Source organism: Gobio gobio, assembly GCF_949357685.1.
Source record: "Gobio gobio genome assembly, chromosome: 20".
Lineage (NCBI taxonomy): Eukaryota > Metazoa > Chordata > Actinopteri > Cypriniformes > Gobionidae > Gobio > Gobio gobio.
Genome location: NC_137113.1, coordinates 43,204,489 through 43,492,484, shown reverse-complemented (window position 1 = coordinate 43,492,484; position 287,996 = coordinate 43,204,489). Strand labels below are relative to the sequence as shown.

The window sequence follows — 287,996 nt, the reverse complement described above, 5'->3', positions numbered from 1 at the left end:
AACCGGATAGGATTTGTTTCCCGTTTATTGAAAGTAAGGTTTATGTCAGCTGGTCAGAGAAGAGTCAACGTTTTTTGAGCGCAATTCACACCCAGCGGTAATTAACAGAAAACATCGTCTGATAGCGCCACGTGCAACATGGATTCGGTCTTCCGAATTTTGATTGATTTTGATTGACGTAATATGTGAAATATTAGAAAGCTAAGAATGCTTATTTTGAAGACAGAGAGAGTGCGAGTGGGGGAGGAGCTCTCTGATCGTTCTCTCTGTCAGTTAACGCAAGCGCAGCAGTCATTTACTACTTCAATCATAAATCACAATAACTGATCAAATAAGGCAAACCAAAGCCAAATTTGCTCACTAACACAGATTGAGACAGATTTGTGAACAATATTTGAGAGAAATAGGCCTTTTGTGTACATAGAAAAAGTCTTAGATCTTTGAGTTCAGCTTATGAAAAATGGGGGCAAAAATAAAAGTGTTGCGTTTATAATTTTCTTCAGTGTATGTCCCCGTTTAAGACTGTGCTCATGAGGATACTCAACGTCTGTGTCAAGAGTCGTCTGTGTGACATTCAGCAGGAGATTCACAGTTATTCACGCTTATAATAATGATCTATAACTTGAGCTGTTAGGTCAGACTTCGAGGGAAATATAATTTTTATGTAATTCGTCTTCCTGGTTTGTCACCGTAAACATAAAGAAAAAGGCTATATTGTGTGTGTGTGGGTATGGAGGGTGGTGGAGTTTTCGAAGCTGCTGTTTCTTTTTTTATCAATAGTTGTTAGGAATGTAAACTAGCCATTTAACTGGCTTGTTTTTAATATGGATCTGTCTAAACAACAGTCATCTTTGACCTCTTGGGTATCACCCATTGTTAAAACAAAGAAACTTCAAGTTGCAGAGAGTCTGCCCAGGTGAAAAAGATGTGCTATTAATGTATTAAAAATGCATTATGTTATATTTGTATTGTACTAAAAACATATTCAAGTACATTTTTAATGCATTTAATAGTACACATTTTTCACATGGGTGAGATCTAAAAGGGGAAGCGACAGAAGCGGTAGTGGCGAGGCTACGTCCGTTACTACTAGGGGGTCACTGGCTCACTCAGGTTGATGGCTAGTCCACCGAATCCATTGAGGCACAAAATAGTTTTTTTGTGGGAAAAAATTAAAAATCCTGGATACAGGACAATAATCGCTCAACTCAATACATGAATAAATACTTATTCTGTGTATTTAATAACTTCTTAATAGTTTTATTTTGAGCATGTATGCTCTGCTTCATCTTTCTTGAATGTGCTAATTTCCTCTTTGTCAAATTGCTGTTCCTCTTTAGTTAGATGCTTCCACCCTTTTTACATCTATGAACCACATATAGGACCACACATCTGATCACTTTCAATTATTGCCTTGACTGTCCCACCTCATGCATCCTCCATATCTACATTTGACAGGTTATAATGGACCAGAACTTCTGTATCAGATTGTGCATCTTTTGTGGTAAGATATTTAATTATTTTCTTATTATTTGTTATTTTCTACACACCATAACTACCTTAATAGCTCTCTATATCCACTCTCTGTAAGCCTTCTTGTGTGGCAAGTCTTAACCCTTTTTGTTCCCTTTTGTACAATTTGAAAGCAGTGAGCAGTGAGGCAATACGATTTTAACTATTAATATGATCTCACCAGGTAAAACTGGATTTACATTCTGCTTATAGTCAAATTTGTTCAAATGTATAGCCGTGTGAAATGCATTAATAATCATCCTGTACACTAATAGATGAATGAATGATTTAAAAATGCATCTGTGAGAATAGCACTGCAAAAAACAACTCATAAATGCACATGACACCTTTTCACATATTTATGCATTTGTTTAAAAAAAAAACAATTACTCTTAAGAGGAAACCGAACAAGCTAAAGATTTTGTCAGGCACAATGACTATATTCACAGTGTAGCATTGAGTTCTTTCTTTTTTAAATGGTTACAAAACATTTTAACATGTTATCTTATTACATAATTGCCTTTAATGCTGCATCACATTGAAATCACTATCAGCTGCTGAAATTGGTAAAATAGCATGTATTTTAGCATGGCTGCAATGCAACAATTATGTAAAGTTACTAATTCAGTCTTTTTTGTATCACTTCTAAACACTTTAGTATCTCAGTCGGTGATGGCTTTTAACATTGATCCTGTTACCTGGAAAACTTTCACTGCACCTTCACCTTCACAGAGCCAAAATGTTGCCTTTGGCTATAAGATAATACAGAAAGATGCGAGGTGAGAGCAATATAACAACTGATAATGAAACCAAAAAGAAAAAAAAACCTGTATGGTTTGGAAAGTCAGTACTCACCACACTGCACTTAGGCCTACTTGAGATAATGAGAAACCTGTGGAGAGCAGTTTTATGAGCATGAAGACTCCTTCACTCTGTAGCTTATTATGGCCACGAGCTGAACACTGGGACAGGAAGAGGTTTCAGTTGGTTTTGTTTATAATTGGCCTTAAGGGGTAAATCTGAAATAGATGCTACTACAATAGACGGAAGTGGAAAACAACTATTAGAAACTAAAAGATTACAGCTTTTGTGCTACATTGCACATAGTGCATAATTTTACTGGTTAATGAAATGTTTACTTAAATGTGTTACTCCTAAACAGTGGGCCAGTCCAAAAGTCCCATATAGTGTATTTTTGAATGCAGCACCCCCTGTTGGCAATCACTGAATTTATAGCATTATAGATTGAGATGAGATGCCATGCTTTATGGGCTGTAAACAGAGAAGGTACCAAGAAAAATACAGAACTGTAAATATACAAATAAAACTTAGTCATAGACATGGACTGTGTTTAAAATGACAAGCATATAACATTATACCTACTATTGCTGCAGTATTATTTGTACAGTCATGTGAAAAAGAAAGGACACTCATCTGGTCTTCAGCAGGTCTTAAAACTAGGTAAATAAAACCTCAGATGAAAAACACCAAATGACATTACACAGTGTCATTATTTATTTAACAAAAATAAAGCCAAAAGGGAAAAGTCACGGGTGACGAACTAAGTACACCCTATGATTTAACTGTTTGTAGAGACACTTTTAGTAACAATGCATTCTCTGTATGATTTCTGTATCAGCCTCTCGCATCTGAGGCCTGTAGAGTCTGAGGTGTAGATTTCTTTTCTGATTTTGGGGTGAATTTGCTGGGATGTCCACTCATGGAAAGATTGGCAACTATCTTGAATATTCCATCTTGAATAATCTTCCTTACTGTAGAATAATGGACTTCAGATTGTTTGGAAATGGCAGTATAACCCTTCTCAGATTGTTGGCAGCAACAATTGCTTCTCTAATGTCTTTCCTCCTTGGCTTTGTGTTAACACACACCTGAAGTCTCCAGACCAGCAAACTGACAAAACTTTTATTGAGGTGATAAAACTTGCTGATGATCAATGAATCAAAGAAATTTGATTAGCAGTACCTGACCATTTCTTACCCTCTTAATTCCTATGCTAACAGTAAGGGTGTACCCAGGTAGTTTGTCACCCATGGCTTTTCCATTTCGGCCTAGATTTTGTTAAGAGGTTAAATAAATAATGACACAGTGTGATATGTCATGTGTTGTTGTTCATCATGTTGTTGATATATGTCACGTGTGGTTGTATTTGCCAAAGTTTAAGACTTTCCAAAGACCAGATGATTTTTATTATGTCCTGATACATAAAACCATAGAATTCAATAGGGCGCCCTTTCTTTTTCATAATAGTGACTGCAAGCATGGAATATTCAGATGATGATATTTGCTAAAATAAAATTACCAGTACCAGTAAGTTTACGGGCATTTCCTCAAAGCCTAAAACACAACACAATGCAGTGCAATGCATAATTCAAATTTAAATGATGAGTAAAACACTTGTAAAAAATCAATACAGAAAATGTCTTTATATGAACACAGTACATTGGATCCTATTTTACGCACTTTTCCCGATGTGTGCAGTATACAAAACATTAGCTTTGTAGTGTTTTTTTTTTTTTCTGCCATTTTTTGTAAAGCTGTATCTGGCTGTATCAAGCTGTATTATTTTTGTATGTGTTATGTTTATGATTGTTTTATTTTTTGTTGTGTATATAAATGACATAACCACAACGCCATTGAATTCTCTCCCATATGGAAATTATAATGTACTATAGTACATGCACATTACCTTTATGGGAACTTTTACAAAATTGTCCGTTAAATTAATAATCTATTTTCTGTATTCTTACCTTTTTTCTGAAAGTCTGATCGTGAGTGATCCTTTAATTCAAATCAGCCGAGATCAAAGAGGATTGATTTATGACTGTTCTGTCGCACAAGGAACCTGCTCATCACTGAAGATTGATGGTATTTGGGGTTTTGTACTACACTTCTTATTGAAATATTATTTTCCACTTTCCAAGTAAAGTATATTCTACAGTAGGGTCAAGGGTAATACTGTATATGAGAGTTGTTTTCTTTATCAACAAATTAACAGTTCTTAAATTTCAGAAAATGATCAACATTAGAAGGTTATATGAGCTGTTTCTATTTCCTGTTACCACATTACCAAAGCTTAGCACATGCAATTTAAAACTCTGATTTAATTTTCTAGTGATAAATAAATATTCCAAATTCAAAGCAATTCAGTTGTGCTGTGTAACATATTTTTTGTTCCCTTTTAAGTTTTTATTATTATTATTATTATTTTATTTATGAAAATGAACAAACTGTCTGTGTGTTAATGAAGTGCCCCCAGAAGCCGTCAACATGTCTCTTGGACTTTCTATGGTTCAAAATCAACAGTCTTCAAAGCTGGCGGTAAGTGGTTCAGAACACCGTTGAGATCAGTTACAGATAAAGTACAAATTATAACTATTCCACATGCAAATCACAGAAGAACATAAGCTCAACACACTCTCATGGAAATGTGTATCTCTTTTATGTTTTGGTCAATTGGTGGCTTATTCAACTTTGAATAATTTGTACGGCCTCTTTTGTACGTTTTCTGCTTATGTCCCACTGACAGGTTTAGAAGGCATGATCTTTTGTGCTCAATATTTGATTAAGTATTCCTTTTAAATAAAGTAAAATGTATGTTTAAATTCCATCTCATTCAGATTTGTGGTCCAACCATTCCAAAGAAATGTGTATCAGTTACCACCTACAATGGCATGTGCTTCATCAGAGAAAACAGTGTGTTTCAACCGCCAATACCGAGCTCTCTGAGAGGTAAATATGATGATCACCAAAGTTTTTTTTTTTTTCAGTCAAAGAAACTTCTCTTTTGATGTAACTTTACTCCAGTTTTAACTAGGCCTACATACACTCTTCTGCTCTCTTCATTTACAGACTGTCCTGGTCAGTTTGACATTGCGTTTCTGTTAGATGGATCTGGGAGTGTGGGGATTAACAATTTTATAATGATGAAGAATTTTGTGATTAACATGATCAAGCGTTTTACTGACCGGGATGGACAGGTAGGAATAGCCTTAAATATCACTTTAGTGATTTTTGATACTGACTGCAGCCAATGTTTTTAAACGCATAATATTTAATTAAATGCATTGAAAATTAATATAAGACCTGAATTTGTTTTTCCATGTATAATTATTTTAGAAAAATATATATAACTGAATGCCATTATAGAGCACATCATGAGGCTTTATCTGTTGTTGGTTTACAGTTTGCCATTGCACAGTACTCCGGCGATTGTACAATTCACTACAATTTCAATCAACTCAAAGACAGCTCATGGGAATCTAAGGTGACAAATATACCATACTTTCGAGGTGGCACTTACACTGCAGCAGCCATCAAAAAACTTGTGTAAGACTTGTTTGTAACTATATAAATTTTAATCATTGTATTTGGGTGGCCCATTTCATATATATTATAATGATGATATGTGCAGTTTAGATGTTAAAATGTAACACATTAGGAGATGTATTATTATTTTTACAATTTCTGGGTAAATAAAGAGAAAAAAGTAAACCACAGTAGCCTATTGTGTTGCTATGAAGTTGTTAAGGTTTTCTGAGTAGTTAATATTACTATATATTATTAGGGTATGTATGTTGGTTACATGATCTCTTCTAAATTTATTTTCAAATACTAGGCATGGGCTATTTACACCATATGGAGGGTCAAGGCCGTCAGCAAAAAAAATCTTGCTTGTTATTACTGATGGAGAGTCAAGTGACTATTGGTTATTGAAAGACGCAGCATTACAGGCAGAGGCAAAGAACATAACACGATTCGCGATCGGGGTAGGCTTTTTCTTCACATATTATGTTTAAATCTCTTACACCAGGGGCCTCATTTATAAACGTTGCGTACGCACAAAAGAAGGCGTACACCGCTCTCTACGCAATAATTGGTATTTATAAAAAGCAAACTTGACGGGAAAATGTGCGGTCCTTCACGCAAGCTCTGACCCACGCACAAAAACGGGTGAAATGAGAAATGGCGACACCGTCGGCAGATGGAAGAAACACGTGAAAGTGTGTGAAACTGTAGACTGTTGTGTAAAAGAAATGGCAGTAGCCTACTGCCTCTCATAAATAACTTGAAGACTTCACAAAGCAAGTATTACAATTAACAGCCACGAACACCCGTTTGATCGACCTGCAGTGTAAAACAAACGAAAATTAGCCTACTACAGAAATGCAAAAAAAAATTAAAAGTGAAATATGTTCTGCAACAATATTGGCATGTTATGCAATTCATCCTCATAAATAATATGGTAAACAGAACGAAATAATGTATAAAACTGATATTCTCGTCAATGTGTCCGTCTGGCGGAGCAGATAGATGCAATTATATAATAATATAATTATTATAATTGTCCATAATTCTGTCCATAATTTATTGCACTACCTTAATCCACTGACATATTCCTCATTTTAGCCTAACATATCATTGTATACCTCTCTCTGTAAAATTCTGTTTATAGTAATAGCCATCTGTATGTTATATTAGCCTACATATCCACCTGTAAATTCTGTTTATAATAACCATCTGTATATTATTCACTGTACATATTCACCTGTAAATTCTGTTTATAGTAATAACCATCTCTCTATTTATAGATATATTTATATATACTCAGTACATATCCATGTCCTGCACTTATGCAAACGTTGTAGGCCTATATCCTGCACTTGCTGCTATTGCACTTCTGGTTAGACCTAAACTGCATTTCGTTGCCTTGTACTTGTACTTGTGTAATGACAATATAGATAGATAGATAGATAGATAGATAGATAGATAGATAGATAGATAGATAGATAGATAGATAGATAGATAGATAGATAGATAGATAGATAGATAGATAGACAGACAGACAGACAGACAGACAGACAGACAGACAGACAGACAGACAGACAGACAGACAGACAGACAGACAGACAGACAGACAGATATAGATAGATAGATAGATAGATAGATAGATAGATAGATAGATAGATAGATAGATAGATAGATAGATAGATAGATAGATAGATAGATAGATAGATAGATAGATAGATGTATTAATTGTCCACTGGGGAAAGTTGTTTTCATAGTAAAACTTTCTTCATCAGCTACGGAATCATGGTATTCATGCATATACCTTTAGTTTGTTTTATTTTCGATAAAATAACATATGACGTATGTCTCAACCATTCAGAAAACTGCAAGACATTACATTTGCACTGAACTATTTCCCATTTCCACTTGGATAATAGGGATAGGGATTAATAGGGATTCCCCAATAATTGCCGCCAGCCTCTCATCAAGAGGGGTCAGCTCCGGTGTCCCCTTTCCCCCACCCGTGGCAGACACACTCTGGCGATGGAGCGCTAGACGCTTTTTTGCCTCGACTTTGATGTCCGACCATTTCTTTTTTATTTCGGCCATGGTCTGAGGTTGTGAGGCTATACAGCATTTACGGCGTCTACAACCTTTTGCACCTCAAGTGCCTTTTTGGCATTAGTAATGCCAAACTGTGCCCTCCAAAAAATATTTTTCTCCTCTTTTCCACCTCACCAACGATAATTTCTACTTCACATTGAGTGAAGTTACGTTTTTTTGATTTCCTCTCTGTGTTTGCCATGATTTCGCAATCAATGAAAATTAACTTGTGGGCGTTTCACGGACTATTAATGGGCAACTATGGGCGTGACATAAAGCCGCAAAAGCTGCGCTACATTTAGAATTGATTGTGATTTATTAAGGGAAAACTGCGTAGGATGTGTGTGCGCACGGTTTTATAAATCCGAATATTTCTGTGCATGCACGTCCTATGTTTCATCCGTACGCCACTTCTGACGCAAATCCTACGCAAAGTTTTATAAATGAGGCCCCAGATCCTTAAATGTTTAATTTTGTCTAGTCAAATTCTTAAATGTTGCAACAGATTATTGAAACCTGGAATGTGTGTATGTCTCTCTCTCTCTCTCTCTCTCTCTCTCTCTCTCTCTCTCTCTCTCTCTCTCTCTCTCTCTCTCTCTCTCTCTCTTGTGTGTGTGTGTCTATATCCATCTATTACCAAATATGCTTTGTAGCATCATTTCTTTTTTAAGGAAACATTATTTTTGTCCCTAGGTTGGCGGGGCTTTTGATTCTCCAAGTGCAAAACAGGAGTTGAATACAATTGCTACTGATCCAGATATTGACCATGTGTTCAAAGTGACAGACTTTAATGCACTGAATAATATTCTTCAAAAGCTAGAAGAAAACATTATTGCCATTGAAGGTAGAACATTAAGAATTAATGTTTATTTCTGCTTTATTTAATAACTGAATTTATTTTGACCAAAAGCTTTAAATGACTGGGAATCAATGATTTATTTGAGTAAATTCTTTAATTTGTTGCAGGAACCCAGACTTCAGGTGATTCCTCCAGAATGGAGTTTGCACAGGATGGATTCAGCGCAGCTTTCACACCATCTGTAAATAAATATACAAATTTACCAGATCCTTAACAATAAACTCTTCAGACCAAGTGAATGATCATAGTATGGTTATACTGTTATATTTTATTTTAAACATATACTTATAATAAACTTTAAATACTGTAAAATGTATTAACCTATAGTCAAAATGGTACCCTTTTATCTTTTTTTGTAATGGTCACAAATTGTTCGTCATGGGCCCACTTTATATTAGGTGGCCTGTACTAACATTTTAATTAATCATTTGATACAATGCACTTATTCTGTACATACATGTTTTACATCGTACTTACAATTTAAAAATTACTTGCATGTAATTACATCTGTAATTAATTTCTGTAGTTACATTCATAATTACACTGTTGACAGTTCCCTTCCCATACCACCACACCTGTCCCTAACTTTACCCTAAAAGGATTAGTTCACTTTTAAATAAACTTTTGCTGATATTTTACTCACCCCCATGTCATCCAAGATGTCCATGTCTTTCTTTCTGCAGTCCAAAAGCAATTAAGGTATTTGATTAAAACATTCCAGGATTTTTCTCCATAAATGAATAAATGAATAAATTATCAGCAAAAGTTTATTTAAAAGTGAACTAATCCTTTAATCTTACCCATACCACCACACCTGTCCCTATCTTTACCCTTAAACTTACCCATCCCACCACACCTGTCCCTAACTTTACCTGTACCCCACTTAAAAATCAGCAAAATCGTTTTGCAATATAGTATGAACACAATAAGTACATTGTCCTTATATTTTGATGCAAGTACATAGTAGTTAAGGCTACGTAATATAAAGTGGGACCTTCGTCATTATACAAAGTGAGGGGTATGAGATCTTGAGATGTTCTGTGTGTATCCAAATCCAGTACAGTTTTGTTTGCTTTGCTTTTTTGTTTAGGGAAGTGTGTTAGTGAGTGCTGTGGGAGCTTTCCAGTGGAAAGGTGGATATCAGGAATACTTTCCAGACGTCCCCTTTCTAACAGGCACTGAGCATGACAGCTATCTAGGTGAGCTTTTTTTTAAACTCTCAAACAGTAAATACAACTCAGAATAAACATGCTATTGACCTATTGCCTTTTGTCTGAAGGTTATTCGATGGCTATTGCAACAGTGTCATGGACCAGCTTTGCTATTCTAGGAGCCCCGAGATACAAGCATAAAGGACAAGTCTTTGTATCACAACTCAAATCCAATCAATATAAACCACCGCTGGACTCTCCCAAGGTTGTTCACTTACATTTTTTTTGTGTCAAAACCATGCGTAAAAACAATATAATTAGCTATGTTTCCATCCAAAGTTGCAAATTTAACCTATGCGCTAAAATTGGAATGTCGCATAAAACATTTGAAAATAAAGCAGCATTTCCATCCCATGTGTTTAAATCAAAACAAACAAAATCATTCAAAACCAAAATCATCACTTCCTGGGAAATTGGCACACTGTGGTGCTTTTTTATATATCTTAAAGGATTTGCATCTCAGCACACAGACAACATGCAATAACACAGTCATGGTGCTGGTGTTTGGGAACGCAATCGTGTGAGACGCTTTTGGGAAGTCATTATATCAAATCATTCTGATGACAGACTTTGGCTCAGACATTTCAGAATTTCAGTTTTTAGATGCCAATTAAATTTGTCCACTGGCTTGTCCAGTTAGCCAATCGCATCCACTGCTGAGGCAAAGTCACATGAGTTCTTTGTGGCAGGGATTTATTCGGTAAATGTGTTTCCATCATAGTTTATGCACACGTCTTATTGTATAAAACTAATATCCACCTCAATTAAATGCTTACGTTTTTTATGCACATCTTGGCGCTTACATCCAGCAATTTTTTTCATGCAATATCCCAAAATGTACATACAAATATTTTCACTATACAATAACTGTGCAATAAGTAAGATATTGCAGTGGTGCTAGAGTAAAATCACCTCTCTATGAATGAAAATAGGCACTTACTGTATTATACAGTTTTTGTCTGAAAATTACTAGCATTTTACTGTTTAAAGATGATGTCTGAACAGGACCTGTTGAAAATGTTTTGATGTTTGTGTGAACAAACCTGTATAATTACCAGTATTAGCATGTACAAATCCAGAACCGGCTGATGTCGAAATTGCGCTTTGGACCATTTGTAAAGTTTAGGCATGAAATTATGATGAAATTATGCATGTGACTAAAAGTGTTATCAACTTGGAAAAATTGTGAAACTAAAGAAAAAATTGCATATTTTTTCAACCTTTGCTCACATAATGGCATAACCATATTATGACCGTTCACTTGGTCTGAAGAGTTTAATGTTAAGAATTTGGTAAATTTCTATATTTATATACATATAATGTGAAAGCTGTGTTCCTGCAGCAGAGGGAATTGTATCTTAAAGGTAAAAAGATGAAACAGCAGATCCAGTTCATTTACTGGAAAATGCAATTTGGCAAATTACAGTAAAAAACAAATGAACACCATCTTAGCTGGAGGAGGACTAGTCACACACTAACCAGTTCACTGGTAGGGCAAAAGCAAACTCATTAATCGAAACTGACTGGCAAAACTTAATTAAACTTGTGTAGTAGGGTCATTCCTGGGATTCGGTAATATTTCAGTCCCCTAGATTTTTGAAAGTGGTGGTTCACCAAAATTAAATGTTAAAAGCTTTTCACAATACTTTGGTATGTCCTTTATAATGAATACAAATAATTATTGCATTTAAATAATTTTTATCATTAAAAAAAATCTTATTTATGTCTTACAGCAAGCATTTTGTCATGTCCCTGAGGTTCTTCGCTGAATTTGTACTTGGAAAATAATTAATAAAATATGCACAGTGTCTATAATTTTCAGCAATAATGCAAGTATTTATTTGTGTTCTTTGCTTTTGAAAAGAAAAAAATTAAAAAAATGCAAGATATTTGATAAAAAACAACTTATAAAGTTACGTCCCTCAGTCTGAACTCAACCCCGTCACGCCAACCATTCTCCGCCCATAATAATTTAGACTCCACCCATATGTGACATCATTCACAGGAAGTTGCATCATTCCGCTCTCTTTAACAGCATGGTGCAGAAGAAGGTGAGTGATATCACTCTTTTTATTCATTTTTTTAGGTGTTTTATAGCCAGGGAGGGTACTGTCAAGCTTAACAACTCAACCCCATCACATACATTTAAGATGGAAAATGATGACTTTTCAAAATTTTATTTTAATCCATAAAAATCTAAAATATACTTATTTAATTGGCTGCCATGTGGCCCACTCTTCTACACCACATTGAGAGCAGTGGCCATTTTGAGCAAAAAAACTCAACCCCATCACACTCAACCCCGTCACATTTGTCATTGTTTCGGGGTTGTAAACTTTGTGACAGGGTTGAGTTATTCACTTAATTTAATCAATTATTTCAATTTAAAAATGTAATTTCAATAAATATATTATTACCAAAATCATAACTCATATTTTTGTTATAGATAAAATATTTGATGTAATGTTTCCACTTAAACTTCAACGGGCATCCTAGTCAGAAATGGCACCCACATCAACAGCAGACAGGCAAAGGCAGTTTCGTGCACGCAGAGATGCTGACCCAGAAAAAAGCTGGGGCTGGATGCCATGGTGCAGACGTGGCCGAGGCTGCGTCTGTACGCTTTCCCCCGATCGCTCTCCTGTAGAGGGTCCGTCAACAAGGGGTCAGCCTGCTCTTGGTGGCACCTCGTTGGCCGACTCTAGTTTGGTTTTCGGACATCATAGCTCTGCTGGCGGATCCCCCGTGGCAGGTCCCTCTCAGGAGGGATCTTCTATCTCAGGCGGGGGGCACGATATTTCACCCCCGGCCAGATATTTGGAACCTGTGTGTCTGGCCCCTGATACCTAGAGGCCGGCCTGTCGGCAGATGTGATTGAGACCTTGCTCAGCTCCAGGGCTCCGTCTGCAAGGAGACTTAAATGGAATGTTTTCTGCGTTTGGTGTAGATAGCGTGAGGTGGGCCCAGTTAACCCTCAGAGCCCGACGGCATCGCCCACGACGTCACACGGCACCTCCGATAAATATCTATATTATTTCATGAAACTTTTATCGATTTTCTTACCGTTTTTTCCAGCAGAAAGCTAACAAGCTAGCCATCACGGTGGTGTCTTTGTAGCCTACAGAAGGTTTTCTATCCAGCCTGGAACATGTGCATCTTTTTGGAGTTGTTCAGCAATAAATCAAAACGCTTACATCCAAGATATATCCACTTGATGTCCAAAATTTATAAATTTTCCGTCATTTTTGCCGCTTGCGCGATGCTAGCTGCCATTTTGGATGAGGGTTTGACCAATGACAGGCTGATCCGTCATCCACGTTGGTGTGCGTCATTAAGCATGAACCACAGCTCTGTTATTGTGGAGAGAGAGAGACGCACGGCTAGTGTTGAGGAGAGAGAGAGAGACGCGCTGCAGTTTTTAGTAGTTTTGTGGAGAAAGTTTGAGGAAAAAGTTTGAGGAGAAAGTTTGAGGAGAAGTTCCTGATAGGAACTGTTTTGAGGCTTGGCACCAGTAAATATCCAAAATCCAAAGAGGCCAAAAGCGCCTGGACTTTTTTTGGAAAAATGTAAATAGTTTTGGTTCTGTATAAGTTATCATGTTTATTCCTGAGTTCCAGGACTCTAAAGACTTGAACAAACTGTTTTCCAGAGGAAATATGCTTAGCTTTTATTTATTTGTGTGTGTTTTCAATAAATATTTGAGTGATTCAATTTCCGTTTTATGTTTTCATTTGTCTTTATGGTCCCATAACTTATTTTACATTCAGGTGACATCAATGCAACACAAATATACTGACAGAGCAACTTGTCTTGAAAAAAAAGAGGTGTGTCAATTGTCTGTGCACAACAGGGTTGATGTTTTACAAGCTTTTTTAGTAAATAACACCAGGCGGAAAATTAATTGTAAAAATACCCTTAGGTCTTAAAGGGTTAAATGCCCGGTGGCTTCAGTGCTGGAGTTCCTCCAAAATCGCTTCTTTGCGGGTCTAACCCCGTCCACACTCAAGGTGTACGTTGCTGCCATTGGGGCTTTCCACACTCCTGTGAGTGATGGGCCTTTGGGTAGGCACCATCTGGTTGTACGGTTCCTCTGTGGGGCTCGGAGGATGAGGCCTGCGGCTCGTTCTGGCGGTGGTACTTGAAGGTTCGGCTGAGGCCCCCTTTGAGCCACTGGAGTCGGCTGAGGCAAAGAACCAGACCCTTAAGGTGGCCTTTATCCTGGCTATCACTTCTCTGAGGAGAGTGGGGGACCTCCAGGCCTTGGCGTTGACGCTGACTTGCCTGGAGTTTGCCCCTGGCGGAGTTAAGGCCATCTTGCATCCTAAGCCGGGCTACGTGCCCAAGATGCCATTTAGTGTGGCCAGGTCATTGGTTCTTCAGGCTTTCCATCCTCCACCTCATGTGACAGAGGAAGAAGGGAGACTTCACCTGCTCTGCCTGGTTAGAGCTCTTAAAATATATTTGGAGATGTCTGCGCAGTGGAGGAAATCAGAACAGCTGTTAGTGAGCTTTGGTTCACCCAAGAAAGGGCTGCCTGCTTCGACTCAGACAATCAGTAACTGGATTGTCCAGGCTATAGCCACGGCTTATCAGGTGCGCAATTTGCCTTCACCGATGGCCGTGAGAGCTCATTCCACCAGGGACATGGCCTCCTCAGTGGCCCTCCTTTCTGGAGTCCCGATGCAGGAGATCTGCGAGGCGGCTGGGTGGGCCACCTCGCACACTTTCATTAGATTTTACAGCTTGCATCTCCCTGCGACGCCCGGCGCTAGGATGCTCCAGTCCTAGTTGTGCCTGGTCTCCAGCTTCACACTAGGGCAGGCGTGACCCTCGGTGTGGCCTAGTGGGTACTCGTTCCCCGAATTCGTCGTTCCGACGCAGTGCGAGTTCCCTCGAAAGGGAACGGCTCGGGTTATGTCTATAACCCTTGTTCCCTGAGTCTCGTCGCCACACTTCGTCACGCCTGGAGCGCATGCTTCATCGCGATAACTGACATTACTATGCGCCGGCCCCCCTTATGTAGCTTCCGGGTATGCCGTCACATACTACGTCATGACGCAACATCAATCAGGATTGGAATAGTTTCATTCATACTTCAGACACGCTATTGCTAAGGGAGCGTCCCCAAATTCGTCGGAACGACGCAGTGCTCATTCCCTTTCTCAGGGAACAAGGGTTATAGTCATAACCCGAGCCGTTTTCTTTGTTTAAATTCTCACTGCAGTTCAGATAATAAAGTAAAAACTAAATATGACTGTCTTTATTACATGGTTGCCTAAAATTAAATAGTGTTTTGTTTGAGTCTCAAAGAGGGATTTTCGCATTAAACATATACAAATTAAAAGTAGGCCAGTGTGTCCTTTCAACCCTGTTACAGTATTCAACCCCATCACAGCATTCTCAACCCTGTCACATTAATATTTTTGGAAAATAAAATAAGGAAGACAATTAAAAATTAAAGCATTTCTTGCTGATTACCACCCGACATGTTAAGGGCTAACACAGTAAAATTGTGGTTTTAGTGAAACATCTAAATTAATTTTTTCTTACTAAAATAAAGAGACCACGGACAAACAATTTGGTTATTTGTAACTTCCATCACATACAAATGTGAAAATGATCATAAATGTTACATTTGAAGTCATTGAATTGGTATGAGGGACACATGAGCAGTAGGTAGATGATGATTTTATAACAAGTTTTGTGTAAAATCCTGTTTAAACTAATTCAATTTTGTCCGTTACGGGGTTGAGAATAAAATGTGTACACATCTGAAAAAAACTCAAAATAATAAAAAGTCTTTAATGCCTGAGATGGGAAAATATGATTTTTTGAAGGTTTGATATGTGCCTAGTAATGTGGGGTATTTAGAAATTGAATCATATGTAGTTCAAAAATTAAAAAAGTGCAAGTTAAAATATTACCGAATCCCAGGAATGACCCAGTAACATTTGTTGTTATCCGAAGAAGCAAAGCTAATATTTAATATGCAAATATTTTGCTGCAGCTTCCAGGATCTTTAGGGATGGTGCAGTTGTTAGTGACAGCACAGAGTTGTAGCCTGGTATCTCAGCATTACATATACAAAATACATACAACCAATTGTTGATGAAGTTACAACAAGAAGGCTCAAAACACAATGTAGAGTAGCATGTTAGTATCAGTAGGGAGTATAGATTATTTTAATGTACAAACTTCTCTTTTCTCAGCCTCAGATTGGCTCATATTTTGGAGCTGAGGTGTGTGTGGTGGATTTGAACCGGGACTCCAATACAGACCTACTTTTGATATCGGCACCAACGTACATAGAGTCTGACCGGGAGGGTAAAGTGTTTGTTTACAAAATGCGTCAGGTCAGTGATTTTATCAGGTAATAGTGAATAAAGGTACATTTGTGTCTGTTTAACCCTGTTTCTCCTCTCTGTTATATCTTCATAGGCAAACTTTGAATACGCTTCGTATACACTGGAGGGCATGGCAGGTCAGAGGGGTCGGTTTGGCTCTTCTCTGGCCAGTCCAGCAGATCTGAATGGTGATGGTTTCATGGATGTGCTGATTGGAGCTCCTTTAGAGGAGGATGGACAGGGCAGCATCTACATCTTCAATGGGATAGATGGAGGGATCTTTTCAAAATACTCACAGGTGAAAAATATGTGGGTTGGTGGCAGTTTAAAGGGATAATTCACATAAAAATAATTCTGTCATAATTTATTCACCCTCATGGTTCGCCTTTCTTGAATGATTTTTCCTTGACTCACTTCTCTAATACTGTATTCTAATATTTTCGTTATCTCGCTCATTCCCTCTTAAATGAAACAGAGGATTGCTGGATCATCTGTGCGAGCAGGTTTGCAGTTTTTTGGGATTTCATTGAGTCAGTCTTCTCTAGACCAGAGTCAAGACAACCTTCCTGACATTGCTGTAGGGTCCAAGGGAGCAGTTCTGCTTCTCAGGTCTGTTTTCTTCTATAAAGAACTAAAAATATATACAAATACTGTGTTTCAGCCATAATCATTCATATGTGTTATATGTGGATCGTTCAGGTCCAGACCCATCATGCTCTTGGAAACCAAAGTAACTTACAACCCAACCAAAATACCAACCGGTGACCAAACAGACTGCACAAAGCCACTGCAAAATAACCTGACTGTGTGCTTCACCATGAGCCAATACCAACATAGCATAACAGGTTTATTCATAATATAATTACATAGTTTGTGTTCTTACATCACATATGTTCATATTCTGCTCTGGGTTTGTAATATTCTGGTGTGCTCTTGAAATCTGGTTGCATTGCTAATATTTTTGGACATTTATGATCAAACCCTTGTTAGGTTTGGCTGCAAATATTAATTACACCATAATGCTGGATGCCAAGCGACATAAATATCGAGCAAACTTCCCAACCAAAAAACGGCTCCTCAGTGATGGGATGAAAATTGAGTTGCAGATAGGATGCAAAAGTCATTCATTTTTTATAGAGGTAAGCATCAGATGCCAGTTTTGTTTTGCATTTGTGAGTAGATTTTCAGTGAATCTGATGAATCTAGGCTAAAATTTGGAAATAAATGGTAATTTCTTTTTTACATACTTAGAAACCAGGCATTCAAACTTCATTAATTATCTTTGTTTCATACATTTCTTATAATGTAACTTGTTTTGTGCTAGCAGTTTAGTCACAAAGGGTCTTCTGTTGCTATTCCAAATAAAAACATTTAAACACAACACAAACTATTTACACAGCGGCATGTAAATTAACCTGATATGAATATTCTGATCTATTATGACCTCTGAGCTGCAAAGCTGCCAGAATAATAATAATAATACGCTGTTTGTTAATTGGCCAGAGGAGAACTGGCACCCCGACTGAGCCTGGTTTCTCCCAAGGTTTATTTTTCTCCATTAGGTCACCTAATGGGGTTTTGGTTTCCTTGCCACTGTTGCCTCTGGCTTGGCGTGCTCAGTTGGGGACACTAAATTTTTCAACTAAATTTTTCAACTAAACATCGAAATAAATCTAAATAATAAACTAAATTAACCATTTAAACTAAATTACTGATCGAATTATTGATCTAAAGCCCACACTGTCACTGTATGATAATTGAAATGAACTGATAACATCAGCGTTTTTTCCAGAATGGCTATACAGCTGAATAAAATTATGCTGCATTAGTTTCCTGTTTAACACTGTAAAGCTGCTTTGAAACAATCTACATTGTTAAAAGCGCTATATAAATAAAGTTGACTTGACTTGAAGAAAAAAACAACAACTATATAGCCAATGATCTATATATCGTTTACTTAACTGTGATAATGTTAGAGTCACTCAGGCAGGAAGGCAAGGACAGGCAAATACGTGACTCAAACGACGTTTACTGAAGAGGGTTAAGCAATACAGGCCAGTACTAACACAAGGCATAACGGACTTCGCATAACTGTGCCCAGACAAGGAGTGAGTGAACAAGAGGAACTTAAATACAAACACAGAAGACTGAACAAACGAAGGGCACAGGTGATACAGATGAAGATAACTAAACACAGCTGAACAGAACTAGACTAACGTGGGTAACCAAGGAAACAGATGAGTGGCGGGAAAACTGAACAAAGGAACATGTGACAAATGCAAAAACACAAACGAGACAGACTAGACTTGTGACAGATAAATGTTGAGTTTAATATTATACAAAACATTTTAAGAAATATGATGGGGGCATAACACTAATTAAATGTATAACAAGAGTGACCCAAGTATAATCGTAGAGCGTTGTGTTATTAACTTGTCTAATTATTTCTCGTTTCCATAAGGCTTGTTCAGAAGATGCTCTGAACCCGTTGTCCAATCAGTTAAATTTCACATTTGAGGGTCTTTCATCAGGAAGTATGCAAACCAGACCAATACTGCATCCAGAGATAAAGACCTCCACAGACCATAATGTAAGAGTTCATCTGTGTAAAGAGCAGAAATTAGCAGAACTTAATCACATATGAACAATTCATGAATTTGTCTGTGCCCTCACTTTGTTTTACAGCTAGATTTCGAGATAAACTGTGGATCTGACAATGTATGTGTTGACAACCTCCGAATTGATTTCAATTTCTCTGGGTGAGCAAACCATGTGCTCTATTACTGAACTGAAAAAGAAATTAATAATTCCAAACCATCTTGATGCTTATGAAAGTGTTTACATATCTGTCTTTGGTTTTTGTGTTCCAGAGCTACAAACATAGAGGTTGGGATAATGCAGGAGATCAACGTGACAGTGTTTGTAGAGAACAGAGGAGAAAACTCATACAACACTCTCTTCACCCTCGAATACCCCTTAGGACTTTCCTACAGGAGAATCACATCTAAACAGGTAAACACAGGCACATATGCTGAAATTGATAGTTAATTAAGATAACAATGCTATTTCTAAAGGTTATAGCGGCTAGACATCATAATTTCCCAGCTGAGTCTGCGATTTAAAAAGCAAAATAATCCGTTCTCGGAATCCACGGCATTTGTTGTTATTGTGAGTGTACACAAATACAAGTAGACAGTTAGACAGTAGACAGTAGACAGAATTTCTCTGTATGGCTAAAAATGACGGAGTAGGCTATTTGGAGTTGTTTCCGCTGTCATAAAGGAAAAAAAATGCACTGGCGCCTTCGTTGGAAAGAGGGTTAAATAAAACGTAGCCTATTTAGTTTCATAGTTAGGCTATGTTTAAATATTAGCCTATGAAATTATTAGTGGGCAGCATGAGTAAGCTACATTATAGGATGCGCAATATGTCTGGAGACATGGGGTCAGACATAATTTTGACAATTGAGTTTTGTTTTGTATAAATTGTATTTTAATTTTGATCTATATTTCATGAAGTAATTGCTGTTATATTTAATAAACAAGAAGCAAACCAAGATTGTCAGAAATGGATTGACGTGCGGCCTGTTTCCACGGCCTCTGAGTAAGGCTGAAATTTATAGCATCTTTCTGTTTTTAATACATTCCTTGAATATGTCTTAAATTACAGTAGGCCTATAGTTATGATATTTGTGGCTGCACCGGGTTCGTCATTACTAGGTTAAAGATAGGCTACGAGGCGAATCATGAGTGGTCCATAAATATCTATAAATATATCTTCCATGTAGCTTACTTGGGGGGCGGGGTTAGGGGGGCCCATACAATTTATTTTGCATATGGGCCCGGGACTGACTTGCTACGCCACTGATGTGATTTCTTTACTTGCTTTTTACATGTACAGGCATAACTGACTGTGTTTATGTGAACTCTCCTTTTTTTGACATAACCTTGTGTGTATTTGACAGTTTAAGCGTAATAAGACGTGAAAAAGAACTTAGTTTAATGCTCACGGGACTGTCGTGCGTGCTTCGGATGTGTGCACTCAGAAAATCATATACGTTTAGACTGAAATGGCTTTAAATGCATGCAGACAATAAACTTTAATGATGAACTGCAATGTCATGTGAGCGTGACCGTGATAGAGATGATGATCAAAACCAAACAGATGTTTACGTTTTTGGCAGAGTATCCGAGGCCTGTAGGCCTACAGGCTCCGCCCTCTTCTGGATAGGGGGCGGGGAGAAACAGTAATTTGCATTTAAAGATACATGCACGTTTTTCCTTCCACTCAAAAATGGCCATTTACAACATATAAGAAATGATCTGTGGTGTATTTTGAGTTATTTTGTTTCACAGGCACATTCTGGGGACACCTGAGACTTATATTTCATCTTGTAAAAAGGGGTATAATAGGTCCCCTTTAACAAATATTTTCAAGCTATGTAACAAATGCAATGTTTGTTAGACGCATATTTTATATGTTTGTGTGTGTGTGTGTGTGTGTGTGTTGAAATATATGATACACGTTATGTATGAGCAGGGCAGAGTGGAGTGTGAATCTCAGGATGCTGAGCAAGGAGTTAAACTGGGAGTAACCATCTGCCAAATCAGTAAACCCATCCTCAAAGGAAACACGCAGGTCAATAATCACACCCCTGACACAAATGTTTGCTCATGTGGAGGAATGCATGTTAATGTTAAACTGATAATCATTATTTTGCTCAAAAATTATTAATCACGATTGTTCTCATTTGGGACATTTCTTTTTAATTTCTTTTTAATTATTGCACTTTCAGGTGAGCACAAATCAATATAATGTCATAGACAGGGTTTATTTTATAGTCGAGATTCATGTTTAGATTTATTACAATTAGTCCCCAAGAAGGTTTGCTCACAGATTTAGCCACTGATGGGCAGTATGATACTTAGTTTGATAATTTGAGCAGAATATCACAATGGAGATAGCTGAACTCCATCATGCATTATATTGCCAAAAGTATTGGGACACCACTCCAAATCATTGAATTCAGGTGTTCCAATCACTTCCATTTTTGAAAGAATGGGTCGCTCTCAGGAGTCCATTTGTGAAATTTTCTCACTACTAAATATACCACGGTCAACTGTTAGTGGTATTCTAACAAAGTGAAAGCAATTGGGAACAACAGCAACAAGTGGTAGGCCACGTAAAATCGCACTGCGCAGAAGTCGCCAACTTTCTGCAAAGTCAATAGCTACAGACGTCCAAACTTTGTGTGGCCTTCAGATTAGCTCAAGAACAGTGCGTAGAGAGCTTCATGGATTGGGTTTCCATGGCCGAGCAGCTCATCCAAGCTTTACATCACCAAGTGCAATGCAAAGCCTTGGATGCAGTGGTGTAAAGCACGCCACCACTGGACTCTATATGAGTGGAGACGTGTTCTCTGGAGTGACCAATCACGCTTTTCTGTCTGGCAATCTGATGGACGAGTCTGGGTTTGGCGGTTGCCAGGAGAACGGTACTTGCCTGACTGCATTGTGCCAAGTGTAAAGTTTGGTGGAGGGGGATTATGATGTGGGGTTGTTTTTCAGGGGTTGAGCTTGGTCCCTTAGTTCCAGTGAAAGGAACTCTTAGTGCTTCAGCATACCAAGTCATTTTGGACAATTTTATGCTTCCAACTTTGTGGGAACAGTTTGGGAATGGCCCCTTTCTGTTCCAACATGACTGCGCACCAGCACACAAAACGTCGGTCCATAAAGACATGGATGAGCGAGTTTGGTGTGGAGGAACTTGACTGGCCTGCACAGAGTCCTGACCTCAACCCGATGGAACACCTTTGGGATGAATTAGAGTGGAGACTGCGAGCCAGGCCTTCTCGTCCAACATCAGTGCATGACCTCACAAATGCGCTTCTAGAAGAATGGTCAAACATTCCCATAAACACTCCTAAACCTTGTGGAAAGCCTTCCCAGAAGAGTTGAAACCGTTAGGGTGGGCTAACTCCATATTAAACCCTATGGATTAAGAATGGGGTGCATGTAAAGGCAGGCGTCCCAAAACTTTTGGCAATATAGTGTATATGTTTGCCTGTATTTTCAAACCACTTGTTGGATAATTTATTAATTTATCGAAAGCTCTGATTGGGGGATTTAAACTCTTGACATCTGGCAACCCCATGCATGAAAGCTTGTGGAGGCTTGTTACTGATACAAGATAATGGAAATGTAAAAAAAAAAACTTTTCAGGAAAAATATCCAGCGGGTCAATACTGCAACGAGTATGCTTAATTTATCTAGAAAAGCAGAAATCGTGATCATGATTAAAATACTAGTAATTGTCCAGCTCCTCTCAAATGCATATATACGTTAATTTACTGCCTTTTAAACTCAAAGCAGTTAACAAACACTCTTATCCAGAGCAACTTTCATGGCTGTGTGACTCAACATGTTACATTGACATACTTACAACAACTTAAATTGGTCTTATTCTTTCTTTTTCGTTCAAATTCTAGGTTGTCTTTGAGATTACATACAGTATTAATAAAGAAAGTACCTTCGGCCAAAATGTGACGTTTACTGCTGCGGTAAAGAGGTATGACATCATCTTTGTGTGCTAGAAATTGTTTGAGTGAACTCAAAGCATAAAACAGCCTTTGACCATGAGCTCTAGGAGGCTGCTCTGCTCACATGATCATTTTATCAGAAATATTTAATTGCTATTAATGAATAAAACCTCCATCTCTCATAGTGGGAATGACAAACACTCAAGCGACAGTGAGTTTAACAAACAGAAAACCATTGGTGTCAAATATGCCATATATACTGCCTTGATAAGGTTAGTGCTCTGCTCCGTGTTTGTGTAAAAAATACCACATTTTTCTTTGTCCTATACTGTAATATTGTCATTTTCTTTCTTCATTTTAAATGAAAGGCATGAAAATTCCACCATCCACATTAATTTTACTTCAGGGAAGAGGGATCTTATGAAACCGGTCCAGCAGATAATACAGGTATTGGTTCAAATCAAAATAAAAAAGGTTTTATAGTACACTACAATCTAGTGTTTCAAAAAGGCCGAATTACATTTTAAAGCTGCAGTCTGTAACTTTTTTTGGGTTAAAAATTATCCAAAATTAATTTGAGCAAGTACACAACAAGCCAATATTCAAAACGGTCTCCTTACCGTAGCCCCATTCACAACGGTAAGCTTGTAATAATGTTTTATATGTGGCATCCACAAGAAGCACACAGAGGAAAAGGGGTTAAAATTAGGATATTCGACTACGCCACCCTGGGAATTTCATCCAGAGAATATGACCAGTGCACAGGTTCCCTACTACAGACAAGGAGAATGGAGACACCGGTATTTGATACAAAAGTACAAAAATTCATTATGATTCATCCGAATAAAATCTGATGCACAATCACTCAATTGCAGTGTTAAAAGGACAGAAGCTGCGGCCTCGTTCAAGGAGTACCCGGCAAAAGACAGACACGCTCCTTTCACATGCACTGCACGCTCACATCACACGGGCCCCAGTGAAAATGATCAGTCACGGCCAAGCGGCAACCTCCCGCAGTTTCTCTTGAAGCCAATACGAAAGTGCCTCAAACTGCAATTCATCGACTGGCCGCTAGGGACAGAATCCAGAAGGGAGCAGAATCTCATTGAGCCCCATGTTAAAATGGCCAACTTTAGAGCAGAATAAAACATGTTTACAGCCTGGTACAAATTGTGCTTTTGGTCTATACGGCTCATTTTACCCTTCATGACAACTGTGAGGGGGGTGAATTTTTGTATAACTCATTCGTTTGCATTATATAAAGCCTTAAAGTTCTGCATAATTAAGGGCGTGGCCACTTCGAGTGACAGGTGGATAGCCATTTATCTGCTGTCTGTTAGTCATCTTAAGCTCCGCCCACGTCCCGCCTTTTTGCCCATTTTCTGTTATCCGGGAGTGACGCGTCCAAGATGGCAATGGCCATCTCGTCCATACTTTGCACTTCAGAACGGCTCATCAGAATCCTATGGGTGACGTCACGGACACTACGTCCATATTTTTTTACAGTCTATGGTCACGGCACACGGTGTAAACACCACCACCAAGAGCAAGGAAGGGGAAGTCAATTGCCTACGCAAGGCGGCCGCAGCTCCTAAAAATAAACACTCCACACCATACACACAAAAGAAAGAAAAAAACAATTTGAATGTCACAAACAATCAAGCTCAAATTAAAACCAATAAACAAATATGTATTGTTATACACAATTCGCAAATCAACAATTAAATCAAATTAAATAAATCAGGATTTAAACAAATGATTCATGACCACAGTCGAAAACACAAAACCCAATTATGCAAAAAAATAATAAAAAACAAACAACTTAATCTTAATAAACAAGGAAAAACTCAGACCATATAAAGTTATGAGTATGTGAGTATAATAACTCAAGCAGCAGTATCAAAATAACCCAGGACAAAACAGCGGTGCATCACTGCACTGACCAAAATCCTCCTGAAATTCATACAAATGGTTAAGACAATTTAGGTTTCTTTTCTCTTTTACCAGGGGAAATTTAGATTCTGACTTACCATTACATGGCTGTGGGATCAGGTACACAATGAGAAAGAGACATCCTTTTAATAGTTTGCAGTAGTCATTCATACATCACGGACTGAAAGACACAGACGCCTGCACAGCAGCCAGCTGATAACAAACGGGAAAATCCCCAAACCAACGTCTGATGGGAACTCTGTTACAGCAGCAAACCGTTGCTCACTAAATAAACAAACAATTTAGTTACTACATACACGGTGGAGATCGCACTCAAACTACAATCAATCCACTCACCTCAAACAGTCGCAGCAACACGTAAAACCGCAGCGCCATGCCAGGCACGCGAACAAACAGACGAGAACCCACCACAGGTGCGCTCCAACCTAAATGCGGGCGCAACTCCATGACGTCACTGCAATTGCCTATGCAGGCAAATGGGCTTCCAGCTCATCATGCCACATATAATTAGAGAGGTATGGTGGATTTCCGCAGGAAATTCAAGCATGTTTTTGCATCATTACATCAAGTCTGTATACATAAAGAAATAGTCCGGCTAGTAGTAACGCGCGTGAGGAGCATGTATACCGCATGTTCTTCAGCAGATAATTTATAGCCTTTTCTCACAGCAGCTGGAGTTATTAAACTTATGATTTTGATGGCGGGTTGTAAGCCAGAGAGGCCCAAATGACATCATCAGTGTCAAATGGAGATTCACCTGGAGTCAAAAGCAAAAGAGACTGTACTGAAAATGAAATCTACAGGTAACGCTAATAAACATTAAATAGCCTACACGTAGTCACGCAATGCTAATGCTGTTAAAGGAACACGCTGATTTTTTGTGACTTTAACTTATTCACCGTATCCCCCAGAGTTAGATAAGTCCATACATACCATTCTCATCTCCCTGTGTGTCATAACGCTGTCTGACGCACCCACCGCTAGCCTAGCTTAGCACAAAGACTGGAGGTAAACAGCTCCAGCTAGCCTACTGCTCAATTAGTGACAAAATAACGCCTTCATTTTCCTATTTACATGTTGTGATGTGTATAGTTACATCGTGTACTAAGACCGACGGAAAATGAAAAGTTGCAATTTTCTAGACCGATATGGCTAGGAACTATACTCTCATTCCTGCGTAGTAATCAAGGAACTTTGAGCTGTAGGCCTTCCATGAGTGCAGTGGCGCAATGATATTACACAGCAGCTAGGCTAGCTAGGCTAGCGGTGGGTGCGTCAGTACGGATTTATCTATCTCTGGGGGGGGTACGGTGAATAAGCTAAAGTCCCAAAAAGTCGGTGTGTTCCTTTAACATTAACAATGAGAACAAAGTATAACAATAATAATGAATAATTATTGTTATATATACAAAGTTTGATGTTGTATGAGCGATTGTTAGATTTAATCACCGTGATTTATTGTAATGTTCAGATGACATTTTCCGTTGAAAATTCTTGTTTAGGTTATACTCCACAAGGTAGAATCTGTGATTCTGAAGTACAGTATCCACACCAGTGACTGAGAGCAAGCCGCACACACTCCTCAAAACATTAGATTCATCCACGCTGAGGAGCCGTGACGATGCAGAACTCATGTACAGATGATTACTCCGCAAATAACTGCAATTGCAGATTTCAAACAGAGATGGCAGTAAATAGGCAAAACTTACAGACTGCAGCTTTAACATGATAACAACAGAGGAAAACACTCAAATGCCCATAACTCTTCCTTTCTTTCCCCTCCTCTTTCAGGTTCAGAATGACCTCAGAGAATTAACTTTCAAGGTTTTCATCAGAGTACCAGTGAAACTTGGTGATGCTAACATTTGGACTAATTCAAATTCGCAAGTGTGTGAATTTATTTCTTATCTTATTAGCCATGTATAATGTGATCCCATCCTTCACTTATAATTGTCCAGAAACTTGTTTGAAAGGAAAACTTAAAGTTTTCTTTCTTTATTATTTTTTATAGATTTCTGGTTGCAAGAGTGAGAACATGGAGAAGCCTGTTCACACCGATTCTGCGTTGTTGGACGTTATTAAAAAACACCGTGTGGTGGTGAGGACACTGAATTTTGTTTTGTTTTCCCACATTTGATTTCCACAATTAATTTATTGTATATGTTAAACATGCATCATTGAAACCGTGTGTGTGTGTCAGGACTGCTCTGTGGCGGTGTGTGCTGTGTTCAGCTGTGACGTCACTCTCCTGAAGAATGAAAGGAAACTCTTTAACATATTTGGCAATGTGAGCTCTGGATGGATCGAGCAGGTATCTGACTTTTAAAGCAAATTCCTATCACAGAGCAGACCATTTCAACCCATTCTCACTCCCAAGGCGTCAAAATCCGAAGCATGGTCAAGTGCCTTCTGCGTCACAACGAATGACGTAATCGGTCACAAGACACACGAGAGCCAATAACATTTTACAATCAAAGCTGACGTAATGACGCAATTGGTCACGAGACATGCGAGAGCCAATGCAATTTCACTATGAAAACTGACGTAACGGGCGGCAATATTTGAAATTTTATGTGTTCATGATCTTCTGCGGATGGAGACGCTGATCGCTTTTGCGGATTTCCTGCACACAAACCAATCGCTTGGCCTCGGAACACTTGGAATATTTGTACTTTTTTAAGTCGTATCTGCCTGTTATATCTGTGTTTTATATACCACACAAATGGGTAGGTTTAGGGATGGAATGGGGTTGGGTTACATGTTAAAACGTGTCTAGATAGCGTAAAAAGAATTATGCTGGCTGATTAAATTGAGAATCACACTCCAAAATGTCATAATGGCAAAATCATTACCCAATATATGATCATCATGACGATAACGTTCCCAGGCCCAACCCATCTGTGTATGACGCCAAAGGTTTCTCATTGAAATGAATGGAGCTCAGCGCGTCGATATAGTGATGTGGAAAGCACTTGACCATGCTTCAGATTTTGACGCCTTGGGAGTGAGATCGGGTTGTATATTTTCATAATTGTTTGATCGTTTCTTATTGTCATGATCTGTGTGTCTCTTAGACTGGACTCAGAGCTGCAGTTTTTGAGTTGGTCAGTTCAGCGTCTCTGGATTATGACAAGAGCAAATACATTTTCTTTTCCTCGGATTCTCAACACACTGCGCCGTCTCTCCAGGTGATTCAGTGATCGTTCATGTCAAGTCTAATGACTGTAAAAAAAGCCCTCAAAACTTTGCTCTGTTTGAAGGAATCTATAATGGCAGTTTACTGCTTTTATAGCTTTTTTTTTTAGATTTGTTCATTTGATCTGTATTTTATTCTCTTTTATTCAGACCACATATACTTTTGTCTTTTTGCTTCTTGCAAATATATTGACAATTGCGCAACATTCTTTCACACTTATATGATTCCTATGTGTTTGCTTTACTGTGTACAAGTGTGTTTTCAGTGAAGTCAGAAGGGTTTTAATAATAATAATAATAATAATAATAATAATAATAATAGGTTTTATTTATATAGCGCCTTTCAAGAACCCAAGGACACTTTACATTCTATTGACAGATACAGATATAACAACATGAACAGGCAGACAGACAGTGATCATATAACATACGAGACAAAACCAAAACAGTCAGGAATAGTCGGGAAGTCACAATATTTTTGTTTATTAAAAAAATACCACAGAGTCAAAAGTACGTACACTATTGTTCAAAAGTCTGGGGTCTGTAAGTTTGACAGTCTCTTCTGCTCACCAAGCCTGCATTATTTGACCAAAAATACAGCAAACACATTAATATTGTGAAATATTAGATTTTAAAATAAATGTTTTGAATATATTTTAAAATATCAGCATCATTACTCCAGTCTTCGTTGTCATGTGATCCTTCAGAAATCATTCTAATATGATGATTGATGCACTGCTTCATATGTTTTTTTTTTCTCCAGAAATCTTTGATGAATAGAAAGATCAAAAGAACAGCATTTATTTGAAATAGAAATGTTTTTAATGTTATGTCTTTCCTGTCTCTTTTGAACAATTTAATGCATCCTTGCTGAATAAACTAATGAATTGCCTTAAAGGGGCTATATGCGTTTTTCTGAAATTTAAACTCGCGACTGACACCTGTGGCCAAAAAACAGAACTGCTCTCATTTTCTGCTCGCTCTCGCAGCGGTGGTGACGTTACATCCGCAGACAGCGCGGGAAAAGACGACCCGCCAGAAAATAGGAAAAATAGGATACAGGCTTATAGGTGCACCCACTGTGAGCGGACAAGGTGTCAGTATGCTCATCAGGAGATGTTTGAGTCATAAATGGTAAAATAAAAAGGCTATTGTTACGTTTATTTTGGGGGAAAAGTTGCATATAGCCCCTTTAACTCCAGACTTTTGAATGATAGTGAGTGGCATTTAAAAAGAATTACAACAACAGAACAAGAGACAAGGATGTGGATCATACACACACTAAAACAGAGACAAAACAAAATATTGTACATAGTAAAGTTACCCAAATTATAATGTGTTGTTCGACATGGAACATCTGTGTGGGAGGAGGGAGGAGGACTTCCTGTTACAATGAGATCACTTCTGACTGCACTAAAAATTAACTTGCTCACATTTTTCTACTTTGTAGATTAATACTCAAGTGGAGGTGTATGAGAAGGTGAACCTGACCAAAGAGATCATTGGAGGGGTAATAGGAGGACTGCTGCTACTGGCTCTCATCACAGCGGCCCTCTATAAGGTACAGTATATCGCCATCATAAAACCAATCTCTGGCACTTTCACCTGTCTACACAATCAATGTTTTTACTGCATATTTTCTCCCTTTACAAGGCTGGGTTCTTCAAAAGCGAGTACAAGCAGATGTTGCAGGAGGCGCAGGGGGATGCAGGAGGAGAGCCAAACATGCCACAATAATGTGCACCGAAAACAGTCAAAAATACTGATTGTGTTTTGTGGGCTTGAGAATTAAATTAATTTAACACCTCAATACAGCAAAATATTTCAGCCTGATTTAGAACTTAATTAAAATGAAAACCGGACAATTTTGAACTTACTTCAGATCACTTCTCATCATTATCTTATCAGTGAGTGCAATGAGTTACCACAATGAAAGTATTTATAGCATTTCAAATATTTAACTTCCTTCTTTGTTATGAATACTGATAATGGCAGGGTGTAAACTAGCAGAAATATTAGAGGACCTTGTTCTCACATGCACATTGTTTTATGGAAGCTTGTTTCTGCCATGGAATAGAAAGGTAATTGCGACTTTGTATCTCACAATTCTGATGTTTTTTTCTCGCAATTATGAGAAATGGCCACAGTTGTTAGAAAAAAGTGAAAATTGCAAGATATAAACTTGCAATGGGGGAAAAAAGTCTGAATTGCAAGTTAAAAAGTCCAGTTCTGAGAAAAAAAGTCAGCTCTCAATTCTGACGTTTTCTCGCAATTACAAGTTTATATCTCGCAATTTGGACTTTATAACTCATGAATGCAAACTTCTCACAATTCTGATAAAAAAAGTCGCAATTACATTTTATTTAAATTTTTATTCAGTGGTGGAAACAAGCTTCTATAGTTTTCTTATCACGTTCCATTTGTTCTCGGTATATTTTAAAAATGTTTAATGCTTTCTGCTTTATATATTGTTTGTTTTGTTTTGTGTTTTTTTTGCACTATTGGTCTGTTTAAAAATGGCACTTATTGTTGGTAAGGTAAAAATATTAATTAAAAAATTAAATAATTTTGGCACTTATTTTTGTGTCATTATTTATATGCATACCTTAATTTGTGCATGAAATAAAACATTTGAGTATGAAAGCAAGTCTGTGATTCTGTGATTTGAGGTGTTTGTGTGGCAAACCCGACAGATACCTAAAACCTTTTAATGTATTTTTTATTTATTTTTTTTATCAATGAAGAAAGACATTAGAATGTGCAGGAAACTTGGGATAAAGGCTCGAAATAGATGAACACTTAGGCTTGGTTTCACAGACAGGGCTTAGACTAAGCCAGGATTAGGCCTTAGTTCAATTAGGACATTTAAGTAACTTTTATAAACGTGCCCAAGAAAAAAAAACATTACTGGTGTGCATCTTGAGACAAAACAATGCCACTGACATATTTTAAGATTTGTCAGTGCAAGATTATTTCAGTTAAAATAGCTCAAACATGCATTTTAGTCTAGGATTAGCTTAAGCATTGTCTGTGAAACCGGGGGTTAATGTCATAAAACAGAAGCGGATTCAAGTGCGAGTGAAAAATAGAAATTTAATCTTCAGAACACAGTTAGTAGAAACAAGGATGTCAGATGTGTAGGCAGGCTTTGATCCGGGTGACGCAGGGACTCAATGGGTAACCAGATCCGGGAGCTGATCCGCCACGGTGAGAACATCCACACAAACGAACAGGATCCACACGAACAGCAAACACCGGATGAAACGGGAGGAGAACAGGACCACGGAACCACACCAAACGATCTGACAAACACAGGGTAGTTAGCAAGCTAATATGTAGACCAAGTAATCAAGTGCAGCAGGTGGTGGTGATGATCTGATGAACTGGCAATCAGAAACCACGCCTCACACTCCACAAACACAGTGAATTCATGAACCGTGACAGTACCCCCTCCCCTAAGAGCGCCTCCTGGCGCTCCCAGCGGAACTTACCTGTCGATTGAAATCATCGATAAGGGAGTGATCCAGAATGTCCCTCGCAGGAACCCAACTTCTCTCCTCCGGACCGTAACCTTCCCAGTCCACCAGATACTGAAATCCGCGTCCCCTCCTTCTCGAGTCCAGAATACGATTTACAGAATAAGTTGGTTCCCCATCTACGAGTCGCGGCGGTGGGGGAACCGGGACAGGCGGATTAATATGGGAACGAAAAACAGGCTTCAATTTGGACACATGAAAGACGGAATGAATCCTCCTGTACGCAGGAGGCAGTTTGAGGCGGACTGCCACCGGACTAATGATCAGGGAACGGACCAATAAATTCGGGAGCAAGCTTGTTACAAATGGAGCGGAGAGGAATGTTCTTAGATGAAAGCCACACCTTTTGACCAACGACGTAGACCGGAGGTTTAGACCGGTGGCGATCGGCTTGGGCCTTGGTGCGCGCTCTAACTTGGAACAGAGTCTCACGGGCTCTAGTCCAAGTGTGACGGCACCTCTGGACAAAGGTGTGAGCGGAGGGGAGCGCAACTTCGGATTCCAGACTAGGAAAAACAGGTGGCTGGTAGCCTATACTACACTCAAACGGCGAGAGGCCCGTGGATGATACTGGTAACGAGTTATGTGCGTACTCAACCCATGGGAGTTGTTGGCTCCAGGAGGAAGGATTCTTGGAAGCCATACATCGCAACCCTCTTTCTAAATCCTGGTTGGCTCGTTCGGTTTGACCATTGCTCTGGGGATGGAAACCCGAAGACAGACTTACGGTCGCCCCCAGCAACCTACAAAACTCTTTCCAAAATTTGGAAATAAATTGGGGCCCCCTGTCAGAGACCACATCAATCGGGAGGCCATGTATGCGAAAGACATGCTCAATGACAGCCACCGCTGTCTCCTTAGCGGAGGGTAATTTAGGTAAGGGAATAAAGTGAGCCGCCTTCGAGAACTGGTCCACTACGGTCAAAACGACCGTCTTACCCTGGGAGGGTGGGAGGGCAGTGACGAAATCTAGAGCGATGTGGGACCAGGGTCTCGAAGGGACAGACAGCGGTTGGAGTAACCCATCTGGAGGACGATTGGAAGTCTTACCACAGGCACAAACCGAACAACAAAATCTCGAATGTCACGAGCCATCCCTGGCCACCAAAACCGTTGCTTGACCAAAAAACTGGTACGATTAACACCTGGATGACATGCCACATTGGAAGAATGACCCCACCGAATAACGTCTGACCGTAAACCCTCCGGCACGAATAATCGACTCGGTGGACCACCGGGCAGAGGCGTTACCCCTTCTAAGGCCGATTTGACCTTCGATTCGATCTCCCATACGAGTGTGGAAACAATGAGTCTCTCGGGTAAAATGCACTCGGGAGTAGACGGGCGTTCGGAGCGGTCAAAAACGCGAGATAAAGCATCGGGTTTGATGTTCTTGGAACCCGGTCGGTACGAGAGAGAAAAATCAAAACGTCCGAAAAAAAGTGCCCACCGAGCCTGCCTGGAGTTAAGTCTTTTTGCGGATCTGATATATTCCAAATTCTTATTATCGGTCCAGACTATAAAAGGTACCCCTGACCCTTCCAACCAATGACGCCATTCTTCCAAGGCTAACTTGACTGCCAACAACTCCCTGTTACCAATATCATAGTTACGTTCGGCTGGTGATAATCGATGGGAAAAAAACGCGCAAGGATGCATCTTATCGTCCGAGGAAGAGCGCTGGGATAGGACCGCACCTACCCCCACCTCTGACGCATCGACCTCCACCACGAACTGACGTGAAGGATCAGGGGCGATGAGGATGGGAGCCGAAACAAAGCGGCTCTTGATTTTGGAAAATGTAGCTTCGGTTACACCAGACCACCTGAACGTAGTTCTGGGGGAGGTCAAGGCTGTCAGAGGAGCGGCTAGCTGGCTGAAGTTACGAATAAAACGTCGGTAAAAATTGGCGAACCCCAGAAACCGCTGTAGGGCCTTACGGGAATCTGGGCTTGGCCAATCCACCACAGCCTTAACCTTGTCGGGATCCATGCGCACTCCCTCAGACGAGATGATGTAACCTAGAAAAGGAACAGACTGTGCATGAAATACGCATTTCTACGCCTTGACAAAAAGCCCATTTTGTAACAACCTCTGGAGCACTCGTCTGACGTGCTGAACATGTTCCTGGAGAGACGAAGAAAATATCAATATGTCATCCAGGTAGACATAAATGAACTGATCTACCATGTCTCTCAGCACGTCATTAACGAGTGCTTGGAAGACCGCCGGGGAGTTGGACAGCCCGAAGGGCATGACCAAGTATTCAAAGTGCCCCCTGGGGGTATTAAACGCGGTCTTCCACTCATCCCCCTCTCTTATGCGGACCAAATGATAAGCATTACGCAAGTCCAATTTTGTGAAGACCGATGCTCCCTGCAACCTCTCGAAGGCTGAAGACATCAGCGGCAAAGGATAAGTATTCTTAACCGTGATGTTATTCAGCCTTCGGTAGTCAATACAAGGTCGCAGAGATCCATCCTTCTTACCCACAAAAAAGAACCCCGCCCCCGCCGGAGAAGAAGAGGGGCGGATGAACCCGGCTGCCAGAGAATCAGAAATATATTTCTCCATGGCCTCCCTCTCAGGAGCAGAAAGTGAGTATAACTTGCCCTTAGGCGGAGACATACCTGGCAATAAGTCTATGGCACAGTCGTAGGGACGGTGTGGAGGTAGAGAAGCAGGTAGAGAAGCAGCTCGGGACTTACTGAACACTTCCTTCAGGTCGAGATACTCCTGGGGCACGTTTGACAAATTCACCGGCTCATCCTGTGACCCAGCATCCTGCAACACAGAACTAGACACAGACGTACAGGCAGACACAAGACAAGAGGCGTAGCACTGATTACTCCAACCCGAAACGGAATTGTGTCCCCAGTCAACCCTGGGGTTATGCTTAACCAACCAGGGGTGACCGAGGACGATGGGAACCAACGGAGAGTCGGTGATGAAAAAGTCTATCTCCTCTGTGTGGTTCCCTGCAGTGATGAGTGTGACAGTGTTAGTCTTGAATGATATGTCCGGGAGGCTCTGTCCATCAAGTGCACTGACTGATATCTTGTGGGTGAGGGGGGTGAGAGGAATCTGAAGGTGAATAGCTAGAGTTCTGTCCAAAAAGTTACCTTCAGCTCCCGAATCCACTAAGGCCTGACACTGATGAGTGGAGGTCACCCATTGAAGTCTTACCGGGAGGAGAGTGGCTGATGAAGGGTTTCCTCGGGAATGACCGCCCGCCAGTAACCTCCGTTCTACTGGCGGGCGCGGGCTTTTACTGGACAACGGTCCAAGAAGTGTCCATTACCACCGCAGTACATGCATAAGCCATTCGCCCGACGCCGATCTCTCTCCTCCCGGGAAAGCCGAGCTCTACCAACCTGCATGGGTTCGTAATCGAGTGACGGACCGACCGCATCCATGACTCTGGCCGTAGACCATCCGGGAATCCCTGGACTCGAGGACGACGATGCTCGTTGCTTCCTACGTTCCAGTCGAGCATCAACCCTTAAAGCCAGTTCGACAAGTCCGTCGAAGCTCGTGGGCAGGTCCAGAGCATAGATCTCCTGTTGGATGCGGTCAGCCAACCCATGCAGGAACCTGTCCCACTGTGCGTCCTCGTTCCATTTCGACTCGGCCGCCAGAGTGCGGAATTCAATCGAGTAGTCGGAGACGGACCTGTCTCCCTGGTGAAGATCCGACAACTGCCGTGCCGCCTCACGCCCAGCGACCGCCCGGTCGAACACCCGTTTAATTTCTTCGGTCAGGGCCTGGAACGAGGAGCAGCATTGGTGTTGGTTCTCCCACACCACCGTTCCCCATTGAGCCGCGCGTCCGGAGAGCAGCTTGATCACCAGCGCTACCTTAGACAGTTCTGTAGCGAAGGTCTGAGGCTGGAGAGAAAAGAACACGGAACATTTCGTTAAAAATGCTTGACAAAGGTTGGGCTCACCCGAATAACGTTCCGGTGGCGGCAACCGCGGCTCCTGACCCGGACTTGGGTGGCTGATAGTGGGGGGAACGGTCGGTGGGGTTGGCGCAGTGGGACCAGGAAGTTGTTGAATCCTCTGGGTGAGCTCGGACACCTGCGCCACCAAAGCCTGCACCGCGCGACCTGTGATCATCATTTGTTCCTCCTGATGGTCGAGACGTGCATTGCTGTTTGAAAGAAATTCCTGGAGGTTAGACGCACTCGCTGAATCCATAGTTGGTCAGATCGTTCTGTCATAAAACAGAAGCGGATTCAAGTGCGAGTGAAAAATAGAAATTTAATCTTCAGAACACAGTTAGTAGAAACAACGATGTCAGATGTTTAGGCAGGCTTTGATTCGGGTGACGCAGGGACTCAATGGGTAACCAGATCCGGGAGCTGATCCACCACGGTGAGAACATCCACACAAACGAACAGGATCCACACGAACAGCAAACACCGGATGAAACGGGAGGAGAACAGGACAGGACCACGGAACCACACCAAACGATCTGACAAACACAGGGTAGTTAGCAAGCTAATATGTAGACCAAGTAATCAAGTGCAGCAGGTGGTGGTGATGATCTGATGAACTGGCAATCAGAAACCACGCCTCCCACTCACACTCCACAAACACACACAGACAGAATGAACCAGTGAATTCATGAACCGTGACACTTAATGCAAAGCCCCATATTTACTTAGCCTTCACCATTTTTACCCGTGTGTTATGTTCCAGGTTAAAGGTGAACTATGTAGGATTTTTGCAGTAAAATATCCAGAAACCACTAGGCCAGTGTAATACATTTTGTTCAGTTGAGTACTTAGAATATCCCAAATGTTCAACTATTTGTAAATCGTGAGAAAATTGCTATTTTAACCAAGGAACCGGGACGTGTGAGCTATGCGTGTGAGGGAGTCGCCTGTCGATTGCGTCATATCTGCGTCACCCTCGGTCTCCGGTTTTATTCAGTGAAACACTTTACTCTCAATGCAGTGTGATAGCAGCCACCGAGCGAACGTCATAACTTCCTTTTCAACACACTCAGATATATCTAATACGATAAACAGAGTTGCGTTACCTCAAACTCATGACTGGAAAAGAGGAAGTGGCGCCGGCAACCGTGTCATAATAAAAGTCCCGCCAGCGACTATGCCATAATAACAGTCCCGCTCTTCAATCGCTCCTGCGGCCTTGCTCAGCTCCACAACACTCGGTCCTGCTCTGCTTCAGACTACAGTAATGTTAATAATCGCATCCATGAACATGATTTCTGCCCGAGTCCTATCCTGACTGTTTTCCACCGGCTGTGAGGTGAAGACCACATGTCCCGAGATTCTGCGCTCAAACGTGGCGTCATCAAACTACGCCTTTGTTTTGAACAGGCGACCTCTAGTGGACGGAAAAGTTACATAGTGTAGCTTTAATTTGACCCATTTCGATTTTGGAGTTGACTGAAATGCCAGTTAACCTATGTTTTTTTTTTCTTGACATTTTCTTTTCTCATTTAGGGTCATGAACATGCATACAAAGTATCAACAAGCTAGGGTTGGGCATCGAGAACTGGTTCCAACTTGGAACCGTTTAAAAAATAACGATGCCATTGGAATCGTTCAGAAATTTTGTTTTCGATTCCGATCATCGCTTCCAAACGTGCAAGTTTCCGGAAGTGCTCGACGCGCCCGTTTTTTCTGTTGCAGCCATGGAGCACGGTAAGCGGCGCTCAAAAGTGTGGCTTTATTTCACTTAAAAAAAAAAAAAAACCTGGGTCGGCACAGTGCAACACATGACAAACTTATTTCTTGCACGGGAGGATGCACTACAAATATGTGGTGTATAAATTAACGAGTGTAGCGTGTTTGAAATGCTGAGCAGGTCTGTCCTCCTCGGGCAACCCTGCACTAACCAACGTTATTAAAGGGATAGTTCACTCTGAAATGAAAATAAAGCCTTCTTTTACTTACCCTGATGTTGTCCCAGTGCCCTATGTCCTATGACATTTAAAATACTGTTCCTGCACGCGCTCCTTCCTATTATGGCAGTGAATGGCGATCAGCTAAAACATTACAAAAATAAACAAATGTATCACGCAATGATACAGGGAGACGCGCGCCATATGGAAAGTGTTCAGGGGGCACACTATAAGGTTTTGCCAGAAAGAAACCGTATTATTCAGTCAAAACACTGAGCTCGGCCGTTATTCTGAGCGCGCTCCTCTGTGTACACTATGAGCCGTCAGCAGCCGCCGGCGCTCATGCCTACTATAATAACTCCCACTGATATCATTGCACCCACGACAAGCACACACACACACACACGCACCATTTTGAGAAATCAAGCTCAACAGAAAAAAACGCGATTCTCGTCTTTTCTATAACGTAAATGATAAGAAATAATACTAATAATATAACCTCCTTAAGTGAATATTGTGTACCGGTTGTCATGACAATATTGCACGAGGCTACTGCGGCTTGGAGTGCGCACACACAGGAACACGTGCATTTGATCAACAGCTGGGTGAGTAAAAGATGGCTTTATTTTCATTTCAGGGTGAACTAACATTATCCCACCTCATCATAATCAGGTAAGTGATTGTAGTGTAAACCCCTTGACCAAATTGCGAATTGTGGTGAACAACAACGTTACTGAAATTATTTTTCCCCCTCGTAGATAAATGTAGCTATACGCAAATTGCCCACGCTAGTAGCAGTCCTAATGACTGCTGTTAATGCTATTGTTAAACCGGGACTCGGTGTGGAACTCCATTCACCTTTGCAGCAAAGCAAGTGAAAATGCCAGCGGAGAAAGTCCCAAAACTAAAACTCATTATTGAATCAAAATACAATTTTCCTCTGTGAAATGAGCCTGTGACATGTTGTGACTCCAACCCTCAAAGAATCGGAATCGAGAATCGAAAAGAACCGTAATCGAAACTAAGAATCGGAATCAGAATCGTTCGAATCAAAACGATGCCCAACCCTAATATGCACACATATTTTCTGTTACATTTGTGATGTTAGTGGGTCAATTTGACCCATAGGTAGTTATTCAAAATAACTGTACAGACCCAAAATACAAAACACATTGTCTTACATTTTATTTTCAAAGTTTGTGAAACTAAAAAGTTGTTTTACTGTTTTACCTGTAAACTGTCTGTCCCACTTTTTGAGCATGTGACTTTTCAACTTAAATTGTTATACATCTTGAATACTTCAGAGCACAGACGTAAGTCTGGTATCTTTATAAAGGGGAAACATCACTGGTTATTGTAGAAGTAAAAAAGTTGTAAAAGTACAGTTAAAAAAATGTTATAGAAGTTTAAGTTTATGAATATTTTAAATATAAAAATATTTGTATATTTTATATGAAATGAAGCTTTAGCATAAGTTCTGCTGGAAAGACTCAATTACTACGTCACTTATTGCCTTCATTCTAACCCAATTATATCCTCATGCTCACTGTATAAAAGCCCGTTACTTACACATGTTTGAGTTCGCAGATACTGAAGCGACGATTACCCCCATCCTCCCCACCACCACCAGGATGGTCCTGTCCATACCTCCCGGGGGGTCGGCTGCGCCCCTGCCCTCGTCTCCAGGCAGGAATTGCAGATCCGATACCCTCGGATTATGCCTACGGACGGGGCCTACGCCAAATTGACTTTGTATATTATTAGCTTGCTGTGCTATTAATAAATGCACTATTGTCGATATAATTCTCCCGAGTCTTCCCTGTAGAAATATATATTTTACAAAACGTTCAACTCTAAAACTAAAAAAAGTCTAAGTCAAATGGTTATTTAACATTTTTAGATTAGATTAGATTCAACTTTATTGTCATTACACAAGTACAAGTACAAGGCAACGAAATGCAGTTTAGGTCTAACCAGAAGTGCAATAGCAGCAAGTGCAGGATCTACAATGGATGCGTAAGTGCAGGACATGGATATGTACTGAATATGTATAAATATGTATAAATAGAGAGACGTTATTACTATAAACAGAGCTGAATTTACAGGTGAATATGTACAGTGAATAAATATACAGATGGCTATTACTATAAACAGAATTTACAGGTGAATATGTACTATGAATACAATATACAGATGGCTATTACTATAAACAGAATTTTACAGATAGAGGTATACAATAATATGTTAGGCTAATATGAGGAATATCAGTGGATTAGGGTAGTGCAATAAATTATGGACAGAGCTATCCGAAAAAAAAAAAAAAAAAAAAAAAAAAAGTGTAAAGTGCAGTGGAAAGTGGTTGCATATTACAGTTAGAAGTACAGTGCAAAATGCAAATGTAAACATTGGTACTATAAATACAGTCGGCAGTGCAAATGAGCATAATCCAGTTAAGATATGGCAGTGTAAGATGCATAAGTAAACAGTTGTTACTGTGATAAACAGTCGGTAGTGCAAATAACAAAGTGAAGGAAGATGTGAGGTAGGAGAGTTATCAGTTTATGAGGGAAGTGGATCAACGGGGGTTTGAGTTCAGTAAAGAGACAGCTCTGGGGAAAAAACTGTTCTTTAGTCTGCTGGTCCTGGTCCGGTGGATCCTGAAACGCCTGCCGGAGGGCAGGAGAGAAAACAGTCTGTGGGCTGGATGAGAGGAGTCCTTGAGGATGCTGCGAGCTCGATGCAGACAGCGTTTCCTCTGGATGTGCTCGATGGCAGGTAGTGGAGTCCCTGTGATGCGCTGGGCAGTTTTCACCACCCGCTGCAGTGCCTTGCGCTCCGCAACAGAGCAGCTCCCATACCATACTGCCACACAGTTGGTCAGGATGTTTTCTATTGCGCAGCGGTAGAAGTTCACCAGGATAGCCGAGGAGAGCTGATTCTTCCTCAGTGTCCTCAGGAAGAAGAGGCGCTGGTGAGCCTTCTTGACCAGGCTGGAGGTGTTGGCCGTCCACGACATGTCCGCCGAGATGTGGGTCCCCAGGAACTTGAAACTGGAGACACGCTCAACAGCCATTCCATTGATGTGGATGGTGTCGTGTGTGCCTCTTGACTCCTTCCTGAAGTCCACGATGAGCTCCTTCGTTTTGGTGGTGTTGAGGAGCAGGTTATTATCAGCGCACCATGTGGCCAGGTGCTGGATCTCCTCCCTGTAGGCAGTCTCATCGTTGTTGCTGATGAGACCAATCACCGTAGTGTCGTCCGCAAACTTGACGATGGAATTAGATCCATACACAGGCTTGCAGTCGGCGGTGAAGAGGGAGTAGAGAAACGGACTTAGCACACAGCCCTGTGGTACGCCAGTGTTGAGTGTGATGGATGTGGAGCAGGTGAATCCTGAACGAACATTCTGGGGTCTGTCAGTTAGGAAGTCCAAAATCCAGTTACACATTGAAGTGTTGATGCCCAGGTCTCCAAGTTTGGCTATTAACTTGGTTGGGATGACAGTGTTGAATGCTGAGCTGAAATCAACAAACAGCATGCGTGCATAAGTGTTCTTATGGTCCAGATGGGTGAGCACAGAGTGCAGTGCCATGGAAACGGCATCCTCTGTGCTCCTATTGCTGCGGTAGGCAAACTGGTGTGAGTCCAATGTGGATGGTAGAGAGTCTTTTAGGTGTTCCAGGACCAGCCGCTCAAAGCACTTCATAACGATGGGTGTGAGTGCTACAGGGCGGTAGTCATTAGGGCACCTCGGGTTAGAGTGTTTTGGCACTGGCACAATGGAAGTGCGTTTAAAGCATGTCGGTACAGCTGCTTGGGCAAGAGACAGGTTGAAAATGTCTGTAAAAACCCCAGCGAGCTGCTCCGCACATGCCCTGAGAACACGACCAGGGATGTTGTCTGGTCCAGCAGCCTTGTGTGCGCTGATCCGGCTCAGTGCCTTGCAGACATCTGTGAAGGAGAGTGTGATTGGTGGGTGGTCAGCTTGGTGGCAGTTTCTCTGTTGTCTCTTTCAAAACGAGCATAAAAGTAATTTAGCTCGTTCAGGAAGTTGACATCAGTGGCTGCGGGGGTGGAGTGGGTGGGTTTGTAGTCACTGATGGCCTGGATGCCCTGCCACATGCGTCGAGGGTCAGAGTTGGAAAAGTGACCCTCTATCTTTAGCTTGTAGCAGTGCTTGGCCTTTTTGATGCCCCTCTTCAGGTTTGCTCTGGATGTACTGTAGGCTTGTGCATCACCTGATCTGAAGGCAGTATTGCGTGACTTCAGCAGGAGTCGAACTTCCCTGTTCATCCAAGGCTTCTGATTAGGGTATGTGGTGATCTGTTTCTGGGTTGTAACACTGTCGATGGTGGTATTGATATGATCCAATACAGAGGAAGTGAATGAGTCAATGTCCGTGTGAGCGCCACTGGTGGCTTGAGAAGCAAACATACTCCAGTCTGTGTTTAGAAACCTTTCCTGGAGTGTGGAATCTGCCCCCGCAGGCCACACCTTGATGGTCTTCACTGATGGCTTCACACGGTTGATGAGGGGTGAATATTTGGGTGATAGAAACAAAGAGAGGTGGTCTGACTGTCCCAGGTGGGGGAGGGGTGTCGCAACGTAAGCGCCAGCCATGTTTGTGTAAACATGGTCTAAGGTTTTGTTTCCTCTGGTGTGGCAGGAAACATGCTGGTGAAACTTGGGTAGCACTGACTGTAGGTTTGAATGATTAAAGTCACCTGCAACAATAAACGCAGCTTCCGGGTGATCAGTCTGTTGTTTACTGATGGCTGCGTGAAGTTCTTTCATAGCAAGCTTGGCATCAGCATCCGGAGGAATATAGGCCGCAGTGATAATAGTGGAGGTGAACTCCCGCGGTAGATAAAACGGTCTACATTTAACCATGAGAAACTCAAGGTTAGCTGAACAATGACTCCCAACAATAGCAGAGTTTGTGCACCAAGCTTTGTTAATATAAATGCACAATCCACCCCCTCTGCTCTTCCCGGAGCCATCTAGTGTTCTATCCGCCCGGAGTGTGTGGCGTCCCACTAGCTCAATAGCGGTGTCCGGTATTCCGCTGTTTAACCAGGTTTCAGTGAAGATTAGGACGTTACAGTTCAAAAGTTTCTTACTGTGTGTAATGCTGAGTCGAATCTCCTCCATTTTGTTCACTAGCGATCGTACATTGGCAAGGAAAATGCTGGGTAAAGAGAGCCGGTAAGGAGTTAGCCTTAGCTTAGCTCTTAGACCTCCACGCTTACCACGCCTTTGTTTATGATCACAGCGCCGCCTTCTAGCACTTCCGCCCGGCCGGGCAGAGCGCATCGCCTCGGGCGTCCTAGCGATCTCAGGAAGGAGTTGAAGATTGTCCATAAAACTGTCGGAAATTCGCAAACCAATCCAAAAGCTCACAACGGGTGTACGATGTAAAAGCACAACTGTTCTGTACGAACAGACCCGAGATGAACAAGAAAAATACCGCAAAATTGCAAAATCTGGAGAGACGCTGAGCCTCGCGATCTACTCGCGCCGCCATCTTGGTCAAAATGCATAACATGAAATGTTTCAACATGAAACTACAGAAAAACGCAGACTAAGGATGTTCAGGTCAAAGACCATGTAGACTTACCCAAAAAGGTGCCTATCACACATAGAACAGTCATATGATTACCATAGATCATTATAAACCAATCACCAGAACCAATCACAGTGAAGAAGGCTTGAGTGACATTGATTTTCAATCAACTGTAGAAACATACAGTAAATGTGCATGCATCTTTCTGTCCAGGAGACTCATTTGGTTGTTGTGACCAGTGATCTCCCGGCCGTGAATAAAACTTAATTTCACCAAAGAGCAACTTTGGAGTGGTGTCAGGTATATATGCTGTGCAGCTGTGGAATGGTAAAATGAACTGCATTTATATAGCGCTTTCAGCAGACCCATGACCATCCAAAATGCTTCATATCTTGCCTCACATTCACCCATTCATACACCGATGGCGGTGTTAGCCATGCAAGGCGCCATCCAGCTTGTCGGGAGCAGCTGGGATTAGGTGTCTTGCTCTTGGACACCTCGATACTTGGTCAGGTGGAACCAGGGATTGAACCACCAACCTTCCAGTTTGTAGACAACCTACACGAACCACTGAGCCACTGCCGCCCCTAATAGAAGTACTAAAGAATCTACGCTCAAGAGATCACAGCAGAGACAGTGAAAGTGTTGGAAGACATGAGGCTGTAATACGTTAGTATTAAGGATCCTGCAGAGACCAGCGTACACCTGAGAAGGACAGTGAGAGTGTATAGATGCTAAAGGCTAGGGCTGCTCGATTATGGAAAAAATCATAATCACGATTATTTTGGTCAATATTGAAATCACGATTATGTAACACGATTATTTCACATGACTTTGGGAATGTGTTGCATTTATTAAAAAGACACCTTTCAACAATTAAATTGAAATTGTAACATTTGTTGTACTTTTTTAACTATTAAAATAAATAATATAACATATTCAAATCAAAGTATAAAAGAATTCAAGTAAAAATGATAACCACAAATAAATAAGATCAACAATATGGTTCGGCTAGATATGCTTTTCAGGTTTTTCAGGTACGTCTAACATTAGTTTTCAGGTACAGAAATGTATCAAATGTAAAATAACATTGCATATTTGAGTGCATAAATTAAAGATTAATCCTATTAAACTTACAAAAGCTATTCAATCAAGAGCAGTGAGTGATGTCCTTGTCTTTTGTTGTTTGACATTAAACAGTCAGCAGTAAAGGCTACTGCCCCTTTAAGACCTAATGCTCGGATATGCGTCGTCTTTATCGACTGTATAACATTTACTTAAGGTATATACAGACTATGTCTGCTAGGATACTCATCAAGATGGACGTTGACATACGTTTTGTGTGAGTTTGTCCGTTCAAGAGCAAGACTTGAAAGAGAACTCAATATTTGCGCGCTGTGAGATGTGTGCCCGCTCTCGGATGAGTGCACAGAGACACATTTTCTCATAGCGCACGCGACTTCTCATTCGCGTCTTTTGGCACTAAACCCAGGTGATGATGGTAAAAATGACTGGTCATATTCGAAAATATGGCACTCGCATGCATTGAACAAAGTTTACAAAGAGAGAATTATTTGAAAAATATGAAGGAAAAAAAAGGACGTTTACACGGCACCCCTGCTCTCGTCAGTTTTTGTTTCTTTATTAGATTGTCATAGGTCACTCTGTGTTTAATTTTCAAGTGGTTAAACAAATTCGTGGTGTTCCTTTGCATTGCAGCCACTACCATGTGGCAAATCTTGCATGTAGCATGTTTCTGCTCGTCGTCTGATTCCTCGAAGCCAAACTGTTCCCAGACAACGGAGTTGGTTTTGCGTTTTTTGCTCACCAAACGCTGCTGTAACTGCCCTCCTTCTGCCATCTTTACTCGCGCCGAGCTTTTAAATTCCAGCGGATGATATGCACACGAGTCACGAGACTCACTTCTCGTGACTCGTCACTTAGCTTCTCGACGGAAGTATTCGAGAAGGGAATTACCTCGAGATACTGTAGTATTATATTAACAACTGGGAGTTGTTTTGATTTGTCCGTGGTGAAGTCAGATAAGCGGATTGAGAATTTCCACGACTGGAGCTCAGTAAACTTTGTGCTGCTCTTGGCAGTTGCAAACCACTTCAGAAGATTTTCAATAGAAAAAAGTGGCTGATGTGCCCATTCATGCAAGTTACTGTTACAATCCGACAGCATAAGTTTCATCCTAGTGTGTCATCAGCAAATTACAATGATATTTATGGCTTAGGGTATTTGACAGTGTGCTAACTTTGTTTTTTTGTTGTGGTTATTTTTGGGGCTGTCATAAATTAAACATTTTGAATCGTGATTAATCACATACTTATCATGAAATTAAAGGGGTGTTTGCATGCAATTTCACTTTTTAAACTTTAGTTAGTGTGTAATGTTGCTGCTTGAGCATAAACAGTATCTGCAAAGTTACAGCGATGAAAGTTCAATGCAAACGGAGATATTGTCTTTTAAAGTTATGGCAGTTTATTGCCTACAAAAACGGCCGGTTTGGACTACAACAAGCTTCTTCCCGGGTTGGTGACTTCATAAAACCTTGCTATTAACATAAACACTGCCCCCGCGAACACACAACAAAGTGGGCGAGGCCACGTCGCCGTCATTACGAAAGAGAGAGAGCTGTTGCAGAACTACAAACTACATTTGGCCATCTAACCAATCTAAGACCATTGCGTTTTTTGGGAGGGATGGGCTTCATAGAAGCAGGAAGCAAACGAGCCATTCAAAGGACAGTGGAGACAGCGTTGTGGAATAAAGTTAAAATATAAGAAAAAACAGCGTTTAAAAAAAAAAAGAAGTATTAAGACATGTTATACTGCGCCCCATAAACACAACCAAGCCTAGAAAAAAAACACGGAACCACCCCTTTAAGCATATATAATTAATCCTGTTTAACACGTTTATTTTGCCATCATTTGCTATATCAAGCAAAGTAAACTATCAGACTGAAGGATGATTCTAAATTTTTTTTAAATCTTTCAAATCTTTCTTAAAATGATGAGTACATCCACACTCTCAACAAGCCTCACTCCTATTGTGGTTTAATGGGTCTATTCGGGAACCATCTGTCCTCACAGTTCTTATATCATGTGTACTGGAGTGCTATGCATCCACCTATTTTTAATATGCGCATTTTGCGATATTGTATAAAAAATAAAAAAAAATACCTAAAGTAGTTCAAATGACAATGTGTTGCAGTCGCGGTACTCTCACAAGGAATAAAATATTTTGTATAAGGTACAGAGCAGAATTTAAGTTATTAATCCATGAAAACGGTAATCCAAATTTCAAATGTACATTGACTGAAACGCGGCATGTTGCAATCTGTGACAAAGCAGGCAAGAGCATAGACATAATAAATACATAGACGCCTCATTGGCTGATACGTCAATGAATCCACCATGTTGATCCGGGTAAGACTGTTCTAAACAAAGGGCCTGTCCAAATACCCACACTTGATTGTCCAAATGACCACAAAGATTGGTACAGACGACAGGAAATAAGTGCGCAAGACTGTCCCATGTCTTAAAAATGCCAAAGCGCACTGCTTAAACGCACACTAAACCCACACTATCTCGAATACCGCTCCGAAGCTAAGCCTATCCCATCACTTACAGTGGAATGTTTTCCTCGACATCTAGTGATTTTGGGACACGTGAGTTCCCAAACATGATGCATGATGAGCCACCATACATCATGTTGGAGAACTCACGTGCCCCAAAATCACTAGATGTCTAGGAAAACATTCGGACCCACTTTATATTAGGTGGCCTTAACTACTATGTAATAACATTTTAATTAATAATTTTATACATTGCACTTAATGTGTACATACATGTTTTTACATGGTACTTACATTTAAAAAAATACCTGCATGTAATTACATCTGTAATTAATTTCTGTAGTTACATTTGTAATTACACTGTTGACACTTCCCTTACACCTAACCCTACCCTTAAACTTACCCATACCATCACACCTGTCCCTAACCCTACCCGTATCCCACCTCAATATCAGCAAAAGTGTTTTGCAATACAATTTGAACACAGTAAGTACATTGTATTTATTTTTTGATGTAAGTACATAGTACTTAAGGCCACCTAATATAAAGTGGGGCCAAACATTCCACTGTAAGTTTAATTAATTCGATTTTAAATATAATTTGGTAGGAAAACAAAGTGTTTATTGGTGCAAAGAGGAGTAGGCTATATGTATTTTGTACACAATTTTTAAATAGTGTCTTCTGTTACATAGTGAATACTGAACAGATATTTAGAAGATTATTTTAAAATGCAAAGTATTGAAAATCTAAATAAAGCTCTGTAAACACTTGCATTTTTGAAACACTATAAGTGTGATAATCATCGGGTAATCAAATGCTCTACACACACTTACAGTCTTTACACCTACTTGAAAACTTAGGCAAAATAGAGGAAATACATCTTGTAAGTAGACAAGTGGTCTGGTGCAAATGCCACAAGTGTGGGTATTTGGACAGGCCCTCTATGCATGTGTGTAGAATGTAAAATAGACACGTATTGAATTGTTGTTCCTTTTTAGTTTGATGCTTCCACCCCTTTTTACATCTATGAACCACATCTAGGACTCATTTAGTGCCTTGACTGTCCCACCTCATGTATCCTCGCTATCTACATTTGACAGGTTATAATGGACCAGAACTTCTGTATCAGATTGTGCATCTTTTGTGGTAAGATATTTCTATCTTTTATTACTTATTATTTGTTATATTGAACACACCGTCACTACCCCAATAGCTGTTTATGTCCACCCTCTGTATAGCCTTCTTGTGTGGGCAAGTCTTAAACCTTTTTGTTCCTTCTCGTACAATTGTAAGCAGTGAGTGACGATAAAATGTAACTAGTTACATGTTCTAACCAGGTAAAATTAGCTTTACATTCTATTTGTACTCAATATTTGTTAAAAAATAAAATGTGTGCAAAATGCATTGCGATAATCATTGCAATAGATGTACATGCATAGATGAATGAGTGAAGAAAACAGTGTCGTAGGAATTAAGTGTAAAGCTTTTACAGTTTTAGTTTTACAGATACTCAACATTGAGAGACACTGTTGATCATAAGACATTAGACACATCTAATTAAAAAAATCTTGACAATCTTTCTAATGTTATAGCGTATGTAATATTGTGACCAGATATGATAGAGATGAGGATGAAGAATGTCCATTTAAGGCAAGAACAAACAGCAAGCGTTAACTTCCTTTAAATGCCCGTCTTGGTCTGTTGCGTATGCTTTGGTTACAAAACTTTGGTAAAAAAAATTTTTTTATGTTATCTCATTTCATTATATCTGCTTGGAGATAGTTATCTGTGTAATTAAAATTAAACATACATTGTGTAGGAATCTACATATGTACTGCATGCACAGTTTGAGAGGTCACAAAAACCTTCTAAATAAATTGTCCTCAGGTTAAAGAAAACTGAATGTTTTGGAAATGAACCATTATTAAACATGTAAAGGTGAATCTAGTTGTAAGGCAGAGGGAATAAAGAGACAATAAGTTCTTCTCCAAGTGTATTGACACTTATCAGTACCATCAGTACATTGCAAGCAACACTAGATATTGAATGAATTTCCATTAAAACTATGTGACAGGGTAATGGAACAAAAGCTTAAAATGTCCACAAAAGATTAAAACAAAACATTTGAGGAATCTATTCAATATGAACATTCAGATTTGTTTATACAGTATATATTGTATTAGTTAGGTTAAGTTGTACATGGGTAAGAAATATTTGTTTTTGTTTTATTCTTTTCTGTTTTTGATTTGGCACAATCCAGTTCCCTTTTGTTCTCCCCAGTTCCTAGATATTGTACATTTGCCGGTGTGTTTTGTTATTGCTTTGTGGAAAAAGTTTTTCTTTCTTTCTCCCTTGTAAATAAATATTTTCCTTATATTTTTCTTGTAAATAAGTTATCATTACCTGTCTATGAATAAACACAAATTTACTTGTAATTTGCCTTGCACTTATCTCCTACTTATCTTAATCATTTTCAGTGATCAGTGGTGACAATGGTCTGTGTTTTCATTGCATTTACAGTTTTGACCAGCATGGGTCCCATTTGTGTGTGTTTTGTGCATATCTCGCATATATTTCTGGATTACAGTGTGCGTTTCTGGATCTGTTACTATTTTCACTCGATATATAACGGAAATTCAAGCTCTTTTCGGTCAAGACGGCCAGATCATTTTTAGATGATCATTTATTTATTATTTATTATTATTATTTGTGGACCGGATAATTTCAGGTACGTTAACATAGCTTTATCCAATTCAAAGTGTCTGTTATGACGTCTGTAATGGTTTCTATTCCGATTTTCGGTCAAAATCACAGTTCATCATAGACTTGTCGGTGTTGTGTCGTGTCATAGCTGGGGCGTGGACCTTCCCTTCCCTTAATGAAATAAAAAAGACTTTTGAATTTTTTCTACAATAACCTCACACACTATGTGATAGCTTGCGTGAAAACTGCTTTAATGATAAGATGACTGCTTTTTGACGCAGTTTGAGTCCCGTGACAAACTTATGACTATATTTTGGCGTTTTGTCAAACCCCCCTCGAAATTCACTCCCCGGACTCCATCCCCCCGCATACCCCCCCATTTCCACCCCTGACATTAAACACATAATTTTAGACAATGACATAAGTTCAAAACCTACTAGCAAATGTAATATCACGACCATACATTTGATATGGATGATGAAAAATTTCGTTTTAAGGCAATTTTTTTTTTATGGTTACAAAACATTTTTAATGTTATCTTTTTACATAATTGCCTTTATTGTTGCTGTACACAGTGATATCACTGGTGTTTGCCATTTGTTACTAGAGCATATTAATTTTTTAGCATGGCTGCAACGCTGTACTGACCAATCAGCAAACAGGAATGGAAATATGTAAAATTTGAATTGTCAAATTACAATTTCTAGTTACTAATTCAATATTTTTAATAACTTTTCTATTTTACTTTTCACTTTTTTTTCTATCACTTTTGAACACTTTAGTATCTCAGTCGGTGATGGCTTTTAACATTGATCCTGTTACCTGGAAAACTTTCACTGCACCTTCATCTTCGCAGGGTCAAAATGTTGCCTTTGGCTACAAGATGATACAGAAAGATGCAACAAGGTGAGAGCAATATAACCACTGATAATGAAACCAAAAAGAAAAGTGGAATAGTCGGTGACAAACTAAGCACACCCTATGATTCAACTGCTTGCAGAGCCACTTTTAGCAGCACAAACTTTTCTTTATGATTTCTGTATCAATCTCTCGCATCATTCTTGAGGAATTTTGACCCGCTCTTTGTTTACAGTGTTGCTTCAGTTCATTGAGGTTTGTGGGCATTTGTTTCTGCACAGCTCTCTTAAGGTCCTGCCGCAACATTTCAGTCGGGTTGAGGTCTGGACTTTGACTTGGCCATTGCAACACCTTGATTCTTTCTTTTTCAGCCGTTCTGTTATAGATTTGCTAGTGTTCTTGAGATCATTGTCCATATTCAATCTTCCTTACTGTAGAATAATGGACTTCAAATTATTTGGAAATGGCCTTATAACCCTTCTCAGATTGTTGGCAGCAACAATTGCTTCTCTAATGTCTGTCCTCCTTGGCTTTGTGTTAACACACACCTGAAGGTTCCAGAGCAGCAAACTGACAAAACGTCTGTTTTTATAGAGGTCATCACACTTGCTGATGATCAATTAATCAAAGACATTTGATTAGCAGTACCTGACAATTACTTCCTCTTAATTTCCTCATTCTTCCCTCTTAATTCCTATGCTAACAGTAAGGGGTAGTTTGTCACCCATGGCTTTTCCATTTTGGCCTAGACTTTATTAAATAAATAATGACACAGTGTGATATGTCATGTGTTGTTGTTCATCATGTTGTTTATATGTCACTTGTGGTTGTATTTACCTAATTTTAAGACTTGCCAAAGACCAGATGATTTTTATTATTTACTGCAAGCATGGAATATTCAGGTGACCGATATTTGCCAAAATAAAATTACCAGTACCAGTAAGTTTACGGACATTTCCTTAAAGGGGCTATATGCGTTTTTCTTAAATTTAAACTCGCGACTGACACCTGTGGCCAAAAAACAGAACTGCTCTTATTTTCTGCTCGCTCTCACAGCGGTGGTGACGTCACATCCGCAGACAGCGCGGGAAAAGACGACCCGCCAGAAAATAGGAAAAATAGGATACAGGCTTATAGGTGCACCCACTGTGAGCGGACAAGGTGTCAGTATGCTCATCAGGAGATGTTTGAGTCATAAATGGTAAAATAAAAAGGCTATTGTTACGTTTATTTTGGGGAAAAAGTTGCATATAGCCCCTTTAAAGCCTAAAACACAACAGAATGCAGTGCAATGCAATTATGAGTAAAACACTTGTGAAAAATCAATACAGATTTTTCTTTAAAAACTTTATATGAACACAGTACATTGGATCCTATTTTTTACGGCAGTTTCCTGGTGTGTGCAGTATACAAAACATTTGCTTGTAGTGTTTTTTATCTTTACTGCCATTTTTTTGCATGGCTGTATCAAGCCTGCACTGTACTATTTTTGTATATTAATGAGTTATGTTTGTGATTGTTTTATTTTTTGTTGTGTATATAAATAACATAACCACAACGCCATTGCATTCTCTCCCATATGGAAATTATAATGTACCATACATGTACATTCCCTTTTATGGGAACTTTTAAAAAATTGTCCGTTAAATTAATAATCTCTTTTCTGTATTCTTACCTTTTTTTTCTGAAAGTCTGATCGTGAGTGATCCTTTAATTCAAATCAGCCAAGATCAAAGAGGATTGATTTATGACTGTTCTGTCGCACAAGGAACCTGCTCATCACTGAAGATTGATGGTAATTGGGGTTTTGAACTACACTTCTTATTGAAATATTATTTTCCACTTTCCAAGTAAAGTATACTCTACACTACAGTAAGGGTCAAGGGTAATGGTGTATATTAGAGTTGTTTTCTTTATCAACAAATGAACAGTTCTTAACTTTTAGAAAATGAACAACATTAGAAGGTTAAATGAGGTGTTTTATTTCCTATTTCCTATTACCACATTACCAAAACTTAGCACATGCAATTTAAAACTCTGATTTAATTTTCTAGTGATAAATAAACATTCAAAATTCAAAACAATTCAGTTGTACTGCTGTGTAAAATATATATATTTTTTGTTCCTTTTTAAGTTAATATTATTATTATTTAGTTATTTATGAAAATGAACAAACTGTCTGTGTGTTAATGAAGTGCCCTCGGAAGCCGTCAACATGTCTCTTGGACTTTCCATGGTTCAAAATCAACAGTCTTCAAAGCTGGCGGTAAGTGGTTCAGAACACCTTTGAGATCAGTTACAGATAAAGTACAAATTATAACTATTCCACATCACTGAAGAACCTAAGCTCAACACACTCTCATGGAAATGTGTATCTATTTTATGTTTTGGTCAATTGGTGGCTTATTCAGCTGAATGTGTACGGCCTCTTTTGTACGTTTTCTGCTTATGCCTCACTGACAGGTTTAGGGGTGGACATTTGAGAAGGCATGATCTTTTGTGCTCAATGTTTGATTTAGTATTCCTTTTAAATAAAGTGAAATCCATGTTTAAATTCCATCTCATTCAGATTTGTGGTCCAACCATTCCAAAGAAATGTGTATCAGTTACCACCTACAATGGCATGTGCTTCATCGGAGAAAACAGTGCTAAGTTTCAACAGCTAAGCTCTCTGAGAGGTAAATATGATGATCACCAAAGGTTTTTTTTTTTTTTTTTTTTTTTCAGTTAAAGAAACTCCTCTTTTGATGTAACTTGACTCCAGTTTTAACTAGGCCTACATACACTCTTCTGCTCTCTTCATTTACAGACTGCCCTGGTCAGTTTGACATTGCGTTTCTGTTAGATGGATCTGGGAGTGTGGGGATTGACAATTTTATAACGATGCAGAATTTTGTGATAAAGATGATCAAGCGTTTTACTGACCGGGATGGACAGGTAAGAATAGCCTTCAATATCACTTCAGTGATTTTCGATACTGACTGCAGCCAATGTTTTTAAATGCATATAAACTTTGCCTTACAAAGATACATAACAGCTACAAGTGTATGCACTACTTGCTTTATGCGAGCACTATATAGGATACATCACAGTTCAGGATTTACCCTATTATACTTTATCAACACAAATTGATAGTTCAAACAGCCACCCACAAATATAGTCTATAAACAAAGCATCCGGCTGTCTTTGAGTTCACATTAAAGGGATAGTTCACCCAAAAACGAAAATGTTATGTTTTTCTGCTTACCCCTAAGGCATCCAGGATGTAGGTGTCTTCGTTTCTTCAGTAGAACACAAATGAAGATTTTTAACTCCAACCGTTGCTGTGTGTCACTCATTTAATGCTTGTCAATGGGGTCGAATTCTATTAGAGTAAAAAAAACATGGACAGACAACTTCAAATTAAACCCTGCGGCTCGTGACGACACATTGATGTCTTAAGACACGAAACGATCGGTTTCTGAGAGAAACCGAATGGTATTTATGCAATTAATTTCACCTCATATCAGACGAACGCTTCTGCCATCACTTCCCGTGTGTGAGGTCAAAATTCCGGCCGAGTCATAGATATGTATACGTAGATTCCTCATTCGAGCGATCCACGCCATGATCCACGCAGGCACTAATGAGGTATCTATGTATATATCTATGACCCGGCCGGAATTTTGACCTCACAAACGGGAAGTGATATCAGTCTGCAGAGCTGAAGCGTTCGTCGGATATGAGGTGGAATTAATTGCATAAATACCGTTCGGTTTCTCTCAGAAACCGATCGTTTCGTGTCTTAAGACATCAATGTGTCGTCACGAGCGGCGGGGTTTAATTTGAAGTTGTCTGTCCATGGTTTTTTTACTCTAATAAAATTCGACCCCATTGACAAGCATTATATGAGTGACACACAGCAACGGTTGGAGTTAAAAATCTTCATTTGTGTTCTACTGAAGAAACAAAGACACCTACATCTTGGATGCCTTAGGGGTAAGCAGAAAAACATAACATTTTCGCTTTTGGGTGAACTGCTCGGGTTATGTATATAACCCTTGTTCCCTGAGAAGGGGAACGAGCACTGCATCGAAACGACACTTTGGGGATGCTCCCTTAGCATCAGCGAATCTGAAACCAGAATGCCAACTAGGCCAATCCGATTGGCGTGCGTGATGACGTAACCGTGACGGCATACCCGGAAGTATAAAAGGGGAGCTGGAACGTAATGTCGGTAGTAATCGCTCTGAAGCATGCGCTCCAGGCGCGCCGAGGTGTGGCGTCGGGATGCAGTGCTCGTTCCCCTTCTCAGGGAACAAGGGTTATATACATAACCCGAGCAGTTCCCTTTCAAGGGAACTCGCACTGCATCGAAACGACACTTTGGGGAACGAGTACCCACTAGGCCACACCAAAGGGTAGCACCTGCCCTAGTGTGAAGCCGGAGACCGGGCACAGCTAGGACTGGAGCACCCTAGCACCAGGCGTTGTAGGGAGATCCAGGCTATAGAACCTGATAAATGTGTGTGGGGTAGCCCACCCGGCCGCCTCGCAGATATCCTGCAAGGGGACCCCCGAAAGAAGGGCCACCGAAGAGGCCATGCCTCTGGTGGAATGAGCCCTCACGGCCACAGGTGAAGGCAAACTGCGCACCTGGTAGGCCATGGTAATTGCCTGGACAATCCAATTACTGATTGTCTGAGTAGATGCAGGCAATCCCTTCTTAGGTGAACCAAAACACACCAACAGTTGTTGTGATCTCCTCCACTGTGCAGACTTCGCCAAATAAACTCTGAGCGCCTTAACCGGGCAGAGTAGGTGAAGTCTCCCCTCTTCCGCCGTCGCGTGAGGCGGAGCATGAAATGCCTGCAGAACCAAAGACCTGACCACCCTTGATGGCACCTTAGGCACGTAGCCCGGCCTAGGGTGTAGGATGGCTTTTACTCCTCCCGGGGCAAACTCCAGGCAGGTTGGCGTTACCGCCAAGGCCTGGAGATCTCCCACTCTCCTAAGAGAGGTAATGGCGAGGAGAAAAGCCACCTTAAGGGTCAGGTTCTTAGGTTCGGCCGACTCCAATGGCTCGAAGGGGGCCTCAGCCAAACCTTCGAGAACCACTGCCAGGTCCCAGGTTGTAACTCTGCCGCAGGACTCATCCTCCGAGCCCCACGGAGGAATTGTACAACCAGATGGTGCCTACCCAGAGGCCCATCACCCATAGGAGTGTGGAAAGCCGCAATGGCAGCCACGTACACCTTGAGTGTGGACGGGGTAAGCCCTGCAGAGAAGCGATCTTGGAGGAACTCCAGCACTGAAGCCACTGGGCAGTTAACTAGGTCCAACTCACGCTCCCTGCACCAAGTGGAAAATACATTCCACTTGAGGCTGTACAGTCTCCTCGTAGACGGAGCCCTAGAACTGAGCAAGGTCTCTATCACCTCTGCCGATAGGCCAGCCTCTATGTACCTGCCCCCCTCAGGGGCCAGACCCATAGGTTCCAAATCTCCGGGCGGGGGTAAAATATCGGACCCGCCGCCTGAGATAGGAGATCCCTCCTCAGAGGAATCTCCCACGGCTGACCTGCTAGCAGAGCTATGATATCCGAGAACCAAACTCGAGTCAACGGGGTGCTACCAGAAGTAGACTGACCCCCTGTCGCCGGACCCTTTCCAGGACTCCCGGGAGCAGAGCAATCGGGGGAAATGCGTACAGACGCAGCCTCGGCCACGTCTGAACCATGGCATCCAGCCCCAGCGGGGCTGGACGCGTGAGGGAAAACCACAGTGGACAGTGGGACGTCTCTCGAGACGCAAACAAATCCACTTCCACTGGGCCGAACCTCTTGCATATGGCCTGAACTTTGGAGGAGGATGACCGAACTGCAGTCTGTAACCCATTTCTACAGTACGCAGGACCCATGTAGAAATATTCGGAAGGCATTTCCATGCGCCGAGATAATCTACTAAGGGAACCAGCCTCTCGAGGCTGGCGTCGGGTGTTACACGGTTCCCGTCCCCAACCCCCTGAAGCGGCTGACCGGCAGGAAGTAGTTGGGGACGGTTCACTGTGTGCGGACGCGCGAGCTGCCCAGCCGCAGGTCTTTCCAGAGGCGGCTGGTGCAGCATGCGTTCGCGGGAAATCGATGTGGCCCGAAGCGTCATAGACGGCGGGATTACCACATCCATTTCCCCAGAGCGCCACAGAGGAAACAACCTCGGTTGTTCCTCTGCGGGAGGGACCGCTCTTAGAAGCCCTGCCGCAGCTAGGACTTATTCCCAGTAGCCTTCTGCGCCTGAAGGACGTTCCGTAGATCGCCCTTAGGAGCGGAAGACTGCTGCTGAGAGCGTTGCCTCTGTAGCCAGGCTCCCGGGGGAGGGGCTCTAGATGCGACACTCTCTTTTTGCACCTTTCGGTGTGAGGAGCTGGATGACGCCTGAGGCTGTCCGCTAGGGCCAGCCTTCCCAGGTTTTGAGCGACGAGGGAGATACTGGTGGAAGGCTGCTGACTGCTTCTTCGCCTCCTGGTGTCTGGAGACGACGGCGTTAACCGCGTCGGGGGAGTCCAGGAGGAAGGATCTATCCTTCTCCTTTATCCCCGACAGATTCAGCCAGAGATGCCTCTCCACAGTCACCATTGAAGCCATGGAGCGGCCGATAGCACGGGCCGTCTCCTTGGTGACGCGGAGAGACAAATCTGCAGCCTTCCTTAGTTCCAGAATATCCTCCAGAGAGGGACCATCTCCCTCGTCTAACTCCTTAAGGAGATCGGCCTGGTAGGCCTGCAGAATGGAGAGTGTGTGCAGGGAACTACTAGCCCGACCAGCCGCCATATAAGCCTTACCCACCAATGATGAGGTGTCCCGACAGGGTTTGGTGGGCAAAACCGGAGCCTTAAGGGACGATGCAGAGTCGGGTGAAAGATAGCTCGCGAGAGCCTCCTCCACCCGAGGCATCGCCCCATAGCCCGCCTCGCGTGCCCCCAGAACATTGGAATAATCCAACACCGGAGGATTTGACACACGCGAGGAATAGGGCTTCTTCCAGGATCTGCACACCTCAGTGTGTAGATCCGGGAAAAAAGGCAGGCCCGGCGAGGTGTTTGAACCCAGTGCGAGAGGAACCGGTCATCCAGACTACTGGGTGGCTGAATTTCCAGAGCCTCTTGTGGCCAATTTATGTTTAATTTGGCCACAGCCCGGGTCAACACCTCTACCAACTCCTCTTGGGCGGGCGGATGAAGCGCTGAAACAATTTCTGCTTCATCCCCCGCCTCGGTGCCTATTTCCTCCGGCTCCTCGGAACCGGAGAGAATGAGCACCGGACCTCCCACCCTGGGGGAAGAAGCCGCAGAGTGGGCTTCGACACAGGGAGGAAGATCCTCGGAACTGTCAGAGGAGGATCGGGAAAGTGCCGCAGCAGTCCCGAAACCCTCTGACAAGTCCCGCTGTGAACCCCATGATCTGCGACGCCGAGCCGCCTCAGCGACCGCGGGTCCAGAACCATGGGGCTCACGAGGCTGGCCGGCCTCATCAAACACGGCCAGCCGAGAGCGGAGCACTCTGAGCGTCAGCTTTTCGCAATGCTCACAAGCGGCTCCCTGTGCTCCCGCTCGAGCATGCTGAATGCCCAGACAGTGCACACACAGCAGGTGTGTATCCGAGCCCGACATATAACGAGGGCAAGGATGCACACACTGCTTGAACTCTCTCATTTTCTCTTCCATCATTCACACACTTTCTTACTGACGTACAACAATAAATAGACAGACAGTTTTTGACACAGAGCGCTATTGCTGAAGAGCGATAACTGCCGACATTACGTTCCAGCTCCCCTTTTATACTTCCGGGTATGCCGTCACGGTTACGTCATCACGCACGCCAATCGGATTGGCCTAGTTGGCATTCTGGTTTCAGATTCGCTGATGCTAAGGGAGCATCCCCAAAGTGTCGTTTCGATGCAGTGCGAGTTCCCTCGAAAGGGAACTATCCCTTTAACAACGGCCAAAGTTACTCGTTAGGCTACAGAAGAATACCATAATTCCTCCGTTCAATTAGGCCTAAGACATCGAGAGTCACGCAGACCTATATAAACCCAGCCACAACATAATTGGGAATAACATGTCTTATCTTAACACAGAATCAACCTCAGAGATGGTCAGGCCTGGGGTCAGCTTCTTTTGCTGTTCCATCCAGAAATCCAAGAAGTGGATGTTCATTTATATTTTTTCTACGAATATTTGAGTTAAAATTTACTACACATGAGTGGAATTTGCACGCAGCGCCACCACACCTTGATGCTCATGACAAGAATAACATGTATCGTTATTTTTATTGAAGTGAATTAGGTTTAAATTGCCGTCATGCATGAATTAATAATATTTTTGCAATTTTAAACATAATAATCCACGATGATCACATTACACAACATTGAAATTGTACTTAAAAAATAACACATTGTCAATATTTTTGAGACAAAACACATTTTCCGGGGAGCCTGAGTCTTATTAAGGTGAGCCGAGCTCCCCCTAGCTCCCCCGCAGTTCGCACCCTGCAAATAAATTAATATAAGACCTGAATTTGTCTTTCCATGTGTAATTATTTTTGAAAAATATATATAACTCAATGCCATTGTAGAGCACATCATGAGACTTCTCATTTGTCTCTGTTGTTGGTTTACAGTTTGCCATTGCACAGTACTCCAACGATTGTACAACTCACTACAATTTCAATCAACTCAAAGACAGCTCATGGGAATCTAAGGTGACAAATATACCATACTTTCAAGGTGAAACTTACACTGCAGCAGCCATCACAAAACTTGTGTAAGACTTGTTTGTAACTATACATTTGAATCATTGTATTTGTGTGGCCCATTTCATATATATTATAATGCTTATATGTGCAGTTTAGAAGTTAAAATGTAACACATTATTATGGGGAAAAAAAGACAAAAAGTAAACCACAATACTGTGTTGCTATGAAGTTGTTAAGGTTCCCCTTCAAGGGAACTCATGCTGCGTCACCGCTTTGGGAACGCCTCTGCATGATTGCGTTGTGAAGCACGTATGTCATCAGTCCAACAGAGAGACTGAACGTCATAGACGGGTGAAGTCATCAACCGTAAAGTATAAAACATCCCAGCAAACACATGCCCCCAGCTTCTGTTGTCTTCAGTTGTCTTCGCTCTGTGTCATTGTCAAAAACTATCAGCTCTGTGTTTGTGACTGAGTTCAGACTTATTTGTTTTCTCAAGTTTGCATTCACACTGACATTTATCAGAGAGATATGGCGAGCGAACAGCATTTTGTTAAGTGTGTTCCTCCCTGCTCACGTTACATCACGAGCGGGGATACACATTTAATGTGTGTTGTTTGTTTAGGTGAGCAGCATGTGCAGTCGGCACTCGAGGGTACCGGCTGCGAGCATTGTGAAGTGCTCCCTTTGCGTGTGCTGCGATCCCGCCGGGCGCTCTTCGAGGAGGGTGTCCCGGTTCGCGCTCCTCCTCGCGTTCAGCCTTCTCCCGTCAGTTCCGCGGCCGCTTCTCAGAGTACATCAGAGGCCAGTCTCGAGAGGCTGGTACCCTTAGTAGATTTTGTGTCAGAGTGGGAGAATCTGCCAAATATATCTCATTGGGTCCTGCGGTTCATAAGAATTGGGTACGCCAATCAGTTCAGATGTCGTCCTCCCAGTTTCAATGGGGTTCTGTCCACGGTGGTGGGCCCCAAGCAGGCTCTGGTTATGTCTCAAGAAGTACCGACTCTGCTGCAGAAGGGGGCTATAGAAAGGGTTCCCCCGCCCGACAGGGAGTCAGGCTTTTACAGCCGGTACTTCATAGTGCCAAAGAAGGATGGAGGGCTGCACCCTATCTTAGATCTTCGCGTCCTGAACCGCAAAAATAGCAAACCTCAGGTTCAGGATGCTCACACTCAAACAGATCGGGTCTCAGATCAGGTTCGAGGACTGGGTTGTCACGATAGATCTCAAAGATGCTTATTTTCATGTTTCCATCCTTCCGCAGCACAGGAAGTACCAGAGGTTCGCTTTCAGGGAAGAAGCATATCAATATCGGGTGCTTCCCTTCGGTCTAGCTCTTTCACCCCGCACGTTCACAAACTGTGTGGACGCCGCGCTGGTCCCCTTGCGGAGGCAGGGGATTCGCATTCTCAACTATATCGACGACAGCTGATCCTAGCACAGTCAGCTCGTCTCGCGGCTCAACATCGAGATGTTGTTCTCGCGCACATGAGGAAGTTAGGGCTCAACTCCAAGAAGAGCATTCTTTCTCCAGTTCAGAGAATTACGTATCTAGGTGTGAAGTGGGATGCGATCTCTATGCAGGCCAGCATATCAGAGCCTGCAGAGCATTGATCCTCTCAGCTGTGAAAGGGGTGAAGTTAGACCAGTCATTCACTGTGAAGCAGTATCAGAGACTGGTAGGTCTGATGGCAGCAGCGTCCAACATGATTCATTTGGGCCTGCTGTACATGAGACCTTTGCAGTGGTGCCTAAAGACCAAGGGATTTTCCCAGAGGGGAAACCCCTTTCGTGTGATTCAGGCAACGCGGCGGTGTCTCTGCACCGTGGTCATGTGGAAGGATTCTTGGTTCCTGGCCCAAGGCCTGTTACTGGGGGCACCGTGTCAGCGGGTATCTCTGACCACAGAAGCCTCCCTTACGGGTTGGGTGGCGACCATGAGTGGTCGCTCAGCCCAGGGCTTGTGGCAGGAATGTCATCATTTGTGGCACATAAATTGCCTGGAAATGCTGGCAGTGCTGGCACTTCCTGCCATATTTCAGGGGCCATCATGTATTTGTATGCTCAGATAGCACATCGGTGGTCTCCTATATAAACCATCAGGGGGGTCTGAGGTCTCGCCTTATCCTCCTGTGGGCCCAGGGGAAACTGCTATCACGCGCCTGAATGTGGAAGCCAACATCCTGTTGAGGCAGGGGCCAAGGCCCGGGGAATGGAGACACCCCACCAAGGTGGTGGAGGTCCTTTGGGAGAAATTCAGCAGGGCTCAAGTGGACCTGTTTGCTACTCACAAGAATACTCAATGTCGTCTGTGGTTCTCCCTGTCGCCTCCAGCCCCTCTCGGACTGGACGAGATTGGTACAAGAGTGGCCGAGGCTGCCCCTGTATGCTTTTCCCCCGATTGCTCTGCTTCCGGGAGTTCCAGAGAGAGTGCGCCGGGACGGGGCCCGTCTTCTGCTAGTAGCTCCATTCTTGCCGGGCCGAGTCTGGTTCTCGGACATCGTGTCTCTCCTCGACGGCTCTCCTCTGGAGATTCTGCTCAGGGAGGACCTTCTCTCTCAGACTGTGGGCTTGGCCTCTGAGGGGGCCCAGCTCATAAATTCTGGTCTCTCAGCCAAGGTTGTGGAGACCATTCTACACTCTAGAGCTCCCTCCATGAGGAAACTGTACGCTCTGAAGTGGAGACTCTTCACCTTATGGTGCAGAAATCGCCTGTGGGATCCAGTTAACTGCCCTGCGAGTCCTGTCCCTTGCAGGAGAGGTTCTCTGCTGGGTTAGCTCCCTCCACATTAAAGGTGTATGTGGCGGCCTTAGCTGCTTACCACACTCCTTTGGGTGGTGTTTCTTTGGGGCGACACCCTCTAGTTACTCATTTCCTCCGTGGAACTTTGAGGTTAAGACCTACAGTATGCACCAGGGTGCCAGCCTGGGACTTGGCTATTATCCTTCAAGGCCTTTCCGATGCTCCCTTTGAGCCGTGTGAGGAAGTTTCTGAGAAGCAGGGCTCTGAACCGGTTCAAGGAACGAAAACGAAAACCGGAAACGAACGAAATTTTAAGAGGAACAGAAACGAAAACGAAATCAAAATCAATTTGAATCGTTCTGAACAGAAACGTTAATTTGAAATGACCATTAACCGGTTAATAACGTTATTTTATCGTTCTTTTAATATTTTAATTTGGCAGCGACCAATCATGAATTGAGTAGCTACAGCATGTGACGTTGACGGATCAAGCGTGAGTGAAATGCCCGCGCACCATCTTCTATGAATCTACCGGTAACGCAAGTCAGTATGAGCGCGCATTTTCATGCCTCAAGTACATTTCTTTCCCCGCTGAGGTCTACAATGAATGTGCAGGTATTGGAGGACATTCTTTTAGAACGTTTAAATAAGTAGAACGGACTTTAAGCTCAAATAGACTGATTTAGGCTAGTTTATGGATTCCGTTTAATATCCAAGTACTAGCTATCAAACATTTGTCCTATAGTCTTTCAGATTGCCAATACAGGTCAATGTTTTCTATATAGACGGTTGATGCTTCGTATTAAATGGTATGTTATATTGCATTAAATGATCAAGCTTTATTAGCTGACTGAATTTGATTATGTGATGCAAGGACGTGTTGCGTAGTGTTTGCTTTGAAATTACCAGTTGACAGTGCATTAAAAGAGCAATGGTTATCCAGTTTATTAATTCTTTATTCATGCAATTTTTAAAACAAGTCGTGTTGAAAAAAAGTTATGTACAAAGAATGTTATCACTCTTCTGAAAAGAATTAGGCATAAGAGCCACTTTAGATTGTCTAACGCTCCATTAAAACAGGTCAATATTTGTCCCGCTGTTTATGCTTTGTAATTAATGCATGTATTTCTGTTGTGGTTTTAAAAATGTTATGAAATAAATATTCAAGTTTAATTACCATGCGTTATATTATTATTGAGTGAAAAATAAGTCTATTTATACATATTTGTTTAAAGTATAGGCTAAATTAAAATAACGTTATTAACCGGTATTTTTTCAAATCAAACCGTTTTCGGAACAGTAATGTTTAATGAGGAACGCAAAAACGGAAACGCTATAATATCGATTCTGCTCGGAGTGAACCGATTGATATTTTTTCCGTTTTTAAGCCCTGCTGAGAAGTTTCTCACTCTAAAAAACGTTTTTCTTCTTGCTATTTCTTCTTTGAAGAGAATTGAGGATTTACAAGCCCTCTCTGTGGCACCCCCATGCTTGGAATTTCCTCCCGGTATGGCCAAGGCCTTCCTACATCCTAAGCCGGGTTATGTTCCTAAAATTCCCACTAATCCTGTGAGACCTATTGTGCTTCAGGCTTTTTGTCCTCCGCCTTGTGACGTCAGACCAGGAAAGACTCAATCTGCTATGCCCTGTTCGTGCATTAGATACTTATGTCCACAGAGCTGTCCTGTGGAGGAGGAGATCTGAACAGTTGTTTGTTTGTTGCGGGCCACCCTCGAGAGGGGGTCCGGTTTCTAAGCAGAGGATGAGCAAGTGAGTGGTCGAGGCCATCTCACTTGCTTATGTGGCGGCCGGGCAGCCTTCTCCTTTGGCTGTCCGGGCCCACTCAACTAGGAGCATGGTGGCCTCTCAGGCTCTTTTGGGATGGGCCTCCCTGCAGGATGCTTGTGATGCAACAGGATGGTCCTCACTGCTCACTTTCGTTAGATTCTACGAACTTGACATTAACACTACTCCAGGGGCTCGGGTGTTTGCCTCCTAACAATACCACAGGAGGGCATTCAGCTCCTATGGGGACGTGGATATTCTCGTTCCCAAAGCGGTGACACAGCGTCGCCCTACCATACTCCCTGCATGCCCGCAAGCGTCTTGCATCCTTATTTCAGAAGCTGAGGATGCTTTATACTTTCTAGTCGATGACGTCACCCGCCTATGACGTTCTGTCTCTCTATTGCACTGATGACATACGTGCTTCACAACGCAATCACGCAGAGACGTTCCCAAAGTACAGACTTAACCGAGACTTTTTCTGAGTAGTTAATATTACTATACATTATTATGGTATATTGGGGGTTACATGATCTCTTCTAAATTTATTTTCATATACTAGAGATGAGCTATTTACACCATACGGAGGGTCAAGGCCATCAGCAAAAAAAATCTTGCTTGTTATTACTGATGGAGAGTCAAGTGACAGTTGGTTATTGAAAGACGCAGCATTACAGGCAGAGGCAAAGAGCATAACACGGTTTGCGATCGGGGTAGGCTTTTTTTTTTTCAAATATTATGTTTAAATCTCTTACACCAGATCCTTAAATGTTCATTTGTGTCTAGTCAAATTCTTAAATGTTGCAACAGATTATAGGCTGAAACCTGTAATGTATTTCTCTCTTCTCTCTCTCTCTCTCTCTCTCTCTCTCTCTCTCTCTCTCTCTCTCTCTCTCTCTCTCTCTCTCTCTCTCTCTCTCTCTCTCTCTCTCTCTCTCTCTCTCTCTCTCTCTGTGTATCTATATCCATCTATTACTCTACTCTTTGTAGCATCATTTCTTTTTAAGGAAACATTATTTTTTTTCCCTAGGTTGGCGGGGCTTTTGATATTACAAGTGCAAAACAGGAGTTGAATACAATTGCTACTGATCCAGATATTGATCACGTGTTCAAAGTGACAGACTTTAATGCACTGAATAATATTCTTCAAAAGCTAGAAGAAAACATTATTGCCATTGAAGGTAGAACGTTAAGAATATATTTTTTATTTCTGTTTTATTTAATAACTTAATTTATTTTAACTAAACGCCTTAGATGACTTTGAAACAATGATTTATTTGAGTAAATTCTGTTGATTTGTTCCAGGAACCCAGACCTCAGGTGATTCCTCCAGAATGGAGTTTGCACAGGATGGATTTAATGCAGCTTTCACACCATCTGTAAATAAATATACAAATTAATCAGATCCTTAACATTAAACTCTTCAGACCAAGTGAATGATCATAGGTTAACACTTTATTTTAAGGGTCCAGAATAATGCATTAGTTAAGCATTAATTAAGGGTTAACTTGTTCACAACTAAGCATTAGTTAAGCACGAACACACTAGTAATTAATGATTAACATTACATTTAAAGGGTCCGTAATTATGCATTAGTTAAACTAGTAATTAATGATTTGCTTGTTCACAATTATGCATTAGTTAAGCATGGACACAATAGTTAATGATTAACTTAACATTACAGTAAGGGCATATTAGACATTATTTACAACTTAATAAGCCATATATTATTTTTCTGTAGCTGTGTAATTATATGTCTGTATTTTCTGTTAAGTTAACTGAGCGATAAGCTAGTAATTATGTTTAATTACTGCTGATTTTGCCGTTATAAATTGCTAAAATAGTGTAATAAAGACAATTTGAGCCCCTATTCTGAAGTTTTATTCTCATTAATTATGGCACTTATTGAATATTTAAGTTTATTAACCAGAATAAGCCAATAATTAAGCCTAACTACCATTAATACAGTACTAATAAAGGCAATTTGACCCCCTATTCTAAAGTGAAAGTTTAATCCTCATTAATTATGGCACTTATTCAGTGATATTTAAGTTTATTAACCAGAATAAGCCAATAATTAAGCCTAACTACAATTAATACAATACTAATAAAGGCAATTTGACCCCCTATTCTAAAGTGAAAGTTTAATCCTCATTAATTATGGCACTTATTCAGTGATATTGAATAAGTGCCACTTTCACTTTAGAATAGGGGGTCAAATTGCCTTTATTAGTACTGTATTAATGGTAGTTAGGCTGAATTATTGGCTTATTCTGGTTAATAAACTTAAATATCATTCAATAAGTGCAATAATTAATGAGAATAAAACTTTCACTTCAGAATAGGGGCTCAAATTGTCTTTATTACACTATTTTAGCAATTTAAAATGGCAAAATCAGCAGTAATTAAACATAATTACTAGCTTATTGTTCAGTTAACTTAACAGAAAATACAGACATATAATTACATAGCTACAGAAAAATAATATATGGCTTATTAAGTTGTAAATAATGTATAATATACTCTTACTGTAATGTTAAGTTAATCATTAATAACTATTGTGTCCATGCTTAACTAATGCATAATTGTGAACAAGCAAATCATTAATTACTAGTTTAACTAATGCATAATAACAGACCCTTTAAATGTAAAGTTAATCCTTAATTACTAGTATGTTCAAGCTTAACTAATGCTTAGTTGTGAACAAGTTAACCCTTAATTAATGCTTAACTAATGCATTATTCTGGACCCTTAAAATAAAGTGTTAACAATTTCGGTAGTTACATTTATGATTACACTGTTGACACTTCCCTTACACCTAACCCTGCCCATAAACTTACCCATAGCCTTACACCCGTCCCTAACTTTACCCTTAAACTTACCCATACCAGCACACCTGTCCTTAACTTTACCCTTATACTTACCCATACCAGCACACCTGTCCCTGACTTTACCCTTAAACTTACCCATACCACCACACCTGTCCCTAACTTTCCCCTTAAACTTACCCATACCACCACACCTGTACCTAACTTTACCCTTAAACTGACCCATACCACCACACCTGTCCCTAACTTTACCCTTAAACTTACCCATAGCATCACACCTGTCCCTAACTTTACCCTTAACCTTACCCATACCACCACACCTGTCCCTAACTTTACCCTTAAACTGACCCATACCACCACACCTGTACCTAACTTTACCCTTAAACTGACCCATACCACCACACCTGTCCCTAACTTTACCCTTAAACTTACCCATAGCATCACACCTGTCCCTAACTTTACCCTTAACCTTACCCATACCACCACACCTGTCCCTAACTTTACCCTTAAACTTACCCATACCACCACACCTGTCCCTAACTTTACCCTTATACTTACCCATACCACCATACCTGTACCTAACTTTACCCTTAAACTGACCCATACCACCACACCTGTCCCTAACTTTACCCTTAAACTTACCCATAGCATCACACCTGTCCCTAACTTTACCCTTAACCTTACCCATACCACCACACCTGTCCCTAACTTTACCCTTAAACTGACCCATACCACCACACCTGTACCTAACTTTACCCTTAAACTGACCCATACCACCACACCTGTCCCTAACTTTACCCTTAAACTTACCCATAGCATCACACCTGTCCCTAACTTTACCCTTAACCTTACCCATACCACCACACCTGTCCCTAACTTTACCCTTAAACTTACCCATACCACCACACCTGTCCCTAACTTTACCCGTTTCCCACCTCATCAGCAAAAGGGTTTTTCAATATAGCATGTACACAATAAGTACATTGTACTTATATTTTGATGCAAGAATAGTAGTCAAGGCCACCTAATATAAAGTGGGAACTTCGTCATTTATTAAAGTGAGGGGTATGAGATCTTGAGATGTTCTGTGTGCATCCAAATCCAGTACAGTTTTGTTTTGCTTTGCTCTTTTGTTTAGGGAAGTGTGTTAGTGAGTGCTGTGGGAGCTTTCCAGTGGAAAGGTGGATATCAGGAATATTTTCCAGACGTCCCCTTTCTAACAGGCACTGAGCATGACAGCTATCTAGGTGAGCTTTTTTGAAACTCTCAAACAGTAAATACAACTCAGAATAAACATGCTATTGAACTATTTCCTTTTGTCTGAAGGTTATTCGATGGCCATTGCAACAGTGTCATGGACCAGCTTTGCTATTCTAGGAGCCCCGAGATACAAGCATAAAGGACAAGTCTTTGTATCACAACTCAAATCCAATCAATATAAACCACCGCTGGACTCTCCCAAGGTTGTTCACTTACATTTTTTTTGGTGTCAAAACCATGCGTAAAAACAATATCATTAGCTATGTTTCCAAGTTGTGAATATAACCTATGCGCTAAAATTGGAATGTCGCATAAAACATTTGAAAATAAAGCAGCATTTCCATCCCATGTGTTTAAATCAAAACAAACTAAATCATTAAAAACCAAAATGATCACTTCCTGGGAAATTGGCACAATAAAAATGGAAGTTGCTGCTATCGGGGAAGCCACTGTGGTGTTTTTTATTTATCATAAAAGATATGCATCTCAGCACACAGACAACATGCAATAACACGGTCATGGTGCTGGTGTTTGGGAACGCAATCGTGTGAGACGCTTTTGGGAAGTCATTATATCAAATAATTCTGATGACAGACTTTGGCTCAGACATTTCAGAATGACCAAGTTTTTAGATGCCAATTAAATTTGTCCACTGGCCTGTCCAGTTAGCCAATCGCATCCACTGCTGAGGCAAAGTCACATGAGTTCTTTGTGGCAGGGATTTATTCGGTAAATGTGTTTCCATCATAGTTTATGCACACGTCTTCTTAATGTATGAAACTGTTTCCACCTCAATTAAACGTACATTTTTTATGCACATTTTCTAGAATTTATGCACATCTTGGCTTTTCCGTCCAGCGTTTTTTTTTTAATGTAATATCGCAAAATGTGCATACAAATATTTTCACTATACAATAACTGTGCAATAAGTAAGATATTGCTGTGGTGCTAGAGTAAAATCAACTCTCTATGAATGGCAATAGGCATTTACTGTACTATACTGTTTTTGCTGGAAAATGACTACACTGTAAAAAATTTATAATCTTCCCAACTCAAAATTTTCTAGTGACTGGTCACATCTAAAATTTTCAATTGGCCAAATTGAATTTCTGTGAATTGAATTTTATCCATTGTGGCAAACGCCTGTTAACATGGGCTCAATTAGAAATAATATGTTGAGCCAATGGAAAAATGTAATTTACCAACACTGTAAAAAATGTCAGGCCTCTCCAATTTAAAATTTTCTAGTGACCGATCACATCTAAATTTTTCAATTTGGCTAACTAAAATTTTTTGATGTGATCAGTCACTAGAAAATTTTTAATGGGAGAAATGTTTTACAGTGAAACTGTGAGGTTGGTCCAATTAAAGGGGTGGTAAACCACGATTTCACTATTCTAACTTTAGCTAGCGTGTAATGTTGCTGCTTGAGCATAAACAACATCTGCAAAGTTACAACGTTCAAAGTTTAAAGCAAAGGGAGATATTTGCTTTTAAAGAAATCAGTTTCTAAGAACTACAGCAAACGGCCAGTAGGCGACTACAGACATTCCTCCAGGGTTGGTGACATCAACAGGCTCAATATTTACATAAACCCCTCCTCTGAGAATATTAAATAAGGGGGGGTGAGGCCATTTTGTATCGCGGCGCTGTTGTGGTATAAGTTAGTTAGGCTGGAGTGTTGTTGCCGCGATGCCGAGGAAACGCTGTTATTTCCATCCGGATTGCAGGTCTGGGGTACTTGCTCTGTTCAGCCTTCCTTGGGACGGGGGTGCGTTGCAGAGCGTTTAACATACAGCATGTTGCACGTGTGTTTGAGTCAGCGGGGAATCAGGCGCGCGCAGGGCTCCCTGCAGCACATCTAACAGAGGAAAACATCCACCGTCTTCACGATTTCAATGCCGGATTTGCACAACGTCAGCTGCGTGAAAAAAACACTGCCGGTGCGTGGATGCACGACGCGCACGCTGCACATTTCACGGAGGACAGCACAAACTTCCACAAACTTCGCGAGTTCAATACAGGATATGCACAACGGCTTGTCCTGAAAGCTGGATTTACAAACAGAAGCTGTTTACGGGCCACAACCTGTAAGTCTGATTTATATTTCATCGATGTGTTTTCCTGTAATAGGTTGTAGCAAGGAAGTAAACAGATGACAGCGCTGTTCTGCAAACCAGTCTGTTAAATGCTCATTCATACTTAACGTTATCTGACGAACACCTAACATTACAAACACTAACGTTAAAATCTCAACAGCGAACCTGACATTAGTGTAAACGATTCTTTGATTAGAGCTTCTATGTATTGTTTATCTTCAGGCATGCTAAACATGGTTCTGTGTGTGATTTGGCTAACTTACTAGTTAAAGCCAGTGCTTAGTGTTCGTTTTGGGTTAGTTCTTGCGACAGATATTTGGCTATAATCGTTCTAAAAATACAAAAGTTAAAGTGCCATTCAGTAGCGATCACTATAGACCCGCAGTCTTTACTCTTGAGGACTGAACAGGTTCTGCTCGATCATCTTCACTCAAATGTTCTGGGTCTGATTCGGGCTCATATGATTTTATTGACGACGACCAAAGCACAGCCTCCAGGTAAGGGGCGTGACGTTTCCGACAACCGTGCACTGCGGTTAGCGAATCAGAACACACTGGGCCAGCTAACCAATCAGAGCCCACTGCATATTTTTGAGGGACTGGCTTCATACAACCCGGAAAGCATCAGACCGTTTTACAAGGAGGGACAGAGCAGTGTAGAATAAAGGTCAAATATATGAAAAATAAGGCAATTTTTTTTAAAACGAAGCATGAACACATGTTACAGTGCACCCCACAAACACAGTCAAGCCTTCAAAAGAATGTGTTTTACCACCCCTTTAAATATTTTAAATTGTAGTAACAATTGTTTATTTCTCACTGTCCCAAAAGACAAAAATGACTAAACCATAAATATATTAAGCAAAATACAGAAACAGACAACAGGGTTGACATTTTATCACATTACTTTATTAACAAGTAAATTCCAACACAGGATATTTCGGTGAAAATACCTTATTTTCAATAAGGAAAAACTCTGAATACATTCAAGAAGTCTTCTGCATAACAGGATGTCTTAAAGTGGTGAAGAAAACACAGCACTGCAAGCTAAAAACCTGCAAATAAAAATAAAAACTAACATTAATGACAAAGCTCCCCTGCATCACATCTGGCAAGAGACAGAACAGAAGTTTCTTCATTATATAATGAGGATGAGACGAATGAATGGAAATAAGAAAATCACGAGCTTGACGTGTTTGATATTAAAACTATACTTAACAATAACTTGAGCCCTGAAAGAGGCCAACGCCAAATGCACCGTGTTCAACAGTCGCATGCCGCACATATCACACAAATGACTTAATTTCCTTATTACCTATTGTTTTAGACATATAAGACATGAGGAAAATAAAACTATTGGCTACAGGCTACCATTAGATAATTATGTGGTAAACGAGAACACACTCATGAAACCAATGAATGCATGAACTCGTGATTCTACAAAATGTCTTTTAAACTTCATACCCGGTCATAAAGCAAAACTCTGGAGAATAATTTCAGTGCTAAATACTCACCAACGTCTTTGTGAGATGAATATCTCTCTATTCTCTCGGGAATGTCTGTTTCGGTCTTCAGCACCTGCTGGTTCGGCTCCGCTCGCGCTGCCGCTCCCGCGTCTCCGCATTTGCAATCTCCACAGGAACGGTTTTCTTCAAGTGCATTTTGCGCATGTGTATACCGTTTTTCGGACGTAGGACTTGTTCAGCCAACATGGATTTTTCACTTCGACTTCATAGATTGACTGAGCACAATTAAATATGTTCGGTGAATATACAATTTTAATTTTGAGTAAAGACCTTAAGCTATGATTAGTACAATGCATCTTTTTGCATGGCGATAATGATTTGGAAGTCATTTATTGGGCCAATATGTAATGATCAATTTGCACAATTTTTCCCCCCAATTTTTTTTTACAGTGTAGTTTAAAGATGATATCTGAACAGGACCTGTTGAAAATGTTTTGATGTTTGTGTGAACAAACCTGTATAATTAGCAGTATTAGCATGTGCAGATCCAGTTTAGGCAAAGATGACTAAAATTACAATGTGCAATTTACCATTATGCATGTGACCAAAAATGTTATCAACTTGGACAAATAGTGAAAATAAAGAAAAAATTGCATATTTTTTCAACCACTGTTCAAATAATGGTATAGCCATATTATGACCATTCTCTTGGTCTGAAGAGTTTAATGTTAAGAATTTGGTAAATTTCTGTATTTATATACATATAATGTGAAAGCTGTGTACCTGCAGCAGAGGCAATTTATGAAAACAGCAGATCCAGTACATTTACTGGAAAATGCAATTTGGGCAAATTACAGTAAAACTGCAAAATTGTAATGTCTAGTGTGTTTTGGTGTTGTTTCAGGTTCATGTTTTATGTTCTCAGTTTGCCATGTTCATCTTCTTTCTTCTTCTTATTATTTTACGGCGGATCGCAAACAAATACGTGCATTACCGCCACCTATATCAGAAATGGACCATTGACACTTCCTACATTTCTATACCCAACATAAATTCCCCTTATTTACCCGCATAGAGACTACCATGTTCATTGTCTTGTTTCCTGCTTTGTAATGTGATTCCCTTGTCCTCTTGTGTCATGTTCTCATTGGTTGATTTAGTCATGTGTTCTCAGTTCTGTCATTGGTTCATTGTCCTGATTGTTCACAGGTGTGTCTTGTCTAGTCATTAGTATTTGTGTATTTTATGCTGCCTTCACGTGCTATCGGAATTATCGTAAATGCGAGTTTCCTAGGTAAAAATTGCACATGAACGCCCTCTGATGTCATGTTTACCACTGGGAGGTTCGGAAATAATTTTGATACCCCAATTCCCGAGATGGGCATGTCATAAGCTTTAAACATGGTGGCAGGGAGACTGCTGTGGCAGGTGTGGTTTTATTGTTTTTTTTCCAAAACAGCTAGGTCGTCTTGTCTTGAAATTAATGTAGTACATATTTACATGTAAGAGTAATCATTTGAAGCGTATTGTATGTTTGGTAGACAGCGAAAATAGCCTGCATTTGACTGAAATTACAGAATCAGCAGAAAGCTGACTATCTGGAATGTTTATATGGTTGTCGGTGCATGGGACACTACATATGATGTTGGTTTTTAATAAGATTTTCCCAAAAAATAGGCACCATGATTCCTGTTCACTCCGACAACAAAGCACTTGAATGCAACAAGCTCGTAATCACGACTTCTAGAGTAGGAATTAGGAAATTTCCGATAGCACGTGAAGGCAGCATAAGCCCTTGTGTTTGCTATGTGTCTTTGTTGAGTATTGTTCCCTGTAGCCTGCTGTTGGTGAGTGTCTGTTCCTTTGTCAAGTCATTGTTTCGGTCTGTTCATTTTGGATTTCTGTTTGCACATTTTGGATTTCTGTTCATGCTTTAAGTTTTAATAAACTGCACATGGGTTCATCAAGCTTACCATCAGTGGACTGATTCGTTACAGAATACCAGACCTTCAAAAATGAACAGACCAAAACGACGACTTGACAAATGAACAGACACTCACCAGCTACAGGGAACAATACTCCAAAGATGCACAGCAAACACAAGGGTTTAAATACACAAAGACTAATGACTAGACAAGACACACCTGTGAACAATCAGGACAATGAACCAATGACTGAACTGAACTGAGAACACATGACTAAATCAACCAATGAGAACATGACACAAGAGGACCAGGGAATCACATGACTACATGATCACATGACAAACCAGGAAACAAGACAATGAACATGGCAAACTGAGAACATAAAACATGAACCTGAAACAACACCAAAACACACTAGACATTACACAAATGAACACCTTCTTCTCTGGAAGAGGACTAGTCATACACCAACGAGTTCACTAGTAGGGCAAAAGCAAACTCATTAATCGAAACTGACTGGCACAACTTAATTAAACATTTCAGTTAATTTGTAGTTATCCGAAGAAGCAGAGCTAATATTTAATATGCAAATATTTTGCTGCAGCTTCCAGGATCTTTAGGGATGGTGCAGTTGTTATTGACCGCACTGAGAGTTGTAGCCTGGTATCTCAGCATTACATATACATATACAAATACAACCAATTGTTGATGAAGTTACAACAAGAAGGCTCAAAACACAATGTAGAGTAGCATGTTAGTATCAGTAGGGAGTACAGATTATTTTAATGTTCAAACTTCTCTTTTCTCAGCCTCAGATTGGCTCATATTTTGGAGCTGAGGTGTGTGTGGTGGATTTGAACAGTGACTCCAATACAGACCTACTTTTGGTTTCTGCACCAACGTACATAGAGTCTGACCGGGAGGGTAAAGTGTTTGTTTACAAAATGCGTCAGGTCAGTGATTTTTTCAGGTAATGGTGAATAAAGGTACATTTGTGTCTGTTTAACCCTGTTTCTCCTCTCTGTTATATCTTCATAGGCAAACTTTGAATACGCTTCGTATACACTGGAGGGCATGGCAGGTCAGAGGGGTCGGTTTGGCTCTTCTCTGGCCAGTCCAGCAGATCTGAATGGTGATGGTTTCATGGATGTGCTGATTGGAGCTCCTTTAGAGGAGGATGGACAGGGCAGCATCTACATCTTCAATGGGATAGATGGAGGGATCATTTCAAAATACTCACAGGTGAAAAAGACGTGGGTTGGAGGCAGTTTAAAGGGATAATTCACATTAAAATAATTCTGTCATAATTTATTCACCCTCGTGGTTCGCCTTTCTTGAATGACTTTTCCTTGACTCACTTCTCTAATATTCTAATATTTTTGGTTATCTCGCTCATTCCCTCTTGAATGAAACAGAGGATTGCTGGATCATCTGTGCGAGCAGGTTTGCAGTTCTTTGGGATTTCATTGAGTCAGTCTTCTCTAGACCAGAGTCAAGACAACCTTCCTGACATTGCTGTTGGGTCCAAGGGAGCAGTTCTGCTTCTCAGGTCTGTTTTCTTCTATAAAGAGCTAAAAATATATACAAATACAGTGTTTCAGCCATAATCATTCATATGTGTTATATGTGGATCGTTCAGGTCCAGACCCATCATGCTCTTGGACACCAAAGTAACTTACAACCCAACCAAAATACCAACCGGTGACCAAACAGACTGCACAAAGCCACTGCAAAACACCCTGACTGTGTGCTTCACCATGAGCCAATACCAACATAGCATAACAGGTTTATTCATAATATAATTACAAAGTTTTTAGTGTCCGTACATCACATATGTTCATATTCTGCTCTAGGTTTGTAGTATTCTGGTGTGCACTTAAAATCCGGTTGCATTGCTAATATTTTTGGTAATTTATGATCAAACCCTTGTTAGGTTTGGCTGCAAACATTAATTACAACATAATGCTGGATGCCAAGCGAACAATATATCGAGCAAACTTCCCAACCAAAAAACGGCTCCTCAGTGATGTGATGAAAATTGAGTTGCGGACAGTATGCAAAAGTCATTCTTTTTTTATAGAGGTAAGCATCAGATGCCAGTTTTGTTTTGCATTTATGAGTAGATTTTCAGTGAATCTGATGAATTTAGGCAAAAATTTGGGACTAAATGGTAATTTCTGTTTTATATACTTAAAAACCAGGCATTCAAAGGTCATTAATTATCCTTGTTTCATATAATTTGTTACTTGTTTGTTATAATTTAACCTTTTTGGTTACAAATGGTCTTCTGTTGATATTCCAAATAAAAACATTTAAACACAACACAAACTATTAATTATAACTTGATTATTTACACAGCGGCAAGTAAATTAACCTGATAGGATGGAGAAAAAAAGAGACAATGATCTATATATTGTTTACTTAACTGATGTGACTACAAATGTTGAGTTTAATATTATACATTGACCTTTTTAAGAAATATGATGGGGAGCATAACACTAATTAAATGTATAACAAGAGTGACCCAAGTATAATCGTAGAGTGTTGTGTTATTAACATGTCTAATTATTTCTCGTTTCCATAAGGCTTGTTCAGAAGATGCTCTGAACCCGTTGTCCAATCAGTTAAATTTCACATTTGAGGGTCTTCCATCAGGAAGTATGCAAAACTTGAGACCAATACTGCAGCCAGAAAAGACCTCCACAGACCATAATGTAAGAGGTCATCTGTGTAAAGAGCAGAAATTAGCAGAACTTAATCACATATGAACAATTCATGAATTTGTCTGTGCCCTCACTTTGTTTTACAGCTAGATTTCGAGATAAACTGTGGATCTGATCATTTATGTGTTGACAACCTCCGAATTGATTTCAATTTCTCTGGGTGAGCAAACCATTTCTGAGCTGAAGTATTAAAAGAAATGAATAATTCCAAACCATCTTGATGCTTATGAAATAATTTACATATCTGTCTTTTGTTTTTGTGATCCAGATCTACAAACATAGAGGTTGGGATAATGCAGGAGATCAATGTGACAGTGTTTGTAGAGAACAGAGGAGAAAACTCATACAACACTCTCTTCACCCTCGAATACCCCTTAGGACTTTCCTACAGGAGAATCACATCTAAACAGGTAAACACAGGCACATATACTGAAATTGATAGTTAATTAAGATAACAATGCTATTTCTAAAGCAAAATACTGTAGCTAAAAAACACTGAAGATGCAATACATTTTTAAAGAAAAAACAGAGCCACATTAAATATATGGAGCATTATTGTTTATTTATAGGGAACCTATTATGCAAAATTCACTCTTAAATGGAGGTTGTACATAAATGTGTGTCAGCAGTGTGAGTACACAACCACCCTATAATGGTAAAAATCCACTCTTTTTTTAAATCCCCATAAATCATAAGCAGTGTCTCAGAATAAGCCGTCACATTGCTCAGGCCCCGCCCACAACTGCTGACAGACTCCGCCCTATTAACATAGACCCTGCCCTGAGTGAGCTGTACACAGTTCGCCATGTTTATCTCCTCACCAGAGCGTTTAACAGCAACATTCAAGAAATATATTCTTAATAAAGCTACTAAAGTTATTCAGTCAAGAGCAGTGAGTGATTTTCTGTTTTTCTTTTGTTGTTTGATTCATATTCATTTATATTACAGTGTTTTCACTTTAATACACTGATCTAATATACACGTGATTTATTTTACTTACTTTTTTACATGTACAGACATAACTGATTGTGTTTATGTGAACTTTGTGTTTTTGACATAATTTTGTGTGTATTTGACAGTTTAAGCGTACACTGTAAAAAAAATCAGGTCTCCAATTGAACATTTTCTAGTGACTGATCACATCTAATTTTTTTAGTTGGCCAAATTGAATTTCTGTTAATTAAAGTGCATCATTTCACAGAAATTCAATTTGGCCAACTGAAAAATTTAGATGTGATCAGTCACTAGAAACATTTCAATTAAGGACCTGAACTTAGTTTAATGCTCACGGGATGCGTTGTGCGTTCTTCGGATGAGTGCGCTCAGAAAATCATATACGTTTAGACTGAAATGGCTTTAAATGCATGCAGATAATAAACTTTAATGATGAACTGCAATGTCATGTGAGCGTGACCGCGATAGAGATGATAATCAAAACCAAACAGATGTTTTAGTTTTTAGCAGAGTATCCGAGGCAGGAGCTGTAGGCCTACAGGCTCCGCCCTCTTCTGGATAGGGGGGTGGGGAGAAACAATTAATTTGCATTTAAAGATACACGCACAAAAACAGCATGTTTTTCCTTCCACTCAAAAATGACCATTTACAACATGTACAACATAAGAAATTATCTGTGGTGTATTTTGAGTTATTTTGTTTCACAGGCACATTCTGGGGACACCTGAGACTTATATTTCATCTTGTAAAAAGGGGTATAATAGGTCCCCTTTAACAAATATTTTCAAGCTATGTAACAAATGGAGTGTGTGTTGAAATAACGTTCTGTATGAGCAGGGCAGAGTGGAGTGTGAATCTCAGGATGCTGAGCAAGGAGTTAAACTGGGAGAAATCACCTGCCAAATCAGTAAACCCATCCTCAAAGGAAACACTCAGGTCAATAATCACACCCCTGACACAAACATTTGCTCATGTGGAGGAATGCAAGTTAATGTTAAACTGATAATCATTATTTTGCTCAAAAAATATTAATCATGATTGTTCTCATTTCTTTTTAATTATTGCACTTTCAGGTGAGCACAAATCAATGTCATAGACAGGGTTTATTTTATAGTTGAGATTCATGTTTAGATTTATTACAATTAGTCCCCAAGAAGGTTTGCTCACAGATTTAGCCACTGATGGGCAGTATGATACTTAATTTGTTAATTTAAGCAGAATATCACAATGGAGATCGCTGAACTCCATCATACATTATATTGTCAAAAGTATTGGGACACCCCTCCAAATCATTGAATTCAGGTGTTCCAATCACTTCCATGGCCAGATGCAGACGTGTCTACAAACATTTGTGAAAGAATGGGTCGCTCTCAGGAGCTCCGTGAATTCAAGCGTGATACTGTGATTGCCACATGTGTAATGAGTCCATTCGTGAAATTTCCCCACTATAAATAAATATACCACGGTCAACTGTTAGTGATATTCTAACAAAGTGAAAGCAATTGGGAACAACAGAGACAAGTGGTAGGCCACGTAAATCACAGAGCGGGGTCAGCGCATGCTGAGGTGCACAGTGCGCAGAAGTCGCCAACTTTCTGTAGAGTCAATAACTATAGACCTCCAAACACTGTGTGGCCTTCAGATGAGCTCAAGAACAGTACGTAGAGAGCTTCATGGATTGCGTTTCCATTGCCAACAGCTCATCCAAGCCTTACATCACCAAGTGCAATGCAAAGCCTCGGATATAGTGGTGTAAAGCACGCCGCCACTGGACTCTAGAGCAGTGGAGACGTGTTCTCTGGAGTGACCAATCACGCTTCTCTGTCTGGCAATCTGATGGACGAGTCTGGGTTTGGCGGTTGCCAGGAGAACGGGACTTGCCTGACTGCATTGTGCCAAGTGTAAGGTTTGGTGGAGGTTGTGGGGTTGTTTTTCAGGGCTTGGCCCCTTAGTTCCAGTAAAAGGAACTCTTAATGCTTCAGCATACCAGGACATTTAGGACCATTTCATGCTCACAACTTTGTGGGAACAGTTTGGGGATGACCTCTTCCTGTTCCAACATGACTGCGCACCAGTGCACAAAGCGTCGGTCCATAAAGACATGGATGAGCGAGTTTAGTGTGGAGGAACTTGAGTCCTGACCTCAACCCGATAGAACACCTTTGGGATGAATTAGAGTGGAGACTGAGAGCCAGGCCTTCTCATCCAACATCAGTGCCTGACCTCACAAATGGGCTTCTAGAATAATAGTCAAAAATTCCCATAAACACACTCCTAAACCTTGTGGAAAGCCTTCCCAGAAGAGTTGAAACTGTTAGTTGCAAAAGGGTGGGCCAACTCCATATTAAACCCTACGGATTAAGAATAGGATGTCATTAAAGTTCATGTGCATGTAAAGGCAGGCGTCCCAAAACTTTTGGCAATATAGTGTATATGTTTGCCTGTATTTTCAAATCATCAGCGCATGTTTGTCAAATTGGGAAGATTAAGTAAAACACTTGTTGGATAATTTATCAATTTATCGATTTATGAGGAAAGCTCTGATTGGGGGATTTAAAGGGGTGGTAAAACACATTCTTTTGAAGGCTTGATTGTGTTTGTGGGGTGCACTGTAACATGTGTTCATGCTTCGTTTTAAAAAAATAATAATTATTTTTCATATATTTGACCTTTATTCTACACTGCTCTGTCCCTCCTTGTAAAACGGTCTGATGGTTTCCGGGTTCTATGAAGCCAGTCCCTCAAAAATACGCAATGGGCTCAGATTGGTCAGCTGGCCCAGTGTGTTGTGATTCGCTAACCGCCTAGTGCACGTTTGTCGGAAATGCCATGCCCCTTACCTTTACCGGAGGCTGTGCTTTGGTAGTATTAGAAACAATGGCGTCAATAAAACCATATGAGCCCGAATCAGACCAAGAACATTTTTGTGAAGATGATTGAGCAGAACCTGTTCAGTCCACAAGAGTAAAGACTGCGGATGTATAGTGATCGCTACTGAATGGCACTGTTACTTTTGTATTTTTAGAACGATAGCCAAATATCTGTCGCAAGAACTATTAACCCAAAACAAACACTAAACATTGGCTTTACTATAGTAGCCAAATCACACACAGAACCATGTTTAGCATGCCTGTAGATAAACAACAGGGCCGGCCCGTGGCATAGGCGGAATAGGCAAATGCTAGGGGCGCCACTCATCCATAGGGGCGCCAAAATGTATTACTGATACTATTTTATTAAAATTAATTTGAAATATTAACTTAACTAAGTGCCCCACCTCTTCCCGGTCCGCCTCATCAATCTCCCACCGCCGAGCTACTTGAAGTGCGTCAGAAATATAACGCGCAATCAGTTTAACGTTGGGAATTTGTTGTGTCGCGTCGCCTCTCGCCGCATCTAATGTAGACAGGATTGCTTTCATTTTTTACGGTGCTTGGCCGCTCGCGCCAAGTGTAGACACGGTGAAAGTTGCCTGATATGACGGATGGCCGAATTGTAGTGTCAAAAAAGACAGAAGCCCTCTGATGCAGGGAAGATAAGGGATACACTGCAGAAATGCTCTTCTTACTTAGTATTTTTGTCTTGTTTCTAGTCTAAATATCTAAAACTTCTTAAATTAAGATGCATTTAGCCTACTAGATAAGTAAAATGACAGGATATATGTTCTTGTTTTCTTGAAAATAAAATCAAAATTAAGTGAGTTTATGCTTAAAACAAGCTAAATTATCTGGGGTGAGAAAAATAATCTAGTTTCTGATTAAATCTTGTTTCTTGTTTCCGTCCCAAACAGAAATAAGATAATTTTTCTCACCCCATTTGGCAGATAATTTTGCTTGTTTTAAGCAAAAACTCACTTCATTTGAGTGTGTTTTCCCCCCAGAAAACAAGAAAAAATATCTAATGTCATTTTACTAGTAAATACATCTTGATTTAAGATTTTTAGATATTTGGACTGGAAACAAGAAAAAAATACTAAATAAGAAGAGCATTTTTTGCAGTGTAAAGACAGAGGTAGCGTGATGTAGGCTTATTGATGAATGAATGTACAGTTTATTTAATTGCATAGTAGTAAAATACTATGTTCGCTAATTCATTCCAGTTTTACCTTAAACTTTATGCAAACAGCTGTTCTGGGTTCTCGAGAGGCCACAGCCAGTGTGATTTTGTAAATAAAAACACATGCAATATCACTTTTTTAATAGCCTAATGTTTTTACTCTACAGTTGTGCAGTTTTAAGGGGACATATGGCAATTTTAAAATGTATTTGCCAAAATTAGTAATGATATTCATATACAGGTTTATTTAAACTAGCAACATTTTATTTAAAATTCACATTAAATATCAAAATTTCTCAGTTTAATTCATGGTGAAAACATGAATGTGCATAGTTTAGTGGAAGATTGCTGCCATCTACTGGAAAACAAACACTTTTGCTAGTTCTCAATGAATAGTTTGTGCATGAATGCTGGATGCTATTACTCTTGCTATTTGTGTTTAAGCTGTAATGTGGCGTAGGTGCTATTTTTGTATAGTTTAACTATCATCAGCCTTTTAAAAAATAAAATAATGATAATAATATCGTGAACATAATGACGGGGTAGAATGGACTGGACATCATATAAAACAACAACAATGAAAATAAAAATAAAAACATCAATGCATTACAAAAATAAAACAGTAGTAATTCCACAACTTAGAGTGATAACATGTAGTGCTAAACCTTACAAGGGGCACCAAGTAAAATCTTGCCTAGGGCAGCAAATTGGTCAGGGCCGGCCCTGATAAACAATACATAAAAGCTCTAATCAAAGAATAATTTACACTAATGCTAAGTTCGCTGTTGATATTTTAATGTTAGGTGTTTGTAACGTTAGGTGTTCGTCGGATAATGTTCAGTATGAATGAGCATTTAACAGACTGGTTTGCAGAACAGCGTTGTCATCTGTTTACTTCCTTGCTACAACGTACAATTAACCTATTACAGGAAAACACATCGATGAAAAATAAATCAGAATTACAGGTTGTGGCCCGTAAACAGCTTCTGTTTGTAAATCCAGCTTTCAGGACAAGCCGTTGTGCAAATCCTGCATTGAACTCGCGAAGATTGTGGAAGCTTTCCTCCGTGAGATGTGCAGCGGGAGCCGCACGGCCGTCGTGCATGATTCACACTGGCAGTGTGTCTCGTGCAGCTGAACCGCGGCTCATGAATTGCAAATACAGACGAATATTGTCCATTATGTCACATTTTCCAGTCTTCTCCTCCGACCCCTGTCTGTCTCGTGCTTTGATTTATGATGGGCAGCATATATATGCGACTTTATCAGTGATCATGATTAAAATACTATTAATTGTCCAGCTCCTCTCAAATGCATATATACGTTAATTTACTGCCTTTTAAACTCAAAGCAGTTAACAAACACTCTTATCCAGAGCAACTTTCTTGACTGTGTGACTCAACATGTTACATTGACATACTTACAACAACTTAAATTAGTCTTATTCTGTCTTTTTCGTTCAAATTCTAGGTTGTCTTTGAGATTACATACAGTATTCATAAAGAAAGTTCCTTCGGCCAAAATGTGACGTTTACTGCTGCGGTAAAGAGGTATGACATCATCTTTGTGTGCTAGGAATTGTTTGAGTGAACTCAAAGCATAAAACAGCCTTTGAGTATGAGCTCTAGGAGGCTGCTCTGCTCACATGATCATTTTATCAGAAATGGATAAATGCTATTTATGAACAAAACCTCAATCTCTCATAGTGGGAATGACAAACACTCAAGCGACAGTGAGTTTAACAAACAGAAAACCATTGGTGTCAAATATGCCATCTATACTGCCTTGATAAGGTTAGTGCTCTGCTCCGTGTTTCTGTGTAAAAAATACCACATTTTTCTTTGTCCTATACTGTAATATTGTCATTTTCTTTCTTCATTTTAAATGAAAGGCATGAAAATTCCACTATCCACATTAATTTTACTTCAGGGAAAAGGGATCTTATGAAACCGGTCCAGCAGATAATACAGGTATTGGTTCAAATTCTGAATATTAAAGTATATTATAAATAGGTTTTCGAGTACACTAAAATCTAGTGTTTCAAAAAGGCCGAATGACAGATTTTAAAGCTGCAGTCCGTAACTTTTTTGGGTTAAAAATGATACAAAATCAGTACACAACAAGCCAGTTTTCAAAACTATCTCCTTATCTACAGATAACGTTAAATACACGTAGTTACGCAATGCTAATGCTGTTAACATTAACAATTTGAGAACAAAGTATAACAATAGTAATTATTTGCATAATGTTTTGTTCCCAAAAGTTGCAGACATGTTGCTTACTTGTTCAGATGACATTTTCCGGTGAAAATTCTTATTTAGGTTATACTTCAAGACGTAGAATCTGTGATTCTGAAGTACAGTATTCACACCAGTGACTGAGAGCAAGCCGCACACACTCCTCTAAACATTAGATTCATCCGCGCTGAGGAGCCGTGACGATGCTCAACTAATGTACTGTTGATTACTCGGCAAATAACTGCAATTACAGGTTTCAAACAGAGATGGCGATAAAGAAGCAAAACGTACAGATTGCAGCTTTAACATGATTTATTTTAACAACAGAGGAAAACACTCAAATGCCCATAACTCTTCCTTTCTTTCCTCTCCTCTTTCAGGTTCAGAATGACCTCAGAGAATTAACTTTCAAGGTTTTCATCAGAGTCCCAGTGAAACTTGGTGATGCTAACATCTGGACTAATTCAAATTTTCAAGTGTGTGAATGTATTTATCTCATAAGCCATGTATACTAAGATCCCATCCTTCACTTATAATTGTCCAGAAACTTGTTTGAAAGGAAAACGTACAGTTTACTTATGTTTGAAACCAGTGGTTCTGAACCAGGGGGCCGGGGCCAACTATAGGGGGCCGCAGGATGATGTAAAAGTATTTCAATTAATAAATTATATATTTATATATTTACATTTTCATCTAATTTTAATCTGAACAATTTCTGCCATCACAAAATGAATTGTGGTGAATTGTATACCTTAAATGAATCATGTTAATCCAGTATATCAATAAAAAAGATAGAAAACAAGCAGCTTTGTCATAATCACAGCAGGAGTACTATAACTATCTTGATACATATGAGTTTGTGAATATGAAATTTTGAGAACTACCGTTTTAAACTGTCGTTTAATTTCTTCCCAGTGGCATCAGCTCGTCACATTTTCTGACTGAAAATTAAATGTTCTTTCTTTATTATTTTTATAGATTTCTGGTTGCAAGAGTGAGAACATGGAGAAGCTTGTTATCACCAATTCTGCGTTGTTGGACGTTATTAAAAAACACCGTGTGGTGGTGAAGACATTTGATTTCCACAATTTTTTTATTGTATATGTTAAACATGCATCATTGAAACTGTGTGTGTGTGTGTGTCAGGACTGCTCTGTGGCGGTGTGTGCCGTGTTCAGCTGTGACGTCACTCTCCTGAAGAATGAAAGGAAACTCTATAACATATTTGGCAATGTGAGCTCTGGATGGATCGAGCAGGTATCGAACTTTTAAAGCAAATTCATATCACAGAGCAGACCATATACTGTATATTCATAATTGTTTGATCGTTTCTTATGGTCATGATCTGTGTGTCTCTTAGACTGGACTCAGAGCTGCAGTTTTTGTGTTGGTCAGTTCAGCGTCTCTGGATTATGACAAGAGCAAATACATTTTCTTTTCTTCGGATTCTCAACACACTGCGCCATCTCTCCAGGTGATTCAGTGATCGTTCATGTCAAGTCTAATGACTGTAAAAAAGGCCTCAAAACTTTGCTCTGTTTGAAGGAATCTATAATGGCAGTTTACTGCTTTTATAGCTTTTTTTAGATTTTTTCATTTTATCTGTATTTTATTCTCTTTTTTTCAGACCACATATACTTTTACAATTGCGAAACATTCTTTCACACACACATGATTCCTATGTGTTTGCTTTACTGTGTACAAGTGTGTTTTCAGTGAAGTCAGAAGGGTTTTAATAATAATAATAATAATATGTTTTATTTATATAGAGCCTTTCAAGAACCCAAGGACACTTTACATTCTATTGACAGATACAGATATAACAACATGAACAGGCAGACAGACAGTGATCAAATAACATACGAGACAAAACCAAAACAGTCAGGAATAGTCGGGAAGTCACAATATTTGTGTTTATTTAAAAAATACCACAGAGTCAAAAGTACGTACACTATTGTTCAAAAAGTCTAAAGTCTGGTCTGTAAGTTTAAAAAAAAAAATTTTTTTTTTGAAAGTCTCTTCTGCTCACCAAGCCTGCATTATTTGACCAAAAATACAGTAAACACAGTAATATTGTGAAATATTAAATGTTTTCTATTTGAATATATTTTAAAATATCAGCATCATTACTCCAGTCTTCGTTGTCACATGATCCTTCAGAAATCATTCTAATATGATGATTGATGCACTGCTTCATATGTTTTTTTTTTGTTTTTTTTCAGAAATCTCTGATGAATAGAAAGTTCAAAAGAACAGCATTTATTTGAAATAATAAATAATGCATATTTTTAATGTTATGTATTTCCTGTCTCTTTTGAACAATTGAATGCATCCTTGCTGAATAAACTGAATTTCTTTAACTCCAGACTTTTGAATGATAGTGTGTAGCATTTAAAAAGAATTACAACAACAGAAGAAGAGACAAGGATGTGGATCATACACACACTAAAACAGATGCATTATAACAAAATATTGTACATAGTAAATAATCATGTTTAATCTTTATTAGTTAGGCTGTAAGTGTCCTCCTTTGGTCTAACCTATTAAAGTATCCAACAACAGAACTGAAATGTCATACACTGTAAAAAAAAATTCAGGTCTCTAATTGAAAAATTTCTAGTGATCGATCACATCTAAATTTTTCAGTTGGCCAAATTGAATTTCTGTGAATTGATGCAATTTAATTCAATTAAAATTCAAAGAAATTCAATTTGGCCAACTAAAAAAATTAGATGTGATCGATCACTAGAACATTTTCAATTGGAGACCTGATTTTTTTTTACAATGTATTTATCATTGAATTTGGTGCAGTATTACAATTCACAAATAGTATTTAATGTAACCCAAATTATAATGTATTTTTTGACATGGAACATCTGTGTGGGAGGAGGGAGGAGGACTTCCTGTTACAATGAGATCACTTCTGACTGCACTAAAAATTCACTTGCTCACATTTTTCCACTTTGTAGATTAATACTCAAGTGGAGGTGTATGAGGAGGTGAACCTGACCAAAGAGATCATTGGAGGGGTAATAGGAGGACTGCTGCTACTGGCTCTCATCACAGCGGCCCTCTATAAGGTACAGTATATCGCCATCATAAAACCAATCTCTGGCACTTTCACCTGTCTACACAATCAATGTTTTTACTGCATATTTTCTCCCTGTTCAAGGCTGGGTTCTTCAAAAGCCAGTACAAGCAGATGCTGCAGGAGGCGCAGGGGGATGCAGGAGGAGAGCCAAACATGCCACAATAATGTGCACTCAAACAGTTACTATAACATATAAGTACTGATTGTGTTTTGTGGGCTTGAGAATTAAATGAATTTAACACCTCAATATAGCAAAATATTTCAGCCTGATTTAGAATTTAATTAGAATGAAAACCCGGACAATTTTGAACTTACTTCAGATCACTTCTAATCATTATCTTATCAGTGAGCGCAATGAGTTACCACAATGAAAGCACACTGAACAAAATTATAAACACAACACTTTTGTTTTTGCCCCCATTTTTCATGAGCTGAACTCAAAGATCTACAACTTTTTCTATGTACACAAAAGGCAGATTTCTCTTATATTATTCACAAATCTGTCTAAATCTGTGTTATGAGCACTTCTCCTTTGCCGAGATAATCCATCCACCTCACAGGTGTGGTCCAAAAAAAAAAAAAAGAAAAGCCAATATCTGGTGCGACCACCATTTGCCTCCCTCAGTGCAACACATCTCCTTCGCATAGAGTTGATCAGGTTGTTGATTGTGGCCTGTGGAATGCTGGTCCACTCCTCTTCAATGGTTGTGTGAAGTTGCTGGATATTGGCAGGAACTGGAACACGCTGTCGTATACACCAATCCAGAGCATCCCAGATATGCTCAATGGGTGACATGTCCGGTGAGTGTGCTGGCCATGCAAGAATTGGGGTGTTTGACCCCCCGGACCCCCCAATACAGTAAAACTGCACATTTTAGAGTGGCCTTTTATTGTGGCAGCCTAAGGCACACCTGTGCAATAATCATGCTGTCTAATCAGCATCTTGATATCACACACCTGTGAGGTGGATGGATTATCTCGGCAAAGGAGAAGTGCTCACTAACACAGATTTAGACAGATTTGTGAATAATATTTGAAAAAAATAGGCCTTTTGTGTACATAGAAAAAGTCTTAGATCTTTGAGTTCAGCTCATGAAAAATGGAGGCAAAAACAAAAGTGTTGCATTTATCTTTTTGTTCTGTGTATTTATAGCATTTCAAATATTAACTTCCTTCATAGTTATGAATACTCTGTCATTCAGAGTGTAAACTAGCAGAAATATTGGAGGACCTTGTTCTCACATGCACATTGTTTTATGGAAGCTTGTTTCCGCCATGGAATAAAAACAAATACGAAAGGTAATTGCGACGTTTTGTTTCACAATTCTGACGTTTTTGTGAAAATTGCAAGATATAAACTCGCAATTGAGGGGAAAAAGTCTGAATTAGGAGATATAAAGTCCAGTTCTGAGAAAAGAATGTCAGCTCTCAATTCTGACGTTTTCTCGCAATTACAAGTTTATATCTCGCAATTTGGACTTTATAACTCATGATTGCAATCTTTTCTCATAATTCTGATAAAAAGTCTGAAGTGTGAGATAAAAAGGCGCAATTTCCTTTTATGTACTTTTTATTCAGTGGTGGAAACAAGCTTCTATAGTTTTCTTATCACGTTCCATTTGCTCTGGGTATATTTTGAAAATGTTTAATGCTTTTTGCTTTATATATTGTTTGTTTGGCTTTTTTTGCATTATTGGTCTGTTTAAAAATGGCATTTATTGTTGGTAAGGTAAACAACAAAAGCCATTAAATAATTTTGGCACTTATTTTTGTGTCATCATTTATATGCATACCTTCATTTGTGCATGAAATAAAACATTTGAGTATCAAGTCTGTGATTCTGTGATTTGAGGTGTTTGTGTGGCAAACCCAACAGATACCTAAAACCTTTTAATGTATTTTTTTTATTTTTTAAATCAATGCAGAAAGACATTAGAATGTGCAGGAAACTTGGGATAAAGGCTCAAAATAGATGATCACTTAATGCAAAGCCCCATATTTACTTCCATCTTTACCCGTGTGTTATGTTGATGTGCATGGAGATGTTAGGTTTCTTTTTCTCACATTCTGTGTTCATCTTGCTAATGTGCTGTCTAATACTAAATTCATCCTCTGAAGTCATCTGAGTAATAGAAAAAACACTAGTTGTAATAGTTTATAGTCAACAGTGACCGAAATTGCAGCACTCTCAGACCAATACAAAAACTGGAATGATGTGCTATGCAGATTATTTTAAATGCAAGTGTATTAAACTTACATCAGCAATTGAAGCAGTATCATTTTCATTTTCATCCAGGCTTCTTTTTTTGCCTTTTCTGATGTATTGTTCTGGCACATTAATTACATTCAGATCTACAAGAGGTTTCCGTTCCTTCTTGAATTTGTTTCTCACCATTCCATGCCAGGATTCCTGCAAACAAGCACAAACAATTTAAAGAGATAGTTCACCCAAAAATTAAAATTCAGTTATCATTTACTCACCCCCAAGTTGTTCCAAACATTTATTTTTTTCCTTAGAACACAGGCAAAGATATTTTGAAGAATATGGGGAACTAAACAGTGGATGTACCCCACTGACTAATCAACTGTTTGGTTACAGACTTTCTTCAAAATAAATTATTTTATGTTCAGCAAAGAAACAATAATTAATACAAGTTTGGAACAACTTGAGGGTGAGTAAATGATGGCAGAATTATTATTTTTTGGTGAACTGTTCCTTTAATAGTAGTGTTGGTATAAGGGAAAGTTTACACACAAATGAAACTTCTGACATAATTTAATCATTCTCTTATTATCATTCACTTTCACTGTAGCTTTTACCCATATGTGAATGGTGGTTTTGGAAAGGACCTAAGCACAAACTTAGGGCAGTGATACAATTCTAAAAAATAATAATACAAAAGTAATCTTACATATCCAACGCCTGTTTGGTCTCTGAAGTTTGGATACATCTTAATGAGTGCAGTACACACTTCTTTATACTGCTGCTGTGTAGGATACCTTAGGAATGATACATTTGCTGTTATAAAGTAAATGCAGTGTCATTGTGGACATTCAATAGCAGATGTAACTAATAGTTACACAGATGTCTATTCAAAATGTTGTGTGTGTGTGTGTGTGTGTGTGTGTGTGTGTGTGTGTGTGTGTGTGTGTGTGTGTGTGTGTGTGTGTGTGTGTGTGTGTGTGTGTGTGTGTGTGTGTGTGTGTGTGTGTGTGTGTGTGTGTGTGTGTGTGTGTGTGTGTGTGTGTGTGTGTGTGTGTGTGTGTGTGTGTGTGTGTGACTTACCAAGTTATGGTGCATATATAGTCAAACAGCACCTGCACAATCTGTGACCTCCATTTAGAACGGGATGTTGGCTGGTGCAATTCAGCCATGTTGTTTTCCATTTTTTGCTTTAGCAAAACAGGGAAATCTGGTAATTTGAAAATTGTTGGCCAAGTTTGTCCTGCATTTGTCTCATGATCTATATTAGATGATTGCCCATTTCCACCTGAAGTGAGCATTAAGCTACAGGACAAAATAATCATTATCATCACGATTATCTATTTTTAATATTTTTAATACTATATCTTAATATTTTTCAAAAATGTTAAATTGGACTGATGCTGAACTAAAGTTGAGAAAAACACAAACATTTTAGATTTTATTTAAATTGACATACTCGTGATTCTTGTCCATATTCTTGATGATATTCAGGTTGTCCATCATTCGATTTAATTTAATTTTTGTTTTATTATTGGCACCAGTTGCTCCACCATTCTGTCATTCAGTGCCAACAATGTATCTCCATCTATTTGGTGTTCTAAAAAAGAGAAGACAAATGATAATGATATGTATATAATTAATGATAACAATAATTATTTTCAAATGAAATAATTAAATTAAAAAAATAATTAATTAAATAAAACATTTATTTGAATTAAAAATGGAAATGTAGAAAAAAGGAGAAAGGAAAAAATATTAACGAGAGGAACTGACTGTAATCCAGTGTCTAAGTGGTATTGATTTCTGCCCATCTGACTTCCTGTAACCATCAAGGCAGTGGTGGCCAAACTCCTCACCAGGTTTCACAACAGTCCATTGACACATCTCGTCAACAACATATGAGTTGAAATGTTTGTCGAAGTATGAAGGAATTAACATTTTCCCACACAGAAGCCAAGTCTGATTGACACAGTATATTCCCCGGATCTCCATAAACACTGGTATCTCCTCTGCATGAGCTGTGTTGACAATGATGCAGTCTCCAATATGGTATGCCACACTGTTTACATATATGTATGTTGTTTTACTGACAGTCCGAGGCACAGAGGTTGTTTGAGACATTAAGGCTTCACGTGCGTCAATTGGCAGAGCCTGCACAGGAATATTTCGTGTGTCTGCAGTTTCAGTAGTGATACCGAGGCAATCGGTATCTGATTGTTCCCAGCACTGTCTAAATTGATGTCGCCTGGCAAGAGTCTTGGTAATGTTTTTAAAGTTCCGAAGAACTCTGGCCACTCTTTTGAAATACTGGTGTTTTGCTTCAAAGCGGAGACAGGACAGATGCACCAGAGGACCATAAAATAGGATTAACCTAGGATAATGGATCATGTAATGCATCTTCGGGGTGATTTTCCCTGGAAAATGTTGATGGAACATGGACAAAAATTCAACTATCTTCTCTGATAGATATGGAATCCAGGATCGCCTTATTACAGGAGCAATGACAATGTCCACTCTCTCGAAGAAGAAGGAGGTAAAGCTTCCATAAACAGTCGGTTTCTGGAATTTGTTCTGCAATCATAAATGGCAGTAGTCGAAAAAGGGTGAGATTCTCCACGGCACTGCCTCCCAAACGGCAACTTTTGAGAGCTCTATCTGAGAGTGGTACAGGTTTTGATGGCACATCATTTTCGCCATAAGAAAAATTCTCAATCTCGTAATTTAAGTCACTTAGTGCAAAGTATTTCTCTTTTAGCCACTGGGAGATACTTAGACTAAGGACCATTGGTAGTATCCCTTCATGGAAGTCATGCATGATGTCCGGTGGAAAGAGATGCAATATTGGAGAGGGTACATGCTCCAGCTTTGAAAGGCAACAGGCATTGGTGATCCCATAGACTGATGAGTTTGCTGAATCTTCTTCAACAGCATCAAGATGATATCTGTAATTGGCAGCATTCCTCATGATGAACTCCTCCTCTGTGAATTTAGTCTTGATGTCCTTTGCATTTGCCAGACAAAAGCGGCAAACTCTTCAAGTTGAAAAACTTCTTGTGAGTCCTGCTAAGGCATGAGCAGATAGGTGATCTGCTGATACAGATGCCACTGTACCATTAAATAACCTACTTTCTCCGTCACATGTCAACATAAGCCCAGTAGCTTCCAACTCTGCAAGATCAGTAATAAGAGGATGAAGTACTTCGTCATAAGATGTGAGTTCATTTTTGAGGAAACGATGGTGGACCAGTGTGGACAAATAAATATTTTGTATCTTGGATGTATCCTTGTGGTCCAGATTTCCAAGCTTAAAATAGACAGCGGTTAGTTTGTGTCTTCCTCTTTTTGAGCCAAGTGGATTGACCACTTCAAATTCATCCACATAAAAATGGAGACGTAAGCTATGAAAGGTCATGTGTCTGTTTGATTTAAACATTTCACCATCTGTGAAATCTGTGAGAATTTCATCATTTGCAGATTGGGCTCTATTGAGAGTGGCCCAGACATCTTTGTTCTTTGCAAGCTTTTGCAACAAAGCAAGCAGGGGAATGTACTGGAATGAAATAATTTTTTCATTCTCTTGATGGTTAAGGCATATCTCGATAGGTTTTATCATAGCCAACTCTTTGACGCAGTATTGTTCCAGCATCCATTCAGAACTAATGTTCTTTATGCATTGCTCAAAAAACAAGCCGTTATCAAGCAAAACCTGAAGCTCATGGTCATCTTCAATGTGTATTTGTTTTTTTGCCAGATGAAAATGGATGGCTTCTGTGTAATGTGTGATAAATGTGTCGCATACTGTTCTAAGATCTTCTACAACACTTTTCTGTACAACTGCTGGCACTGTATGTTTTTCACGGATTTTTAAAATGAACAAGCAAAGGCTTTTTTTTAAACCTTCAATTAGTTGTTCGTGAGTAAGGTTGCAAGACTTTTGATCATTCTGTATTAGGTCACAGAGTGCATGCTCATCTTCTTCTGGGATATCTGATCCTAAATCATGCTCATCTTCTTCTGCTATGCCTGATCCTAAATCATGCTCCGGATGTTGATGGCTGTCTTCTGAATGTTTGCGTTTTAACAGTTCCTTGTGTTTCCGATAAACATGAGAACGGTAGGAAGTAAAACAACTACTGAAATGGCTGCATCCATTAAGTCCACAAGTTATATGGAAATGAGGCTCATGTTGATGGTATAGTCCAATGTGTTTGAGTAAATGGGTAAGATTAAAATGCCTTCTTGTTGCACAGTGGGTAATTATAAACAGTCATTGTTCAACTATTTACACACCTTCAAAAGATGGGGCAAGTGCAGAGAGGTCATTTCCTGTCAGCCAGCAACAGACATTAGAAACTGTCCACAGCCTCACATTAGAGATGTCCCTATAAAAGTCAATTCATGAATCAATTCTTATGCTCATCAATATATATATATTTATTCCTGTGATCAAAGCTGATTTTTTAGCATCACCACTCCAGTCTTCAGTGGCACATGATCCTTCAGAAATCATTCTAATATGATGATTAGAATAAATGAATAAAACAATATAGTCACAAATGGGTAATCATCTGGGTCCAAGCACCAGTGTGAATGATTAGTTAATTCATTCAATTATTTCAATTGAAATGTTTCTTTAAGTACATGAATAAATCGATTGATTTATAAATAATTTTCTGAATTTGTTTCATGAATAAGGCCTGACTGACAAACATCATTTCAAATTTCATTATACTATATATATATATATATATATATATATATATATATATATATATATATATATATATATATATATATATATATATATATATATATATATATATATATATATATATATATATATATATATATATATACTCACATTTGCTGCTGCTCAGTGAACCTTATTTTTCAGAGAAATAATAATGAATGTTCTGAGGAAAGAAAAAAATAAAAGGAAAGGGTTAGGGTAAAAAATATACAGATTGTACTGTAAACAAATCATTATGTCTCATGATTAATTAAAGTTAAGATTTGATAAAACCGGTTACAGCAACAAAACAAACAAACAAAAAAATGGATAAACAAATAAAATAAAACAAATCAAATTCATTCTTAATGGACAGCAATATATTTTATCGTGTCTGGCAAATAAACATTTTATGATCTATCAGCATTTCACAGATTTTTGTATACACCAATTATATAAAACTATACTGTCAGTACACCAAAGTTATACAAATTAACTAAATCTATGCATTTCTTTCCATTCAAAAGGGATGGAAACTGATAGAAAGGGATTAGGCTCAAAAGTTTCCTTGTCCTGTGGCTCCCTCTAGTGGACAACAATATAACAGGCTTAGTTTTTACGTATCTGCTAAAAATAGCTAAATTGATGAAAAAATAATACAAATTAAAACAATGAACCCCCTAATAAATTAAAACTAAAATTTGTTTCATGATTGACTGTTAAAATAATTTTCTGCTTGTGTTTCATGAATAAGGCCTGACTGACAAACACCATTTTATTTGCAAGTCCAGAAATATACGTACATTTGTTGCTGCTCAATGAACCCTGTTTTTCAGAGAAATACTAAATATACTGGATGTTCTGATGAGAGAAAAAGATAAAAGGAAAGGGTTAGAGTTAGGGTCAAAACATAGCAGTTTGTATACTACAAAAAAACGAAGAAAAAAACGATTAAATATGTGTATTATTGTTAAATAACATCATGGTAACATAAAATTAATCATGGTTTTGATACACTAACCATTTGACCATGGTATTTGTAGTAAAACTGGGGTTATACAAATGTTACACTTTTACTAAAACCAAAAAAAAAAAAAAAAGAGTATAAAAAATACTTTATTTCAATAGGCCTATGAAACATTAAATATATTCAAATTGTGTATACTGTGTGGTAAAATGCCTAAGAACAGCATTTTCCGACTTTTTTTTGTCCACATATTTAAAATAGCTTTAAACACATACTAAACAATGTTTTATTAAAAATGCAGAATGTTTTCTGTGATGGATAGGTTTATGGGTAGGGGTACTATAAATATCCCTATATAGGGGGATAGAATATACAAGTTAGTATAAAAAACTGTGTGTGTGTGTGTGTGTACATGTTTTTCTAGCCTGGTGGGGACTTCAACCTGACTGTAGACAGACTCATGGGGACTCGTGTCACCGTGGGGACCTAAATTGAGGTCCCCACGGGTACAAAAGCTTATAAATCATTCAGAATGAGTTTTTATGAAAATGTAAAAATGCAGAATGTCTCCTGTGAGGGTTAGGTTTAGGGGTAGGGGCAGTGTAAGGGGATAGAAAATACGGTTTGTACAGTATAAAAACCATTACGCCTATGGTGAGTCCCCAGAAGGATAGCGCACCAGACATGTGTGTGTGTGTGTGTGTGTGTGTGTGTGTGTGTGTGTGTGTGTGTGTGTGTGTGTGTGTGTGTGTGTGTGTGTGTGTGTGTGTGTGTGTGTGTGTGTGTGTGTGTAACTCACAGTAAATTTGAAATCCGGAAATCAACACCAATAGAGTTAATTTCAACATAAGTGTTGCCTCTCATAACACCGACACAGTGTTACAATGAACTCCATCTAAATATGAACACCAATGCAGATAACAACAACACTGTTACAGAGTTGAGGGCAGCTGTGAAGAAAACATTGGCAGAGTAAAAATTATACAACGTTCTGGTGTTGTCCTAACACTTCAGAAAATGGAAATCACAATCTACTCAACTTTATAGGAGTCAAATATTACACCACCCTGGTGTTGATAGAACACTTTTTTAGAAACAACAAACACACTAAAGGAGTTACCATTTAGTCTTAGTACCTTTTTTTCATATTAGGTTTCTGCATTACCTACTTTAAAGAACTACAAAATAAAATGACAAATCATTTAATCCTAAAAGAATAATTTGACTGAATTAAACACATCACTCCATATAACTCTTTCAAACATTTATTCCAGCACATCACCAAGCCATCACATTTATTACAAATAACAATCCAAAATGATGTAAAACAGACTGTCATTAGTTTGGCAGTTATTTTTGTCCAAAAAAACATATTTGAAGGCATACAGTCTTTGAAGAAAGAAATTGAACGAAAAAAGATTGCAACTCATGTTTTCAACCAGCAGTTTCACTATTTCTTCTTGAATCGTATCTGACACCTAAATGCATTTCAATAGGTTCAACAACCCCCCATTTCTCACTGAAATATTTTCTCCATTTAGAATCGGTATTAAAATCAGAGAACAGATTATGAAAACTATTAAAAACTTTGTCAACTGAACTTCTACTTGTGCTATCAACTGGCACAACATTTCTTTAAAATTCTCTTCAACTTGTATGGAAATAATTAACTAAATCCTCCAGGCTTTCAACAACTGACATAATTAAACTGTTTGCAACACCATTACCCTGCAATTTGGCTATTATGGATGCACACATTTCTCTGGAACCATCCCTTGAAACAGAAGAACATTCATGCAAACTTGCATCACTATCAGATGTTTGCTCTGTGTCAGAAACAAGTGACACTGCTTCATTGGGATTTGGAGCTTGTTGATTTTGTAGTGCTAATTCTCACTGCTAGATGCTACACCCCTAAAATGAAATCTAGTTAAATGTTTTCTAAACCCTGCATAACTTTTAAATTGCAAGGAACAACCATCCTGAGCACAAACTAGCTCAAATTTCTTCCCAGGGTACAAAACATGTACAAGTTTAAGGTGCAGTATTAATGTTACTGTTGTAGTAAGCAGTGATTTACAGATGTAGCAAGTAGTAGATGTAACTGATGCTGAAAACAAAATGGACCTTGAAGAGTTCATCAATTGCTGCTAGTGAAGAGGATGCTTGACTGGGGATGATCTTTTTATCAACCACAATGAAGAAGTGACTGACGGCTTCCTTGCTGCACCCTGAGGCAAGAATGTAAGGTTGACGATTCCCTTCTGTCTCAAGGTGTTCCTGTATACTCCGGCATGTCTGAAAAAATAAATAAAAAAATACTATCAATACTGATGACAAATTAATAAGTACAGCTTAATCAATTAAACCCCCATTTTAATCTTTTTAAAGAACAGGAGACAGTCCAGAATAAAAGTATATGCACCAACCGGCTGTTAATTCAGTTTGAGTTGAGAATTATCAACTTGCTATATTAACCCCCATTTTAGAGTTTATCTAATATTGAATTATCAACTGGAGAAATGGATCGATTCGAGGTACATCACTTATAGCCCTTGTATTATGTCACCAGTGCACCAGTTACTACTTTGTGATATACCACCAGATGGTCAACAGCCTGACAAAACACTGATCTTATGGGTTTTCTTTCTGCCTGAAGCCTGGGGTGATAAGAGATGCAGAAGCAGAAGGAAGGAAGATATGTCACTGTCTCAATCTGAAAAACACACAACATCTGCAAATGTCTATAATAAATGTCAATAATACTTGCAATATAGTTTGTCATTTGTTTACATTTTAGGAATACATTTTCTCCACACATCATCAACACAAAGATGTTTGTAAATTTTAGGCCATGCTTTATTCACAACTTGAAAAATATATACACAATTATTAATAACTTTAAATATCAGTCATCCTCTGCTATAAACAAATCAAAGCAAGCCTCTGGGATTTTTATGAACTTCTTCTGATACCGAAATTGTGCTTTGACAATCATTGTAATTTTGCGTCTGAAATCTTGACTTGGAGAGGAAGAAACACCTCTTACTGATTTGCTATAAATACAATCTGATTCAATTTTAAACAAATTTTTCAAAAATATCAAATTATTAAAACACCTTTAAAAGATTTTCAAATAGGGCAGCACAATATACATCAAAATTATCAATATTGTTACCGTGAAACATAGTATAGTTTGCCATACCGCCCAAACCTCTATCAAAATGGCAATAATATACAAATAATTTTTCATTTAAAATGTTCACATCAAACATTAAGTATAGCCAATTTAAGTTTGGAAACAATATGTTGTATTTGTCTAATAGTTTTAATGTTTTTTTCATAAATAAAAATATACAGATGGATTTTAAGAAAGGGGGTCCCTCATAAAAGGTTCATCATATTTGGGGGTCCTTGTCATCAAAAAGTTTGAAAACCCCTGTGCTAGCCTGTAGTCCTTTCGGTGTGTTTAAGTGCAGCTTTTTTGCCCCAATGCAGGCGACATGGTTGGCTTTCATCAGCGCTAGTTCTTTGGCATCTGTGTGGTGTGTCCTTACCCTTAAAGTGTAATTTGACTACTGTCAAATAAAAATAAAGAAAATAATAAATAATTTAACAAATCATTTAAATACAAGCAGCAGCACAAATAAATACTATTGAGCAAAGATAGGCCTACTAATAAAATAATCTATGCTTTTCAGGTTTTTCAGGTACGTCTAACATTAGTTTTCAGGTACAGAAATTGATCAAATGTAAAATAACATTGCATATTTGACTGTATGAATTAAAGATTAATCCTATTAAACTTACAAAATCTATTCAATCAAGAGCAGTGATGTCCTTGTCTTTTGTTGTTTGACATTAAACAGACAGCAGTAAAGGCTACTGCCCCTTTAAGACCTAATGCTAGACCTAAGACAAAATGCTCGGATATGCGTCGTCTTTCTCGACTGTATAAAGTTTAGTTAAGCCATATACAGACTATGTCTACTAGAATACTCATCAAGATGGACATGTTGGCATAATTTTTGTGTGAGTTTGATTTATTAATAATTGTTAACAACAACAACAACAACAACATTATAATAACTAGAATGTACATTTCCTGAAGAAAATGTGAGTGGTGCTTGCCGTGGCAAAACTCGCCACCCCGATGCTACTGGGATGCAAAAAAGCCAAGCAACATGTCTGTAGGATGTTCTGGGGCTGAGATATGGCTTATTCATGTGTTTGTATGGTTGCTAGGGTACTGTAAATGGTTGCTAGGGTGTGGCTATACAGTTTGAATATCACTACTTATAGGCCTTTATCACAGAGGAATTGAATACCGGAAGTGCGCGTCGAAGCAGTGTGCTGATTCTTCCGGTTATGCATGTTTTCAATGTGCTGTGAACACCTAGCTGAACAAACGACAATTAAAATAAGCATCTGGAGGATGATTTAAAAATCCGGACATTTTCCGAGACAGGAGAAGAGATAAACTGATCATTACTGTGTACAGGATTTTCCAAACTCTGTTGAACTTGTAGTTTTTTAATCCGACACAAGCCGAGAGTCGTAAACATACGTGATTATTTCACCACACGGTGTCAGTGCACGTCTAAATAGTGTCCGCGATTAAGTGTGTGAGACCTGACGAATAAGATCTGAATAAACATATTGATTTGTATTAATATTTAGTCATTGTTCTGTCACTTTTAAGTGACAATCATTTCACTGTAGCCTACAGTATATGTAATTCACACATTTATGCCAAAATTCAGTCACGCTGTTAACGTATTACTGTTTAAGATTAATTAAATGCTTAACAATGTTCAGTTACCGCGCATTCATTCATCTATTTATTACATGAAAATGAACCATGGTTTTTATTACAAATAAAATAAAACATGGTTATTGTAGTTTATCATGGTATTTGTAGTAAAACTAATACAAATGGTAGTCAATCCACGAAAAAAAACATGGTTACTACATTCTTACTATAATAAAACCATGGTTAACTTTCGTAAGGGTGTTTATCAGTCAAATTATTTAAAAAAATGTAACAACAGGTATGAAATATGATTAGCAAGAGAAACAGACAATCACTGGACTGCGGCAGGTTAGAAATGTATTTATTATTCAGAATGCAAATTTGGATGGGAACATTTCAGCAGGCTGACGATATGAGACGTAAACATCCACAGTTTGGAAATGCATAGGCCTACAACACACAAACACACAACTTCATCCCACCATATCAGTCTCACCCATGCTCTCCTCTATTCTTTTAGTGTCAGGAAATGGTCAAATATGAGGTAAGGATGTCATTAATTAGTATTAGAGCACGGGATCGCTGCAGTTACACCCGCGTTTTGATTGAGTCGCGATGGGACCGGAAGTAGAGGTGCACTGCTTCTCTTACCGGAAATAGGAAGTGTGATAAAGGCCTATTAGTTGCTTGATATAAACCAACCCCCATGTCTCTAAGATGTTCTTAAGCAGAGATAGAGGTCTTGGTAAACGGTTGCTTGGGTACTTTGATTGGTTTCTATGGAGTGGCTTGGCAGCATCCAATGATGATACTGCTTGTCAGTATGAATGATATAAACCAACCCCCATGTCTCTCAGATGTTCTTAAGCAGAGATAGAGGTCTTGGTAAACGGTTGCTAAGGTTTTCTGGGTGGTTGCTAAGGTGTTGCTAGGCGGTTGCTAGGGTGTTCTGGGTGGTTGCTAGGGCATTGCTAGGCGGTTGCTATTGTGTTCTGGGTGATTGCTAGGTGGTTGCTAAGGTATTCTTGTTGGTTGCTAGGGCATTGCTAGGTGGTTGCTAAGGTGTTCTGGGTGGTTGTTAGGGTGTTGTTAGGCAGTTGCTAAGGTATTCAGAGTGGTTGCTAGGGTGTTGCTAGGTGGTTGCTAAGGTATTCTGGGTGGTTGCTATGGTGTTGCTAGGCGGTTGCTAGGGTGTTCTGGGTGGTTGCTAGGATGTTGCTAGGTGGTTGCTAAGGTGTTCTGGGTGGTTGTTAGGGTGTTGCTAGGCAGTTGCTAAGGTATTCGGAGTGGTTGCTAAGGTGTTGTAAGTTGCCATGGCTGCTACATACCCTAAAAGTTACCTCTGTTTTTGGAACCAAAAATTGAGGTTATCCGTTAACTTACATACCCGGGTATGTCACATAACCTGCTTTCTGGAATACCCCCCAGGGTAACTTACTCTGTGAACCTAACCTGGTCGGGAGCAGGTTTTCTTTGGTAAACCCAGAGTTTCTTTCGGTCTTCTCCCCCTTTTTAAAGCGTCAGCGGTGTTTAAATACTTCATTCATCCATGCTGCACAAATGCTTTTCATACTGAGACATTTTTCTTACCCTATTGGCAGATCATTTGCAAAATAAGAAAAATGCACTTAAATTTGCTTTTTTTTTGTCCCCCAGGAAACAATACTAAATACTTATGCATGTTATCTTATGTAGAAAATGCTCATTGATTTAAGAATCTTTAGATATGTTGACTGGAAATTACAAGACAAAATGAAAGCATTTTTTTACAATGCAGGTACATTCATTCACTGCAAATATTTTCATCAAGAGGACACTGTCAAAGTGACAAAAATAGCATCCTGTAGATGAGGAGGTTGCAATAATTTGTAAGGAGTTAAAATCATGTAAGGAGCCGATTTTTTTTTCTTGCTATATCCACATGCATATTTGAGCAGTACCATGTTTTAATGATAGTTTTCTATATAATATCAGGGATGCAGAGCATATTAGTAAGGCCGCTGTATGCAGAGAGGTAAGGAAAGTTTGCCTCACTCTCACGTGAGCGCTTGCTGAATATGTTTGTGTAGTTTCCTGGGCACAAACCCATGAGAGCATCAAAGAGGAGTTTCAAAGGATTGCTAGCCTGGGAAAACCCAGACAACTTCCGGCAAATTTAGATTTGCTCTGCAAGTAGTCTGGCAAAGAGCCCATTCCATTCAAGCCCATTTCTAAACCCTAGAAATCACGGCACCAATTAGAAACGTTGGGGCGGACTTTACACGATGACGACAGCGCAGCGACGTTGAAGCATCACACATTCGAATCAGCTATCGCGTCTGTTTTAAGCGATTTAACTTTTCCTTTTCGTTAAAACCCGAGCAAAGAACAACACTCGAAGCCTTCATATCTAAAAAAGATGTTATCGCTGTCTTACCGACTGGATTCGGCAAAAGTCTGATACCAGCTTGGCCCTTTGGTGGCTAAACGAATGAGCCCTCTGGTAGTGTTAATGTTTTACAAAATATAGTTTTAAGTCCTTTTCAGGCGTGAATGTAGTTGTTTAAAGCTCAAATCTGTGGTTTATTTATAAAGAGAGCGCCTTTTTAAAAATTTGATCTGCCGTTTTCGGAGTTGTGAGCTCCAGTGGTTCAGCGGCGCTCAATCGATCATTGAGCCCGCCGAGAGGCGCCTTTCCTCGGCCAGTCCTTCTGCCGTCTGCCGCTGGCTCTGATGTCTCTGTAGTGGTTAAACCGTCTCGTCTTGTGTAGATCTAACGGCTGATCTTTGCTCTCATTAATCTATAATTTGTTCCTAGACAGATCGTTTTGTCTGAGGGCAAAGTGAAGTTTCATAACTTTATATTTTTAAGATATTAAACTTTACCGTTGTAACGTTAGTCTCCTAGCGCTGACTTTGACTGAATTGCTTTATTTATTGTATTGCTTCTTATAACTTTTACTTATACTTTTATAATTGCTATTGATGATCACACATAAACTGACATTTAACAAAAAGAGACGGGGTTGTGTTTTGTGTCATATTTAATTTATTACAGTGATAATCATAGCCTATATTATGCCTATATTATGTGTGTGTTTTTTTTATGTAAACGAAAAGAGGCTGAGTTTTTTTATATTTCGTTTTGTTATAAACATGCATTGAAGATAATATGCATTGCCTGCACTACATATTCAAATATATATTGAGTGATACTGTCAAGAACGCTGCTTGTCCAAGAGAAGGCGGACTATCCTCCCGTCCTCGGGAGTTCGTTCTCCGGAGTCAAACTTGGTAAGTCACGGACGCAAGTCAGAAGTTCGCGTACGAAATATGTCATAAAACACCACTGCCTCATTTCATAAAAAAAATTTAATTCAATTAAACATAATAATAGCCACACGAATGTGGTTCAGGCAACGCGTAGCTAGGCCTACATTGATTATCTTATATATTTATAATAAAACGAAGTATAAACATACCCTGCCTCTTTTCGTTTAAATTTTTAAAATAATATATTAAACATTAATATGTGGTTTAGGTAAGGTGACCAGATTTCTGAAATGGAAACCGGGGACATTTCCTATTTGAGAACACAAGTACAGACAAGAACGCATATTGAGAAACGGCCAGAGTCAGATGTTTCTCCGTCGCTCTGCATACGTCATCTCCCTCATCGCTCTGATTGGTTTGAGGTCCATCCAATTGCGCAGAGAGGCATTTGAGCGACGCCCGTTGGTGACGCCCCTTTGGAAATGATTTGTCTATGAAGCTTTGCCAGACCATAACTCAGTTACTACTGAGAATGGTCTGGTTTTAACCAGGCTAAAGGATTGCAGGTCAGTGGTGTAGAAATCAGGTTAAATGATGTTCACTTGATAACATCTTGTTGTAACCTCTGGAAGTAACCCAATAAACAGTTTTCACCTCTGATATTATAACAATAATTAAGAATTAAACTTAAATTTGACCCGGAAGTATGCAGACGTCTTTTTGTTGGGTGCTGTTGCCATGGTGAATTGTAATTTCGGAGCTCCATTGATCATGACTTTTCATAGTCGTGGTACGCACGCTTAACTCAGAGTCAGTTACTCAGAGTTGATTGAACTACCTCAATTCAGCTGTTCTGAAACCCAAAACTCAGTTTCCCATCTCAGGGTAAGTCAAGTTTGAACTCAGAGTTGGTTGAACCTCCTTATTGAAACAGGCCCCTGAAGACCTTTCTGTTAATTCCCACTGTTTAATAAATCTGTTTATTTTGAAACTGGTGTCAGTGAGCATTTTTATTTGCCCTGGGACCTGGAGACGGCAGTTCTCTCATTCTCTCCATGCTACTTTTTGTTTCCCTCCTTTCCTGCCCCTAGACTAGAAAGGAGGAACATAACAGAAGTAAGTGCGCAAGACTGTCCCATGTCTTAAAAATGCCAAAGCGCACTGCCCTGTACACACTAAACCCACACTGTTCCCATTTTTGGGAACTCGCATGCCCCATAATCACGAGATGTTGAGGAAAACATTCCACTGTAAGTTAAATTAGATATTAAATATAATTTGGTAGTGTGGCAGAGATTATATGGTGAGGGAAGTTAAATCACCATTTGAATTTTACCCGACTACGCCACCCTGGTGGGAGGCCAGGGAAAAATAACTCCCATTAAAAGACACACAGATAAGTTCCACCAACTGAAGGCAAGGAATTAAGAGAGAGACGTGAGTAGCAATACAAAATATAAACTTTATTATAAAAATCACAAGCACGGATTTAAAACTCCCACAATGGCAGAATTATAATACCCAGGGCCAGGATTAGTGGGAACCAGGCAGGCCAGCTGCAACTCGGAGGTCATCCAAAACCCACCTCAATTCACACAAAAGCAAACACCATGCACACCCAGGGAAGTTGTATCAGCACACAGCACACTGTGAAACACCGCAAAAGGAAGCAGCTAGCCTCCCCAGTTACACGCACACACACACACACACACACAGGAAAAAAAAGAGAAAAACATTAAAGAAAATAACAATTAATAAAAATAAGCCAAAGTGATACAGTTATTGTTGCAGCTCGGACTCTCAGGCCTCCAGAGGACACCACATAGGCCTACAAAACAAACCAGCACCTGATTGGCGCTAAAGCATTAAATCAAGGAATAATAAGCAAACAAACAAACTTTTACAATGAATACATACAAAAAAAAAGGAAAATAAACAAAAACGAACACAAGTACAATAATAGAATACAAAAATAATAATCAAAACCAAGCAAATAACCAGAAAATAACAACAAAGAAACACCCAAAAGAAATTATAGCCAAAAGCTTAACTTAACTGATAAGAGAGAGAGAGAGAGAGAGAGAGAGAGAGAGAGAGAAGCACCCCACATCACACGCATACCCGTTAAAATAAGGGTCCCTAAATAGTGCAGTTACTATCACCCAATTGGTCCACCAACTACACTCCAACCAGCCAATAAGATGACGTGACTCATCACAGTAGAAAAACATAAAGTGTTGCAAGTTTTATTGGTGCAAAGAGGAGTAGGCTATATGTATTTTGTACATTTGCAACTGTCTTTTATTACTTAATTATAAGCACTACATTTTTTAAATAGTGTCTTCTGTTACATAGGGAATACTGAACAGATATTTAGAAGATTATTTTAAAACTTATTGAAAATTGAAATAAAGCTCTGTAAACACTTGCATTTTTTGCAACACTATAAGTGTGGTAATCATCGGGTTATCAAATGTTCTACACACACTTACAGTCTTCACACCTATACTTGAAAACTTAGGCCAAATACAGGAAATACATCATGTAAGTAGACAAGTGGTCTGGTGCAAAGGCCACAAGTGTGGGCATTGGACAGGCCCTCTATGCATGTAGAATGTAAAAATAGACACATAATGAATTGTTATTTCCTCTTTAGTTTGATGCTTCCACCCCTTTTTACATCTATGAACCACAGCTAGGACTCATCGTCACTTTCATTTAGTGCCTTGACTGTCCCACCTCATGCATCCTCGCTATCTACATTTGACAGGTTATAATGGACCAGAACTTCTGTATCAGATTGTGCATCTTTTATGGTGAGATATTTCTATCTTTTATTACTTATTATTTGTTATATTGAACACACCGTCACTACCCCAATAGCTGTTTATGTCCACCCTAAGCCTTCTTGTGTGGGCAAGTCTTAAACCTTTTTGTTCCTTCTCGTACAACTGTAAGCAGTGAGTGGCAATAAATGTAACTAGTTCCATGTTCTAACCTGGTACATTTTTCTTTACATTATATTTATACTCAATATTTGATAAAAAAAATTAACTATGTGCAAAATGCATTGCAATAATCATGTTGTACATGAATAAATGAATGAGTGAAGAAAACAGTGTGTCATAGGAATTAAGTGTAAAGCTTTTACAGTTTTAGTTTTACAGATATTCAACATTGAGAGACACTGTTGATCATAAGACATTAGACACATCTAATTAAAAAAATCTTGACAATCTTTCTAATGTTATAACGTATGTAATATTGTGACCAGATATGATAGAGATGAGGATGAAGAATGTCCTTTTAAGGCAAAAACAAACAGCAAGCGTTAACTTCCTGTAAATGCCCATCTTGGTCTGTCTCTTATGTGCTTTGGTTACAAAACATTGGTTACAATTCTTTTTAATGTTATCTTATTACATTATATAAGACATTAAACACATCATTTTAGACAACATCATAAGTTCAAAACCTGCTAGCAAATGTAATATCATGACCAGACATATGATATGGATGATAAAAAAAGTCATTTTAAGGCAAGAACAAATTGCAATAAGTGTGAACTTCCTTCTATGCCCTGTAATTTTCATATGAGCTTTCTGCTTTCACACATGGGGGGGAAATGCATCTATGAAAATAGCACTGCATAAACAACACCTAAATGCACATGACAGCTTTTCACACATTAATATATTTGTATGAAAAACAATTACACTATTACTGTTTCAAGAGGAAACCAAACAAACTAAATCTTTTGTTAGGCACAATGATTATATTCAGTGTAGCATGGCCTCGAGTTATTTTTCATTTCTTGTTTTTTTTTAATGGTTACAAAAAAAATGTTATGTTGTCTTTTTACATAAAGGCCTTTATTGGTGCTGCACACAGCGATATCACTGGTGTTTGCCATTTGTTACTATAGCATATTAATATTTTAGCATGGCGGCAACGCTGTACTGACCAATCAGCAAACAGGAATGGAAATATGTCAAATTTGAAATGTCAAATTACAATTTTGTTACTAATTCAGTATTTTTAATCACTTTTTCATTTTTTTTGTATCACTTCTGAACACTTTAGTATCTCAGTCGGTGATGGCTTTTAACATTGATCCTGTAACCTGGAAAACTTTCACTGCACCTTCACAGAGCCAAAATGTTTCCTTTGGCTATAAGATCATACAGAAGGAGGCAAGGTGAGATCAACACAACTACTGATAATGGGGGGAAAAAGACAGCAAGAGATTTACTGTGATAGTTTGTTTTGTTTTAAAGAGAACTTTATATTAGATTAGATTAGATTAGATTCAACTTTATTGTCATTACACAAGTACAAGTACAAGGCAACGAAATGCAGTTTAGGTCTAACCAGAAGTGCAATAGCAGCAAGTGCAGGATATACAACGTTTGCATAAGTGCAGGACATGGATATGTACTGAGTATATATAAATAAATCTATAAATAGAGAGATGGTTATTACTATAAACAGGATTTACAGGTGAATAATATACAGATGGTTAATACTATAAACAGAATTTACAGGTGGATATGTACTATGAATATAATATAATATACAGATGGCTATTACTATAAACAGAATTTTACAGATAGAGGTATACAATGATATGTTAGGCTAAAATGATGAATATGGCCGTCGATTAAAGTAGTGCAATAAATTATGGACAGAAGCTATCCGAAAAAAGTGTAAAAGTGCAGTGGAAAGTGGTTGCATATTACAGTTAGAAGTACAGTGCAAAATACAAATGTAAACAGTAGGTACTGTAAAAACAGTCGGCAGTGCAAATGAGCATAATCCAGTTACGGTGTGGTAGTGCAAAATGAATAAGTAAACAGTTGTTACTGTGATAAACAGTCGGTAGTGCAAATAACAAAGTGAAGGTGGATGTGAGGTAGGAGAGTTATCAGTTTATGAGGGAAGTGGATCAACGGGGGTTTGAGTTCAGTAAAGAGACAGCTCTGGGGAAAAAACTGTTCTTTAGTCTGCTGGTCCTGGTCCGGTGGATCCTGAAACGCCTGCCGGAGGGCAGGAGAGAAAACAGTCTGTGGGCTGGGTGAGAGGAGTCCTTGAGGATGCTGCGAGCTCGATGCAGGCAGCGTTTCCTCTGGATGTGCTCGATGGCAGGCAGTGGAGTCCCTGTGATGCGCTGGGCAGTTTTCACCACCCGCTGCAGTGCCTTGCGCTCCGCAACAGAGCAGCTCCCATACCACACTGCCACACAGTTGGTCAGGATGCTTTCTATTGCGCAGCGATAGAAGTTCACCAGGATAGCCGAGGAGAGCTGATTCTTCCTCAGTGTCCTCAGGAAGAAGAGGCGCTGGTGAGCCTTCTTGACCAGGCTGGAGGTGTTGGTCGTCCACGACATGTCCGCCGAGATGTGGATCCCCAGGAACTTGAAACTGGAGACACGTTCAACAGCCATTCCATTGATGTGGATGGTGTTGTGTGTGCCTCTTGACTCTTTCCTGAAGTCCACGATGAGCTCCTTCGTTTTGGTGGTGTTGAGGAGCAGGTTATTATCAGCGCACCATGTGGCCAGGTGCTGGATCTCCTCCCTATAGGCAGTCTCATCGTTGTTGCTGATGAGACCAATCACCGTAGTGTCGTCCGCAAACTTGACGATAGAATTAGATCCATACACAGGCTTGCAGTCGGCGGTGAAGAGGGAGTAGAGAAACGGACTTAGCACACAGCCCTGTGGTACACCAGTGTTGAGTGTGATGGATGTGGAGCAGGTGAATCCTGAACGAACATTCTGGGGTCTGTCAGTTAGGAAGTCCAAAATCCAGTTGCACATTGAGGTATTGATGCCCAGGTCTCCAAGTTTGGCTATTAACTTGGATGGGATGACAGTGTTGAATGCTGAGCTGAAGTCAACAAACAGCATGCGTGCATACGTGTTCTTATGGTCCAAATGGGTGAGCACAGAGTGCAGTGCCATGGAAACGGCATCCTCTGTGCTCCTATTGCTGCGGTAGGCAAACTGGTGTGAGTCCAATGTGGATGGTATAGAGTCTTTTAGGTGTTCCAGGACCAGCCGCTCAAAGCACTTCATGACGATGGGTGTGAGTGCTACAGGGCGGTCATTAGGGCACCTCGGGTTAGAATGTTTTGGCACTGGCACAATGGACGTGCGTTTAAAGCATGAAGGTACAGCTGCTTGGGCAAGAGACAGGTTGAAAATGTCTGTAAAAACCCCAGCGAGCTGCTCCGCACATGCCCTGAGAACACGACCAGGGATGTTGTCTGGTCCAGCAGCCTTGTGTGCGCTGATCCGGCTCAGTGACTTGCAGACATCTGTGGTGGAGAGTGTGATTGGTGGGTGGTCAGCTGAGGGTTGGAGCTTGGTGGCAGTTTCTCTGTTGTCTCTTTCAAAGCGAGCATAAAAGTGATTTAGCTCGTTCAGGAAGTTGACATCAGTGGCTGCGGGGGTGGAGTGGGGGGGTTTGTAGTTACTGATGGCCTGGATGCCCTGCCACATGCGTCGAGGGTCAGAGTTGGAAAAGTGACCCTCTATCTTTAGCTTGTAGCAGTGCTTGGCCTTTTTGATGCCCCTCTTCAGGTTTGCTCTGGATGTACTGTAGGCTTGTGCATCTCCTGATCTGAAGGCAGTATTGCGTGACTTCAGCAGGAGTCGAACTTCCCTGTTCATCCAAGGCTTCTGATTTGGGTATGTGGTGATCTGTTTCTGGGTTGTAACACTGTCAATGGTGGTATTGATATGATCCAATACAGAGGAGGTGTAGAAGTCAATGTCCGTGTGAGCGCCACTGGTGGCTTGAGAAGCAAACACACTCCAGTCTGTGTGTAGAAACCTTTCCTGGAGTGTGGAATCAACCCCCGCAGGCCACACCTTGATGGTCTTTACTGCTGGCTTCACACGGTTGATGAGGGGTGAATATTTGGGGATGAGGAACAAAGAGATGTGGTCTGACTGTCCCAGGTGGGGGAGGGGTGTCGCAACGTAAGCTCCCGCCATGTTTGTGTACACATGGTCTAAGGTTTTGTTTCCTCTGGTGTGGCAGGAAACATGCTGGTGAAACTTGGGTAGCACTGACTTTAAGTTTGAATGATTAAAGTCACCTGCAACAATAAAAGCAGCTTCCGGGTGATCAGTCTGTTGTTTACTGATGGCTGCATGAAGTTCTTTCATAGCAAGCTTGGCATCAGCATCCGGAGGAATATAGGCTGCAGTGATAATAGTGGAGGTGAACTCACGCGGCAGATAAAACGGTCTACATTTAACCATGAGAAACTCCAGGTTAGCTGAACAATGACTCCCAACAATAGCAGAGTTTGTGCACCAGGCTTTGTTAATGTAAATGCACAATCCACCACCTCTGGTCTTACCGGAGCCATCTAATGTTCTATCCGCCCGGAGCGTGTGGCATCCCGCTAGCTCAATAGCGGTGTCCGGTATTCCGCCGTTTAGCCAGGTTTCCGTGAAGATTAGGACGTTACAGTTCAAAAGTTTCTTACTGTGTGTGATGCTGAGTCGAATCTCCTCCATTTTGTTCACTAGCGACCGTACATTGGCAAGGAAAATACTGGGTAAAGAGAGCCGATGAGGGGATAGCCATAGCTTTAGCCTTAGCTTAGCTCTCAGACCACCGCGTACCCCCCGCCTTTGTTTACGATCTCGGCGCCGCCTGCGAGCACTTCCGCCCGGCCGGGTAGAGTGCATAGCCTCGGGTGTCCTAGCGATCTCAGGAAGGAGTCGAAGATTGTCCATAAAACTGTCGGGAATTCGCAAACCAATATCCAAAATCTCACCACGGGTGTACGATGTTAAGGCACAACTATTCTGAACGAACAGACCCGAGATGAGCAGGAAAAATACCGCAAAATTGCAGAATCTGGAGAGACCCAGAGCCTCGCGAACTACTCGCGCCGCCATCTTGGATCAATACTTGGGAAATACTTAGAAATATAATAAAATGCAGAAATACTCTCACCTAAAGGATTATTAGGAACACCATACTAATACTGTGTTTGACCCCCTTTCGCCTTCAGAACTGCCTTAATTCTACGTGGCATTGATTCAACAAGGTGCTGAAAGCATTCTTTAGAAATGTTGGCCCATATTGATAGGATAGCATCTTGCAGTTGATGGAGATTTGTGGGATGCACATCCAGGGCACGAAGCTCCCGTTCCACCACATCCCAAAAATGCTCTATTGGGTTGAGATCTGGTGACTGTGGGGGCCATTTTAGTACAGTGAACTCATTGTCATGTTCAATAAACCAATTTGAAATGATTCGAGCTTTGTGACATGGTGCATTATCCTGCTGGAAGTAGCCATCAGAGGATGGGTACAAGGTGGTCATAAAGGGATGGACATGGTCAGAAACAATGCTCAGGTAGGCTGTGGCATTTAAACGATGCCCAATTGGCACTAAGGGGCCTAAAGTGTGCCAAGAAAACATCCCCCACACCATAACACCACCACCACCAGCCTGCACAGTGGTAACAAGGCATGATGGATCCATGTTCTCATTCTGTTTACGCCAAATTCTGACTCTACCATCTGAATGTCTCAACATAAATCGAGACTCATTAGACCAGGCAAAATTGTCCAATTTTGGTGAGCTCGTGCAAATTGTAGCCTCTTCAGTTAAAGTTGCTCTTCTATCAGCTTGAATCAGTCGGCCCATTCTCCTCTGACCTCTAGCATCAACAAGGCATTTTCGCCCACAGGACTGCCGCATACTGGATGTTTTTCCCTTTTCACACCATTCTTTGTAAACCCTAGAAATGGTTGCGCGTGAAAATCCCAATAACTGAGCAGATTGTGAAATACTCAGACCGGCCCGTCTGGCACCAACAACCATGCCACGCTCAAAATTGCTTAAATCACCTTTCTTTCCCATTCTGACATTCAGTTTGGAGTTCAGGAGATTGTCTTGACCAGGACCACACCCCTAAATGCATTGAAGCAACTGCCATGTGATTGGTTGAATAGATAATTGCATTCATGAGAAATTGAACAGGTGTTCCTAATAATCCTTTAGGTGAGTGTAGATGCTACTACATTGACATGGAAAATACCTAGATTTTAGATTTTCCTCCATTGCCCATTGGGAAGAATTATACTTGTTATTGGTTCCCCCAAAGTGGCGTTCCTACAACTAAAATCGCTCCCAGTTCCTGCGGTGCGAACAAGCCAATCCGCCAATTGTTACCAATCCGCCAACTGTAACCTCCGCTCCCTGATGGAGGGAACGAAACGTTGGGTCGATGGACTGACAATAGGGGTCGCACTTGGGAGCCCCAAACAACCCTGATACATTGAGAAAAAGCCAATGAGAATTGACGAGTGGAATTTTCATAGGACACTCCCCCAGACGTACGGGTATAAAAGGAGATTGTGTGCCTCCACTCATTCGAGTTTGTGCTGAGCACCCAACATCTTCTTCCCTCCATTAGGGAAAGGATGTTACAAAAGTAACCAAGACCTTTACTATATGTCGCTATTGTTGGGGTAACAGCTTAGGACCCAGGACCAGTAGTGAAAAATGAAGACCAAGAGTCAGGAGTGTAATTAATTAAAGAAATATTTACTGAAGAATAGTTTGCAGTTTCATCAGCAGAAGCCAGCTTCAAGTCTCACAAGGAGTTTGTAGGCCACGCTCCCTCTACCAGTCTCCCTGCCTTCACCTATCGTACATACAATTTCTGAACAGTTATACTGTTTTCAAGGTCTAGCCACGTCATTACTGCCATGTGAAATGATTCTGATTGGCAGAGAAAATGCACAGTCACGGTAAATTTCCAAACAAGGATAGATAGCAGAGCATATCACTAAACTAGGTAGACTAGTTGTCGCCCCATCACTAGAATTAGATCATTGTTGACCTCGGAGGTTGCAGAAAGGCGTCTTCAGGTCTGGTGTCGTGTGCAGATAATGTCCATCTTCAATATTAGGCCTGAACAGATTATGCAACGCACACACACAAAAGCTCCCTAGAATCATAGCTCTCCCAAGGTTGGAGAGTCTTAACTACATATCAACAAAGCACCTCACCAAAACATGCTGATAGCATGTGCTTCTCTCTCAGTGAGAGGCAGACAATAGTACAATTGTATACATACAATTCTTTAGGGTTTCAGTAAAAGGAAATATAAAATGAAATAAAATAAAATGAAAGACAAATCCATTATTTCATAACTGGAAGCCGGGCTGAATGAGCAATCTCTGTTACTGCATTCCTGTCGAGTTGGAGGTGTGTGATGCCCCCAAAATCCAAACACACAACAACATGTTCTGAAATCAAGTGTTCTTGCGAAACAACACACACAACCAGGACAGACCCTTAGTCACCACTCAGAGACCAAATACAAACTTTAGAAATTATAAAGGAAGAAACAATTATTGGTCCTCTTGATATAAGTGTCACGTGTAGGAGATGAGGACCCAAAAGCAGAAGGTGATTTTGACAAAGTTTTAATTCAGTTCAGAGCAAAATAACTCAGGTGGCCACAAGGCATATCAATTCAAACAGAAAGTCTCTGGCGTTTAGCCTCAGCAAAAGAATGTCGTTGTCAAACAGAAAGTTCATCAAACATAAGGAAAACAGAACTGTCCGGTCAGGAACGGCAATGGGAGAAACCCCGGAGGTAGAGAGACTGGCTGGGTCCAAAAGGAGCAAGGAACGCCAAACCGTAGACCACTCACGTAGCTGGAGACTTTGAATAGAGCAGATACGAGGTGATATCAAATCAGTCAGGAATCAACATGCACCAAACAGGACTAAGACAGGACAGAGATCGAACAACAGGTACGTAACATTAAGGCAATAATCCGACGAAGAACAAGAGAAAGGAAGGACAAGAAATAGAGAAGCCAATCAGAGAAAGTGGGCAACAGATGAGAACGATAGAGATAATGAACAAGACTGTGAGTACGTAAGGAATGAGGTGATGAGAGACAGCTGAAAACGATTGAGTAAATGAATGCTAATGTGTGTGCGTAACAGAATGTAATAATGAGTGTGACCAGAAGAGGGAGAAAAAAGAAAAGAAAGAAAGGAAAGAGCCAGGATCATGACAGTACCCTCTCCTCAAGAAGCGCCTCCTGGCGCAACAGAGGAGGACTGGCGGGAGCGGTAGAAGTCCTCGATCAGCGAGCGGTCCAGGACGTCCCGGGACGGAATCCAACTCCTCTCCTCCGGACCGTATCCCTCCCAATCGACCAGGAATTGATGACCACGACCCCGAGGGCGAACATCGAGAAGTCTACGAACCCTATAGGTGGGAGCCCCCTCAACACGAACCGGAGAAGAAAGCGAACGAGGAGGAATACGGGTAACGGGCTTAATACATGACACGTGAAAGACAGGGTGAATGCGTCGGAGATTGGCAGATAATTTGAGTCTGACAGAGACAGGACTGAGGATCTTAAGGACCCGAAATGGTCCAATAAATTTAGGTGCCAGTTTACGCGAAGTGGACTGAAGAGGTAGGTTAAGGGTGGACAACCAAACCCTCTGCCCAACAGAATACCGAGGACTCTTAACTCGACGCCTATTAGCGGCGCGCTGTGTACGAGAACGAGACTTGCAAAGGGAAGATCTGACCGCTCTCCAAGTACGCTTAGCACGTCGAATAAAGACCTCAACAGACGGCATCCTAGCGTCCGTCTCTTGTGAGGGAAAAAGCGGAGGTTGGTAACCAAGGCAACACTGAAAAGGTGATAAACCCGTCGCAGAGGACGGGGCGGAATTATGCGCGTACTCTGCCCAGGGAAGCTGTTCTGACCAGGAAGCCGGATTGCGAAAAGCTAGACTACGAAGGATGCGCCCGACTATTTGATTGGCTCGTTCGGCCTGGCCATTGGTTTGAGGATGAAAACCGGAGGAGAGACTAGCCGAAGCCCCAATGAGACGACAAAACTCCTTCCAAAACAAAGAAGAGATTTGGGGACCTCTATCGGACACGATATCGGAGGGAAGACCATGAATCTTAAAAATCTTGTCGACGACTACTTGTGCGGTCTCTCTAGCGGACGGAAGTTTTGGTAAGGGAACAAAGTGAGCAGCCTTGGAAAAACGGTCCACGACAGTAAGTATCACGGTGTTCCCCTCAGAGGCAGGAAGACCCGTGATAAAATCCATGGCGATGTGCGACCACGGACGAGACGGTAACGGAAGAGGACGCAGCAATCCCGCCGGGGGTGCATTACCAGACTTAGTCTGAGCGCAGACAGCACACGAAGCGACGTAATGCCGTATGTCGCGTTCACGAGAGGGCCACCAGAACCTCTGGCGGATGGCAGCGACGGTGCCCCTAACACCAGGATGAGCGAATAATTTGGAAGAGTGACCCCATTGAAGAACAGCGAGACGAGTAGATGGAGGAACGTATAGAAGACCTCTAGGACAGAGACGAGGGGTAATGGCATGAGCCAAAGATCGCTTAACCAAACGTTCTATTCCCCAGACAGCTGCGCCCACCACCATACCCTGAGGAAGAATCTCCTCGTTAGTAGGAACAACCTCTGGAGAATCGAACTGTCGCGAGAGAGCATCTGGCTTAAGGTTCTTAGAACCAGGACGGTAGGAGATGGAGAAATCAAAACGTGTAAAGAAAAGTGCCCACCGAGCCTGGCGGGCATTGAGTCTCTTAGCAGAATGAATGTACTCTAAATTTCTATGATCAGTCCAGACAATGAACGGAATCGAAGCACCCTCAAGCCAGTGACGCCACTCACCGAGAGCGAGACGGATTGCCAATAATTCGCGGTTACCCACATCATAATTGCGTTCGGCGGGAGAGAGACGATGTGAAAAGTAAGCGCAAGGGTGAACCTTCTCGTCAGAGCATGAGCGCTGGGAAAGAACGGCTCCCACGCCCACCTCTGACGCATCGACCTCAACTATGAATTGTCTGGAGACGTCTGGAGTTCTTAAAATAGGCGCCGTCGTAAAAAGGGATTTGAGGCGATCGAAAGCAATCTGAGCCACATCAGTCCAGGAGAAACGGACCTTGACGGATGTGAGCGCCGAGAGAGGGGCGGCGATCTGACTAAAATTACGGATAAACCGACGGTAAAAATTTGCAAAACCCAAAAAACGTTGAAGGGCGACACGCGAGTCGGGTACCGGCCAATCGGTGACAGCACGAACCTTGGAAGGGTCCATGCTAACCCCCTCCGAGGAAATCACAGAACCGAGAAAAGAAATAGACTGAGCGTGGAAAGTACACTTCTCTGCTTTAACAAACAATCGATTCTCTAGGAGACGTTGAAGAACTTGACGAACATGCTGAGTATGTACTTGGAGAGAGGGAGAGAAAATCAAAATATCGTCGAGATAAACAAAAACAAAAAAGTTCAGCATGTCTCTAAGAACGTCGTTAATTAACGCCTGGAACACGGCAGGGGCGTTGACCAACCCGAACGGAAGAACGCGATATTCGAAATGCCCTAGCGGAGTATTAAACGCTGTCTTCCACTCGTCCCCCTCCCTTATGCGTACAAGGTGGTAAGCATTGCGGAGATCTAACTTAGAAAAAATCTTGGCCCCCTGCAGGATCTCGAAGGCAGATGACATCAGCGGCAAGGGATAGCGATTCTTGACCGTGATGTCATTCAACCCTCGATAATCAATGCAGGGACGCAATGAACCATCCTTCTTTTTAACAAAGAAAAAACCCGCACCGGCAGGGGAGGAGGAAGGTGCAATGGTACCGGCGTTAAGCGAGTCAGATAAATATCTCTCAAGTGCTTCGCGCTCGGGAGCGGACAGAGAATAAAGTCTCCCACGAGGGGGAGTGGTACCCGGAAGAAGATCGATACTACAGTCATAAGGTCGATGCGGAGGAAGAGAAGTGGCCCTGGAAACTGAAAACCGCCCGAAGATCATGGTACTCCTCCGGGACCCCAGACAAATCACCCGGCTCCTCCTGGAAAACAGAAATAGAAGAGACAGGAGAAACAGCAGAGGACAAACAGTTAACATGACAAGACAAATTCCAAGAAAGAATGGAATCTCTGGACCAGTCAATCTGAGGGTTATGCTTTACTAACCAGGGATGTCCTAAAACAACAGGGTAATAAGGAGAATGGAAAACAAGAAAAGAAATTGTCTCTTGATGATTGCCTGATATGGTGAGACTCACCGGAACAGTGGCAAAGCGCACTCTTGAGAGGATACTACCATCAAGAGCGTGTACAGGGGTGGAGTCTTTAAGTTCAATGAGGGGAATCCCCTGTTCACGAGCCCAAGTCTCATCAACAAAACTTCCCTCGGCTCCCGAATCGATCAACACCGGGCAGGAAACGGAATCTCCCAACCAGCGGATGAGAGCGGTCTAAAGTTGAAGCGCTCACCAGTAACCCTCTCTCTACGGGTGAGCTCTGGCTTTTACCGGGCAGGAGGCGACACGATGAGTAGCAGACCCACAGTACATACATAGGCCTCCCAAGATGCGGTGCTGGCGCTCAGCAGCGGAGATTCGCAGACCACCCAGGTGCATAGGCTCGGACTTATCAGCCGAAGGAGATGGTGGAGATGAAAGCACCGGAGAGGAAGAAAGCGATCCATCCAGAGTGCGACTGCGGCGACGAACCTCAAAACGCTTCTCAATGCGAATGGCAGAGTCAATAAGAAGATCCAGTCGAGTCGGTGGTTCATGAGCAAGGATCTCGTCCTTAATCTCGCCATTAAGCCCCTCGAGAAAACGAGCTACCAGGGCTGACTCGTTCCAGTCACAGGAGGCGGATAAGGTGCGGAATTCAATTGAGAAATCGGCTGCTGAACCTCTCCCCTGGCGAAGCGTGGACAGGAGCCCGGGAAGCCGGGGCGGTCAAAGACCCGCAGCATCTCTTCCTTGAAGCTGATATAACGACTCAGGCAGTTGGCCTCAGAATTCCATACCGCTGTTCCCCACTCCCGGGCGCGGCCAGTCAGCAGTGAGATGACAAAAGCGATGCGAGAGCCCTCGGACGCGTACGTGGAAGGCTGCAGAGAAAAGACCACCTCACATTGGGTCAAAAACGATCGACACTCCCTTGGCTCACCGGAATAACACGGCGGGTTGTTGACTCTGGGCTCTGGAACACCCGGACCACTAGAAGACAAAGACTCTACACGGAGAAGGTGGAGTTGCTGCGCCATCTCAGTCATGCGAGCGGAGAGGGAATCAATGGCTTCACGAGCTGCAGCCAGCTCCTCCTCATGACGGCCCAGTAGAGCTCCCTGAAGTTCGAGTGCGGAGTGAAGAGGACTCTCCTTCGCTGGGTCCATTCTTGGTCGGATTATTCTGTCAAGTGTAGGAGATGAGGACCCAAAAGCAGAAGGTGATTTTGACAAAGTTTTAATTCAGTTCAGAGCAAAATAACTCAGGTGGCCACAAGGCATATCAATTCAAACAGAAAGTCTCTGGCGTTTAGCCTCAGCAAAAGAATGTCGTTGTCAAACAGAAAGTTCATCAAACATAAGGAAAACAGAACTGTCCGGTCAGGAACGGCAATGGGAGAAACCCCGGAGGTAGAGAGACTGGCTGGGTCCAAAAGGAGCAAGGAACGCCAAACCGTAGACCACTCACGTAGCTGGAGACTTTGAATAGAGCAGATACGAGGTGATATCAAATCAGTCAGGAATCAACATGCACCAAACAGGACTAAGACAGGACAGAGATCGAACAACAGGTACGTAACATTAAGGCAATAATCCGACGAAGAACAAGAGAAAGGAAGGACAAGAAATAGAGAAGCCAATCAGAGAAAGTGGGCAACAGATGAGAACGATAGAGATACTGAACAAGACTGTGAGTACGTAAGGAATGAGGTGATGAGAGACAGCTGAAAACGATTGAGTAAATGAATGCTAATGTGTGTGCGTAACAGAATGTAATAATGAGTGTGACCAGAAGAGGGAGAAAAGAGAAAAGAAAGAAAGGAAAGAGCCAGGATCATGACAATAAGCAAAATCATAACTGGAAATAATCATTAAAATCATAATAATTATATAGGAGGATGAATATTGATTGAGGCTTTGATTATGAATTTAAGTAGGATATATATATACATAATTATATTGAAGCGGCGGTAGATTCCCGCATCTTTCACTATGGAAAACGCCACAACTAAATTAACCATGTTATGAGGTTTTGGCAGTGTAGATGTTAGCAAGCTACTGCGTGCTGGGAAAAAGTGCACTTGTAACGTTGTAACCTACCCAATGCCCCACATAAGCAGCGTCATTCCCGAAACACGAGGTAGGGGTAAGGACCGTACTTACCGTGGAAATAGGTTGCTACAGCCTGTCAGCCCCTTTCCAGCAACATGTATGTACATGCTTGTATTTTTGAGAGAAAAATGTTTATGCATGATTTTTGAAAAAAATAAAAAATTTGTTTTAAAATTAAGACCTCAAAACACACAATAGATATGTGTTCACAAGACTTTTGACTATTGGGTGTATTTAGACTAATGGGGTAAAAAAATTAGAAATTAGTGCTGGGGAAGGGCTCTCTTTCTTATGCAACCAAAAGAACACTACAGAGACCACATCCACAGAAGGGAGGATAACATGTGGAGTACATCCCATGAACCGTGAAATATCACACATGGAAAAAAGCTCTACATTTGTAGGAGCTTTACAAATGCAGCGCCTGGTGGCAAAGCCAAAGGAAGACACAGGTTTACCATCAGGGAAACCGTACATGACTCAGCGTGTGCCATGCTCCCTAGGAGTATGAGTTTACTCCACAAGGAGTGTTGTATCCTACATATGTAGCCCAAGAACACGGGCTGACCTGAAAGGTCATACTTCACGAGTACTGAGACTGAAAGCAGATGACACAGATAAATGAACAGACCAGAAACAACCTTTCATGACATTTGAATTCTCCGGTGTAATTCTGTGTAATATTTTCTAGTTAATAATGTGCACTAAGCCAACTAATAATGAAACAAGCTTCAATATGAAACCCACAGCTAGCACATATATTTGTATAATTAAATTGCAGCTTTTGCAATTTGAAAGTTGCACTAAGCAATATCTCAATTTCTTTTTTAATGTTGCCGTATGGTGCAGCCCGAGACTAAGCTGTTTGTGTGTCTGTGTATGTGTGTATGTGTGGACTTTCTTTAAATGCACTCTTGGTCTAATTCTGTCATATGAGTTTTCTGCTTTCACACAATTCACACATTCAAACATACATCTATGAGAAAGGCACTGAGGAGGGTCACGTGACCTGAGAGTACGATGGCAGCTTAGTTTTGTGGCTCCGCCGAACCCACTCATATTCATTTATATCTACACGTTTTAAACTAATTGTTTGGACATTCTTTTATGACTTTGTACCTGGCAACAACGATATGTCCTCACGTCAAGCAAAATCGCCGGCAGGCATGCGAATCGTGAACAAATATACGAAACGGATAAGATGGAGGACTCTCTTGCCGCCATGATTTCATCAGCCATGGAGAAGCAACAGTTGTTTATTGAAGTGCAATTTAAAACTCTTCAAGACAGACTCAACAACATTCAGACGGAGCTTTCCAGCTGTTCTAGCGGTGTAAGAGAAATACGTGACAGATATACCAGCCTGAACAGCCGGGTTAGTAAAATGGAGAAAAACTATGACAAGTGTCTCGCGAAAATGGCAGAGTACGAAGAGAAACTAGCTGACATGGAAGACCGCAGGGACAACGTTCGCATTGTGAACTTACCGGAAGGTGTGGAAGCTTCGAATGTCATGTCCTCCATCTCAGATTCTCTACCAGTATGGTTTCCTTCTTTGACCGGCGTAAAAATTTAGATAATGAGAGCCCATCGTATTGGCCCTTCTAACAACACAGGCAGGCCTCGTACGGTGATAATGAAGCTGCTGCGCTACACTGACCGAGATCGAATCCTCAGAGCGTCGAGGGAATCTCCAATAAAAGTCGAGGGAAAAGACATCAGATTCTCTGCGAATTACAGTACGTCCACCATCAACCGTCGCCGCGTTTTTTATGAGGTTACAAACAAGGCTCAGAAAATGGGCTTCCAGACTTTTTTGCTGTATCCCGCGCAACTGAAACTGACTCGAGGATCGACCCAGCACATCTTTAAGTCTCCTCTGGAAGTTGAAGACTTTCTAAGTGGTTTGACCTCACAGGAGAACGATGATGGGTAAAGTGACAATGCACTTGATGTTTGTCTGGACGTTAGTAACATTACTGGAATTCTCAAGGTACTTGTTAGTGTGAAGTTTAAGATTAACATTGGACTTATTTGCCCAATCTAGCAATGCTATTGATGTTCTTTTTAGCAATAGCAAAATCTGTTAAAGGAGTGGGTGGGTGGTGACATTGGTTCTGCCGCTCTTCTCGGGGTCACGTAGTCCATTAGTTGGGCATCGGTTCACCCAAATGTGTGTTTGTTTTTTCTTTTTATCTTACTATTATTTTTATTTTTTTGTGTTCATTGGAAGTGGTACTTCCAGATGTTCTACTGTTTCTGTGGGAAGTTGGGTGTACATGGGGGTGGCACACGTGGGTGGGGCTCTGGTTTGGCCTAGGCGCCCTAAGACTCCTGCTCCACCCAAGGCTCCAGACCCGCCCAGGCCTCCCGCTCCGCCCATGGCTCCAGACCCGCCCAGGTCTCCTGCTCCGCCCATGGCTCCAGACCCGCCCAGATCTCCTGCTCCGCCCACGGCTCCAGACCCGCCCAGGTCTCCTGCTCCGCCCACGGCTCCAGACCCGCCCCTTAATCTCATTAATTGTTGTGTTTTAATAAATTGGTGTAATAAATCATAAATTATGGTTTAATCAATCATAAATTTTTGGCAGATAATAGATTGTTTTTTTTTAGCAAACTTGTTCATTTTGATTCCCCCCCCAGAAATGTTTACTAAAGAATTTTAAATATTTGGACTGGAAACCAAAAAAAATACCAAATAAGAAGAGCATTTTTTGCAGTGTAGTCAAATCTTTTGATCATTTAAAATATAATAGGCCTTTGACTACATTCCAAATGAAATAAACTACAAAAAAATATATTTCCTTTGCTCTGTCACATTGTTCTTTTGTCCTCTCAGGTATCTCCAGCATTATTCATTAGCTATCACACCTCCTCGCATATTGGCTTTGTGAAGAAAAACTGTCTTACAAATTGTAAATTAATATATTGTTTTATGTGAATGAGCAGGCTCAATGATTCTCACATCAGTTTAAAGAAAAAACTCTATGCAAATACACCCTGGAGTCAAAAGTCTTGTGAACACCTATCTAGTGTGTTTTGAGGCCTTAATTTCAATTTTTTTTTTTTTTTTTTTTAAACCGTGCATAAACATTTTTCTCTCAAAAATTCAAGCATGTACATGTTACTCACATATTATGGTAGCCCAGTTTGTGCTGAATACAGTGTAATTAGACTTTTTGCCATTAATGTGTTTATAAGCAACTAAAAAATTAATAAATGTCAGCGCATGTCAAAACTTCTAAAGGGCCCCAAAAGAGCTCAGACTCCAGAGGTTTAAAATCCTCCACATTAAGTTTAATTTCCTACCGTATAGGAGAGAAATGTAGTAGCACGTTGATCTGCCATTTGTGGGTCTTTAATGCAGAGACTTTCCTTATGTCCCAGATAGCATGGTCACATTGAAACAATGTTGAGTCAGTGTTGATGCGTCAACATGCGTTTATTTTAACCATAAATCAATGGTAATATTGTTGATTCAACATTATAAAGTGATATTTTTTCAACATCACTTTTGCACAGTGAATTAATATTGAAATAATGTTGAGATTTCAACCACAAATCAATTGTAATTTATCATTGAATCAACATTATGAACTGATGTTAGTTCAAGATCACGCTTGCACCCAAATTTAATGTTGAATCAATGGTGAGATAAAAATGGTAATGGTAATGCTATTGAATCAACATTACATAATGATGGATTTTACATCACTGATGTTGAATCAATATTGAAATTAACAAAAATTATCTATGGTAGTAATGTTGATGTCACAGGGTGTTTTGGTGTTGGTTCATGTTCATTGGTCCTTGTTCATTTTTTAAGTTTTTTCATGTTCATGTTATGTTTGAGTGTTATGTTTCTAAGTTTGTCTTGTTCTTTCACTTCCTGGTTTTTTCATGTTGCATTGTCATGTGATTCCCATGCCCTCATGTGATCTTGTGTCTTGTCCTGTCATTGGTTCATTGTTTAATCACGGTTCACAGGTGTTACTTGTCTTGTCATTTAGTCTCAGTGTATTTAAGCCCTCATGTTTGCCGTGTGTCCTTGTCTGTTATTGATGTTGTTACCTGCTGTATAGGTGAGGTTTATGTTTGCCAAGTCTTTGTTTTGAGTATTGCCAAGGTTTTATGTTTTTGATTAAACTGCACTTGGGTCCAACAACTCGCCTCGTCAGTAGAATTCTGTGACAGTTGAATCAATGTTACGTTATGATGGATTTTACATCACTGATGTTGAATCAACACTGAAATTAACAAAAAATAATCAATGGTAATATTGTTTGATCAATGTTACAATGTGATGTTGATTCAGGATCACTTATGTTGAAACAGAAAATACAACTGAAACCTAATGACAACATAAAACAATGTTGCCATCTGATGTACCAAGCTAATGTTGAAACGAATCTTAATCTTAACTACACTTCAATGGACCATTTTAAATTTGGGGAAAACCTTTTAAAATATAAATGGAACCTTCTCAGCAGTTGAGTCAATTTATTTTATTTAACAGTTTACCACAATCAGTGACAAAAAAAATATAAAAGACCTTCTTTAAAAAAGAAAGGGGGGAAAAATAGGACAAGCATTACAACATTTAAAAATAAAATTAGTTTCAGAAGTCTGAAGTTATTATAACTACAGGTGGTCCAACGGTTCAGGTTTTAATAATCTGGCTTGCATCAGACGACTGCCTCTCTTCCTTCGGGTTCTCTGAAATCTGAAAAAGAAAGCATGATATTACTTAAGAACAAGTCAATTCAGTTGTCATACATACAATAACATTCAAGAATTGTTAATATACTAATCACAATATGGTTCACTTAAAAAAAGTTGCTCAACACAAAATATTCAAACTATGATTATATTACCATGAAATTCTGTATATTTATATAGTTTTTTAAAATCTATTAATGCTTCAATATCAAAAGAAATTGTGTCTGATTTTTCCCACCGAGTTTATCTCCAGCCTTAATTAAACACACCTGAAGCAGCTGATCAAGCTCATTAGGATCAATGAAGGCAGGCAGGCTTTTTAAGTGAAGTTCACAACGTAATTTCGGGAGGAGTGAACCCATCTAATCTTTCAATTAGTGATGTACACAAACTCAAGTTCGGGAGGCGTGAACCCATCTAATCTTTCAATTAACCACCAAAGCATAGAAGCAGCTTACTACCTCCTTCAGGCATCAGTTCCTTTGCATCATTCAGACATTTCCTTCATCAAAACATGTCTGATTTCCAGGAAATCCAGCTATTCCCATCAGATGACGAACTTCTCAGCGTCCAAGAGACACCTACCTCTCCTCCTCGACCTCGACCAGGTATTTCCTCCCCGGATGGCGATCTACAGCTTGAGCGTTCAGGACATCAGCTCAAGCACTTGTACAAAACGGGTCCAAGAAGACCACTCTCTACTCCTCCATCAAGAGCCACAGCTTCCTCCATCTCTCATTCTCCTTCTCTGCCTCCCCAGTCTTTATCTCTACCTACTCGTATAGAGGTTCCGTCAATTCCCTCTATTTTGAAATGGACTGTAAACAGTCTCTGTCAAGCGCTCGCTAATGCAGGAGTCCATTTTCCTCGCAGATCTACAAAGATCCAACTTTTTGAGCTACTGGCGAGTTCAAATAACACTCCCTGCCCTCCTAAACTCCATCCAAAAAAATCCAAGAGCAAAACTCAATGCACCTCAACCAATTGTTTTTCCCCGCGGCAGCAGAATAATCGCTACCAAACGCAGCGAACTATCCCCATAGCGACCGCTCACACTTCCGTCTCGTTCCGGCCAGCAACAGTGGCTGCCAAACATAGTTCCACAGTGGATCTTGCTCCAAATAACCCTTAGGTTTTCCGTTCAGGCTTAAGATCTTCTGTCTTGAGACAGAAATTCCTTCTCACCTAATGTCTCTTCCTTCTGCTGCTAATTTTCATCTCAATTCTCACAAAGGGGCAGAATCCAGCGTGAGGTTGCCTCCGTTGAATGTTCCGCCTCCTTTACCTTTTCCTTTTTCTTCAGGTGGTGAGCACAGCATGAGGATGCCTCCGCAGTCAGTCCCACCACTTTCTTTTCCTTCCATTTCCCACTCTTTTCCAGCCGCAACCCATACCAGTCAAGAAGCATTTGCAAGGATGCCTCAAGCTCAGCCCTCCACGTCTACAGCCCCAGCTCGCTGGCCTTCTCATACCCTCGCAACAGCAGAACTTCAACCACCTCCTCCTCACGCAGTAGCCCAGGAACTTCCACCTGTGTCTTCACAACTCCGCTCTCTAATTCTCGCAGGTGCGGATATAGATCTCCCTTCTCTCCTTATATAAGTCCCTACCAACGAATCCCATAGTTCTTTTCGAATGTTTCCCTAACTATACATTTAAAAGATTCCACCCCCACTACCAAACGAGTACTCACCTTTTCAGAATTCTGCATAGCTTTCAGTAGATTAACAGAAGTTATAAGCGCCGTCTTTCCCACAAGACGCAAAGAGCTCAATGACTATCTCTCCATCATAGTCGAGCTCAGCCTTTCTTTCAGTGGTAGTCATTTCTACACTTACCACAAACTTTTTCTGCTAAATGTGCTGCTCGTATCACCCATTGGAATCAGTGCCCATATTGGGGGGGCTCTCGACCTACACTGTTAGACATTTATAAGATTTTACAGTACCTTACTGGCAACACTGTTGCCAGTAAGTTACTGTATTTGAGATTTACAGTACAATAACCGCATTTCAGTTTACAGTAACTACATGCTACTGTAATACAGTACCGTTACTGTAAACCTTGGTTAACAGTGCATTAATCCTAGTCCTATTCAATCATTAATACTTACTGAATTACATTAATCTGTCCTACAGAAGTAATCCAAACAGACACAATTATTATGAAATATAAAATTCTTTATTTAAAACATTTTAGTGCTTTAACTTAAACATGTAAATGTGTGGAAAAAGTTCACTTTAAAACATCCTCGAATCAAATCTTATTTTCAGAAAATCATGTATAAAAGTAATCAGAGTGCTTTCAATATCACTTATTTTACATTTTATTTACATTTATGCATTTGGCAGACGCTTTTATCCAAAGCAACTTGCATTGCATTCAAGATACACATTTTACATTTTGTCAGTTCTTGTTGGTTCCGTCGCGTCGCTTCACTCACGTTGCAAGCGGCAGGAGTTGAAAGGTGTGTTCGACATCAGCTGTGGCCGGATGTAGCTATGAGTAGCCGCGTGCAGGCGGGGAGGAGCTGCAAACAGAGACGTGAAGTCGGACACTTTCTGCTTCCTGCAGTGACGCTTGCACTGTGTTTGCACACTTTATCAGCTGAAGTGAAATAAAAGCAATATTTGTCAATACACAGATGTTTCAGAGACATTTTTTGTCATGTAATACTTTATGCACTGCTTAATACAGCGTGTGTTTGTCCAAGCATAAAGTTAACATACAAGCCTAAACTATCAATGAAGTGGGGGTCTACGCTCTTAATCTGTTTTATTTTGATAAACATGACAATATAACATCGCAACTACATGAAAAGAGGTTTAACTGTTATAAAAAACAGATTTGTGTGCATTAGAGGAACTGAAAGTTTTAGAATAAACACGAAACACATGTGATCGCTGTCATGCGGAGAATCTGGCCAATCGTGGAACAGCTGTCATCATTAAAGTCTGTGCAGTCGCTCTGGAGAAACTGCACCGGCTGTATTAGCGGCTGCTCTCGAATCGCTCTCGCGGTGCTTTGATGCCATACGTCACGTGGCGTCGGCGCTGTCTCAAGTCAGACAAAATTAATAACCGACATGACGCCCTGTGTGAATGCAGCGTAAGTGTCTGTGTACATTACATATCCTATTAAAAAAGTGTCTCACCTAGTCCAAGTTTTTCCATTCAAACTCCATTAGGTGGCAATGGAAGGATGACACTCTGTTGTTGATTACAGTTGTCTTCCTGTTAACAACTTCCCCGGTCTTCCGACTCACTCCGGTTTTGGTGGTGCATCTTGTTCCCTCCTCTGGGTTTTTCCTCACGAAAAAAACTTAAAGCAAGAGAAAATTAAGAGAAAAAAGATATTTTAAATTTCATCACCCTTAGTGCCTTTGCTTTAAATGTTTTTGGTAACACTTTAGAATAATGGTCAGTCATTAAACGGATAGTTCACAAAAAAAAAAAAAAAAAAAAGTACATTCTGTCATTTACTCGCCCTGTAGTTCTAAACCTTCCTTTTAAAGAATGTTTGTAACCAGACAATTTTGAGGCACCATTCACTTCCATAGTAGGAAAGAATTACAATAGAAGTGAATGGTGCCTAAATCTGTTAGGTTACAAACATTCATCTTCTTTTGTGTTCAGAAATGTATTCAGGTTTGCACTTGAGCAACATTATTCTAAAGTTTTGCCATGTTTTTTTCATAAATTATATTTAATCTGCCAAAATCATCCAAAAATTGTCCAGGACTGCTTAAATTCCAGAAAATAAAATTATATTCTGTCAGTCCTGGACAAAAACAGTTTTGGATTATTTTAGTGTAATATAATTTATGAAAAAAACATGGTACATGGGTAGTTACAGCTAAAAAGAGGTGGAAAAACTAAATAATTTTATGATTCAGTTAAACAGACCCGACTAAAACATACAAGAAAAACTTTGAATTAACAGTAATATGTGGAGAAACAAAGAGGGGTAACGTTACTTACCGTTGTATGAGTTCCAGTGTCGCACAGCACAGGCAGGCTCCTGGTATTCTTATCTAAAATGTAAAGTAAATAATGTCAATCCAAATGTAAACTTTGCTTGGTAACAACGTTATTTTTGCAACTAGTGGCCAACGTTAATTTACTAACAAACGTCGTCCTAATGTACGCTTAATATGCTCGATAAACAAAATCTTCATTGTATTGGTAAAGTTAATTCAATAAACTCACTAACGTTAAGTCTTTTTAAAAATAAAACTTTAGGTTTACGTTACCTCAGTTTTAGTACCAAAGCTGAAGCAAATGATAACCTAACGTTATGTAAAGTATGTTGTCCGGGCCGTGAGCTCTCTCCTCGGGCAAAACTTATGACGCTGGCTGCACTGGTTCCTAATCTAATTCAATAAACTCTTTTTTTTTTTTTAAATAAAACGTTAGGTTTACCTCAGTTTTTAGCAGCAAAGTTTAAGCAAATGATAACCTAACGTTATGTAAAGTATGTTGTCCGGACTGTGAGCTCTCTCCTCGGGCAAAACTTACAACGCAGCACCGGTTCCTAATCTAATTCAATAAACTACTTTGTTTTTTTAATAAAACGTTAGGTTTACCTCAGTTTTTAGCACCAATGCTGACAAGCTAAAATTGGGGTGCAGACAACCGCGGCTAGTACAAATCACACTTACCTTGCTTGTTTGCTGTTCTCACGGGGGATGAGAAAATCTTCGCAGGGTGTCCGGACACCGCTCATATGTTCTCTAGAACCGTGAGCTCTCTTCTCGGGTGAAACTTTCAACGCTGCACTGATGGTTCCTAATATAAATCTAAAGCAAATCCTGTCGATCCCAATTGTGCCAAAGAGGCCGTTGTGGTAAATACAGTATTATACTTTATTTTTTGAAAATACAGGAAATCACTGTATTTGGTGTTTGACGCCATGATGCAACGGGAATTAGTTATTTACTGTAAAGAGAATTTACAGTATTATACTGGGTGATATATATAGTAAATAACTGTACAAATTACAGAAATGTCTAACAGTGTAGAACTTTACAATAAAGTTTTTTTAGGCTGTCGAAGTGTTTCCTGTGCCATTTGCAGGCCAAGTTCTCAGAACTTCCTCTTGTCCTCAAATAACAATGGATCCCCCAACTCTCCCGGAACCACAAGTGCCCAAGTCGACGTCATATGTCCCCGTTCCAGGAACAAACACACCATCAGTTTCAACTCAGGGAAGCAAGTTTGTAACAACTTCAATAACTTCGGCTGTGTTAGACAACGTTGTCGCTATCTTCACATTTGCAGTTATTGTGGTGGAGCTCATGCTCATTCTGCATGTCCTGTATGTTTTTTGTCAGCAGATCTAAATAAAAACCTCAAAAAGTATATCTCTTCCCCTATCATCATTCCTTCCCTTGCAAATTAATTAAAAAACCATCCGGACAAAAACTTTACACACTACCTCATTTCAGGTTTGAAAGAAGGTTTCGATCCGGGTTTAGAAAGCCTACCAAATTCCAGCTTGATCCAGACTCAGTAGAGGCCCTCATCAAAAAAGAAGTGGATTCCGGCTTCATGATTGGTCCGTTCAATTGTCCCCCCCTCTAACTTTTCCGCATACATCCTATAGGGATAGCCACCAGGAAATTCTCAGGCAAAAAACGCACCATAATTGACTTTTCCGCCCCACATGGAAAAAAATCAACCAAGTATCAACAGCTTAATGCCGCTAGGAGAATTCTCACTGCACTATCATGACATAGACCAAGCAATCAATCTCATCAAACACGCTGGCACCGCAGCCTGGCTAGCAAAGCTTGATATTACTTCAGCTTTCAAGGTCATGCCTATCCACCCTGATTTCTGGCATTTGTTCGGCATTCGTTGGCGTGAACAATTCTACTTTGCAGTCCGTTTGACTTTCAGTTGCAAAAGCAGCCCAAAAATATTTGATACCCTATCTGAAGCTCTATGCTGGATCATACAAAACCACTACGCCATTCCCTTCCTCATTCATCTTCTCTGCAGGTTTGAGAACCACTGTACTAAGAAACCAATTGGTAGGAAGACAAGACAGGATCACATGAGGGAAACATGACAATTACAAATTGCAAAATAAAAGACATGAAAACTTGAACATAAACAAAACTTAATACAGACATGACAAAAGCTCAGACACTGTGCATAAAAGCAGGGCTTCATTTGAATTTCTAAGTTAAAATTTCTACATTTGAGTTGTGCTGTGTAGTTTCTTTTTTCATTTGTAGTCAGAAGGCACTGCAAAGCAAATGACATCTCTAAATAACTACTATCATCACTGTAATGTACAGCATGACCTATGCTGTAGATATTTGACAACTTCTACATTAAAACATTTTTGAAATCCTCTGCTGACTGTTCTGGTCCAGTTAAAAATATTCTTTGAAATTAAATATAGTTTCATTATAGACCAAAGATTCCATCCAATACTTGCTGATGCCCACACGCTTTTTTTTTTATTTCTTGCAATGCGTTCAGAGATTTCTGCATCTTGCTCAAACAGCACACACAACCAACCAATTTTTTTAAAAACATGTTCTCATATTCTTCCTGACTTCTTCCATAGTCTACTTGTGAGTGATCCTTTAATACAACTCAGTCAAACTCAAAGAGGACAAATATATCACTGTGCTGTCACTGAAGGAAACTGCAAGCCACTGCCCATTACCGGTACTTAGTTTTTATATGATGCTTTCAAGGATGTAATATAAAATACGAGTTTTATTATCCATGATAATATTTCTTTTTTTAAAATCCACTTTTTAATTCAACAGTCCCCAATGAGGCTGTCAACATGTCCCTTGGACTGACAATGTCTCTAGATCCGAAGTCTTCAAGAGCAGTGGTAAGTTTCATATTTTAAATAATCCCTGTTTTGTGAGAATATAAAATATTAATGGTAAGAGAAATTGTTATATCCTAAAAACAATATCAGTTTTACTGCAAAAACATGCTAGATTTGGTGCGTGTATATATCTGTATAATTTGAATTAGATTATAATTTGTTAGAGTTGAACCTACAATTTGCAGTCTTCTAAATGTCAATCTAAATGTCCAAAAAAAGAAAAGAAATTTTGCATCTTCAAATTTTACACTAATGTGCAGATTAGAGTTTGTCATGTTGAAAATAAAATCTTAATCTATTTCAGGTTTGTGGTCCAACCATACCTAAGAACTGTGATGTAACCACTTACAATGGCATGTGCTTTAAAATCAGTTCAGATAATGTTGTGAGCAGATCTGTGCCAAAGATTCTGAGAGGTAAATGTATGGCATTCTACCAAATGAGAGCAAGTTTTCTTCATACTGTATATACTGTATGACATGATTATTTGGACTAAATGAAAATATGATACAATTATTCATTTCTCCAACTTCAGAATGCCCAACATCACAAATTGATATTGCTTTTTTAATGGATGGATCTGGAAGTGTAAATGAGCAGGATTTTATTAAGATGAAGGCTTTTGTTGTAGAAATGATCAAAAGTTTTATAGACCATGATACACAGGTATGATAATCAATGCATTTATTATAATCTTATGCATGATTTTTCAATCCCCAATTTTCAGAGCATCAGGCACTAAATCTATCTATCTGTCTTACAGTTTGCTATTGCACAGTTTTCTACACAATGTGTCATTCATTACAAGTTTAAAAAAGTCAAAGACGCCACGGTGTGGGAAGATGCAGTGAACCGGATATCTCAACAGGAAGGATGGACTAACACTGCAACAGCTATAAGACAACTTGTGTGAGACATGTCTGCTGATATTTCATTGGATTTATTTTTATCTGTGCCATTAAAAGTAATATTACTTCTGACAGAAACACTTGGAGTGTAGATTCATTTAACAGGGTATTTAGTGAGGGCAGAGAAGCACACTCTAATTTAAGCAACAAAAAAAGGACTAAGATGATGGATAATAATAAAAAAACTGGTGTCTACGTAACCATGCAAAAGTACATTAAATATACAAATTATATGCATGAATGAATCGATACACACACTACCACAAGTCTTTTACTTTTTTGAGTGTGTAAAGGTTTTACAGCACTTAATAATTTAGAGAAGGTTCCAAAGGCAAGCAATGTAAACTTAAAATAAAATGTATCCTTAACAGTTGCATAATTGTATTGTTGATTAAATTTATTGTACTTTTTTTTTTTTTTAACAGGAAGGAGCTTTTCGTAAGTAATGGAGGTGCAAGACCATCAGCCAGTCAAATTTTGGTTGTTATCACGGATGGTCAATCATCTGATTCATTTTTGACTGAAGCTGTTCAAATAGCACAAGCTAAAAAAATAACACGATATGCTATTGGGGTAAGATTTAATTTGTGCTTATATTTTGCTTCTGCTAGATTAAAAAAAGACATTAGTTTTGCAAAAATACTGATTATACTTTATACTGATTCAGATCTAGACTCTAAGGCAAAATCAACACGCATCCTTTCCTGATTTGATTTGTGATCTATCCACTTTATTAATAAAATCATTCAAATTCATCAAAAAAGAGGGTTATTACAAATAAATCATACAATTATTCAAACTATTTAATAAATGAAATGTTACAATTATCTACATTGATTTTTCTTCTTAGGTAGGCAATGCTTTTCATATTGACATAGCAATAGAGGAGCTGAAAGTTATTGCATCTTTACCCACCAATAAGCACGTGTTCCAAGTAACTGATTTTGACGCGCTGGAAAGTATTCGTGAAATACTCAAAGAGAACATTATTGCCATTGAAGGTAAGTTTGCAGAGGGAATGAAAAATGAATGACAGACAGACTGTTTACATTTATCAGCAGTTAACTGTGTTGTTGCTTCTTTTATTTGCTATAGGAACCCAGACGTCTGGAGATTCAACTCGAATGGAGTTTGCACAGGATGGGTTTAGTGCAGCATTGACATCAAATGTAATTCTGTGTATTTAACTTATTTGACTCCAAACTAGTGAAAGAGACATTGTATGGAAATGAAATAGATGAAATACATGGGTTAGAAGACCGTTCGCAAAGACCCGCCCCCTTTAGTTACTACTGTTGCTATGTCCGACAAGCCGCGCTCTCACACCACACAGGTTATCACACAGTGAAAAACAAATCGCAGAGCAAAGAGGATACTAAACGCACTTACAGACAGGACAGAGCAGGTTACTTTTAATATGACATAAAGTCTCAACTCTAAAATGTTGTCATTTTTTAAAGAAATGTAAACAATAATCGTTTTGTGGCTCTTTAATGTGTGGTGACAGGTCGCTGTAGCGCCTCAGTTAAAGCTGCTCGTGAACCGATCATCTCTTCCTTCTAGTTAATATATAGTATCAAATAAACATGAATGAAATTCAGAAGGAATGTTGTTTCAACCAGGAAAAGACATCAGTACACAGTTTTTCAAGTTCAAATCCAATGACCTTAATCTACGAACTCTCTTGACTGCTTTGTCGGACAAAAATGGCGGATTCGGTGGATGACAGATTATTATTGGTCAGATCGCCTGTCAATCAAACTCCCACGAAGGGTGATATGTTCTCTTTACTGTTATGTTGAATTAAATTAATGTCTTTGCATGCTATCCATGATTTTTCCCACTTTGATATAGTATTTTTTAAAAGTTGATTTTAATTTTATTATCAGTGTTCTATTTAATTGAACAGCAATATACTTAATTTTATCATTAATACAATGTAACTGATTTACAACAAGTCAAATGAAGTGCTAGAGCTTGTAAAGTGCTATTCTTAGTAAAGCTGCTTTAAATCATATCATATATCATGCAAAGTGCCATAAAAACAACCTGGAAGTGCACTTGCATCAGGCCAAATCTAGCTGTTTGTGTTCATGTATCAATGCTTTTTATAGACATTATTTGCAACCATATAATCTTTGATGTTTACCTCATGTTGAACTACTCATGTTTAACTGCTCTTCAACTTCAATGAAAAACACACCATAGAATTTGTATGCCTGTAAACGTTTCTGGAAATATTTTGTTATCTGCATTCAGACCGATATGATCATGACTGCAGTGGGAGCTTTCCAGTGGAAGGGTGGATATCAGTTTTACAAACCAAATGATAATTCAGATGACTTTCAAACTGGAAGTGAGCATGACAGTTATTTAGGTGAGATCTTTTCTTCGACTGTGTAAATCAAAATAAATCAGTCGCCACATCAGAATACTTTTAAAGTCTATTTTCTTTGCAGGTTATTCCTTGGCAATAGCAACAATGTCAAAAGAAGAGTATGCAGTCATGGGAGCACCAAGACACAAGCATAAAGGACAAGTAACTGTTTCAAAAATTGATGGAAGGGACTTAAAGCAGCTGGATCCTCCTAAGGTTCTAACTTCTAACATTTATATTTGTGTAAAATGTTAGCACTTCACACATTAATGTAAGAGTGGAAGTAAGTGAGCTTAACATAGATAACTCTTCCTCTTTTCTCAGCCTCAGATTGGCTCATATTTTGGAGCTGAGGTGTGTGTGGTAGATTTGGACAGTGACTCCAATACAGACTTACTTTTGATATCAGCACCAATGTACATAGAGTCTGACCGGGAGGGTAAAGTGTTTGTTTACATCTTCACAAGTCGGGTCAGTGATTTTTTTTTGTGGAGATTTAATTAAGACAAAATTTTCAAGTAAGATTGAATATATTTGTGTCTGTTTAACCCTGTTTCTCTTCTCTCTGTTATATCTTCATAGGCAAATTTCGAATACGCTTCGTATACACTGGAGGGCATGGCAGGTCAGAGGGGTCGGTTTGGCTCTTCTCTGGCCAGTCCAGCAGATCTGAATGGTGATGGTCTCATGGATGTGCTGATTGGAGCTCCTTTAGAGGAGGATGGACAGGGCAGCATCTACATCTTCAATGGGAAAGTTGGAGGGATCATTTCAAAATACTCACAGGTGAAAAAGATGTGGGTTGGTGGCAGTTTAAAGGGATAATTGACATAAAAATATTCACCCTCGTGGTTCGCCTTTTTATTATATTATATTAAATATATATTATATTATATTCTAATATTTTTGGTTATCTCTCTCATTCCCTCTTGAATGAAACAGAGGATTGCTGGATCATCTGTGCGAGCAGGTTTGCGGTTCTTTGGGATTTCATTGAGTCAGTCTTCTCTAGACCAGAGTCAAGACAACCTTCCTGACATTGCTGTTGGGTCCAAGGGAGCAGTTCTGCTTCTCAGGTCTGTTTTCTTCTATAAAGAACTAAAACTATATACAAATACAGTGTTTCAGCCATAATCATTCATATGTGTTAAATGTGGATCATTCAGGTCCAGACCCATCATGCTCTTGGAAACCAAAGTAACTTACAACCCAACCAAAATACAAACCGGTGAAACAGACCAGTCACTGGAAAACACCATGAAAGTGTGTTTCACCATGCGTCCATACAGACACAGCATAACAGGTTTATCCAGAATTATAACTATTCCTTTATGTTGTAGATAATGTTGAAGTGTGCGAATTTTCCAATGTGTATCTAGTTTCTCCAATGCCATCAAACTGCAGAGACTATAAATAAGGTTACTGTCTTTGTCAATGTGGTGCTATCAAAACCTTTCTCTGAGAATCACAATCAGCCCGACTCTGCAGCATTAGGTCAACCAATGGCATGAGTTTGGAGGTGGGACTATTTGTTGAACCAACCAACGGCAGCCAGGGGCAGTGTTCAGGAAACCTGTCTGAAAATAGCCTTACTTTTCAAATTCTGTTTGATTTTGCTGGGGGCACAAAACTATAGCTTTAAAATATTTTTTTTCTCTAAAAGATAATTAACACTCATAAATTAAAATAATAATATTTTACAATATTTACTGGTGAGCATAAGGGACTTCTTTCAAAAACTTAAACCTTGATATTTTACAACTCTCAAACTTTTGAATGGTAATGTATTTGTATAAATATGCTATAGCATTATATAAATATTCTATCTTTGATGTACCGCAATTCAAAAAATTGTCTCCATTGTATTACTTTTTTAATATACGGAAGACATGTATGTTTTATGTTCATTATCTAGATCTGTCCGCAAAGATTAATTACACCATAATGCTGGATGCCAAGCGACAGAAATATCGAGCAAACTTCTCACCCAATAACCGGCTCCTCAGTGATGAGTTGAACATTAGATTGAATGCAGAAACTTGCAAAAGTCATCGTTTCTTTATAGATGTAAGTCTGAAACATCACCACTTTTTGACAATATTTTTTTCCATCTCACTCTTTTGAATATTTAAATCAGTTCAATGGGAGTAATTCAACTGATGCAACAATGTGGCAATACAAACTGAGAATCCTGATTTTAGGGTAATTGAATGTCATTTATCTATTCTTGCCCACTCAGGCTTTCTCAGAAGATGCTCTGAACCCGTTGTCCAATCAGTTGACATTCACTTTTGAGGGTCTGCCAGTTGCCAGACTGCAAAACATAAAGCCAATACTGCTGCCGACGATAAAGACCACCACAGACCACAGTGTAAGAGAAGGCAAACCGATGTTTGTTTTAAACTATGAATCATTCAGACAAAACATTAAAGGGAAAGCTCATCCATAAAAGAAACCTCTGTCATAATTTAGGTCCACTGCATGTCATTTGAGGGACTTTCTGTCTGCTATTAAACACTAAAGAAGATATTTTGAAAAAATATCTATGCTTGTACAGCGTACATACAATGAAAGTCAAAGGGGTTCAGTGTTGTTTAAGACCTCATTGACTTCATAGGAAGTTAAAACATTCTTCAAAACATCTTCTTTTGTGTGAGTAAATGATGACTTACAGAAAGTCATTTTGAATGACACACGGGTGTCTAAATGATGACAGAATTCAAATGTTTTGGGTGAACTATCCAATTCATAACTCATAGTATTATTTTAATTTACTATAGGCTCTTTTTTCATATGTCTAAAGATATTAATTACTTTATATCTATTGTAATACAGTTATGCAGTTTTATATGATTTAAGAATCTACTTTATATCTAAATATCTCACCTCTTTCCACAGCTGGATTTTGAGATGAACTGTGGGCCTGATGGTATTTGTGTCGATGACCTCAGGATGGATTTCAATTTCTCCGGGTGAGCAAATATTTATGATTAGTTACATTAAAGATCAGCACACATGAATCATGGAAAGGGCACGAATGGAGAAGAGACAATGACAAGTTATGGAATCATACTTATTTTACTGTGAGCATCTCTCTTTGGATTCTGTGATCCAGATCTACAAACATAGAGGTTGGGATAATGCAGGAGATCAATGTGACAGTGTTTGTAGAGAACAGAGGAGAAAACTCATACAACACTCACTTCAGCCTCGAATACCCCTTTGGACTTTCCTACAGGAGAATCACATCTAAACCGGTGAGACCAGGATGATTTTATTAAAAAGACTCACAATTCGACCATAAATGAATCGTATACAATATGTCTAATGGCAGTTTTTAAGCAATTGTAATGGCAATTGTCATTGAACTTGCTTTGGGTTATTGAATGGGTATTTACACATCATTTTGTGTATGAGCAGGGCAGAGTGGAGTGTGTTTCTCTTGACAGTGAGCAAAGAGGTTTATCTGGAGAAACCGCCTGTCACATCAGTAAACCCATCCTCAAGGGCAACGCTCAGGTGAGCTCACTTTTTAAACTGTCCTGTGTGTGTTTCTGTTCAAGCACTCATTGTTTCCTCTTTGTCCACTTAGGCTGTGTTTCATATTACATACAGCGTCGATAAAGAAAGCATCTTTAATCAAAGTGTGACATTCACCGCTCAGATCAACAGGTATTACATATTTTCTGGGGGTTGTTTGAGTGCACTCAAAGTGTACAAATGCATCGCTTAACTATGAGCTATTTGTTCATATAGGAGAAATTGATAACTGAAAATGCTATTAACCAAACCCTCCATCACTTACAGTGGGAATGACCAACACTCTCAAACCAGTCAATTATCCAGACAGAAAAGCATTGGTGTCAAATTTGCCATCTACCTCGCATTAATAAGGTTTGTGCTCTTGTTTTTCAAGTCATTCTCAAGTCAACTGGTTTTGCTTCAGCACCCAGATTTGACTGTGGATAATGATGGCCAGTGTAAAATGTGTGCTTAAAAACCAAATGCAATTTAATGTCTGATATGTTTTTAAACATTTTAAAAATGAGAGAAGAACAAAACACTAAACATGGGGTTACACTTTATTTTAAGGTGTCAACAGTGTAATTATATAGTTAAGTACTGAGAAATATTAATGAACATAATAATAATAATACGCACTTTACATTAAACAAAATCTCAGTGCTACAGATTTAAAACAAAAAATAAAATAAATAAGAATAAATAAAACTGAAAAATAAAGTAACAAATTAATCAAAAGCTCTGCTAAAAAGGTGGGTTTTAAGACCACACTTAAAAACATCAACAGTCTGTGGGATCCGCAAGTGGTCAGGGAGAGCATTCCACAGACGAGGGGCTGCTGAGCAGAAGGCCCGATCTCCCATAGTACAGAGTTTGGTCGTGGGAGTTTTAAGAAAACATGTTGAAACAGACCGGAGGTTACGTGTTGATGTTTGTGTGGTGAGGAGTTCCTTGAGATAGGTGGGTGCTTCACCATGGATGCACTGAGCGAGGAGGGAGATCTTATACTCAATCCTGAACGAGCCAGTGGAGTGATTTGAGAATGGGGGTGATATGGTAGTATTTGCGCACCCTCATCAGGATCCTAGCAGCACAAGTAACATGTACATACAATAGGGTTAGGGTTAGGAATAGGGTTTAATTTAGGGTTTGTAGCTATTACTATAGTAACTACATGTAAAATGTGTAACAAGAACACTGTAAATTAAAATGTTATGTAGCGGATCTGGTCTCACACCACAAGAAAACCCCCACGACACCACTGGCTTCGGTGGACCACGTCTGCAGTTTATTGACAAGAGGACAGACAATTAACACACACGCCTTCAGGTTCACTCTCTCTCTCTCAGCTGACTCTCTCCAGTCACAGGCTGTTCTGCGGTTTATACAATAAAGTCTTGTTTTACAACAATCAATTTCTCTGTGTCTTATTTATGAAAATTCACATTCACAAAAATCAAATTAAAGAAATAAAATTCCATTAAAAGTACATATTACATTAAGATTTTAGCCAAAATGTCTCAATTTGTTAGATCGTATAGTGGTTTTTTCTTATTGCTGTTAAACATACCTGCAGTTTATTGACAAGAGGACAGACAATTAACACACACGCCTTCAGGTTCACTCTCTCTCTCTCAGCTGAAGGATGTATGAAAAAAGACACATCAAGTACTGTCCTCCATTACAGAAACTGCAATTCATCTAATACAGGTCACACACATGGCTATAAACATACATTCTAGCATCCAAACAAAGTTACAGACATTCAATGTACAAAACAACATTTCTACAGACTCAATCCACCGAAATTATATTTCAAGAAACGTTTTTACAGGGAAAAATCCGCACTCTAGTTTGGCGCGCGGGCGGCAACATCAAACAAACACGTGCGTTCATAAAACTCCGAAAATGCATCAAACTGTACTCAGAAAAGTGAATATATCAACTTGTTTCGCTTTCATGACATTTCTATGATAAACATTGACTTCAAACATCACTTTATACAGTATATTTTACTCTTAATTGAAGAGCACCGTACGGACATACCTGACTCTCTCCAGTCACAGGCTGTTCTGAGAGAGCAGGCGCGACCGGTCCATTATCAATGACGTCACCCACGGAACAAACTCAAAATGTTAATTATAAATAAAAATACACATTTTCCCTATTGCAGAGCAAAATAAAAATTGCATTTAAAATGTTTAAAGTATTTGTTTTGACTTATATAACCGATTTAATTATTGAACAAATAAAAGTTTGCTGGAACAGTTACCATGAAAAACTCCATTCACTACACTCTCCCCTCCTAAATTTCAGCAAACTTTTAAGGCTGTAGGTGAGACATTTTCCTTTAATGTGGAATTCCCAGACTTAAGTCATTCAAGTGAATAGCAAAACATTTTGCTCGGGAGAAATATGCCCTTATACATATTACCATAAATTCCCACAAAAAGTACTTCTCAAATCCTATCAAAGCTCACTCAGTTCTTATTTCTGGTCAGTTCTTAAGTTCAGCTTAACATTTTACTTTAAGGATCAATTTAACTCTCTATCAAACTTGACACAATTTTAAGCAACTCTGCGAGAGGATCTTTTTGCCCCGACTCAGTCAAGATCATGCTCATACACTCCAGCAGGCGCCTGACAGGTTTCACTAGCCTTCCTGCCCTGGTTCTCACTGTTCCTTCACTTGGTTCTAAAGCAGTTTCTGCTACAGTCACTGTTCTCAGGGACTTTCTCTGTCCATGTCCACTTTTGTAACTTGAGGCTTGGTGCTTAGAGCTTTTGAATGATCTGCTCATTGAACTGGCATTACTTGACATGACAATTGATTCACCTTGAACACTCTGATTGTCAACAGATTTTTGGAGCCTTTTTCCATCCCTGCAGCATAAGTGATCTGGTTTACATTCGTATACACTATTGTCATCCTCAGACTGCTCACTGTCAGAGTTTGTATCTCTTGCTTCATGTTCATCGCTAGAACTTTCAGTATGTCCACTTTCACTCATTGTAGAAAGATCTTTCTCTCTTGTTTGACTTATGCAGACTGATTTTTCCAACTCTGTGACATGTTCTTTGGTCTCCTTTACAGCACATTTTCCAGTACCCTGAGGCGCTTTAAAAGCGGCACCTTGAAAAATCCATGCAGCCGTTCTACTGCTCCTTGATTCTCTTCCCATACTGAACAAAGATCTTTGGTCTTCTGTTTGATCTTTTTCCTCTTCCGACACTGTTGATAAGACTGTTGATTCAATGTCTGGCTCTTCCAATGGAAGGAAATTGACTGGGAGGAGGAAGTTACGATGGACAACTTTGCTGTTCTTTGTTGTGGGATTCTCAACTCTGTAGATGGGCATTGACGGATCTTTCCATATCACTACATGAACTGCTGAGTCCCACACATCTGCCAACTTTCCTTTTCCTCTTTCCTTTTTATTTACCAAGAGAACACGGTCTCCAACCTCCAGAGGAGCGCCCTTGGATCTTTTGTTATACCCTTGGGCCTGTTTTCTCTGTGCATCAGTAGTATTGCTTTTAGCAATGTGCACAGCTTCTCTAAGATCTTTCTGAAGAGATTTCACATACACATCATAAGTCTGAACATCCTCATTTCTGAGGGCACTTCCAAACATGACGTCTACAGGTAACTTAGGAATCCTTCCAAACATTAAGTAGAAAGGCGCAAACCCTGTTGTTTCATGGGTAGTACAATTAGCCAAAGTAGGAACAAAATAGGAAAACGTGAGTGTCTGAATGATTTGCGGCCACTTTTCCTTTGCTCGAGGCGGCAAAGAGCGGATCATGCTCCCAAGGGTGCGATTAAACCTCTCTGTCTGGCCATTGCCCATAGAATGGTACGGTGTGGTATGGGACTTTTCAACACCAGACACCAGCAACAACTCAGCGATCAATTTGCTCTCAAAATTTGCACCTTTGTCAGAATGTATTCTCTGCGGAAAGCCATACACGCAGAAAAAGTTGTTCCACAATTTCTGAGCCACTACTTTGGCTGTTTGGTTGGGACATGGGAACGCATGGGCTAGTTTTGTGAAATGGTCTGTTATGACCAGAACATCAATACTCTCTCCATGGGTTCCTTCTGCAGACCAGAAATCTATACATACGAGCTCAAGTGGTGCATTTGTTCTGATAGACTCTAGTGGAGCCCTGGCCTCAGGTTCTTGCGTCTTTCCGACAACACATCGTTTACAGTGTGAGACATACTTCTTAACATCTGTGTCCATACCAGACCAGAAAAACCTTTGGCGTACAAGATGAAGAGTTCTGCTTTGTCCTTGATGGCCTGCATCGTCATGAGTTCCTCTGAGAGCAACAGTTCTCAGTGACAGGGGAAGCACAAGCTGATACCTGACTTTACCAACCCGATCTTTGGACCTGCGGTACAGAACTCCAACTTTTACTTCAAGTTTTTCCCAGTGTTTCAGAAGTCTCATTACTGGTGCAGTTTCATTGTCTCTCTCTCTACGTGATGGTCTCCTTTTCCTTTCGACAAAGAATGCAACACGGGACACAGTGGGATCTGCTTTCTGCTTCATCCGTATGTCCTCCACAGAAAAGACTGGAAGAGTGCGGACACCTCCATGGACAAAAGTATTATTCTGGGCTAGATGAATACCCTGAACTGGACTGCTGGCTTCCCAGTTGAGGCAGGACTCAAAGACAGCTCTTACCCCTTCACTACTAACCACCTTCAGTTTTTCAACTTGAGAATCCATGCTGCTTTCACCCATTTGATGGTGCACATTCACTGATAACCGGAAAGTTTCCTGAATGGTTTCGGAAGTCACATGTTTAGATTTAGTCTCAAGTGCATCACAGACTTCTAATGTTTTGGCAAAAGGTCGGCGGCTCAAAAGATCAGCAGGGATGTTCTTGGTACCAGGTATGTATCTGAGATCAAAGTCAAAAGGGGCAAGCTTAGATACCCATCTCTGCTCGCAGGCATCTAGCTTTGGCTTTGACATTATATACGTGAGGGGGCTGTTATCAGTTAGCACTGTAAATTTGGTCCCCTTCAGCCAATGGGCGAATTTATCACAAACTGCCCACTTCAGTGCATAGAACTCTAACCTATGAGCAGGGTAATGGGACTGGGCTTTTGACAGGGTCTTACTTGCAAAAGCGACTGGTCTAGGTTTTGTCTCATCTTCTGGAATCTGACTCAAGACTGCACCAAAACCATCCAAAGATGCATCGGTAGACAAAAGAAAAGGTCTGCGGAAGTCTGGGTGGGCAAGAACAACAGTGTGAGAAAGTGCATGTTTTACATTTTCTACAGCTGTGTCACACTCTGCAGTCCAGTCTTCAGGTCTTAAACGCCTAGGTTTGGAAACGAAGGGTTTCTTTTGTCCATGTCTTCTCCCGACTTTCTGTCCAGCAGTCAGTTTAAATAATGGTTTAGCTAAAGTAGAGAGACCTTCAATGAAATGGGAATAGTAATTCGCCATCCCAAGAAAAGATTTAATTTTGGTTGGTGAAGGAGTCTTTCCGTCTGCTTCCATCAAGTCTGTGGATTTAATGTCACTGATTGCGGACACTTTTGCAGGATCGGTTGCTATGCCACTCTCAGTCACAATATGACCCAGAAACTTGACTGTTTTTCTCAAGAAATAGCACTTCTTTTGCGCCAGTTTCAGGTTATGCTCTTTAAGTCGGAAAAACACCATCTCCAGGCGATCAAGAGCTTCCTTCTCAGTTTTGCCAAAGACGAGTAGATCATCTAAGTAGCAAAGAAGCGAAAGGAAGTTTTGGTCTCCAAAAATAGATGTCATCATGCGTGAGAACGTAGCTGGGCTGTTACATAAACCTCGAGCCATACGATTATATTCATAAAGCCCTACTGGAGTTGTGCATGCCGTATATTTCCGATCATCCTCATGGATTGGAATGTTATAGAAGCCCGATGTTAAATCCATGGTGCTAAAATAACTATTTCCTCCTAATGATGCAAGGGCATCAGCTTGATGGGGCAAAGGATACGCATCCTTTTCTGTCCTTTGGTTGAGCCATCTAAAGTCTGTACATATCCTTAGCTCTCCAGAAGGTTTCCAGACTAAGACTAAAGGTGATGCCCATTCACTGTTTGATTTTTGAATGATACCACGCTCCTCCATCTCATCCAATGTTTGTCTCAATTTCTGATAATGGGTGGGTGGAACCCTTCTGTAGGGCAGTCGGAAAGGCTTCTCATCTTTGAGTCGTATCCGATGAACAGTGTTCTTTACTTCACCGCAATCTAGCTTGTCACGAGAGAAGGTACTTTCATACTGTACTATGAGATCAGTCAGCTCTCCTTTCCAGTAATCACTTACTTCACAGGACTCAATGTCAATTTCTGTCAGGCCCAGATCTCTCAACTTGGCTCTATAGTCAGACTGCAGCTTGCTTTTCTCATTGAGCTCATTAACTTGGACAATATTCTGCTGAACCCCTTCCTGCAGGTATTCTGTACTTTTTTCTGTGAGATCTAGTTCCTCTAGTGCAAGGCATGGGTGCACGTTAGCTATTTTAGTATTGCGGCGCAAAACAATGGGGCGGTCAATCATATTGATCACTTTCATAGGAATCCACTTATCACCCCAGAGTGGGCAAACACTGCGAGCTACCATAACATTTCTTGGTGCAGAACGGGAAGTGGAGGGTTCGAGCATTACTGTGCTCCCAACAGACAAGGGAACTTCTTCCTTTAATCTTCCCCAAACCAAATGTTCTTGCTGTGGCTCTAGTGTAAGACATTGTCGCAAAACTACCGTGCCAACTCTCTGCGGTATCTTATCTCCATGCCAGCGGTCAACATTAGAAAGCACATTCAGCAGGGGTTCTTGAACATTATCTTGAACTGGTTGAGACAAGCTTTTCCAGTACCACTCAGTTTTCCTCATCTGCTGAGTCACATGCCTGATGACATTCGATCCAACTATCATTTCATCTTTTTGTCCTGGGACCACTAAAAAGTTGATCGTCATTTTACATTCAAGCATATCCACATTCAACTCATATGTGCACTTTGGTTTTGTTTCATTCCCTCCACAGCCAGTAAGTACTTTTCTTGTGGGTTTACTCGAATCTGTGCAGATCAAGTTCCAGTCTTTAAGCGTGCGTTCAGCTGTTTCACTCAATGTACAGGTAACAGATCCACTATCGACAAGAGCTAATAGTTTCACTTTCCCCTCAACTAATACTGGAGCATAGAACAGATCATCTTCATCATTAATTCTCTGGTAATAAGCTTTTGGAGCCTCACAGGTAGTCTTTTGCTGGACTGCAAGTACTTCACTCACACTGTTTTGACTTAAGTGATCACTTGTAGTTACCTGAACAGTCAATGGGCTTTCTGGGGTCTTTACTTGTCTGATACCCACACTGTCCCCCCCACAATGCAGGTTTTCTAGTTTAAATGGTGCTCAGGTCTAGTGGCTACACTGGCTGTGACTTGTTTTACTTGTCTTTTGTCAGGGCATTCAAAACCTCTGTGCCCTGTCTTGAAACACCTAAAACACAGTCCCTCCTTAAAACAGTGAGTCTTTGTTGTATGATCTTGAGCCCTACATATTTTGCAGGGGACTGCAGGGGATTCAGGCACGACCTTGCCCTGTTCAGTTTTCTGTTCTTGCTCCTTCTGTTTGACTAGGAACTGCTCTAGTAGAGAAACCACTCGCCCGAGGAGAGCAGAATCTGAACCGCTTGTCTGATTAGCTGCAGTGGACCGCTGTTGGGTCATGCACCAGGCGTTAGATGAAGTTTCATCAACCCTTCTCTCTCTATCTACTCTTATAGACTGCTTGTCTCTGTGGTGGCTGTCAATTAATGCTTGAATGTCTTGTGCATTCCAACTTTCCAATGGTTTGCTCCGAAGGGCAGTGTACAGAGCAGGCTCAGGACAATGCCTTACAAACATCATTGCCACTTCGTGACTAGGGTCTTCAACTCTTTTTCCTTGTCGGTTTAGGCATTCATCAGCCAGGTCAACTGCCTTATTTAGTCTGATCCAGTAATCCAAGCTACTTTCTGACTGCTTTGGCAAGGTGTCATAAAAGTCTCTTAAAGGTGTTGTGGAGGAAATTGCATCTCCAAAATGTTGCCTTAGAATTGAAAAGATGACATGTGGATCTCTAGCCACATCAATCAGGGGATTGTTGCGAATACATGTCCTCACAACATCTTTAGCATGGCCCATTAGCTTATCGAGAATCTCTTGGCCCTGTTCAGATGCACTGAAGCCCTTCTTGTTTAAGTAAGCTTGCATCAGTTCTTGCCATTCACTAATGGTGCATCGATCGGTCTTATCACCTCTAAAGGTAGGCGGTTCTTTTATATCCTGATGCCTAACAATTAGGTTCAAATTTGACAAATCAGGACTCTGAGGTGAAGGCTGTTGGGCATTAACATAATCTCTCTGGGGATTTTGCCCTGCAGATCTCAGGTTTGCAGAAATTTGGTTCCCTATTTCGCTACCCAGTTGCTTCATTAAATCTGCCATTGTTTGCCACTGATTCACTGGTTCGCCCACTGGGGGGCAGTATAGTCTTTCTCCATGAGGCACTGTTGTGTCACTACTCATGCCTTGCATTGTTGGGCTACTGGTTGAGGGACGTACTGGAGTGGCTAGATGTACTGGACTGGCTGCCATATTTTGTTCTAGCATACTATTTAACTGAGCCCCCCTCCCCATTCCAGTAGAGAACCTATGTGAACTTAAAACACTACTCCTAACACAAACAGGTGTCACGTTTGCAGGATTAACATCTGCATCTGCCATGTGTTCTTGTGCTTTGTTGTGTGTAAAACCGTAACTGTCCATGTTTAAGTCACACTGCTTATCTACCACAAAAGTTCTGTTGACTGGTGATGTCGATGACTTTTCCCGGCGATCTGCAATGGCTGATCCCTTGATCCGGGTCACGGCACCAATTTGTAGCGGATCTGGTCTCACACCACAAGAAAACCCCCACGACACCACTGGCTTCGGTGGACCACGTCTGCAGTTTATTGACAAGAGGACAGACAATTAACACAAACGCCTTCAGGTTCACTCTCTCTCTCTCAGCTGACTCTCTCCAGTCACAGGCTGTTCTGCGGTTTATACAATAAAGTCTTGTTTTACAACAATCAATTTCTCTGTGTCTTATTTATGAAAATTCACATTCACAAAAATCAAATTAAAGAAATAAAATTCCATTAAAAGTACATATTACATTAAGATTTTAGCCAAAATGTCTCAATTTGTTAGATCGTATAGTGTTTTTTTCTTATTGCTGTTAAACATACCTGCAGTTTATTGACAAGAGGACAGACAATTAACACACACGCCTTCAGGTTCACTCTCTCTCTCTCAGCTGAAGGATGTATGAAAAAAGACACATCAAGTACTGTCCTCCATTACAGAAACTGCAATTCATCTAATACAGGTCACACACATGGCTATAAACATACATTCTAGCATCCAAACAAAGTTACAGACATTCAATGTACAAAACAACATTTCTACAGACTCAATCCACCGAAATTATATTTCAAGAAACGTTTTTACAGGGAAAAATCCGCACTCTAGTTTGGCGCGCGGGCGGCAACATCAAACAAACACGTGCGTTCATAAAACTCTGAAAATGTATCAAACTGTACTCAGAAAAGTGAATATATCAACTTGTTTCGCTTTCATGACATTTCTATGATAAACATTGACTTCAAACATCACTTTATACAGTATATTTTACTCTTAATTGAAGAGCACCGTACGGACATACCTGACACTCTCCAGTCACAGGCTGTTCTGAGAGAGCAGGCGCGACCGGTCCATTATCAATGACGTCACCCACGGAACAAACTCAAAATGTTAATTATAAATAAAAATACACATTTTCCCTATTGCAGAGCAAAATAAAAATTGCATTGAAAATGTTTAAAGTATTTGTTTTGACTTATATAACCGATTTAATTATTGAACAAATAAAAGTTTGCTGGAACAGTTACCATGAAAAACTCCATTCACTACAGTTACCAACATGATTATTTATGTGACAAAATTATTTTTACAAAAAAGCAAACTACAGCTAATTTTTTTTTTCTAATTGCATAATAAAAATAATAATACAGACGAAAATTAATGGTTATCACACAGTAAAGAATTAAAAGAAAATGTCTTTTACTTGCATTTTCTAAGGGCTTCCAAGTATTATTAATATTATTATTATTATTTTGGCAAGTGTTGTATACAAATGCATTTTTATAAAATATTTTGTAGTTGTGGTCAGAATTATTGGCACCCCTGGTAAATATGATTAAAGATGGCTGTAAAAATGAATCTGCATTGTTTATCCTGTTGATCTTTCGTTCAAAAAATTTAACCTTTCAATGAAGTAAAAGAATTCCCAATTATTGCAACCTCCTTTTGCCAAGATAACAGCTCTGAGTCTTCTTCTATAATGACTGATGAGTTTGGAGAACACCTGATATGATATCAGAGCCCAGTCCTTCATACAGAATCTCTCCAGATCCTTCAGATTCCCAGATCTTCTCTTCAGTTCATCACTCATTTTCTATAGGGTTCAGGGAACTGGGATGGTCATGGCAGAAGCTTCATTTTGTGCTCAGTGACACATTTGTGTGTTGATTTTGATGTTTGTTTTGGATCGTTGTCCTTATGGAAGATCCACCCATGGCCCATTATAAGATTTCTAGCAGAGGCAGTCAGGTTTTGATTAGTTTTATCTGTTGGTATTTGCTAGAATCCATGATACCATGTATCTGAACAAGATGTCCAGGACCTCCAGCAAAAACATAGGCTCACAATGTTAAAGATCCAGCGGGATATTTAACCGTGGGCATGGGGTACTTTATATCTGTTTGCACCACACCCATCTGGTGGGTTTGCTGCCAAAAAGCTCTTTTTATAGTTTCATCTGACCACAGAACCAGGTCCCGTCTGAAGCTCCAGTTGTGTCTGACAACTGAATATGCTGGAATTTGTTTCTGGATGAGCAAGAATGATTTTCTTGAATCCCTCCCAAACAACATGTGGTGATGTAGAGGCTGTTAGATTTATTAAAAAGGCTTTCTGACCCCAAGGCTCAACTAATCTCTGAGATTATCGATCTGTGCAGCCATTTTCTCTTTTGTGAAGCTCAACAATCTTTTGCTGCACATCACAACTATATTCTTTGGTTTTACTCATTCTGATGGATGATTAGGGGAATTTGGCCTTTGTGTTTCCTCATATTTACAGTGGGGAGAACAAGTATTTGATACACTGCTGATTTCGCGGTTAGAGGTTTAGAGGTTTGTAATTTTTATCATTGGTACACTTCAACTGTGAGAGACGGAGGCCAAGCTGGGGCCAGTTGTGTTTATAAGCATTATGTTAATAAGCAACTGAAAAAAGCACAAATGTCAGAACATGTCAAAACTTCTAAAGGGTCCCCGAAGAGCTCAGACTTCTAGGGGTTAAATAGGAAAAATATTGAAACTCTTTGGTCATGTTTTGAGCGAGATGCTAACGGTCTAATCAGATGCAATGGTCTATACTAAGCTATGCTAAAAGTGCTACCGCCAGACCCGAAGATCGGCTGACAGTGTTGGGAATAACGGCGTTATAGATAAACGGCGTTACTAACGGAATTACTTTTTTCAGTAACGAGTAATCAAACGAATTACTGTTTCTTCCGTTACAACGCCGTTAGCGTTACTGAGGAAAAAAAATACGGCGTTACTATAATTGAGCTCATTGAAGCGGGTTTCATCCGAACAGGCTCTCTGTCAGTCAGACCTGTGCGCGCGCCAGCCATGCGTGTTGGGGGTTGGGTTGGGTGGTACACATAACTGATGATGATTGGTGGGTGGGACACAAGGTTGAGGTTGATAGGTTGAGTTCACACACACACACACACACACCTATGACGCATCCGCATATGCACAGTCAGCGATGGCAGTCCAACGACTTCAAAGGTAGTTTTCGCAAACTGGAAATATAAGCGCTACGTTTCCCTTGTTGAGGTGAAAGGTAAGAATATTTATGTAACGTGCAGCTTATGCCCAGGAAGAAAGAGTCACAATATTTACACTATAGTAGGTCTACTGATAATATTTACAATAATATATTGAATTTGATAGGTGTCTCTCACATTGTCCCACAGCAACATTACAATAGTGTACATTAATGTACAATGTTTTATAATAATAATTTATTCTATTTAGTGTCCAATTCATTCATTTAACATATTTAATATTGGGGGCATCCAAGTTAATTGACATATTTGAACATTTGAAGAAAAAAAAAGTAACACATTAGTTACTTTCCCTGGTAATTAGTTACTTTTATAATGATGTAACTCAGTTACTAACTCAGTTACTATTTGTAAGAAGTAACTAGTAACTATAACTAATTACTTTTTTAAAGTAACGTGCCCAACACTGTCGGCTGAATGGATTCGAAAACATTAAAACTCTAGGGGAGTTGGAAAATGAGCCTGTGTTCCTTTAATTCTTTGTGCCACTTTTTGTTATTCAACGTCTTCTCCAAGTCTTCTATTTTGTCTAGTGCCTGGGCCCATTTCTTAAAATTGCCATATTCACTGTACAAATTAAACGATATGCAAAAATCCTCCATTTAGCCTATACCTAAATAAATGCTTTAATTATGTCTCTCTCTCTGTTTGCAAGCGTAACTGTGTTACTATGGTTACCAATGTTTATAGTGGTGGATTAATTTCGAACTGTAATTAAACTGACTGGAACTACCTGTGCATTAAACAGTTTTACTGCACACCATCCAGCCAATCAGAATCGAGTATTTAAACAGACCAAGGTATAATATAATTATATGGACTCCTTATATTTGGTTATTTGGTGTGCTTTTGGAGTCTCCAATGATCCTTGAAGCTTGGAGAAAATACAGTTCCCTTTCAGTCGGTCACGTTCGACGTACGTCGGAACTGACCGACGAATTGGGATCTGATCTCAGAGACCAATCTACTTAGAGTATTAAAAACGAGCCAATGGAGATTGGCATGCGATCCACGCATTCCACGCACCGCCCCGCAGCGCGGGTATAAATAAGGAAGTGGAATGCTTGATCATTGCTTTCTACTTCGGAGCCGAACAGTGAATGCTTCCTGTTTCTACGAAGAGTGTTTTCAAGACGAGTCTCGTGAGAGGATCTACTGCTTCCAGTGCGGGTGTGACGGCGCGTCAGCGAGTGCCGCTTCAGACGGAGATCAGCTGTTGGTTCGCTGGGCGTTTTCCATTCTGAGTACACACACAGGCTTGCACCTTTGTAATGTGAGGTGCCGCGGTCATCTCCCTGAGTGCTTCAGCACATAAAAGAGCAGTTTCCTTTCTAAAAGAGCAACACGGTTTGACCCTGCGTCTTTTTCAAGATGTCATTCAAACCGTGTGTTTCTGGATGCGGTCGATATCTGTCCCCAGCTGACGGTCACGTGCGTTGTCTCACGTGTTTGGGCGTTCAGCACGCTGAGGCTGCGTTCGTGAATGACTCATGTTCCCATTGCGGGAACATGACCATCGCAGTTTTACGGTCCAGACTCCATTGCCTCGAAAGAGGCGGAGCACCATTGCGCATCCCCCGATCTAGTGGTCCTCCCGCTGCAAAGCAGAGGGCTGCTACTTTGGCTGATGGCCTTGGTGGGGACCTGAGGGTTACTGTGAGGGCTTCCCCGACGGGTCAAATGGCTCCTCGGGCCCCTCCGCTGCGCCGGTGGAGCTTCCAGAAGAGCGCGCTGGCCTCCCCCGGGAGGTCCCAGGCGTTTCTTTTGGGGCTCCGGCTGAGGACATGCTGTCGATTGCAGCATCGGGGGACGAGCTAATGGGCTCTGAGGATGACGATTCGGCTGCGCTGCCCCCTTCGGGTGTGACAGCGTTGCCCGAGTCCGACCCAGAGCTTACGGCTATGCTTTCCCGGGCCGCCGCGAGTGTCGGGCTCGAGTGGAACCCTCCACCGTGTCCCGAACCCTCGCGGTTGGACGATTGGTTTCTCGGGACGGCCCGTGCTGGTTCTCAGCGCCCCGCCCCGGTTCCTTTCTTCCCGGAAGTGCATCAGGAGATCACGAAATCGTGGGTAGCGCCTTACAACGCTCGCTCACGGTCGACTGACTCCTCCGTCCTCACTACCCTCGATGGTGGTGCGGCTAAGGGCTACGTGGGAATCCCCCCAGTCGAGCGGTCTGTGGCGATGCAGCTGTGTCCCAAGACTGCTGCGGACTGGCGGGGTGCCCCGCGTCTCCCCTCCCGGGCGTGTAAGTTCTCGTCCGGTCTCACGGGCAGGGCTTACACCGCCTGCGGGGAAGCCGCATCATCTCTGCATGCCATGGCGCTCCTGCAGGTCCACCAGGCCAAAGCGCTAAAGGAATTGCACAAGGGTAGTTCCGACCAGGGTGTTATGCAGGAACTGCGTGCGGCAACTGACCTCGCTCTCCGGGCGACGAAAGTCACTGTACGCTCCCTGGGTCGGGCAATGTCCACACTAGTGGTCCAGGAACGCCACCTGTGGCTGAACCTGGCAGACATGCGTGATTCCGACAAGGTCCGGTTTCTCAACACCCCTGTCTGTCAGGCCGGCCTCTTCGGCGACGCCATCGAGAGCTTCGCCCAGCAGTTCTCGGTGGCCCAGAAGCAGACGGAGGCCATCAAAAACATCCTGCCCGACGACCCGCTGCTGCCTCCACCCAGTCGTCGTCGGCAGCACCTCCGCCTGCTCGTCGCCGAGGGCGTCCCCCTGCGTCCGCCTCCGCCTCCGCCCCTGCGAAACCCAAGCAGCAGCCTCCACCGGGAAAGCAGGGTGCCGGACGTAAGGGAGGCGCCCGACCCGCTCAGGGCCCCGCTAAACCAGCCGGCAAGCGCAAGGGGAAGCGGCCCTGAGACGGGCAGCGCAGGGAAGACGGGAGCTGCTCTGAGGGAGATGATGTCCGCATCCTTCTCCCACCCCCCGGAGGAGGACCGGGGGGCTCTGACTGGTGTAACATCTCTGCCGCTGGCTCTCCGGAGTCCAGCGGTACCCACATTTTCAATAAAAGAGCAGTATTATTTTCCCTGGGCCCCAAGAGGGCCAGGTTGGCAGTGCGCGACGCCCTCGGGCCTTGCCACTCCTTTCCTCCCCTCTCCCCCTCGCCAGGGGGCAGCAGTGTGGGCACCGAGAACGCCCCCGGGCCTTCTCACCCACACTCTGCCCCACCCTGGAATATTCAGACAACACTCCGGGCCGCCTCCGGGCCTCCCGAGTCGGGTCTGTCTATTCCACTTCGCTGCCCCACCCCGGGTACGTCTGTAGTGCCGTTGGTCCCGCTTGTACGGTCTCTGGGGGCTTGGCTTCAGCTCCCCAGGCCGTCTCGCTGGCTCATCCGTACCATCAGACTCGGCTACGTGATTCAGTTCGCTCGCCGGCCTCCCAAGTACAGGGGCATCCTCTTCACCTCCGTGCGGAGCAGCGATGCCCAGGTCTTGCGGTCAGAGATCGATGTCCTACTGGCGAAGGACGCGGTCGAGCCGGTTCCTCCAGCCGATATGAAGGCGGGGTTCTACAGCCCCTACTTCATTGTACCCAAGAAAGGGGGTGGGTTACGGCCAATCTTGGACCTGCGTATCCTGAATCGGGCCCTGCACAAGGTCCCGTTCCGGATGCTAACGCAGAAACGCATTTTCGAATGCATCCGTCCCCAAGATTGGTTCGCAGCGATCGACCTGAAGGACGCGTACTTTCATGTCTCTATCCTTCCTCGACACAGACCGTTCCTACGTTTTGCGTTCGAGGGGAAGGCATATCAGTACAAAGTCTTGCCCTTCGGGCTGTCCCTGTCGCCTCGCGTCTTCACGAAAGTCGCAGAGGCAGCCATTGTTCCGCTCAGAGAACGCGGCGTTCGCATCCTCAACTATCTCGACGACTGGCTTATACTCGCCCAGTCTCGGGAGCAGTTGTGCGAACACAGGGACATGGTGCTCAGTCACCTCAGCCTGTTGGGCCTTCGGGTCAACCGAGAGAAGAGCAAACTCTGTCCCACGCAGAGGATCTCTTATCTCGGTATGGAGCTGGATTCGGTCAGCCAGACTGCGCGCCTCACGGAAGAGCGGGTCCGGTCGGTGTTGAACTGCTTGAATTCGTTCAAGAACAGGACAGCGGTCCCACTGAAATTTTTTCAGAGGCTCCTGGGGCATATGGCATCTGCAGCCGCGGTAACGCCGCTCGGATTGCTTCATATGAGACCGCTTCAACACTGGCTCCATGGCCGAGTCCCGAGGTGGGCGTGGCAGAGCGGCCAGTACCGGGTCCCAGTGACTCCTTACTGCCGCCAAACTTTCAGCCCATGGTCCGACGCTTCGTTTCTCCGGGCCGGGGTGCCCTTAGAACAAGTGTCCAGGCATGCTGTGCTCTTCACGGATGCCTCCTCCACGGGCTGGGGGGCCACGTACAACGGGCATGCAGTTTCAGGTCTGTGGACGGGACCTCAATTGCATTGGCATATCAATTGCCTCGAGTTGTTAGCGGTACACTTGGCACTGCGCCGCCTCAAGGGGCCGCTACGTGGCAAGCATGTACTGGTCCGTACGGACAGCACTGCGGCCGTTGCGTACATCAACCGTCAGGGTGGTCTACGCTCCCGTTGCATGTTCCAACTCGCCCGCCACCTCCTCCTTTGGAGTCAGAAGCATCTGAGGTCGCTTCGTGCCATTCACATCCCAGGTGCGCTGAACCAGACAGCCGACGAGCTCTCTCGCCAGTCGACACCTCCGGGGGAGTGGCGACTCCATCCCCAGGCGGTCCAGCTGATATGGGACCTCTTCGGAGCCGCACAGGTAGACCTGTTTGCCTCTCCGGACTCGACCCATTGCCAGTGGTACTATTCCCTGACCGGGGGCACCCTCGGCACGGATGCACTGGCGCACAGCTGGCCCCGGGACCTGCGCAAATATGCGTTTCCCCCAGTGAGCCTTCTTGCACAGACCCTGTGCAAGGTCAGGGAGGACGAGGAGCAGGTCTTGTTAGTTGCGCCCTACTGGCCCAACCGGACCTGGTTCCCAGAACTAACTCTCCTCGCGACAGCCCCTCCTTGGCCGATCCCCCTGAGGAGGGACCTTCTTTCTCAGGGACGGGGCACTCTATGGTACCCGCGTCCAGACCTCTGGAAACTCCATGTCTGGTCCCTGGACGGGACGCGGAGGTTCTAGGTGGTCTACCACAGGCAGTGGTGGATACCATCTCTTCTGCTAGAGCCCCCTCTACGAGGCGCCTCTACGCTTTGAAGTGGAACCTGTTCGTTGAATGGTGCTCTTCCCACCGGGAAGACCCCCGAAGGTGTTCGGTTAGTGTCGTGGTTGATGGGCTGGAGCGAAGGCTGTCTCCCTCCACCCTCAAAGTGTACGTCGCAGCAATAGCGGCGTATCAAGATGCAGTCGAAGGTAAGTCCGTAGGAAAGCACGACTTAATCGTCAGGTTCCTCAGAGGTGCGAGGAGGCTAAATCCTCCTCGTCCAAACTCGTTACCCTCTTGGGACTTAGCTCTAGTGCTCAGAGCACTTCAGAGCCCTCCCTTTGAGCCTTTGCAGTCTGTGGAGCTTAAAATCCTGTCAATGAAGACAGTGCTTCTGACGGCATTGGCCTCCATCAAGAGGGTAGGGGACCTGCATGCACTTTCGGTCAACGAATCGTGCCTAGAATTCGGGCCGGCCAACTCTCACGTTGTCCTGAGACCCCGGCCTGGATACGTGCCCAAGGTTCCTACCACTCCCTTCCGGGACCAGGTAGTGAACCTGCAAGCGCTGCCCTCGGAGGAGGCAGACCCAGCCCAGGCTTTGTTATGTCCCGTCCGCGCTCTCCGCGCTTACGTCGACCGGACTCAAAGCTTTCGGACCTCAGAGCAACTCTTTGTCTGTTACGGAGGCCAGCAGAAGGGAAAGGCTGTCTCCAAGCAGAGGTTGGCCCACTGGATAGTGGATGCTATCGTCTTGGCTTACCAGTCCCAAGACGTGCCTTGCCCGTTCGGGTTGCGAGCACACTCAACAAGGAGTGTTGCTTCTTCCTGGGCGCTGGCTCAAGGCGCCTCGCTGACAGATATATGTAGAGCTGCGGGCTGGGCGACACCTAACATGTTCGCTAGATTCTATAGCCTCCGTGTAGAGCCGGTATCTTCCCGCATCCTCGCCCCCAGTGGCCAGTAGCGCTAAGTGCCCGTTCTAAGTGTCGGCTTGCAACGCCACTCCCGCCCTCTGGGCCGGATACGTGCGTCTATTTTCTCCAGTTGTGTTCCCCGGAAACGGCTAACCCTGTCGAGCTCCTCCGTCACCCCTGCGGTGCCAGACGTTGCGGCCGTCTGACGCCAGGCCTGCACCCGTATGCTTGTGAAACGTATGTGTAGGCTGGGTTCCATATGTAGCGGTCCCCTCACGGCTACCCCATATGTGTATTCTTCCACGGTACCAGCTACCCTACTCGGCTAGCCCCGTGTCTTTCCCTTGACAGACCCCGCTCTGTCGTCTCTGGGCGTGTTCTTTCCCCCCTGGGACCAGGCTGGAACCACCCCAGAGACTGCCATATGTTGCACTACCCTAGCAGGTTAGTCCTTATGTGTATTCTGCCACCTAGCCTTCTACTGAAGGACGTGGCTCCGCAGCGTACCATCTCCCGAGACGGGCACGCTTTCCCAGCGTTATCCAATAGTCACACTGGGTGGGTCTTGCAGAAACAGCAGTGACTGACCTCCCTGCTTGGAGCCCTGACTTCCGTACCATCTAAGACGGATGGTAGGGATCCCAATTCGTCGGTCAGTTCCGACGTACGTCGAAGTAGATTGTACACAGTTCCGACGTACACTCGAAGTAGATTGGTCTCTGAGATCAGATCCCAATTCGTCGGTCAGTTCCGACGTACGTCTCCGTTCCCTCCTTCAGGGAACGAGGGTTACATACGTAACCGAGACGTTTTCTGATTGTTTACTTTGGATATAGCAAATTATGACAAAATGAATGTGTTTAATGTGATAAATTGCGTATGCTTAATTTTACGATAAGTGTGCGATTAATCACAATTATTAATTTTTTTAGCAATTGATAGCCCTAATATATATCACACTCAAGATGATTTTGAGCTACAGGCAAGTGAAAAATTAAAGGTCCCGTTTTTCCTGTGTTTTTGAAGCTTTGATTGTGTTTACAGTCTGCAATATAACATTTGTTCATGTTTCGCGTGTAAAAAAACACAGTATTTTTCTCACAATTTATTTATCTGTATACGGCTGTTTTCACTGTCCTAAAAACAGCCTGAATGATTTCCTTGTTCTATGAAGTCCTTCCTTCAGAAATACGTAACGAGTTCTGATTGTGCCAGCGGTTCCCGTGTTGTGATTCGACAGCAGCTTAGCGCACGTTGCCCTGAAAGGTCACGCCTCATACCATAACGGGGAAAAGCATGCGCTCAATGTTATTGTAAACATGTCTATATTACCGTATCAATTTGAGCGTCTCGACGACATGGCGACAAACGCAAACGCAACACTTCCTCTTCTCCACGCGGGAGAGCTACAAGACCACACCCCCTTTTTTTGCGTATTCTTGTGGGCGGAGGTTAGTCAACAAACTGTTCTACGTCATTAAAGCAGGAAGTACAGGGATGTAGTCCAAACCGGCCGTTCGTTGTAGGCTTTGAAAGGGAACTTCTGTTAAATAAAATATCTTGCTTGGCATTGAACTTTGAGCTTTATAATTTTACAGGTATTATTTATGCTCTAAAAGCAATATTACACACTAACTAAAGTTTGAAAAATGGGATCACGAAGAACAGGACCTTTAAGATTTTGGTCGATTTTGAGGTTTTCACAAAAACATTTGTTTATTAAGCCCTCCTCATCTAGCGATCCCAATGCTTAAAATAGCAATTAAACATCTAAAAGTATCTTTAGTTGTACGTTTTCGGAGAGGAGTACCTTTCCGTCCATGAAAACTATCTTACTCGCAACAGATGTGACGCTTGAGCACAAAGACATCCCAGACAGCGCGATTCTGATACACACACAGAATTAGGCCTATTTCAAAATATCTGTCTTGTATTTCAAAATATCTGTCTTGGCAAGTATTTACACAAACATTATCTGTTATGTCTTAAGTGAGCGTTTGGTTAAAAAAACATCTGATGTGTAACATTATTTTAGATCCGTGCAGTACAGTAGGTCTTATGCTGCCTTCACGTGCTATCGGAATGATCGTAAATACGAATTTCCTAGATAAAAATTGCACTTGAATGCCCTCTGATGTCATGTTTACCAATGAGAAATTCAGAAAAAAATTATTTTGATACCCAAATTCCCTAGATTGGTGTGCCATTTGGGGGTGGGGAGAACTGTGACACGTATGATTTACTGCGTGCAATCACAACTCAGGTGATTGTGAACGGGGAAGAGAGCGCACGTTTGAGTGCAGTGGTGAGAGAGAGATCCTGGTTCACCTGTGACAGTTATGTTGCAGCCTTATTTCAAAATGGATTATATTGATTATTTTCCTCAACAAACAATATCCCATACACTGCAAAAAATGCTTTTCTTACTTAGTATTTTTGTCTTGTTTTCAGTCAAAATATCTAAAAAATCTTACATTAAGAAGCATTTACTAGACAAGCAAAAGTTTTTGTCTTGTTTTGGGGGAAAATAACTCAGAATTAAGGGAGTTTTTGCTCAAAATAAGCAAAATAATCTGCCAATGGGGTAAGCAAAATACTCTTGTTTTCTGTTTGAATTAAGATTATTTTGCTGACCCCATTGGCAGGTTATTTAGCTTATTTTAAGGAAAAACTCCCTTAATTTTGAGTTTTTTTCCCCCAAGACAAGACAAAAACTTTTGCTTGTCTAGTAAATGCTTCTTAATGTAAGATTTTTTTGATATTTGGACTGAAAACAAGAAAAAAATGCTAAGTAAGAAAAGCATTTTTTTTCCAGTGTATGAAAACAAGAAAATAAGTTTGTTTGAAATCTTTGCAAATTTATTAAAAATAAAAAGCACAAAAAATTCACATGTATTCACAGCCTTTGCTCAATACTTTGTTGAAGCACCTTTGGCACCAATTACAGCCTCAAGTCTTTTTGAGGATGATGCTACAAGTTTGGCACACCTATTTTTGGGCAGGTTCTCCCTTTTTTTTTCCAGAACCTCTCAAGCTCCATCAGGTTGGATGGGGAGCGTCGGTGCACAGCCATTTTCAGATATCTCCAGAGATGTTCAATCGGGTTCAAGTCTGGGCTCTGGTTGGGCCACTCAAGGACATTCACAGAGTGGTCCCACAGTCCTTGGTCACCTCCCTGACTAAGGCCCTTCTCTCCCGATCACTCAGTTCGGCCGGAAGAGTCCTGGTGGCTCTCTTTCATTTACGGATAATGGAGGCCACTGTGCTCATTCACTGTAAAAAAAAATCAGGTCTCCAATTGACAATTTTGTAGTGAGCGATCACATCTAAAATTTTCAGTTGGCCAAATTGAATTTCTGTGAATTGATGCAATTTAATTCAATTAAAATTCAAGAAATTCAATTTGGCCAACTGAAAATTTTAGATGTGATCGCTCACTACAAAATTTTCATTTGGAGACCTGATTTTTTTTTTACAGTGTTGCTATCCTAGATAGTGTTGACCAAGTGAAACAGCATTGCGTCTCCTCACAATTTTAATTTGTCAAATAAAGTTACCTGTATGAGTAATAATTCAGCACTCGCGGTGCAGGTAGTTAGGTAGAATGAAATTACCTAATTTTTTTATATGCCCCAGGATAATGTGAAAAGGGTCTATGTTAATCAAACAATTGTGGTATCATGGGAAAAAAAGTTGAATATATATTTCCTATATATATTTGGTGTTGACTTGGTGTGTGCCAAATTTATTGTTATTACCAGGGATTTTAAGGTATGGTTGCTAGGTGATTTTGTTTTGGAACCTTCAGAAAACATAATTGAATTTGCTGACTCTATCGACTTCAAACAGATATAGCTCAGATATTTTCATCATTTTGAAGGTTGCTCTTTGTTGCTCTTTTCAGAATCTGTGAAAATGTGAATAATTTTAACTACAAAATGCATGTTAATTTTTATTTAGAATAAGATATTTTACATAAAAATGTTTACATATAGTCCACAAGACAAAAAATAGCTGAATTCATTAAAATAACCCCATTCAAAAGTTTATGAACCATTGATTCTCAATACTGTGTGTCGTTCTCTGGATGATGTTTTTTTTGTTTTGGGATGGTTGTTCTTGAGTCCCTTGTTTGTCTTGAGCAGTTAAACTGACCATTGCTCTTCAGAGAAATCCTCCAGGTCCTCCACATTCTTCAGTTTTCCAGCATCTTTTGCATATTTGAACCCTCTCCAGCAGGGACTGTATGATTTTGAGATCCATCTTTTCAGACTGAGGACAATTGAGGGACTCAAACACAACTATTAAAAAAGGTTGAAACATTCACTGATGCTCCAGAAGGAAACACGATGCATTAAGAGCTGGGGGTGAAAACTCTTGAGCAGGATGAAGATGTCCAAATGTTTCTTATTTTGTTTAAATATATATATATATATATATGTTTCAACCTTTTTTAGTAATTGTGTTTTATATATACTGTATATATATATATATATATCAAAAATGGTTCTTGGCTCGTAATCATAGGGGAATCTTTTTTAGTGCTATATAGCACCAATTTTGGTGCTTCAGTGGTTCTTCAGCGGTTCTTCAGAGGTGCTATATAGAAGAACCGGTGAAGAACCTCTGAAGAACCGCTGAAGAAGCAAAATTGGTGCTATATAGCACTAAAAAAGATTCATATGATTACGAGCCAAAAACCATTTTTGGTGCCATATAGAACCTTTTTTTTAGAGTGTATATATAAACGCTAAATATTTGAATTACTGACATATTTCCCTTTTTTAAATAAGACATGAAGATTCAAGCCTCCACATCAATTTTGCTGCACAGAAAACTGATCTTGAAAGACCAGTCAAACAGATACTGAAGGTACTGTAATGACACACTTCCATAACATCGAAAAATGGATTAAATAAACATTATCTGATAAATGGATTTCAATGTCTTATTCTATATCTCAATGTCTTTTCATGGCAAATGGTATTTGAATGTCCTTCTCTCTTCCAGGTTGAAAATGACTTTAGAGAATTAACATTCAAAGTTTTCATCAGAGTGCCAGTGATTTTAGGAGATAAATTAATCTGGACTGACAAAAACCTACAGGTAAATGAAGGGTATATATAAATGTGCTAGAAAAAGCCCATCTACTGTACATTTGTCAAATTAAAAAACAATCTAACACTAGAGTGTGTGCTTTTAGATTCCAGACTGTGTGAAACAGAGGTATGAGCGGCCGCTTGTAACTGATTTTGTGGAAGTACTTAAGAAGGATCGTGTGGTGGTGAGTGTTTGAGTTTCATTGATCTAACAAAAACAAAGCCATAAAATATAAAGTTTCATCTTCTTTATGCATTGACCCCCATTGCTCCGTCTCCCTGGATTTGTGTGTGTGTGTGTGTGTGTGTCAGAACTGCTCTGTGGCAGTGTGTGCTGTGTTCAGCTGTGACATCACTCTCCTGAAGAATGAAAGGAAACTCTTTAACATATTTGGCAATGTGAGCTCTGGATGGATTGAGCAGGTATCTGACTTTTAAAGCAAATTCATATCACAGAGCAGACCATATATTTTCATAATTGTTTGATAATTTCTTATTGTCATGATCTGTGTGTCTCTTAGACTGGACTCAGAGCTGCTGTTTTTCAGTTGGTCAGTTCAGCGTCTCTGGATTATGACAAGAGCAAATACATTGTCTTTTCCTCGGATTCTCAACACACTGCGCCGTCTGTCCAGGTAATGCATTTTCTTCTCAAGTGAATAAAAAATGTTATAAATAAAATTCAAGTAAAAAATAAAATGAAAAACAACATCAAAATAACATTTAACATTTAAACCTAAAACACTTTAAACTGGAACACTATAAACACTTGTCTTTTTTCTTTTTTAAATTTTCTAACCTATAAGATTATAATATGCGCTGTAAAAATACATATACTAGATAAATTGTTCAATCCTTTCATACTGAGAAATCCTTGCATGATAATAATGTCATTTATTACGCACCCTCATGCGGTTCCACACCCGTAAGGCACAAATTAAGATATTTTTGTTGAAATGTGAAGGCTCAGTGAGGCCTCCATAGAGAGCAAAGCAATTTACACTCTCAAAATCCATTAATTTACTAAAAACATATTTAAATAATTTCATGTGAGTACAGTGGTTCAATATTAATATTATAAAGCGACGATAATATTTTTGGTGTGCCCAAAAAAAAAAAAAAAAACGACTTAAATTAGGGGTAGCACGGTACATGAAAAAACATCCGAACCATTTCGGTTTACTTGTCTCGGTTCGGAGTGTGATGCGTCTCATGTAGCCTCAGGCCTGTATGTTACCTCAGACAGTGGGTGTCCTTTTCACGCCAAATAAGAGGTGTGTGTGGACATACAGTAAAAGAAGTAAAAGACAGTAAAAGTGGAGTGCTGGAGAGATAAGGAAGGCTGCCCGGAGTCGTATAGACACCGGCTTCACACCGCACGTGCAAGCAGTGCATATGAAGAGCGGGAGCCGCTTGCCCGTTGTGCATTCACACACTGGCAGCGTTTGTCTCGCGCTGCGGCTCGTGTATTGCAAATACAGACGAATATTGTCCATTGACACATTTTACGGTGTTCTCCTCCGACCCCTGTCTGTCTCATGCTCTGATTTATGATGCGCAGCATATCTGCTACAAATTCGACCGTGTTCCCCTCTGTCCCAAACACACGCATATAACATGTTGTATATAAGTAGTTTACAAGATAAATGTAACATTAAAGTTAAGATATGCATCTAGTTTTAATCATTTAAAGCCTTTGAAGTTTGGGCAAAAACTTCTGGCGGTGTTGTGTTTTCGTGTATTATTATTAAATTTTTTTCACAACGCTGGATGTCATGGTGATTGTGAAACACAGAACACTTTCACTACATGATTTCATGGTGAAATTTGGTATTTTTCATGTTAATCAGGTCAGGTGCTAACGCTGAATTAAAAGCCACAGTGCTGATCAAAATTGACATGATTAACATGAAAAATGTTACGTCAATGTGTCGGACTCGGTAGACAGCGCAAGCAGGAGACAGCCAGTTAGGAAACAACTTCTACATGATATAACAATTGTTTTAATACTGTATCCTAAATTGTGGATAATTAAGCTATACAGGTGCTGGTCATATAATTAGAATATCATCAAAAAGTTGATTTATTTCACTAATTCCATTCAAAAAGTGAAACTTTTATATTACATTCATTCATTACACATAGACTGATATATTTCAAATGTTTATTTATTTTAATTTTGATGATTATAACTGACAACTAAGGAAAATCCCAAAGTCAGTATCTCAGAAAATTAGAATATTACTTAAGACAAACACAAAGAAAGGATTTTTAGAAATCTTAGCCAACTGAAAAGTATGAACATGAAAAGTATGAGCATGTACAGCACTCAATACTTAGTTGGGGCTCCTTTTGCCTGAATTACTGCAGCAATGCGGCGTGGCATGGAGTCGATCAGTCTGTGGCACTGCTCAGGTGTTATGAGAGCCCAGGTTGCTCTGATAGTGGCCTTCAGCTCTTCTGCATTGTTGGGTCTGGCATATCGCATCTTCCTCTTCACAATACCCCATGGGGTTAAGGTCAGGCGAGTTTGCTGGCCAATTAAGAACAGGGATACCATGGTCCTTAAACCAGGTACTGGTTGCTTTGGCACTGTGTGCAGGTGCCAAGTCCTATTGGAAAATTAAATCTGCATCTCCATAAAGTTGGTCAGCAGCAGGAAGCATGAAGTGCTCTAAAACTTCCTGGTATATGGCTGCGTTGACCTTGGACCTCAGAAAACACAGTGGACCAACACCAGCAGATGACATGGCACCCCAAACCATCACTGACTGTGGAAACTTTACACTGGACCTCAAGCAACGTGGATTGTGTGCCTCTCCTCTCTTTCTCCAGACTCTGTGACTCTGATTTCCAAAGGAAATGCAAAATTTACTTTCATCAGAGAACATTACTTTGGACCACTCCGCAGCAGTCCAGTCCTTTTTGTCTTTAGCCCAGGCGAGACGCTTCTGATGCTGTCTGTTGTTCAAGAGTGGCTTGACACAAGGAATGCGACAGCTGAAACCCATGTCTTGCATACGTCTGTGTGTAGTGGTTCTTGAAGCACTGACTCCAGCTGCAGTCCACTCTTTGTGAGTGATCTCCCCCACATTTTTGAATTGGTTTTGTTTCACAATCCTCTCCAGGGTGCGGTTATCCCTATTCCTTGTACACTTTTTTCTACCACATCTTTTCCTTCCCTTTGCCTCTCTATTAATGTGCTTGGACACAGAGCTCTGTGAACAGCCATCCTCTTTTGCAATGACCTTTTGTGTCTTGCCCTCTTTGTGCAACGTGTCAATGGTTGTCTTTATTGTCAAGTCAGCAGTCTTCCCCATGATTTTGTAGCCTACAGAACTAGAATGAGAGACCATTTAACCCTCTAGGTACCACGGTCGAGTTTACTCGGCAAGATGCGGCACTGAATAAAACGGCCGATTTTGTCAAATAGGGTGTCAAATTTCGTTCAACCTCCCCTCCACTAGATGGCAGACTTGTCATACTTCATCCCCGACTCAAAAAAACGTCATGCTTCTATACAAAATCTTCGAGCAAGAGCGCATTGAATCAGTGCGAACAAACGCGGAGCTAGTGTGAGAGTGAGGCATTTCATCAGAGCAATATTGTCAATGTCAGCCAGTATTTGCATTAGATTATTATTATTTTCTAATGGTATCAATAAAGCTTACCCGCAATGAAGTGTTGGGTCTTCTATTCGCGGACCCTGATTCTGAAGGGGAACTTGTCCTACACCAAGCACAAACGGTGAATCCTTTGCCCAATGTAGATGGTAATTTGCCCAATTTCAGTGGTAGAAACAATGTTTCCCGGGGTCGGAATGTTCATCGCGAAGTTAGCAGGTGTGTGTGTTAGTGTTGTGGGAAACGAGACGGGAGATTTTTACCGTGCTAGCCATGAAGCTTTGTCTTCTGACGTGTGCCTCTCTGCAATCGCGGTGACAGTATTGTGGTGGAGACTTTGTCTAATGCCACTGGGTATGTTAGACGAGGTCGAAGTATTCATAGGACAGTTAGGGGGCAACGTGGAGGCAGGGTGGGGAGTCGCAATGACAATGACAGTAGTCCGAACTGTGCACACTCGGCGGGCGCACGCGCGTCTGTCTCTCGTCTTGTCTCGTCATCTCACTCATGATCTCTGCCTTGCCGTGGCGAGTGAGCTTTTGAACTAAACAGGTCTTGTCTACTTGTGTTTGTGTGTCATATGAATAATATACATGTGCCCCATACATGGAATCAGAGTGCCTACTGTATGTAGTAAATGGAAAATCTCTATAGCAAAAGGCCAACCGCTGCATTCGGTTTGTTTCTACCATTTATTAGTAATGATTTACACAGTTTACTATTTACTATTTACCTGAGCATTCAGTATTGTGCAATTTAGCATACAGAAGGTGAGGGACATTTTGGGGGCAAAGAAGTGCTGCATTTTATCATTTAAACATGTGATTTTTCATGAAAATTCTATAATCCACGATGGCCACCAACATGTGACGTCATAATATGCAAATTAGATGGGAAAATGTAATCCATACATAAACTTTGGGTCATCCTTAATATTTCTCTAATTTACAGAAAGTCTCTTTCTTTTATCATTTTTAAGATATAGCCTTTTGAAATTAAGATGTCAAAATCTAATGTTTTAGGAAAAAAACTCTGGCGCCTAAAGGGTTAAAGGCCTTTGCAGGTGTTTTGAGTTAATTAGCTGATTAGAGTGTGGCACCTGGTGTCTTCAATATTGAACCTTTTCACAATATTCTAAATTTCTGGAGTGTTAACGATTAAAAGAAAAAACAACAACAACAAGATCCGTACAGGACCGAAAACCATGACCCTAAAACCGTGATATGAACCGAACCGTGGATTTTGTGAACCGTGCCACCACTAACTTATATAGTGATAACCGATTTCAAAACACAGCTGCATGAAGCTTCGGAATGTATCGAATCAGTGAGTCGAATCATGATTCAGATCGCGTGTCAAACCGCCAAACTGCTGAAATCACGTGACATTGGCGTGACTTGACAAGGACTTGACTTGAAACAGACGTGACTAGAACAGACCGTGACTTGACAAAGCACTCCTCAACAAGGGAACAAGGCAAACATGAGGGCTTAAATACACAAAGACTAATGACTAACAAGACACACCTGTGAACAATCAAGACAATGAACCAATGATAGAACTGAACTAATGCTGCGTTCCAGGCAGGTTTTTGAGCCCGTAAATTACAACTTCAAACCACGACTCACGACTCACGACTTTATAGCGTTCCAGGCAAAGTCACACCAAACTGCCTGAGTGCAAGGAATTGTGTGGTAGTTAAATGTAAACAAAGCATGGCGGACCGTACGGGGTGTATGCTCATTGACAATCATTTCTAACTCCAAAGGTGCTTACTCCTTGCTTATTTGAGGGAAACGGAGGAGAAAAACAGCGCAGACGGCCAGAAAAGCTGTTATACCTTTTATTTTACGTTATTTGTATACTTGTTTCATAAACACTGCATCCGTAGGAGGCTGCCATTGTTGCTTTGCGGGCTATGTGACGTCAAAACTCGTAACTGGGAGTACATCGATCTAGTACGAGTTCACGGGTGGGAAGTCACGGGTTTGGCTGCCGTTCCAGTCCACTTTCACGGGTAGAAGGTTGGAAAAACACTGGTTACGGGTTGCCTGGAACGCGGCATAAGAACCCACCTGACTAAATCAATCAATGAGGACAAGGGAATCACATGACAATGATCACATGACAAACAGAAACACAACAAGACCAGGAAACATAGCTGATAGGAAAACAAGATAAGAACATGAAACATGAACATGAAACAGAACCAACACACTAGACATTACACAGAGGTAATATTGTATTCATGTATGTGTAGATTAATACCCAAGTGGAGGTGTATGAGGAGGTGAACCTGACCAAAGAGATCATTGGAGGGGTAATAGGAGGCCTGCTGCTACTGGCTCTCTTCACAGTGGCCCCCTATAAGGTATATCGCTATCATCAAATTAGTTTCTATCCCTGGCATTTTCATCTATATTTTTTAATTACAGCATGTATGGTTTATTACAGCATATTTTTTCCCTTTACAAGGCTGGGTTCTTCAAAAGCGAGTACAGGGAGATACTGCAGGAGGCGCAGAGGGATGCAAGAAGAGAGACAAACATGGCACAATAATGTGCAGTCAAACAGTTACTATAAAATATAAATACTGATTGTGTTTTGTGAGTTTGAGAATAAAAACGTGAATATATTTAACACCTCAGTGTAGCAAAATATTTCAGCCTGATTTAGAACATTTAATGACAATGAAAAGTAGAATTTTTTTTTACTTTAATATATGACATGCATATAATTCATATCACTGCTCATGATTATCTTATCAGTGAGCTTACAACAATGAAGGTATTTATAGCTTTTCAAATATTTAGCTTCCTTTTATTTGTTATGAAAACTGATAATCGTAGTAATGAACTATAGCAGAAATATAAGACATATTGTAGGAACTTTTTCTCACATGTACATTGTTTTTGAGATGTTTTATTTTCATGTTTCATCAGATTCTCATTATAGGGATTTGCACTGTAATATTTAGCAAATGTATTTCTTTCTGCTTAATATAAAACATATAGTTGATTTTTGCAGAATTTCATTTTTATTTTCAGATAATTTCCTATTTTAAAAGAAAAATCCACTTAATGTTCGGAAGGAAAGTAACAAAAGCTAAAATTAAATAATTTTGGTATTATCCATAATTTTTTGTGTCATTATTTATGCCCTTCATTTGTGTATAAAAGTCAGGAAAATTATGAGGTAGTTGTGTAATCTGTTCAATTGCAGAATTCCTAGAAAACCTAAAACCTGGCCATTACCACCAAAAACGCCCTCAAGCTTCGACACTGAGCTTGATTAAATGAATGCTTTGTTTATAATGAGGAGGTAGATGTTTTAATGGTACAAAGACCTCTTATACGTCAAAAGATCAAGGCAAATTCAATTTCTCATGTCATGACTCTTTTAAAACATGTCTAGAGTTCGTCTCTGGTTACGTATGTAACCTCTGTTCCCTGAGAACAGGGAACGAGACGCTGCGTCAGCTTGACGCTACGGGGAACGCATCCAGCGTGACAGGTGTCTGAAGCTACTATCGAATCACATCAATCCTATTGACCGACGACAACCCATGACGTCATCAATATGCGACCCGGAAGTATATAAGGGCGCCGTGCCAACACATACACATCTTTCTCGTCTGAAGGGACTGTATGGCAGATAGGCCCTGAGGCATGGCAAAGCGACGCAGCGTCTCGTTCCCTGTTCTCAGGGAACAGAGGTTACATACGTAACCAGAGACGTTCCCTTTCGAAAGGGAACTCGCGCTGCGTCAGCTTGACGCTACGGGGAACGATATACCAACGCCGCCATGCTGAGGGGAGTGTCTGCCTATTGGCAGTGACAACTGTCAACACAAGTAAATTCAACTGAAAAACCTGAGCAACTCCCCCTCAGGTCACACTGGGCTGTCAGCGACAGCATTCCCTACGGTCATAGCCCAAGCTATACATCTAAACGGAACCTTAGCGCACTGCGTGAGGTTCTTATCTAGACTGCTCAAAGGCCCAAGACCACTACTTCAACAGAAGGGGTCCCTCTAAGGGAATGTGGCTAGGGGACCCGAAGGAACCCTGGCCAGTCACTACTCGGGAAACAAGATCTTCCGAGTGCCACCAGGGAGGCCTGACCTGGTGCCCTAAGAGTTATGGACACTTCGGTTTAGCCAACCCTGTCTGTTCAGAAACAGAGCCTCTGGATGGTGCCCGTGAGGCATCCAGACTTAAGGGACTGAAAACACTGGCAGTCCTACTTAGCCCGGAACTCAGAGACGTTCCCTCTGTCATCCTGTCATCCAAGAGAGCAATACTCAGCTCAGCGCTTTACAACCCTTGCTAGCGAGGGGAGTCTGCCTGCTCAATCAAGGATCTATCAAGTGCTTGTGTTTCAAAGCAGTAAGGAGGCCGGAAAGGCCTACGGACTGATCTAACAGGGAGGCCTCACGAGAGGCCTACGACCGTCTGACCAGGCTCAGGCGGCTGTGTGCTCATAGACGACCCTCAGTGAGGGGAGCAGCTGAGCCTGCCTGACGGGTAACCTCCAGCTGTAGGCCAACTATGACCAGTTCTAACACAGAGAACTGGTAACCAAGAAGTGCCTACCTCGGGAACTTCGCCTTCAAGGAGGCCCCGTGGGCCTACTACCTGATAATAGGTTTATCCCCCAGGGAGGCCTATAAAGGCCTACTACCTAACAGCACGCCATGCTGGCAACCCGAGCATCCTGGCTCGGGAATCCACCCTCAGGGAGGCCTAGTGAGGCCTACTACCTAATAGCAATATATGCCAACTTACAGAGCGTTCAAGCTCACCTTCAGGGAGGCCTAGTGAGGCCTCCTACCTGACAGCAATATATGCCAACTTACATAGCGTTCAAGCTCACCTTCAGGGAGGCCTAGAGAGGCCTACTACCTGACAGCAATATATGGCAATTTACGGAGCGTTCAAGCTCACCTTCAGGGAGGCCTAGAGAGGCCTACCACCTGCCAGCGAAGCATGCTTACTGCTGAGGTTACATCTAGGGAGGTCCCGTGGGCCACCTGATAACAGTTGAAGCTGTCTGTCAAGGCTGGAAAACTGAACTTGTTTTCTCAAAGGAGGCCAAATGAAGGCCTACTACCTGACAGTCAAGCTATGCAGGCTAGCCGAGCATCCTGACTCAGGAACTCGTCCTCAAGGGAGGCCTATTGAGGCCTACTACCTGATAGCCAGCCTTTAGGGAGGCCTGGAGAGGCCTACTACCTATTTGAGGTTTCCTTTTCGTTCCTAACTGTTTTCAAGTGAGTGGGCCCCAAGAACGCCTTAGGGAGGCCTAATGAGGCCTACTACCGGCCTCTGGGATAAACCCGGTACAGGCCTACTGTCAGATAGCAATTTATACTACTGATCTAGTGACCACGACCTGGGAACTCCTCTTCAGGTGTTCACCTGTTTAGCCTGCTAGGCTGTAGACCCGGACGCCGTGCTCCGGTGCTTGCCTTTGGAAAGACCTGGTTAAGGCCTTCCAACTACAACAGGCCTTCAGGGAGGTCTGATGAGGCCTGCAACCTGCTAGCCGGCAGGCAAGTTGTCCCGATGTGATCATCGGTACTTCCTCCAGTGAGGCCTGGGCGAGGCCTTCCAACTGATAATGTGCCTTGATCAAGAGGCCTATAGAGGCCTACTTGACAGCCGACCCTCAGGGGAGCGTAATGGCTCTTTACAACCTGATAGCCAGCTAGGCTGGCTCTTCTGCCTTCAGGGAGGCCTGATAAGGCCTACCACCTGAGTAGCCTGCCAGGCTAAAATACTCCCGATGCCCACACATCGGTACTCGCCTCCCGGGAGGCCTGACTGAGGCCTTCCACCAAACAACCGACCATCAGAGAGGCTATTGTTTGTGGCCTATACCCTGATAGCCAGCCGGGCTATTTTTCACGATGCCCTGCATCGATACTTGCCCTCTCAGGAGGCCTGGTGAGGCCTACCTTGATAGCAAGCCATGCTAGCTGCCCGGGAAACCTCTACCGGAAGCTCACCTCAAAAAGAAGCCTGAAGAGGCCTTCTATCTGATCGCAAGCCTACTAGGGAGCCTAGTGAGGCCTCCCACCTGCTAGCACTAACTCAGCCGTGCTAGCCGTCAAGTGACCGAGACTCAGAGCACTCCTCCAGCGAAGCCTATTCAAAGGCCTGCCAACTGGCACCAAACATTTTACACAATGTGAGAGTAACAAAGACCCTAGGGGCTCGTCTCCATGGAGGCCTGTACGAGGCCTACCACTTGATAGCCGTCAGGCTAGCCATATCAAAATCATACATAGGCCCTCGCCCTCAAGGAGGCCTGAAGAGGCCTACTACCTGATAGCAAGCCATGCTAGCTCCCCGAGTATCCCACTCAGGAACTCGCCTCCAAGGAGGCCTGGTGAGGCCTACCACCTGATAGCAAGTTTAACTGACTGCTATGAAACCCTTGACAGTTAGACCACTGGCTGACTAATACTGCTTTGACCAAACGACTCTCAAGTGAGAGGAGGCTACCACAGGGATGGTACAAAAGGCTCAGAATCACGAAGTGAACGGCCAGAGGTGACAGTGCCTCAGCAATGCAGCTCCCTCATCCATATAGCCTAGGCCACATGCCTAACTGAAGCTCCAGCATCAGTCTCTAACAAACACTCTGAAAGAGACAAACTACTCTAACCTGCGGTGGCTTACCGAAGGCATATAGTAACAACCCTAAGCGGTAGAAAGAGAACACTCCATTCTCCCAGAAGGGTGCTCTACCGCTTAGTATCCCGCAAACATTTAAAAGAAAAGAACGGCGGCCTAAACACCACTCTCACCCTGAGAGGAGGCCCTACTTACATACATATGATACCATGAGCGGTGGCCTGCCCCGCGATACCTTAATCGCAAAAGGAAAAGCCAACACATACTCAAACAGCACCTGGTGCTGTCATAAGCCACCTACAGGGGAAAACTTCAGTTAGCTCCGTCTCAGAAAATCCCATACTCCAACAGGGAATGGAGGTCTGTAAGAAACACATTCTTTAGTGTTTAAACACAAAAATGACCACTCTCACCTGCGGCACGTAGAGCGAAGACTCACCAAGCAGCTATCACCGCGATGTTCTACCGCCCTTGCATGCCTGAAAGCGGCGCTCTCACTAACCAAGCTACGGCGGGCCGTCAGAACAAAGTTCTAATCATCATAGGCCCGCCTCAGGCCTGATGTAAGAAGCGCCTGGGATTTAAAAGACATAAAATGTTAAAATGTTGCATTAAAAAGGCATTTAAAAAGGAAAAGGGAGAGGGTAGGATTGAAATCCCCTCAAAGGAGGTGATCCATTACCAACGCCGGGAGCGCTTGTCCTGGATCACCTCCCTAAGATCCCTTTTCCTGCGGGACTGGCGTCTCCTCTGTGTCCTACTCCTCAACGGAGGAGGGGCACGGGAGGAGACGCTCACTCTCTGGTCCATTCCACGGCCCTCGAGCCGCGATGGACCAGGTCCCGCCTGCCTGGGTGTGGACGCAGACCTCAGCGGTATACAGTTCTTGAACGCGGCTGAGCGCGCCTTCGCCTCCCTGAACTTCCCAACCACCGCCTCTACGGAGGTGCCGAAAAGTTCAGTGGGCGAAACTGGTGAATCGAGGAGAAAGCTTTTTTCTTTCTCCCCGATATCCGCCAAGCTCAACCACAGGTGCCTCTCCGTGGCCACCATCGCCGCCATCGACCGCCCGATCGCGGCAGCGGTTTGTTTAGTGGCCCGGAGAGCCAGGTCTGTGGTGCGGCGCAACTCAGCCTCCGCCTCAGGGGACAGCCCCGCCCCCTGGTCGAGGTCTTCCAGCAGATCCGCCTGGTACGCCTGCAACACAGCCATCATGTGCAGGGTCGCACCAGCCTGACCTGCTGCCGCGTACGCTCTGCCATTCAACCGCGCGGTCGCCCTTAGCGGTCGGGATGGCAGAGTTGGAGCTCTCAGTGTCGATGCACGCCCTGAGACGAGATAGTTCGCGAACGTCTCGTCCATGGGGGGCATCGACACATCGACCCGTGCTCACCTATCCCCTCGACATCAGCGAAACTAGCTCGCTGATGTCGGTGGATGCGGGCGGAGTACGGGTTCTTCCATGCCGCCCGGACCTCATCATGAAGGTCCGGAAGGAATGGAAGGCTCGACTGAGGTACTGGGCTGTGACCGGGGAGAAACTGATCGTCGAGTCTGCCGCGCGCGATCTCTCCCCTAGCGCGCCGCCAAGGCAGCCTCAGCCTGCCTGCGGCGCGCTCCACAGTATCCAGCAGCTCAGCGTACGCGGGACAGGGTGGCTGAGAGGGTACAGGCTGATCCTGGTCACTGTTACCATCCTCCTCAGCCATCTCCTGCCCGTCCAGAAGAGCGCTCGCTGCAGAGCTACGTGGAGAACTGCCATTCTCCACATCGACCTGCAGCTCACTCTCGTCAGCCGCTGGATCGTCTGAGAGAACAACGCCTCTCTCCAGACGATCGGCGAGCTCCATCTGGGAGCCCCACGATGTACGTAGCCGCTCCGCCTCAGCGGGAGCGGGACCCACATCGGTGGCGCCAGATGAAGCGCCCCCTTCCCTCGAGAAGAGGGCCAAACGAGAGCGGAGAGTTCTCAACGGAAACCTCTCACAGTTTGCACAAGCAGAACCCTCGAGAACTGCTTTTGCATGCTCTTCTCCCAGGCAGAAAATGCACAGAGTGTGTGTGTCTTCCGGTGTCAGAAATCTCTGACACGGGTCAACACACTTCCTGAAACAGTTCTGCCTCTTCTCTGTGCGTTTCATAATGAAATAAAGTATCTCTTTTACCAGGATCCGTAGAATTACGCTTCGACAGACAGTCCCTGAAGACGAAAAAGATGTGTATGTGTTGGCACGGCGCCCTTATATACTTCCGGGTCGCATATTGATGACGTCATGGGTTGTCGTCGGTCAATAGGATTGATGTGATTCGATAGTAGCTTCAGACACCTGTCACGCTGGAGGCGTTCCCCGTAGCGTCAAGCTGACGCAGCGCGAGTTCCCTTTCGAAAGGGAACCTTAGTTCTGCTCGGGTGTACCGTTGCTCTCACTTATCATTTGAGTCTCAACTCTTATAGATGTGTGTAAAAGTTATAGGTTACATAAATGCTCTCAGAGTTAATGCTTATATGAATATAAAAGAAAAAATATGATTTGTAAAAAAAAAACAAAAAAAAACAATTGTGTTGTTTCTTCAGCTTTTGATTCTTATTAAGTGTGGAGCATATTTAACAATTCTTTACCATAGCAAAGTCTATGAAATCCTGACACTTCTGGACTTTTGGAGACTCCAGGTAGGTTGCCTTTCTGGAAAATGGTGGCACTGGAGATGGTTTCACACCTAATTCTTCACCTTCATTCCTAATCTTTTTGCAGTTACTATGTAGGGCTGCAAAAACTAGTCGATAAAATAATAATTATAATCGATAATTAAAATCATCAACAATGATTCTCATTATCGATTAGTCGGGTCTGCCACCAACTGCCACAAGTCACGCCAAATTAAATAACGCATTTCTATGGACAAAATGCATCTAAAAATAGTGGAGTACAAATGGAGTAAGCTGAAATGTACAAGCTCCAAGCTGCCCAAAACATGAGAATTCTTTATTTTAAGCTTCAAGCTAATGTAATAGTGTTTAACAAATCCTGCCATGCGCTATGACAGATGTGTGCATATCCTCAGTGCAAAATGTTAATTTTTCAGGTTATATCCACTGATCTATATAGAGAACAATGGTTATATCCTTAAAAATTTATAAATCTGTAAATGTTACTAATTCACGCCAGTATTTCCATTATTCATGAAAGCGTGTCCTTACAGTCTGCACTAAAGCTTAAAACTTCACTGAATGAGTGCCAGGGGTGGCGGGCGTGCACAATTAATATTCAGCGCAAAAACATTAATTTAGCTGAAATATCTGCTGTTGGATGCTAAATTTAGGTTTAAAAGGCAACATGTAATTCAAGAATGAGAGTAGTAACTGTAAATGATAACTACATGTAATTAAATATAAATGTAAGACGTTTCTTATAGCCTATTTACAGGATAAATAAATGACAGTAACATGGTTTTTGTCCATAGCAAATGTGTTTGTTCCTGCAGAACATTCCTCTTATCTGTTAACACTGAGTTTGTGTTTTTCTTTAATGTCATTTTAATGTAAGGATTTAAACTGTCCTTTTGCGTTGTAATTTTTTTTTCACAAAGATACACCCTATAACGAAAATTAACCATGGTACTAATAGATAGTAAAACCATGTTGTTGTTTATTTTTTTGGCGTATTGATTACCATTTGTATTACCACACAAACACCATAGTTAAACTATAGATTGAAGCAAAACTATGGTTATGTTTTATGTCTTTGTATTCATGCTCTTTGTCCTGTTCCTGTTTGTCATGTAATCCTGCCATGTGCTCCCATGTCATGTGTTCTATGTTGTCATGTTCGGATTGATTCATTGTCTTGATCATTGTTCACAGGTGTGCCTTGTCAGTCATTAGTCCTTGTGTGTATTTAGGCCCTCATGTTTGCAATGTTCCTAGTGATGGCGAAGTGAAGTTTTCAGCACAATTGTGTCAGACATCATCAACAACTTGACTTCATGTGTCTGACAGAAACCTGGCACAAACCAGAGGTTTACTCTGCCCAAAATGAAGCCTGTCCCCCCGGCTACAGTTACTTGGAGGCAGCTCGCAGCACTGGCCGCGGTGGTGGCCTAGCTGTCATTTACCGACAGGAACTGCAGTTGTCTCCCATCTTGCTGCCTACAACATCTTCTTGTGAATGTCTTGCATTTAAATGTAAGCCGCCCTTTCCCATGACTGTTCTCCTTATCTATCGTCCACCAAAACCAAACTCTGCCTTCATCTCAGAAATGTCTGATCTCCTCACAACACTCTGTACTACCTCTGCCAATACCATAATCCTGGGTGATGTAAACATTCATGTTGACACCCCCTCTTGTCGTCCCGCTGCTGATTTTCTTCAGCTGCTGGATTCCATCAACCTACGACAACATGTTGATGTCCCCACACATTGCAGGGGACACACACTTGATCTGGTCATCTCTAACTCCGCCCCCATCAGCAACCTACAGGTTTACGATCTTGGTGTTTCAGATCACAAAGTCGTGTCAATGGAGCTGCCCTTCCCCCCCACCCACACCAAACCAAAGCAACAGATTCATTTCAGGAAAATAAAAAACATTAATGCAGATGCCCTGGCCCTGGACCTTCAACTTCTCTCGTCTGCCTCTACTGACTTCTCTTCTGTTGATGACTCCGTGGACTTCTACAACCAGTCCCTGAGCAATCTCCTGGACCTCCACGCCCCCTTAACATCCAGGTCGGTCTCATTCTCGCGCTCAGCACCCTGGTACACCTGCGAACTGCGCAAGATGAAGGCGGCTGGGCGTGTCCTTGAGCGTCGGCTCAAGGCCTCTGGATTGACTGTCCACAAACAGGCATACAGGGAACATAGGAGGGCGTATGCAGAAGCACTGAGGGATGCACGTTCCACGTTTTATTCCAACATCATCAACAACAGCCCTGGTGACTCCAAGCAACTTTTTTCTACAATAAATCACCTTCTCAAACCCCGCTCACCCTCCCACTCTGAGATCACCGAAGAGAGGTGCAACATGCACATCACTTTCTTTAAGCAAAAAGTTAGCACCATCCGCTCTCACCTCTCCACCACTGCGATCCTGCACCTCCCAACTGCTGACCCACCGCTTGAGATTGTACAGTCGCTCTGCACCTTCTCCGAAGCCACGCAGGAGGAAGTAGAGGACATCATGAAAAGAATGAAGCCGTCCACCTGTGCCCTGGACCCTTTTCCTTCGGCCCTGCTGAAGGCAAACATCTTTGCCATCTCTCCGTTCATCACCAAGATCATAAATCACTCCCTCCTGGCCGGTCATATCCCATCTGCATTAAAAACTGCGGTCATCAGACCTCTACTGAAAAAACCCACCCTGGATCCAGAAGTTCTCTCCAATTACAGGCCCATCTCCAATCTACCATTCCTATCAAAGGTTCTGGAAAAAATAGTTGCAGCTCAACTCCATGATCACCTCAAACACAATAAACTGTATGAAAAATTTCAGTCTGGTTTCCGCCCTGGTCATAGCACAGAAACAGCCTTGGTCAGAGTCACCAATGACCTCCTGATGGCAGCAGATACTGGTTCCCCATCACTACTCATCCTCCTGGACCTCACAGCTGCTTTTGATACAGTAGACCACAACATCCTTCTCCACCGTCTGCAATACACCATTGGACTCTCAGAAAACGCTCACAACTGGTTCACCTCCTACCTGACCGACAGAACTGAGCATGTCGCCCTGGGCAAAGCCAAGTCACACACCCACAACGTCACCTGTGGTGTTCCTCAGGGCTCTGTGCTGGGCCCCACCCTCTTTTCTCTCTACATGCTCCCCCTTGGCAATATCATTAGCAGCCATGGCATAGCATTTCACTGCTATGCGGATGACACACAGCTCTACCTCAAGACAACCCCCACTTCTTCTGCTCCTCTGCCAACTTCTACACTGACTAACTGCCTGGAGGAGATAGAGGCTTGGATGAAGCTCAACTTTCTACAGCTCAACAGTTCCAAAACGGAGGCAATCCTGGTTGGCACACCACATCAGCTCCGCTCTTCCACCATCACCAATATCAATTTCTACGGCGAAACCATCTCCCTCTCCACATCTGTCACCAACTTGGGTGTTAAAATGGACCAACAACTCACCTTTGACACCCACATCAAACACCTCAGTAAGACATCATTTTACCACCTCAAGAACATCGCCAAACTCCGTCCAACACTCACCCTACCAGATGCAGAGAAGCTCATCCATGCCTTTGTCTCCTCCAGGCTGGACTACTGTAATGCACTCCTCATCGGGATCTCTGGCAGGAGCATCCAGAGACTCCAGTACATACAGAACAGCGCTGCCAGGATCCTGATGAGGGTGCGCAAGCATGACCACATCACCCCCATTCTGAAATCCCTACACTGGCTTCCAGTCCCACTCAGAATTGAGTACAAGGTCTCACTCCTCACTCACCAGTGCATTCATGGACATGCCCCCCTTTACCTACAGGAACTCCTCACCCCCCAGACCTCCTCACGCACCCGGTCTGCAACCTCACACACCCTCCAAACCCCCAGAACCAAGCTCTGCAGTATGGGTGATAGGGCTTTTGCTTCTGCTGCCCCCAGGCTGTGGAACGCCCTCCCTGACCACCTGAGGGCCCCACAGACTACAGATGTTTTTAAAAAAGACTTAAAAACACATCTCTTTAGAAAAGCATACAACTGACATGTTTAATTTTACTTTTAATTTGTTTAAACTTAATTTTAACTCTTGACTCTGTAGCACTTTGAGATTGTTTTAAATGTAAAGTGCAATATAAATAAAATTGATTATTATTATTATTAGTAACTCAAACCAATAAAGATAACATTTTGTATTGTGAATGTGGACATTTTTCCTGTTTGTGAACAAATAAAACTCATGATTAAAGGAAGTAGACTAAATAAATGCAGGTGCGCACACACACACACACACACACACACACACACATATATATATAAATATAGTCAAAAGCCAAATATATTATCAACCTTATTGGGTGAACTTAAATGAAAGTGTTCCCACATTTCAGAACCATGACAAAGTCTCGCAACAATAAACTAGCGCAATAAAACAGTTCTAACAACCCGTGTCGCACGTGTCTTTTTTAAACCTTTTTGAATCAGAGTACGAAGCAGTCACGTGGGTGTGTGTGTGAAACGAAGCTTCGGACGTCATTGGTCAAGTGATTTTGATAGAACGAATCAAGCATCGATACAAAGCTTCACTGAAAATCATTAAATTTTTTTGACACACGCTTCCGAGCTTTGGAGTTACTGTTAACATCACTACATGTTTCCTTATCTAGTATTGTTCCCTGTACAACTGTTGGTGGGTCTGTTCAAGTCAAGTCCTTGTTTGTGTTTGTTCACTGGTTTATAAACTGCACATGGGTTCAACTGCAACTTGCCTCCAATGGAACATTACAGAATACTAGACCCTCCAAAATGAACCCAGCAGTTTGTCTCCTCCTGCATCTACTCCAAGGCAATTGTCCCCTGGAAAATGATGTCCAGGATTTCTGTGGACTTTGCAATCAGGTAGGCTTCAGTGATGTTGCCCTCAAGGACATTTTTAGAATTGAGCCCATTTGTTCACTGCTTTCAGGAATATATTGACCATGCTTTGGTGTTAAGTGGTTCTTAGTTTACTGTGGAAATTGTGGGGGCTCCATAATTCCCTGACCAGCATCCAGAGATGGCTCTAGCCCCTGACCAGTGTCCAGAGATGGCTCCAGCCCCTGACCAGCATCCAGAGATGGCTCCAGCCCCTGACCAGCGTCCATAGAGGGCTCCAGCCTGTGACCAGAGTCCAGAGAGGGCTCCGTCTCACAACCAGAGTCCAGAGGGGAACCCGTCTGCCATCACAAGTCCAGAGAGGACTCCATCTGCTGTCCCGAGTCCAGAGGGACAGCAGATGTTTGGGACATTCTACAGCCCTTCATTAAAACTTTCAACACAGAGCCCACCTCAGATTGTTTTAATCAATGCACAAATCGTAAAAAACAAATGAACAATATCAGTTCCTAAATTCTGATTGGGTGGGCAAGGCAGACGGCTCAGCCCACCCCTGTCCATGCCTAGAACCGGCCCCGCTGCAGGATCATGAACACCCTTGTGCAACAACGCAATAGCATATTGGGCAGAGGCGGCTTCCCCACAAACCTGGTAAGCCTTGCCAGTTAAGTCCGACAAGTGCTTACAGGCTCTGGAAGGGAGACACAGAGGCAGATCCACTGTGAGGTGGAGTTAGGGCACAGTTGCATAGAAACGGCCCATTCCGGCATGTAAACCTTAGCTCACCTGCCATCGAGGGTGGTGAGGGAGGAAGAGCCACTGAGTCTGTTTCTGACAATAAAAGGTGCTGTCCAAGGCCCAGGCTCACGATCTGATGCAGTGATTGACATCTGGTCATTGGGTGGAGCTCCGAAGGATACAACTGATACAACCTTTGAGATGGTCCAGCATGTTCCCTCGACAGCTCTACTGGCTGCGGAGCATGTAACGCACAGTTGAGGTGTTGTTGCCCAGAAATAAAACAAAGGTTGTTGTCGGAGGAAAAGATACAGAGGTGAGAGCTGGTGTATTTTCCCCGGGTTTAAAATGACACATCACACTCATCTGCATACATGGGGATTGAGTGAGGAAAAAGCAGTTGTGATTCTACCTCAAAATTATACAGTAAAGGCTGACCGTTACAAGTACAAGAGGGGTAAGGGTTCGCAGGGGGTTGGTTCCCTGAGGGAAAGAACCTCACTGTGATCCTCAAATCATCCATGCTACTGTCTCAAGTAACCCTCTGAGGAGGATTAGATAGAGGCAGAGAAACAGAGACTCCACCCCTTTTTAGGAACTGGAGTCTCGACCGCAATTCCACAATGGTCATCTTCCCGCAGTGGGTGCATGACTCATCCACAAATGCATGCTCAACGGCCAGACATGGTGAGACTGCAATCCTGGCCATCCCTCGGCAACAGGTAACTACCGCACCCAGAAACACACAGGTAGAATGTCATCTGTAAAAAGACGCAAGCTCTACCTGCGTAATCTCTTTTAGGGGAGCTGCTCTCCTTGGTGCTAAAGCATGCAGGGGAATGGTCGTGGCGACACTGACATGGATATAGTGCAGCCTGTAGTGCTCTCTCTCTCTCTCTCTCTCTTAAGGTGTCAGTACAAGTATTCAGTGCTCTCAGCAGCGTACCGTTTACCAGCCATGAGAGCAGCCTTTTGTGCTCAACGAAAGGCAGACAGAGAAAGAGTCGACCTTGCTGCCATGCCATAAACCAACACCAAACAATGAGAGTTTCTTTCTGGAAGAGCTGACTCATAGACACTGCTTATAGAGGTAAGCAAACATAAATGCTCGGCGCCAAAGTGAAAAGCTAAAGATGCAACGTAGGCCTACTTGCTGCTCATTATATACCCAAGCTGTGAGGCAGAGCAGCTGAAGCAATCATTGCATGCCAATGTGCATTGGCTTGTTTTAGTTACACTCGAAAGAGATAGGCCTCTCTAGTGAGATTCCTATTTGTCGATCATCGACGTGGCGTCAAACATGACCGTCTGAATGGGAGAAGAATCATAATTTGTTATAACAACATCTATCACCTTTGGGGTTATTTTAATACCCAAATATGTGAAGACTCTGGACGTTTTAAACGTTAACATTACTGCTAGGGTTTTCCTTGTCTTCCTCATTCAACATTCAACATCATAATAGAAAACTTTGAATTATTAATCCGATACCCTGATATTTTCTCTAAAATCTCAATCAGGTGAAGTAGAGCGGGAATAGGTTTATCTAACTTCTTTAAAAACAATATAATATAATCTGCAAAAATAGCTATTTTATGTTCAAAACCAGAAATTGTTATACCTTTAATATCTCCATTTCTTCTAATTGCGATTGCAAATGTTTCAATGGCTAAAAGAAAAAGCAGAGGGGGAAAGAGGTGAGCCCTGTCTACATCCTCTAGAAATATTAAAAGGCTTTGATGCCATATTATTAGTCAGGACCTCAGATATGGGATTCTTAAATATATCTCCATAACATTTCAACCTGTCAGTCAGCAGTGGTGGAAAGAGTACTGAAAAAGCATACTCAAGTAAAAGTACTGTTACTTGTCAAACATTTTTGTGCTACTAGAGTAAAAGTACCTGCCCTAAATACTACTCAAAGTAGGAATAAAAAGTAGCCATTTTAAAAGTAATCAAGAGTAGTTAATAGCGAGTATTATGCTATTAATGTTATTCCACCTTATACCCTGTGTGACCGGATGCTCTCCTCCAAAGTTTATTTGTTGAATGCACACTAAACCCACACTATCTCGAATACTGCTCCGAAGCTAAGCGTATCCCATATTGCATCATGTTTGGAAACTCACATGCCCCAAAATCCCGAGATGTCGAGGAAAACATTCCACTGTAAGTGAAATTAGTTAGATATTACATATAATTTTGGTGGTTTTATTGATGCAAAGACGAGTAGGCTATATGTATTTTTATCACTTAATTATAAGCACCACAATTTTTAAATAGTGTCTTCTGTTACATAGGGAATACTGAACAGATATTTAAAAGATTATTTTAAAACGTAGTGTGGTAATCATCAGGTAATCAAATGTTCTACACACACTTACAGTCTTCACACCTATACTTGAAAACTTACAGGCCAAATACAGGAAATACATCATGTAAGCAGACAAGTGGTCTGGTGCAAAGGCCACAAGTGTGGGCATTGGACAGGCCCTCTATGCATGTGTGGTAGAAAGTGAAAAATAGACACATAATGAATTGTTATTTCCTCTTTAGTTTGATGCTTCCACCCCTTTTTACATCTATGAACCACAGCTAGGACTCATCGTCACTTTCATTTATTGCCTTGACTGTCCCACCTCATGCATCCTCCATATCTACATTTGACAGGTTATAATGGACCAGAACTTCTGTATCAGATTGTGCATCTTTTGTGGTGAGATATTTCTATCTTTTATTACTTATTATTTGTTATATTGAACACACCGTCACTAACACAATAGCTGTATATATCCACTCCTTCTTGTGTGGGCAAGTCTTAAACCTTTTTGTTCCTTCTCATACAATTGTAAGCAGTGAGTGGAAATAAATGTAACTAGTTACATGTTCTAACCAGGTAAATTTAGCTTTACATTCTATTTATACTCAATATTTGATGAATATATAAATAACATGAATAGATGAATGAGTGAAGAAAACAGTGTGTTCTAGGAATTAAGTGTAAAGCTTTTACAGTTTTAGTTTTACAGATACTCAACATTGAGAGACACTGTTGATCAAATGACATTAGAAACATCTAATTTAAAAAATCTTGACAATCTTTCTGATGTTATAGCGTATGTAATATTGTGACCAGATATGATAGAGATGAGGATGAAGAATGTCCTTTTAAGGCAAGAACAAACAGCAAGCGTTAACTTCCTGTAAATGCCCGTCCGTATGTGCTTTGGTTACAAAACATTGGTTAAATTTTTTTTAATGTTATCTTATTACATTATATAAGACATTAAACACATAATTTTAGACAACATCATAAGTTCAAAACCTACTAGCAAATGTAATATCATGACCAGACATATGATATGGATGATAAAAAAGTCCTTTTAAGGCAAGAACAAATTGCAATAAGTGTGAACTTGCTTCTAAGCCCTACATGAGCTTTCTGCTTTCACACATGGGGGGAAATGCATCTATGAAAATAGCACTGCATAAACAACACCTAAATGCACATGACAGCTTTCCCACATTAATATATTTGTATGAAAAACAATTACACTATTACTGTTACAAGAGGAAACCAAAAAAACTAAATCTTTTGTTAGGCACAATGATTATATTCAGTGTAGCATGGCCTTGAGTTCTTTCTTTCTTTTTTATTTATTGTTTTATTTTTTATTTATGGTTACAAAACATTTTTAATGCTATCTTTTTACATAATTGCCTTTATTGGTGCTGTACACAGTGATATCACTGGTGTCTGCCATTTGTTACTATAGCATATTAATATTTTAGCATGGCTGCAACGCTGTACTGACCAATCAGCAAACAGGAATGGAAATATGTCAAATTTGAATTGTCAAATTACAATTTCTAGTTACTAATTTAATATTTTTAATCACTTTTCTTAATTTCTTTTTGTATCACTTCTGAACACTTTAGTATCTCAGTCGGTGATGGCTTTTAACATTGATCCTGTTACCTGGAAAACTTTCACTGCACCTTCACAGAGCCAAAATGTTGCCTTTGGCTATAAGATGATACAGAAAGATGCAACAAGGTGAGATCAATATAACCACTGATAATGAAACCAAAAAGAAAAAAAAAAACCTGTATGGTTTGGAAAGTCAGTACTCACCACACTGCACTTAGGCCTACTTGAGATAATGAGAAACCTGCGGAGAGCAGTTTTATGAGCATAAAGACTCCTTCACTCTGTAGCTTATTATGGCCACGAGCTGAACACTGGGACAGGAAGAGACTGGCTTACTAACATCAGTTAAAAAACACAGTTGGTTTTGTTTTTAATTGGCCTTAAGGGGTACATCTGAAATAGATGCTACTACAATAGACGGAAGTGGAAAAAAAACACAGATTACAGATTTTGTGCTTCATTGCACATAGTAAAGAATTTTACTGGTTATTGAAATGTTTATTTAAAATGTGTGTGAATCCTAAACAATGGGCCAGTCAGAAGGTCCCATATGGTGTCTTTTTGAATGCAGCACCCCCTGTTGGCAATCACTGAATTTATAGCATTATAGATTGAAATGTGCCATGCTTTATGGACTGCAAACAGAGAAAGTACCAAGAAAAATACAGAACTGTATATATACAAATAAAACTTCCTGCACACACAGTCATAGACATGGACTGTGTTTAAAATGACAAGCATATAACATCATTCCTACTATTGCTGCAGTATAATTTGTGAAGTACAGTCATGTGAAAAAGAAAGGACACCCTTTAGATTTTATGTTTTTAGAACATCTTACATTTTACATATAAAAATCATCTGGTCTTCAGCAGGTCTTAAAATTAGGTAAATAAAACCTCAGATGAACAACACCAAATGACATTACACAGTGTCTTTATTTATTTAACAAAAATAAAGCCAAAAGGGGAAAAGTCATCGGTGACAAACTAAGTACACCCTATGATTTAACTGTTTGTAGAGCCACTTTTAGCAGCAAACACTTTTCTTGATCATTGTCCTGCTGCATGACCCAATAGCTGTCGGACAGATGCCCTCATATTTGACTCTAGAATACTTTGGTATTAAGAGATAATGCGAGGTCCTGACTGCAAAACAAGCCAAAAATCATCACCCCTCCATCAGCGTGATGGACACAGTTGATATGAGTTTATACTGATAAGACGTGTTTAGTTTTCACCAAACTTGGCCCTGTGCATTATGGCCAAATATATCTCCACTTTGGTCTCGTCTGTCCAAAGGACATTGTTCCAGAAGTCTTGAGGTTTGTTCAGATGCAACTTTGCAAACCCAAGCTGCGCTGCCTTGTTTTTTTTTTTTTAGAGAGAAGAGGCTTCCTCCTGGCAAACCTTGTCCCATTTTGTTCTAAGTACTGCCATGAACTTTAACATTTAGCATGTTAACTGAGGCCTGTAGAGTCTGAGGTGTTTCTTGGGGTGAATTTGCTGGGACGTCCACTCATGGAAAGATTGGCAACTATCTTGAATATTCCATCTTGAATAATCTTCCTTACTGTAGAATAATGGACTTCAGATTGTTTGGAAATGGCTGTATAACCCTTTGCGGATTGATGGCAGCAACAATTGCTTCTCTAATGTCTTTCCTCCTTGGCTTTGTGTTAACACACACCTGAAGTCTCCAGACCAGCAAACTGACAAAACTTCTGCTTTTATAGAGGTGCTTAAACCTTCTGATGATCAATTAATCAAAGGCATTTGATTAGCAGTACCTGACTTTTACCGTCTTAATTCCTATGCTAACAGTAAGGGGTGTAGTTTGTCACCCATGGCTTTTATATTTTGGCCTAGAATTTGTTAAATAAATAATGACACAGTGTGATATGTCATGTGTTGTTGTTCATCATGTTGTTGATATATGTCACGTGTGGTTGTATTTACCTAATTTTAAGACTTGCCAAAGACCAGATGATTTTTATTATTTCCTGATACATAAAGCCATAGAATTCAATAGGGCACTTACATTCAAGCATGTCATATTCAGATGACCGATATTTGCCCAAATAAAATTACCAGTACCAGTAAGTTTACGGACATTTCCGTAAAGGCTAAAACACAACAGAATGCAGTGCAATGCATAATTCAAATTAAATTATGAGTATTAACATTTTATGCACTTTTCCTGGTGTGTGCGGTATACAAAACATTTTGCAGTGTTTTTTGTCTTCATGTCTGTATCAAGCCTGCACTGTTTTTGTATATTAATGTGTTATGTTTGTGATTGTTTTATTTTTTGTTGTGTATGTAATAGTGGTGGGCCGTTATCGGCGTTAATGTGCTGCGTTAGTTTATGAATCTATTCTCCGTTAAGCCGTTAATCTATTCTCAAAATTGGGTTGGGAGCTGGGTCTCTACTACGCAAGCTATGATGACTTTCACCTTGATATTTTAGCGCGGATGTATACCTAGCCGATTTGCACTGTAGGGGCGAGAGAACGAGTCTTCGAACCTGTGTGTATGCCTTCTAGTGTCGTCAAAAATATCCATATTTCAATATGTATCCATACTGAAATATCTGTATTGATACTGAATTATGAATATCTGACATACAAGTGCAAAAATGAGCTCCTTTTTCCAGCTTATTAATGGTCAAATACACTCAAAAATGTCTCAATGCCCATCTTGGTGAGTTTTAATGTAAACAGTCGTAACCAGCTCACAGGAACAGTGTTTGGGATCCATGCGTGCGTCAGGTCTTAAAGGGACAGAAGTTATTTATTATTCAAACTACAAAAAGACAAACGATCACTTACGAGCACACATATTCTGAATGCCTTCGGCAGAATTCAAATGAGCCATTAATCTAGATTATCTATGCCCACCACTAGTATATAAATAACAACCACAACACCATTGAATTCTCTACCATATGGAAATTATGGTAACACTTTACAATAAGGTTCATTAGTTAACATTACATAACTATATTAGTTAACATGAACTAATAATGAGCTGCATTTATAAACCATTTATCTTTGTTAATGTTAATTTCAACATTTACTATTGCATTATTAAAATCTTGCTAATGTGGCATGACACGGAGGACTGGTGGAATAAATGATGAAGCGACTACGCCACTCTGGCACTTTGCATAAGGACTTGCCCTTAGGCAACACAGGTTCGTGTGCAAGAAATGGGCAGAAGACGTGGGTAAAAATTATGAAAATTTTATTAAAGATAAAATATCTAAAGCAACAATAGAAAAGAAATGAATAAACTCAATAGAATGTAATTTGGGTGACCTGCATTCTCAGACACCTCTATAGGAATAAGTACAGGAGCCCAGGCGCAACAGGCGGGGAGTAAGGGCACTAATAGGCCTCCACAGCACAGCACAATTTAGTAACACCTGTGTGGAAACACTCACACACACACACACACACACACAGCACAGCACTTGTGAAGCAACACCACCAAAATCCGCCACCTTCGACACCCAGCTCCTGTAACAGAGATGGTGTGTTACACTTGAGGATATTCACAAAATCACTGGTAGATTCACGAACACACTGCATCTAGCACGTCAATGCACGGGATGTGAAGGCACTTTTAACCATGCCTTTCACCCATAAATACAACACATCATACACAAAATAACTAAATACAATAAAGAATTATAAGAAAGTTATACCAACAAAATAAATTAACCAAAAACATTAAACAAAAGAAATAAGAACAAATATTTTACAACCAACATACAACAGAAGAAAACAAAACCAAAGAAAAACAACAAATGTATAAAATGACAGCCAAAGCAACAGCGCCCCTGGATGATAATTCCCACGAAGCCCCGACAGCACGAGATTTAATGGCCCATATGCGCAAGTCTACCTGTAAATTTTATATATTATATCATATATTATAACATGACAATGTATACAATAGTAACGAACGGCTCAAAAGTCGGACAATTTCTGTTGAGGCGTTGCCATAACGCGTTGCTATGGGTTGCGTGCGCTTTGATTGACTGCTTATTTTCCACTGTTCGGAAACGGCTCTCGAGCCAAATATGGTCCTTTCAGAGAGTGTGTGGCCTCACGGGAAAAAAGTACGCCAATATTTTTTTTTTCATCCATAATCAGAGCTAATGTGTTGATTTAATTACAAATCTATATATTAGCTATATATTTTAAAGTATTACACAATTCACCAATGCCCGTTTGTCATGTATATACACCAACCAATCGTGATCTGACAAAGCAAGTTCAAATTCCATTGGGCGATGTGAAACGTAATTTTCTGTTCTTATTCATAAATCGGTTGAAAATTACATGGACAGACGAACTAACATTTGTGGAACGATTTCCTGCGGTTTGTCTCATTTTATAAATTGCATCACTGACAAAATGGATTTTAACAGACAACAAACAAATCCCTGCACAAAACCATAGCAGCAAAAGTCGCATAAATGTTGAATTCACTTGTATTTATGTATATTGATACACCGTTTACTTTTTCATGAAACTATCAAAGTTAACAAAACCCAAGTGCCACCGGCACCTACATGCCTATTAAGTGAAGTGTAGGCTGGCGAAATGGTTACATGAAAGGAAAGGACTTATTACCATTTTTGAATATTATGTAGCATTATGAAAGAAGTCTCTTATGTTCATCAAGCCTGCATTTATTTGATAAAAAACAGCAATATTGCGAAATATATTAAAATAATGGTTTTCTATTTTAAAATAATTTAAAATATAATTTATTCCTGTGATCACAGCTGGATTTTCAGCATCATTACTCCACTCTTCAGTGTCACATGATCATTCAGAAATCATTCTAATATGAGGATCTAATGTCAATGATGGAAACTGTGATACTCTTTTCAAGATTCTTTGATTAATAAAAAGTTAAAAAGTGTATATATAATAATATTTCACAATATTAGGCTACTGTTTTTTCTGTATTTTTGATTAAATAAATGAAGGCTTGATGAGCATAAGGATATATATATATATATAAATATATTTATTGCCCCTTTTTTACATTTGAGCCCCTGCCCCTGACGAACTCTCTGCACGGCCCTGCAGCAGCGCAATCTATAATACAATTAACAATAACATAAAACACACTCTTTTATAAATACACACTAACAAACTTTAAAACCACATACCGTATGCGTGCATCCGTGAGCTCACTTCATGGTAATACAGCACAACGGGAGACAAGTCTGTAGCGTCAGGAAACCGCATGTATTGAACTGCACAAGGAACCACATCAACCAAGCACCAGCCGCTAGGGATGTGGAAATGAAGCCTCATGAAGCAGTGAGGCTTTACCCTGACTGTTTCGGGAAAAGATTCAAAGCTTCGAGAGTGTCAAGAACAGCGCCATCTGGTGCTTATTTAAAATAAAGCAGGCAGAAGTCTGTGGAAGAAGCTCTGTCAGATGAAGCTACCACAACACACTCCATCGTTTCAATGCTATGTGTACAAATAAAAGCTTTATATGTTTGTGTTTAATGTGTCCAGTAAATAAATTAATTTACCCATTAAAGTGTGTCAATAAAATATAATATGAGCTTAAATGATTCAATAAGATGTAACGTAGGCCTACTCTCTCTCTCCACACACAAACACACACAAAATAAGGACATTGTGTGATAGGATCATCTGTAATTAAATGTGCTTATGACACTTGGCAGTGATAGTGCTTGTGTAACAGTAGGAATGACAGTAAGGCAAATATTTTACCAAAATACAAAGACACAACTCCAACAAACAAAAAATAATAAATAGTGACAAATAAATGTTTATCTAAATGTAATATATTGTTTAACTTTCAAAGTACAGCACTCTCCTCAAAAAACCATCAACCAGACTGAGGCAACAAGGACTTGTTAAGTAAGATCTGGGGGTTCGAAGCTTCTGACACGCAAAGCGAAACGCGCACGTGATTGGACAGAAAGTGAGGCTTCATTTGTCATCGATCACGTGACTCTAGGAAACCAATACACACCCCGATACGGAGCTTCACTAGAAAATGTGTCGCATGCGCGATACGCGCATCGACGCTTCATTAAGGCCCGGGTATACTTCGGCCGTCCGCGTTCGTGCACCGCCCGCATGATGTAATTTTCGTCACTCGGAGGACTCGCGGCCGGCCGCACACCCCGTCCGCGTGCAGCCCAAATTTTGTGACCGCGCGGACGGTCCGCGTGCAACAGCGCATGCGCCAGCAGTACAGAAGAGTCCACTAGGTGGCAATAAACACAGTATTGAGCACAGTGTTCAGCCGTCGAAGAAGAGTGTGCAAAGACCGGTTTAAAAACAACACGCTTGGAAAAAAAAGAGAGAATTTTTGATTCTTCAGTGTTTCTTCCAAACTATGTAGCAATGGTGGATGCACTACAGTTCTTCTCCGATCATGCCCAGCGAATGTCCCGTTGATGACAGGACTCAGTGCTGCCCTCCGATGTCTGGTGGAGCATAGACACTTTTTTACTGCGCATGTGTCGAACGCGATCCTCCGCGCGCATCCGTTGTGTAGTATACTTTGAAAGACGCGCGGACAGGGCTGCGCGCGTGACGCGTCCGGGCGAAGTATACCCGGGCCTTTAGGCTTGTTTGAGATGAGCGAAATCTGCGCAGAACCGATCACCGGTGATCAGCGCGAGATGCATGCCGGTTAGAAAAGTGTCCGAGGGCGGTCCGCCTTGCTCTGATGTCATGCCGACGTATGTCAAAAAACTCTCGCGAGCGAAAGGCGGATGTGTCGGATTTTGCAGTCGAGCGCAGCTGCTCTCCACAGACTGCGCGGAGCAAAAGCATGATGGGAAACAACTTGCTGACGACACAGCTTAATGCTTATTGGTTTAAACAACCGTGATGTATGGTTCTTTTTCAAAATGTTTGATTTTAAAGCTCTGAGATCATGTTTTTATGTGTGAATATTCCCAAACTCTCTAACAAAGGCGATCTCTCTGTGGGTTATGTGATTGTTGTCATATTTATAAAAATATATATATATAAACATGTATGTAGGCCTAATTAAAGTAAAAATGATTGATAAACACGTCTTTCGAATGGAAATAAATAACAAAAACTTTGGGTGTCTTGTTCATAATATTTATTTTCATATAAAAGTAACAGAACTTAAATTACATCCAGTTTATCAGCAACAAAGCGCACGAGTGTGAATCCCGCGATATCCGCCTTTGATCTCGCAGGTGTCTGATCCACTACGAGAAGAGAGAACTGTCCGGCTTGCCTGCACTTTTTTCACTCCTCCCCTCACTGCAGCCGCCTAGTCTCGGCTGAATTTCAGGCGAGGCGAGGCGCATCTCAAACAAGCCTAGTGTCATACGTAACATCACTACCAGCCGCAAGGTTTGTCCCAAGTTATAGCTCTAAACAAGGATAATACCAATATGAAACAGCGCACTACTAAAAGTTAGCCAACATCACCAAACATACCTGACCGGCGACTAGAAATGACGCAAACGCAAGTGGGCGTGGCTCATGACGCCATACAACCTGACGGCCAAATTTATACCTGTCCACTACACAGTGATAGGACAATCAATGAGCGGAATAATCGCATGCAGCTGGAAAGGAGGTGATTCCTAGACCTGCCACACTAACATTAGGCTTGTTTGAGATGCGCCTCGCCTCGCCTGCAGTTCAGCCGACTAGGCGGCTGCAGTGAGGGGAGGAGTGAAAAAAGTGCAGGCAAGCCGGACAGTTCTCTCTTCTCGTAGTGGATCAGACACCTGCGAGATCAAAGGCGGATATCGCGGGATTCACACTCGTGCGCTTTGTTGCTGATAAACTGGATGTAATTTAAGTTCTGTTACTTTTATATGAAAATAAATATTATGAACAAGACACCCAAAGTTTTTGTTATTTATTTCCATTCGAAAGACGTGTTTATCAATCATTTTTACTTTAATTAGGCCTACATACATGTTTATATATATATATTTTTATAAATATGACAACAATCACATAACCCACAGAGAGATCGCCTTTGTTAGAGAGTTTGGGAATATTCACACATAAAAACATGATCTCAGAGTTTTAAAATCAAACATTTAAAAAAAAGAACCATACATCACGGTTGTTTAAACCAATAAGCATTAAGCTGTGTCGTCAACAAGTCGTTTCCCATCATGCTTTTGCTCCGCGCAGTCGGTGGAGAGCAAATGCGCTCGACTGCAAAATCCGACACATCCGCCTTTCGCTCGCGAGAGTTTTTTGACATACGTCAGCATGACATCAGAGCAAGGCGGACCGCCCTCGGACACTTTTCTAACCGGAATGCATCTCGCGCTGATCACCGGTGATCGGTTCTGCGCAGATTTCGCTCATCTCAAACAAGCCTATTAGTTAATGCATGTGACCTAACATGAACAAACCATGAACAGCTGGATTTATATGAACTAACATTAATAAAGATTAACTAATGCTGACCAGAGGTGTTGTTCATCAACTAATGCATTAATTAATACAACCTTATTGTAAAGTGTTACAGAAATGATACATTCCTTATTATACATTATGTACATTCCTTTTATGGGAACTTTTACAAAATTGTCCATTTACAGTAATGATCTCTTTTCTCACCTTTTTTTTCTGAAAGTCTGATCGTGAGTGATCCTTTAATTCAAATCAGCCAAGATCAAAGAGGATTGATTTATGACTGTTCTGTCGCACAAGGAACCTGCTCATCACTGAAGATTGATGGTATTTGGGGTTTTGAACTACACTTCTTATTGAAATATTATTTTCCATTTTCCAAGTAAAGTATATTCTACAGTAGGGTCAAGGGTAATACTGTATATGAGAGTTGTTTTCTTTATCAACAAATGAACGATTCTTAAAAATGTGAAAAGTCAGAAAATTATCAACATTAGAAGGTTATATGAGGTGTTTTATTTCCTATTGCCGTATTACCAAAACTTAGCACATGCAATTTAAAACTCTGATTTGATATCTAGTGATAAATAAACATTCCAAATTCAAAGCAATTTAATTGTACTGCTGTGTAACATATTTTTTGTTCCCTTTTGAGTTTTTATTATTATTATTATTTATTTATGAAAATGAACAAACTGTCTGTGTGTTAATGAAGTGCCCTCGGAAGCCGTCAACATGTCTCTTGGACTTTCCATGGTTCAAAATCAACAATCTTCAAAGCTGGCGGTAAGTGGTTCAGAACACCTTTGAGATCAGTTACAGATAAAGTACAAATTATAACTATTCCACATGCAAATCACTGAAGAACATAAGCTCAACACACTCTCATGGAAATGTGTATCTATTTTATGTTTTGGTCAATTGATGGCTTATTCAGCTGAATTTGTACAACATCTTTTGTACATTTTCTGCTTATGCCCCACAGACAGGTTTAGGGGTGGACCTTTGAGAAGACATGATCTTTTGTGCTCAATATTTAACAAATTGTTTGGCATTGGGAAGACAAGGAAAACAACCTTATTTTGTATGTGCAATAAAATATAGTGCATTTTAGTTCATATAATTTATTTGATTTAATTGAGGCAAATATGTTTGTTTTATTATCCTTTCTCTATAACTACACAGATTTTGACCAGATCATTAAAAGTGGTTGGTATCGGGGTCTATAATTAGCATTAGATTTAGTATTCCTTTTAAATAAAGTAAAATTTATGTTTATATTCCTTCTCATTCAGATTTGTGGCCCAACCATTCCAAAGAAATGTGCATCAGTTACCACCTACAATGGCATGTGCTTCATCGGAGAAAACAGTGTGTTTAAACCGCCAATACCGAGCTCTCTGAGAGGTAAATATGATGATCACCAAAGTTTTTTTTTTTTTTTCAGTCAAAGAAACTTCTCTTTTGATGTAACTTGACTCCAGTTTTAACTAGGTCTACATACACTCTTCTGCTCTCTTCATTTACAGACTGTCCTGGTCAGTTTGACATTGCGTTTCTGTTAGATGGATCTGGGAGTGTGGGGATTAACAATTTTTTAACAATGAAGAATTTTGTGATAAAGATGATCAAGCGTTTTACTGACCGGGATGGACAGGTAGGAATAGCCTTAAATATCACTTCAGTGATTTTCGATACTGACTGCAGCCAATATTTTTAAATGCATATAAATTAATATAAGACCTGAATTTGTCTTTCCATGTGTAATTATTTTAGAAAAATATATATAACTGAATGCCATTATAGAGCACATCATGAGACATTATCTGTTGCTGGTTTACAGTTTGCCATTGCAACTTACTCCAACGATTGTAATATTCAATACAATTTCAATCAACTCAAAGACAGCTCATGGGAATCTAAGGTGAAAAATATAGGATACTTTGGAGGTGGCACTTACACTGCAGACGCCATCAGAAAACTTGTGTAAGACTTGTTTATAACTATATACATTTTAATAATTGTATTTGATTGGCCCATTTCATATATATATTTTAATGCTTATATGTGCAGTTTAGAAGTTAAAATGTAACACATTATGAGATATATTATTATTTTTACAATTTCTGGGGAAATGACGAGAAAACAGTAAACCACAGTACTGTGTTGCTATGATGTTGTTAAGGTTTTCTGAGTAGTTAAAGTCCCAGTGAACCGGATGTTGCAACTGATTTTATTTCAGTGCTGTGACGTATTTCCAAGCAAAACGGAATATTGAATAGAGGGCAGGGTTTCACTTCAGACTACGGTTGGAGGGGAGTGGTTAAGCATATTCAAACCCAAGCCGGCGCATAGTCGTCATCGGAAAGGGAATGCCATTCAAGACCGGAAGTTACTTTTCAGATTTTGATTAAAGATTACCACGGCAAACAATTGTTTTATGTGTATTAACTTGCACGGATTAATTGTTCACCCTAAGACCTGTAATGTGGTCTAACAAAGTAAACAAGACCGATTTTGATTTCATGAGGACTTTAATATTACTATACATTATTAAGGTATTTATGTGGGTTACATGATCTCTTCTAAATGTATTTTCAAATACTAGGGATAAGCTATTCACACCATATGGAGGGTCAAGGCCATCTGTGAAAAAAATCTTGATTGTTGTTACTGATGGAGTGTCACATGACAGGGGGTCATTGAAAGTCGCAGCATCAAAGGCAGAGGCAAAGAGCATAACACGATTCGCGATCGGGGTAGGCTTTTTCTTCACATTACATTGTTTAAATCTTTTACATCAGACCATTAAATGTTTAATTGTGGCTAGTCAAATTCTTAAATGTTGCAAAAAGCTATAGGTTTAAACCTAACATTTGTTGTTAATTTTATGTGGCCATTTCTGAGCTGCCAACTTTCCAATTTACTAATAGCTTAGAAGTAACAAATGCATTGGTGTGTGTGTGTGTGTGTGTGTGTGTGTGTGTGTGTGTGTGTGTGTGTGTGTGTGTGTGTGTGTGTGTGTGTGTGTGTGTGTGTGTGTGTGTGTGTGTGTGTGTGTGTCAGTGTACATGTATGTATTTCTATATCCATTTATTACATGATTATTTTTGTCTCTAGGTTGGCGATGCTTTTAATGATTTAAATGCAAAAGAGGAGTTGAATACAATTGCTTCTGATCCAGAGACTGATCACGTGTTCAAAGTGACAGACTTTAATGCACTGAATAATATTCTTCAAAAACTAGAAGAAAACATTATTGCCATTGAAGGTACCTCAGAAGAAAATAATGAATGTGTATTTCTGCTTTATGTATGTACAGATATCTGTACATACATAACATTACTTTGGTGGTAAAAAAAAAATCACACATTTAGAAAAAAAAAAAAAACCTTGAAATCATGTGTCCCACAATTATTGGCACCCCTAACAATTCCTCTGAAAAATTGTATTGATTTTCTTTTGAATATATTTTTCTGTAGTTTCTAAAGGTGGTCAGGGTATCTAGGAACTTTTAATTAGTAATTCATGACATCCTGTCTCCCTGGGGTATAAATATGACGTGACACAGAGGTCTAATTCTCTTACCCATTTGTCAACATGGCAAAGACAAGAGAACACACCATTCAAGTAAGGCAGATGTGTGTCGACCTTCAAAAGTCAGGCAATGGCTTCAAGAAAATAGCCACTAGCCTTACCTTGCCCGTATCTATAGTCAGAGGAATCATTAAGAAGTTTAAAACAACTGGAACAGTGACAAGCACAAGGCTGGAAGAGGTCCCAAGTTTATCTTGCCACAACACAGTGAGGAGGATGGTAACAGAAGTAAAAAAAATTCCTAAGCTCACTGTCACAGAATTGCATCAAAGAGTGACATCTTGGGGTCGCAAAGTCTCCAAAACAAACATCAGACGCTCTCTACATGCCAACAAGCTGTTTGGGAGGCATGCAAGGAAAAATCCTTTTCTCACTAACACTCACAAACGTAAAAGTCTGAAGTTTGCTAAGAGGTGCTGGGACTTCAACTGGGATCATGTGCTTTGGTCAGATGAGACTAAGATTGAGCTTTTTGGCAACAAACACTCTAAGTGGGTCTGGCGTAAAACAAAAGATCAGTATACCAGAAAAGCACCTCATGCCCACCGTGAAGTATGGTGGAGGATTTGTGATGCTGTGGGCCTGTTTCTCTTCCAAAGGCCCTGGGAACCTTGTTAGGGTGCATGGCATTATGAACGCTTTGAACTACCAGGACATTTTAAATAAAAACCTGATGGCCTCTGCCAGAAAGCTGAAGATGGGTCGTCATTGGGTCTTTCAGCAGGATAATGATCCAAAACATGTGGCAAAATCTACACAAAAATGGTTCAGCAGCCACAAACTCAAGGTCCAAACCCAAGGCGGCCATCTCAGTCCCCTGACCTCAACCCAATCGAAAACCTGTGGGGTGAGCTAAAGAGGAGAGTGCATAAGAGAGGACCCAGGACACTGGATGATCTAGAAAGATTGTGCAAAGAAGAATATGGTCAAAGATCCCTGTCTCTGTGTTCTCCAATCTTGCGAAATGTTATAGGAGGAGATTAAGTGCTGTCTTGTTGGCAAAAGGGGGTTGTACAAAGTATTAACATCAGGAGTGCCAATAATTGTGGGACACATGATTTCAAGTTTTTTTTTTTTCTAAATGTGTGAATGTGTGATTTTTTTATTTTTATTTTTTTACCACCAAAGTAATGTACTTAAATGAAAGGTTGGATTTTTCCCTTTTTTTGCATTTGGGTTCTATGGTAAATGGTAAATGGACTGCATTTATATAGCACTTTTAACAGATCTACGGCCATCCAAAGCGCTTTACATTTGCCTCACATTCACCCATTCATACACCCATTCACACACCGACGGCATATTATTATGATCACCTTCCTAATATAATGTTGGTCCCCCTTTTGCTGCCAAAACAGCCCTGACCCATCAAGGCATAGACTCAACTAGACCCCTGAAGGTGTGCTGTGGTATCTGGCACCAAGATGTTAGCAGCAGATCCTTTGAGTCCTGTAAGTTGCGAGGTGGGGCCTCCATGGATCGGAATTGTTTGTTCAGCACATCCCGCAGATGCTCGATTGGATTGAGATCTGGGGAATTTAGAGGCCAAGTGAACACCTCAAACTCGTGCTTCTCAAACCATTCCTGAGCCACTTTTGCTTTGTGTCAGGCACATTATCTGCTGAAAGAGCCACAGCCACCAGGGAATACCGTTTCCATGAAAGGGTGTAAATGGTCTGCAATAATGCTTAGGTAGGTGGTACGTATCAAAGTAACATCCACATGGGTGGCAGGATCCAAGGTTTCCCAGCAGAACATTGCCCAAAGCATCACACTGCCTCCGCCGGCTTGCCTTCTTCCAAAAGTCCATCCTGGTGCCAAGTGTTCCCCAGGTAAGCGACGCACGCGCACCCGGCCATCCACGTGATGTAAAAGAAAATGTGATTCATTAGACCAAGTCACCTTCTCCATTGCTCCGTGGTCCAGTTCGTATGGGCCCACTGTTGGTGCTTTTGGCAGTGAACAGGGGTCAGCATGGGCACCCTGACTGGTCACCGGCTATGCTGCCCCATACGCAACAAACTGTGATGAACTGTACATTCTGACACCTTTCTATTAGAAACAGCATTAAATTCAAGAGCAATTTGAGCCACAATAGCTTGTCTGTTTGATCGGACCACACGGGCCAGCCTTCACTCCCCACGTGCATCAATGAGCCTTGGCCATCCATGACCCGGTCACCGGTTCACCACTGTTCCTTCCTTGAACCACTTTTGAGAGATACTGACCACTGCAGACCAGGAACACCCCACAAGAGCTGCAGTTTTAGAGATGCTCTGACCCAGTCGTCTAGCCATCACATTTGGCCCTTGTCAAACTCACTCAAATCCTTACGCTTGCCCATTTTTCCTGCATGTTCACTGGCTGTCTAATATATCCCCCACCTACTAACAGGTGCCGTGATGAAAAGATAATCAGTGTAATCCACTACACCTCATAATGTTAAGCCTGATCGGTGTGTATATGTGTGTAAATATGTATATGAATTGATTGAAACTGAATTGATTTTTCCTAAAAGCTTTAAATGACGTGGAATCAATGATTTATTTGAGTAAATTCTGTTGATTTGTTGCAGGAACCCAGACTTCAGGTGATTCCTCCAGAATGGAGTTTGCACAGGATGGATTCAGCGCAGCTTTCACACCATCTGTAAATAAATACACAAATTTACCAGATCCTTAACATTAAACTCTTCAGACCAAGTGAATGGTCATAGTTAGGTTATACTGTTATATTTTATATGAAACTTATTTTTATAATAAACGTTAAATACTGTAACATGTATTAACATATATTCCAAATTGTACCCTTTTATCTTTTTTTGTAATGGTCACAAATTGTTCGTCATGGGCCCACTTTATATTATATATTATATATAAATACCGTAACTACTATATACTAACAGTTAAATTAATCATTTTATACAATGCACTTATTGTGTACATACATGTTTTTACATTGTACTTACATTTTAAAAATTACCTGGCTGCATGTAATTACATCTGTAATTAATCTGTAATTACATCTGTAGTTACTATTATAATTAGACTGTTGACACTTCCCTTACACATAACCCAACCTTAAACTTACTCATACCACCACACCTGTCCCTAACTTTACCATTTAACTTACCCATACCACCACACCTGTCCCTAACTTTACCCTTAAACTTCCCCGTACCACCACACCTGTCCCTAACTTTACCCTTAAACTTACCCACACCACCACACCTGTCCCTAACTTTACCCTTATACTTACCCATACCACCACACATGTCCCTAACTTTACCCTTAAACTTACCCACGCCACCACACCTGTCCCTAACTTTACCCTTAAACTTACCCATACCACCACACCGGTCCCTAACTTTACCCTTAAACTTACCCACACCACCACACCTGTCCCTAACTTTACCCTTATACTTACCCATACCACCACACCTGTCCCTAACTTTACCCTTAAACTTACCCACGCCACCACACCTGTCCCTAACTTTACCCTTAAACTTACCCACACCACCACACCTGTCCCTAACTTTACCCTTAAACTTACCCATACCACCACACCTGTCCCTAACTTTACCCTTAAACTTACCCACACCACCACACCTGTCCCTAACTTTACCCTTAAACTTACCCATACCACCACACATGTCCCTAACTTTACCCTTATACTTACTCATACCACCACACCTGTCCCTAACTTTACCCTTATACTTACTCATACCACCAGACCTGTCCCTAACTTTACCCTTAAACTTACTCATACCACCACACCTGTCCCTAACTTTACCCTTATACTTACTCATACCACCAGACCTGTCCCTAACTTTACCCTTAAACTTACTCATACCACCACACCTGTCCCTAACTTTACCCTTACACTTACTCATACCACCAGACCTGTCCCTAACTTTACCCTTAAACTTACTCATACCACCACACCATTCCCTAACTTTACCCTTAAACTTACTCATACCACCACACCTTTCCCTGACTTTACCCTTAAACTTACTCATACCACCACACCTGTCCCTAACTGTACCCTTATACTTACCCATACCACCACACCTGTCCCTAACTTTACCCTTATACTTACCCATACCACCACACCTGTCCCTAACTTAACCCTTATATTTACCCATACCACCATACCTGTCCCTAACTTTACCCTTAAACTTACTCATACCACCACACCTGTCCCTAACTTTACCCTTAAAATTACTCATACCACCACACCTGTCCCTAACTTTACCCTTAAACTTACTCATACCACCACACCAGTCCCTAACTTTACCCTTATACTTACCCATACCACCACACCTGTCCCTAACTTTACCCTTATACTTACCCATACCACCACACCTGTCCCTAGCTTTACCCTTATACTTACCCATCCCACCACACCTGTCCCTAACTTTACCCTTAAACTTACTCATACCACCAAACCTGTCCCTAACTTTACCCTTAAACTTACTCATACCACCACACCTGTCCCTAAATTTACCCTTATACTTACCCATACCACCACACCTGTCCCTAACTTTACCCTTACACTTACCCATACCACCACACCTGTCCCTAACTTTAGCCTTAAACTTACTCATACCACCACACCTGTCCCTAACTTTAACCTTAAACTTACCCATACCACCAAACCTGTCCCTAACTTTACCCTTATACTTACCCATACCACCACACCATTCCCTAACTTTACCCTTATACTTACCCATACCACCACACATGTCCCTAACTTTACCCTTAAACTTACCCATACCACCACACCTGTCCCTAACTTTACCCTTATACTTACCCATACTAACTTTACCCTTATACTTACCCATACCACCACACCTGTCCCTAACTTTACCCTTAAACTTACTCATACCACCACACTTGTCCCTAACTTTACCCTTATACTTACCCATACCACCACACATGTGCCTAACTTTACTCTTATACTTACCCATACCACCACACCTGTCCCTAACTTTACCCTTAAATTTACTCATACCACCACACCTTTCCCTAACTTTACCCTTATACTTACCCATACCACCACACATGTCCCTAACTTTACCTTTATACTTACCCATACCAACACACCTGTCCCTAACTTTACCCTTAAACTTACTCATACCACCACACCTGTCCCTAACTTTACTCTTAAACTTACTCATACCACCACACCTGTCCCAAACTTTACCCTTAAACTTACTCACACCACCACACCAGTCCCTAACTTTACCCTTAAAATTACTCATACCACCACACCTGTCCCTAACTTTACCCCTATACTTACCCATACCACCACACCTGTCCCTAACTTTACCCTTATACTTACCCATACCACCACACCTGTCCCTAACTTTATCCTTAAACTTACCCATACCACCACACCTGTCCCTAACTTTACCCTTAACCTTACCCATACCACCACACCTGTCCCTAACTTTACCCTTATACTTACCCATACCACCACACCTGTCCCTAACTTTACCCTTAAACTTACTCATACCACCACACCTTTCCCTAACTTTACCCTTAAACTTACCCATACCACCACACCTGTCCCTAACTTTACTCTTATACTTACCCATACCACCACACCTGTCCCTAACTTTACCTTTATACTTACCCATACCACCACACCTGTCCCTAACTTTACCCTTAAACTTACTCATACCACCACACCTGTCCCTAACTTTACCCTGAAACTTACTCATACCACCACACCTGTCCCTAACTTTACCCTGAAACTTAGCCATACCACCACACCTGTCCCTAACTTTACTCTTAAACTTACTCATACCACCACACCTGTCCCAAACTTTACCCTTAAACTTACTCACACCACCACACCAGTCCCTAACTTTACCCTTAAACTTACTCATACCACCACACCTGTCCCTAACTTTACCCCTATACTTACCCATATCACCACACCTGTCCCTAACTTTACCCTTATACTTACCCATACCACCACACCTGTCCCTAACTTTACCCTTAAACTTACCCATACCACCACACCTGTCCCTAACTTTACCCTTATACTTACCCGTACCACCACACATGTCCCTAACTTTACCCTTATACTTACCCATACCACCACACTTGTCCATAACTTTACCCTTAAACTTACTCATACCACCACACCTTTCCCTAACTTTACCCTTAAACTTACCCATACCACCACACCTGTCCCTAACTTTACCCTTATACTTCCCCCTACCACCACACCTGTCCCAAGCTTTACCCTTATACTTACCCATACCACCACACCTGTCCCTAACTTTAGCCTTAAACTTACTCATACCACCACACCTGTCCCTAACTTTAACCTTAAACTTACTCATACCACCACACCTGTCCCTAACTTTACCCTTAAACTTACTCATACCACCACACTTGTCCCTAACTTTACCCTTATACTTACCCATACCACCACACATGTGCCTAACTTTACTCTTATACTTACCCATACCACCACACCTGTCCCTAACTTTACCCTTAAATTTACTCATACCACCACACCTTTCCCTAACTTTACCCTTATACTTACCCATACCACCACACATGTCCCTAACTTTACCTTTATACTTACCCATACCAACACACCTGTCCCTAACTTTACCCTTAAACTTACTCATACCACCACACCTGTCCCTAACTTTACTCTTAAACTTACTCATACCACCACACCTGTCCCAAACTTTACCCTTAAACTTACTCACACCACCACACCAGTCCCTAACTTTACCCTTAAAATTACTCATACCACCACACCTGTCCCTAACTTTACCCCTATACTTACCCATACCACCACACCTGTCCCTAACTTTACCCTTATACTTACCCATACCACCACACCTGTCCCTAACTTTATCCTTAAACTTACCCATACCACCACACCTGTCCCTAACTTTACCCTTAACCTTACCCATACCACCACACCTGTCCCTAACTTTACCCTTATACTTACCCATACCACCACACCTGTCCCTAACTTTACCCTTAAACTTACTCATACCACCACACCTTTCCCTAACTTTACCCTTAAACTTACCCATACCACCACACCTGTCCCTAACTTTACTCTTATACTTACCCATACCACCACACCTGTCCCTAACTTTACCTTTATACTTACCCATACCACCACACCTGTCCCTAACTTTACCCTTAAACTTACTCATACCACCACACCTGTCCCTAACTTTACCCTGAAACTTACTCATACCACCACACCTGTCCCTAACTTTACCCTGAAACTTAGCCATACCACCACACCTGTCCCTAACTTTACTCTTAAACTTACTCATACCACCACACCTGTCCCAAACTTTACCCTTAAACTTACTCACACCACCACACCAGTCCCTAACTTTACCCTTAAACTTACTCATACCACCACACCTGTCCCTAACTTTACCCCTATACTTACCCATATCACCACACCTGTCCCTAACTTTACCCTTATACTTACCCATACCACCACACCTGTCCCTAACTTTACCCTTAAACTTACCCATACCACCACACCTGTCCCTAACTTTACCCTTATACTTACCCGTACCACCACACATGTCCCTAACTTTACCCTTATACTTACCCATACCACCACACTTGTCCATAACTTTACCCTTAAACTTACTCATACCACCACACCTTTCCCTAACTTTACCCTTAAACTTACCCATACCACCACACCTGTCCCTAACTTTACCCTTATACTTCCCCCTACCACCACACCTGTCCCAAGCTTTACCCTTATACTTACCCATACCACCACACCTGTCCCTAACTTTACCCTTAAACTTACTCATACCACCACACCTGTCCCTAACTTTACCCTTAAACTTACTCATACCACCACGCCTGTCTCTAACTTTGCCCTGAAACTTAGCCATACCACCACACCTGTCCCTAACTTTACTCTTAAACTTACTCATACCACCACACCTGTCCCAAACTTTACCCTTAAACTTACTCACACCACCACACCAGTCCGTAACTTTACCCTTGAACTTACTCATACCACCACACCTGTCCCTAACTTTACCCCTATACTTACCCATACCACCACACCTGTCCCTAACTTTACCCTTATACTTACCCATACCACCACACCTATCCCTAACTTTACCCTTAAACTTACCCATACCACCACACCTGTCCCTAACTTTAACCTTAAACTTACCCATACCACCACACCTTTCCCTAACTTTACCCTTAAACTTACCCATACCACCACACCTGTCCCTAGCTTTACCCTTATACTTACCCATACCACCACACCTGTCCCTGACTTTACCCTGAAACTTACTCATACCACCTCACCTGTCCCTAACTTTACCCTGAAACTTAGCAATACCACCACACCTGTCCCTAACTTTAACCTTATACTTACCCATACCACCACACCTTTCCCTAACTTTACCCTTAAACTTACTCATACCACCACACCTGTCCCAAACTTTACCCTTAAACTTACTCACACCACCACACCAGTCCCTAACTTTACCCTTAAACTTACTCATACCACCACACCTGTCCCTAACTTTACCCCTATACTTACCCATATCGCCACACCTGTCCCTAACTTTACCCTTATACTTACCCATACCACCACACCTGTCCCTAACTTTACCCTTAAACTTACCCATACCACCACACCTTTCCCTAACTTTACCCTTATACTTACCCATACCACCACACATGTCCCTAACTTTACCCTTATACTTACCCATACGACCACACCTGTCCCTAACTTTACCCTTAAACTTACCCATGCCACCACACATGTCCCTAACTTTACCCTTAAACTTACCCATACCACCACACCTGTCCCTAACTTTACCCTTAAACGTACCCATACCACCACACCTGTCCCTAACTTTACCCTTAAACTTACTCATACCACCACACCTGTCCCTAACTTTAGCCTTAAACTTACTCATACCACCACACCTGTCCCTAACTTTAACCTTAAACTTACTCATACCACCACACCTGTCCCTAACTTTACCCTTAAACTTACTCATACCACCACACTTGTCCCTAACTTTACCCTTATACTTACCCATACCACCACACATGTGCCTAACTTTACCCTTATACTTACCCATACCACCACACCTGTCCCTAACTTTACCCTTAAATTTACTCATACCACCACACCTTTCCCTAACTTTACCCTTATACTTACCCATACCACCACACATGTCCCTAACTTTACCTTTATACTTACCCATACCAACACACCTGTCCTTAACTTTACCCTTAAACTTACTCATACCACCACACCTGTCCCTAACTTTACCCTGAAACTTACTCATACCACCACACCTGTCCCTAACTTTACTCTGAAACTTACCCATACCACCACACCTGTCCCTAACTTTACTCTTAAACTTACTCATACCACCACACCTGTCCCAAACTTTACCCTTAAACTTACTCACACCACCACACCAGTCCCTAACTTTACCCTTAAACTTACTCATACCACCACACCTGTCCCTAACTTTACCCCTATACTTACCCATACCACCACAGCTGTCCCTAACTTTACCCTTATACTTACCCATACCACCACACCTGTCCCTAACTTTATCCTTAAACTTACCCATACCACCACACCTGTCCCTAACTTTACCCTTATACTTACCCATACCACCACACATGTCCCTAACTTTACCCTTATACTTACCCATACCACCACACTTGTCCCTAACTTTACCCTTAAACTTACTCATACCACCACACCTTTCCCTAACTTTACCCTTAAACTTACCCATACCACCACACCTGTCCCTAACTTTACCCTTATACTTACCCATACCACCACACCTGTCCCTAACTTTACCCTTAAACTTACTCATACCACCACACCTTTCCCTAACTTTACCCTTAAACTTACCCATACCACCACACCTGTCCCTAACTTTACTCTTATACTTACCCATACCACCACACCTGTCCCTAACTTTACCCTTAAACTTACTCATACCACCACACCTGTCCCTAACTTTACCCTGAAACTTACTCATACCACCACACCTGTCCCTAACTTTACCCTGAAACTTAGCCATACCACCACACCTGTCCCTAACTTTACTCTTAAACTTACTCATACCACCACACCTGTCCCAAACTTTACCCTTAAACTTACTCACACCACCACACCAGTCCCTAACTTTACCCTTAAACTTACTCATACCACCACACCTGTCCCTAACTTTACCCCTATACTTACCCATATCGCCACACCTGTCCCTAACTTTACCCTTATACTTACCCATACCACCACACCTGTCCCTAACTTTACCCTTAAACTTACCCATACCACCACACCTGTCCCTAACTTTACCCTTATACTTACCCGTACCACCACACATGTCCCTAACTTTACCCTTATACTTACCCATACCACCACACTTGTCCATAACTTTACCCTTAAACTTACTCATACCACCACACCTTTCCCTAACTTTACCCTTAAACTTACCCATACCACCACACCTGTCCCTAACTTTACCCTTATACTTCCCCCTACCACCACACCTGTCCCAAGCTTTACCCTTATACTTACCCATACCACCACACCTGTCCCTAACTTTACCCTTAAACTTACTCATACCACCACACCTGTCCCTAACTTTACCCTTAAACTTACTCATACCACCACGCCTGTCTCTAACTTTGCCCTGAAACTTAGCCATACCACCACACCTGTCCCTAACTTTACTCTTAAACTTACTCATACCACCACACCTGTCCCAAACTTTACCCTTAAACTTACTCACACCACCACACCAGTCCCTAACTTTACCCTTGAACTTACTCATACCACCACACCTGTCCCTAACTTTACCCCTATACTTACCCATACCACCACACCTGTCCCTAACTTTACCCTTATACTTACCCATACCACCACACCTATCCCTAACTTTACCCTTAAACTTACCCATACCACCACACCTGTCCCTAACTTTAACCTTATACTTACCCATACCACCACACATGTCCCTAACTTTACCCTTATACTTACCCATACCACCACACTTGTCCCTAACTTCACCCTTAAACTTACTCATACCACCACACCTTTCCCTAACTTTACCCTTAAACTTACCCATACCACCACACCTGTCCCTAGCTTTACCCTTATACTTACCCATACCACCACACCTGTCCCTGACTTTACCCTGAAACTTACTCATACCACCTCACCCGTCCCTAACTTTACCCTGAAACTTAGCAATACCACCACACCTGTCCCTAACTTTACTCTTAAACTTACTCATACCACCACACCTGTCCCAAACTTTACCCTTAAACTTACCCATACCACCACACCTGTCCCTAACTTTACACTTAAACTTACCCATACCACCACACCTTTCCCTAACTTTACCCTTATACTTACCCATACCACCACACATGTCCCTAACTTTACCCTTATACTTACCCATACGACCACACCTGTCCTTAACTTTACCCTTAAACTTACCCATGCCACCACACATGTCCCTAACTTTACCCTAAACTTACCCATACCACCACACCTGTCCCTAACTTTACCCTTAAACTTACCCATACCACCACACCTGTCCCTAACTTTACCCTTAAACTTACTCATACCACCACACCTGTCACTAACTTTACCCTTAAACTTACCCATACAACCACACCTGTCCCAAACTTTACCCTTATACTTACTCATACCACCACACCTGTCCCTAACTTTACCCTTAAACTTACTCATACCACCACACCTGTCCCTAACTTTACCCGTAACTTACTCATACCACCACACCTGTCCCTAACTTTACCCTTATACTTACCCATACCACCACACCATTCCCTAACTTTACCCTTATACTTACCCATACCACCACACCTGTCCCTAACATTACCTTTAAACTTACCCATACCACCACACCTGTCCCTAACTTTACCCATACCACCACACCTGTCCCTTACTTTACCCTTAAACTCACCCATACCACCACACCTGTCCCTAACTTTACCCTAAAACTTACTCATACCACCACACCTGTCCCTAACTTTACCCGTAACTTACTCATACCACCACACCTGTCCCTAACTTTACCCTTATACTTACCCATACCACCACACCATTCCCTAACTTTACCCTTATACTTACCCTTACCACCACACCTGTCCCTAACTTTACCCTTAAACTTACCCATACCACCACACCTGTCCCTAACTTTACCCTTATACTTACCCATACTAACTTTACCCTTATACTTACCCATACCACCACACCATTCCCTAAATTTACCCTCATACTTACCCATACCACCACACCTGTCCCTAACTTTACCCTTAAACTTACCCATACCACCACACCTGTCCCTAACTTTACCCTTATACTTACCCATACCACCACACCTGTCCCTAACTTTACCCTTATACTTACCCATACCACCACACCTGTCCCCAACTTTAGCCTTAAACTTAATCATGCCACCACACCTGTCCCTAACTTTAGCCTTAAACTTACTCATACCACCACACCTGTCCCTAACTTTACCCTTAAACTTATCCATACCACCACACCTGTCCCTAACTTTACCCTAAAACTTACTCATACCACCACACCTGTCCCTAACTTTACCCTTAAACTTACTCATACCACCACACCTGTCCCTAACTTTACCCGTAACTTACTCATACCACCACACCTGTCCCTAACTTTACCCTGAAACTTACTCATACCACCACACCTGTCCCTAACTTTACCCTGAAACTTAGCCATACCACCACACCTGTCCCTAACTTTACTCTTAAACTTACTCATACCACCACACCTGTCCCAAACTTTACCCTTAAACTTACTCACACCACCACACCAGTCCCTAACTTTACCCTTAAACTTACTCATACCACCACACCTGTCCCTAACTTTACCCCTATACTTACCCATATCACCACACCTGTCCCTAACTTTACCCTTATACTTACCCATACCACCACACCTGTCCCTAACTTTACCCTTAAACTTACCCATACCACCACACCTGTCCCTAACTTTACCCTTATACTTACCCGTACCACCACACATGTCCCTAACTTTACCCTTATACTTACCCATACCACCACACTTGTCCATAACTTTACCCTTAAACTTACTCATACCACCACACCTTTCCCTAACTTTACCCTTAAACTTACCCATACCACCACACCTGTCCCTAACTTTACCCTTATACTTCCCCCTACCACCACACCTGTCCCAAGCTTTACCCTTATACTTACCCATACCACCACACCTGTCCCTAACTTTAGCCTTAAACTTACTCATACCACCACACCTGTCCCTAACTTTAACCTTAAACTTACTCATACCACCACACCTGTCCCTAACTTTACCCTTAAACTTACTCATACCACCACACTTGTCCCTAACTTTACCCTTATACTTACCCATACCACCACACATGTGCCTAACTTTACTCTTATACTTACCCATACCACCACACCTGTCCCTAACTTTACCCTTAAATTTACTCATACCACCACACCTTTCCCTAACTTTACCCTTATACTTACCCATACCACCACACATGTCCCTAACTTTACCTTTATACTTACCCATACCAACACACCTGTCCCTAACTTTACCCTTAAACTTACTCATACCACCACACCTGTCCCTAACTTTACTCTTAAACTTACTCATACCACCACACCTGTCCCAAACTTTACCCTTAAACTTACTCACACCACCACACCAGTCCCTAACTTTACCCTTAAAATTACTCATACCACCACACCTGTCCCTAACTTTACCCCTATACTTACCCATACCACCACACCTGTCCCTAACTTTACCCTTATACTTACCCATACCACCACACCTGTCCCTAACTTTATCCTTAAACTTACCCATACCACCACACCTGTCCCTAACTTTACCCTTAACCTTACCCATACCACCACACCTGTCCCTAACTTTACCCTTATACTTACCCATACCACCACACCTGTCCCTAACTTTACCCTTAAACTTACTCATACCACCACACCTTTCCCTAACTTTACCCTTAAACTTACCCATACCACCACACCTGTCCCTAACTTTACTCTTATACTTACCCATACCACCACACCTGTCCCTAACTTTACCTTTATACTTACCCATACCACCACACCTGTCCCTAACTTTACCCTTAAACTTACTCATACCACCACACCTGTCCCTAACTTTACCCTGAAACTTACTCATACCACCACACCTGTCCCTAACTTTACCCTGAAACTTAGCCATACCACCACACCTGTCCCTAACTTTACTCTTAAACTTACTCATACCACCACACCTGTCCCAAACTTTACCCTTAAACTTACTCACACCACCACACCAGTCCCTAACTTTACCCTTAAACTTACTCATACCACCACACCTGTCCCTAACTTTACCCCTATACTTACCCATATCACCACACCTGTCCCTAACTTTACCCTTATACTTACCCATACCACCACACCTGTCCCTAACTTTACCCTTAAACTTACCCATACCACCACACCTGTCCCTAACTTTACCCTTATACTTACCCGTACCACCACACATGTCCCTAACTTTACCCTTATACTTACCCATACCACCACACTTGTCCATAACTTTACCCTTAAACTTACTCATACCACCACACCTTTCCCTAACTTTACCCTTAAACTTACCCATACCACCACACCTGTCCCTAACTTTACCCTTATACTTCCCCCTACCACCACACCTGTCCCAAGCTTTACCCTTATACTTACCCATACCACCACACCTGTCCCTAACTTTACCCTTAAACTTACTCATACCACCACACCTGTCCCTAACTTTACCCTTAAACTTACTCATACCACCACGCCTGTCTCTAACTTTGCCCTGAAACTTAGCCATACCACCACACCTGTCCCTAACTTTACTCTTAAACTTACTCATACCACCACACCTGTCCCAAACTTTACCCTTAAACTTACTCACACCACCACACCAGTCCGTAACTTTACCCTTGAACTTACTCATACCACCACACCTGTCCCTAACTTTACCCCTATACTTACCCATACCACCACACCTGTCCCTAACTTTACCCTTATACTTACCCATACCACCACACCTATCCCTAACTTTACCCTTAAACTTACCCATACCACCACACCTGTCCCTAACTTTAACCTTAAACTTACCCATACCACCACACCTTTCCCTAACTTTACCCTTAAACTTACCCATACCACCACACCTGTCCCTAGCTTTACCCTTATACTTACCCATACCACCACACCTGTCCCTGACTTTACCCTGAAACTTACTCATACCACCTCACCTGTCCCTAACTTTACCCTGAAACTTAGCAATACCACCACACCTGTCCCTAACTTTAACCTTATACTTACCCATACCACCACACCTTTCCCTAACTTTACCCTTAAACTTACTCATACCACCACACCTGTCCCAAACTTTACCCTTAAACTTACTCACACCACCACACCAGTCCCTAACTTTACCCTTAAACTTACTCATACCACCACACCTGTCCCTAACTTTACCCCTATACTTACCCATATCGCCACACCTGTCCCTAACTTTACCCTTATACTTACCCATACCACCACACCTGTCCCTAACTTTACCCTTAAACTTACCCATACCACCACACCTTTCCCTAACTTTACCCTAATACTTACCCATACCACCACACATGTCCCTAACTTTACCCTTATACTTACCCATACGACCACACCTGTCCCTAACTTTACCCTTAAACTTACCCATGCCACCACACATGTCCCTAACTTTACCCTTAAACTTACCCATACCACCACACCTGTCCCTAACTTTACCCTTAAACTTACCCATACCACCACACCTGTCCCTAACTTTACCCTTAAACTTACTCATACCACCACACCTGTCCCTAACTTTAGCCTTAAACTTACTCATACCACCACACCTGTCCCTAACTTTAACCTTAAACTTACTCATACCACCACACCTGTCCCTAACTTTACCCTTAAACTTACTCATACCACCACACTTGTCCCTAACTTTACCCTTATACTTACCCATACCACCACACATGTGCCTAACTTTACCCTTATACTTACCCATACCACCACACCTGTCCCTAACTTTACCCTTAAATTTACTCATACCACCACACCTTTCCCTAACTTTACCCTTATACTTACCCATACCACCACACATGTCCCTAACTTTACCTTTATACTTACCCATACCAACACACCTGTCCTTAACTTTACCCTTAAACTTACTCATACCACCACACCTGTCCCTAACTTTACCCTGAAACTTACTCATACCACCACACCTGTCCCTAACTTTATCCTTAAACTTACCCATACCACCACACCTGTCCCTAACTTTACCCTTATACTTACCCATACCACCACACATGTCCCTAACTTTACCCTTATACTTACCCATACCACCACACTTGTCCCTAACTTTACCCTTAAACTTACTCATACCACCACACCTTTCCCTAACTTTACCCTTAAACTTACCCATACCACCACACCTGTCCCTAACTTTACCCTTATACTTACCCATACCACCACACCTGTCCCTAACTTTACCCTTAAACTTACTCATACCACCACACCTTTCCCTAACTTTACCCTTAAACTTACCCATACCACCACACCTGTCCCTAACTTTACTCTTATACTTACCCATACCACCACACCTGTCCCTAACTTTACCCTTAAACTTACTCATACCACCACACCTGTCCCTAACTTTACCCTGAAACTTACTCATACCACCACACCTGTCCCTAACTTTACCCTGAAACTTAGCCATACCACCACACCTGTCCCTAACTTTACTCTTAAACTTACTCATACCACCACACCTGTCCCAAACTTTACCCTTAAACTTACTCACACCACCACACCAGTCCCTAACTTTACCCTTAAACTTACTCATACCACCACACCTGTCCCTAACTTTACCCCTATACTTACCCATATCGCCACACCTGTCCCTAACTTTACCCTTATACTTACCCATACCACCACACCTGTCCCTAACTTTACCCTTAAACTTACCCATACCACCACACCTGTCCCTAACTTTACCCTTATACTTACCCGTACCACCACACATGTCCCTAACTTTACCCTTATACTTACCCATACCACCACACTTGTCCATAACTTTACCCTTAAACTTACTCATACCACCACACCTTTCCCTAACTTTACCCTTAAACTTACCCATACCACCACACCTGTCCCTAACTTTACCCTTATACTTCCCCCTACCACCACACCTGTCCCAAGCTTTACCCTTATACTTACCCATACCACCACACCTGTCCCTAACTTTACCCTTAAACTTACTCATACCACCACACCTGTCCCTAACTTTACCCTTAAACTTACTCATACCACCACGCCTGTCTCTAACTTTGCCCTGAAACTTAGCCATACCACCACACCTGTCCCTAACTTTACTCTTAAACTTACTCATACCACCACACCTGTCCCAAACTTTACCCTTAAACTTACTCACACCACCACACCAGTCCCTAACTTTACCCTTGAACTTACTCATACCACCACACCTGTCCCTAACTTTACCCCTATACTTACCCATACCACCACACCTGTCCCTAACTTTACCCTTATACTTACCCATACCACCACACCTATCCCTAACTTTACCCTTAAACTTACCCATACCACCACACCTGTCCCTAACTTTAACCTTATACTTACCCATACCACCACACATGTCCCTAACTTTACCCTTATACTTACCCATACCACCACACTTGTCCCTAACTTCACCCTTAAACTTACTCATACCACCACACCTTTCCCTAACTTTACCCTTAAACTTACCCATACCACCACACCTGTCCCTAGCTTTACCCTTATACTTACCCATACCACCACACCTGTCCCTGCCTTTACCCTGAAACTTACTCATACCACCTCACCTGTCCCTAACTTTACCCTGAAACTTAGCAATACCACCACACCTGTCCCTAACTTTACTCTTAAACTTACTCATACCACCACACCTGTCCCAAACTTTACCCTTAAACTTACCCATACCACCACACCTGTCCCTAACTTTACACTTAAACTTACCCATACCACCACACCTTTCCCTAACTTTACCCTTATACTTACCCATACCACCACACATGTCCCTAACTTTACCCTTATACTTACCCATACGACCACACCTGTCCTTAACTTTACCCTTAAACTTACCCATGCCACCACACATGTCCCTAACTTTACCCTAAACTTACCCATACCACCACACCTGTCCCTAACTTTACCCTTAAACTTACCCATACCACCACACCTGTCCCTAACTTTACCCTTAAACTTACTCATACCACCACACCTGTCACTAACTTTACCCTTAAACTTACCCATACAACCACACCTGTCCCAAACTTTACCCTTATACTTACTCATACCACCACACCTGTCCCTAACTTTACCCTTAAACTTACTCATACCACCACACCTGTCCCTAACTTTACCCGTAACTTACTCATACCACCACACCTGTCCCTAACTTTACCCTTATACTTACCCATACCACCACACCATTCCCTAACTTTACCCTTATACTTACCCATACCACCACACCTGTCCCTAACATTACCTTTAAACTTACCCATACCACCACACCTGTCCCTAACTTTACCCATACCACCACACCTGTCCCTTACTTTACCCTTAAACTCACCCATACCACCACACCTGTCCCTAACTTTACCCTAAAACTTACTCATACCACCACACCTGTCCCTAACTTTACCCGTAACTTACTCATACCACCACACCTGTCCCTAACTTTACCCTTATACTTACCCATACCACCACACCATTCCCTAACTTTACCCTTATACTTACCCTTACCACCACACCTGTCCCTAACTTTACCCTTAAACTTACCCATACCACCACACCTGTCCCTAACTTTACCCTTATACTTACCCATACTAACTTTACCCTTATACTTACCCATACCACCACACCATTCCCTAAATTTACCCTCATACTTACCCATACCACCACACCTGTCCCTAACTTTACCCTTAAACTTACCCATACCACCACACCTGTCCCTAACTTTACCCTTATACTTACCCATACCACCACACCTGTCCCTAACTTTACCCTTATACTTACCCATACCACCACACCTGTCCCCAACTTTAGCCTTAAACTTAATCATGCCACCACACCTGTCCCTAACTTTAGCCTTAAACTTACTCATACCACCACACCTGTCCCTAACTTTACCCTTAAACTTATCCATACCACCACACCTGTCCCTAACTTTACCCTAAAACTTACTCATACCACCACACCTGTCCCTAACTTTACCCTTAAACTTACTCATACCACCACACCTGTCCCTAACTTTACCCGTAACTTACTCATACCACCACACCTGTCCCTAACTTTACCCTGAAACTTACTCATACCACCACACCTGTCCCTAACTTTACCCTGAAACTTAGCCATACCACCACACCTGTCCCTAACTTTACTCTTAAACTTACTCATACCACCACACCTGTCCCAAACTTTACCCTTAAACTTACTCACACCACCACACCAGTCCCTAACTTTACCCTTAAACTTACTCATACCACCACACCTGTCCCTAACTTTACCCCTATACTTACCCATATCACCACACCTGTCCCTAACTTTACCCTTATACTTACCCATACCACCACACCTGTCCCTAACTTTACCCTTAAACTTACCCATACCACCACACCTGTCCCTAACTTTACCCTTATACTTACCCGTACCACCACACATGTCCCTAACTTTACCCTTATACTTACCCATACCACCACACTTGTCCATAACTTTACCCTTAAACTTACTCATACCACCACACCTTTCCCTAACTTTACCCTTAAACTTACCCATACCACCACACCTGTCCCTAACTTTACCCTTATACTTCCCCCTACCACCACACCTGTCCCAAGCTTTACCCTTATACTTACCCATACCACCACACCTGTCCCTAACTTTAGCCTTAAACTTACTCATACCACCACACCTGTCCCTAACTTTAACCTTAAACTTACTCATACCACCACACCTGTCCCTAACTTTACCCTTAAACTTACTCATACCACCACACTTGTCCCTAACTTTACCCTTATACTTACCCATACCACCACACATGTGCCTAACTTTACTCTTATACTTACCCATACCACCACACCTGTCCCTAACTTTACCCTTAAATTTACTCATACCACCACACCTTTCCCTAACTTTACCCTTATACTTACCCATACCACCACACATGTCCCTAACTTTACCTTTATACTTACCCATACCAACACACCTGTCCCTAACTTTACCCTTAAACTTACTCATACCACCACACCTGTCCCTAACTTTACTCTTAAACTTACTCATACCACCACACCTGTCCCAAACTTTACCCTTAAACTTACTCACACCACCACACCAGTCCCTAACTTTACCCTTAAAATTACTCATACCACCACACCTGTCCCTAACTTTACCCCTATACTTACCCATACCACCACACCTGTCCCTAACTTTACCCTTATACTTACCCATACCACCACACCTGTCCCTAACTTTATCCTTAAACTTACCCATACCACCACACCTGTCCCTAACTTTACCCTTAACCTTACCCATACCACCACACCTGTCCCTAACTTTACCCTTATACTTACCCATACCACCACACCTGTCCCTAACTTTACCCTTAAACTTACTCATACCACCACACCTTTCCCTAACTTTACCCTTAAACTTACCCATACCACCACACCTGTCCCTAACTTTACTCTTATACTTACCCATACCACCACACCTGTCCCTAACTTTACCTTTATACTTACCCATACCACCACACCTGTCCCTAACTTTACCCTTAAACTTACTCATACCACCACACCTGTCCCTAACTTTACCCTGAAACTTACTCATACCACCACACCTGTCCCTAACTTTACCCTGAAACTTAGCCATACCACCACACCTGTCCCTAACTTTACTCTTAAACTTACTCATACCACCACACCTGTCCCAAACTTTACCCTTAAACTTACTCACACCACCACACCAGTCCCTAACTTTACCCTTAAACTTACTCATACCACCACACCTGTCCCTAACTTTACCCCTATACTTACCCATATCACCACACCTGTCCCTAACTTTACCCTTATACTTACCCATACCACCACACCTGTCCCTAACTTTACCCTTAAACTTACCCATACCACCACACCTGTCCCTAACTTTACCCTTATACTTACCCGTACCACCACACATGTCCCTAACTTTACCCTTATACTTACCCATACCACCACACTTGTCCATAACTTTACCCTTAAACTTACTCATACCACCACACCTTTCCCTAACTTTACCCTTAAACTTACCCATACCACCACACCTGTCCCTAACTTTACCCTTATACTTCCCCCTACCACCACACCTGTCCCAAGCTTTACCCTTATACTTACCCATACCACCACACCTGTCCCTAACTTTACCCTTAAACTTACTCATACCACCACACCTGTCCCTAACTTTACCCTTAAACTTACTCATACCACCACGCCTGTCTCTAACTTTGCCCTGAAACTTAGCCATACCACCACACCTGTCCCTAACTTTACTCTTAAACTTACTCATACCACCACACCTGTCCCAAACTTTACCCTTAAACTTACTCACACCACCACACCAGTCCGTAACTTTACCCTTGAACTTACTCATACCACCACACCTGTCCCTAACTTTACCCCTATACTTACCCATACCACCACACCTGTCCCTAACTTTACCCTTATACTTACCCATACCACCACACCTATCCCTAACTTTACCCTTAAACTTACCCATACCACCACACCTGTCCCTAACTTTAACCTTAAACTTACCCATACCACCACACCTTTCCCTAACTTTACCCTTAAACTTACCCATACCACCACACCTGTCCCTAGCTTTACCCTTATACTTACCCATACCACCACACCTGTCCCTGACTTTACCCTGAAACTTACTCATACCACCTCACCTGTCCCTAACTTTACCCTGAAACTTAGCAATACCACCACACCTGTCCCTAACTTTAACCTTATACTTACCCATACCACCACACCTTTCCCTAACTTTACCCTAAAAACTTACTCATACCACCACACCTGTCCCAAACTTTACCCTTAAACTTACTCACACCACCACACCAGTCCCTAACTTTACCCTTAAACTTACTCATACCACCACACCTGTCCCTAACTTTACCCCTATACTTACCCATATCGCCACACCTGTCCCTAACTTTACCCTTATACTTACCCATACCACCACACCTGTCCCTAACTTTACCCTTAAACTTACCCATACCACCACACCTTTCCCTAACTTTACCCTTATACTTACCCATACCACCACACATGTCCCTAACTTTACCCTTATACTTACCCATACGACCACACCTGTCCCTAACTTTACCCTTAAACTTACCCATGCCACCACACATGTCCCTAACTTTACCCTTAAACTTACCCATACCACCACACCTGTCCCTAACTTTACCCTTAAACTTACCCATACCACCACACCTGTCCCTAACTTTACCCTTAAACTTACTCATACCACCACACCTGTCCCTAACTTTAGCCTTAAACTTACTCATACCACCACACCTGTCCCTAACTTTAACCTTAAACTTACTCATACCACCACACCTGTCCCTAACTTTACCCTTAAACTTACTCATACCACCACACTTGTCCCTAACTTTACCCTTATACTTACCCATACCACCACACATGTGCCTAACTTTACCCTTATACTTACCCATACCACCACACCTGTCCCTAACTTTACCCTTAAATTTACTCATACCACCACACCTTTCCCTAACTTTACCCTTATACTTACCCATACCACCACACATGTCCCTAACTTTACCTTTATACTTACCCATACCAACACACCTGTCCTTAACTTTACCCTTAAACTTACTCATACCACCACACCTGTCCCTAACTTTACCCTGAAACTTACTCATACCACCACACCTGTCCCTAACTTTACTCTGAAACTTACTCATACCACCACACCTGTCCCTAATTTTACTCTTAAACTTACTCATACCACCACACCTGTCCCAAACTTTACCCTTAAACTTACTCACACCACCACACCAGTCCCTAACTTTACCCTTAAACTTACTCATACCACCACACCTGTCCCTAACTTTACCCCTATACTTACCCATACCACCACACCTGTCCCTAACTTTACCCTTATACTTACCCATACCACCACACCTGTCCCTAACTTTATCCTTAAACTTACCCATACCACCACACCTGTCCCTAACTTTACCCTTATACTTACCCATACCACCACACATGTCCCTAACTTTACCCTTATACTTACCCATACCACCACACTTGTCCCTAACTTTACCCTTAAACTTACTCATACCACCACACCTTTCCCTAACTTTACCCTTAAACTTACCCATACCACCACACCTGTCCCTAACTTTACCCTTATACTTACCCATACCACCACACCTGTCCCTAACTTTACCCTTAAACTTACTCATACCACCACACCTTTCCCTAACTTTACCCTTAAACTTACCCATACCACCACACCTGTCCCTAACTTTACTCTTATACTTACCCATACCACCACACCTGTCCCTAACTTTACCCTTAAACTTACTCATACCACCACACCTGTCCCTAACTTTACCCTGAAACTTACTCATACCACCACACCTGTCCCTAACTTTACCCTGAAACTTAGCCATACCACCACACCTGTCCCTAACTTTACTCTTAAACTTACTCATACCACCACACCTGTCCCAAACTTTACCCTTAAACTTACTCACACCACCACACCAGTCCCTAACTTTACCCTTAAACTTACTCATACCACCACACCTGTCCCTAACTTTACCCCTATACTTACCCATATCGCCACACCTGTCCCTAACTTTACCCTTATACTTACCCATACCACCACACCTGTCCCTAACTTTACCCTTAAACTTACCCATACCACCACACCTGTCCCTAACTTTACCCTTATACTTACCCGTACCACCACACATGTCCCTAACTTTACCCTTATACTTACCCATACCACCACACTTGTCCATAACTTTACCCTTAAACTTACTCATACCACCACACCTTTCCCTAACTTTACCCTTAAACTTACCCATACCACCACACCTGTCCCTAACTTTACCCTTATACTTCCCCCTACCACCACACCTGTCCCAAGCTTTACCCTTATACTTACCCATACCACCACACCTGTCCCTAACTTTACCCTTAAACTTACTCATACCACCACACCTGTCCCTAACTTTACCCTTAAACTTACTCATACCACCACGCCTGTCTCTAACTTTGCCCTGAAACTTAGCCATACCACCACACCTGTCCCTAACTTTACTCTTAAACTTACTCATACCACCACACCTGTCCCAAACTTTACCCTTAAACTTACTCACACCACCACACCAGTCCCTAACTTTACCCTTGAACTTACTCATACCACCACACCTGTCCCTAACTTTACCCCTATACTTACCCATACCACCACACCTGTCCCTAACTTTACCCTTATACTTACCCATACCACCACACCTATCCCTAACTTTACCCTTAAACTTACCCATACCACCACACCTGTCCCTAACTTTAACCTTATACTTACCCATACCACCACACATGTCCCTAACTTTACCCTTATACTTACCCATACCACCACACTTGTCCCTAACTTCACCCTTAAACTTACTCATACCACCACACCTTTCCCTAACTTTACCCTTAAACTTACCCATACCACCACACCTGTCCCTAGCTTTACCCTTATACTTACCCATACCACCACACCTGTCCCTGACTTTACCCTGAAACTTACTCATACCACCTCACCTGTCCCTAACTTTACCCTGAAACTTAGCAATACCACCACACCTGTCCCTAACTTTACTCTTAAACTTACTCATACCACCACACCTGTCCCAAACTTTACCCTTAAACTTACCCATACCACCACACCTGTCCCTAACTTTACACTTAAACTTACCCATACCACCACACCTTTCCCTAACTTTACCCTTATACTTACCCATACCACCACACATGTCCCTAACTTTACCCTTATACTTACCCATACGACCACACCTGTCCTTAACTTTACCCTTAAACTTACCCATGCCACCACACATGTCCCTAACTTTACCCTAAACTTACCCATACCACCACACCTGTCCCTAACTTTACCCTTAAACTTACCCATACCACCACACCTGTCCCTAACTTTACCCTTAAACTTACTCATACCACCACACCTGTCACTAACTTTACCCTTAAACTTACCCATACAACCACACCTGTCCCAAACTTTACCCTTATACTTACTCATACCACCACACCTGTCCATAACTTTACCCTTAAACTTACTCATACCACCACACCTGTCCCTAACTTTACCCGTAACTTACTCATACCACCACACCTGTCCCTAACTTTACCCTTATACTTACCCATACCACCACACCATTCCCTAACTTTACCCTTATACTTACCCATACCACCACACCTGTCCCTAACATTACCTTTAAACTTACCCATACCACCACACCTGTCCCTAACTTTACCCATACCACCACACCTGTCCCTTACTTTACCCTTAAACTCACCCATACCACCACACCTGTCCCTAACTTTACCCTAAAACTTACTCATACCACCACACCTGTCCCTAACTTTACCCGTAACTTACTCATACCACCACACCTGTCCCTAACTTTACCCTTATACTTACCCATACCACCACACCATTCCCTAACTTTACCCTTATACTTACCCTTACCACCACACCTGTCCCTAACTTTACCCTTAAACTTACCCATACCACCACACCTGTCCCTAACTTTACCCTTATACTTACCCATACTAACTTTACCCTTATACTTACCCATACCACCACACCATTCCCTAAATTTACCCTCATACTTACCCATACCACCACACCTGTCCCTAACTTTACCCTTAAACTTACCCATACCACCACACCTGTCCCTAACTTTACCCTTATACTTACCCATACCACCACACCTGTCCCTAACTTTACCCTTATACTTACCCATACCACCACACCTGTCCCCAACTTTAGCCTTAAACTTAATCATGCCACCACACCTGTCCCTAACTTTAGCCTTAAACTTACTCATACCACCACACCTGTCCCTAACTTTACCCTTAAACTTATCCATACCACCACACCTGTCCCTAACTTTACCCTAAAACTTACTCATACCACCACACCTGTCCCTAACTTTACCCTTAAACTTACTCATACCACCACACCTGTCCCTAACTTTACCCGTAACTTACTCATACCACCACACCTGTCCCTAACTTTACCCTTATACTTACCTATACCACCACACCATTCCCTAACTTTACCCTTATACTTACCCATACCACCACACCTGTCCCTAACTTTACCCTTAAACTTACCCATACCACCACACCTGTCCCTAACTTTACCCTAAAACTTACTCATACCACCAAACCTGTCCCTAACTTTACCCTTAAACTTACTCATACCACCACACCTGTCCCTAACTTTACCTGTAACTTACTCATACCACCACACCTGTCCCTAACTTTACCCTTATACTTACCCATACCACCACACCTCTCCCTAACTTTACCCTTATACTTACCCATACCACCACACCTGTCCCTAACTTTACCCTTAAACTTACCCATACCACCACACCTGTCCCTAACTTTACCCTTATACTTACCCATACCACCACACCTGTCCCTTACTTTACCCTTAAACTTACCCATACCACCACACCTGTCCCTAACTTTACCCTAATACTTACTCATACCACCACACCTGTCCTTAACTTTACCCTAATACTTACCCATACCACCACACCTGTCCCTATCTTTACTCTTAAATTTACTCATACCACCACACCTTTCCCTAACTTTACCCTTAAACTTACCCATACCACCACACCTGTCCCTAACTTTACCCTTATACCTACCCATACCACCACACTTGTCCCTAACTTTACACTTAAACTTACTCATACCACCACACCTGTCCCTAACTTTACCCTGAAACTTACTCATACCACCACACTAGTGTTAATTTTGTCACCTATTTTTAATTTAGTCTTAGTCTTAGTCTTGTGCCAAATGTCCTTGTTAGTTTTAGTCATATTTAGTCATTCAAATATCTTTTTTTGTTAGTCAAGTTTTAGTCGACTAAAAGTCTCGTCATTTTAGTCTAGTTTTAGTCAAAAGACAACTCAAGGTATCTTAGTCAAGTTTTAGTCGACCAAAAGTCTAGTCATTTTAGTCAAAGGAAAACTCAATATATATTTTGTGGCAAAATAAGTTACTTAAAGTACATATAACCTGCATAATGTATGTGCCACAACACCATAGCTAACTGGTTGATTTACAGCGTAGATGCCTAAAATCAGCATTAGCTTATGAGACGATGGGTACAAATATTGATTTTGATCTTGATTCAGTATGAATTCATATGTATATAGCCTACTGTACATATAAGGAAAAATAAGTTTGCCTTTTAGCACTATTTTATTATATTTGCTTGCATTCTTTACTATTCACTATTATTAACATTTCAAAATTTCACAAATAAGTAAGCAGCTATGATCTGCAACTAGACTACATGTATATTTATTAAAGGGCCATACAGGCACCAGTGGGTAATGGCATTACAAGTGAAATGTTTTATTTTTCCAGCCACAAAATGACTCTAATGTGCCTCTTTGCAGTGGAATTCTCTATTTTAACCTTAATTAATACACTAATTGTAATATAAATAATACAAATATTAGAAGAAAAATATTTTAAGTGGTCATTAATGGACAATAAGTATTGCACAAATAGTATTTAATACCAAAAGATCTCCTCAAAATATTCAATAAATATTATTGAATTAAAATATAGGCTATTTATTTTAAAAATAGTTCAGGTGTATGGTCACATTTGACCATCAATGAGTATAAGTGTGACTTAATTAGTAAGGAATACCTGAGGGCTAAATACAAGAAAAACATTAATATGAATGTTAACAATGTTGCATCTCTACCACTCTCCATTATAAAAGGATACTGTAAATGTGGCTGACGTAATACTCAATACACACTATGCTGTAGGCTACTGTTTACCAAAGATTGCTGCAAACACCTGTATAGTGAAGCTGTTGTGTAACCTGCGCGGCTTAAGCCATTCAAATGTACGGACACAGCGCTAGAAGTATTGAGCGCTCCGGGAACCACGTGACCACACGCGCGCGGCCGCGAGATGACAGGAGGAGTATGAGAGAGACCTGTACTCCAGCAACAGCGCGAACTCTTTCTGAATATTTTGAACAGCTGAATATTCATCTCATCAAGAAAAAGAAGAGACAATTGTAGACGAAAATGAAGAGAGATTTTATCTTAGTTTTAATTTTATGCAAAACATTTTAGTCTCGTCCTTTTTCGTCAACAATAATGCATGTTAATTTAGTCTTAGTCAGCGTTTTTGGACATTGGTGCGGTCTCGTCATCGTCTCGTCTTCGTCATGGAAAAAAAGGTCGTTGACGAACATATTTAGTCTCGTCTCGTCTGACGAAATTAACACTACACCACACCTGTCCCCAACTTTACCCTGAAACTTACCCATACCACCAAACCTGTCCCTAACTTTACCCTTAAACTTACTCATACCACCACACCTGTCCCTAACTTTACCCTTAAACTTACCCATACCACCACACCTGTCCCTAACTTTACCCTTAAACTTACCCATACCACCACACATGTCCCTAACTTTACCCTTAAACTTACTCATACTACCACACCTGTCCCTAACTTTACCCTTAAACTTACCCACACCACCACACCTGTCCCTAACTTTACCCTTATACTTACCCATACCACCACACCTGTCCCTAACTTTACCCTTAAACTTACCCATGCCACCACACATGTCCCTAACTTTACCCTTCAACTTACCCATACCACCACACCTGTCCCTAACTTTACCCTTAAACTTACCCATACCACCACACCTGTCCCTAACTTTACCCTTAAACTTACTCATACCACCACACCTGTCACTAACTTTACCCTTAAACTTACCCATACAACCACACCTGTCCCAAACTTTACCCTTATACTTACTCATACCACCACACCTGTCCCTAACTTTACCCTTAAACTTACTCATACCACCACACCTGTCCCTAACTTTACCCGTAACTTACTCATACCACCACACCTGTCCCTAACTTTACCCTTATACTTACCCATACCCATACCACCACACCATTCCCTAACTTTACCCTTATACTTACCCATACCACCACACCTGTCCCTAACATTACCCTTAAACTTACCCATACCACCACACCTGTCCCTAACTTCACCCATACCACCACACCTGTCATTTACTTTACCCTTAAACTCACCCATACCACCATACCTGTCCCTAACTTTACCCTAAAACTTACTCATACCACCACACCTGTCCCTAACTTTACCCGTAACTTATTCATAACACCACACCTGTCCCTAACTTTACCCTTAAACTTACCCATACCACCACACCTGTTCCTAACTTTACCCTTATACTTACCCATACCACCACACCATTCCCTAACTTTACCCTTATACTTACCCTTACCACCACACCTGTCCCTAACTTTACCCTTAAACTTACCCATACCACCACACCTGTCCCTAACTTTACCCTTATACTTACCCATACTAACTTTAGCCTTATACTTACCCATACCACCACACCATTCCCTAAATTTACCCTTATACTTACCCATACCACCACACCTGTCCCTAACTTTACCCTTAAACTTACCCATACCACCACACCTGTCCCTAACTTTACCCTTAAACTTACCCATATCACCACACCTGTCCCTAACTTTACCCTTATACTTACCCATACCACCACACCTGTCCCCAACTTTAGCCTTAAACTTAATCATGCCACCACACCTGTCCCTAACTTTAGCCTTAAACTTACTCATACCACCACACCTGTCCCTAACTTTACCCTTAAACTTATCCATACCACCACACCTGTCCCTAACTTTACCCTAAAACTTACTCATACCAACACACCTGTCCCTAACTTTACCCTTAAACTTAATCATACCACCACACATGTCCCTAACTTTACCCGTAACTTACTCATACCACCACATCTGTCCCTAACTTTAACCTTAAACTTACCCATACCACCAAACCTGTCCCTAACTTTACCCTTATACTTACCCATACCACCACACCATTCCCTAACTTTACCCTTATACTTACCCATACCACCACACCTGTCCCTAACTTTACCCTTAAACTTACCCATACCACCACACCTGTCCCTAACTTTACCCTTATACTTACCCATACTAACTTTACCCTTATACTTACCCATACCACCACACCTGTCCCTAACTTTACCCTTAAACTTACCCATACCACCACACCTGTCCCTAACTTTACCCTTAAACTTACCCATACCACCACACCTGTCCCTAACTTTACCCTTAAACTTACCCACACCACCACACCTGTCCCTAGCTTTACTCTTATACTTACCCATACCACCACACCTGTCCCTAACTTTACCCTTAAACTTACCCATACCACCACACCTGTCCCTAACTTTACCCTTAAACTTACTCATACCACCACACCTGTCCCTAACTTTACCCTTAAACTTACCCACACCACCACACCTGTCCCTAACTTTACCCTTATACTTACCCATACCACCACACCTGTCCCTAACTTTACCCTTAAACTTACCCATGCCACCACACATGTCCCTAACTTTACCCTTCAACTTACCCATACCACCACACCTGTCCCTAACTTTACCCTTAAACTTACCCATACCACCACACCTGTCCCTAACTTTACCCTTAAACTTACTCATACCACCACACCTGTCACTAACTTTACCCTTAAACTTACCCATACAACCACACCTGTCCCAAACTTTACCCTTATACTTACTCATACCACCACACCTGTCCCTAACTTTACCCTTAAACTTACTCATACCACCACACCTGTCCCTAACTTTACCCGTAACTTACTCATACCACCACACCTGTCCCTAACTTTACCCTTATACTTACCCATACCACCACACCATTCCCTAACTTTACCCTTATACTTACCCATACCACCACACCTGTCCCTAACATTACCCTTAAACTTACCCATACCACCACACCTGTCCCTAACTTTACCCATACCACCACACCTGTCCCTTACTTTACCCTTAAACTCACCCATACCACCACACCTGTCCCTAACTTTACCCTAAAACTTACTCATACCACCACACCTGTCCCTAACTTTACCCGTAACTTACTCATAACACCACACCTGTCCCTAGCTTTACCCTTAAACTTACCCATACAACCACACCTGTTCCTAACTTTACCCTTATACTTACCCCTACCACCACACCATTCCCTAACTTTACCCTTATACTTACCCTTACCACCACACCTGTCCCTAACTTTACCCTTAAACTTACCCATACCACCACACCTGTCCCTAACTTTACCCTTATACTTACCCATACTAACTTTACCCTTATACTTACCCATACCACCACACCATTCCCTAAATTTACCCTTATACTTACCCATACCACCACACCTGTCCCTAACTTTACCCTTAAACTTACCCATACCACCACACCTGTCCCTAACTTTACCCTTATACTTACCCATATCACCACACCTGTCCCTAACTTTACCCTTATACTTACCCATACCACCACACCTGTCCCCAACTTTAGCCTTAAACTTAATCATGCCACCACACCTGTCCCTAACTTTAGCCTTAAACTTACTCATACCACCACACCTGTCCCTAACTTTACCCTTAAACTTATCCATACCACCACACCTGTCCCTAACTTTACCCTAAAACTTACTCATACCACCACACCTGTCCCTAACTTTACCCTTAAACTTACTCATACCACCACACCTGTCCCTAACTTTACCCGTAACTTAATCATACCACCACACCTGTCCCTAACTTTACCCTTATACTTACCCATACCACCACACCATTCCCTAACTTTACCCTTATACTTACCCATACCACCACACCTGTCCCTAACTTTACCCTTAAACTTACCCATACCACCACACCTGTCCCTAACTTTACCCTAAAACTTACTCATACCACCAAACCTGTCCCTAACTTTACCCTTAAACTTACTCATGCCACCACACCTGTCCCTAACTTTACCTGTAACTTACTCAGACCACCACACCTGTCCCTAACTTTAACCTTATACTTACCCATACCAACACACCTCTCCCTAACTTTACCCTTAAACTTACTCATACCACCACACCTGTCCCTAACTTCACCCCTATACTTACCCATACCACCACACCTGTCCCTAACTTTACCCTTATACTTACCCATACCACCACACCTGTCCCTAACTTTATCCTTAAACTTACCCATACCACCACACCTGTCCCTAACTTTACCCTTATACTTACCCATACCACCACACATGTCCCTAACTTTACCCTTATACTTACCCATACCACCACACTTGTCCCTAACTTTACCCTTAAACTTACTCATACCACCACACCTTTCCCTAACTTTACCCTTAAACTTACCCATACCACCACACCTGTCCCTAACTTTACCCTTATACTTACCCATACCACCACACCTGTCCCTAACTTTACCCTTAAACTTACTCATACCACCACACCTTTCCCTAACTTTACCCTTAAACTTACCCATACCACCACACCTGTCCCTAACTTTACTCTTATACTTACCCATACCACCACACCTGTCCCTAACTTTACCTTTATACTTACCCATACCACCACACCTGTCCCTAACTTTACCCTTAAACTTACTCATACCACCACACCTGTCCCTAACTTTACCCTGAAACTTACTCATACCACCACACCTGTCCCTAACTTTACCCTGAAACTTAGCCATACCACCACACCTGTCCCTAACTTTACTCTTAAACTTACTCATACCACCACACCTGTCCCAAACTTTACCCTTAAACTTACTCACACCACCACACCAGTCCCTAACTTTACCCTTAAACTTACTCATACCACCACACCTGTCCCTAACTTTACCCCTATACTTACCCATATCGCCACACCTGTCCCTAACTTTACCCTTATACTTACCCATACCACCACACCTGTCCCTAACTTTACCCTTAAACTTACCCATACCACCACACCTGTCCCTAACTTTACCCTTATACTTACCCGTACCACCACACATGTCCCTAACTTTACCCTTATACTTACCCATACCACCACACTTGTCCATAACTTTACCCTTAAACTTACTCATACCACCACACCTTTCCCTAACTTTACCCTTAAACTTACCCATACCACCACACCTGTCCCTAACTTTACCCTTATACTTCCCCCTACCACCACACCTGTCCCAAGCTTTACCCTTATACTTACCCATACCACCACACCTGTCCCTAACTTTACCCTTAAACTTACTCATACCACCACACCTGTCCCTAACTTTACCCTTAAACTTACTCATACCACCACGCCTGTCTCTAACTTTGCCCTGAAACTTAGCCATACCACCACACCTGTCCCTAACTTTACTCTTAAACTTACTCATACCACCACACCTGTCCCAAACTTTACCCTTAAACTTACTCACACCACCACACCAGTCCCTAACTTTACCCTTGAACTTACTCATACCACCACACCTGTCCCTAACTTTACCCCTATACTTACCCATACCACCACACCTGTCCCTAACTTTACCCTTATACTTACCCATACCACCACACCTATCCCTAACTTTACCCTTAAACTTACCCATACCACCACACCTGTCCCTAACTTTAACCTTATACTTACCCATACCACCACACCTTTCCCTAACTTTACCCTTAAACTTACCCATACCACCACACCTGTCCCTAGCTTTACCCTTATACTTACCCATACCACCACACCTGTCCCTGACTTTACCCTGAAACTTACTCATACCACCTCACCTGTCCCTAACTTTACCCTGAAACTTAGCAATACCACCACACCTGTCCCTAACTTTACTCTTAAACTTACTCATACCACCACACCTGTCCCAAACTTTACCCTTAAACTTACTCACACCACCACACCAGTCCCTAACTTTACCCTTAAACTTACTCATACCACCACACCTGTCCCTAACTTTACCCCTATACTTACCCATATCGCCACACCTGTCCCTAACTTTACCCTTATACTTACCCATACCACCACACCTGTCCCTAACTTTACCCTTAAACTTACCCATACCACCACACCTTTCCCTAACTTTACCCTTATACTTACCCATACCACCACACATGTCCGTAACTTTACCCTTATACTTACCCATACGACCACACCTGTCCCTAACTTTACCCTTAAACTTACCCATGCCACCACACATGTCCCTAACTTTACCCTTGAACTTACCCATACCACCACACCTGTCCCTCACTTTACCCTTAAACTTACTCATACCACCACACTTGTCCCCAACTTTACCCTGAAACTTAGCCATACCACCACACCTGTCCCTAACTTTACCCTTAAACTTACTCATACCACCACACCTGTCCCTAACTTTACCCTTAAACTTACTCATACCACCACACCTGTCCCCAACTTTACCCTGAAACTTAGCCATACCACCAAACCTGTCCCTAACTTTACCCTTAAACTTACTCATACCACCACACCTGTCCCTAACTTTACCCTTAAACTTACTCATACCACCACACCAGTCCCTAACTTTACCCTTAAACTTACTCATACCACCACACCTGTCCCTAACTTTACCCTTATACTTACCCATACCACCACACCTGTCCCTAACTTTACCCTTATACTTACCCATACCACTACACCTGTCCCTAACTTTACCCTTATACTTACCCATACCACCACACCTGTCCCTAACTTTAGCCTTAAACTTAATCATGCCACCACACCTGTCCCTGACTTTAGCCTGAAACTTACTCATACCACCACACCTGTCCCTAACTTTACCCTTAAACTTACTCATACCACCACACCTTTCCCTAACTTTACCCTTAAACTTACCCATACCACCACACCTGTCCCTAACTGTACCCTTAAACTTACTCATACCACCACACCTTTCCCTAACTTTACCCTTAAACTTACCCATACCACCACACCTGTCCCTAGCTTTACTCTTATACTTACCCATACCACCACACCTGTCCCTAACTTTACCCTTAAACTTACTCATACCACCACACCTGTCCCTAACTTTACCCTAATACTTACTCATACCACCACACCTGTCCTTAACTTTACCCTTAAACTTACCCATACCACCACACCTGTCCTTAACTTTACCCTTATACTTACCCATACCACCACACCTGTCCCTAACTTTACCCTTAAATTTACTCATACCACCACACCTTTCCCTAACTTTACCCTTAAACTTACCCATACCACCACACCTGTCCCTAACTTTACCCTTATACCTACCCATACCACCACACTTGTCCCTAACTTTACACTTAAACTTACTCATACCACCACACCTGTCCCTAACTTTACCCTGAAACTTAGCCATACCACCACACCTGTCCCTAACTTTACCCTTAAACTTACTCATACCACCACACCTGTCCCTAACTTTACCCTTAAACTTACTCATACCACCACACCTGTCCCCAACTTTACCCTGAAACTTAGCCATACCACCAAACCTGTCCCTAACTTTACCCTTAAACTTACTCATACCACCACACCTGTCCCTAACTTTACCCTTAAACTTACTCATACCACCACACCAGTCCCTAACTTTACCCTTAAACTTACTCATACCACCACACCTGTCCCTAACTTTACCCTTATACTTACCCATACCACCACACCTGTCCCTAACTTTACCCTTATACTTACCCATACCACTACACCTGTCCCTAACTTTACCCTTATACTTACCCATACCACCACACCTGTCCCTAACTTTAGCCTTAAACTTAATCATGCCACCACACCTGTCCCTGACTTTAGCCTGAAACTTACTCATACCACCACACCTGTCCCTAACTTTACCCTTAAACTTACTCATACCACCACACCTTTCCCTAACTTTACCCTTAAACTTACCCATACCACCACACCTGTCCCTAACTGTACCCTTAAACTTACTCATACCACCACACCTTTCCCTAACTTTACCCTTAAACTTACCCATACCACCACACCTGTCCCTAGCTTTACTCTTATACTTACCCATACCACCACACCTGTCCCTAACTTTACCCTTAAACTTACTCATACCACCACACCTGTCCCAAACTTTACCCTAATACTTACTCATACCACCACACCTGTCCTTAACTTTACCCTTAAACTTACCCATACCACCACACCTGTCCTTAACTTTACCCTTATACTTACCCATACCACCACACCTGTCCCTAACTTTACCCTTAAATTTACTCATACCACCACACCTTTCCCTAACTTTACCCTTAAACTTACCCATACCACCACACCTGTCCCTAACTTTACCCTTATACCTACCAATACCACCACACTTGTCCCTAACTTTACACTTAAACTTACTCATACCACCACACCTGTCCCTAACTTTACCCTGAAACTTAGCCATACCACCACACCTGTCCCTAACTTTACCCTTAAACTTACTCATACCACCACACCTGTCCCTAACTTTACCCTTAAACTTACTCATACTGCCACACCTGTCCCTAACTTTACCCTTAAACTTACCCATACCACCACACCTGTCCCTAACTTTACCCTTAAACTTACCCATACTGCCACACCAGTCCCTAACTTTACCCTTAAACTTACTCACACCACCACACATTTCCCTAACTTTACCCTTAAACTTACTCATACCACCACACCTGTCCCTAACTTTACCCTTAAACTTACCCTTACCACCACATCTTTCCCTAACTTTACCCTTAAACTTACCCATACCACCACACCTGTCCCTAACTGTACCCTTATACTTACCCATACCACCACACCTGTCCCTAACTTTACCCTTATATTTACCCATACCACCATACCTGTCCCTAACTTTACCCTTAAACTTACTCATACCACCACACCTGTCCCTAACTTTACCCTGAAACTTAGCCATACCACCACACCTGTCCCTAACTTTACCCTTAAACTTACTCATACCACCACACCTGTCCCTAACTTTACCCTTAAACTTACTCATACCACCACACCAGTCCCTAACTTTACCCTTATACTTACCCATACCACCACACCTGTCCCTAACTTTACCCTTATACTTACCCATACCACCACACCTGTCCCTAACTTTACCCTTATACTTACCCATACCACCACACCTGTCCCTAACTTTACCCTTAAACTTACTCATACCACCACACCTGTCCCTAACTTTACTCTTAAACTTACTCATACCACCACACCTGTCCCTAACTTTACCCTTATACTTATCCATACCACCACACCTGTCACTAACTTTACCCTTATACTTACCCATACCACCACACCTGTCCCTAACTTTACCCTTATACTTACCCATACCACCACACCTTTCCCTAATTTATGCCTTAAACTTACTCATACCACCACACCTGTCCCTAACTTTAGCCTTAAACTTACTCATACCACCACACCTGTCCCTAACTTTACCCTTAAACTTACTCATACCACCACACCTGTCCCTAACTTTACCCTTATACTTACCCATACCACCACACATGTCCCTAACTTTACCCTTATACTTACTCATACCACCACACCTGTCCCTAACTTTACCCTTAAACTTACTCATACCACCACACCTTTCCCTAACTTTACCCTTAAACTTACCCATACCACCACACCTGTCCCTAACTTTACTCTTATACTTACCCATACCACAACACCTGTCCCTAACTTTACCTTTATACTTACCCATACCACCACACCTGTCCCTAAATTTACCCTTAAACTTACTCATACCATCATACCTTTCCCTAACTTTACCCTTAAACTTACTCATACCACCACACCTGTCCCTAACTTTACCCTTAAACTTACCCATACCAACACACCTTTCCCTAACTTTACCCTTAAACTTACCCATACCACCACACCTGTCCCTAACTGTACCCTTATACTTACCCATACCACCACACCTGTCCCTAACTTTACCCTTATACTTACCCATACCACCAAACCTGTCCCTAACTTTACCCTTATATTTACCCATACCACCATACCTGTCCCTAACTTTACCCTTAAACTTACTCATACCACCACACCTGTCCCTAACTTTACCCTGAAACTTAACCATACCACCACACCTGTCCCTAACTTTACCCTTAAACTTACTCATACCACCAAACCTGTCCCTAACTTTACCCTTAAACTTACTCATACCACCACACCAGTCCCTAACTTTACCCTTATACTTACCCATACCACCACACCTGTCCCTAACTTTACCCTTATACTTACCCATACCACCACACCTGTCCCTAACTTCACCCTTATACTTACCCTTACCACCACATCTCTCCCTAACTTTACCCTTAAACTTACCCATACCACCACACCTGTCCCTAACTTTACCCTTAAACTTACCCATACCACCACACCTGTCCCTAACTTTACCCTAAAACTTACTCATACCACCACACATGTCCCTAACTTTACCCGTAACTTACTCATACCACCACATCTGTCCCTAACTTTAACCTTAAACTTACCCATACCACCAAACCTGTCCCTAACTTTACCCTTATACTTACCCATACCACCACACCATTCCCTAACTTTACCCTTATACTTACCCATACCACCACACATGTCCCTAACTTTACCCTTAAACTTACCCATACCACCACACCTGTCCCTAACTTTACCCTTATACTTACCCATACTAACTTTACCCTTATACTTACCCATACCACCACACCTGTCCCTAACTTTACCCTTAAACTTACCCATACCACCACACCTGTCCCTAACTTTACCCTTAAACTTACCCATACCACCACACCTGTCCCTAACTTTACCCTTAAACTTACCCACACCACCACACCTGTCCCTAATTTTACCCTTATACTTACCCATACCACCACACCTGTCCCTAACTTTACCCTTAAACTTACCCACGACACCACACCTGTCCCTAACTTTACCCTTAAACTTACCCATACCACCACACCTGTCCCTAACTTTACCCTTAAACTTACCCATACCACCACACCTGTCCCTAACTTTACCCTTAAACTTACTCATACCACCACACCTGTCCCTAACTTTACCCTTAAACTTACCCACACCACCACACCTGTCCCTAACTTTACCCTTATACTTACCCATACCACCACACCTGTCCCTAACTTTACCCTTAAACTTACCCATGCCACCACACATGTCCCTAACTTTACCCTTCAACTTACCCATACCACCACACCTGTCCCTAACTTTACCCTTAAACTTACCCATACCACCACACCTGTCCCTAACTTTACCCTTAAACTTACTCATACCACCACACCTGTCACTAACTTTACCCTTAAACTTACCCATACAACCACACCTGTCCCAAACTTTACCCTTAAACTCACTCATACCACCACACCTGTCCCTAACTTTACCCGTAACTTACTCATACCACCACACCTGTCCCTAACTTTAGCCTTAAACTTACTCATACCACCACACCTGTCCCTAACGTTACCCTTAAACTTACTCATACCACCACACCTGTCCCTAACTTTACCCTTATACTAACCCATACCACCACACATGTCCCTAACTTTACCCTTATACTTACCCATACCACCACACCTGTCCCTAACTTTACCCTTAAACTTACTCATACCACCACACCTTTCCCTAACTTTACCCTTAAACTTACCCATACCACCACACCTGTCCCTAACTTTACCCTTAAACTTACTCATACCACCACACCTGTCCCTAACTTTACCCTTAAACTTACTCATACCACCACACCAGTCCCTAACTTTACCCTTATACTTAACCATACCACCACACCTGTCCCTAACTTTACCCTTATACTTACCCATACCACCACACCTGTACCTAACTTTACCCTTATACTTACCCATACCACCACACCTGTCCCTAACTTTACCCCTAAACTTACTCATACCACCACACCTGTCCCTGACTTTACCCTTAAACTTACTCATACCACCACACCTGTCCCTAACTTTACCCTTAAACTTACTCATACCACCACACCTGTCCCTAACTTTACCCTGAAACTTAGCCATACCACCACACCTGTCCCTAACTTTACCCTTAAACTTACTCATACCACCACACCTGTCCCTAACTTTACCCTTAAACTTACTCATACCACCACACCAGTCCCTAACTTTACCCTTATACTTACCCATACCAACACACCTGTCCCTAACTTTACCCTTATACCTACCCATACCACCACACCTGTCCCTAACTTTACCCTTATACTTACCCATACCACCACACCTGTCCCTAACTTTACCCTTAAACTTACTCATACCACCACACCTGTCCCTAACTTTAACCTTAAACTTACTCATACCACCACACCTGTCCCTAACTTTACCCTTATACTTACCCATACCACCACACCTGTCGCTAACTTTACCCTTATACTTACCCATACCACCACACCTGTCCCTAACTTTACCCTTATACTTACCCATACCACCACACCTGTCCCTAATTTTAGCCTTAAACTTACTCATACCACCACACCTGTCCCTAACTTTAGCCTTAAACTTACTCATACCACCACACCTGTCCCTAACCTTACCCTTAAACTTACTCATACCACCACACCTGTCCCTATCTTTACCCTTATACTTACCCATACCACCACACATGTCCCTAACTTTACCCTTATACTTACCCATACCACCACACCTGTCCCTAACTTTACCCTTAAACTTACTCATACCACCACACCTTTCCCTAACTTTACCCTTAAACTTACCCAGACCACCACACCTTTCCCTAACTTTACCCTTATACTTACCCATACCACCACACCTGTCCCTAACTTTACCCTTATACTTACCCATACCACCACACCTGTCCCTAACTTTACCCTTAAACTTACTCATACCACCACACCTGTCCCTAACTTTAACCTTAAACTTACTCATACCACCACACCTGTCCCTAACTTTACCCTTATACTTACCCATACCACCACACCTGTCGCTAACTTTACCCTTATACTTACCCATACCACCACACCTGTCCCTAACTTTACCCTTATACTTACCCATACCACCACACCTGTCCCTAATTTTAGCCTTAAACTTACTCATACCACCACACCTGTCCCTAACTTTAGCCTTAAACTTACTCATACCACCACACCTGTCCCTAACCTTACCCTTAAACTTACTCATACCACCACACCTGTCCCTAACTTTACCCTTATACTTACCCATACCACCACACATGTCCCTAACTTTACCCTTATACTTACCCATACCACCAAACCTGTCCCTAACTTTACCCTTAAACTTACTCATACCACCACACCTTTCCCTAACTTTACCCTTAAACTTACCCATACCACCACACCTGTCCCTAACTTTACTCTTATACTTACCCATACCACCACACCTGTCCCTAACTTTACCTTTATACTTACCCATGCCACCACACCTGTCCCTAACTTTACCCTTAAACTTACTCATACCACCACACCTATCCCTAACTATACCCTGAAACTTAGCCATACCACCACACCTTTCCCTAAATTTACTCTTAAACTTACTCATACCACCACTCCTGTCCCAAACTTTACCCTTAAACTTACTCATACCACCACACCTGTCCCTAACTTTACCCTTATACTTACCCATACCACCACACCTGTCCCTAACTTTACCCTTAAACTTACCCATACCACCACACCTGTCCTTAACTTTACCCTGATATTTACCCATACCACCACACATGTCCCTAACTTTAACCTTATACTTACCCATACCACCACACCTGTCCCTAACTTTACCCTTATACTTACCCATACCACCACACCTGTCCCTAGCTTTACCCTTATACTTACCCATACCACCACACCTGTCCCTAACTTTACCCTTAAACTTACTCATACCACCACACCTGTCCCTAACTTTACCCTTAAACTTACTCATACCACCACACCTGTCCCTAACTTTACCCTTAAACTTACCCATACCACCACACCTGTCCCTAACTTTACCCTTATACTTACCCATACCACCACACCTGTCCCTAGCTTTACCCTTATACTTACCCATACCACCACACCTGTCCCTAACTTTACCCTTAAACTTACTCATACCACCACACCTGTCCCTAACTTTACCCTTAAACTTAATCATACCACCACACCTGTCCCTAACTTTACCCTTAAACTTACCCATACCACCACACCTGTCCCTCACTTTACCCTTAATCTTACTCATACCACCACACTTGTCCCTAACTTTACCCTTAAACTTACTCATACCACCACACTTGTTCCTAACTTTACCCTTAAACTTACTCATACCACCACACCTGTCCCCAACTTTACCCTGAAACTTAGCCATACCACCAAACCTGTCCCTAACTTTACCCTTAAACTTACTCATACCACCACACCTGTCCCTAACTTTACCCTTAAACTTACTCATACCACCACACCAGTCCCTAACTTTACCCTTAAACTTACTCATACCACCACACCTGTCCCTAACTTTACCCTTATACTTACCCATACCACCACACCTGTCCCTAACTTTACCCTTATACTTACCCATACCACCACACCTGTTCCTAACTTTACCCTTATACTTACCCATACCACCACACCAGTCCCTAACTTTACCCTTATACTTAACCATACCACCACACCTGTCCCTAACTTTACCCTTATACTTACCCATACCACCACACCTGTACCTAACTTTACCCTTATACTTACCCATACCACCACACCTGTCCCTAACTTTACCCTTAAACTTACTCATACCACCACACCTGTCCCTGACTTTACCCTTAAACTTACTCATACCACCACACCTGTCCCTAACTTTACCCTGAAACTTAGCCATACCACCACACCTGTCCCTAACTTTACCCTTAAACTTACTCATACCTCCACACCTGTCCCTAACTTTACCCTTAAACTTACTCATACCACCACACCAGTCCCTAACTTTACCCTTATACTTACCCATACCAACACACCTGTCCCTAACTTTACCCTTATACTTACCCATACCACCACACCTGTCCCTAACTTTACCCTTATACTTACCCATACCACCACACCTGTCCCTAACTTTACCCTTAAACTTACTCATACCACCACACCTGTCCCTAACTTTAACCTTAAACTTACTCATACCACCACACCTGTCCCTAACTTTACCCTTATACTTACCCATACCACCACACCTGTCGCTAACTTTACCCTTATACTAACCCATACCACCACACCTGTCCCTAACTTTACCCTTATACTTACCCATACCACCACACCTGTCCCTAATTTTAGCCTTAAACTTACTCATACCACCACACCTGTCCCTAACTTTAGCCTTAAACTTACTCATACCACCACACCTGTCCCTAACCTTACCCTTAAACTTACTCATACCACCACACCTGTCCCTATCTTTACCCTTATACTTACCCATACCACCACACATGTCCCTAACTTTACCCTTATACTTACCCATACCACCACACCTGTCCCTAACTTTACCCTTAAACTTACTCATACCACCACACCTTTCCCTAACTTTACCCTTAAGCTTACCCAGACCACCACACCTTTCCCTAACTTTACCCTTATACTTACCCATACCACCACACCTGTCCCTAACTTTACCCTTATACTTACCCATACCACCACACCTGTCCCTAACTTTACCCTTAAACTTACTCATACCACCACACCTGTCCCTAACTTTAACCTTAAACTTACTCATACCACCACACCTGTCCCTAACTTTACCCTTATACTTACCCATACCACCACACCTGTCGCTAACTTTACCCTTATACTTACCCATACCACCACACCTGTCCCTAACTTTACCCTTATACTTACCCATACCACCACACCTGTCCCTAATTTTAGCCTTAAACTTACTCATACCACCACACCTGTCCCTAACTTTAGCCTTAAACTTACTCATACCACCACACCTGTCCCTAACCTTACCCTTAAACTTACTCATACCACCACACCTGTCCCTAACTTTACCCTTATACTTACCCATACCACCACACATGTCCCTAACTTTACCCTTATACTTACCCATACCACCAAACCTGTCCCTAACTTTACCCTTAAACTTACTCATACCACCACACCTTTCCCTAACTTTACCCTTAAACTTACCCATACCACCACACCTGTCCCTAACTTTACTCTTATACTTACCCATACCACCACACCTGTCCCTAACTTTACCTTTATACTTACCCATGCCACCACACCTGTCCCTAACTTTACCCTTAAACTTACTCATACCACCACACCTATCCCTAACTATACCCTGAAACTTAGCCATACCACCACACCTGTCCCTAAATTTACTCTTAAACTTACTCATACCACCACACCTGTCCCTAACTTTACCCTTATACTTACCCATACCACCACACCTGTCCCTAACTTTACCCTTAAACTTACTCATACCACCACACCTGTCCCTAACTTTACCCTTAAACTTAATCATACCACCACACCTGTCCCTAACTTTACCCTTAAACTTACCCATACCACCACACCTGTCCCTCACTTTACCCTTAAACTTACTCATACCACCACACTTGTCCCTAACTTTACCCTTAAACTTACTCATACCACCACACTTGTCCCTAACTTTACCCTTAAACTTACTCATACCACCACACCTGTCCCCAACTTTACCCTGAAACTTAGCCATACCACCAAACCTGTCCCTAACTTTACCCTTAAACTTACTCATACCACCACACCTGTCCCTAACTTTACCCTTAAACTTACTCATACCACCACACCAGTCCCTAACTTTACCCTTAAACTTACTCATACCACCACACCTGTCCCTAACTTTACCCTTATACTTACCCATACCACCACACCTGTCCCTAACTTTACCCTTATACTTACCCATACCACCACACCTGTCCCTAACTTTACCCTTATACTTACCCATACCACCACACCTGTCCCTAACTTTAGCCTTAAACTTAATCATGCCACCACACCTGTCCCTGACTTTAGCCTTAAACTTACTCATACCAGCACACCTGTCCCTAACTTTACCCTTAAACTTACTCATACCACCACACCTTTCCCTAACTTTACCCTTAAACTTACCCATACCACCACACCTGTCCCTAACTGTACCCTTAAACTTACTCATACCACCACACCTTTCCCTAACTTTACCCTTAAACTTACCCATACCACCACACCTGTCCCTAGCTTTACTCTTATACTTACCCATACCACCACACATGTCCCTAACTTTACCCTTAAACTTACTCATACCACCACACCTGTCCCTAACTTTACCCTAATACTTACTCAAACCACCACACCTGTCCTTAACTTTACCCTTAACCTTACCCATACCACCACACCTGTCCCTAACTTTACCCTTATACTTACCCATACCACCACACCTGTCCCTTACTTTACCCTTAAACTTACCCATACCACCACACCTGTCCCTAACTTTACCCTAATACTTACTCATACCACCACACCTGTCCTTAACTTTACCCTTATACTTACCCATACCACCACACCTGTCCCTAACTTTACCCTTAAATTTACTCATACCACCACACCTTTCCCTAACTTTACCCTTAAACTTACCCATACCACCACACCTGTCCCTAACTTTACCCTTATACCTACCCATACCACCACACTTGTCCCTAACTTTACACTTAAACTTACTCATACCACCACACCTGTCCCTAACTTTACCCTGAAACTTAGCCATACCACCACACCTGTCCCTAACTTTACCCTTAAACTTACTCATACCACCACACCTGTCCCTAACTTTACCCTTAAACTTACTCATACCGCCACACCAGTCCCTAACTTTACCCTTAAACTTACTCACACCACCACACATTTCCCTAACTTTACCCTTAAACTTACTCATACCACCACACCTGTCCCTAACTTTACCCTTAAACTTACCCTTACCACCACATCTTTCCCTAACTTTACCCTTAAACTTACCCATACCACCACACCTGTCCCTAACTGTACCCTTATACTTACCCATACCACCACACCTGTCCCTAACTTTACCCTTATATTTACCCATACCACCATACCTGTCCCTAACTTTACCCTTAAACTTACTCATACCACCACACCTGTCCCTAACTTTACCCTGAAACTTAGCCATACCACCACACCTGTCCCTAACTTTACCCTTAAATTTACTCATACCACCACACCTGTCCCTAACTTTACCCTTATACTTACCCATACCACCACACATGTCCCTAACTTTACCCTTATACTTACCCATACCACCACACCTGTCCCTAACTTTACCCTTAAACTTACTCATACCACCACACCTTTCCCTAACTTTACCCTTAAACTTACCCAGACCACCACACCTGTCCCTAACTTTACCCTTATACTTACCCATACCACCACACCTGTCCCTAACTTTACCCTTATACTTACCCATACCACCACACCTGTCCCTAACTTTACCCTTAAACTTACTCATACCACCACACCTGTCCCTAACTTTAACCTTAAACTTACTCATACCACCACACCTGTCCCTAACTTTACCCTTATACTTACCCATACCACCACACCTGTCGCTAACTTTACCCTTATACTTACCCATACCACCACACCTGTCCCTAACTTTACCCTTATACTTACCCATACCACCACACCTGTCCCTAATTTTAGCCTTAAACTTACTCATACCACAACACCTGTCCCTAACTTTAGCCTTAAACTTACTCATACCACCACACCTGTCCCTAACCTTACCCTTAAACTTACTCATACCACCACACCTGTCCCTAACTTTACCCTTATACTTACCCATACCACCACACATGTCCCTAACTTTACCCTTATACTTACCCATACCACCACACCTGTCCCTAACTTTACCCTTAAACTTACTCATACCACCACACCTTTCCCTAACTTTACCCTTAAACTTACCCATACCACCACACCTGTCCCTAACTTTACTCTTATACTTACCCATACCACCACACCTGTCCCTAACTTTACCTTTATACTTACCCATGCCACCACACCTGTCCCTAACTTTACCCTTAAACTTACTCATACCACCACACCTATCCCTAACTATACCCTGAAACTTAGCCATACCACCACACCTGTCCCTAAATTTACTCTTAAACTTACTCATACCACCACTCCTGTCCCAAACTTTACCCTTAAACTTACTCATACCACCACACCTGTCCCTAACTTTACCCTTATACTTACCCATACCACCACACCTGTCCCTAACTTTACCCTTATACTTACCCATACCACCACACCTGTCCCTAGCTTTACCCTTATACTTACCCATACCACCACACCTGTCCCTAACTTTACCCTTAAACTTACTCATACCACCACACCTGTCCCTAACTTTACCCTTAAACTTACTCATACCACCACACCTGTCCCTAACTTTACCCTTAAACTTACCCATACCACCACACCTGTCCCTAACTTTACCCTTATACTTACCCATACCACCACACCTGTCCCTAGCTTTACCCTTATACTTACCCATACCACCACACCTGTCCCTAACTTTACCCTTAAACTTACTCATACCACCACACCTGTCCCTAACTTTACCCTTAAACTTAATCATACCACCACACCTGTCCCTAACTTTACCCTTAAACTTACCCATACCACCACACCTGTCCCTCACTTTACCCTTAAACTTACTCATACCACCACACTTGTCCCTAACTTTACCCTTAAACTTACTCATACCACCACACTTGTCCCTAACTTTACCCTTAAACTTACTCATACCACCACACCTGTCCCCAACTTTACCCTGAAACTTAGCCATACCACCAAACCTGTCCCTAACTTTACCCTTAAACTTACTCATACCACCACACCTGTCCCTAACTTTACCCTTAAACTTACTCATACCACCACACCAGTCCCTAACTTTACCCTTAAACTTACTCATACCACCACACCTGTCCCTAACTTTACCCTTATACTTACCCATACCACCACACCTGTCCCTAACTTTACCCTTATACTTACCCATACCACCACACCTGTTCCTAACTTTACCCTTATACTTACCCATACCACCACACCTGTCCCTAACTTTAGCCTTAAACTTAATCATGCCACCACACCTGTCCCTGACTTTAGCCTTAAACTTACTCATACCACCACACCTGTCCCTAACTTTATCCTTAAACTTACTCATACCACCACACCTTTCCCTAACTTTACCCTTAAACTTACCCATACCACAACACCTGTCCCTAACTGTACCCTTAAACTTACTCATACCACCACACCTTTCCCTAACTTTACCCTTAAACTTACCCATACCACCACACCTGTCCCTAGCTTTACTCTTATACTTACCCATACCACCACACCTGTCCCTAACTTTACCCTTAAACTTACTCATACCACCACACCTGTCCCTAACTTTACCCTAATACTTACTCATACCACCACACCTGTCCTTAACTTTACCCTTAAACTTACCCATACCACCACACCCTTCCCTAACTTTACCCTTATACTTACCCATACCACCACACCTGTCCCTAACTTTACCCTCAAACTTACCCATACCACCACACTTGTCCCTAACTTTACCCTAATACTTACTCATACCACCACACCTGTCCTTAACTTTACCCTTATACTTACCCATACCACCACACCTGTCCCTAACTTTACCCTTAAATTTACTCATACCACCACACCTTTCCCTAACTTTACCCTTAAACTTACCCATACCACCACACCTGTCCCTAACTTTACCCTTATACCTACCCATACCACCACACTTGTCCCTAACTTTACACTTAAACTTACTCATACCACCACACCTGTCCCTAACTTTACCCTGAAACTTAGCCATACCACCACACCTGTCCCTAACTTTACCCTTAAACTTACTCATACCACCACACCTGTCCCTAACTTTACCCTTAAACTTACTCATACTGCCACACCTGTCCCTAACTTTACCCTTAAACTTACTCATACCGCCACACCAGTCCCTAACTTTACCCTTAAACTTACTCACACCACCACACATTTCCCTAACTTTACCCTTAAACTTACTCATACCACCACACCTGTCCCTAACTTTACCCTTAAACTTACCCTTACCACCACATCTTTCCCTAACTTTACCCTTAAACTTACCCATACCACCACACCTGTCCCTAACTGTACCCTTATACTTACCCATACCACCACACCTGTCCCTAACTTTACCCTTATATTTACCCATACCACCATACCTGTCCCTAACTTTACCCTTAAACTTACTCATACCACCACACCTGTCCCTAACTTTACCCTGAAACTTAGCCATACCACCACACCTGTCCCTAACTTTACCCTTAAACTTACTCATACCACCACACCTGTCCCTAACTTTACCCTTAAACTTACTCATACCACCACACCTGTCCCTAACTTTACCCTTAAATTTACTCATACCACCACACCTTTCCCTAACTTTACCCTTAAACTTACCCATACCACCACACCTGTCCCTAACTTTACCCTTATACCTACCCATACCACCACACTTGTCCCTAACTTTACACTTAAACTTACTCATACCACCACACCTGTCCCTAACTTTACCCTGAAACTTAGCCATACCACCACACCTGTCCCTAACTTTACCCTTAAACTTACTCATACCACCACACCTGTCCCTAACTTTACCCTTAAACTTACTCATACTGCCACACCTGTCCCTAACTTTACCCTTAAACTTACTCATACCACCACACCTGTCCCTAACTTTACCCTTAAACTTACTCATACCACCACACCAGTCCCTAACTTTACCCTTATACTTACCCATACCACCACACCTGTCCCTAACTTTACCCTTATACTTACCCATACCACCACACCTGTCCCTAACTTTACCCTTAAACTTACTCATACCACCACACCTGTCCCTAACTTTACCCTTAAACTTACTCATACCACCACACCTGTCCCTAACTTTACCCTTATACTTACCCATACCACCACACCTGTCACTAACTTTACCCTTATACTTACCCATACCACCACACCTGTCCCTAACTTTACCCTTATACTTACCCATACCACCACACCTTTCCCTAATTTTAGCCTTAAACTTACTCATACCACCACACCTGTCCCTAACTTTAGCCTTAAACTTACTCATACCACCACACCTGTCCCTAACTTTACCCTTAAACTTACTCATACCACCACACCTGTCCCTAACTTTACCCTTAAACTTACTCATACCACCACACCTTTCCCTAACTTTACCCTTAAACTTACCCATACCACCACACCTGTCCCTAACTTTACTCTTATACTTACCCATACCACCACACCTGTCCCTAACTTTACCTTTATACTTACGCATACCACCACACCTGTCCCTAACTTTACCCTTAAACTTACTCATACCACCACACCTGTCCCTAACTATACCCTGAAACTTACTCATACCACCACACCTGTCCCTAACTTTACCCTGAAACTTAGCCATACCACCACACCTGTCCCTAAATTTACTCTTAAACTTACTCATACCACCACACCTGTCCCAAACTTTACCCTTAAACTTACTCATACCACCACACCTGTCCCTAACTTTACCCTTATACTTACCCATACCACCACACCTGTCCCTAACTTTACCCTTAAACTTACCCATACCACCACACCTGTCCCTAACTTTACCCTTATACTTACCCATACCACCACACCTGTCCCTAACTTTACCCTTATACTTACCCATACCACCACACCTGTCCCTAGCTTTACCCTTATACTTACCCATACCACCACACCTGTCCCTAACTTTACCCTTAAACTTACTCATACCACCACACCTGTCCCTAACTTTACCCTTAAACTTACTCATACCACCACACCTGTCCCTAACTTTACCCTTAAACTTACCCATACCACCACACCTGTCCCTAACTTTACCCTTATACTTACCCATACCACCACACCTGTCCCTAGCTTTACCCTTATACTTACCCATACCACCACACCTGTCCCTAACTTTACCCTTAAACTTACTCATACCACCACACTTGTCCCTAACTTTACCCTTAAACTTACTCATACCACCACACCTGTCCCCAACTTTACCCTGAAACTTAGCCATACCACCAAACCTGTCCCTATCTTTACCCTTAAACTTACTCATACCACCACACCTGTCCCTAACTTTACCCTTAAACTTACTCATACCACCACACCAGTCCCTAACTTTACACTTAAACTTACTCATACCACCACACCTGTTCCTAACTTTACCCTTATACTTACCCATACCACCACACCTGTCCCTAACTTTACCCTTATACTTACCCATACCACCACACCTGTCCCTAACTTTACCCTTATACTTACCCATACCACCACACCTGTCCCTAACTTTACCCTTATACTGTACTTACCCATACCACCACACCTGTCCCTAACTTTACCCTTATACTTACCCATACCACCACACCTGTCCCCAACTTTAGCCTTAAACTTACTCATACCACCACACCTGTCCCTAACTTTACCCTTAAACTTACTCATACCACCACACCTGTCCCTAACTTTACCCTTAAACTTACCCATACCACCACACCTGTCCCTAACTTTACCCTTATACTTACCCATACCACCACACCTGTCCCTAGCTTTACCCTTATACTTACCCATACCACCACACCTGTCCCTAACTTTACCCTTAAACTTACTCATACCACCACACCTGTCCCTAACTTTACCCTTAAACTTAATCATACCACCACACCTGTCCCTAACTTTACCCTTAAACTTACCCATACCACCACACCTGTCCCTCACTTTACCCTTAATCTTACTCATACCACCACACTTGTCCCTAACTTTACCCTTAAACTTACTCATACCACCACACTTGTTCCTAACTTTACCCTTAAACTTACTCATACCACCACACCTGTCCCCAACTTTACCCTGAAACTTAGCCATACCACCAAACCTGTCCCTAACTTTACCCTTAAACTTACTCATACCACCACACCTGTCCCTAACTTTACCCTTAAACTTACTCATACCACCACACCAGTCCCTAACTTTACCCTTAAACTTACTCATACCACCACACCTGTCCCTAACTTTACCCTTATACTTACCCATACCACCACACCTGTCCCTAACTTTACCCTTATACTTACCCATACCACCACACCTGTTCCTAACTTTACCCTTATACTTACCCATACCACCACACCAGTCCCTAACTTTACCCTTATACTTAACCATACCACCACACCTGTCCCTAACTTTACCCTTATACTTACCCATACCACCACACCTGTACCTAACTTTACCCTTATACTTACCCATACCACCACACCTGTCCCTAACTTTACCCTTAAACTTACTCATACCACCACACCTGTCCCTGACTTTACCCTTAAACTTACTCATACCACCACACCTGTCCCTAACTTTACCCTGAAACTTAGCCATACCACCACACCTGTCCCTAACTTTACCCTTAAACTTACTCATACCTCCACACCTGTCCCTAACTTTACCCTTAAACTTACTCATACCACCACACCAGTCCCTAACTTTACCCTTATACTTACCCATACCAACACACCTGTCCCTAACTTTACCCTTATACTTACCCATACCACCACACCTGTCCCTAACTTTACCCTTATACTTACCCATACCACCACACCTGTCCCTAACTTTACCCTTAAACTTACTCATACCACCACACCTGTCCCTAACTTTAACCTTAAACTTACTCATACCACCACACCTGTCCCTAACTTTACCCTTATACTTACCCATACCACCACACCTGTCGCTAACTTTACCCTTATACTAACCCATACCACCACACCTGTCCCTAACTTTACCCTTATACTTACCCATACCACCACACCTGTCCCTAATTTTAGCCTTAAACTTACTCATACCACCACACCTGTCCCTAACTTTAGCCTTAAACTTACTCATACCACCACACCTGTCCCTAACCTTACCCTTAAACTTACTCATACCACCACACCTGTCCCTATCTTTACCCTTATACTTACCCATACCACCACACATGTCCCTAACTTTACCCTTATACTTACCCATACCACCACACCTGTCCCTAACTTTACCCTTAAACTTACTCATACCACCACACCTTTCCCTAACTTTACCCTTAAGCTTACCCAGACCACCACACCTTTCCCTAACTTTACCCTTATACTTACCCATACCACCACACCTGTCCCTAACTTTACCCTTATACTTACCCATACCACCACACCTGTCCCTAACTTTACCCTTAAACTTACTCATACCACCACACCTGTCCCTAACTTTAACCTTAAACTTACTCATACCACCACACCTGTCCCTAACTTTACCCTTATACTTACCCATACCACCACACCTGTCGCTAACTTTACCCTTATACTTACCCATACCACCACACCTGTCCCTAACTTTACCCTTATACTTACCCATACCACCACACCTGTCCCTAATTTTAGCCTTAAACTTACTCATACCACCACACCTGTCCCTAACTTTAGCCTTAAACTTACTCATACCACCACACCTGTCCCTAACCTTACCCTTAAACTTACTCATACCACCACACCTGTCCCTAACTTTACCCTTATACTTACCCATACCACCACACATGTCCCTAACTTTACCCTTATACTTACCCATACCACCAAACCTGTCCCTAACTTTACCCTTAAACTTACTCATACCACCACACCTTTCCCTAACTTTACCCTTAAACTTACCCATACCACCACACCTGTCCCTAACTTTACTCTTATACTTACCCATACCACCACACCTGTCCCTAACTTTACCTTTATACTTACCCATGCCACCACACCTGTCCCTAACTTTACCCTTAAACTTACTCATACCACCACACCTATCCCTAACTATACCCTGAAACTTAGCCATACCACCACACCTGTCCCTAAATTTACTCTTAAACTTACTCATACCACCACACCTGTCCCTAACTTTACCCTTATACTTACCCATACCACCACACCTGTCCCTAACTTTACCCTTAAACTTACTCATACCACCACACCTGTCCCTAACTTTACCCTTAAACTTAATCATACCACCACACCTGTCCCTAACTTTACCCTTAAACTTACCCATACCACCACACCTGTCCCTCACTTTACCCTTAAACTTACTCATACCACCACACTTGTCCCTAACTTTACCCTTAAACTTACTCATACCACCACACTTGTCCCTAACTTTACCCTTAAACTTACTCATACCACCACACCTGTCCCCAACTTTACCCTGAAACTTAGCCATACCACCAAACCTGTCCCTAACTTTACCCTTAAACTTACTCATACCACCACACCTGTCCCTAACTTTACCCTTAAACTTACTCATACCACCACACCAGTCCCTAACTTTACCCTTAAACTTACTCATACCACCACACCTGTCCCTAACTTTACCCTTATACTTACCCATACCACCACACCTGTCCCTATCTTTACCCTTATACTTACCCATACCACCACACCTGTCCCTAACTTTACCCTTATACTTACCCATACCACCACACCTGTCCCTAACTTTAGCCTTAAACTTAATCATGCCACCACACCTGTCCCTGACTTTAGCCTTAAACTTACTCATACCAGCACACCTGTCCCTAACTTTACCCTTAAACTTACTCATACCACCACACCTTTCCCTAACTTTACCCTTAAACTTACCCATACCACCACACCTGTCCCTAACTGTACCCTTAAACTTACTCATACCACCACACCTTTCCCTAACTTTACCCTTAAACTTACCCATACCACCACACCTGTCCCTAGCTTTACTCTTATACTTACCCATACCACCACACATGTCCCTAACTTTACCCTTAAACTTACTCATACCACCACACCTGTCCCTAACTTTACCCTAATACTTACTCATACCACCACACCTGTCCTTAACTTTACCCTTAAACTTACCCATACCACCACACCTGTCCCTAACTTTACCCTTATACTTACCCATACCACCACACCTGTCCCTTACTTTACCCTTAAACTTACCCATACCACCACACCTGTCCCTAACTTTACCCTAATACTTACTCATACCACCACACCTGTCCTTAACTTTACCCTTATACTTACCCATACCACCACACCTGTCCCTAACTTTACCCTTAAATTTACTCATACCACCACACCTTTCCCTAACTTTACCCTTAAACTTACCCATACCACCACACCTGTCCCTAACTTTACCCTTATACCTACCCATACCACCACACTTGTCCCTAACTTTACACTTAAACTTACTCATACCACCACACCTGTCCCTAACTTTACCCTGAAACTTAGCCATACCACCACACCTGTCCCTAACTTTACCCTTAAACTTACTCATACCACCACACCTGTCCCTAACTTTACCCTTAAACTTACTCATACCGCCACACCAGTCCCTAACTTTACCCTTAAACTTACTCACACCACCACACATTTCCCTAACTTTACCCTTAAACTTACTCATACCACCACACCTGTCCCTAACTTTACCCTTAAACTTACCCTTACCACCACATCTTTCCCTAACTTTACCCTTAAACTTACCCATACCACCACACCTGTCCCTAACTGTACCCTTATACTTACCCATACCACCACACCTGTCCCTAACTTTACCCTTATATTTACCCATACCACCATACCTGTCCCTAACTTTACCCTTAAACTTACTCATACCACCACACCTGTCCCTAACTTTACCCTGAAACTTAGCCATACCACCACACCTGTCCCTAACTTTACCCTTAAATTTACTCATACCACCACACCTGTCCCTAACTTTACCCTTATACTTACCCATACCACCACACATGTCCCTAACTTTACCCTTATACTTACCCATACCACCACACCTGTCCCTAACTTTACCCTTAAACTTACTCATACCACCACACCTTTCCCTAACTTTACCCTTAAACTTACCCAGACCACCACACCTGTCCCTAACTTTACCCTTATACTTACCCATACCACCACACCTGTCCCTAACTTTACCCTTATACTTACCCATACCACCACACCTGTCCCTAACTTTACCCTTAAACTTACTCATACCACCACACCTGTCCCTAACTTTAACCTTAAACTTACTCATACCACCACACCTGTCCCTAACTTTACCCTTATACTTACCCATACCACCACACCTGTCGCTAACTTTACCCTTATACTTACCCATACCACCACACCTGTCCCTAACTTTACCCTTATACTTACCCATACCACCACACCTGTCCCTAATTTTAGCCTTAAACTTACTCATACCACAACACCTGTCCCTAACTTTAGCCTTAAACTTACTCATACCACCACACCTGTCCCTAACCTTACCCTTAAACTTACTCATACCACCACACCTGTCCCTAACTTTACCCTTATACTTACCCATACCACCACACATGTCCCTAACTTTACCCTTATACTTACCCATACCACCACACCTGTCCCTAACTTTACCCTTAAACTTACTCATACCACCACACCTTTCCCTAACTTTACCCTTAAACTTACCCATACCACCACACCTGTCCCTAACTTTACTCTTATACTTACCCATACCACCACACCTGTCCCTAACTTTACCTTTATACTTACCCATGCCACCACACCTGTCCCTAACTTTACCCTTAAACTTACTCATACCACCACACCTATCCCTAACTATACCCTGAAACTTAGCCATACCACCACACCTGTCCCTAAATTTACTCTTAAACTTACTCATACCACCACTCCTGTCCCAAACTTTACCCTTAAACTTACTCATACCACCACACCTGTCCCTAACTTTACCCTTATACTTACCCATACCACCACACCTGTCCCTAACTTTACCCTTATACTTACCCATACCACCACACCTGTCCCTAGCTTTACCCTTATACTTACCCATACCACCACACCTGTCCCTAACTTTACCCTTAAACTTACTCATACCACCACACCTGTCCCTAACTTTACCCTTAAACTTACTCATACCACCACACCTGTCCCTAACTTTACCCTTAAACTTACCCATACCACCACACCTGTCCCTAACTTTACCCTTATACTTACCCATACCACCACACCTGTCCCTAGCTTTACCCTTATACTTACCCATACCACCACACCTGTCCCTAACTTTACCCTTAAACTTACTCATACCACCACACCTGTCCCTAACTTTACCCTTAAACTTAATCATACCACCACACCTGTCCCTAACTTTACCCTTAAACTTACCCATACCACCACACCTGTCCCTCACTTTACCCTTAAACTTACTCATACCACCACACTTGTCCCTAACTTTACCCTTAAACTTACTCATACCACCACACTTGTCCCTAACTTTACCCTTAAACTTACTCATACCACCACACCTGTCCCCAACTTTACCCTGAAACTTAGCCATACCACCAAACCTGTCCCTAACTTTACCCTTAAACTTACTCATACCACCACACCTGTCCCTAACTTTACCCTTAAACTTACTCATACCACCACACCAGTCCCTAACTTTACCCTTAAACTTACTCATACCACCACACCTGTCCCTAACTTTACCCTTATACTTACCCATACCACCACACCTGTCCCTAACTTTACCCTTATACTTACCCATACCACCACACCTGTTCCTAACTTTACCCTTATACTTACCCATACCACCACACCTGTCCCTAACTTTAGCCTTAAACTTAATCATGCCACCACACCTGTCCCTGACTTTAGCCTTAAACTTACTCATACCACCACACCTGTCCCTAACTTTATCCTTAAACTTACTCATACCACCACACCTTTCCCTAACTTTACCCTTAAACTTACCCATACCACAACACCTGTCCCTAACTGTACCCTTAAACTTACTCATACCACCACACCTTTCCCTAACTTTACCCTTAAACTTACCCATACCACCACACCTGTCCCTAGCTTTACTCTTATACTTACCCATACCACCACACCTGTCCCTAACTTTACCCTTAAACTTACTCATACCACCACACCTGTCCCTAACTTTACCCTAATACTTACTCATACCACCACACCTGTCCTTAACTTTACCCTTAAACTTACCCATACCACCACACCCTTCCCTAACTTTACCCTTATACTTACCCATACCACCACACCTGTCCCTAACTTTACCCTCAAACTTACCCATACCACCACACTTGTCCCTAACTTTACCCTAATACTTACTCATACCACCACACCTGTCCTTAACTTTACCCTTATACTTACCCATACCACCACACCTGTCCCTAACTTTACCCTTAAATTTACTCATACCACCACACCTTTCCCTAACTTTACCCTTAAACTTACCCATACCACCACACCTGTCCCTAACTTTACCCTTATACCTACCCATACCACCACACTTGTCCCTAACTTTACACTTAAACTTACTCATACCACCACACCTGTCCCTAACTTTACCCTGAAACTTAGCCATACCACCACACCTGTCCCTAACTTTACCCTTAAACTTACTCATACCACCACACCTGTCCCTAACTTTACCCTTAAACTTACTCATACTGCCACACCTGTCCCTAACTTTACCCTTAAACTTACTCATACCGCCACACCAGTCCCTAACTTTACCCTTAAACTTACTCACACCACCACACATTTCCCTAACTTTACCCTTAAACTTACTCATACCACCACACCTGTCCCTAACTTTACCCTTAAACTTACCCTTACCACCACATCTTTCCCTAACTTTACCCTTAAACTTACCCATACCACCACACCTGTCCCTAACTGTACCCTTATACTTACCCATACCACCACACCTGTCCCTAACTTTACCCTTATATTTACCCATACCACCATACCTGTCCCTAACTTTACCCTTAAACTTACTCATACCACCACACCTGTCCCTAACTTTACCCTGAAACTTAGCCATACCACCACACCTGTCCCTAACTTTACCCTTAAACTTACTCATACCACCACACCTGTCCCTAACTTTACCCTTAAACTTACTCATACCACCACACCTGTCCCTAACTTTACCCTTAAATTTACTCATACCACCACACCTTTCCCTAACTTTACCCTTAAACTTACCCATACCACCACACCTGTCCCTAACTTTACCCTTATACCTACCCATACCACCACACTTGTCCCTAACTTTACACTTAAACTTACTCATACCACCACACCTGTCCCTAACTTTACCCTGAAACTTAGCCATACCACCACACCTGTCCCTAACTTTACCCTTAAACTTACTCATACCACCACACCTGTCCCTAACTTTACCCTTAAACTTACTCATACTGCCACACCTGTCCCTAACTTTACCCTTAAACTTACTCATACCACCACACCTGTCCCTAACTTTACCCTTAAACTTACTCATACCACCACACCAGTCCCTAACTTTACCCTTATACTTACCCATACCACCACACCTGTCCCTAACTTTACCCTTATACTTACCCATACCACCACACCTGTCCCTAACTTTACCCTTAAACTTACTCATACCACCACACCTGTCCCTAACTTTACCCTTAAACTTACTCATACCACCACACCTGTCCCTAACTTTACCCTTATACTTACCCATACCACCACACCTGTCACTAACTTTACCCTTATACTTACCCATACCACCACACCTGTCCCTAACTTTACCCTTATACTTACCCATACCACCACACCTTTCCCTAATTTTAGCCTTAAACTTACTCATACCACCACACCTGTCCCTAACTTTAGCCTTAAACTTACTCATACCACCACACCTGTCCCTAACTTTACCCTTAAACTTACTCATACCACCACACCTGTCCCTAACTTTACCCTTAAACTTACTCATACCACCACACCTTTCCCTAACTTTACCCTTAAACTTACCCATACCACCACACCTGTCCCTAACTTTACTCTTATACTTACCCATACCACCACACCTGTCCCTAACTTTACCTTTATACTTACGCATACCACCACACCTGTCCCTAACTTTACCCTTAAACTTACTCATACCACCACACCTGTCCCTAACTATACCCTGAAACTTACTCATACCACCACACCTGTCCCTAACTTTACCCTGAAACTTAGCCATACCACCACACCTGTCCCTAAATTTACTCTTAAACTTACTCATACCACCACACCTGTCCCAAACTTTACCCTTAAACTTACTCATACCACCACACCTGTCCCTAACTTTACCCTTATACTTACCCATACCACCACACCTGTCCCTAACTTTACCCTTAAACTTACCCATACCACCACACCTGTCCCTAACTTTACCCTTATACTTACCCATACCACCACACCTGTCCCTAACTTTACCCTTATACTTACCCATACCACCACACCTGTCCCTAGCTTTACCCTTATACTTACCCATACCACCACACCTGTCCCTAACTTTACCCTTAAACTTACTCATACCACCACACCTGTCCCTAACTTTACCCTTAAACTTACTCATACCACCACACCTGTCCCTAACTTTACCCTTAAACTTACCCATACCACCACACCTGTCCCTAACTTTACCCTTATACTTACCCATACCACCACACCTGTCCCTAGCTTTACCCTTATACTTACCCATACCACCACACCTGTCCCTAACTTTACCCTTAAACTTACTCATACCACCACACTTGTCCCTAACTTTACCCTTAAACTTACTCATACCACCACACCTGTCCCCAACTTTACCCTGAAACTTAGCCATACCACCAAACCTGTCCCTATCTTTACCCTTAAACTTACTCATACCACCACACCTGTCCCTAACTTTACCCTTAAACTTACTCATACCACCACACCAGTCCCTAACTTTACACTTAAACTTACTCATACCACCACACCTGTTCCTAACTTTACCCTTATACTTACCCATACCACCACACCTGTCCCTAACTTTACCCTTATACTTACCCATACCACCACACCTGTCCCTAACTTTACCCTTATACTTACCCATACCACCACACCTGTCCCTAACTTTACCCTTATACTGTACTTACCCATACCACCACACCTGTCCCTAACTTTACCCTTATACTTACCCATACCACCACACCTGTCCCCAACTTTAGCCTTAAACTTAATCATGCCACCACACCTGTCCCTGACTTTAGCCTTAAACTTACTCATACCACCACAGCTCTCCCTAACTTTACCCTTAAACTTACCCATACCACCAGACCTGTCCCTAACTTTACCCTAAAACTCACTCATACCACCACACCTATCCCTAACTTTACCCTTAAACTTACTCATACCACCACACCTGTCCCTAACTTTACCCGTAACTTACTCATACCACCACACCTGTCCCTAACTTTACCCTTATACTTACCCATACCACCACACCATTCCCTAACTTTACCCTTATACTTACCCATACCCCCACACCTGTCCCTAACTTTACCCTTATACTTACCCATACCCCCACACCTGTCCCTAACTTTACCCTTAAACTTACCCATACCACCACACCTGTCCCTAACTTTACCCTAAAACTTATTCATACCACCACACCTGTCCCTAACTTTACCCTTAAACTTACTCATACCACCACACCTGTCCCTAACTTTACCCTTATACTTACCCATACCACCACACCTGTCCCTAACTTTACCCTTAAACTTACCCATACCACCACACCTGTCCCTTACTTTACCCTTAAACTTACCCATACCACCACACCTGTCCCTAACTTTACCCTAATACTTACTCATACCACCACACCTGTCCTTAACTTTACCCTTATACTTACCCCTACCACCACACCTGTCCCTAACTTTACCCTTAAACTTACTCATACCACCACACCTGTCCTTAACTTTACCCTTAAACTTACCCATACCACCACACCTGTCCCTAACTTTACCCTTAAACTTACTCATACCACCACACTTACTCATACCACCACACCTACTTATACCACCACACCTGTCCCTAACTTTACCCTTAAACTTACTCATACCACCACACTTGTCCCTAACTTTACCCTTAAACTTACTCATACCACCACACCAGTCCCTAACTTTACCCTTAAACTTACCCATACCACCACACCTGTCCCTAACTTTACCCTTATACTTACCCACACCACCACACCTGTCCCTAACTTTACCCTTATACTTACCCATACCACCACACCTGTCCCCAACTTTAGCCTTAAACTTAATCATGCCACCACACCTGTCCCTAACTTTAGCCTTAAACTTACCCATACCACCACACCTGTCCCTATCTTTACCCTTAAACTTACTCATACCACCACACCTGTCCCTAACTTTACCCTGAAACTTAGCCATACCACCACACATGTCCCTATCTTTACCCTTAAACTTACTCATACCACCACACCTGTCCCTAACTTTACCCTTAAACTTACTCATACCACCACACCAGTCCCTAACTTTACCCTTATACTTACCCATACCACCACACCTGTCCCTAACCTTACCCTTATACTTACCCATACCACCACACCTGTCCCTAACTTTACCCTTATACATACCCATACCACCACACCTGTCCCTAACCTTACCCTTATACTTACCCATACCACCACACCTGTCCCTAACTTTACCCTTATACTTACCCATACCACCACACCTGTCCCTAACCTTACCCTTATACTTACCCATACCACCACACCTGTCCCTAACTTTAGCCTTAAACTTACCCATACCACCACACCTGTCCCTATCTTTACCCTTAAACTTACTCATACCACCACACCTGTCCCTAACTTTACCCTGAAACTTAGCCATACCACCACACCTGTCCCTAACTTTACCCTTAAACTTACTCATACCACCACACCTGTCCCTAATTTTACCCTTAAACTTACTCATACCACCACACCAGTCCCTAACTTTACCCTTATACTTACCCATACCACCACACCTGTCCCTAACATTACCCTGAAACTTAGCCATACCACCTCACCTGTCCCTAACTTTACCCTTAAACTTATCCATACCACCACACCTGTCCCTAACTTTACCCTTAAACTTACTCATACCACCACACCTGTCCCTAACTTTACCCTTAAACTTACTCATACCACCACACCAGTCCCTAACTTTACCCTTATACTTACCCATACCACCACACCTGTCCCTAACTTTACCCTTAAACTTACCCATACCACCACACCTGTCCCTAACTTTACCCTTATACTTACCCATACCACCACACCTGTCCCTAACTTTACCCTTATACTTACCCATACCACCACACCTGTCCCTAACTTTACCCTTATACCTACCCATACCACCACACCTGTCCCCAACTTTACCCTTATACTTACCCATACCACCACATCTGTCCCCAACTTTAGCCTTAAACTTAATCATGCCACCACACCTGTCCCTAACTTTAGCCTTAAACTTACCCATACCACCACACCTGTCCCTAACTTTACCCTTAAACTTACTCATACCACCACACCTGTCCCTAACTTTACCCTGAAACTTAGCCATACCACCACACCTGTCCCTAACTTTACCCTTAAACTTACTCATACCACCACACCTGTCCCTAATTTTACCCTTAAACATACTCATACCACCACACCAGTCCCTAACTTTACCCTTATACTTACCCATACCACCACACCTGTCCCTAACTTTACCCTTATACTTACCCATACCACCACACCTGTCCCTAACTTTACCCTTATACTTACCCATACCACCACACCTGTCCCTAACTTTACCCTTATACCTACCCATACCACCACACCTGTCCCCAACTTTACCCTTAAATTTAATCATGCCACCACACCTGTCCCTAACTTTAGCCTTAAACTTACTCATACCACCACACCTGTCCCTAACTTTACCCTTAAACTTACCCATACCACCACACCTGTCCCTAACTTTACCCTTAAACTTACTCATACCACCACACCTTTCCCTAACTTTACCCTTAAACTTACCCATACCACCACACCTGTCTCTAACTTTACCTTTATACTTACCCATACCACCACACCTGTCCCTAACTTTACCCTTAAACTTACTAATACCACCACACCTGTCCCTAACTTTACCCTGAAACTTACTCATACCACCACACCTGTCCCTAACTTTACCCTGAAACTTAGCCATACCACCACACCTGTCCCTAACTTTACCCTGAAACTTAGCCATACCACCACACCTGTCCCTAACTTTACTCTTAAACTTACTCATACCACCACACCTGTCCCTAACTTTACCCCTATACTTACCCATACCACCACACCTGTCCCTAACTTTACCCCTATACTTACCCATACCACCACACCTGTCCCTAGCTTTACCGTTATACTTACCCATACCACCACACCTGTCCCTAACTTTACCCTTAAACTTACTCATACCACCACACCTGTCCCTAACTTTACCCTTAAACTTACTCATACCACCACACCTGTCCCTAACTTTACCCTTAAACTTACCCATACCACCACACCTGTCCCTAACTTTACCCTTAAACTTACTTATACCACCACACTTGTCCCTAACTTTACCTTAAACTTACTCATACCACCACACCTGTCCCTAACTTTACCCTTATACTTACCCATACCACCACACCTGTCCCTAACTTTACCCTTATACTTACCCATACCACCACACCTGTCCCTAACTTTACCCTTATACATACCCATACCACCACACCTGTCCCCAACTTTACCCTTATACTTACCCATGCCACCACACCTGTCCCCAACTTTAGCCTTAAACTTAATCATGCCACCACACCTGTCCCTAACTTTAGCCTTAAACTTACCCATACCACCACACCTGTCCCTAACTTTATTCTTAAACTTACTCATACCACCACACCTGTCCCTAACTTTACCCTGAAACTTAGCCATACCACCACACCTGTCCCTAACTTTACCCTTAAACTTACTCATACCACCACACCTGTCCCTAATTTTACCCTTAAACTTACTCATACCACCACACCAGTCCCTAACTTTACCCTTATACTTACCCATACCACCACACCTGTCCCTAACTTTACCCTGAAACTTAGCCATACCACCACACCTGTCCCTAACTTTACCCTTAAACTTACCCATACCACCACACCTGTCCCTAACTTTACCCTTAAACTTACTCATACCACCACACCTGTCCCTAACTTTACCCTTAAACTTACTCATACCACCACACCAGTCCCTAACTTTACCCTTATACTTACCCATACCACCACACCTGTCCCTAACTTTACCCTTATACTTACCCATACCACCACACCTGTCCCTAACTTTACCCTTATACTTACCCATACCACCACACCTGTCCCTAACTTTACCCTTATACTTACCCATACCACCACACCTGTCCCTAACTTTACCCTTATACCTACCCATACCACCACACCTGTCCCCAACTTTACCCTTATACTTACCCATACCACCACATCTGTCCCCAACTTTAGCCTTAAACTTAATCATGCCACCACACCTGTCCCTAACTTTAGCCTTAAACTTACCCATACCACCACACCTGTCCCTAACTTTACCCTTAAACTTACTCATACCACCACACCTGTCCCTAACTTTACCCTGAAACTTAGCCATACCACCACACCTGTCCCTAACTTTACCCTTAAACTTACTCATACCACCACACCTGTCCCTAATTTTACCCTTAAACATACTCATACCACCACACCAGTCCCTAACTTTACCCTTATACTTACCCATACCACCACACCTGTCCCTAACTTTACCCTTATACTTACCCATACCACCACACCTGTCCCTAACTTTACCCTTATACTTACCCATACCACCACACCTGTCCCTAACTTTACCCTTATACCTACCCATACCACCACACCTGTCCCCAACTTTACCCTTAAACTTAATCATGCCACCACACCTGTCCCTAACTTTAGCCTTAAACTTACTCATACCACCACACCTGTCCCTAACTTTACCCTTAAACTTACCCATACCACCACACCTGTCCCTAACTTTACCCTTAAACTTACTCATACCACCACACCTTTCCCTAACTTTACCCTTAAACTTACCCATACCACCACACCTGTCTCTAACTTTACCTTTATACTTACCTATACCACCACACCTGTCCCTAACTTTACCCTTAAACTTACTCATACCACCACACCTGTCCCTAACTTTACCCTGAAACTTACTCATACCACCACACCTGTCCCTAACTTTACCCTGAAACTTAGCCATACCACCACACCTGTCCCTAACTTTACCCTGAAACTTAGCCATACCACCACACCTGTCCCTAACTTTACTCTTAAACTTACTCATACCACCACACCTGTCCCTAACTTTACCCCTATACTTACCCATACCACCACACCTGTCCCTAACTTTACCCCTATACTTACCCATACCACCACACCTGTCCCTAGCTTTACCGTTATACTTACCCATACCACCACACCTGTCCCTAACTTTACCCTTAAACTTACTCATACCACCACACCTGTCCCTAACTTTACCCTTAAACTTACTCATACCACCACACCTGTCCTTAACTTTACCCTTAAACTTACCCATACCACCACACCTGTCCCTAACTTTACCCTTAAACTTACTTATACCACCACACTTGTCCCTAACTTTACCTTAAACTTACTCATACCACCACACCTGTCCCTAACTTTACCCTGAAACTTAGCCATACCACCACACCTGTCCCTAACTTTACCCTTAAACTTACTCATACCACCACACCAGTCCCTAACTTTACCCTTAAACTTACGCATACCACCACACCTGTCCCTAACTTTACCCTTATACTTACCCATACCACCACACCTGTCCCTAACTTTACCCTTATACTTACCCATACCACCACACCTGTCCCTAACTTTACCCTTATACTTACCCATACCACCACACCTGTCCCTAACTTTACCCTTATACTTACCCATACCACCACACCTGTCCCTAACTTCAGCCTTAAACTTACTCATACCACCACACGTCCCTAACTTTACCCTTATACTTACCCTTACCACCACACCTGTCCCTAACTGTACCCTTAAACTTACTCATACCACCACACCTTTCCCTAACTTTACCCTTAAACTTACCCATACCACCACACCTGTCCCTAGCTTTACTCTTATACTTACCCATACCACCACACCTGTCCCTAACTTTACCCTTATACTTACCCATACCACCACACCTGTCCCTAACTTTACCCTTAAACTTACTCATACCACCACACCTGTCCCTAACTTTACCCTGAAGCTTACTCATACCACCACGCCTGTCCCTAACTTTACCCTGAAACTTAGCCATACCACCACACCTGTCCCTAACTTTACCCTTAAACTTACTCATACCACCACACCTGTCCCAAACTTTACCCTTAAACTTACTCATACCACCACACCAGTCCCTAACTTTACCCTTAAACTTACTCATACCACCACACCTGTCCCTAACTTTACCCCTATACTTACCCATACCACCACACCTGTCCCTAACTTTACCCTTATACTTACCCATACCACCACACCTGTCCCCAACTTTACCCTTATACTTACCCATACCACCACACCTGTCCCTAACTTTACCCATATACTTACCCATACCACCACAAATGTCCCTAACTTTACTCTTATACTTACCCATACCACCACATCTGTCCCTAACTTTACCCTTAAACTTACTCATACCACCACACCTGTCTCTAACTTTACCCTTAAACTTAGTCATACCACCACACCTGTCCCTAACTTTATCCTTAAATTTACTCATACCACCTCACCTGTCCCTAACTTTACCCTTATACTTACCCATACCACCACACCTGTCCCTAACTTTACCCTTATACTTACCCATACCACCACAAATGTCCCTAACTTTACCCTTAAACTTACCCATACCACCACACCTGTCCCTAACTTTACCCTTAAACTTAGTCATACCACCACACCTGTCCCTAACTTTATCCTTAAATTTACTCATACCACCACACCTGTCCCTAACGTTACCCTTAAACTTACTCATACCACCACACCTTTCCCTAACTTTACCCTTAAATATCTTGAGATGTTAACGTGTGTATCCAAATCCAGTACAGTTTTGTTTTGCTTTGCTTTTTTGTTTAGGGAAGTGTGTTAGTAAGTGCTGTGGGAGCTTTCCAGTGGAAAGGTGGATATCAGGAATATTTTCCAAACTTCTCCTTTCTAACAGGCATTGAGCATGACAGCTATCTAGGTGAGCTTTTTTTTGAAAATCTCAAACAGTAAATTCAACTCAGAATAAACATGCTATTGAACTATTGCCTTTTCTCTTAAGGTTATTCGATGGCTATTGCAACAGTGTCAGGGACCAGCTTTGCTATTCTAGGAGCCCCGAGATACAAGCATAAAGGACAAGTCTTTGTATCACAACTCAAATCCAATCAATATAAACCACCGCTGGACTCTCCCAAGGTTGCTCACTTACATTTTTTTTGGTGTCAAAACCATGCGTAAAAACAACACCATTAGCTATGTTTCCATCCAAAGTTGCGAATTTAACCTATGCGCTAAAATTGGAATGTTGCATAAAACATTTGAAAATAAAGCAGCATTTCCATCCCATGTGTTTAAATCAAAACAAACAAAATCATTTAAAAAACAAAATCATCATCAATTGGCACAATAAAAATGGAAGTTTCTGCTATCGGGGAAGCCACTGTGGTTCTTTTTTATATATCATAAAGGATTTGCATCTCAGCGCGCACAGACGCATGCATAACACAGTCATGGTGCTGGTGTTTCGGAACGCAATCGTGTGAGACGCTTTTGGGGTGTCATTATTTCAAATCATTGATGACAGACTTTGGCTCAGACATTTTAGAATGACCAATTTTTTTAGATGCTGTGCAAAATTTGTCCACTGGCTTGTCCAGTTAGCCAATCGCATCCACTGCTGAGGCAAAGTCACATGAGTTCTTTGTGGCAGGGATTTATTCTGTAAATATGTTTCCATCATAGTTTATGCACACGTCTTCTTATTGTATAAAGCAGTATCCACCTCAATTAAACGTAAAACATTTTTATGCACATTTTTTAGAATTTATGCACATCTTGGCTTTTCCGTCCAGCATTTTTCTTCATGCAATATCCCAAAATGTGCATACAAATATTTTCACTATACAATAACTGTGCAATAAGTAAGATATTGCAGTGGTGCTAGAGTAAAATCCCCTCTCTACACATGACAACAGGCACTTACTGTACTGTACAGTCTTTGCTGGAAAACGACTAGCATTTTACTGTTTAAAGATGATGTCTGAACAGGATCTGTTGAAAATGTTTTGATGTTTGTGTGAACAAACCTGTATAATTTCCAGTATAAGCATGTACAAATCCGGAACCGGCTGATGTCGAAATTGTGCTTTGGACCATTCGCAAAGTTTAGGCAAAGATGACGTAATTATGCATGTGACTAAAAATGTTATCAACTTGGACAAATAGCGAAACTAAAGAAAAAATGGTATATTTTTTTCAACCACTGTTCAAATAATGGTATAGCCATATTATGACCGTTCACTTGGTCTGACGAGTTTAACGGTAAATTTCTGTATTTAAATACATATAATGTGAAAGCTGTGTTCCTGCAGCAGAGGGAATTGTATCTTAAAGGTAAAAAGATGAAACAGCAGATCCAGTTCATTTACTGGAAAATGCAATTTGGCAAATAACAAAAAAATTTAAAATGGCAAATTTAAAAACCAAATGAACACCATCTTAGCTGGAGGAGGACTAGTCATACACCAACCAGTTCACTAGTAGGGCAAAAGCAAACTCATTAATCGAAACTGACTGACACAACTTAATTAAACTTGTGTAGTAAAATTTTTTGTTATTTGAAGAAACAAAGCTAATATTTAATATGCAAATATTTCGCTGCAGCTTCCAGGATCTTTAGGGATGGTGCAGTTGTTAGTGACAGCAGGTATCAGGTATCCTGCTGTCAGTGACAGCAGGAGTTGTAGCCTGGTATCTCAGCATTACATAAACATAATAAAAATACATTCAACCAATTGTTGATGAAGTTACAACAAGAAGGCTCAAAACACAATGTAGAGTAGCATGTTAGTATCAGTAGGGAGTACAGATTATTTTAATGTTCAAACTTCTCTTTTCTCAGCCTCAGATTGGCTCATATTTTGGAGCTGAGGTGTGTGTGGTGGATTTTAAGCAGGACTCCAATACAGACCTACTTTTGGTTTCTGCACCAACGTACATAGAGTCTGACCGGGAGGGTAAAGTGTTTGTTTACATCTTCACAAGTCAGGTCAGTTATTTAAAAAAAATTCAATTCAAATTAAATTTTTCATCAGGTAAGAGTGAATAAATGTACATTTGTGTCTGTTTAACCCTGTTTATCTCCTCTCTGTTATATCTACATAGGCAAACTTAGAATACGCTTCGTATACACTGGAGGGCATGGCAGGTCAGAGGGGTCGGTTTGGCTCTTCTCTGGCCAGTCCAGCAGATCTGAATCTTGATGGTTTCATGGATGTGCTGATTGGAGCTCCTTTAGAGGAGGATGGACAGGGCAGCATCTACATCTTCAATGGGATAGATGGAGGGATCTTTTCAAAATACTCACAGGTGAAAAAGACGTGGGTTGGTGGCAGTTTAAAGGGATCATTCACATTAAAATAATATTCACCCTCGTGGTTCGCCTTTCTTGAATGACTTTTCCTTGACTCACTTCTCTAATATTCTAATATTTTTGTTATCTCTTTTCCCTCTTGAATGAAACAGAGGATTGCTGGATCATCTGTGCAAGCAAGTTTGCAGTTTTTTGGGATTTCATTGAGTCAGTCTTCTCTAGACCAGAGTCAAGACAACCTTCCTGACATTGCTGTTGGGTCCAAGGGAGCAGTTCTGCTTCTCAGGTCTGTTTTCTTCTATAAAGAACTAAAACTATATAAAAATACAGTGTTTCAGCCATAATCATTCATATGTGTTATATGTGCATCGTTCAGGTCCAGACCCATCATGCTCTTGGAAACCAAAGTAACTTACAACCAAACCAAAATACCAACCGGTGACCAAACAGACTGCACAAAGCCTCTGCAAAACACCCTGACTGTGTGCTTCACCATGAGCCAATACCAACATAGCATAACAGGTTTATTCATAATATAATTACATAGTTTTTAGTGTTCGTACATCACATATGTTCATATATTCTGCTCTGGGTTTGTAGTATTCTGGTGTGCTCTTGAAATCCGGTATTGTTGCACTGCTAATATTTTTGGTAATTTATGATTAAACCTTTGTTAGGTTTGGCTGCAAATATTAATTACACCATAATGCTGGATGCCAAGCGACAGAAATATCGAGCATACTTCACACCCAAAAACAGGCTCCTCAGTGATGTGATGAAAATTAATTTGCAGATAGTATGCAAAAGTCATCCTTTTTTTATAGAGGTAAGCATCAAATGCCAGTTTTGTTTTGCATTTATGAGTAGATTTTCAGTGAATCTGATGAATCTATGTTAAAATTTGGGACTAAATGGTCATTTCTGTTTTTTATACTTAAAAATCAGGCATTCAAACTTCATTAATTATCTTTGTTTCATACATTTTTTGTTATAATGTAACTTTTTTTGTGCTTGCAAAAAAAAAAAGTGTAGTTACAAATGGTCTTCTGTTGATATTCCAAATAAAAAACATTTAAACACAACACAAACTATTAATTATAACTTGATTATTTACACAGCGGCAAGTAAATAAACCTGAAATGGAGAAAAAAGAGCCACTGATCTATATATTGTTTACTTAATTGTGATAAAACTACAAATGTTGAGTTTAATATTATACACAACATTTTAAGAAATATGATGGGGGCATAACAAGAATAAAATATATATCAAGAGTGACCCAAGTATAATCGTAGAGTGTTGTGTTATTAACATGTCTAATTATTTCTCGTTTCCATAAGGCTTGTTCAGAAGATGCTCTGAACCCTTTGTCCAATCAGTTAAATTTCACATTTGAGGGTCTTCCATCAGGAAGTATGCAAAACTTGAGACCAATACTGCATCCAGAGATAAAGACCTCCACAGACCATAATGTAAGAGTTCATCTGTGTAAAGAGCAGAAATTAGCAGAACTTAATCACATATGAACAATTCATGAATTTGTCTGTGCCCTCACTTTGTTTTACAGCTAGATTTTGAGATAAATTGTGGATCTAATAATATATGTGTTGACAACCTCCGAATTGATTTCCATTTCTCTGGGTAAGCAAACCATGTGCTCTATTTCTGAGCTGAAGTATTAAAAGAAATGAATAATTCCAAACCATCTTGATGCTTATGAAAGTATTTACATATCTGTCTTTTGTTTTTGTGATCCAGATCTACAAACATAGAGGTTGGGATAATGCAGGAGATCAATGTGACAGTGTTTGTAGAGAACAGAGGAGAAAACTCATACAACACTCTCTTCACCCTCGAATACCCCTTAGGACTTTCCTACAGGAGAATCACATCTAAACAGGTAAACACAGGCACATATGCTGAAATTGATAGTTAATTAAGATAACAATGCAATGCACTTTTAAATGGAGGTTGTACATAAATGTGTGTCAGCAGTGTGAGTACACAACCAGCCTATAATGGTAAAAAATCTTATTTTTTTTTAATCCCCATAAATCATAATAAGTGTCTCAGAATAAGCCATCACATTGCTCAGGCCCCGCCCACAACTGCTGACAGACTCCGCCCTATTAACATAGACCCTGCCCTGAGTGAGCTGTACACAGTCCGCCATGTTTATCTCCTCACCAGAGAGTTTAAAAGCAACATACAATAAATATATTCTTAATAATGCTACTAAAGTTATTAAGTCAAGAGCAGTGAGTGATTTTCTGTTTTTCTTTTGTTGTTTGATTCATATTATTTTATATTACAGTGCTCTCACTTTAATACAATGATCTAATATACACGTGATTTCTTTACTTGCTTTTTACATGTACAGACATAACTGACTGTGTTTATGTGAACTTTGTGTATTTGACAGTTTAAGCGTAATAAGACGTGAAAGAGAACTTAGTTTAATGCTCACAGGACGCGTTGTGCATGCTTCGGATGTGCGCGCTCAGAAAACCAAATACGTGGCTTTAAATGCATGCAGATAATAAACTTTCATGTTGAACTGCAATGTCATGTGGGCATGACCGCGATAGAGATGATGATCAAAACCAAACCGATGTTTGCGTTTTTGGCAGAGTATCCGAGGCACGAGCTGTAGGCCCTTCAGGCTCCGCCCTCTTCTGGATAGGGGGCTGGGAGGAAAAGTTAATTTGCATTCAAAGATACATGCATGTTTTTCCTTCCACTCAAAAATGGCCATTTACAACATGATATAAGAAATTATCTGTGGTGTATTTTGAGTTATTTTGTTTCACAGGCACATTCTGGGGACACCTGAGACTTATATTTCATCTTATAAAAAGGGGTATAATAGGTCCCCTTTAACAAATATTTTCAAGCTATGTAACAAATGGAATGTTGGTTAGACGCATATTTGATATGTGTGTGTGTGTGTGTGTGTGTGTGTGTGTGTGTGTGTGTGTGTGTTGAAATATATGATAAACATTCTGTATGAGCAGGGCAGAGTGGAGTGTGAATCTCAGGATGCTGAGCAAGGAGTTAAACTGGGAAAAACCACCTGCCAAATCAGTAAACCCATCCTCAAAGGAAACACTCAGGTCAATAATCACACCCCTGACACGTTTGCTCATGTGGAGGAATGCATGTTACTGTAATGTTAAACTGATAATCATTTTTTTGCTCAAAAATTATTAATCACGATTGTTCTCATTTGGGACATTTCTTTTTACATTTCATGAGAATTATTGCACTTTCAGGTGAGCACAAATCAATAGAATGTCATAGACAGGGTTTATTTTATAGTCGAGATTCATGTTTAGATTTATTACAATTAGTCCCCAAGAAGGTTTGCTCACAGATTTAGCCACTGATGGGCAGTATGATACTTAATTTGTTCATTTGAGCAGAATATCACAATGGAGATCGCTGAACTCCATCATACATTATATTGCCAAAAGTATTGGGACACCCCTCCAAATCATTGAATTCAGGGGTTCCAATCACTTCCATGGCCACAAGTGTATAGAATCAAGCATTAAGCATGCAGACGCTTCTACAAACATTTGTGAAAGAATGGGTCGCTCTCAGGAGCTCAATGAACTCAAGCGTGGTACCGTGATAAGTTGCCACATGTGCAATAAGTCCATTTGTAAAATGTCCTTACTACTAAATATACCACGGTCAACTGTTAGTGGTATTATAACAAAGTGGAAGCAATTGGAAACAACAGCAACAAGTGGTAGGACACGTAAAAACATAGAGAGGGGTCAGCGCATGCTGAGGTGCCAACCCGTTCTCACTCCCAAGGTGTCAAAATCTGAAGCATGGTCAAGTGCTTTCTGCGTCACAATAAAGACGCGAAAGGTACCCCAAGGCGTCACTATATCGACGCGCTGAGTGCTCCATTCATTTCAATGAGAAACCTTTGGCGTCATACACAGACGCGTTGGGCATGGGAACGTTATCGTCATGATGATCATATATTGGGTTATGATTTTGCCATTATGACATTTTGGAGTGTGATTCTCAATTTAATCAGCCAGCATAATTTCTTTTACGCTATCTAGACACGTTTTAACATGTAACCCAACCCCATTCCATCCCTAAACCTACCCATTTGTGTGGTATATAAAACACAGATACAACAGGCAGATACGACTGCATGCACAATTTATTCAAAAAGTACAAATATTTTAAGTGTTCCGAGGCCAAGCGATTGATTTGTGTGAAGGAAATCCCCAAAAGCGATCAGCGTCTCCATCCGCCGAAGATCATGAACACATTCAATTTCAAATATTGCCAGTATCCATAGTGAAATTTCATTGGCTCTCGTATGTCTCGTGACCAATTGCGTCATTACGTCAGCTTTGATTGTAAAATGTCATTGGCTCTGGTGTGTCTTGTGACCGATTGCGTCGTGCTAAAGAGTCATGTGTATTATTTGAATGAGATATGAATGAGTGCATTCACGGAGGGGCGGGATCATCATCTCAGCGATTAAAACATTAAAATCAACTCTGTTCTTTACATAAAGACATCGTATGACTTCAGAAGACTTGGAATGCAACATGAGTTAATACTTTTATACTGTTTTTGGTCAGTTTTTGCAATAAATACCTGTGACTGTACTTGTATTTGCCTGTTACGTGTTTTATATTGTTTAGAAGTGGGTAGGTTTAGGGTAGGAGTTCGGTTAGCTGCTCCAAAATATAAAAGTAACCTTTAAATATTAATAAAATCATGTCTGCTTTTACAAATGCAAAGAATAAAATGCGTCTTGATCTGACGCATTGGGTAAACAACTGAAATTAATGGAGCACCTAGCGCGTCGTTATAGTGACGCCTAGGGGTGCCTTAAGCGTCTTCGTTATGACGCTGAAGGCAATTGACCACACTGTTCTTGAGCTAATCTGAAGGCCATACAACGTTTGGAGGTCTGTAGCTATTGACTCTGCAGAAAGTTGGCAACTTCTGTGAGAATGGGTTGGAGGTGCACAGTGTGCAGAAGTTGCCAACTTTCTGCAGAGTCAATAGCTACACACCTCCAAACGTTGTATGGCCTTCAGATTAGCTCAAGAACAGTGTGTAGAACTTCATGGATTGGGTTTCCATGGCCGAGCAGCTCATCCAAGCCTTACATGCAATGCAAAGCCTCAGATGCAGGGGTGTAAAGTACACCGCCACTGGACTCTAGAGCACTAGAGACTGTTCTCTGGAGTGACCAATCATGTTTCTCTGTCTGGCAATCCGATGGACGAGTCTGGGTTTTGCGGTTGCCAAGAGAACGATACTTGCCTGACTGCATTGTGCCAAGTGTAAAGTTTGGTGGAGGAGGGATTATGTGTTGGGGTTGTTTTTCAGGGGTTGGGCTTGGCCCCTTAGTTCCAGTGAAATTAACTCTTAATGCTTCAGCTTACCAAGATATTTTGGACAATTTCATGCTCACAACTTTGTGGGAACAGTTTGGGGATGGCCCCTTCCTGTTCCAACATGACTGCTCACCAATGCATAAAGTGTCGGTCCATAAAGACATGGATGAGCGAGTTTGGTGTGGAGGAACTTGACTGACCTGCACAGAGTCCTGACCTCAACCCAATACAACACCTTTGGGATGAATTAGAGTGGAGACTGTGAGCCAGGCCTTCTCGTCCAACATCAGTGCCTGACCTCACAAATGTGCTTCTAGAAGAATGGTCAACCATTCTCATAAACACACTCCTAAACCTTGTGGAAAGCCTTCCCAGAAGAGTTTAAGCTGGTAAAGCTGCAAAGGGTGGGCCAAATCCATATTAAACCCTACGGATTAAGAATAGGATGTCATTAAAGTTCATGTGCATGTAAAGGCAGGCGTCCCAAAACTTTTGGCAGTATAGTGTATATGTTTGCCTGTATTTTTAAATCATCAGCACATGTTTGTCAAGTTGAGAAGATTAAGTAAAACACTTGTTGGGTAATTTATTAATTTATCTATTTAAGAGGAAAGCTCTGATTGGGGGATTTAAACTCTTGACATCTGGCAACCCCATGCATGAAAGTGTCTCAGGTTATGTATGTAACCATGGTTCCCTGAGAGGGAACGAGACGCTGCGCCAAACGCTGCGGGAATGCCTCTGTGGTATTGCGTCATGAAGCACTCGTGAAATCAGTCCAATGGCGTGGCGAGACGTCAAGGCGGGTGACGTCATTGACCAGGAAACTATAAAGCACCCCTGAACCAAACAGTGTCAGCTTCTGATAGGTCGAACAAGTCGGTCACAGGCATGCCGGGAGTATGGCAAAGCGACGCAGCGTCTCGTTCCCTCTCAGGGAACCATGGTTACATACGTAGCCTGAGACGTTCCCTTTCAAGGGACTTGCGCTGCGTCAAGCGCTGCGGGAACTGAATACCCACGTCGCCATAATCCTCAAGTGCCTGTATATGTGAAATCGTCATGCACACTATGCTACAAGCACCCGAGAACCTGACGTAGAGGCCCCGTCCAGGTTTTAAAGTCTTATAAAGGTGTGGGGAGAGGACCACCCTGCCGCATCACACTCCTCCTGAAGAGAAACTCCTGACAAGAGAGCCATAGAAGCAGCCATACTCCTAGTTGAGTGGGCCTGAATCTTTAGTGGTGAAGGTTGACCGGCCGACTCATATGCTAGTGAAATAGCCTCGACTATCCACTTGCTTAGGGTCTGCTTAGATGCAGGCTTTCCCCTACTCTGGGACCTGAAACAGACAAACAGCTGATCAGACTTACGCCACAGGGCAGCTCTGTGGACGTAAGCATCTAGTGCCCTCACTGGACAGAGCAGATTTAATTTCTCCTGGTCTGGATTCTGAAAGGGAGGTGGAGAAAAGGCCTGCAGCATTATAGGCCCTGCCACGTTAGTGGGAACTTTAGGGACATATCCTTCTTTTGGAAACAATAAAGCTTTCACCATACCTGGTGCGAACTCAAGAAACGAGGGAGCAACAGACAGTGCTTGTAAATCTCCAACTCTTTTAAGAGAAGAAATAGCCAGAAGAAATAACGTCTTTAGCGAAAGGAACTTTTCTGGCACCTCTTCAATAGGTTCAAAGGGGGCCAGAGTCAGGCCTTCCAATACTATGGCCAGGTCCAAAGTCGGCACCCTTGAACGTGCCGCAGGTCTTAGCCTCAGAGTACCACGAAGGAAGCGGGTTACCCAAGGGTGTCTCCCCACTGATGCACCATCGATATGAACGTGATAGGCAGATATGGCTGACTCGTATACCTTTAAGGTGGAAGGGGATAACCCTGAGGTGAACTTTTCTTGAAGAAAATCTAGCACTTAACTCACTTGGCAGTTAACTGGATTCACTGAATGGCTCGTGCACCATGAAATAAAGACTCTCCATTTTAGGGCATAAAGCCTCCTTGTAGACGGAGCTCTGGAGTGTAATATGGTCTCCACTACCTCGGTAGAGAGACCTAAGTCTATGAGCTGGGCCCCCTCAGAGGCCGAGCCCACAGTTTCCACAGCTCCGGGCGCGGGTGCAGGACTGACCCCGACGCCTGGGAGAGAAGGTCCCTCCTGATCGGAATCTCCCACAGGGGACCCTTGAGAAGAGACACAATGTCTGATAGCAATACTCGTCCCGGCCAGAACGGGGCTATTAACAACAGACGGACTCCGTCCCGGCGTACTGGGGGGCTGGATGTGTGAGGGAGTAAAATAGGGGACAGTGCGTTTTCTCTCGAGACGCAAACAGATCCACCTGAGCTTGCCCGAAGCGGTTCCAAAGGAGCTCCACCACCTTGGGGTGAAGTCTCCACTCCCCCGGCACCACTCCCTGCCTCGACAGGGAGTCTGCCCTCTTGTTCAAACGCCCCAGAAAATATATTGCTCAAACTGACAATAACTTCCCTTGAGCCCATAACAAAACTCGATGTACCAGTTTCCATAATCGGCATGAGCGCACACCCCCCTGGTGATTTATATCGGAGACCACCGTCGTGTTGTCCGTACGGACCAACACGTGATGACCCCTGCGGTCTGGGAGAAAGTGCCTGAGTGCCAGGAACACGGCTATCAGCTCCAGCTGGTTTATGTGCCAGGAAAGCTGATGGCCGCTCCATAGACCCCGGACCGAGCGACCACTCATGGTCGCCCCCCAGCCAGTGAGAGACGCATCCGTCGTTAGCGTTAAGCAACGACAAGGAGCCCCCAACACCGGAACCTGGGACAGGAACCAAGGATCCTTCCACATAGCCAAGGCACGAAGGCATCGCTGCGTGACCTTGATCATGTGAAAAGGATTTCCCCTTGGGGAAAATCCCTTGGTTTTGAGCCACCACTGCAAGGGTCTCATGTACAGCAGGCCAAAAGGTATCACATTGGCCGCTGCTGCCATCAAACCCAGAAGTCTTTGAAACTGTTTCACAGTGAGTGACTGGCCTAGCTTCATCCTGGATACGGCTTCTAGGATCGACCTCAACCATACCGAGCCCTCATAGTCTTTGTATTCCATACTACGCCCAGAAAAGTGATGTTCTGCCGTGGAGACAACATGCTTTTCTTTGCGTTTAGCCTTAAACCCAACATTTCCATATGAGCGAGAACAGCATCTCGAAGCTGAACCGCTAACTGTTCCAACTGTGCTAAAATGAGCCAATTGTCTATATAGTTGAGAACGCGGATGCCCTGGAGTCTCAGAGGAGCCAGTGCTGCATCCACGCACTTTGTAAATGTGCGGGGTAATAATGCTAAGGCCAAATGGAAGGACCTGATATGGGTAAGCTTCGCCCCCGAAAGCGAACCTGAGGAACTTCCTGTGCTGAGGAAGGATGGAGACGTGAAAATATGCGTCTTTTAGGTCTATTGTGACACACCAGTCCTCTGACCTGATCTGAAACACAATCTGCTTCTGAGTGAGCATTTTGAATTTTAACTTTTTGACTGCTCGATTTAGCTGACGCAGATCTAGTATAGGACGCAGCCCTCCATCCTTCTTTGGAACTATAAAGTACCGGATGTAAAACCCTGACTCTCTGCTTTGGGGAGGGACCCTCTCTAAAGCCTCTTTTCGCAGAAGAGTCTGTACTTCTTGTTCCATAACCAGAGCCTGCTCGGGCTGACCACTGTGGGCATCACCCCGTTGAACCTGGGCGGGCGAAACCCGAATTGTATTCTGTACCCTTTTTCTACTGTCTGCAGGACCCAAACAGAGAGATTTGGCAGAAGTTTCCACGCTGCCAAAAAATCTACTAAGGGAATCTACTCCTCTGGTGTTTTTTGAGCGGTTAGCTGGGTGCCCCTGAAACGGCGAACTGGCAGGGAGCAACCGAACTGACCCTTTTTGAAATCTTTCAACCACCGAATTAACAGCACTGCCAAAGAGACCGGTAGCGGAGACAGGAGCATCGAGCAAAAACGTTTTGTCTCTGTCTTTGATTTCGGACAGGTTTAACCATAAATGCCTCTCCGTGGCCACCAATGCTTCCCTGGTGGCCCGAAGAGACAAATCGGCTGCTCCCCTAACCTCCGCTATTGTGTCTCTTTCTAACTCTTCAGCAGTTTCATCTATGTCTTTCAGCAGGTCGGCTTGATATGCTTGTAAGACCGCCATCGTATGTAGACTGGCGGCCGCCTGACCTGCTGCCGAGTACGCCCTGCCCATTAAGACTGATGTTGTTCTAACTGGCTTAGTGGGCGGCTGCGGGGCTCTTAGCGACGACGCAGACTCAGGGGAGAGATAGCCCGCAAGTGTCTCTTCCACCTGAGGCATCGCCACATAACCATTCTCTTTCAAACCCATTATATTTTAATATTCTGACGTGGCTGGGTTGAATACTCTAAATGAAGCCGGTCTATCCCATGACTTCGACTCCTCGGTGTCAGGGAAGAACGGTAAGCCCCGCTTTGAAGGCTGCGATCTCGCTGGCAGGAAGCGTTCATCTAATTTGCTTTTAATTTGACGGGCTTCCTGATCATCAGCTGGTCAATCTATATTTAGTCTGACAACAGCACGAGTCACAACCGCCAAAAGCTCCTCTGTGTGTGTGTGTTGTGGTTCAGTGTCAACTTCCAGACTCTCAACATCTAATTCCTCAGAACTAGAGTGTTGAGCAGCCTGCGCTTCAGCGCGATCAGAATAAACTGCAGCGCGTGCTTCTGACTCGCAAACTGAAGCGTTGGGTCTAGCGGGTAAGGGCAGAGATCCGGGATCATCCCGCCACTAGATCCATTTGACCCCAGATCCATTAGACCCCAGGACGCGCGCCTTCGCCGTGACTCAGCAGCGTGCTCGGCGGGACCGGAGAGTTTTCATCGCCAACTTCTCACAGTGCTTGCAGCCAGCCCCCTCAAGGGCTGCCTGGGCATGCTGCGGTCCCAGACACATAACACACAGCTCGTGTGTATCCCCACCCGTAATGAAACGAGGGCAGGGAGTAACACACTTCTTAAACTGTAACATTTTCTTATATATATATTGAGAGACAAACACACACCAAATAGACAGAACGATTTCAACATAGAGCGCTTGTGAAGACACAGAAGCTGACACTGTTTGGTTCAGGGGTGCTTTATAGTTTCCTGGTCAATGACGTCACCCGCCTTGACGTCTCGCCACACCATTGGACTGATTTCATGAGTGCTTCATGACGCAATCACGCAGAGGTATTCCCGCAGCACTTGACGGAGTAGGAGTTCCCTTGAAAGGGAACTTGTGGAGGTTTGTTACTGATACAAGATAATGAAAATGTAAAAAAAAACAAAAAAACACACACTTTTCAGGAATAATAACCAGCGGGTCAATACTGCAACGAGTATGCTTAATTTATCTAGAAAAGCAGAAATCGTGATCATGATTAAAATACTATTAATTGTCCAGCTCCACTCAAATGCATATATACGTTAATTTACTGCCTTTTAAACTCAAAGCAGTTAACAAACACTCTTATCCAGAGCAATTTTCATGGCTGTGTGACTCAACATGTTACATTGACATATGACTTACAACAACTTAAATTAGTCTTATTCTGGCTTTTTCGTTCAAATTCTAGGTTGTCTTTGAGATTACATACAGTATTAATAAAGAAAGTACCTTCGGCCAAAATGTGATGTTTACTGCTGCGGTCAAGAGGTATGACATTATCTTTGTGCGCTAGAAATTGTTTGAGTGAACTCAAAATAAAACAGCATAAAACAGCCTTTGAGCATGAGCTCTAGGAGGCTGCTCACATGATAATTTTATCAGAAATGGTTAATTGCTATTAATGAACAAAACCTCCATCTCTCATAGTGGGAATGACAAACACTCAAGTGACAGTGAGTTTAACAAACAGAAAACCATTGGTGTCAAATATGCCATCTATACTGCCTTGATAAGGTTAGTGCTCTGCTCCGTGTTTCTGTGTAAAAAATACCACATTTTTCTTTGTCCTATACTGTAATATTGTCATTTTCTTTCTTCATTTTGAATGAAAGGCATGAAAATTCCACCATCCACATTAATTTTACTTCAGGGAAAAGGGATCTTATGAAACCGGTCCAGCAGATAATACAGGTATTGGTTCAAATTCTGAATCTTAAAGTATATTATAAAAAGGTCTTTTAGGACACTAAAATCTAGTGTTTCAAAAAGGCTGAATGACAGATTTTAAAGCTGCAGTCCGTAACTTTTTTGGGTTAAAAATTATCCAAAATCAAATTGAGCAAGTACACAACAAGCCAGTATTCAAAACGGTCTCCTTATCGTAGCCCCATTCACAACGGTAAGCTTGTAATAATGTTTTATAATTAGAGTGGTATGGTGGATTTTCGCGGGAAATTCAAGCATGTCTTTGCATCATTACATCAAGTCTGTATACATAAAGAAATAGTCTGGCTAGTAGTAGTAACGCATGTGAGGAGCATGTATACCACATGTTCTTCAGCAGATCATTTATAGCCTTTTCTCACAGCAGCTGGAGTTATTGAACTTATGATTTTGATGGCGGATTGTAATCCAGAAAGGCCCAAATGACCAAATAACTGCAATTGCAGGTTTCAAACAGAGATAGCGACAAAGAGGCAAAACGTATGGACTGCAGCTTTAGCATGATTTAATTTAACAACAGAGGAAAACACTCAAATGCCCATAACTCTTCCTTTCTTTCCCCTCCTCTTTCAGGTTCAGAATGACCTCAGAGAATTAACTTTCAAGGTTTTCATCAGAGTACCAGTGAAACTTGGTGATTCTAACATCTGGACCAATTCAAATTTGCAAGTGTGTGAATTTATTTCTTATCTCATAAGCCATGAATACTGGTTATTGTAATTAAACGATTTCTGTATGATGTAGGGAAGAAAAATGACATCCCATCCTTCACCCATAATTGTCCAGAGACTTGTTTGAAAGGAAAACTTACAGTTTACTTATGTTTGAAACCAGAGGTTCTGAACCAGGGGGCCATAAAAAAAAGTATTTAAATTAATAGATTAAATATTAATATATTTACATAATTTACAATTTTTTACAATCGCTATGACAATTTTTTCAACACTTTTAACAAATTTCCTAAACTCTTAACGCACCACCACACCTACCACACACAATTGGCAAAACGGTTAATTTCATGTTCAAAATCACACATTGTAAACTAAACACTTATTTTCTAAATAAAATAACACACTAACACAATACACTAACACATGTTCTCTTCCAACAGGAACATTTAGTCAATAATTGTTATAAAAACACTAACACTAGATGGAATTACAGAATCTGCATTATTTTTTGTGTCAGGTCTGCCCTTATACAATAGACAGTATATTTTATTGATCATAGATTATGTGTCTTTTGAAGACTCCACATTTTTGTTTTGTTGGGTTTAGTAAATGCATGCATTTTGTTTCTTTTGCTTCAGAAATTCAATACAAAAAAATTAATGACCCATCTCAGAGTAGATTTATAGAATGCCTGTTCTTCATTTAGGAGCTTTCCTCTGCCCCTGAGGGAGGACGCTTAGACAAAATACAGTTAGGGACCAGAGGCATACAGTCACTGCAATACATGGTGCAATTATTTACACTTTGCAGTAGGAGAAGCCCTTATACAATATCCTACCTGTTGGTTTCTCAAAATTCTGGATAATGGATGCCACTGTGTCCCGGCTGAGTTTTGGCTGTACTCGTTCACCAGCCTCTCTGTATGATAGCCTGTGGTTAATGACATGGTCTATGATAGTAGCTCTTATTTCATCAGTTACCCTAATTCTTTGAGCGCCACCATGTATTCTAACTCCTCAATCCCTACCTTGCCCTTGTCCAGGCATTCCTCTCCCTTGCCCTTGTCCCACTCCTCTCCCTTGTCCTGGTACTCATCTTCCTCTCCCTCATGCAGGCCTTTTTATGTATTTCTTTGTGTTGCTCTATATTGTTCCTTTTTCACACAAGATAAGCCCAAATAGGCCCTCTTTTACTGTATACCATATGGTCATGTGATTGGAAGAACATCAACACCTGAACAATTCCTAGATGGGAATCAGCTGTGATTTATAAATTTGCACAAATTCAATCAGCTGTTTATCAGTACCAATGGAATAAAATACAGAGGATATATTTGTGTTTCAATTCTCAATATGAACAGCTGTTTACCTTGACTTTAGCCTGTAAGGTTAGGGTTTAGAACATGGTGTTATCTGTTCTGACATACAGTGTTAAAGCGTTGGTAAATTTGGCAGTAAAAATTCATTGTTTTGGTCTTGGTAGAGCTTGTGTGTAAAATAAGCTCAAGCATTTAAAATTTGTGTTACCTATATGCATTTTGTGTAAAAGCAACAATAAATGTGTTAATTGTATAGCCTACACAGACAGATGTTGTGCTAACTGCATTAAGAGTTTAGGAAATTTGTTAAAAGTAAGGAAAAAATTGTCATAACATTTTAAAAAACTGTAATTTTAATCTAAATTAAAATGCTAAAAATGAACAAGTTCTGCCTTCACAAAATGAATTGTGGTCAATTTTATACCTTAAATGAATTACATTAATTCAGTATATCAATAAAAAATATAGAAAACAAGCAGCTTTGTCATAATCACAGCAGGAATACTATAACTATCTTAGTGAATATGAGTTTGTGAATATGAGAGTTTGAGAACTACTGTTTTAAACTGCAGAGTCCTTTAATTTCTTCCCAGTGGCATCAGCTCATCACATTTGCTGACAGAAAATTTGATTTTCTTTCTTTATTATTTTTTTTAGATTTCTGGTTGCAAGAGTGAGAACATGGAGAAGCCTGTTATCACCAATTCTGCGTTGTTGGACATTATTAAAAAACACCGTGTGGTGGTGAGGACACTGAATTTTGCTTTGTTTTCCCACATTTGATTTCCACAATTTATTTATTGTATATGTTAAACATGCATCATTGAAACTGTGTGTGTGTGTGTGTGTGTGTGTGTGTGTGTGTGTGTGTGTGTGTGTGTGTCAGGACTGCTCTGTGGCGTTGTGTGCCGTGTTCAGCTGTGACGTCACTCTCCTGAAGAATGAAAGGAAACTCTATAACATATTTGGCAATGTGAGCTCTGGATGGATCGAGCAGGTATCTGACTTTTAAAGCAAATTCATATCACAGTGCAGACCATATATTTTCATAATTGTTTGATCATTTCTTATGGTCATGATCTGTGTGTCTCTTAGACTGGACTCAGAGCTGCTGTTTTTGAGTTGGTCAGTTCAGCGTCTTTGGATTATGACAAGAGCAAATACATTTTCTTTTCTTCGGATTCTCAAAACACTGCGCCATCTCTCCAGGTGATTCAGTGATCGTTCATGTCAAGTCTAATGACTGTAAAAAAGCCCTCAAAACTGTGCTCTGTTTGAAGGAATCTATAACGGCAGTTTACTGTTTAGATTTGTTCATTTGATCTGTATTTTATTCTCTTTTTTTCAGACCACATATACTTTTGTCTTTCTGCTTCTTGCAAATATATTGACAATTGCACAACATTCTTTCACACATATATGATTCCTATGTGTTTACTTTAATGTGTACATGTGTGTTTTCAGTGAAGTCAGAAGGGTTTTAATAATAATAATAATAATAATAATAATAATATGTTTTATTTATATAGCGCCTTTCAAGAACCCAAGGACACTTTACATTCTATTGACAGATATAGATATAACAACATGAACAGGCAGACAGACAGTGATCATATAACATACGAGACAAAACCAAAACAGTCAGGAATAGTCGGGAAGTAGGGATGGCCTGATACCATTTTTTTCCAAACCGATACGAGTACGAGTATTTACATTTGTGTACTTGCCGATACCGAGTACCGATATTTCTACCGCGAAAGTAATTAAAGGCTACCAGAAAAGAAGACAGAAGACAGAACACGGAACACAGGTTAGAAGACTGTTTTTATTTTCTCTGCTTGTTTTAACAAGTCTAAAATAAATAATGAGTAAAATAATAAATGTAGGCAATTTCAAATAAAAAATAAATTATATATATTTCTGTGTAAACAAAAAGCCTCAATACTGGCACTGTCTTCACAACTGACAAAATATAAATAAAACATATTGTACAGTCAACACCGTCAACTCAACAATATATCAGTGAAATGTTTGACAACGTCTGCAGCTTTCAATTTAACTCAATTTCAATGTAACTGTTGTGTAGTCTCAATGAAACACTTACATATTTCAATTAAACAAAACATCAATGTAACTATTGCAAGTCTCAATTAAACTACTGCATATTTCAATTAAACAACAATTAAACTATGGCACAGTGAAAGCTCCCTTGTTTCAATTAAACAAACATTTCAGTCAGCAATGTGATCTGAACTAGCTTAGGTACTTTTTGGGAGAATGAGAGGCAGGTACTTTTTGATGAACAAAATCATCTCTGCATGATCAGCTGTGATTCTGTTTCTGTCAATATGTGACACTGAGCTGAACAGCCTTTCACTGTCAACACTACTGCAACGTAAAAATATGAAAGTAAAAAGGATAAATTCCAGACAAACTCATTCATATTAAAGATGAAATATTGTTAAACAATTAAAAGCTTATTTATTTAAAGATTATTTCTTCAGTATAGTACAATGTAGGCTAGCAGTTTGACCACAGCTAAAGTCATCTGACTACAGCCAACACAAACTGTTGTGAAGACAGTGTGATTAAATAATGAAGTGTATGCTGTCTGCATGTGTGTGTGTGTCCTGGTATTCCCTACTTTGTGGGGAAATGTCTCCACACGGATGATAATATTATTAGTAGTAAATGATTTGTAAAAACAATGATAACACCTTTGAGCCTGTCAATATTATGTGAACATGAAATCTCAAACACACAGTAGCTACTATAGTTTCTGTTGTTGCACCTGCGTCTCTCGCGTATGAAACGGCGTTCTAAAAGCAGTGAGCTTAAGTTCAACGTGCGTCTCATTACCTTGTGTCATTTCCCATTTCACTGCCACGAACGCATTCTTTGTGAACAGCCGTTGAACAGAACTAGCGATGTGTGTTCACTGCACGCGTCGCGTCAAAGGACAGCGGTTAATCTCCTCAGCTCAGTCACTTGCAACAGGCCACTGACGTGCTTTTTCACGTCATGAAACACTTTCGGTAGCATAGCGGTTGTAATGTGATGGCGACTCGGAATTTCGTATCGCGGCTCCAGTATGCCAAGAAGATGTCGAAATCCTATATTTTCAACAGCCGACAATGGCTGGTCATCAAGTACAATAAAGTATGCAATTCCCTCTGTTATTTTTAGTGCCCGTGGATTATCTCTGGACATCTTCTCGCGCTTCTGTAAAACCGGTGTTAATGTTGGCTGCTGAGTTGCTTGTTTAGCTTGACTAAACTGTATTCAGCACTATGATGCGTCTTCAGATGTTTACGTGAGGACAGTATCGACCCGATGCCAGTATCGGTATCGGGCCATCCCTATCGGGAAGTCACAATATTTTCGTTTATTAAACAAAAGAAAGTCTCTTCTGCCTGCATTATTTGACCAAAAATACAGTAAACGCAGTAATATGGTGAAATATTAAAATAAATGTTTTCTATTTGAATACATTTTAAAATATCAACATCATTACTCCAGTCTTCGTTGTCACATGATCCTTTAGAAATCATTCTAATATGATGATTGATGCACTGCTTCATATGTGTGTTTGTTTTTTTTTCAGAAAGAGCTGGATTTATTTGAAATAGAAATGTTTTTAATGCTATGTCTTTCCTGTCTCTTTTGAACAATTTAATGCATCCTTGCTGAATTAATGGCTTTAACTCCAGACTTTCGAATGGTAGTGTATAGCATTTAAAAAGAATTACAACAACAGAACAAGCGACAAGGATGTGGATCATACACACACTAAAACAGATGCATTATAACAAAATATTGTACATAGTAAATCATGTATAATCTTTATTAGTTGGGCTGTAAGTGTCATCCTCAAGTATCCAACAACAGAACTGAAATGTCATATTTATCATTGAATTCGGTGCAGTAATACAACTCACAAATAGTATTTAATGTAACCCAAATTATAATGTATTGTTCGACATTGAACATCTGTGTGGGAGGAAGGAGGAGGACTTCCTGTTACAATGCTCTCATTTTTCCACTTTGTAGATTAATACTCAAGTGGAGGTGTATGAGGAGGTGAACCTGACCAAAGAGATCATTGGAGGGGTAATAGGAGGACTGCTGCTACTGGCTCTCATCACAGCGGCCCTCTATAAGGTACAGTATATCGCCATCATAAAACCAATCTCTGGCACTTTCACCTGTCTACACAATCAATGTTTTTACTGCATATTTTCTCCCTTTTCAAGGCTGGGTTCTTCAAAAGCCAGTACAAGCAGAAGCTGCAGGAGGCGCAGGGGGATGCAGGAGGAGAGCCAAACATGCCACAATAATGTGTACTCAAACAGCACTTACTATAACCAGTGTTGGGCAAGTTACTGAAAATTAGTAATTAGTTACAGTTACTAGTTACTTCTTTTAAAAGTAATTGAATTACAATTACTGAATATCAAAAGTATTTAGTTACTAGGGAAAGTAACTTTTAAGTTACTTTTATGTCTGCTTTTTTAATGTAAATATGAACAGTACTAACCAGTCAAACACAATAAACATAATTTTTAGACCTATTTATTGTAATCAACAGAGCAAAAGGCCTTCAAATCAAGCAGTATACTATACTATAGTATAGTGTTTAGTGTCCAGCAGCAGCAAGCCGCAGCTGGGAGAGTATACTGGGAGAGTTAAGGCCTTTTTACACCTGCTCACTTCATTCATTTTCTCTGACCAGATATCTATCCGATTGTGAAAAGACCAGAAGTAAATCTGAGATTTTTTCGAGACGGATTTAAATCCGATCACTCAAACAACCAATTCAGAAGGTGCAACACGCGTCGCCGCAAATGAGTAAAGCAAGCCAACACGCAACCTGCCGCAAGTGAAACTGAAAGTCTTATATGCTCAAAAACACAATCATCTTCATTAAAACTAATGAGACTAAATGATCTTAGCAGTGCTTAGTTCGCTCTCTCATATTGCAGTCTTTGATCTTTTAACTGATATATAAAATGCAGCTCCTATCTTTTGCTTTCGTTGACGTGAACTCCGTTAAATGTGCATATAGCAAGGGAATTGAAGATCGGATTATATTCGTTTTGTGGAGAGGTGTATGGTAAGACAACCTGCATGTTTTTTTTTATTTGTGAGCGCCTACGCCTAACCTAACCTCAACTCATAAAAAATGCCTTTTTACTGTGGTGGTGGTGGTGGGGATAGTAGTTTAAACTAACATTGTGATGCTTGAAGTGTTTGATATCTATGGATTTTATTATATGCAAGACAAGTCGAGTGTTGATTTGAGATGCTAAAGCGTTGGGTTAACTCACTGTCGGCCGCTGGCCGCTTGGTCGTCACTTTGAAAAACAAAAACTTTAATTTAACAAACAAAAAAATGCTCCAAACATTTTTCTAAATTAACTTAATAAAGAAACGAAACGAAATATAACTACTTTGACATTAAAAACAAAACTGAACTATTTTAATGGCAGCAACAATCTGTAATAGGGAGGATAAAAGAGAAAAAGAAAAAAAACACGGGCCTGGCTAGGGCCTAGATCTGAACTTCTTCTGCAAGCATTCATTTTTCACAAAAGAGAGTAACGCGAGTAAAAAACTCATTTAAATTTCAGTAATTGTAATTGTGTTACTCGATTAAAAAAAATATTTAGTTACTTCTGTGTTACCGCTAAAAGTAGTGGAATTACAGTAACGTGTTACTTTGTAGCGCGTTACTCCCAACACTGACTATAACATATAAATACTGATTGTGTTTTGTGGGCTTGAGAATGAAACGTGAATTTAACACCTCACTATTGCAAAATATTCAAGCCTGATTTAGAACATTTTATGAGAATGAAAAGGGGCATTTTTTACTGTAATATATGACATAATTTTACTTCATTTCACTACTCATTTTCTTATCAGTGAGCTTACCACAGTGAAGGTATTTATAGCATTTCAAATATTTAACTTCCTTTTTATTGTTATGAAAACTGATAATGACTGAATAGCACAAATGAGGGATATTGGAGGAACTTTTTCTTATATGTACATTGTTTTTGAGATGTTTTATTATCACGTTTCATCAGATTCTCATCATAGGGATCCACACTTGGATATTTTGCAAATGTTTAATTGCCTTCTGCTTAAAGGGATAATTCACCCTGAAATGAAAATAAAGCCATCTTTTACTCACCCTGCTGTTGTTCCCATGTGTCCTTCTATCTTTTTATTATATAATAATAATTTGTTACATTTATATAGCGCTTTTCTAGGCACTCAAAACGCTTTACATAGAAGGGGGGAATCTCCTCATCCACCACAAACCATCCATCCACCTGGATGATGCAACGGCAGCCATATTGTGCCAGAACGTCCACCACTCACCAGCTGATTGGTGGAGAGGAGACAGAGTGATGAAGCCAACCATATATATATATATATATATATATATATATATATATATATATATATATATATATATATATATATATATATATATATATATATATATATATATATATATATATATATATATATATATATATCACCTAAAGGATTATTAGGAACACCATACTAATACTGTGTTTGACCCCCTTTCGCCTTCAGAACTGCCTTAATTCTACGTGGCATTGATTCAACAATGTGCTGAAAGCATTCTTTAGAAATGTTGGCCCATATTGATAGGATAGCATCTTGCAGTTGATGGAGATTTGTGGGATGCACATCCAGGGCACGAAGCTCCCGTTCCACCACATCCCAAAGATGCTCGATTGGGTTGAGATCTGGTGACTGTGGGGGCCATTTTAGTACAGTGAACTCATTGTCATGTTCGAGGAACCAATTTGAAATGATTCAAGCTTTGTGACATGGTGCATTATCCTGCTGGAAGTAGCCATCAGAGGATGGGTATAGTAGTCATAAAGGGATGGACATGGTCAGAAACAATGCTCAGGTAGGCCGTGGCATTTAAACGATGCCCAATTGGCACTAAGGGGCCTAAAGTGTGCCAAGAAAACATCCCCCACACCATTACACCACCACCACCAGCCTGCACAGTGGTAACAAGGCATGATGGATCCATGTTCTCATTCTGTTTATGCCAAATTCTGACTCTACCATCTGAATGTCTCAACAGAAATCGAGACTCATCAGACCAGGCAAAATTTTTCCAGTCTTCAACTGTCCAATTTTGGTGAGCTCGTGCAAATTGCACCCTCTTTTTCCTATTTGTAGTGGAGATGAGTGGTACCCAGTGGGGTCTTCTGCTGTTGTAGCCCATCCGCCTCAAGGTTGTGCGTGTTGTGGCTTCACAAATGCTTTGCTGCATACCTCGGTTTTAACGAGTGGTTATTTCAGTCAAAGTTGCTCTTCTATCAGCTTGAATAAGTCCGCCCATTCTCCTCTGACCTCTAGTATCAAGGCATTTTCGCCCACAGGACTGTCGCATACTGGATGTTTTTCCCTTTTCACACCATTCTTTGTAAACCCTAGAAATGGTTGTGCGTGAAAATCCCAGTAACTGAGCAGATTGTGAAATACTCAGACCGGCCCGTCTGGCACCAACAACCATGACACGCTCAAAATTGCTTAACCTCTTCGCGGTCGTGCAAATTTTGCCAACAACGCCTAAAAAGGCCTCCCCAAATTAAATTGCTTGCTGTTCTTGAACCATTTGGAGTATATGCATGGTTTTGGTCTCTTTTGAAAGGGGACACTTTGAGGTTTCTTCCTGAACTGTCAGAATCACTATAAGTCTTACTGTTATTGAGTAATAGAACTTTGAACACACTGAAAAAGGGGGAAAAAATGTCCGCCTACATTTTTTTTTGTAACAACATGACTGCAGACAACTCCAGCTGGGAGGTATTAGCTGGAAAACACAATGGGATCACAGCATGAAGCCTTACCAAACCCAGTTTAAAATTTGATAACAATACCTTGGATAATGAGTGTTTTACACACGTTTATCTAAGTTTATGTCTAGGCGCTCCCCAAAAAAGGCCACTTGGAGACTCCAAATGACCCTTTGTAACCACAGACACATAACATGCTGCTATTCTTGAATGCTTTACTCTACAGTCATAATTTTGGGCTCTAATGAAAGGTTACAATTAGAGCTATTATATACCTTATCCAGATTCACTGTCAGTAATTGCTGATACATAGTTACTGAAGTATAAACACATTATAGTGGTTTTTTTTTCCAATTCTTGAAACCAAACTTTCTATAAAGAGACAAAAAAACTGCTATGCATTAAAACACTTTAATTTTAGAACTCACACTATAAAATATATATATATATATATATATATATATATATATATATATATATATATATATATATATATATATATATATATATATATATATATATACACACACACACACACACACACACACACACACATGTATTTATATGTATTTCAAACTATTTACAAATTATATTTTTTAGAATCAAAGAAAATATATCTACCAGTGGCACATCTACTCAAAAAAAAAACTATGGGTGCTCTACAACAGATAACCCTCCCCCGTGCTCTGCCTCTTGGAGTTTTGGTGGCAGAACCTCTCTTTGAAGGTGGGGAATGGGGCTCCTCTTCTGATGAGGTGCTGTCCTTCTGTCCCTCAGTAATTTGTTTTTTACTGACTGGCTCCCAGACTTCATCGGATTCATTTTCAGATGATGGTCTGTGATATAAAAAAATAAAGAAATAAGTGATTTGCAAAACATTTACATTGTTTCTGTATCCACACGCATATAAACAGAAACACATGCACACAAACAACCAGGCTTATACCATTCATGAGTGCACACACACACACACACACACACACACCTGTGCTTGAGCCCACATAAACATTCCTGAACAAGCGCACGAGCGCACAAACACACACACACACGACACACACACACCTGTGCTTGAGCCCACATAAACAAACATTACTGCACGAGCG

General features: G+C 41.4%; 4 protein-coding genes across 4 annotated transcripts; all 4 read left to right on the top strand.

The window, feature by feature from the left end:
* The first annotated feature begins 1,386 nt into the window (after positions 1-1,386).
* Positions 1,387-30,668, top strand: LOC307116985 (integrin alpha-X-like). Its single transcript, XM_079801616.1, has 30 exons — positions 1,387-1,504; positions 2,171-2,291; positions 4,295-4,398; positions 4,781-4,851; positions 5,151-5,262; positions 5,383-5,510; positions 5,717-5,859; positions 6,149-6,299; positions 8,617-8,767; positions 8,890-8,963; positions 9,873-9,981; positions 10,062-10,198; positions 16,203-16,346; positions 16,432-16,635; positions 16,813-16,946; positions 17,037-17,182; positions 17,328-17,476; positions 18,799-18,927; positions 19,023-19,096; positions 19,208-19,349; positions 20,877-20,975; positions 22,825-22,904; positions 23,061-23,147; positions 23,244-23,322; positions 26,620-26,715; positions 26,840-26,926; positions 27,029-27,139; positions 27,903-28,016; positions 29,474-29,584; positions 29,677-30,668. The coding sequence occupies exons 1-30, from the start codon at positions 1,465-1,467 to the stop codon at positions 29,758-29,760; spliced, it is 3,411 nt and encodes a 1,136-aa protein (XP_079657742.1). The 5' UTR covers positions 1,387-1,464; the 3' UTR covers positions 29,761-30,668.
* Positions 30,669-47,688: 17,020 nt separating this feature from the next.
* Positions 47,689-86,994, top strand: LOC307144225 (integrin alpha-X-like; the record flags this gene model as incomplete). The annotated part of the gene is made up of 30 exons (XM_079846328.1): positions 47,689-47,728; positions 50,068-50,191; positions 51,835-51,938; positions 52,339-52,409; positions 52,713-52,821; positions 52,953-53,080; positions 58,800-58,942; positions 63,965-64,115; positions 64,433-64,583; positions 64,708-64,781; positions 67,369-67,477; positions 67,557-67,693; positions 73,789-73,932; positions 74,018-74,221; positions 74,395-74,528; positions 74,619-74,764; positions 74,913-75,061; positions 75,565-75,693; positions 75,789-75,862; positions 75,971-76,112; positions 77,494-77,592; positions 82,183-82,262; positions 82,419-82,505; positions 82,604-82,682; positions 83,330-83,425; positions 83,928-84,014; positions 84,096-84,206; positions 84,310-84,423; positions 85,919-86,029; positions 86,122-86,994. The coding sequence occupies 30 exons, from the start codon at positions 47,689-47,691 to the stop codon at positions 86,203-86,205; spliced, it is 3,411 nt and encodes a 1,136-aa protein (XP_079702454.1). The 3' UTR covers positions 86,206-86,994.
* Positions 86,995-104,657: 17,663 nt separating this feature from the next.
* Positions 104,658-166,581, top strand: LOC307116986 (integrin alpha-X-like). The gene is made up of 30 exons (XM_079801617.1): positions 104,658-104,763; positions 106,031-106,145; positions 129,458-129,561; positions 129,666-129,736; positions 130,041-130,152; positions 130,272-130,402; positions 130,500-130,645; positions 131,070-131,217; positions 131,495-131,645; positions 131,740-131,813; positions 132,904-133,021; positions 133,104-133,237; positions 133,346-133,492; positions 133,604-133,807; positions 133,964-134,097; positions 134,188-134,324; positions 134,937-135,088; positions 135,261-135,392; positions 135,920-135,993; positions 136,137-136,278; positions 136,442-136,540; positions 136,614-136,693; positions 136,829-136,915; positions 159,469-159,547; positions 159,686-159,781; positions 159,879-159,959; positions 160,087-160,197; positions 160,296-160,409; positions 165,658-165,768; positions 165,873-166,581. Exons 1-30 carry the CDS (start codon positions 104,724-104,726, stop codon positions 165,954-165,956), a joined length of 3,408 nt encoding a protein of 1,135 aa, XP_079657743.1. The 5' UTR covers positions 104,658-104,723; the 3' UTR covers positions 165,957-166,581.
* Positions 166,582-180,959: 14,378 nt separating this feature from the next.
* On the top strand, positions 180,960-285,233 carry LOC307116984 (integrin alpha-X-like). The gene is made up of 30 exons (XM_079801615.1): positions 180,960-181,033; positions 182,257-182,374; positions 190,906-191,009; positions 191,398-191,468; positions 191,978-192,089; positions 192,212-192,339; positions 192,526-192,668; positions 193,291-193,441; positions 193,803-193,953; positions 196,855-196,928; positions 262,983-263,091; positions 263,173-263,309; positions 265,015-265,161; positions 265,278-265,481; positions 265,638-265,771; positions 265,862-266,007; positions 266,163-266,311; positions 266,826-266,957; positions 267,053-267,126; positions 267,244-267,385; positions 268,500-268,598; positions 276,513-276,592; positions 276,752-276,838; positions 276,937-277,015; positions 277,622-277,717; positions 279,695-279,781; positions 279,924-280,034; positions 280,133-280,246; positions 283,088-283,198; positions 283,291-285,233. Exons 1-30 carry the CDS (start codon positions 180,994-180,996, stop codon positions 283,372-283,374), a joined length of 3,414 nt encoding a protein of 1,137 aa, XP_079657741.1. The 5' UTR covers positions 180,960-180,993; the 3' UTR covers positions 283,375-285,233.
* Positions 285,234-287,996: the final 2,763 nt, after the last annotated feature.

What these genes read in the sequence shown, in the direction of transcription:
- LOC307116985 (XM_079801616.1), top strand. Translation starts at nt 1,465, where the DNA reads ATGGACCAGAACTTCTGTATCAGATTGTGCATCTTTTGTG. An exon ending in TGAGCATGACAGCTATCTAG is followed by an intron (nt 9,982 to 10,061) that starts GTGAGCTTTTTT and finishes TTTTGTCTGAAG; the next exon opens with GTTATTCGATGGCTATTGCA. An exon ending in GTCATTCATTTTTTATAGAG is followed by an intron (nt 17,477 to 18,798) that starts GTAAGCATCAGA and finishes CGTTTCCATAAG; the next exon opens with GCTTGTTCAGAAGATGCTCT.
- LOC307116986 (XM_079801617.1), top strand. Translation starts at nt 104,724, where the DNA reads ATGGACCAGAACTTCTGTATCAGATTGTGCATCTTTTATG. An exon ending in ATCATACAGAAGGAGGCAAG is followed by an intron (nt 106,146 to 129,457) that starts GTGAGATCAACA and finishes CTTCTTCCATAG; the next exon opens with TCTACTTGTGAGTGATCCTT. An exon ending in TTAAGAAGGATCGTGTGGTG is followed by an intron (nt 159,960 to 160,086) that starts GTGAGTGTTTGA and finishes TGTGTGTGTCAG; the next exon opens with AACTGCTCTGTGGCAGTGTG.
- LOC307116984 (XM_079801615.1), top strand. Translation starts at nt 180,994, where the DNA reads ATGGACCAGAACTTCTGTATCAGATTGTGCATCTTTTGTG. An exon ending in ATACAGAAAGATGCAACAAG is followed by an intron (nt 182,375 to 190,905) that starts GTGAGATCAATA and finishes TTTTTCTGAAAG; the next exon opens with TCTGATCGTGAGTGATCCTT. An exon ending in ACACTGCGCCATCTCTCCAG is followed by an intron (nt 280,247 to 283,087) that starts GTGATTCAGTGA and finishes TCCACTTTGTAG; the next exon opens with ATTAATACTCAAGTGGAGGT.